The sequence below is a fragment of the Mustela nivalis genome (genome assembly GCF_964662115.1).
Source record: "Mustela nivalis genome assembly, chromosome: 15".
In the NCBI taxonomy this organism is placed as follows: Eukaryota; Metazoa; Chordata; class Mammalia; order Carnivora; family Mustelidae; genus Mustela; species Mustela nivalis.
Genome location: NC_139034.1, coordinates 58,724,066 through 58,962,364, shown reverse-complemented (window position 1 = coordinate 58,962,364; position 238,299 = coordinate 58,724,066). Strand labels below are relative to the sequence as shown.

Genomic DNA, 238,299 nt, shown 5'->3' with positions numbered 1-238,299 from the left:
TGTACCTCTCTCTCCAATCACAGATCCCCCTGAGAGTGGCCTATGGGGTGAGGTAGAAAAGAGGCACTCAGGGGCCACTTTAGGCCATTAATTCTTAACTTGGCTGCTGCAACTTTTCCCCATGTACAGCCATCCAGCATTCATTCATTTATTCAGAATCTCTTGAGTATCCACCATGTGCCGGACTGTGCCAGTTCTGTGCCAGAATGAATAAGCAGTGAACATGAGAAGGGAGACAAATAATAAGAAACTTGGAGGTGCAGTGCTGGGATAGTCTGAGTAATTGTTGGAGAAAGGAAGGGGGATACCTGACTCAGCCTTATGCTTCCTGGAGGAGGAGGTGCCAGAAACGAGGCTTATAGGTAAAGAAGCGAAAGGGCAGAGGCCTTCTAAGCATAGGCCAGCTTCCTGAGGAAAGACCTGAACACAGTGAATGCCAGAACCTCATGGGGGAGAAAAAAGCCCTCCTCCACAAAACCAAAAACAAAACAAAAAAACCTAGCCAACCAACAAAGAAGCTGGCGTGGAAGTGAGAGCCAGAGCGCGGTGAACCTCATATACCGTGTTCAAAGGTAGAGACGTTAGTTAATTCTTAGTGTTTACTGAATAATTTCAAGCAAGGTGTGAAATAATAAAAAATAATGCCACTTTTTCAGAGATCCCTGGGAGCTTCGTGGGGGATGGTTTGATGGGCCTCGGGAGCTGGAAGCCAGTTAGGCAACTGTGTGCGGGGTCAGGTTTATGTACCCTGAGCCCCATGCAGAGCACCTGGTTGCAAGGGGGGTAAGGTTTTGTTCACCTTTCTCCTCCCGTTCAATCACCCAGGCTACTCGGTTTTCTGTGAAATTTGCTTACAATGTATTGGGAACACCATGTTTGAATGAGGAATTCTATTAATCCCTAGATCTGAGGAGCAAGGACATTTTATGGAATCTTGGTAAGACCTAATTATTCACTAGGCACTTTATTGAGCACCTGTTAGAGTACATCAAGAGCTCTGAAATACCAACTCAACTTTTAGCTGCAACAGGCATTCGTTGAGTCCCCAATATGTTTGAGACACAACAGTCTCCTTTCAGGTGTATTTTCTTTACCTTCAGCAGTGGAGAGCGAAACGGTAGACTGGTCAGGTGAAGGGCCTTTACTTCTGACACTACCAGAAATCAGGGAAAACTTAGCACTGATGGGCCGTATATACTTTGCATGTCTGGAGTTTTATGAACCTGACCTTTCCCCCACAATTGTTTTGAATACACTTACTAGCTACTAAGCATGATTCACACCCTCCTCCCCCGGTTTTCCAATGGGAAAAAGTTTCAAAGGGAAAAAGAAGTATAGGATTGCTGAGCTGGTGGTGATGTGTGTGTGTGTGTGGGGGGGGGTGTCCACCTTGGGCACCGAAGGGGTTTGGAGTAAGGGACATCCTGGACCGAGGAGGGGGTCCCATTCCTGGACTGGCCTTGACGTGGACGGAGCAGGAGAGGGCGGAGGAGAAGACGGTTGCTCCTGGTTGTGATGGAGAAACAATGACCACTCCAACCTGACTGAAGACACGTCTTTTTATTCATCGATGTGCAAAACCGTAGTGCAAGTAAAATTAAAGCAGAAGAACAAGAAGGAAAAAAGAGGAAGCGCAGTAATGACAGATTCTAAAATTAATTATGTGGACTTCCCCTTTGTTTTAGTAACAGACATTTCCCAAGTGATTTACAAATTGTTCCTCATACATTCATTCCCTCTCTCCCTTCAACTACTTCCCAAGTGGGTGAGGGAGAGACTCTAAGGTTAGAACAAGCCCTTGTTTCTGTATATGGAAGGGAAAGGGGAGTAGAAGTATCTTCCTGTTCAGCCTTTATCTGTCTCTGAAAAACACTGAATGAAACCACATGGTTTCCAGCGAGAGGAATGCGAGGGGCGCTGGGCGTTCAGGCTGCCTGCTGACGGGGCTGCTTGCTTCTCCTTTATGCTGTGTTTTTTTTTTTTTTTTTAAACATTTTATTTATTTATTTGACAGAGATCACAAGTAGGCAGAGAGGCAGGCAGAGAGAGAGAGGAGGAAGCAGGCTCCCTGCTGAGCAGAGAGCCCGATGTGGGACTCGATCCCAGGACCCTGAGATCATGACCTGAGCTGAAGGCAGCGGCTTAACCCACTGAGCCACCCAGGCGCCCCTATGGTGTGGTTTTTTAATCTTCACTCAGCCTTGACATTGATTTACCCCATTTATGAGGGATGGTGGTGGGGGGGAACATTTATTTCTTTGTATTGGCCTCAGGGCTCAACACAGTACCCAGCCCATAATAGATCATCAATAAAAGTTTGTTGAATAAATAAATGGATGCTCACATCATTCATCCTTTCTCAGGTGTTCGGGAGAAAAAGACCAAATTTAAAATTTGCCTTTTTTTTTTTTTTTTTTTTTTGGTAGCGCTTCTAAGAATCAATAATCCCTCTTTATACGTATATATTTTTTGAGAAATTATAACTGCAGTTTCTTAAATAAATAAATAGAAATGACTATGCCTCTATCTGACTTGAAAGTTACAAAGGTTACAAAAAGACCTAAACTAATGTGGGCATTTTTATTAGGTGGCAGCTGCTCTGAAACCCCAAATCTTGACAATGTTTCCATTTTATGGTGGAAGTCAAGTTCACTGAGAGCCATGTTACAGGCTTTCATCCAGGGCTATTATTTATTACAAAGTTTTGAAAACCTTAACTGGAAAGTTTCAAGGATGCCTTTTAAGAGCTGTAGAAAAGAAATTTGACCTCCCTGAAACACTGGAGTATATGGTTCCAAATGTTCTGCTGGTGAGGGTTGTGAGTTTTTAACATGACAGTTGCAAGGCCTTAAAAAAAGATAAACGGTCTGTGCCATGATGCTCTGACCTTCCAATTCTGCTCAGAACCACATGTGTTCCAAGTATTAAGTAGTTTCCATGAGCTAATATCAGAGCCACTGCTAGTAGGTCACAGTGTGGCCTGCTCCATCTGGAAGTGATACTTGTAAAATATAAGTAAGAACAACAGTGCTGTGGACTGGATGTTTGTGTCTACCCCCAAAATTCATATGTTGACATATGAACGCCCAGTGTGATGCTGTCCGGAGGTGGGGCCTTTGGGAGGTGACTAGTTCATGAGGGTGAGGCCCTCTAGAGTGGGATCCGTGCCCTCAGAGAAGAGAACCCGGGGAGCAACCTTGTCTTTTCCACCATTGGAGGACACAACTGGAAGCTGTGAACCAGAAGTGTCCTCTCCTCAGACACCAAATCTGCCAGTGCCTTGATCTTGGACTTCCCCACCTCTGGAACTGAGAAGTAAATGTTTGTTATTTAAGCTCCTCCAGTGTATGGTATTTTTGTTACAGCAGCATGAACTATGACAAGTAACAGTGAAATTTGATTATATTGTTGTTGTATCTCTCCTCTGGAATTTAGAGTCTCCTTCTGGTATCTGAGAAGAATTCTCAAAACAAGTTTCATGTTATTATCATCGTATAGGTTTTTTTGTTTTTTAAAGATTTTATTTATTTGACAGAGACCGTGAGAAAGGGAACACAAGCAGGGGGAGTGGGAGAGGGAAAGGCAGGCTTTCCGCTGAGCAGGGAGCCTGATGCAGGGCTTGATCCCAAGACCCTGGGATCATAAGCTGAGCTGAAGGCAGATGCTTACCGACTGAGCCACCCAGGCACCCTCATGAAAGAGTTTAATTCTAGGTTTGAGTCGATTTGGGGGATAAGTAAGAAAATCAGTGCTTTGTTTTAGTTTCTGGACCTAACAGATGAAGAGAGTCTTTAGGGCTTGAATCCTTTGACATTTGTCTTTGATGCACTCTACTATATGACATAACTAATAAACCTGCCAGCAACTTCTGGTTAAGAGGATGGTATTAATTCTCACTTAGTTACAGCAAATTAAATAAGAATAATCATTAAGAAAGAGCAGAGAGAAGGAAGTCATTTTTTAAAAAATGTTGAAGTTAAAATTGTCACATGCTGTCGTGAGAAACTATGGAGAACTCAACTTTTTATTTTGATATACAGCTTCCTTATCGAGAAGTTTTTAAACAAGAGCTAGAGTGTGGTGGGGATGATTGTTCGTGGTTCTATGAAAGACATGGATCTTGGAGACATGCCTTAGTGATTATCAATGCCGTCCACTTCAATCTTTGTCTCTCACAAAATGAGAGTCTGCAGTTCCGGTATAAAAATCAATGTAGCAATGTTTTCCTCAATCCAAAGTTTGGAGTTTTGTGATAGTTGGGTAGTATGTTATGTTCCAGAGAAGCTGCTGTAGCCTTTAAAAGAGATGTGTGGCTAAAACAAACTTTATTAATAAAGCTAGGGCTGTGGGAGGCTAATGTAAACTTTATTAATAAAGCTTTACAAAACTTCTGTCTTCCTTAGTGATTAACACTTTGTACCTGTTGAACCAAAAGTGGTTTAGTCTAAAAGCCAAAGGGTTAAAACACACACACACACACACACACACACACACACACACACCCTAAAAAGAAAAACAAAACCTCCAAATGAGCATGCTTTTGTTTTAGTATCCTATAAGCAATGTCCATAATACATTTTTAAGCAAAATGAGTTATATTTGTTAAAAATAACTTTCTAGGGGCACCTGGGTGGCTCAGTGGTTTAAAGCCTCTGCCTTCAGCTGAGGTCATGATCCCAGCGTCCTGGGATTAACCCCGGAATCGGAATCGGGCTCTCTGCTCAGCAGGGAGTCTGCTTCCTCCTCTCTCTTCCTGCCTCTCTGCCTTCTTGTGATCTCTGTCAAATAAATAAATAAAATCTTAAAAAAAAACTTTCTAATTTTGCAGGTATAAAACCATAGTTGTCTAGTCAGCCACCTGTACTCTATGTACTGTTGGAGGCAACTGGAAGCTCTTGCACATGTTGATTTCCCCTGCAGTGCTGAAAGGAAAATGGTGAGGGGACAGGGTTAATCAGGCATTGGGTAGCAGGAATGTATGAAGCGTAACTATGAGAAGACAAGAATTCTTTTTATATAGGAGCATCAATAAACCCATATAAATCCTATAGGTAGACTTAACTTTATTGCAATAAGAGCTACCGCAAATTAACTTGAAGTGATATTCAGCGGGTTATTAGTAGACAGAAGGGAGGGGCTATCTGTTAAGATATGTTGGAGAAGATAAAAAAAATTCTGGAGACGGGTGGTAGCAATGGCGACACAATGATGAGAATGAAGTTAATGTCACGGAACTGGATATTTAGCAATGGTGAAATGGGGGGTGCCTGGGTGGCTGGGTTGGTTGAGCCTTGGACTCTTGGTTTCTGCTCAGGTGTTGATCTCATAGGTTGTGGGATTGAGCTCCTGGGGCTCCACACTCAGTGGGGAGTCAGCTTGGGTGGAGATTCTCTTCCTCTGCCACTCTGTCCATTGCACCTGTGCACACCCCAATAAATGAATAAATCTCTCAAAATTATGGTTAAATCATACATTTTCTGTATGCGTATTTTGTCACAATAAAAACAAGCATTTAATGAAGATAACATGAAAAAATTATGACGAGAATAAAAATTTTATATGAAGCTACTGAAACAGCATTGACATTGAAATCACCTCTAATTACAGTGAGGAACTCTGGGAAGTTGCTCTTCTGGTTGTCTTATGTCAATAACATAATGCTCATACGTATTTGCAGGTCTTCGGTTGGAAGAATTCTGAATCACGCAATAAAATCAGCCTAATAACTTTAAGTCACCTTTTAATTTCTGAAAAATTGAGAATACATGTTTGTGTCAGTATGAGCTTAAATTTGTATAATATGAATATTCTATTTTTGGTGCCTTGTCCCTCTCCATTAGCTCAAATAATTAAGAGTTGGTACTCGAATTGAAATGAAATTCCAATTGGAATTTCGGAGGTCTTTGCAAGAACATTACAATTCCCATTCCACAAGTCAGAGGCAGGAATAAATAATTGTTCAGGAGGGTAAGAGTGTTCAGAGTCAGGAATCAACTTGCATTTCTAATGTTAAGAAAGGTCCTGGTTTGGGGTGCCTGGCTGGCTCAGATTGTAAGTTTGACCCCCATATTGGATGTAGAGATTACTTAAAAATAAGATCTAAAAAAGAAAAAAAGTCCTGGTCTATGTTCTGTTAACATTCACATTGTTACGTAAATTCATTTAGTGTTTGCAGGGTTTATAGCTTATGACCAATATTTTTTTTAATAGATTATTCATTTATTTATTTTAGAGAGAAAGAGAAAAGTGGGGGGAGGGGCAGGGGAAGAACCAGACTCCCCACTGAGCTTGGGACCCCCAACACAGCTAGACCCCAGGACGATGGGTTCATGACCTGAGCTGAAGTCAGATGCTTAACCGACTGAGCCACCCAGGTGCCTCAGCATAAGACCACTCTTTATGCAACAAAGCTATGTAATGGAAAAGTCACAGTAGTGATTTTTTTTTTAAAAGATTTTATTTATTTATTTGGCAGAGAGATCGCAAGTAGGCAGAGAGGCAGGCAGGCAGAGAGGGGGAAGCAGGCTCCCTGCTGAGCGGAGAGCCGGATGCGGGGCTTGATCCCACGACCCTGAGATCATGACTTGAGCTGAAGGCAGAGTCTTAACCCACTGAGCCACCCAGGTGCCCCGACAGTAGTGATTTTAAGGAGATTTCCGAATAACTGTATGGATTGGAACTCTGTGTTGGGATACGTTCCACAGAATTTGCCCAGTGGTCATCTGCGCAGGGGAGTTAAGGATGACCAGAGGATGTGAGAATCTGTTTTAGCTGCTTTGGGGTTGGCATCATTTGGGAAGTGAATCAAAGCTGAAGGTTATCAACTCAGGACGAAGAAGATGCTTCAGAATAAATGGATTGTAAACTTGGATGAGAATTAGTACTGGGAAGACTGTATATACCAGATGACAGATGAACCAACTTGATTGAAGTAGTTTGGGAGATTAGACATACAGATGGAGCAGTGGTTCTGAATGGGGTAGACACTGGGTAATTCTTCCCTCCTCCCTCAGGATCACTGGGCCATGTCTGGAGACAGTTTTGTTTGTCACAAGTTGGGCTGCTCTCCTGGCATCTGGTGAGCAGAGACCAGGGACGCTGTCAAACATCTTAACATACAGGATAGCCTCCCACAACAAAGGGTTTATTTGGCGCTACATGGTGATAATTCTGAATGCGTAGGTAGGCAAGGCTATAGCCATGGTAAGGTGTTCAGTTCAAATGTGTACTAAGGCACAGAATGTCACGGGAGTTCCAAGGAGGAAAGGATTAAGTGACTTATCAGATTTTGGATGTGCTAAAGTGAAGGAGGAAGAGAGCCGGTGGGTAGGCGACTCTTGCTAAGGTGATTTTTGTGATCTTGGTGGATGTCCCATTGGAGCGAGGCGGGAGAAGCCAGGATCTGGAAAAGAATTGAACAGAAAGCCTTGCCAGGCAATGTATCCAGTCTGGAGAAGGGCAAGATAGTTCCACCACTTCAGGCAGCGAAATGAAGTTTAAAGGGCTCTAAAAGTGGATACATACAGTGGGCCTGGGGAGGTGAATGTGGAAGAGAGTCTGGGAAGACAGGACTGGTCAAAAGTAGTGGAAGCCAGCAAGCAGAGCAAGGCTTCTCAAACCTGCTTGCATATTAGAGTCACTTGGGGAATTAAGAAAATAGTGATGCTGGGGCCCCATGTCAGACCAACTCAATCCATATTTGGGGGAAGGTATGAGACTTCAATTATGTTTATAGACGTTTCCCATATGTTTCTCATGTGCAGCTGGGGTTGAAAACCGCTGTCCTCATAAGTCAATAAAATCAAGGAGGAATAAACAGTGTGATAAGAACAAGGCTGAAGTAAGCTGCCCTGGGAGCTTAGGGGCTGCCTGTCCTCTGCCCGCAGTTTTTCTACCTGCCCTTTGCAGGCACGTGTGCGGCTTGCTGCTGGCCGGCTCGATGCCCAGAGCTGCAGGTTGGGTTTCGCTTGAGATTTGCTGATAGGGAAGCCGAGCCGGGCAGGCAGTGGCTCCCTTCTTACCAGGGACCAGTGACAGAGCTTTGCATTTAAACTTCCAGAAAGACCTCAAATAGTCTTCTGATGAAAAGGAATCACTTAGGAGTAAAAAAGAATCTTTAGTTTTATGAACAATTAACAATTAGTTCATATTTTATATGGATAAGAGAAGAATGACATTCTAAGAGAAGAAATGAAAAGCCATGAAACTATGGCTATCTTGGGGAAAGTGCACAATTTTCTTTACAGGTAGTTGATAAAAGCAGCCCATTATCTCACCTCGGTGCCCAAGGAAGTGGGACGGACTGGCCAGAAGGAGGCCTCCTTTTCAGAGGGCATCCCCTATCTGCCCTTTCTTGTGTGGAAACATTCCTGAGAAAACATCCCTTTCTAGCAGAAAGGGAATATGGGTGAAAGCATTCTCTGTCTCCAGCTTCCTGGGACATTTTCAAAGGGATTGAGTAAGTGACTGGTGGTTAGAATCTGCTCCGTTTTCATTTGTCTCTGGCAGGGCCTGGTGGCAATTTAATATTCTTTATTATTATTTTACATGCAGCTTCCTTCCTAGCTTATGATTCCTGTCAGGACTGTGTCCTATTACCCATTAGTCATTTTTCTTGGGTTGGTCTAGAATGCTTCAGAAGAGGGCTGGCGTGTTTCAGTAATTTAGCCTACAATTTGATTTGCATTCTCTAGAATCCCAATTTAGTTTCATCAGCACATTTCCACATCCAACAGCTGGGCCCCTGGGTGGGATCATTTACATACATTAGCCGCTGAAAGGTGAGCACCCGGCGACCAAAGCTGGCCTGACATTTTCCAAGCACCTCACCTGACATTTTGAGAAGTAAACTCTGCCTCCCTATTTGTAACCCTGTCAGTGACAATATTCTGTGGCCAAAAAAAAACTGGTGGTCTCCAAGGGAACTTTTAAGCTAAAACACTTTGCTGGAAGGCACTGAAGGATAATCAGAGAACATGTTCTGTCCTACTTCAGGTCAGGTCAGAGGATCGCTCGCTCCCATTACATGTATCTTTATTATTAGATAAATGGCCGAGAAATCGGCTTCCCCACTGATTGATGACTGCCTGAGGGCGGATAATCTATTAATCCATAAACGTCATTGTGACTGAGACCCTAAACGACTCTCTAGAACGCTGCTGTCAACAAGGACTTGAGAAAGATGTCGTGTGAGACTTGGAAAACTCAGATTTTTTTTTTCTTCATCATTTTCTTTACTCACAATTAAATTCTTGAGCTGTGGTCTTGGTCTGTACAGTAAATTGAAACTGCCTCCCCACCTTCCCTCACAGATCTCTCCAACCGAATTTCTGGAACTTGTACTTGTGAAGAAGAGGTCTTTGCAGATATTGGGTGAGTTAAGCATTTGACTTGAGATTGTCTTAGGTTATGACAGAGGTCCCTAAATGCCATGGTGATTGTCCTTAAAAGAGTGAGGCAGAGGGAGATTGGAAGACAGAGAGAAGATGAGTAAACCACGCAACCACCGAGGCTGAAGTTGGAGTGGTGTGGCCACAAGCCAAGGGATGGCACAGCCACTGGAAGCTGAAGAGGCAAGGACAGGATTTTTTGCTAGAGCTTCTGGAGGGAACGTGGTCGTGCCAACACCTTAATTTCAGCCCAGTGAAGCTAATTTTGGACATCTGGCTGTCGGATTGTGAGAGAATCAATTGCTGTTGTTTTAAGCCACTACGTATATGATAATTTGTTATGGCAGTTTTAGGGAACTAATATGGTCTGTAGGAGTCTATCCCATGGATCTTGGACAGCTTGCTTTTTATTCTAGTATATAAAAGTCAGTGGGGGGGGGCTGGGTGGCTCAGTGGGTTAAAGCCTCTGCCTTCGGCTCAAGTCATGGTCCCAGGGTCCAGGGATTGAGCCCCACATTGGGCTCTCTGCTCAGCGGGGAGCCTGCTTCCCTCTCTCTCTCTCTCTGTCTGCCTCTCTGCCTACTTGTGATCTCTCTCTGCCAAATAAATAAATAAAATCTTTTTTTAAAAAAGTTTTACTTCTGGAAATAAATTACTAATTTACTTGTTATTTTTCATTCAATATCTCACTTATGACCCATTTATTCTTAAGTCCTTTCTGTTTAGGCAAATGATCTCCTGAAGAGATCCCCAGACACGGGGATCTAAAAAACATTTGTGAGCAAGTAACCTAGAAGACTCAGTGTTCCAGGAGAGAAAGAGAACATTCTCTGCTATATATTGAACATTTCTCATTTCACTGTTTTACTTCTGTTCCAGTTTCTATGAGATAGATAGATCCACTATATTTTATCAGTGTTGAATAGTGGTGTATAAGATACCATAGGATTAGAATTACACTCAACTATTCTCAGACTGTATCTTTACTTCCTCTGCTGTTATTTGGTCGTGATTCACTGGGCTGACTCAGGAGTTATGGGACACTGTGGTATAGGTGTCACTGAGGATAATGTGGGCCCTTGGGGGACCTATTTCTATACAAGTTGTAATGCCCAGTGAAATGTTTCAAGAAACGGTAATGGATTTTTGATTTTAGCTAAAGGTCCTAGAAATGCATGAAATAAACTGCTAGAGATTTTAAAAATGCTCTTCATAAAAGCACTTCACGAATTTTTCTATTAAAAACCAGAGAAACATAATTCTTTTTATAATCATTGACCCTCTCATATGACAATAACTGCTTCTTGAAGGGGATAGGACATAATCAAGTTGGAAAGCTGAATGGTTTCTTTTTTGCAAAGAATTTCAGTACATGCTATATGTGTGCGTGTATGTGAAAGTGTATCAATAAGCAAGTATTTTTTTGAAAACTTACAATTTCATAGCAAAATTATAAAGTAAACTTTCAGTTAAATGTAAATGACTCTGTTTTCCCAAGTACCTTCCCGATGGAGATGGGAGAACTCTTCAAAATAGGTTTGAGTCATTTGTACAGGAAATCTATATTTAAAGCTTAATTTTGTTTGTGGGTGTAAGGGAGCAAATTTTGCCACCCCAAGATCTGCCTCTTTGGCATATTGACTGTTCCGAGCTGGTTATTTTAAGAAACTGCAGAGGCAAGAGAAACTCTGAAAACTGAGTAGAAGTTAGCTGGTAGTAAGAGACATTTACATGTGTAAGAGAAATCCCCATTCGTAAGTTTCTTCCTCAGTATCAAGAAAAAGGGGACACTCTTAAGTCATTAGAAATTTATCAGCAGAGAAGATGGGGGCTTAAATTTGCATAACAACCTAACCCTTCTTTACTGTGCTTTTCCTGGTAAGCTTCTGTAACTCACTCCCCAACTGCTTTTGCCTTTAGCTGGAGGTGATATTTAAGATGATAGCTTCAGCCATTTCGGTGAGTTACTCAGTTTTCCTTGATCTCTCTTATGTGTACAGGAGGTATACATATTATTAGACTTTGATTTTTTTCTCGTTTTTCTGTCTCCTGTCAGTTTGATTCTTAGCCCAGCTAGAAGAATGTTGAAAGGTAGAGTTAAGTTCTTTTCTCCCCTACACAGGCAAGCACCTATTTGTTTACAGTTTTCATATGCTCTCTGTTCCTTCCACAGTTCATTCCAAGGAACTGTGGTAGATACTGATTGAGGCAAATAAGACACTGTCTTTATTACTAAATGTTTTATTACAGCTTCTGTGAATTTTCAGAGATATACAGCAATTGTGAACAAGGTGAGCCTGAGATCAGTTTGGGGAGAAGCTGTTCACTTCAGAATGAATATCTAAAATCACTAATAAAGCCCAAGAATAAGTTAAATTTTACAATGTTGGGAAATGGGTTATACATGTATCATTTTTATTTGTAAAATAAACCTTTGATAATGAAAATGTTGAAGGACAATTGTAGGCTTTGCTCTGACGGGGCAGTGTGACTATTAACCAGAGAGATGGCATATGAATTATGGATTTTCTTTTCTAGTAAAATGTCTTTTATCACAATTCCCTGAGAAAATTTATATTGTGCATATTGAAGAGGATGAGAACTAATTTAATTATCTACTCTCTTGTTTATTTATTTTCTGTCTAAAAGAAAACACCCTGTTTTCTTATATGACAAATTCAATACAGTTACTCTATGACCCATCAAAAATTGTGTCAGAATACCATGCTACAGATATGTACTTTATATGATCAGTATTTCTTTTTATTTTTTATTTTTAAAGATTTTATTTATTTATTTGACAGACAGAGATCACAAGTAGGCAGAGAGGCAGGCAGAGAGAATGAAGCAGGCTCCCTGCTGAGCAGAGAGCCCGATGCGGGGCTCGATTCCAGGACCCTGAGATCATGACCTGAGCCGAAGGCAGAGGCTTTAACCCACTGAGCCACCCAGGCACCCCATGATCAGTATTTCTAAACAGGTATAAATACAATTCTGTTCATGGACACTGCATTAAAGCAGAAGGAATTTTTTGTTACTCAACGTGTTCTAATCTTTTTTTTTTAAGATTTGATTTATTTATTTGACAGAGAGAAACAGCCAAAGAGGGAACACAAGCAGGGGGAGTGGGAGAGAGAGAAGCAGGCTTCCCACCAAGCAGGGAGCCCAATGTGGGGCCCAATCCCAGGACCCTGGGATCATGACCCGAGATGAAGGCAGACGCCCAATGACTGAGCCACCCAGGCGCCCCAACATGTTCTAATCTATATAGAGAGTGTGTTCTCTTTACCTGAGGCAATACATACTGACTTACCTATATTAATAAACTAAAAATATAAGAAGGTGGACAGTGAAATAATTTTGTGTAAAGTTGGAGTTTGCTAAGCTCAAGTAATTAGTTGATTGGGTTGTGGGAAGAGACTGTAAAAAGGGAAACAGAAAAGTAATTTCTTTGAATTTGAGGTAAAATGGCTTTCATGTTCAGAGAAGTAATGTGGGGACGAGGTCTGCATGCGGAGGAGAGGGGAAGGAGATTTGGTTGTGGGGAAGGTGAGAAATCACAGGGTTTTACAAATCAGACGTAAGTGTTTCCTTGTTACTCTCCAGCAGCCCTGCCTTTGCTACATGCTGAGTCCCGCTCTTCATTTCTCATTTCACCCAGTTTTGAATTCCTGACATTGGCACCTCTCAGCTCCCACACTTTGTCAGAAGTCAAGGCTGTCTAAGAAACAGGCTGCTGGCGCTGAGATTCTCATCTGATTGTCAGTCAGAGAAGGTGTGATAGAGTGAAAAGCCCAGGATTTCCATACAAGAGACCTCTTTTGAATCCTGGTAACTAATACTTATTAAATCTATGACCTTGGTAAGTCCTTTGTCTTCTTTGTGCTTCAGTTTTCTCATTATAAAATGGAAGTACTTCACAGTTTTCTTAGGACGCTACATAAAAGAGCATACATAAAAGCAGCTAAAAGTGATCTGTAAGTAGTAGGGGCTCAATCTTCTTCTCCTTCTTTTTCTTCTTCTTTTTGGTAAAGAACACTCTGTTTGTCCAGTCATCAGAGCACCTCCTCTTGGTGGTGGGACAGATTCTAAAGATTGTCTGGAGATACATCACTAATATTTTATGATTTGGAAATAACAACAAATGAGCAGAAGTGTAAGGAAGTATAAGGAAGTATAAAGAAGTATAAGGATTTTGTATGTGCACATGCCTCTCTGTGTGTGTGTGTGTGTGTGTGTGTGTGTATGTATATATGTGTATATATATGTATATATACACACATAAAAAAATATTTATATATTTTGGGGGGAAGGTACATCTTAACTTTTCCTTTCTTCTTTTTTCCATATTTTTTCTCAGACTGGACTAACCTGGGCTGAGGTTAGTGAGATTAGTTGGCATAGGGCTGCCAACATGGGCCCTCGACGACATTTCAAATTTTATTTTGGTAGCAATTTTTGGGTACATCTTCATGCATGAGCCCCACTCTTGCTTCTTACCATTTCCCATTTATATCTCTAGGGATGACCAGCATATCATACTGCTTGTGGTAGCTGACCAGGCCAAAAAAAATCTCAAAATTCATTTGTCAAGAGCTAGGACGTGAATTAGGTTTACATTGCTTAAGAGGAATTTCTTTTCATAAAGAGGAGTGGTGAGCCCAATGAGGAGGATAAGCAGGGATGGGAAAAAGCCTTCTCCAGTTGTTCTAATCCTCCTAACTGTAATCTCTTCCAGGCTTTGCAGGTGGAGCCAAGCATTTGCAAATGTAAGTAACAGATGTGATTTATTTGACTGGCATAGTATGCCCACCCAAATCTAGATTTAGGTGCTCTGAAAATGACCTGGCAACATTCCGACAGAGTAAGGATTGATAGACAATAAACAGCTGCCTTTAAAGGGGCAAGTGATCCCCAGTCTGGACAGTTCCCTCCTGCCTTGTGTAATTGCCTAAATTGGCTGTTTGGTCCTTGTAGGCATTTGGACTTGCCACATTCACCCTACACTTAGCATTGTTTACCCGCTACCATCTCTGGCTGGCCACATCTTCCCTCTTCCTGCCCTGGCATCCCCCCACACGTATGGTATTGCAGCAGAGCCCATGAGCTCCATAAAAACAAGAACTGGTCTTCAGAGAAAGACAGGGTTTACCATAGCAAGCCAGTGATATTCAAAACCACAAACCATGATTCCAGAAATACCAGTTCTGTTTCTTGTTTCTTTTGAGAAGTGAATAATCTTATTTTGGAAGCCAAAACTGTAATTAGAACACAACAGAGATAGTAGTTTTATGGAATCATTTAAAAGGCAATGGATATGATAAAGAAAGATTGGATTAAAGGATTGAAAAAACAAATCAGGCAAATTCTCATGAAAAGAAAGCTTATGTATTTATATTAATTTATTAAAAAATAGGCTTTAAGACAGAAAAGTATTACTAGAGATAAAGGTCACATGTTTAATTCCCTTGAATATTATAACAAATTTGGATGCTCCAAATAACTCAGTTTCAAAATATATAAAGCAAAATCCACAGAACTGTTAAGGGAAGTAAACAATTCTATAGTCATAGTGGGAAATTTTAATACGTCTTTCTAGGAAGTAATAGAATTAGTTAACAAGAAAGTAAACAAGGATAGGGTGTCTGGCTGGCTGAGCTGGTTGAGCATCTTGGGGTCCTGAGTTTAAGCCCCACATTGAGTGTAGAGCTTACTTTAAAAAAAAAAAAGAAAAGGACATTAATAAAGAGAGAAAATTTTGAGCAATAGATTAACAGATTTGATCTAATGGTCACATATGGGACATCTAAGAAATAAAAAATGCATTTCTTTTTAAGAACAGATGGGTTTATAAAAAATTGATAGATCCCATATCATAATGGAAGTCTAAACAAATTTAAGATCATAAAATCATACAGAGTATGTCTTCTAACTACAAATGCAATTCAGAGAGAAATCACTAACAAAAAGATGTCTAGAAAAAAAAATCAGTATATGTGAAAACTAAAAAGTTCTAAGTAACCCATGGGTCAAAGGAGAAATTGTAATATAATTAGAAGGTATTTCGAATCACAGCTAAATAAAGATACTGTATGTAAAAACTTATTGGGATGAACCAAAGCTGAAGAGAGGGCAATTTTTAGCTAATACATTTGAAGATATAGATGAATTCCTAGAAAAATATAACTCCTCAAAATTGACTCACATAGAAATAAAAAGCCCTTTTCCAGTGAACATTTCAGGTCCAGATAAATTTACCAGAGGTTTTATAAAATCTTTAAGAAACATAGTACAGAAACTATCTGTACTATGCAGACTCAGAGAATAGAAAAAGTCGTGTCCAGTATAAAACACTCCTTAGAAGAAATATGAAAAAGATAATTCCATAGAAAAAGAGGCGGACGACTTGTACATTTTCGTAAAAGAACTTTCTTTTGTATTTTTGTTTTTAAAATAGCTTTATTGAGGTATAGTTGATGTATCAAAACAGAACAACAACAACAACAAAAAAAACAAAAACAAAAAAATCCCTGAACACATTTAATGTATACAATTTGGTGCGTTTGGACATAAGCAGAAACTTGTGACCCATTACCACAATTAAAGCAATAAAATATCTACTATCTCCAAAAGTTTTCTTCCTTCTGCTCAACCCTCCATTTGTGTGTGTGTGTGTGTGTGTGTGTGTGTGTGTGTGAACACTTAGCATGAGACCTATCCTCTTCACAAATTTTTAAATGTGCAATACTGATTTCTTAACTATAGATGCCATGTCATACCATAAATCTCATAAAAAGACTCATGAAAAGATCCTCAATTCTCTCTCCTCCCTTGTCTTCCTTCCCTCTCTGTTGTCTCTCCGTGGTCTTATTCATCAGCATATTCCCAGAGCATTACAAAACGGAACAGGATCTGGCTCATAGTAGACTTTCAGTAAATATTTATGTGAACTATAAATAAATATGCATAGTTGAAATCATCCAAGTGGAAGAGAGAAAGCACAAAGAGAAAGTAAATGGAATAATAAGGAGGCCAAAGGTGACACTCTCCAGAACACTGCCACGCAAAGTGTGGTAGAATTCAGGAGAGGGCCCGAAGAGTAGACCGGGTATCGAAGGGAGGCCAGAAAGGAGAGTGTATCAGGGTTGACTAGAATATCTTTGGCAGCAAGGAACTGAACACTTTACTAAGAGTCACTTAAATAATAGGCTTTTATCATCTTACATAATAGTTTAGGGGAAGATAGTTCCATGTCAAAGCTGTATGTTAGCTTCTGTTAATTCTCCTGGCTTTCCTCTCACGATCACAAAAAGGCTGTTACAGTATCAAATACTAAAAACTGTGTTCAAAAGACAGGAATCGTGCATTATATACCTGCTACCATCTCTGGCTGGCCACATCTTCCCTCTTCCTGCCCTGGCATCCCCCCACACGTATGGTATTCCAGCAGAGCCCATGAGCTCCATAAAAACAAGAACTGGTCTTCAGAGAAAGAGCAGGGCTTACCAGGTCTCATTGGCCAGTACCAACTCCTAAACCAATGTGCAGCAAAGGAGAATGAGATTTCCTTGATTGGTTTAAGCCAACACAGTTCATCTCCTGGGCATGGGGGAGCGGCCTACTCCCCTTGAGTATCCTGCTGTCCTATGCCTGAACACAGCTGGCACTGTGTAGCAAGAAAGTGTGTGGGCACCTGAGTATAGAAGAATGAGTGCTGGGGGGCCAAGCAACAGTGTGTCTGCTATGGGATTCTAAGAAACAGATGCTCAAGGAAGCAGTCAGTTGGCAGCTTCGGGGTCATTCATAGAAGACAAGAATGGGATGAGACCGTCGGATTTGACAATAAAGAGAATGTTGGTTGCAGTGATAACAGTAATTTCCACGGTGTGGGGGAGGAAGATATGGGGGCAGGCCGGGTTATGGTGAGTTAAAGAGTCAATGGGGATGAGGGAGTTGAGGTAGGGAGGGAAGGCAAGTTGTTCAAGGGTCTTGGCTATAAGGGAGCTGAGAGATCCCAGGGCTGGCCTGGGCCTCTGTCCTGTTCCTGACTAAGGATTCTGTCCAGTGTGCTCCCCAGCCAGGACGGACTCAACTGGGACATTTCCTGCCTGTGTATTTCAGAACATTTTGAACAATTCCTAGAGCTGATAATACTAGTTTATTACCCCTTCCTCTGACCATTTTAGTTACTTTATTTGACCCTTTATAGTTCCAACATTTCCTTCATGAGATGTGGGAATGAGAACTCTATATAGCCTTCTGTTGAATTTAAAAATGACGCTTTCTCATTATAAAAATATTTTTCATCACAAAAAATAGATGAAGAAAGTAAAAACAAAACAAAAAAATCCTTATCCAAGAGACAATCAGAGATATTGCTGTGTTTTTCTTTTAGCTTTTCCCATCCCTCCCATATATATATATATATATATATATATATATATATATATATATATATATTTGAGAGAAAGAAAGCACATGCACAAGCAGAGGGAGGAGCAGAGGGAGAGGAGGAAAATCTCAAGATCTCAAGCAGGCTCTCCACTGAGCGTGGAGCTGGATGCAGGTGCAGGACTCCATCTGACCTGAGATCATGATCCCAGCCCAAATCAAGAGTCAGCCACTCAACCGACTGAGCCACCCTGGAGCCCCCATCCACATATATGTCTATTTTACACAGTGAAATACTGCACTTTTGGTTTTATGATCTGCTTTTTTGGGGATATTATATCATCAATTTCTCATCTCGTTAATCTTGATGAATACAAACTTTTGACTGAAAAATACTCTATCCTATGAATAGGTCATTTAACGTTGCGAACATCTACATTTTTTCCAGTTCTTTTGTTGTATTTGTGGCTGCCTAGGACATAGTATCTTGGGATAGCTTTGTAGCAGTTGGACGAGTGGTCAGAGAGCCTAAACTGATTTTAAGGTTTTTGACAGGGCGGCCTTTGGTTAAATGTAGGTGCTTTGTGGGTCATGCTTATGTTTCAGCTCAGATCTTGCCATTTTCTAGCTGTGTAACTGTGGGTAAGTCTCTGATCCAGACTCAGTTTCTTAACGTGTAGTGTAGATCATACTTTTTTATCTCTTAGTGTTCTTTTTTTTTTTTTTTAAATTTTATTTATTTATTTGACAGAGAGTGAGAGAGAACACAAGCAGGCAGAGCAGCAGGCAGAGGGAGAGGGAGAAGCAGACACCCTGCCAAGCAAGGAGCCCAACATGGGGTTTGATCCTAGGACCCTGGGATCATGACCTGGGCCGAAGGCAGTTGCCTAACCAACTGAGCCACCCAGGCGCCCCTCTCTTAGCGTTCTTAATAGTTAAATAAAATCATTTGTGCAGAGCTTTTATCATAGTGTCTAACAACAAATGAGCTATTTCTAGAAATGATGCCTCAATTTATGACTGTAAGTAGAGTCTATTTTATTTTTAATCTGTTATCTGTGGAGTTTGGCATATGGATTTTAAAAATTCTACAATAATATATATGGCTGATGTGTTCAAAGACAAGTATCTTAATACATTTGGGGTCTGTAATCTTTAGCCTTTAGTTCTTCCCCCTCAGGCCACATATTTCAGGTTCAAAGGTAGTGTTGTGTTGGCCACAGACCGTTTCCTAGAAAATATTCATTTTGCTCTCACTGCATGTCTCTGGTTAGTGCATTCTTTCAGAACTCTTAAGTTTTATTAAATCATTAGAATGGATGGGAGTGGTTCTTAAACTATTTATTTCTCGTAGGACTTTCCCCACCTCTAAGCTACTTTAGTTTCTATTGTTTATGAAGCCATAGCACTAAACAAAGCTATAAATTGGCTTTAAATAAATATAATGCTTAGATCTGTGAAAAACCACTGATTCCAAATGTAACCTGTAGGTCTTCTGGAATCTCTTAGAACAGAAAGAAGGCAATCTTTTAAATTTGCTGAATACCAAAGGGTTTTTTAATAGCTAGTAAAGTGATCTATAGCTCTGATAGCGTCTGACTTTTTCACTTTCTGCCCTGAGGCTCACATCCAGAGCTTGGAAGTTTCCTGGCCCATGGATTTGTTTTACTGTGGCAGTCATGGAGCCTGGAGTCCTAACCTTGCATAATAATGTTCTTGGGATTTGAGAATGATCTTTGGGGGAAGAGAGCCAAGTTAGTACCAGAAATAGCCCCCATTGAAACTTCTACTTACCAAACAGAATCTTTGATGTTATTATTTTCATATAGAAGCTTATTTTCAATATCTACTTATTATTTAATAAGCTTCCCATAAAAGTTTTCTTTCCATATATATTTACAATATAAGCTTATTTTCCTTTTATGATAAAATACAAAATTTAAATAATTAGAATATTATTATGTGATTTGTTTTTCAGAAATTTTATTTTTGTATCTCAGCAAAGGGTTTTGCTATGCTTGGCTGAAGCTAGCTCCTGTTGGCTCATCAGGACGATTGTTAAATTTTCACAGATCAGTTGAAGTCATATTGGTAGCTTGAATTTATCCATGGTGAGACTATTAAACCACAGAAATAAGCAAACACTACAAATCAGGGTTCCTTACCTCCAAAGCCAGTTGGTAAATATTTACCAGCAACCTGAAGCTTTTCAGAGATATATATTTTAAAGGTTTTATTTATTTATTTGACAGAGAGAGAGAGACAGCAAGAGCTGGAACACAAGCAGGGGGAGTGGGAGAGGGAAAGCAGGCTTCCCACGGAGCAGGGAGCAGAGAGCCCGATGTGGGGCTCGATCTCAGGATCCCGGGGTCATGACCTGAGCTGAAGGCAGACGCTTAACGACTGAGCCACCCAGGCACCCCAGCTTTTCAGATATTTTTAAAGGCACTAAAAATTTTAACCTATCAGACTAAGTTCAATATAATATATTTGAGGTGGAATAAGAAGGTTAGTTATCGGGGGTACACATTCTACCAGTGGTTGTTTGTGAAATGCTATCCTTTACTCAAAAACAGTCATTTAGAACATGACAGACAAATTGAATGTGGGAAGGAAGGGAACCATAAATAGGAGACACGATTACAGTAAATGTAGAAAAATAGACAACAGAGGTAAGAACATAGAAAGCCAAAGGGAAAAAGTCTTGAAGAGTGAAGGACAAGAAGAAGACTGTGCTAAGCAAAATTGACACTAAAATTGAATTTGAAAAGTACAGAGAGGTTAAAAAAAGGCATCGGAATGAAATAGTTTTGAAAATGGCCAACAATGCCAACTTGGTGAAGTAATGTCTTTCATCCAAGGTGACATTTGCTGAGATGGAAAGTGGCCCTAAAACCACCAGACTTTGAAAACAACACATTTGCCCTTGGCATTTTGGAACACATTTAGAGAATAGCATTATGGGTAGGTGGCCATATATCTATTGTCCAAATTAAGACTTCTGTGAGGGGAAGGGGGCTCTATTAATAATTACGCCTGAACAGGAACATAAACCAGAGCCGCTGAGGCAAACCAGGTTATGTGTACACAGGAATTCAAGGCTACACTCAGGCCACCTGCTTTCTAATCCAACAGGTTTAGAGACCTTGACTAATAAATTTGACCACATGAAAGATTAAAATATGTATTCCTAGAGGCTACAATTATATGTAAATAGTGTTTGCCCATTGTAAGAAGGTTAAAAGAGTAAAAGGAGGTGATTCATCACACCGTTGAATAAACAAGAACTCCGTGAGGACCGGGTCTTCACAGAGCAGTCCTCTTGTCTTGCTCCACCTTGGCGGGATCCTCTGTCTGCCCTCTAACTGTCAATGCCGGAAACTGTAGGCTCAGAAGCTGTGCAACTTCTGGTTGATTATCCAGTCCTCTACTTTGTACTGTTTCCTGTACTATTTCTGGACTTTTTCCTTTGTTCCGGTAGAGGTGTTAGATTTCTCACAGCCCCCAACACCTGGCTAAGAATTCTCGGTACCAGGCGAGAACATGGCTGCCTTCAGGAGAAAGGCTTGTAGACTCTCTACTGAATTCCAGGGTTTTCCTCCCTCAGACTTGCCATTCCCCATCTTAGCTGTAATTGTTAGACAGCTTTCAGATGGCTTTCTCAAAGGCTCATGCAGGATTTCTCTGGAGAAACACTGATTTTCTGACTTTAATTGCTGCTGTCAGGGTCTTGCTGAGCTAGGCACCTTCTTCAAGGCATACGTTTCTTATGAGATCATGGGCTTGGGACTGCAGGGGCGTTTCATGCTCTGGTGTTTGGCCACATTTTACAGTGTATTCATTTTACTTTCTAGGAAATGGGTCAACTTCTTTAAAAATTCGAGTATAAGGCAAGGTACCAACAATTCTTTTTCCTGGAAATCTCTTCAGAAGTACCTTCCTAGAAATGTTAAGATCATCCTTCTGTAAGGAAAGGTCTAATAGCCTGTGTTCTCGTTCCTTTCACTTCGAGTATCACAGCAAGCGGGCCATTCAGGCACTGTCAATAGACATTTCCGTGATAACAGAGGTGGCCTACTTCTCGGCTGTCCACTCTTCTAGCCGTTTGCCACTTGAAAACGGGCTATTATGACTGAGAAGTACATTTTTAATTTAATTCAACTTAAATTTATTTAAATGTGCACAGTCATGTATAACCAGAGGCTGCTGGGTTGCAAGGTACAGCTCTGTACCCACCTGCTGGCTTTTCAGTGAAGCCCTTATCACTGTTCAGTTAGCAGTGTTTCTCAAGCTAGGGATGACCTGTAAGGGCCCACATTAATCCCATGGAGGTCATTTAAAAGTCTCACTGCAATTTTCCACAACACCAAGAAGCCAAATGTAAGGGGCGCCTGAGTGGCTCAGTCTGTGAGTGTCTGATGCTTGGTTTTGGCTCAGGTCATGATCTCGGAGTCATGGGATCGAACCCTGCCATGGGCTCTGCAGTCAGTGGGGAATCTGCTTGAGATTCTCTCTCTCTGTGCCCTTCCCACTGCTCATGCTCTCTCTTTCTCTCTCTAAAATAAATACATCTGAAAAAAAGAAAAAGACTGAATTTAAGAGGGGTCAGCAAATCTATGGCACAGATAAACATTATGCCAGAATTTGGCCTGGTCCTGGTCAAACTCCTTCTCCCCCAAAGATAATAAAAATTTCTGAAGGTTCTCTAATCTAATGCAAGAATAAAAGCTTAGAGCTCACGACAGTGCTGTGAACACTGTGAATACTATGTTTATATTACTCAGAACAACACTGAATGCTATCATTATCTTACAGTCCCTCTCATTGTTATAACCAGTGGAATACCCAAGGTTTTCTGTCCCTGATAGTGACAGAGCCCAGGTCGGAAGTGGTCTGTACTGTAGATGTGGATGGGCTGGTTGTTCCCTCCACAGGGGTGGGAGAGAGATCCTGCTCTCATTAGCCTGTGGCTGCTCTTCTCTGCCAATGCCTTGTCCCCTTTTGTAGACGTGTCACCATATACTCACAGCTCTTCCAAGGGAAACTTTGTCATGGTTCTTTATGAAAAAATGGTCTCAGATGGCCATGCATGGCTTCACAAGACTCATCCCCAGCTGTAGTTCACTGTTACAAAGTCAACCAATTCACAGGCTGTCCAGAAGCCTATACTATGATCTGGCCCCAAAAGATGAGTTGTGCCAACTCAAGTCTCTCTGTCAGGAATGGGATCTGTGAATCACAATGATAGGGAAGAGGCCAGCTGTGGGAGCTGAAACATAGGTCGCTTAGGAGAAAACCAGGGAGTCGTGTTGGTGCTATGAAGTCATGACTTAGATCAAGGTCAGGAAGAGGCAGAAATGACAGGGAAGATGGAAAGGCAGAAACTGTGAGTCAGCAGAAGATACGAGCCAGGGAACAGATGAGCAGATCAGCATAGGAGCAGCCTGTCTCTAGCTACTGGAGAATGGGAGACGCACGGGAGTAGTAGCAGAGCCACACTGATGGCAAAGTCCAAGGATGAGAAGTACTAGTGCCTGCTGCTGAGGCTCTGTGTGACTGGGCCTCCACGGTCTCCATGAGTCTGAGTCTATCTTTTCTTTTTTCTGTGAAGAAGGACTGTTGACTTCTCCTGGGTTCCCTAATATGGATCTGTGTTAGGAAGGGTTGTCCAGAGAAAGAGAACCAATATTACACACACATATATGAGTACATATGCATATATGTATATATGTGTACATAGTATAGAGAAGTATGTATATATACCACGGAGGAGATATTGATTGATTTATTTGATCTATGAAGAACGACTGGGAAATCTAAAATTTGTGCGGCTTGAAATTCAGGTAAGAGTTGAGGTTGTTGTCTTGAGTCTGATTCCACATACAGCAGCAGGTTGGAAACTTGGGCATGGTTTCTATGTTTTAGTTTTGAAGAGAATTTCTTCCTCTTTTGGAAATCTGTCTTTTCTCTGAAGGCCTTCAACAGATTAGATGAGGCCCACCCACATTATGGAGGGGAATCAGCTTTACTCAGAGTCTACTAATTTAAATGTTACTCACATCTAAAAAATACCTTCACAGAAACATCTCAGTTGGGTTTGACTTTCTAGTTCGGTACCACAGCTGAGCCAAGCTGACATGTAAAATTAACCATCACAGAATCCTTACTAAAAATCTCCTATTACTTGAGACAACTTTAATCTCTGTACTTTTCTCAAGTTTCTTTCAACTAGTGAATATTGAAGAAGGATCCAAGCCCAGCAATGTGACTTAAAACTTGCATTTTTTTAAACATTTTTATTTATTTACTTGACAGACAGAGATCACAAATAGGCAGAGAGGCAGGCGGTGGGGGGGAGGGAGCAGGCTCCCCACTGAGCAGAGAGCCCGAAGTGGGGCTCGATCCCAGGACCCTGAGATCATGACCCGAGCCAAAGGCAGATGCTCCAATCCACTGATCCACCCAGGTGCCCTAAAACTTGCATTTTTAACCACTGAGAGCTTACATCATTTTGTCTTACATCTATTATATACTAATTCATTTCTTTATTCAAGAACATTAGTTGGGGATCTCCTAGATGGTTGGCATGCTTTTAGGTTCTGAAGAGACAGAGAGTAAATCATTAAAATATGTAATACTATATATTAAATAAAATAAATATGACTAAAATGATTCTTACATAATGTAATATATTAAATATATTTAAATATAATTAAAATATTTTATTTATTTATCTTTTCAAGATTTTATTTACTTATGAAATAAAATAAATTTTAAAATGTTTTATTTATTATTTTTTTAAAAGGATTTTATCTGTTTATTAGAGAGAAAGAGAGCACGAGTGTGGGGAGGAGCAGAGACAGAGGGAACAGACCCCTCACCAAGCAGGAAGCTTGATGCAGGGCTCCATCTGGGACTTTGGGATCATGACCTGAGCTGAAGGCAGATGCTTACTGACTGAGACACCCAGGTGCCCCCCAAATAAAATATTTTAGATGTAAAGTTAGAGCTAATGTGATGGTAGATGAGAGTGGAAGGCACAACGAGGAGGGACCGCTACTGTGGGAGGTGGGTTTAGGGAAGGTTGCCTCTGGCGACACTGGGTGTCAGATTTGAAGGATGGATCAGTGTTAGCTAGTGCGGAGGAGAGAGCGGAGAGCGGCAGAAGAAGGGTATGGGATGGAGGGTTCCTGCAGACTAAGGACAGAAGCACACGGCCCGAAGACAACAGAGCACATCATGGGGATGCTAGCCGGAAATCTTGATTTCAGTTCCTTGAAATAGTAACTGCATCCCTTTCTTTCTCCCTTTATTCCATTTAGCCCCCACCTACTTAACTGAGGTCTCCTGTATCCTACACTCTTTATTAAAATTATTGAATAAATGAACAAATAGCTAATAAGGAATATACTTTATCTTGATAACCAAATTCTTCTACAAGCCTGTTTGCTGCCTTTCAGAGACCAGAAAACTGAGATCGACAGGTCTCACCTGGTTTAATACTTATTGTTCTTTCTTTCTTTCTTTTTTTTTTTTTAAAGATTTTATTTATTTATTTGACAGACAGAGATCACAAGTAGGCAGAGAGGCAGGCAGAGAGAGAGGGGGGGATGCAGGCTCCCCACTGAGCAGAGAGCCCGATGCGGGGCTCGATCCCAGGACCCTGTGGCTTTAACCCACTGAGCCACCCAGGCACCCCTTATTGTTCTTTCAACATGACCTTTTGTGATTTACATTTTTGTGATTTACATTGTGTGATTTGTGATTTTTGTAATTTTGTGATTTACATTTACATTTGTGATTTACATTTTTGCATAGGTAATCTCCTTTCTGCATAGACAGTCGAGGACTGGTTATGGCCATGAAGTTGGCAGGGAGAGGAAGAGCCTGAAGACTGTGCATAGCTGTAGGTGACCACGGGGGACAGCTGCCACAGACAGCTTCAGCTGGCAGCCAGCAGTTAGGAAAGAGGAATCTTGGAGTTCATTGTGAACAGAACCAGCAGACCATCTGGAGGGCCCAAGAGCAGGGTGGTGAATGGTGATGAAAACTGCAAGAAACAGTGCGTATGCGCCAAACATGTGTGAACATACATGCGATATGTGATGTGTGAGGAATGTTTGTGGTCATGTGTGAGGTCATGGACGTTTTTTACTTAAAGGAGTATTAATACAGAACAGTGATATAGGGACTGATATCGTGGCTTAAATAATATTAGAAAGCTTTAATCTTTTCATGATGGGTTTTAAAATTTAAAAGGAACTAATTGTGTTTAATTCAATTGCTTAGAGGTGATTGGCTAGTAAAAAAATGTAAAATTTTTTCCCCTCATATCCCAAAAGGCTTGCACTGGAACATACACGGATACATATACAGTATTAGAGCGATACAGAATGATGAAAATAATTAGCCATACATAACTGATTTCACCTAACTGCGGCCTTATAGTAAAGAGTAGCCCGCAGGTTCATACAGGATTCCAAATTCTCTCAACTTGGTATTTTTTTAGGCTCTAAGCTTGGAACCACTATTGACTATTATTTCTGAATAAATTCTTCAGTTTTTCTGAGCCACAGTTTCTTTATCAGTAGCATTAGGGCCAAAGTTGACCTTACCAGTTCATAAAATAGGTTCATCCAGGGAGTTCATGTTTAAATATATATATATATATATATATATATATATATATATATATATATATATATTCTTTTTTTTTTTTTTGACAGACAGAGATCACAATTAGGCAGAGAGGCAGGCAGAGAGAGAGGGGGAAGCAGGCTCCCTGCTGAGCAGAAAGCCCAATGTGGGGCTCGATCCGAGGACCCTGCAATCATGACCTGAGCCAAAGGCAGAGGCTTTAAACCACTGAACCACCCAGGCACCCCAGGGGAGTTCATATTTTAAAAAGTACTTTGAAAAGTGCGTGATCTTGTACATGTATAAGAGGTAGAGCTAGCTTTCACTCATTTATTTATTCAATATATTGAATATAATATATAGGGGTTCCTGGGTGGCTCAGTCAGCTTAGCATGTGCCTTTAGTTTAGGACATGATCTCAGGGTCCCAAGATCCAGCCCCACATCGGGCTCCCTGCTCAGCTGGGAGTGTCCTTCCCCCTCTCTCTGTCCTTACCTACCTCCCCCACTCCCACTCATATTCTCTCCTCCCCAAATTAATCAATAAATAAAATCTTATATTGAGCATATTACAATGATCGTTTATGTATAATTATGTATGTATAACATAAGCTATGCTAATTGCTGAGGTCACATTGATGAAAAAGAGAGATGTTCCTGCTTGCGTGGTCTCCTTAGAGGGGGTGAAGGCAATTGGAAGAGTCTCGCAGGTGTCTGTATTACCACTTAATAGGTGTGTGGTTTCAGGTAGGTAGAGAATGGAAGCTTAGAATGGAAGGCAGTGGTACCTTTTAGGACTATATTGTAGGATGGTTATGAGAATCAAATGTGCTAACTGTTGCAAAATATATAAAGTGATATACAGATGTGTTCTACTGTGAACTACCAAGTGGAGAGAGAAAAGAAATTGAAAGAAGTTTGAACCATGGAAAACTTCCCCAAACAAAGGATAGGGATAAAGAGGGAAAAAGGAGAAAAGTAGAAAACTGATAAGGAGGGAGAAAATAATACCTGGGAAATATAAATAGTTATATTAAGAATACTTTTCAGGGGTGCCTGGGTGGCTGATCAGTTAAGCCCCTGACTCTTGATTTTGGCTCAGGTAGTGATTTCAGTTTTGTGGGATCGAGCCCCCTGTCCTCTCTCCCTCCAGTCAAGCCCCCCATAGAGCTCCATGTTCAGCGGAAAATCTGCTTAAGATTCTCTCTCTCTCTCTCCCTCTGCCCCTCCCCCAGCAAAATAAATAAATCTTAAAAAAAATATTTTCTTTCAGATTTTATCCTGTTAAATGTAGTAAGTTCACATGTCTTATTCCAGCACCATTTCCTTCAAAACTTGGGTAAAGAGTACATTTAAAAAAAAAATTCTCTAATTTTTGTTTTCAAATTCTAATTTGGTTTATTTCTAGTTTAAAGAAAGAAGAGTCAGTTCTGCAAAAATAGTCTGCATTTGCAGTTTATCCTGAACCTATCTTTTTGGCGACTTGGCTCACAGAGATCTTTTTGCTGGGAACTTGGGGAAAGGGCAAGCGATGTTGCAGTAGAATGATTCTACCCTGTGGGCCAGAGATTGGCAGCCAGGCCTGGGAGCACACGTTCCGGCTAGGATTTGACAACCAAAGCTTCACGTTTAGAAAGAAAAAGTCTTGCTGTTTAAGATAACAGTTTCACTGGTTTTGTTGAAGAAAGTTAGGAAAGAACAAAAATAAGCTGGGAATCTGGCAAATCTCGAACTGCATATTTTCAAAGTGAGCATGATACCTTGCTTTTCAAGTTTTATGATTCTGTTAGTCACATTTTGGTTGAAAAGCTAATCTTGTTCCGAGGCCAAAAGGTTAAATTGGTAACCCTCTTGGCAACAAGGAAAATGTGTAAAGGCAAAACTATTTGATTATTTCTACTCCGATAGGTAGAGAAACTGTCATTTTAATCAATAAAATTAATTAGCATGACATTGTCTTCAAAGCTTTCCTGCAAGCAAAGAACATGTTTGTGAGTAGTTTTGCTGACAGCTTTCTAGTCCCTCCTAGTCCCTCTAACCATCAGCATTTTGGTTAATGCTTTATAGTCCTCTTGATTTAAACTCTAATCATTATCTACTTTGATTCAGTCATGAATCTCAAAATATGTTGTGGAAAGAAAATCTTTCATATTTAGGGCAATTTTTAATGGTTTTCTTCCTCTGGAATGACCAATTATAAAGGAAAAAGTACTGACTCATAGTCACACTTGCCATGCGTATGTTATTTTATGACACATTTTCTCTGGGCATGAAGAATTTCTTCTCAGAGCCCAAACTTGCAGGAATGCAGATGTCAGGGCCCAAGGACCTACAAGTGGATTGTCTACAAGGGAGCAGGTTATCTTAAATTTATGCTGCAATCAAGAATAAAGGTAGATAAACCCTTTTTATATTGTCACCACAGGGAGGAAAAGGACAAATGAATACTTATGGCTTTGTATCTTTTCTTACATATCTCACCAGAAAAAAGATTCTCCCAGTCATACTATCTTTGCCAAATTAATCCCCAGAGGGACACTGCTGTTCCATTGAATCTTTGCAAGATTTTACCCTGGTGTTCTAAAAAGAAAAATGACTCAGTGTGATATGTTTTATTATTTTTTTGAATAATACGAGGAGTAGTTCATGAAATATTTTGGTCAGCAAGTGTTCCAGAGCCAGTGTTGGAGATTAAGTTGTCAAATTAAGACAGAGAGGTTATAGAATATTTGTCTGAGATGGTTTCACTGTTCCCGTGTCATGCTGAAAAGTAGCTTTATGTTAATGTATTTATTTCAGAGAATGAAACATGGAATAACTACAGTTTTGCTTATGCTCAATTTTCTCATTTTAAAGTGAGAGGATGATCTTTTATGGAAAAGATTTAAAAACATTGAATTAATCTATAAAACCTGAAGTAGAGGGGTATGATTTTTGTTCCCCTATAGCACACACGTTAACTTTTACTTTAGTATATTTTGTTCTGTGAAAAGGATTGATTTACATTTGATCTGGGTTTTTTGTTTTTTGGTTTTTTTTGGCTCCAGTTTTGAAGCTAATTGAAAAGAAGCCCATTCTACCCCCTACCCAAATTTCAGTGTGAGAAAAATATTGGCATACTTTTATGTTACCCCAAAATATTTATTTATTTATTTTAAAGATTTTATTTATTTATTTGGCAGAGATCACAAGTAGTTAGAGAGGCAGGAGAGAGAGAGGGAGAAGGAAGCAGGCTCCCCGCTGAGCTGAGAGCCCGATGTGGGACTCGATCCGGGGACCCTGAGATCACATGACCTGAGCTGAAAGCAGCGACTTAACCCACTGAGCCACCCAGGCGCCCAATGTTACCCAAAAATAAACTGACCACTAGCATCTGAGTCACTTTGGGATTTAAGAGAATGAGACAAAAAGTTGTGTGTGTGTCAATGTGTGTTTTCTCTCTTTTTTTCCTCATTATTTTGCACAATTTTTGCTTATAATTTTAAAACTGAAACTCATTTCAAACATCAATATCAAAAGTTGACTTTCTCGTTAAGGTATACGAGCCCTCAACAGATACATTGTTTTTATTTTTTAAGAGATTTTTGTAGTTTCCCATCCAAGTACTAACCAGGCCCGACCCTGCTTAGCTTCCGAGATCGGACGAGATCGGGCGTGTTCAGGGTGGTATGGCCATAGACAGATTTTTGTAGTTTCAATTCAGGATCTCAATTCCTATGTACAAAGATGAATAAAAATTGATTATCAAAATAATGATAAACCCAACCACAGCTTTAAAAGAGGGACCTGCATAGGAAGACAAATATTAAAAAATGATTTAGTTAGGAATTAATTTCCTGCCAAGAATCCTGGTTCTTCCAGAATTGTCGAAAAAGGTTTGTTCTCTCCGTGGTAAAGTAGTGGTTGGTGACACAGATATTAGGGGAGGAAATTAGTGGATGCAGACCCTGATTCTCTGTCTTAGCATAGGAGGTGGGTTACCAGTTACTCCTCTGCGTTCTCAGTTGGATGTCATATATGGTGTAGAACCTCACGATGTTAGAGAGTTTGACATATCAACGAGCAAGATGAGTGGAATTTTACTTTGTGGAAGAAATTAAATGTCAGCAAGTCAAGCATAGTTTGCTCAATCTCTTTTCCCCCAACCTAAGAGTCCATCTCTGGGTTTTATAAACTTGGTGGATGAGTACTGATCAGAAAAATGCTTGTGGGTTCTTTGTCGAGAAGCTTTTACTTTAACCAAAACTGTGAAGGGTCCTTCTTTGGATCTAGTGGTGGGGCCTCAAACAATGCCATTTAGCTCGTCATTTTTAGGTAATGGACTTCCGTGGGAGCAAGTTGGAACTTTTAACATGAAACTGGCCTTCCAATGTCACTATTATTTATTTATCAAAGGAAGTAGGGCCAATAGAACTTTACCTTTTGCTTTTCCATTCATGAGTTTTTAGGTTCTGTTTGATATTAGAACTTCCATGCTAAGTGCAAATGATATATGGAAATGGAATGCCATTCCAAGGAAATCAGTGGGTGATACTGGGGAGGCTACAGTAACTGGCATTTCTCTATGGCATGAACTTAATATTTTATAATTTTGTTGTTGTACCAACTTACTATCCCAGCTAGAACCAGTGTCATTTTTTTTTTCTTCTGCCATTTTCTTTTTCATTAGAAGTGTCATGGCTTTTAATGATTTGTAAATAGCTCTCTAAACTAATGAAATTACGTATGTGCCAAGTATGTATTTTTTTCTACTTTAAGTTTTAATGGTAATCCCCTGAGTTTATTTTCTTGCTATGCTGAAAGGTAACTTGAGGGTGGGTTCTATTTCATTAATGTTGAAATAGAAACCTCTGGAAACTCACGCTGTGCTGCTGTACCACCTGAGCTGCACTGTTCCTACCAGGGAGCATGCTTTCATAACTGTTCTTGGTGAAGTTAAATTTGTATTTGTAGAGTTACCCAGAGCGTGTAAACTGAGAATTCCTTTTATCTCCCTGTAGTTAATCTTAGACATGGAAGGATTCTTGACAGTTCATGTTTCTTTTTCCTGTTCTGCGTCTGAGTGGTTGTCCTTATATATATATATATATATATATTTATTTTTTTTAAAAGATTTTATTTATTTATTTTAGAGAGAGAGAGAGAGAGAGAGAGATGAAGCACAAGCAGAGGGAGGGGCAGAGGGAGAGAGAGAAGCCGACTCCCCGGTGAGCAGGGGGCTTGACAAGAGGCTCCATCCCAGGACCCTGCGATCATGACCTGAGCCAAAGGCAGGTGCTTAACCTACTGAGCCGCCCCTCTAAGTGATTGCCCTAAATGAGCTAATCCCCCACTCATTCTGAGAGAGGCTCCATTTTGCCCTGTGACTTTGGTCCTTCAGTGAACCCTTAAGCTGTGCCACATCCTGGGTGACTCCAGATGGACTTGAATGACAACAGCCACTCAGAGTTCTGACTGACTTATCTCCGCCAGTTTCCCCTAGCTCCCTTTTCATCAAGTCATTAAAAAGCCGTAATTCGCACTGTCATCCTCCATACCTCATTGCTGAAATCTCGTATCCAGATGTCCTCCCTCTGGACATAGCCTCCAACAAAGAGCTTCAGGCTCTTTGTTTCATTAGGCTTTCCAGACTCTTGATTCCTCTACATTTTCTTTCTCCGTCACCCATATTATATACTTAATTCATTTCCCAGCCCATTTAGATGCTATGTTCCATCACTTCAGACTCTCTCTGGAAACGATCAATTCTTTTGTTCCCATGTCCTTCTCTCATATCTGCTTGGCAAAATATCAAGCCCGGATGAATCAAACCATCAATCTTCTACGCCTGAGTAGTCTTCTGATTGGAGAATCTTCCCATGAGCAGATTGGTCCTGCCGAAGGTTTAATGGGTTCAACTGGGTTTTCAGTACTTCCTGGCTTTGACTCTTTGTTACCTCCAGGAATAGGACCTGAATCTTCATTTCTGTGAGACTCCTTTTATGCTGTGGAAGAAGAAATTGAGGTTTTCTTTACCCACGAGTTTGCCTATTTCTTCTTCAAGTTTCCATTTAACATTGGCAATCCTAATATTGATGTTGAAAGACCCAGGGCAAATTTGAGCCAATTTTCCAATGTGGTGGGAGGTCCTTGGTCAGGGAACTGATACTGAAACTCTAGTGGGAGGGGGCATGATGGTGCTTGGAGGTCTTTCTGGTTTATGACAGGATCTCAGGTGGTAACTCATCTGGAAGTGGGCTGGGGAAGTTGTCAGGCCTCAGTTAAGTGTCTGGACACAGGCAAGGGCTTCAGCCTTAGTAGTGGGCCAGGAGGGCCTCGTCAGAAACTGAGTTAGAAAGCCATGCATAGTGTGTTCCATGATCGGGGAGAGTAAGCATCAGAGAAGGGCACATCCCAGCTGTGGTTCCCAGAGCTCACCCAGGCACACCAGAAATTGGCTGTCTTACCACAGGATTGCTTTGAGATCTTACTTACAGCCTCCTTTGTCAAGAGTGGTTTGGAGAAATGGGTTGAACTGAGGTCCAGGTGGGTGTGGCTGGTGAAACTCTAGGGGTGACAGATGCAGTGTCATCAGACATGAAGCAGAAGAGCTAAATTAGGGCCAGCCCGTAGAAGGCTTTGCCTAAGGACAAGGAATCGTATGAAATGGAAAGGAAACAGATAGGAAAGAGTCAACTATAATGTTTCATTTTTCTTAATTATTTCATTCATATAAAGGGGATGAAGGGAAACGTTTAAGCCAAAAGAATCTACTCTTGGTTTGCCTTGTGAGGATAGTATACCTTATGGACATTTTAAAAATTAATTAATTAATTAATTAATTATTTTTCATCTTATGGACATTTCAGACCTGGACATAGCTTTCTGGTCTGTGGCTTCCTGGCCTTGTCTTCTGCATGCTAATCTTCCGGTTTCAGTATATTCAGGGAAAATAAACTGATTTGAGTATTAGCCTAATCAAAGTACAGGAGGGCAGATCTGTTCTAATAACATAATATGCTATAATCCAAAGCTTAATATATTTGTATCCTGCTTTAGGCAACTATAATATGTTAGTAGATATTTACATAAAAAATCAATCAAAGGATAGCTATCTGCTTTACAAAATTTGCATTATAAGATTTCTGTTAAAAAAAAAAACCAACCTAATTTCCTCTAGGCATTTAAAATCTGATTTGGCATACTAAGATTCCATTTGCACACACATTTATCCCAATTAATAATAAAGTAGGATTTATTAATAAGGATAAATAGACATTTTTGAGTTCAGGCTTAAAAATATTAATGTAAGGGTAGAGCTCAGTGCTCCGGCTTTTTTAGGAGACCAAGAGGCTAGTTTCCTTAACTGAAAGCTGGGTGACATGGGTACCAAAAGCTGGGCATGTGATCCAAGCCTCAGTTTACTAGAAATCAAGATCCAGAAGAGATTGTCAAAGATGCCACACAGACCACAGCGGGGGACATCCTGCCCCATTTTTCTGAGGGACCTGACAGGCTGAGTGCCTGTAAAGACAGGTGTTGCAGACAGTGGAGAAACTGGCCGCATCCAAGTCATAAAGGATGAAGGATGAAGGCATAAAGGTGCTCAGCGTGAAGAAAAGGAGGAGGGAAGGGTGGTGATGGCTCCTTAAAGAGGTGTGAGCTGTTGCCATATGGAGGGGGTTGGATTTCTCTCCTGTGTTGGAGACTGAGGATTCCGGGTGGGCGGTACGGAGAGGCAGTCTTTTCTTCCTCGCAGTGTGTCAAAGGTCTGTTGGTGCGTTTTAGAGGATTTTTGTAATGAGATTAAGAGGTTGGTCTGGAGGGTTCCATGGCTCCTTCCATTGAGTGCTTCGTTTAAATTTATCCCATCAAGTAAGCTACTCAGTTGTTCTTATTCGTTATTTATCCTGCGCATATCACTTACGATGTGTCTGGAACCGATCTAAACATTGTACAAGTATCAACCACTTCACTTATTTTAACAACCCTACAATTTAGTTATTACCCACATTTTACAGATCTGGATACGGAGGCCCAGAGATGTTAAGTTACTTGCACAGAGTAACACAGCAAGAGCCAGATCCCCATACAGGCTGTCTGCCTCTTTATTTTAGGAATATGTGTCTTGAGGATGATATTATACTTGAATTATATATGTGGTGACTCTATTCTTGGTATATTAATGAGCTATTGCCTGAAAGTGACTTTTATCTTTACTATTATGATGATTTAAAGTTTTCTGTGTTTTTTGTTTTAAGATTTTATTTGTTTGTCAGAGTGAGACAGAGAGGGACTACAAGCAGTGGGAGTGGGAGAGGGAGAAGCCGGCTTCCCACTGAGCAGGGAGCCCGATGCGGGGCTTTATCACGGGACCCTAAGATCATGACCTGAGCTGAAGGCAGATGCTTAATGACCGATCCACTTAGGCGCCCAATGATTTAACGTTTTTCTTATCTGGGAAGAGTTTCTGATCACCTCAATTCACATACACATGTTTTGCTAGAAAACAAATATATTGTTTTGTGTCTCCTGTTGCCTAAATCATTTTCAAATAGTAGTTTGGATAATTCAAATACTTCATCAGCTCAGCCTCTCCCCGTTTTGTAAGTTCTAGTGAATTTTAAAGAAAAATGACATTTCTCCTAGTTTCTCCTTTCACAATCCGTGTAATTTCTTTACAATCACAGGATCTTATGTCATACCTCCATGACTTGGAAGAACTAGTTATTTCCAAATCTTAACTCCCTGTCAGGGGTAATCTCAGTACTGGAGGGTATATGGCTTATTAAACACAGAATGGTATTTGCTATTCCTTGGGCTCACAACCTCAAAAGCCTCATCTGTTGGCAGACAGCTGTAACACACCCATTACAGCCTTCCCAGTGTTTATGTTTAGTTCATGAAGCAGAAAATATGACAGGTTCTGTATCTTTCAAAGCATCTCCCCCAAACGCTAGTTAATCCCCTGGCTTTCAAAGGCCAAAAAAATTTATCTTTTTGCTGGCAGCAAGAATATAGTTTCTTTTTTCCCCAGTCCTATCTAGATGCTATTTACTGACACTGTTGTTTAGCCAAGGTGACTATAATTTTTCATATGATATTAAATGGACAAACCTTTGTTTCTAGAATGTAAACTAATTTTATGAAGAAAAATTTATCAATTACATAGTCTGGGTTCCAGTGTCTTCATTTTTTTTTTTTAATTGAATTGGTGGGATAATTTTGGAGCTGAAGTAGTACCATCTTAAATAAGTCCATAGACAATTTAAAACTAGTTTAATAATGTATTAATTTCAACGAGCAGCTTGATTGTCTAAATAACAATAACACAAAAGGATGATTGGAAACCTTCTCTGCTGTTCACAAGCTGCGTAGCTGTTCACAAGCTGCGTAGCTCTTTTTTTTTTTTTAATTTTTTAAAAAGATTTTGTTTATTTATTTGACAGACAGAGATCACAAGTAGTCAGAGAGGCAGGCAGAGAGAGAGGAGGAAGCAGGTTCTCTGCTGAGCAGAGAGCCCGATGTGGGCCTTGATCCCAAGACCCTGAGACCATGACCTGAGCCGAAGGCAGAGGCTTTAACCCACTGAGCCACCCAGGCACCCCGAAGCTCCATAGCTTTTACCAATTTGATTGTGTCTACAACTGGAACAGACTGTAACAGAGCAGGAAGGGACCGAGGATTAGCTGGCCAGGAGCATCTTTTTGAAAACCAGCGGAGCCTGGAAAAACCGGCCACCAGAATAAAACTGACGGGGTGGAGGGAGACAAGTGATGGGAGATGTGTGCCTCCCTCCTGGGTCACACTTAAGAGAAACCTTGTGATGCTTGCGTCAAGAGTTATGGGTGCACTGGTGACAGGTACACTGGTTATCCAGGCCGGGGCTTCCTGGGCGGCCGGAAGTGGGGGGCTGTACCCAAGAGCCGGAGGATGGAATCGAGGAGACCTGAAAGGCAGGGATTTCTGGTTATTTCTGGGATTTAGTATATGCTGGCTAAGGCGGAAGGCGGAACATGTGGAAGCACCAGCACTAAGGACCTAGTTTTACTCTAGGAAAAGAATTTGCCACCCTTCGGTGGCAGTGGCTGAGTCTGGTGCAGATTGGCACCTCTCCGTCTGTCTCAAGAGCAGTGTGGAGTCTGTACAGGTGTCCGTCAGGGGCACTTTTGGCCGCATGTATTGGAAAACCTGAATATGATGTCTCACTTGAGAAGGAGTTTGTTTTTCATGCCCTGGAGAGAAATCTGTAGGGGGGTTTGTTGCTGGCCTTGGTTCAGGGGCCCGGTGGTGTTAGTCCTGGCAGTTCTGATTCTTTCTGCATTTCCTTCACTGGCCAAGGAAGGTTCCTGCAGCCCAGCCATCATTTCAGTAGGAAGAAGGGAGAAGGCTTTTCCTGCTGAGCTGTGTCATGTGGGCATTTCAAGCTGGGAGAGGACCCAGGGAAGAGGCTGGACGTGGGGTTGATCATTTAACCAATGATATCTGCCTCATCAAACTTTCCTGCTAACTTTGTAATACAACCTCTTGAGATGAGTCCCCCCACTCCCAACCCCAGGAAAGGAGGGGTTGTGTGAATATAAAATAGAAAATATCCTGTGATATTCCATGGCACTATTTTCTGAGAATTATCGAGATTAATCGATTATGGTGCCTTTTAATGATTATGATGATGACAGTGATAATAGCTAACATTAACAGCTTCCTATGTGCTAAGCTCAGATTTAAATGCTGTATATAAATTACTTTTTTTCTTTCTTTTTTTTTTTTTTTAAAGATTTTATTTATTTGACAGAGATCACAAGTAGGCAGAGGCAGGCAGAGAGAGAAAGGAGGAAGCAGGCTTCCCGCTGAGCAGGGAGCCCGATGTGGGGCTCCATCCCAGGGCCTTGAGATCATGACCCAAGCTGAAGGCAGACGCTTAACGGACTGAGCCACCCAGGTGCCCCCCAATTTTTATGTTTTTAAGGATCACACTTACTGTTTAACATTATTCTAAGTTTTATTATCACTATTTTTCCTAAAGATTACTTAATTCTGTGGTCCTGAAAAGATTTTAAAAAAATGTAAATATGTGCGTTTGCCCCATCCCCCCAAAGTAGAGTCCCTGCTAGAAGAACAGAAGGTGCACAGGTGACACGGAAGGATGGGATGTTGCCTCCAGATACCGTGAGGTTGGGGGAAGGAAGCCGCGTTAATCCAGTTTCACCCATTTTGAAAGTCTGGACCCAATTAGGAGCCATCAGGGAAATCAGAATGTAAGTTTCAGGTTGGAGACATGACATGTTTTAAAGGCAGGCAGTTGAATGATTCCAGCTTATGTGTAACTTTCGGTATAATTCATTTTGTCACCTGCCTGAGCCAAACCGAATTACTTCCTGCTGGTGTTTTTCATCTGTGTTAATGGTTTTGAACATGTAGACCAAACAATTTACTTTTTATACAGAGGCAAACTTTCACAAAATGCCAATATTCAAATCAAGCAGCTTCTCACCTCTCAAAATGGGGTAAAAATCTGAGTGTGTATGTGTGTGTGTAAGAATAAAGCAAATAACTGAACTGGTTGTTTGCAAAGGAAAAAAAAACCTACTAAGTATTTTCAATTAAAACACTAGAGGTAAAGAAATAATAAACATATACCATATGCCTGACGTGATGAGCTGTTATTGGAGGGAAAGTGTAGATTGCTGAAGAGAGCTCTTAGCTAGGGCTGAGAGGGAAACAGGCTCTTGTCCTCAGTTGTCCTTTAATTCTGTGGTTCTTATTTTATTACCATACCTTGGTAACACTGTATATTGTTCTGTGGTATGCGTTAGTGCCTTCAGGAGAACGGGGCTACCACAGAGGTCCATAGTTTTGTCAGTCATTGGGCATCAGAAAGTAGAACCTGGGCTGGAAGGGATTTATCTTGGATCATTTTCCCCAATAACCACTTGCAGAGATGATCCGAGAAAGTTTGGAATCAGTGTCTCAGCCATGTTGACAAGGACTCCATGGTTCTTAATGTGTGTGGTTTGTGTAGAATCTAAGCTGTTCTTACTTTCTGAATTAGATCTTGGAAGCTACAGGGAGGCCTTCAAGCCTAGCTAGTCTCTGTTTGCCTTCAGGACAAAGTTCAAGGTCTTTTGAAAAGGAGCTTATCAGCTGGCAAGTTCTCACTGCCTCTGTGAAGGGAACTTCCTCACTTCCTGCTTCTTATTCTGCAGAACAATCCGAGCTCTTTCCACACACCATGGTGTCAGTTACCTCTTCCCTCCCCTGCGTGTCCCCCTTAAATGGAATATCTTTCTTCTTTCCTTTGACTAATACCTTTTCCAACACTACGGCTCAGCTCAGGCTATCACCACCTCCAAAGTGCCCTCCTTGATTGCTTCAGGTTGAGTCAGGCAACCCTTCCTAGTGTTCCAATAATACCCTCTGTATGCTGCATGCTCCACATTGTGTTAAAATGATCTCTTTATGTCTCCTCCCACTAAGACTGAACAACGGAAGGACACGTCTTAGCCATCTTTGTGTATCTATGGCTGGATACATTGTTAATTCTCAATAATATTTATGGACTTTGTGAAAAAAATAGAAAAAAACTTACCCCTGAATTTTCCTACTGCCATGTATGGGGTCATTCAGTGGAGGAGGGGAATGAAATGAGTTTGGGGACTGTCTGTACCCTGCTAGAATTCCTATATGCAGGAACCTGAGATGCTTTTATTTGTACATTGTGGGTCTGGGATTGTTTGCCAGTGCATTTTGGTCAATGGCAGCTGTTGGTGGCTGTGGGATTTTATTGGATTAAATGTCCTTAAAAGCCATGACACGAAGTATTTCTTTGTGCATTGTTAGCCGGTACCTGCTTTTATGTTGTCTTGATTATTTATTATTTATTTATCAGAGAGAGAGATAGAGATAGAGAGAGAACACAAGCAGGCAGGGTGAAAGGTAGAGGCAGAGAGAGAAGCAGCTCCCTCCTGAGCAAGGAGCCCGATACAGGACTTGATCCCGGGACCCTGGAATCATGACCTGAGCTGAAGGCAGCGAGTTAACCAACTGAGCCACCCAGGCATCCCTTGCTTTCATTTTTGATAATTATTTTCTCTAGTTATTTAAAAATAGTTCAGTATCTATTTATATACTGGTCATTCTCAACTCCTATGTTGAGCATATTGGAAATTTGAATGCCAGCAAAGCTTAGAGGTTGTAAATTTTTTACTAGTTTCCAGACTCAGATTTGTAGGTTTTATGTATCATGTAGTTTTCCCTCAGAGACCTAAGTCAAAGCCCAACACCAAATATTTGTTGACTCTGTTAGTGCAAAACCCCACGGCAGGTACAAAGGCGAATAAGTGATGGACTAGTGGGATGGACAGGACAGAAATACTTGGAAAGGCAAGGGCAAAATAAAGACTGAATAGTAAAACCAGAATAGCCACGCTGTTGGCTGAATGTGTAGCTAGACAAGTGCCATCAAATGAGAGGCATCAAAAGAACGCTGGGCGGGGAGATGTACACACATTCTGGAGAGGAGAGACTCGGTGAGGTCTCGGAGACATGGGAATGCCGCTTTCAGGCAGAAAGGGGAGAAGAGGGCTTAGCAGATGGTGGAGAAGGAGGTTGGGAGAGCAACATTCTGGAACCTGGAGGTGGTCCGGTGTGGGGGGGAACGGAGGATTTATGGAGGGCCAAGGCCGCAGAGGCAGGGCTTTGAAAGCAGTGTTCTACCGCCGAAATGGATCGAGGCAGTTTGCTGGGTAGTGCGTCTCACACTTGAAAGCTGCCGCAGGTTCTCCCGGGGCTCTGGTTAAAATGCGGATTCTGATTCAGTTGGTCTGTGTTGCTAATCCATGGACCTCACAGGGAATAGCAAGGGATTGGAGGACGGGGTAAAAAACTGCGAAGATTTAATTGGGAAAATGGTTAATGACATTCTTATTATGTAACCGACTGTTTCAGGGTTTCACAGGTGAAGGACTTCCAGCTTCCCAAGGTCAGCCGGGGAGTCACGTGATGAGGTCTGTGGCCAGAACGGCATGATGCAGTTCCACGAAGACTAAAAAACTGGGTTAGTCTTTACAAAATATCATCATAAAATATGTATTTTACTGAATGTTAGGCAAACTAAAATATCTGGAGGGATTATTTATTTAATTTAAACTGCGATAACTTGTTTAGTATTTGTCCAAGCCATCATTTTTTTTTTTTAAAGATTCAATATATTCATTTATTTGAGAGAGATTGAGAGAGAGAGCAGGAGGAGTGGCAGGGGGAGGGGGAAGCAGACTTCCCGCCAAGCGCAGATCAGGACCTCAGCTGAAATCAAGAGTCAGATGCTTAACCAACCGAACCACCCAGGCACAGTAGTCATTGTTAGCCAGTTATTTTTTTGCATGTGAAAGGGAGCTCAGCACTGTGTATTTGTTGGGTTAGATCATAACCATGGGTCCCCTTTGAACCAGGGCAGGGCTTAAAAAAACGGGGCTTTACCACAGACCAATGAAATCAACATCTCTGGGGAGGCTGTGTATTAACCTGGGGACTTAGTAATTTTTACAGATTTCCGGGGGATTCAAACGAGCTTCAGGATTGCGATCCACTGGGATAACGGATCAGACTTTTTAATGCTGAATTAAAACTCTAGAACTGGGGGTTTTGACTAACATACTATGGGCTTGGCAGGATGAAAACCAGAGTTGGTGCTGAGAGTCAGTCTGGGCTTGGAAGGCAGAATCCCTGGGATCCACCCCCGGGGGGGTTCACCAGGGAAGCTGCAAGCGGAGGTGGGTGGTGGCAGGGGTGTGCAGGAGATGGGGAACGCTGGTAACTAGGGAAGCAGGCAAGGTAACCAGAGCCATGGGCGTGGGAGTGGGAGCAGTTGCTAAGGAGAGGCAGAAGCATCTTGCCAGATGGTGCCTGACAACTCCATGAAGCTGTTTAACAGGCCAGACTTGCTCTTGCAACAGTCTTACAACTGCCATCCCAGGGAGGTACTTTTTTTTTTTAATTGAGAGCCAGAGAGAGAATGAGCAGGGGCGGGGTGGGGGGGGGGGAGTAGAGGAAGGAGGAGAGAATCTTAAGCAGTTTCTGCACAGTCCAGAGCTGATGCGGGGCTCAGTCTCAGGACTCTGAGGTCATGCCCTGAGCTAATAGAGAATGGGACGCGTCACTGACTGAGCCTCCCAGGTCCCCCCGCACCTCTCCCCACCCCCCACCCCCATGCTGGTACTTTAAAGTCTAGAGCCCTTTGACACAGAGAAGCAGTATGAAGATGAAGTCTGAGGATGGAGAACAAAGAGAAGCTTCCAAGGGGTTCTGTGAAGTGTAAGAGGGGGCGAAAACAGAGAGGAGGAGACCCCAATACAGACTTCCTACTTTCTGGCTCTCCTTAGGGGCACTGAGGTGAAGTCCTTGCTCGCTGCCTGAGGCTGTGCCCCTGTGTGGTCATTCATAAAACACAGATCCTCGTCTCCAGATTCTTGCCCTGTGAGCTGACGGGTGTCAGGCCTTGGCTCACGATATTTCTCAGGTTTTAATGAGCTTCCTGTTGGAAGATATCAAGCTGAGTGATTTTGGTACTGAAACAAGCCTTTCAAAATAAAGTGAAGCTAGATGCCTTTGTGAAATTCGCTTGCTATTTATGCATTTATTTGACAGAGAGACAGCGAGGAAGTTATACAAACAGGGGGAGTGGGAGAGGGAGAAGCAGGCTTCCTGTTGAGCAGGGAGCCCCATGCGGGGCTCGATCCCAGGACCCTGGGATCATGACCTGAGCTGAAGGCAGGCCCTTCATGACTGAGCCACCCAGGTACCCCACGAAATTTGCTTTTTAGATGTAAACGTCTTATTTCTTAGTTCATATAAGAGTAAGTTGTTCTTATTTTTCCAGGATTTATGGCGGCGATGTTGAAAAATATTCACATTGACTGGCCCCAGTACCCCTGAAGTGAGGTCGAGGACCCAGCGCCAGGCGCAGACGTCATTGGCAAGCGCGGTGGTGAGGACCAGGGCCCAGCTGAAAGGAGAGGGACGGCATTGCTAGGGAGCGGATGGGACACGCCGCTTCCACTCAGGGGTCTCAGGTAACACACGCAGGCAGAAGGATAAAGAAAAGCACTTTCTGAGCTGTGGAGGAGTGAGGCAAACATAAATCATTATCTGCTCTTGGTTTGAGACTGAAATAAGCACAGGCGAGACCCTTCTTATTCTTGGCAAAAAGCTCCCACTCGTAAAATGTGTTTTACACAGAGTCGCCTGAGCGCTCCTGGCATGGGACCCTCGATCTGACATCCTTTATGGCAGGAGAAAAATACCCGTGACTTCGGTTTGGTGGGAGGGTCCTGGCCGGGAGAGGAGCTGTGGCGGTGCCCTGGCCTTGGCTACCTTCTGCCAGGGGTTGCTGGGGGTGGGCTCCGAGGCTGCGAGTGGACCGCGCAGGCTGCAGTGGGGGAGACCATTTCTGATAAAAAAAATTTAAAGATGAGAAGAAAAATGGGGGAGGATTTGTCACACCGTCAGCGTCTGACTTTACTATTAAATGTCAGGCCAACTATAAACTCAGTAGTTCCTCAGCTATGAGGCCTAGCTTTTTTTTTTTTTTTAAAGAAAACCTCCCACAGTTGGAAAGAACATAGCCATTTAACACAATTATTTAGGAAGATGTTCCAAAGTTTGGGATAAGTAGCTGTTCTCAGAGAGTAGCACTTCTGCAGAAAAGGCACAGACAAAGGCAGACAGCCGAAGACCCGCGTTCTCAGACCTCTTCCCTCTGCATGCACTGACTCACCTGTTCTCCTTCTGGAAATGTGTTACTGGGACGAGGTATGAATGATGGATAGGAGTTTGAAGGGTCCTCTCTCCCGAGATCCCTTTTCACAGGAGTCCAGACTTGACCACAGGTCGATTCTGAATCTGACCCTGGGGCTCTTGCCCTGGTGGCTTTCCTTTGCTCTAAGGTGGAAAGTCCTCAAAGGGCAGAGGGGAGGCTGTGGGACCGATTCATGCTGTTTGTTCCAATGCCAGAGTCTTTGTGGATTATTGGATTATCTCGGCTCTCTCGTTTCCCTTCTTGTGTTCTCGGGGAGTTCAATTTTTACTCCCTTCCCAACCCTAGCCCTCCGAGAGGCTGCCATCTTTGACACTTCCAGCAATTTCTTCATACCTGAAGTGAGACCCTTGAGGAAGAGAGGCTCTTTGGGGTTTCAGGGAGTGTAAAACCCCTGTAATCACAGGCAGATATTTTTGTATATTTTTTAAAGAAGAGGATTGATTAAATTTGTTAGATTCTCAAAAGTTTCTGTGACATCCTCCCCCCTCCCCCACCCCCACCTCTCCACCATGGCGGATCTCCATGATGGCATTGCAGGAAGCAGGGAGCAGGGGGGAGAGATTATTTGGAGTCTCTGGGGTCTTGTTGGTACACAGCTCTCACGGGACACAGGACCTCCCAGTGCACGGTCATCCATTACTGTCCTTGAACAGTGGCTCTCTGCTGAGTCCACACTCAGGAAAGTGTGAGCCCCTTAATGTGGAGCCTCACAGCCGTCCTGGGACTCCCAGGATTGATGTCTGAATTATTCAGCACTCTTTCAGCTGCAAGTTGGTTTAAACAGAAGAAATACTTATTGTCTCACATAAATGGGATATTTGGGGGAGGGGGGAATGAAGTGGATTTCAGAGGTGATTCAGCTAATATAGCTAGGAATGGCTTTCCCTTTCAACGATAAAGATGGTTACCAAGACTGCAGGCTTCCGTCCTGCTCATTTAATAGCCACATTGTGGACACCTTCCTCCTTCCCTCCCTCCCTCAGCCGATAGCCCCAGCTTGCGTCCTCGAGAATTCTCTTAACATCGCACCATCCATGTGGTTCCTTGTGGCCATGGGAACGGGGTACGCTGACTGGTTAGCAGGCTTGGGTGATGTACCAGCTTCTGGAGTTGGGAGGGGGCAGTTGGTCCCCTTGTGTGGACATATATGGAAGGAGAATGGGAAAGAGGTGGTTTCGCGAGGAGGCTGGTGCTGTTCCCGAAATGAATGGGAAGGGAGACAGAGTAAAAGCAATGGCTATCTATCATGATAGCCCCCCCTTTTAAAAGATTTTATTTATTTATTAGAGAGAGAGAGTGACTGAGAGAGAGAAAGAGAACACAAACTGGTGTGGGGAGAGGCAGAGGAAGAAGCAGACTAAATGCTGAGCAGAGAGCCCAATGCGGGGCTCCATCCCAGGACCCTGGAATCATGACCTGAGCTGAAGGCAGATGCCTAACCGACTGAGCCACCCAGCTTCCCCTCTCATGATATCCTTCTAATACAAGGAATGGAAGGGGTCTTAGAACATCAGAGCGTTGAGAGACTTACGATTTCCTGAAACTGTATGGGAAAAAAGTCTGGAGCGTGTGTAATAGGCACCCCGGCATGGGGAGGCCATCCACAGCTTTTACCAGCTGCTCAGCCAAGAACTGCCAATTGAGGCCTTCATCTCTCAGATGAGGAAACAGAGGGCCAGAAACCCTGGGTGACCTGCCCTCTGAGACACGTTGTCCAGCATTCACCAACGGCCCCAGTGTTTCCTGACAGGACACCGGTCGCCGGATACTTTTAAAAACAGGCTTTTCTTCTCCAGCACGTGAGGGGAACACGGCACAGGACCCACCTGTGAGGGGTTGTCACAGCACATTTAGGCATATCAGAAGCTCTGAAAACCTCTTTCTGAAGAAATATTTTAAACTTCGTTTAACCCAGAAACCTATTTGAATACTTCTTATTTTCTTGAGCCACCTGGAACACACTTTGGGGAACCTGTGTTCGGGCACTTTGCCTTCCGTTTAGGCCCTGTGGGATCCCGTGGGTACTCGCTGACTATCGAGGACGCTCATTTCCAGTGCCCCGGGGCTCCCTATTTCTTTGGTTCGGTGCAGAGATTCTGGGACACAGTCCCTCTCTAATTTATGGAGGCCTCGCCCCGCTGCAGTCGGCTGCGTTTTATCACACCTTGACTACGGCAGAGCAGTTAGACAAATGCTTCTGGCTCAGTCCAGGAGGGAAAAGAGGGTCATGGGTCAGTGCCAGGCTCTCAGCGGGCCTCTGTGAGCGCCATGTTCCCGGGACACAGGCAGTGCTCACGGGGCTGTTGTCCGCACGTTTGTGCACTGGGAGCCGCTGGTCCTGCCCTCCTTCCCTTCTGGCCCAGCACCCACTTCCTCTCAGACCCCTCCTCCCTCCCGCATCACCCCCTGGGGACCTTCTGGTGTCCTTTCTCTAGCCCTTTCTCCTTTGCTTGTGTGTTTTCTCAGTCATTAACAAGAATGATGATGATGATGATGATGACAGTCAATATTTACCAGGATCTCTCTCTCGGCCAGGAATTGTTTTAAGCATTTTAGCTGTGTTAATCATTAACTCTTCACAGCAACGTGATGTACTGGGTGCTATTTGGTCTCACTCTGTAGAGGCAGATGGATATGCCGTTTCACACCCAGGGCTTCGTACAGCTCTGAGGACAGGGCAGAGAACAAAACCAACGCACGTCCAAGGTTGGATTTGTTCCCCTTGGGGATGGCTGACGGAGGCGACCACCAGGGAATACAGTCTCCTGGTGCCCATGAAATATTCACGGGCACTAAGGACTGTGTGTTCCTCCCCAGAAATGTTCTACTTTTATCAAATGTGGGAGGATAGGACGTCTTTGACCTAAGAGTAGTCCTAGTGATGGGTGTTTTAGACCCTGATGCGGGGGGAGTTGGAGAGGTGACCTTAGACAAGGGAATTCAGTACCTTCGAATGGGATGGAGCCCCGCATTGGGCTCTCTGCTCAGCAGGGAGTCTGCTTCCTCCTCTCTCTCTCTGCCTACTTGTGATCCCTGTCTGTCAAATAAAATAAATAAAATCTTTAAAAAAAAAATAAGAGTCTTCAGAGAGTTGGGTTAAAATGAGGTCTAATGACCCTCATCTAAAGATTGGTCCTAATGCAGTATGACGGGAAATTTGGCCACAGAGACAGACACGTGCAGGGAAGACTAGATGGACAGACACAGGGAGAGGGCATGTAAGGATGGAGACAGAGGTGGGAATTGTGTTGCCACAGGACGGGGGATGTCTGCGGTTACCAGAGGCTGGAAGAGGCAGGAAGAATCCTTCCCCTGTAGTTTTCGAGAGGAAGCGGGGTCAAGCCACCATCTTGATTTTAGGGCTTCTTGCCTACAGAACTGGAAGACAATACTTTTCTGTTGCCACAAACCCAGTTTGTGGTTCTTTTTTTTTTTTTTTTCAAAGATTTTATTTATTTATTTGACAGAGATAGATAGAGAGCACAAGTAAGCAGAGCAGCAGGCAGAGGGAGGGAGAGAAACAGGCTCTCTGCCGAGCAGGGAACCGAATGCAGGGCTCAATCCTGTGACCCTGGAATCATGACTTGAGCCAAAAGCAGCTGCTTAACCAACTGAGCCACCCAAGTGCACCCTGTTTGTGGTTCTTTGCTACAACAGCCCTAGGAAATGAAAAGAAGGGTGGCAGGCAATCACATTTGGTAAGATTTGGGATGCGCCAGGCACCGTGATGAGGGTGCTCATATTAGTGCTTCTTTTTATCCTCCCAGCAGCCCTGGGAGGTGGGCATTGTTACTCTAGAGGTTAAGGAATTTCTCGAGGGCATATAATGGGGCCTGGCGGTTCACAAAAGCCAGCTCCTCTGCCACGGCCCTCCGTCCCTGGGGCAGTGGTGAGGGAACTGATGGTTAATCTGGGAGGTTTGCAGTTTGGGGCCACCCTGGGAATTTGGTCTGAGACTTTACTCCTTAACTGTCACAGTGCTCACTGGTCTCTCTTATGTTTCTGTAAAGTTGCTGTCCTCTGCTCCGTCACACTAGTCGGAAAAATCTCTGTTCCATCTCATAAAATTTTCCATCTCCATCTTTACCCATCTCTCTGTGTTTAGGATCTCTTGAATCAGATGCTAGCCTGGGGCAGGTCAGGTGAACTTCAGGAACCATGTAGGAAAAAAAAATTTTGACTTGAGGAGCACAGTGATGAACTATTATTATCATGGGTCTATCGGTTGGTTATTTTTGGTACGAATCTCTAAACTTCTAAGGGTCCTATTTCAGCTGTTAGAAAAGTCTAACGTGGGATTGAAGAACCTAGGATCATTAGTCTCATTATCTTCGTCAAAAATAATTGGTTTACTGCATGGAGTCAGATGCCTTTCTGGAAAGGTGCACAGCAAGTTAAATAGGTATGACCCTCATTTGCATAGACATTTCAATTCATTATTGGCCTTGACATTCCACAGATAGTTTTAGAGTAAAGAGAGCATATACACAATTAAGTAGTGAAATCTGAATTTTAAAAATAATAAAAATAATAGAACTGGGCGCCTGGGTGGCTCAGTGGTTTAAAGCCTCTGCCTTTGGCTCAGGTCGTGATCTCAGGGTCCTGGGATCCAGGCCTGCATCGGGCTCTCTGCTCAGTAGGGAGCCTGCTTCCCCCCCACCCATCTGCCTCTCTGTCTACTTGTGATTTCTGTCTGTCAAATAAATAAATAAAATCTTTAAAAAAAAATAATAGAACCGAGGGGTAAAATCTGTTTGAGCAGATGTCAGGATAGGAAGAAAATATAAAGTGCACATACGCTGAGTGTATCAGTGTGGGTCTAATCAGAAGAGAAGAACCATAGTCCTTTGAACGCAGAAAGTTTAATATAAGGAATTACTGACTCTAACAGGGAAATGGAGCAATAAGGAGTTGCTGGGGAAGAAGTAAAGAGAATTCTATAGAATAACAGAACGTGGGAGAGGGAATCACCACTATCCCTCAGGCTGAGATCGGGTGGGGGGAGAGCGCCCCTGGATTCAAGAGACCCAGGTCTCCTTCGGAGGGTGCAGCTGTGGCTGACAATAGCAGAGAAGTCAGTGTGGTGCTGTGCTGTTGGAATTTTCTAGAAAGTCACCCTTAGGCATTTGCTGGCAACCTGCGATCTAGGACGCTGGAGAAAGCTGCTCACAGAGAGCTGTCTCGCCACAGAAACTCTGCTACAAATCTGCCCAAAGGGGTGTTGGAAGAGCCGCGGGCTGCTCTGGGATGCGGGCTACTGTGCCCTGCAGGAGTCTGGCAAGGGAGAAGCTGCTTCTGCTGCAGGTGCTGGAGAAGCCACACAAGCTGGGAGAGACCCCTCAAGACACTGCGAGCCCTGCGGGAGCCTGGAGATTAAACACCAGAACCAGGAAAGAAAATCTTTTCCTCCTGAAATGTCTTTCCAAAGGTTAATGCAGTGCCAGCTGGCAGAGTAAAAACATTTAAAGGGACCATATCCATTTTTACAGAGCAGAAAAAAGCATGGATTTGGAGCTGAGAGGCTGTAAGTGGGTAAGTGTCCTACTGAGTCGTAAAATTCTGAACAGCTTCAATTCTGGTTGCAGCTAATGGATCCAAACATAATTGGCCTGCAAACTGGCACCGAGTTTCCTGGTGGCCAAAGTGAGATGAGCGACATGACTAGTTTTCATTTTTGGGAAGACAAATAATTTCGGCTCTTCAGGAAAGGCAGAATATTTTCTAGAACACAAATTTAGAAGCAATTCCTTATGTGATACCCATTTCTGGAAAGGCACTGGAAGATGGAGGGCACAAAATTCCCAAAGGAACATTCCATCCAAGATGAGTTTCCTATAGTTTTATGGTTTCTTCAGTGAGAGCTGAAAACATTACATTTATACGGAAATCTGACTATTTATCAGACACGGATGTTTAGAAGGTTATCCTATTAAGGAAACGTAGAGGTAGATAAAAATAAAGTCAATTATATTTCTGATGGGAGAAGGAAGTTGAGTACCTAGCAATAGAGTACTAAAAATACCTCCCCTGAGTTGAACACAGCATAATAATATGAAAGCAAAAGAGCTTTTTGATTGGGGCCACTGGAAAATTTTAACCTTGCCATATAGCTTCATAAATATTCAAATAAGAGAATTTGATTTCTAGGATGTAGATACACATCTATATTAGACTCTTGGTATCTTCTTGAAAACTGTGGCTTTCAGAGTTTATTCTCAGACATGCCTCAGATAGTATGATTAGCATACCATTAAACTGAAGAGGCGAGGGAAAGTTTGGTTTCTTCACAGAAGCTTTTGCATTTATGAGACATTCCTGTGTGAATTTCTGTGCCACAGAGAGGCAGATGTTTCTCTAACCTGCCTTAGCTGACTTGACTCTTTCAGGAGGCGAGAGGAGCTATAGTGTGTGTGATCTGAAATCCCCTCAAATAAACTTAGGGACAGAGAAATATTGGTAAGCTTCTTCTGTTAAACCTTCTCCACATTAAAATTAAAGAGTTTGTGAAAATTTAAAGTTCTTAGAATATACTCCTTCTGAGGAGACCATTTATAAGGTTTGCCATATAAATAGAGTATCTCCGTCACTGCCTGTGGAGCCACCTTGTGTGGGGTCAGTCCTGGGCTGGTGCCCAGGATCAGAGACTCCCCTACCTGAGAGAGCTACCAGTTCCCCCTGATTCTTACCCAGCAGCCCTCCAGTTAGGGTATAGACATGGGACCTAGGTCCCACCAGTCAGACTTTATTCTGGAAGCCAGTGAAGCTGGGGCTGGTGTGGGGCCGTCTTGGCTAGCACAAGGGGAAGAACATCTAGTTTCTGGAGACTGTTGTGGCAGAGGGTCTGGAGCAGGATGGTGTGTACATGTTGGCAGTGCTTGCTGTGTGGACCTAACTCTCCTGAACCGCAGGGCTGGATGAATTCAATTTGGGCATTTATTGGTTGCTTAGTCCCTAAGTGTACTGGCGAGGTTTTCTAGGAAGGAACTCGTCTCCATTAATTAATTAATTGATTGATTAAAACTATTTAGAATTGGTTTCGGGTCACCTAAAAGTAAACTGACATGGGAAGCTACTCGGGGGAAGAGAGAGACAGACTCTCTATTTTGCCATCGCTACAAGGGAATAGTCATATTGATTATTTTTTTTTATTAAAGATTTATTAGAGAGAGAGCATGAGGCAGGGAGGGTCAGAGGGAGAAGCAGACTTCCTGCTCAGTAGGGAGCCTGATGTGGGACTTGATCCTAGGACTTCAGGATCATGACCTGAGTCAAAGGAAGCTGCTTAACCAACTGAACCACCCCGGCACCCAGGAATAGCTATACTTTTTGCATCCTTTATTCAAACATCCTATGCCCTCTTGGTCCCTCTTCCCCTGACCTTTTGAACAATGTGTAGATCCATTCCCTATGGTAGCTTGGGTCTGCCGTGTTGGTGGTCAGTGCTCCCACAGCTCCTGCTGATGGCATCTTACCGTGTTTGACACACCGACTTGAACACAAAGTATGTGGAGCCCAAACTTTGAATTTAGGGTTCCTGATGATCGGAACTTCTTGTATGACAGAAGTTATAGAGTAGACAGATATGCAGGAAGGAAGATGGAGAGAATGACAGGGTATCTGAAGTCATTTAGTGCCTGAAGCAGAGTGGAAAGTGAGAAGGGTCAGAAGCATGAGAAAAGTAGAAGGTAAGGAAGCAGGCAGTGAAGACAGGCCAGTTTGCCTCTTGCCCTGGTTCTTCTTTGATCCTCTTTATTGTTAACCCAGGGGGCATGGCCCAGTGGGGAGCTGTGGGGGCAGCCCGCCATGCTTGCCAGAGATTCAGTTAGTGTCTCATTAGGGTTTTCTTTCTCATGCCATCACCCTGGCAGAAGTCTTTCAGGGAAAGAAATATCATCTCGCTACTTTTACCAAAACAAGTCTACTTTTATTTTTAAACAGAGGAATCTCAGTTAAGGGGACCAAAGGACAGGGCCAGCATCTAGGACTTAATGAGCTACCAAGACCTGGGCTCTGTGACCCTTGGTAGGAATGGCTGGTCTAAGAGGAGGCTCCTGGGAGAAATTGCCCTAAGCAGACTTTGGGAGGAAGACAATTAGAGAAAGCCCTGGAACCAGCCCACCAGCCAAATGGCTGGGCCTGGAGAAGTCATAGCTGTACTGACTTCACTGGGGATCTGGAGGCAGAGACTTAGAGCCTGAAGCCTAAGAGCACATGGTAGCAGAAAGTATCCCATTGGATATAATCTCTAAATAATATGTATCCCATTGGATGTAATCTCTAAATAATATGTATTTTTGCTGTGGTAAAATATGCATAAGACGCAGTTTACCATTTTTACCATTTTTTGATGTACACGTTAGCGGCGCTAAGCTGTACAACCGTCCCCACCATTCATCGCCAGAATGTCTTCTTCTCCCCAAATCAAAACTCTAACCATTAAATCCTGTCTCCCTATTCTCTCTGCCACCCGGTAGGGTAACCACCATTCTTCTATCTCTAGGAATTTGAAACCACAGTGGTTACCTCACATAACTGGAATCATGCAGTATTTGTCTTTTTATGACCAGCTTATTTTATTTAGTGTTACGATGCTCAAGGTTCATCTGTGTTGTAGCATGGGGTAGCTTGTCCTTGCCTTTTTTTTTTTTTTGATTTATTTATTTTCAGAAAAACAGTATTCATTATTTTTTCACCACACCCAGTGCCCCATGCAATCCATGCCCTCTATAATACCCACCACCTGGTACCCCAACCTCCCACCCCCCGCCACTTCAAACCCCTCAGATTGTTTTTCAGAGTCCATAGTCTCTCATGGTTCACCTCCCCTTCCAATTTCCCTCAACTCCCTTCCCCTCTCCATCTCCCCTTGTCCTCCATGCTATTTGTTATGCTCCACAAATAAGTGAAACCATATGGTAATTGACTCTCTCTGCTTGACTTATTTCACTCAGCATAATCTCTTCCAGTCCTGTCCATGTTGCTACAAAAGTTGGGTATTCGTCCTTTCTGATGGAGGCATAATACTCCATAGTGTATATGGACCACATCTTCCTTATCCATTCGTCCGTTGTCCTTGCTTTTTAAGGCTGAATAATACTCTCTTGTATGTGTATAAAGACTTTACTTAAGTTTTGGGTCTTTTTCATAACTCAGAAATGCAAACAATTTAAACTTCAAGAGGACTCATTCCTTCTTAAATATTTTCTCCAGCCCCAGCTGCCAGGCATCTCTCTCTGGCCATCTTTTTCTGTACGTTGAAATCATTTTGGCCTTTCTCCATTCACTGAACTTATTTTCCACCATTCACTCAGTGTATGTGTCCTGCTCGCGTGGACGAGTTAGTCCCTCCTTACAGTAAGAATCTTGGGACTTATCTTTCTTGCCCACGTTTGCTTATTAAGGTATATCCCAAGTGAAGATGATTTCCTATCTAAGTGGGCTTCTGAAATCAGCCTTTAAAACGTGTGTTTTTCAGCCCCACTACACATGAATGTAGATGGATGAAGTGTCGTGGGTGCTGGGATGGCTCTGTCTCCTGGGTAGTGTGAGTACCGGGGGCGCGGATATCAGACTTGATCTGCGGCTGGAGCGGGCAATGGTGGTGTTGGTGGTGGGTGAGCAGAAAGCAGAAAGCCCAGCTAGGATGCTACTTGCTGCAGTTGCTCGGAGGCGGTGAGGTGGGGGAGGGGGTGGGAAGTAGGTGTGGAGAGGAGTGGAAGTAGCCGTGCTCAAGAAGGCCTCAATATGAAAAAGAATCATTGTCCTCAAAAGACCTGATGCTTAGGTGCCAGCCACTGTTCTAAGTGCTTTCCATGCAGCTCCATGAATCCACACAACAGGCAATGATTCTTGCTCCATTTTCCAGAGGAGGAGAGTGAGGCACAGAGTGAGACAGGGCAGCTGGTCAAGGTCTAATGCTAATGAGGGGTAGGGTCAGGACTCCGGCTGGCTCCCGACTGTGTGTTCATACCCCTTCTCTCCCACTCCCACCACCGTGGCTCAGGCCTGTGAACTGGATGTGGGTGCTAGAGAGAAGGATGGTCAAAGTTCATCATTCTAGAACCTGGCACACTAATCTTTCCATTTGACCTCAAATGCAGAGATAGTGGTATCATTACTAATGCTTACTCTAATAGAAAAGACAATATTCAATATTTATAGCAAGCCGATGCCATTTATTTAAGCAGATGCAATCCCTGACGTGCGGGTTATCTATCTGTTGCAATACCACATGCAGAGAAATGATGGGTATTCCTGCACCGAACCTTCATGAATCTTTCTGTGCTCCCATCCCATACTGCTCATAACTCACTCAACCTTTTTCTTTCTGAATCGTAATAAAATGTCTTCACTATAATGTGTCATCTTTACCTGCAATTAAAACAGAATAAGGATAGATGAGTCAAACGGTACATTTTCATTCTTTTCCAGTCCTCATCTCTGTGAGCTCTGGAATAAAATAACAAAAATGACAAGAGAGAGTTGAAATATATCTGTGGATTGATTTCTGTGTCCTATTTCTAAAGCAAGCAAGCAAATGTTCATATTAAAGTAGATTTCCTTTCTGAAAATGTACAACTTCTTAAAAGACTGTAAGTTATTGACATACAATTGCTTATAAGTGTAAAATCATTTTAAAAGTAAAAAAAAGACTTCCCATTTAGAAATTTCCTCAGCTATTCCTTCAAAGTCTTATTTATTCTCCCTGAAAGCACTCAGCAAACCACGAATGCAATAAAGAGCAAATGTCCTAAATGCAAGACGGAATCAGAGCGACAGCTATTAGTCTGGGATACGTGATATATTGACTCGATGTTATAATGTAAGCTATTTGTTTTCTTTATTTACAATCACTTAAGTCTAATTGCTTTAGAAGATAAAAGGTAATTTTTGATTTATGCAGAAAACCTGGGGGAAAAGCTTCTGAGCATTTTAACCTGGTGGAGAGAGAGTAAAAGAGAATTTTTTTTTTCAAAAGATTTTATGTATTTATTTATTTGTCAGAGAGAGAGAGAGAGAAAGCATAAGCAGGCAGAGGCAGAGAGAGAAGCAGGCTCCCTGCTGAGCAAGGAACCCCACATGGGACTCGATCCCAGGATCCTGGGATCATGACCTGAGCTGAAGGCAGCAGCTTAACCGACTGAGCCACCCAGGCATCCCAAGGGAGAGAGAATCTGAAGCAGGCTCCACACCTAACCCAGAGCCAGTGTGGGGCTGGATCTCAGGACCCTGATACCACAATCTGGGCTGAAATCAAGAGTTGGGTGCTTAACAGACTGAGCCACCCAGGGGGCCCGGAACATTTTAAAAGATATTCACAGCTAGGCTCTGAGTGCCTCCTGGAAGAAGTTCCACCCCGTGTGACAGTGTCTCTCCAGTTATTACATTGTCATTGCTGCCCTGTTCCATATGGGACCATAGCTATTGCTGTTGCTTTCTAGGAGGTGAGGCCCTGTGCTATGGCACTGACCCTACCCAGCGGGCCGGATGGTGGGACGCAGAGCCTTCTCCAGGAGGGTGGGGGAAATGCAGCTGGCTTACTTGAGGGACTGGGCTCTCTGTTCCAGCTTCTCCCACTTAGAGCCATGCTCCGCATATCATGACGGGAAACCAGTAGTCCTTGGGCCCCATGTGAAGGTGTGTTAACTTCTTCCTCCCGCCTGTCAGCTTGGCTCTGAGCTTGGTAATGATGACTCAGAGGCATTTGGTTCCCTGTCGTGGAGAACAGGTGATGCTTCTGGTTACGCACAGGTGTCTTCCTGGAGCAGTGGCCTCCTGCTGCCTCTGAGCCTCTCGGGCCCTCCCCCGTCCTGGGGTTCAGTGCCCTGGGTGGGGGGGGAGACGCCAAGCCCTTAGCTGGTACTACTGGTGGGTGGAGGGAGCCATGGCTGCTCACAGAGACTCTGATGCCCGTGTCTACTGAGTCCTCTGCGTCGGCTTGCTGGGAAATCTTTACGGATCATTTTGGAGATGCTTTACGGGGACAGAGCGTCCCAGGCCCTCCTCCTCCTCTTCACCACCATCATCTTCATTAAATGCCCAATCCTAGGTGATTTTTTTGTTTGATACTGAATCAAAAATTAAACAGCCTAGATTTCCTCTGCGTAGGATTATAACTTAGGGTAAACACCATTGCCAAAGGGATGGGCACAAATTTATAAATATGACAGAGGAAACAAACTTGGTAGCAGCCAGCATGGGTGGACCCCGACTGGCATATCAGAAGGAGATCTGTAGGTGACACGCGGCTCTCAGGGAAAAGGAAGTAGTTTGCCTTTCTTGGGTTAGTATTTCATGGGGACAGGGACAGCAGAGCTCCCCTTCGCTGAGTCTCAGTGGTCAAAGAGAGTGTGGGGGTGGTAGGTGTTCCAGGGTTCTCTGTGCTCAGTTTTATGGAGTGGGGTCATGAGGTGACTGAGTTCCAGCCCCTGGTACTGGAGGTGGGTGGAGGGAGCCACGGCTGGGAATGAAACCAGCTTCAGACTCAAACCTGCGTTGGAATCACAGCCCTGGGACCAGCTGTAAGATCTGGGGCAAATCATGCAACCGGTAATTCTCAGCCTCATTTTATTTGTCTGTAAAATGGGAATAATAACATCTCCTTTGCCTGATGTATCTGAGATCCCTGGCCTGTAGCACAAAGAGCAGTTTCTGCTATCTTGGTACATTCTGTGTACCAAGGCAATAACGACATCCGGAGGACCCACCAGAAAAATTCTGGAGTATTGGATTTCACCATGAATCTGCATTTCTTATGAGGTGGCATGGCCCTGAGTTAAAATTCTAGGTTTTTGTGCTATAAGAAGATCCACAGGGGCCCCTGGGTGGCTCAGTGGGTTAAGCCTCTGCCTTTGGCTCAGGTCATGATTTCAGGGTCTCTGCTCGGCAGGGAGCCTGCTTCCCTCCCTTTTTCTCTGCCTCCCTCTCTGTCTACTTGTGATCTCTGTCAAATAAATAAATAAAATCTTAAAAAAGAAAAAGATCCACAATCTAAAGAAGATGGAACTTTTTTTTTTTTTTTTTTTCTTTTAAAAGCTCTTGAAACCCTGTAAGGAGAGGCAAAGAAATCGACATTATTTCACACTAGCTTTTCTGGACAGTGGCTTTGGAGATGGTGGGTGAGATAGGGATCTAAGCTGCGGGTAAGCTTCAGCTCTCAACCCTGTGTCTCCGTATGCTGCCTGCTAATGCTAAGCCACAGCTTCCTTTTTTCTAAGTTTCCACATGTTTCCTCTGTAGCTGCAAGGCTGTCCAGGCTGCAAGAAGGAGCCCCTGGGGTCCAGACATGGGCTGAGCTCTGTCCTGGCCCCACTCCATTCCAACTTGGCACGAGGAGATGAGGACATGTCTTCGGAGCAGAACAGATGAAAAGCGCACGATTTCTGATTCAGAAAACCCTGGAGCTAGAGGTTCTCAGATGTTCCTGCTCCGTGATCCTCTTCCTTTCTCTTCTTACCCGGCACACAAGAAAACCATGAGGAGTAGTGGGCAGAGAGTGCCCAGGAGACCTGAGTTTGAGTTCTGTGTAATCTTGGGTTCCCACGACTCACTCTGGGCTAGGGCTTCTAGCAGTAAATGACCAAAGCAGACAGAGGTCCTTCTAAGTTGCAATTCCTGGGGCCTTAAACTTCAAGGGCTTGCAGAACCTTCCCTGCAACACCACCTTCCCTTCTGCCCGCCCCGCAGTGGCCCACATACCCAGGGCTCTGTTTCTCGTGTCTCTGCTGCTCTGTCTGCGCCAGAGCCTGGCTCTTTGCCACCTACCTTCTGGGTGGAGTGGAGGGTGCTGAGGGCTTGTGTTTAGAAGGGAAGTGAGAGAAGTCTGAGCCTGCTGCAAGCCTGGGTCGCTTGGGGAGGGTCGGGAGGGTGAGGTGGCTCAAAGTTTGTGTTTATTTCTGTTTGCCTGGTGGAAATGGAGACTGGGGTGCTGGGAGCCAGAGACGATCCAATAAACACGATTTGTGGGGCTCTACTCCCTGAGCATTTCACTTCTCTGCTTCAGGATTTTTGCCTGAAACCTTTCAACACCAAGCTCTTAGCTAAAGCTTGGCACTGTTCCTCAGCCGCTGGCCTTCCTGTCCAACCGGCCGGGCTGCCAAAAGTGGCTCATTGTGTTTTGGGGCAGTGGGGTTTAATAAGACCTATGATCTCATTCTTACATTTTTCTCCTCACAGCCCACACTGGAACTACAAATCTCAAGCCCGACATGGAGCTGAAGAAGCTGAAATGACAGCGGGGTCCACACTGGGGAAACTAAGGAGGGGTATTAAGAGAGATGTTATAAGAAACATCAATATGGCCCCTCCATTATCTGGGTATTCCAGAGGAAACCTCCAGAATGGCCCACTCCCCAAACGTAGAAACATCTAAAGCTAGTGAGATTTCGTGACCCATAGTATTCTCTGCTTGGTGCCCGGTGATATGCTCAGTGGAGGTAAAAATGCAAAGTATGGCCTGGAAAGAAATTTTTTTTTTTTTAAACGGTTTTTCAGAAGTGACTGCCATCCGTAGCACTCCGCATGTGAAGCGGCAGATGGAGTTGCACGCGCCCCAGGGGAGGGAGGATGTGTGCAGCGAGTTCTTTCTGACTCCAGTGTGTTTCTTACTAAGACACGGGAAGGCCCGTGCCATTCGATGCCTCGGCTCATCGCTGCTCAAGACTCAATTCAGCCCAAATTACTCTTGTTGGAGAAGTGAACTTGGATGGTTCCTTTAACGAGGCAGGAAGGGGAAATTCCATCTTCTGCCTGAGCTCCGCGCAGCCTGCCCGAAGGCTGAGGGGTCCGGATGCCGAGCCGGTGACCGACTTGGATCCAGGAGCAGCGGAGTCAGCAGATCTGAAGGCTCTGGCTCGCTTGGAAGCAGATGCCATTAAAGCAGAACAGAATCTCCTCCAAACAGGCTGCCACCCCAGCTCACATGGCCACCATCTGCTGTAGCAGTGTCCCCACTGTGCTGTGCTCCCAGCTTCTTCTGGTTACCTTCCCAGGCAAGGGGTGCTGCCTGGTTGGGCAGGCTGTAAGCTAGAAATAATGGCTCTTGCACCCCGACTCAAGCCAGGAGCAGACCTCTCTACTGTGGAGTCGGGCCAGCGCCGGGAGAAGTTGGTGGTGGCCCCATCTGCTTCCTCCCTCTCACCAGTTCCCTCCCTCCGGTCCCCGCCCGTTCTTTCTTCAGGCCTCTGGGGCTCTCTCTTGCTTGGCAGCTACATCTGGTGGGCCGGCTTGGAGCGTTGAGCTTCTGCCTCCCAGCTCAGTGGGATATGCAGTTTGACAGAGAGCCCCGGGAAGAAAGCAGAGCTGATTCCAGAGGAATGGACTTGTGAATGGTGCCTGGGCACGTGCCCAGCTTGTTGGCTCCCAGGCCAGGGAGATACTATTGCCGAAGGTGGCCTTTGGAGTGCCCGTCCTCTGAATTAGACCATCTAGGTCATTGGCTACGTTTTTGGGAGTAGGACTGGCACTGACACAAATTAATTTCTAATTCTGCCCTCCGAGTAGCGGAACCCAAGATCTGGGACTGTAGGCTGCCCTGGGGGCGATTTCTTCAGACATTTGTGCCACTTCTTTTAGCAAAGGAACTGGTCCTAACTGTAGGGCTTTGGGTGTCTTACGGAGCTAAAACAAAATATCATGGACTATGTGGCTTAAACAACAAACGTTTATCTCTCATAGTTTTGGATGCCGGGAATCCGAGATGCTGCTGCTGGCTGATCTGGTTCCTGGTGGGAGGTGGTGGATGCTAGCCTCCTTCTGGCCATCAGAGGGTGTGGGGGAGGTTGAGAACCCAGGTACTCTGATTTCTAGTCCATTGTTATTTCAGCAACGTTCTTGTGTCGCAGGTACCAGTTGTTCTTTTAGTTACAATGTCTCCTCCTCCAGACTTCCTTTGGCAAGAAATCTGTGCTTCTGAAGTCAATTTAATAATAAGGATATCTGTCCTCCAATGGAACTTGAAACCTAAGGACTTACAGATGACACCATCAAACAAGTAACATCTGCCTCAAAAACCAGGCCTAACATATATATTCTGCTCTGGGCAAAAGCAACAGGACCTCTTATAAAGAGAGCTGACAACTTGAATAACTGTATCGCATGGTCGTGGAGATCAAACGGTGGCAAGAGTCACCTGAGACAGAAAGCATTTCACATGCTGTCAACAGGAAGCTTGAGACCCTTGCTTGACCCAATCGATATGATGAAGAATGAGAAAGACTGTGCCATCCAGTTGGGGGGGGGGTGGCGGTTAGTAAGGGCAAGCACGTGGGAGGAAGGAGACCAAGGGACAGAGAGGCCAAGGGTGGCACAGTAGGAAGGCAAAAGGCGCCCATTTCCCCCAGCTTGACACACTGACTCCTAGAGGCAGGTGTGTTCTGTGCTGGAAAGGAACGGACCGAAAGGCTGTTATCAGAATCCTACAGCCCACTCTTCGGCGGGGCGCACCAAGCGAACCACCTTCAGGCTGTATTTCCAGGCTGGCCAGATGAGACACGCACGAGGGTCCTGAAAGCTGCAAGGCTCAGTGTACGTGGATATGTTGCCTTTCTTGTTTCTCCCTCTATCCCCTGTGAACTTCCGTCCTCAAGAGCTGAATTCGTTGCGTGTGCTGACAAGATGGAACAGCAGATCTTTAAAGGGGACGACTGGCCTTGTCCGAGGGAGGGAGCCCCAAAGTAAATGTCACTTTGAGGGTCCTTTGGCCTTCAGCTGGACAGACCCTCCTGGTGACACTGCAGATTCTTTCAAACTTCTTTAGGTGTGTAACCAGGGCAATTATTTATATACGGTGTAATTGAACTACATTTCCTCCAGCTACGTCCAAGTTTAATTTCAACCTATTTTTCTCATTTAAGCTCTTGCCCCGCCTTCTCCTCCCAATTCCCGTTTTTCATTTCAAAAGCAGTTTATGAGTCTCCTCATGGTTGAAACACTGTTAAGAAACTGAAATGTGACTTATCACCAGGTAGTCACTGGCGTGCGATTCAGCTATGTCTTGGACAAAGTGGAGTGCTTTATGACCTTTTCGAAGAAATGAGTCATTTCTGGGGGTGTTTCCAAGAAATGGACAATTTAATAATACAAATATTTGTCTTTAGGTAAGATATTTGTCTTTATGTAACATACAGTAGAAGAGTATTTGTCTTAATAATAATGTTTTAAAGTAAGACATGGCCTTACCTTACCCAGGGGAAGAATGGGACACAGCATCTCCCACCAGATGAAGGGAAAGGACGAACCCAAGGTACTGACGACAAAGAAGACTGGAGAGGACTTTTGTAGAAACCACCATAACGGTAACAGCATCTCTCCATATGTGTATATCATTTCACATCGGCTTTTTTTTTTAGTACTGTTTTCACTTTTTAAATGACAACATCAAAATTAGAGGCACTGTTTCTATTTATGACTCTGGAAATTAGGGAAAGATAATAGTTATTTTGTGACATAAAGTAAACTGGTGATATAGCAGTACCAGTCCATTTCCCAGAAAAACTTGCATTCTATCAACTTTTTTGCACTAGATGAATTTCATGACAACTTTTTGAGGTAGCTGGTTAGGCTATATTGTGTACTTTTAACAACACAGTGGGAACTGGAGAACGCGCCATCTCAAAAGAATGTTCTGGTGGTTGTGAGGAGCAATGTCCCATATGTGGTGTAGGGGGTCTGGGAACTCCAGGCAGCTATTGATTTGGAATCCAGATTCCCTCACAGACCCACCTGCTCTCTAGTGAGCCCTGCCTCCCACCAGTCCCCATGACCAGAATCACATCAACTACCTACCAGAGAGAAACTGGTTTATTGATTTAATTTATATTTTTTTGAGAAATTAGTTTACTAATTACTATTGTTGAGGGCCTAGTATATATAGGCCACCCTTCTAGATTCCAGAGAAAGATTTAACGGACACAATCCTTGCTTTGGAGGTGAGAGTTAGTAAGTAAAAATATTAATACTAAGGATAGTTTCCCTGCATGAAGTAACCATCACAGTTCTGGATGAGGGATGCAAAGATAAATTTGACATGGTCCATGTCTTCTGGGAACTCATGTTTAATGCTGAAGTTAAAAGGATGAATCAGATATTGTTCCTGTACTTAAAGGGCACAATCAAGTAAATACAAGTAAATATAAATAATAATGACATTAATAGCTTCTGCATACCTGGCACTTAATACAGTGATTCTACTTGATTCTACTCCTTAAGCCTTACTCTTTACAACTGTATCTTAATAATTAATTGGGCTAATTAGTTGTCCCAGTTATGAGAAAGGTTTAGGCTCAGAAAGATAAAGGGAGTGGTATTAATCACCTGGGCAGAATACTGTGGAAAGGAGAGCAAACCCAGTCTGACTCTATAGCTTGCCCTGTTTCCTTTGCATAATATCAGACGCCAGTTGCTTAGCAAAGTTTTGCCATCAGTAGGGAAGACTCCCTTACATCATCTGCAGTGTTTTCAAAAGCATGATTGCCCAATGAAATGCTCTAGCGAAAACCAGCGTGGGAAAGCACACAGCGTCCATGGTGGGCACCTCAGAAAGAAGGTGTATTAAGATAGATTCATGGCAGTAAGAAAAAAATTGGAGTCAAGAATGTGCAATGGCTCAAACATAATAGTTTATTTCTTGCTTATATAATACCCTGAAAGGTCTTCTTTGATTGAAACTTCCTGGTGGTGATTCTGGGACCCAAGCTCTGTCTACCCCGTGGCCCTGGCATGTGGCTCTGCCGTCCTCTCTGCGTGGCTTCCTATGTGGTTGTGTTGGTTGCGTCAGGCTAGTGGGTGGGCCAAGAGCAAAGATTCCTGTGCACGGAAGTTCCATGTGCCAGATGGACGAGTGGCTTGTGTCCCTTACTGTCCCCTTGTTAGGGTTCCATGTTGTGGCTATAGCCAACTCTGAGGGAACTGGGGGTGAGGTCCAGCTCTATGCCCAGGAAAAACAAGGGCCTTTGCGGCACTAGGCTGTCCTGTGAAAGGGGACGTGTTCTTTTGGTTATAGCCCCAGCACAGTGGCTATGAAAGTTCTGACTAGAGTGGTTTGTGGAGCAGAGCAGAGCAGGCTTCTGAAGAACAGAGAAGCCAAGGTGTGCTCAGGAGAGAGAGCTTCAGCACCGGTGACATTTCCAGAGTCCTTTTCCGATCTGTAAACAGATGAGACTCTAGGGTTGGCTTGTAGTGGGTGCAGTCTCTGCATCTGACCCAGCGTCTCAGCAGGGGGAGCGTCTCCTTCACAGCTTTGCCCAGGATCAGGGGGAGTGGTGGAAGGCCAGTGCGCCTTGGGCTCTCATTTTTTCCATCTAATGTTCGCTTGGCCTTCGGGATAAACATAGAGGACTCAGCAATCAGCGGGTTAGATAAGAAGAGGGTTGCTGAGGGATGAGGAAGCCGACCATGGGAGCAAAAGCAGAACACATTTTTTCTTTTCTCTAGATCTCTGTTCTCTCCCTCATTTCCCTTCACTGAATGGGACTTTCTTCTCTGTGAGAATATTTGTGCAGTTCTCCTGCCTCACGGGCCCCCCCTCCATCATCCACGTTATGTAAGATGTCCTCGGGAGACATGCTATGCAGAGCTCCACGGGAAGAAGAGTCCCAGGGCCGGCCCCTAGGACAACTATGAAGGAGGGGGCATGATTAGGCACCTTTGCTTTGCATTTGGTTTCTTTTTAGCAGATGACTTTCCTGGGTTTACTTCTAGCTCTCTTGGTTGGAAACATACCCGATAAAGGGCTCTCCATAAAATCTTCACTTTTTGTGTGCGTGGGGGGGGTATTTCCACTGTGTCAGGCTGTTCTTTGGTCATCTTCAGAACAAATCCCTGCTGTTGGGATTTCTGGCTCCCCAACAGTTTCTGGAGGTTGTAGCCTGGGCAAATCCTCCTAGGTGCTCTCAGAAGCTATAGATGGGGTCTTGAGATTCATATTCTTGAATCCAAGTTTTTTTCTGGTGAAGTTGGGTGATTTTATGCAAGCCCTGAGCGAAATCTATTTTCCTATACCCGTGGAACGAATCACTGGATAAATTTGAAAAAGCACTCAGCTACCACAAATCATTTCCTTTATAGGTCAGAGGTTTTCATCTTTAGACAATGCACGGAGTGAGGAAATTGGTAAATTACAAAGGTGTTATTTAGTGGTAGAGGTGCTGGAGTTAGAACATTTGATCTACACTTAAAATTGAAAACAGTGTTTCTTAATATGTACGCGTTCTAAGCATTAACAGATTTGAAGGCATACTGGAAGAGACTGAGAGTCTCAGAACAGCGTAACAAATAAGTGATGATTACAGTCTGGCTGCTACCACGGTATAGTCACACCTCGTAGCATGTAGGACATTCTTCCTCACTCCCACAGTGCTCACCAGTGTCAGTGTTGCCCATCTTGGTGGACCTATGGATTGCCCTGAACTCCTTCTCTGATACACCGACAAGGCAAAATTCTTGTGGTTTATAGTGAACAAACGGCCTTTATTTGGATCCAGATGAATTCTGTTCCTTACCTCTTATTCACAACACATTGTCCTCTACCCTGTAACATTTCAATGTAATTATGGCAACACACCCACACAAGGGTACGCCATGAGTAGTTGAGTAGTTGCCACTGACTGTGGACCACTGTGAGTTCTAGAAAGTGTTGAACATACAAAGATGAACACTGAATAGCTTGGGAATAGCACAAGGCTACTTTATTTATGGAGGGCACCGTGGGTTGAATTGTGTTTCCCAAAAAGATATGTTGAAGTCCTAACTCTCTTTACTGTGAATGTGAATTTATTTGGAAATAAGGCTTTTGCTTATGTAATCAAATTAAGTTGAGGTCATCCGAGATAATGGTGGGTCCTAATACGCTGCTGTCATAAGAAGAGGCAAATTTGTGCCCAGAGATACATAGGGAGAATGCCACGTGATGACAGAGGCACAGATTGGAGTGAATCAGCTGTAAGCCAAGGAATGCCAAGGATTGTTGGCAAGCACCACCAGCCAGTAGAAGGGCATGGAACGTATTCTCCCTCAGAATCCTCCCTCCCTCCAGAAGGAACCAGCCCTGCCAACACCTTGATTTCAGAATCCAAGCCTCCAGAGCTGTGAGAGAAAAAAATTCTGTTGTTTTAAGCTCCCCAGTTTATGGTGCTTTGTTATGGTGGCCCCACAGGAAACCAGCCCTGAGGGTAATGTCGAAATCAGTCATTTCCTCCACCACCGTTTTTATGTTACAGTTACACCTTGTTTAGTGGAGACCCTTGAGATGCCTACTGGTGGGAAAATGACTTTGATGCAATATTCCTTCCACTTGGAGTAGAGAGAAATTCTCTCTCTCTCCCTGGCCCAACTGTCTCCCTCTCCCCACATCTTGAAAATTCCCTCATTGGTAAAAGTGTCACCATGATACCCATACTTTCCTAAAAAATATTTGTTGACAGGGGCCTGTGTTCTTCTCTTTCCTTTTTAGATGCTGAGATTTTTAGTGAGCCCTTTCTGGTCAATACTGCAGAGTTTCTGTTAGATAGCACTTGTAGTCTTTTCAAAGACCTGCAAGACTGAAAAGATTCCAGCTTGTTGAACGGGGAGTAATTGGTGCCACACATCCTCTTCCTTCTTACAAATGTCGCCACTTCCCTTATGTGCAGGAACAGGAAACGGAAGAGGTGCAGGGGGCGTGGCAGTGCAGGGCAGAGCCCCTGAGGAGAGGAACTGGCATTTTGTGCATTACTCCCATCTGCTGGTTGGCCACAAGCCCTCTGTGGAGTCCAAGGGACCTGTGAAACCACCCGAGCAGTCCCAAGGCTGCCTTCCATATTTGGAAGGGAAGAGGTTGAGGTAAATGCAACCCAATTAAGCATGTGATACTTTAATCAAATAAGGATTAAGGGCAAGCAAAGATGAAAATAGTACCTTTACTGATTTCTGGGAGATAATTAAATCAGACTTACTGCTCAGGGAGAGAAAGGATATGATAAGTTTATAAAAGAGAAGACCTTAAGTTCTGCAACATTAAGTTAATGCTCTGCATCAACAAAGTGAAGAAATCCCCTCCTGGCGGGGTGATACGGGCTCACCAGGACAGTTAGTAGTTATTAGAAAAGATAGCAAAGAGTGAACAATAAAATATCCATAGCTATTTGAGCATAATAAACTCCTATTGAATAGTTGGATGAGATGATCTTTTAATTGGCTGCACAAAATACAAAATTTTCCAACACAGAAAGGCAGCTCACATTTTTGCTGTTAGGAATTCTCAATGAACATCCCGGCTGCCAATTTTAATTGATATTCCATTGAAGGTACTAATAAAATTTCAGAACATACCACTAGTTATATGTACATATAGTATCTGAAACACACAAACACATACACACAATGTCTGAAAAAGATGTTTTCTCAGTTCTTACTTTCCTGGAGAGAGCTCATGTCAACCTTCCTGCCTGAAAATGCAACTTCCTTTATCCTGTTTAGTCATTGATCAACAAAATGCATCTACAAATATATACTAATCACCAAGAATGTAAATAATATATTTAATGTGTATTCTTTCTTAGTGTTTATTTCAAAAGTAACAGTCATGATCAGGGTCCTTGGGTTGCAGGCAACAGAAGATGACGTTGGGCAATTGAAGAAGGGAATCTCCTGGAAATTTACCAAGAACTCAGCAAATCACTTGGAAAGCTAAGAATCAGACTTGGTAATAGTCATTACTTAAGGCTGCTCTGGGGGCTGGGAGTGTTTTCAGACCAGGAATGATCATGTTTGGGCACCACAGGTGGGAAGTGTGGAATTCCAACAGCTTCTTCCATCCCAGTATCTCTCACATAAGTTGCAGATCCTGGGAGACAGCAGCTGATTCCCCAGGCTTCTGGCTTTTCCAAGGAAGTGTGGAGAAAGCTCGTTAATTTGACATTCTTAGTAGGATGCAGGCACTGGATTTACTCTTCCACCAAAGCAATAAAATGGGAAAGAAGTAATGCACCAAAAGAAGATTTGTGTCCTATAGGAAGGAAAAGTGAATATTGAGCTGTCAAAAATATTAAACACACATGGGGCGTCTGGGTGGCTCAGCGGGTTAAAGCCGCTGCCTTCGGCTCAGGTCATGATCCCAGAGTTCTGGGATCGAGCCCCACATCGGGCTCTCTGCTCAGCGGGGAGCCTGCTTCCTGCTCTCTCTCTCTCTCTGCCTGCCTCTCCGCCTGCTTGTGATTTCTGTCAAGTTAATAAATAAAAATCTTAAAAAAAAAATTAAACACACATACACATAAATCTCTACTGCAATAGTTTATATTTATGTCTTTGCATTTGATTTAAGTCATTGTGCATGCATACTCAAATGCATATCATATTACATGGACCTATGCTACTTTTAAATAGTATCTTGAAATGATAGTGCCTAGCCAACACTTCACTATCAAAGTTTTACAGATCTGATGTAGATTTTGAAGGCCATGAAACACTTAAAAAAAGATTTATTTATTTGAGAGAGAGCGAGTGAGCAAGTGAGCATGGTAGGGAGGGACAGAGGGAGAAGAGAGAGAAGCTCAAGCAGACCCCATGCTAAGCACAGAACCCAACTTGGGGCTGGATCTCACGACAGTGAAGTGAGATCATGACCTGAGCCAAAAACAAGAGTGGGATGCTTAACCCACTGAGCCACTCAGGTGCCCTTTTGAAACACCTTTTTGATGATTCTTTTCTGGAAATAATTTCCCCTGATCTGAATGATTTCTTTTTTAGGGGCTATCAGAGAAGAAATGAGGGTGATGTGTTGAATCAAAAGCACATCTCTTGATTTATGGGGTGCCTCAGTAGTGACTTGGAGATGAACAGCTCATTAATTTGATACTTGTTGAGAAGGTGTATGGAAATGCATAGAGAGAGGGGCGTTGAAATGACAGAAGGACCACTGGCCTTTTGACATACTCAGGAAGAGGATCACAAGTCTAGAATAGTCTGGTTTGTGATGCAAAACAGGTAGTTGGAAAGGAAGAAGGGAATGAACATGTAATCCAATCTAGGTCATTTTTGAGACTTGTGAAGCTAAACTAAAAATTTATCAGATTTTATACTTGACAAGTATATCTTTCATCTTGACTTTGTTTCTAGAGTTAGTTGTTATATAGCTATATTTATGGATAAATATCTTGACCAAATTCAGTATAGATACAAATTTTATTTAATTAAAAAGTGGGGCAATCACATTCATCTACAAATACAATTGATTGTATTATTTATACAAGTATAAAAAGCCTAACTTTATAAAGAGACTCATGACCCCAAGATCAAAAGGTGAATGCTGTAATGACTGAACCAGCCAGCTGCCCCAGAATTACATTCATTTTTTTTCTTCTTTTTTTTTAATTTTTAATTTTTTATAAACATGTATTTTTATCCCCAGGGGTATAGGTCTGTGAATCGCCAGGTTTAACACTTCACAGCACTCACCAAAGCACATACCCTCCCCAATGTCCATAACCCCACCCCCCTTCTCCCAACACTCCTTCCCCCAGCAACCCTCACTTTGTTTTGTGAGATTGAGTCACTTATGGTTTGTCTCCCTCCAAATCCCATCTTGGTTTCATTGATTCTTCTCCTACCCACTTAAGCCCCCATGTTGCATCACCACTTCCTCATATCAGGGAGATCATATGATAGTTGTCTTTCTCCGCTTGACTTATTTCGCTAAGCATGATATGCTCTAGTTCCATCCATGTTGTCGCAAATGGCAAGACTTCATTTCTTTTGATGGCTGCATAGTATTCCATTGTGTATATATACCACTTCTTCTTTATCCATTCATCTGTTGATGGACATCTAGGTTCTTTCCATAGTTTGGCTATTGTGGACATTGCTGCTATAAACATTCGGGTGCACGTGCCCCTTCGGATCACTACGTTTGTATCTTAGGGTAAATACCCAGTAGTGCTATTGCTGGGTTATAGTAGTGCAAATGCTGGGTCACTTCTATTTTCAACATTTTGAGGAACCTCCATGCTGTTTTCCAGAGTGGTTGTACCAGCTTGCATTCCCACCAACAGTGTAGGAGGGTTCCCCTTTCTCTGTATCCTCGCCAGCATCTGTCATTTCCTGACTTGTTGATTTTAGCCATTCTGACTGGTGTGAGGTGATATCTCATTGTGGTTTTGATTTGTATTTCCCTGATGCCGAGTGATAGGGAGCACTTTTTCATGTGTCTTTTGGCCATCTGGATGTCTTCTTTGCAGAAATGTCTGTTTATGTCCTCTGCCCATTTCTTGATTGGATTATTTGTTCTTTGGGTGTTGAGTTTGCTAAGTTCTTTATAGATTTTAGATACTAGTCCTTTATCTGGTATGTCATTTGCAAATATCTTCTCCCATTCTGTCAGTTGTCTTTTGATTTTGTTAACTGTTTCCTTTGCTGTGCAAAAGCTTTTGATCTTGATCAAATCCCATTAGTTCATTTTTGCCCTTGCTTCCCTTGCCTTTGGCGATATTCCTAGGAAGATGTTGCTGCGGCTGAGGTCGAAGAGGTTGCTGCCTGTGTTCTTCTCAAGGATTTTGATGGATTCCTTTCTCACATTGAGAAAGGATTCCTTTCTCACATTGTTTGTTTGTAGATTTTTAATGACTGTTTCAATCTCCTTACTGGTTATGGGTCTGTTCAGGCTTTTTATTTCTTCCTGGTTCAGTTGTGGTAGTTTATATGTTTCTAGGAATGCATCCATTTCTTCCAGATTGTCAAATTTGTTGGCGTAGAGTTGCTCATAGTATGTTCTTATAATAGTTTGTATTTCTTTGGTGTTAGTTGTGATCTCTCCTCTTTCATTCATGATTTTATTTATTTGGGTCCTTTCTCTTTTCTTTTTGATAAGTCTGGCCAGGGGCTTATCAATTTTATTAATTCTTTCAAAGAACCAGCTCCTAGTTTCGTTGATTTGTTCTATTGTTTTTTTGGTTTCTATTTCATTGATTTCCACTCTGATCTTTATGATTTCTCTTCTCCTGCTGGGCTTAGGGTTTCTTTCTTGTTTTTTTCTCCAGCTCCTTTAGGGGTAGGGTTAGGTTGTGTACCTGAGACCTTTCTTGTTTCTTGAGAAAGGCTTGTACTGCTATATATTTTCCTCTCAGGATTGCCTTTATTGTGTCCCACCGATTTTGAACCGTTGTATTTTCATTATCATTTGTTTCCATGATTTTTTTCAATTCTTCTTTAATTTCCCGGTTGACCCATTCATTCTTTAGAAGGATGCTGTTTATTCTCCATGTATTTGGGGTTCTTTCCAAACTTCCTCTTGTGGTTGAGTTCTAGCTTCAGAGCATTGTGGTCTGAAAATATGCAGGGAATAATCCCAATCTTTTGATACCGGCTGAGTCCTGATTTAGGACCCAGGATGTGATCTATTCTGGAGAATGTTCCATGTGCACTAGAGAAGAATGTGTATTCTGTTGCTTTGGGATGAAATGTTCTGAATATATCTGTGATGTCCATCTGGTCCAGTGTGTCATTTAAGGCCTTTATTTCCTTGTTGATCTTTTGCTTGGATGATCTGTCCATTTCAGTGAGGGGAGTGTTAAAGTCCCCTACTATTATTGTATTATTGTTGATGTGTTTCTTTGATTTTGTTATTAATTGGTTTATATAGTTGGCTGCTCCCACATTGGGGGCATAGATATTTAAAATTGTTAGATCTTCTTGTTGGACAGACCCTTTGAGTATGATATAGTATCCTTCCTCATCTCTTATTATAGTCTTTGGCTTAAAATCTAATTGATCTGATATAAGGATTGCCACTCCTGCTTTCTTCTGATGTCCATTAGCATGGACATCATGCTCACTTTAAATCTGGAGGTGTCTTCGGCCTTAAAATGAGTTTCTTGGAGGCAACATATAGATGGGTTTTATTTTTTTATCCATTCTGATACCCTGTGTCTTTTGATTGGGGCATTTAGCCCATTCACATTCAGGGTAACTATTGAGAGATATGAATTTAGTGCCATTGTATTGCCTGTAAGGTAACTGTTACTGTATATTGTCTCTGTTCCTTTCTGATCTACCACTTGTAGGCTCTCTCTTTGCTTAGAGGACCCCTTTCAATATTTCCTGTAGAGCTGGTTTGGTGTTTGCAAATTCTTTCATTTTTTGTTTGTCCTGGAAGCTTTTAATCTCTCCTTCTATTTTCAATGATATCCTAGCTGGATATAGTATTCTTGGCTGCATGTTTTTCCCGTTTAGTGCTCTGAAAATATCATGCCAGCTCTTTCTGGCCTGCCAGGTCTCTGTGGATAAGTCAGCTGCCAATCTAATATTTTTACCATTGTATGTTACAGACTTCTTTTCCTGGGCTGCTTTCAGGATTTTCTCTTTGTCACTGAGACTGTAAATTTTACTATTAGGTGACGGGGTGTGGGCCTATTCTTATTGATTTTGAGGAGCATTCTCTGAACCTCCTGAATTTTGATGCTCATTCCCTTTGCCATATTGGGGAAATTTTCCCTAATAATTCTCTCCAGTATACCTTCTGCTCCCCTCTCTCTGTCTTCTTCTTCTGGAATCCCAATTATTCTAATGTTGTTTCGTCTTATGGTGTCACTTATCTCTCAAATTCTCCTCTCGTGGTCCAGTAGCTGTTTGTCCCTCTTTTGCTCAGCTTCTTTATTCTCTGTCATTTGGTCTTCTATATCACTAATTCTTTCTTCTGCCTCATTTATCCTAGCAGTGAGAGCCTCCATTTTTGATTGCATCTCATTAATAGCTTTTTTTATTTCAACTTGGTTAGATTTTAGTTCTTTTATTTCTCCAGAAAGGGCTTTTATATCTCCGGAGAGGGTTTCTCTAATATCTTCCATGCCTTTTTCGAGCCCGGCTAGAACCTTGAGAATTGTCATTCTGAACTCTAGATCTGACATATTACCAATGTCTGTATTGGTTAGGTCCCTAGCCTTCAGTACTGCCTCTTGTTCTTTTTTTTTGTGGTGAATTTTTCTGCCTTGTCATTTCGTCCAGATAAGAGTATATGAAGGAGCAAGTAAAATACTAAAAGGGTGGCAACAACCCCAGGAAAATATGCTTTAACCAAATCAGAAGAGATCCCAAATCATGAGGGTGGAGAAAGGGGATAAAAAGAGGTTCAAAAAGAAAGAAAGAAAAAAAAAAAGAAAAAAAATAAAAGAAAAGAATTAAAAACAAGAAAACAAATAAAGAAAAATATAAAAAAGAAAACATATTAGATAAACTAGTTAAAAAACATTAAAAAAGAAAAGGGTAAAAGTTAAAAAAAATTTTAGCAGAACAAGAAAAAAAATGAAAAAGAAAAAAATTAAATTAACTGCAAGACTAAAAAAATCACAGGGAAAAAGCCATGAGTTCCGTGCTTTGCTTTCTCCTCCTCTGGAATTCTGCTGCTCTCCTTGGTATGAAACCGCACTCCTTGGTAGGTGAACTTGGTCGTGGCTGGATTTCTTGTTGATCTTCTGGGGGAGGGGCCTGGTGTCGTGATTCTCAAGTGTCTGCCCCAGCCTGAATTGCACCGTCCTTACCAGGGGCCGCGCTGAATAATGCACCCTGGTTTACTTTCAGGAGCTTTTGTTCCCTGAGCACTTTCCGTAGAGTTCCGGAGGACGGGAATACAAATGGCGGCCTCCTGGTCTCCGGCCCGGAGGAGCCAAGAGCCTGGGGCCCCACTCCTCAGTGCGCCCTCAGAGAAGAGCGCCCAGTTACTCCCGTCTGCCTGACCTCCGGCCACGCTCCGAGCTCACCGAGCCTGCGACCGGTTCAAGGTAACACCGAGCTGTGATCTTACTGTCAGCTCTGTCTCTGTAGCCGATTTTCCCATTCCAATACCCCGTAAGCTCTGCGACACTCAGACACCCCCGATCCTTCTGTGACCCTGCGGGACCTGAGGCCACACTGACCCCGTGTGGGCTTCACCCCAGTTTAGCCTCTGGAGTGATGTCCCTCAGCGGAACAGACTTTTAAAAGTCCTGATTTTGTGCTCCGTTGCTCCGCCGCTTGCTGGGAGCCGGCCCCTCCCCCCGGGGTCTATCTTCCTGTCGCTTTGGATTCACCTCTCCGCCAGTCCTACCTTTCAGAAAGTGGTTGTTTTTCTGTTTCTAGGATTGCTGTTCTTCTTCTCTTCGATCTGCCGATGGATTTGCAGGTGTTTGCAATCTTTAGATAAGCTATCTAGCTGATCTCCTGCTAGCTGAAATAGTCTCAGCCTGCTACTTCTCTGCCATCTTGACTCCTCCCCACATTATTTTTTTAAATTAACATATAATCTATTACTTACTTCAGGGGTACAGGTCTGTGATTCATCAGTCTGACACAGTTTACAGTGCTCACCATAGCACATACCCTCCCCAGGGGCCATCACCCAGCCGCCCCATTCCTCCATCCCCCTCCATGCCAGCAACCCTCAGTTTGTTTTCTGAGATTAAGAGTCTCTTATGATTTGATTCCTGAGTTTTTGTTAGTGGCTTGACCTGTAATTACTGATACACATTCTTGGCAAATAGTGCTTTTAGTAAAGTTAAGCATTATGCATTTGGGTTGACCAAGAGAAATGTTCTTTTTGTTCTATGTAATTTCCTTTTAAATCCAATCAAGCAATGGCTTCATTTTTTTTTCATAATTCTGCTGTGGTGGTGTTCAGCTGAGTTTTCTTTTGTATTCCTTAGTTCTCCAGCAATAGGTGATATTTTATTTCCTCTGAGGCTGACTGGGGATGTAGCATCCCAGGAGGGTCGGCCCTGTAGACTGGCTTTGCCTTTCCTGATATGGGGCTCTGTAAGCTTGTCAACTTTGTTAAACTAGAGCCAGAAGTAGATGGTGATGTAATGGGTCTCTAAGATGAAAAGTCAACAGATTCAACATTACTATAATTTGCTTACTGCAAGAATCTTTAGCCATGGCATTAGCGTATTTTGGGTAGTCTGGAAAGCAGCAAGGCACATATAAAAATGTGAGATTCTTAAACGAAATCTTAAGCAAGGGGCCTTAATGTGGAAATAATAGTTCCCTGGGACCTGGAGGAGGTCTGATGGAGAACCTTCTGGGTCAGAAGAAGAGCTAGATCTTGGAAGAGTGCTTGTATTAGGAGAAGAGAGGCTAGAATGTTACAACTTGGGGGGAGGTGGGCCGGGCTTCTTTCTCCGAGTCTCCTCCTATCATCCTACTCCCTCTGTGCTCCTTCCCACTCCTCCCAAATCCTTTAGAAACCTTTGTCTATGGGGGTGGTTGCTATAACTGGGTTTAAAGGCTTTTCTCTATTATTCTTACAAGATTTCCCTGGAGTAGGGTAATATTATCACCATTTTGTAGATGAAGGAACATATGTCATTAGCCTACAATTATAAAGCAAATGGCAAAGTAGAGTTTGTTCTGTGCTTAGTTACCCCCCCCCCCAAAAAAAAAACGTTCATGATGTTCACATGCTTAATAGTGGAGTAAGTGGTATGAAGGTTCAGAAATACCTGGAAATATTTCAGAAGGAAAACTGCATCCCCACCCCAAGGATCCCCCCCCCCCCACTACAAACATCTCAGAGGGAAGCTTCCCAATTCTCTCAGAAAGTGAGAAAGAAAAAAAATGGTCTCCCCCTCTCCCCGGAGCATTTTTTAAAAAATGGGTTTTCAGACCTTGCCTCAGAGATGGGAAAATTGGGTACTGTCTCGGGGCTGCCATGTTTTGGAGGGTCCTATATTCACAGTGAGGCTGGGTTTGGAGTCAGGCTTCCTCAGCAAGCAGCTGAAGGAGGGGTGGCCAGCAGCAGATGCCAAGGCAGCCCGGTGGTGTTCCTGTGTGACAAGCACCCTCGAGTCACTGAGGCCAAGATCAGCGTTGGTGGTAGGCCTGGTGACATATCCTTCAGGACATATGTTGTCAGCCTTCTTGGGATCCTTACTCCCCTCTGATTGTCTCTTTTGTCTGTATTACTAATCAAAACTTAGGGCAAGCAAAAGCAGAGATTAATTTTGTCGTATTAGGTCTCGGAGAGGAGGAAAGATGAGAAACACTTGTGCTGCTAAGCAGGGTCGGGCCTGGTTAGTACTTGGATGGGAGAAACACTTGTGCTATACCGACCTAGTGATTGATTTGTTTTCTACCTCAACTCCATTTGACACGTGAGCTTTGACGAGTCACAAGTGTCCACAGGGAACTCATCTGCAAAATGGAGCCCATCCTCCAGGTGTGGACAGGATGTTTTGAAGGATAGGTGAGTTAAGATGGGTGAAGCCGATATACACAGTAGAAGCTGGGTCTATATTGGGTACTTAACAATCCCGGGTCTTTCAGATGAAGTCTGAATTCTGCCATTTGGAGTTACACATTAGCGTTATCTGTGTAAATATCAACCTAGAAATGTGCAGACAGAGCACCTCAGTGTTTGGAACTCAGGTCTGTGGTGTTCGTCGATGGGTCCTTGCTCCAGTCTCTCCCAGCTGGTGGGATTGCCACAAAATGACGTAAAAGTGGTATCTCGGGTTTTCCGTTTGATAAATCATTCCTTACCCACCTAGGGCTTAATAAATTGGAAGTTTTACTGCTTAGAAAATAATCAGGTGTTAAGAGAAGCACCAAATGTACTATCATTTTCTGAAGGTTAATGGGCTTTTTCTATTTCCGTGTTTCCCTCCACAGCAATACCATCGAACATGAGGCTGCTTCTCCCGATGCAGCAGAGATTGAAATGTCACAGCAGCATGATCAATTAGATGATGGAGAATAGAGGCATTTGCTACCTGACCTTAATCCATCGGGCCAGAGGGACTGCATGGAGAAGACTGAATGTGGAGAGACTCCCAGGCAGAGGAAAGCGGCAGAGGAGAGTTCAAACGGGTGCCGAGCCGCTTAAATGTTGACTCATGACGAAAAGGATATCCTCAGGATAAAGGCTTATGATGACACGTATTGGTTCACTCATTCAGTTCTGAGTGAGGACAAAATAAACATAAGCACCTTTTAACAGCAGCAGAAAAAAAAATGGTAGAAAAAGAAGCAGGTAAGTTTTTGCAAAAAGTCTGGATTTTGGATCATGTAACCTGCTGAACTGAAGTGACAGGGAGAAAGACACCAATGACATGCAGCTGTCAGATGCTCTACGAAGAAGACAGTGGGAGATGTGACTAAGGCACCAGGAGAGCTGTCTTCTCTTCCTGTCCTGGGAAGGAGGGTTAGACACCTTGGGATGGGAATGACAGACAGGAGGGGTGTGACTTACTCGAAGGAATGGCTCCCCAGTATTTGGAACTTGACAACGGTCTCTGGAGCCACCCTGACCGGCTTCCCTGGGGCTGCTTCAGCGGATAAACACGGTGGTAGAGGGATTCTTGCGTTAAACTAGATGACTTCAATCACTCCCTAATATGCCTGCCCTGGAGCTTCATACCCTCCTTGGAGAGGTCTAAGATGGCCCTGCGGCTTGTTGAGGAGCAAAACTAAATGAACTTCGGAGCTGCTTAGGCTTTGATAGAATCAGTCCTTCTCGGCAGCATGTGTGCGCATCACCGTGGGCCTGGGAATGGTTGCGAGTCTATTTTGATTATGGACAGCTGGTGTTCGCTAAGGGCTTTATCGGATTAGTCATCCGCAGTAACAATGATATGAAGCCTTTCCCCTGGATGATTAGTCGAGATCTGTTATGTTTACTCTTTCAGTTTTATACTTATTTTTCTTTTCCGTTTAAGGACAACTCAATGTAAAAGGGTGTTGTGGTTGGGAATCTGTTTTCCCAAAAAAAGCCACTATTTTTTCCTAGGATCCATTTGGTTGTTTCTATTTGTGGAGTTCCATTGCGAGACAGCAGTTTATCATAGCTGTGGAAAACCAGCAGGAGGTTCAGAGGAAAGCCATGGAAACGATGAAGACCAGGAACATGAAATGCAAACATGTATCCTGGGGAGGTGAGGTTGAGGATAATGTTGACGCGTGTTTGCATGTCACTTTCCCTAGCACAGCGACTCAAGTACATATCTGTTGATTAACTTGTGTGGGGCTGTGCACGACTGTGGTCTTCTAGTTTACGAAGGCTAACGGGGACGATGTTTTCTGTTGAGATCTGTCTCTGAGCTTCAGGAGGAGCACGTAGTGGGCCCTCCACACTTCACAAATATTCATGGATTAAATGGAATTCAGTGTTAGTTTCAATACAGGCATCCTGCTGATAGTAAAGATCATTAAACTTTAAAATGTGTTCCCAAGGAACACTGTGGCATCTTCATTTGAGAACATCTTTTAAATTGGATAGTTAATTATCTGTTTAGAATAAAAGCAGAGAAATAGTTCTGAGTACTTCTTAAGGACTCATACAGTTCTTGATTTCACTTGTGTGCTTTGCTTGTGTGTAAGAAGAGTGCTAGTTCCGTAACTCGGGGTGAAATAACACACGCACAAAAGATGAGTAGGTAGACAGAGTCGTCTTATTTGAAATCATTATTTTTCTCTCATCAAAAAGTATGATTGTCCTAGTTCTGCACTATCAAATTTCCTCATAAAAAATAATCACATATATTCCTGAGAGTACCCAACATGTATTACAAACCTACTGTTGTCCCCAGGAGAAATCGATTCTGGAGAAGAGAGGTTAGAATAAAACTTGGACTTTTCTTGAAAAAGGAACTGCAGGGAGGACATATTGTTTCAGAACAGATAATGCCAATAAGACGTAATAGTGTCAAGCTGAAAGATGATTATAATTGTACCATTGGAGAAACTTTCTGTTCTTCTTTTTCAGGTGGATGGATACTATGGTAGACATTTCAGGGAAGACCACCTTTCCAGGATCCATGATCTCCCTCCTGCTACTATCTCCATTCTCAGCCAGGAGGTTTAGGTAATATTGACCCTCCCTCCAGGTACATACTTAGTTGGCTCTCATCGGGTTAGTCTAATTGGTATATCCCAGCCTCCCTGTCCTCGTAGTAAGAGTGTGTGACACAACAGGTCAATGAGTGTGTGAATTGCAGAAGAGAACTTCTCTTCCTCTGGATGGGGTAGGAAGGAGATGTGAGGGCTGACACTGCTGCAGCCATTAGCTACAAGGAGGGAGAGCCCAGATCCTGCCAGATGAAACTTACTAGCTCTTTGGTCTTTAGTTTCCTCATCTTTAAAATGAAGATGATAATATTACTTTCCTGTAGGTTTATTGTTGAAATTAAGTTGTTTAACTTGTATAAGATGCTTAGGGTAGTAAGAACCAATAAATGATACTTATTGGTAGATATGGTATATTTCCTCTATTTTAAGGAAAAAAAAAACCATCATTTCTCCTCCCTGAGCTCAATAATGTTTTGGACCTAAGCTGTTTGGCTAATTGTATTTAATCTCATAAATTATTTTCTTTTCTATTACCTCCATACTTCAGCGATCTCTGCAAAACCTTCATTGAATTTTAGACTTCCCAGAAAATTGGGTTTTCCAGTAATACATTATCCACATCAGCATTTAAATAATGAAAGGTCCAGGACTGATCTCTAATCAGAGAGCCATCTCTGGACTTCTTGTACCTCCGAAATGCCTGATTCTTCTTGAACTGTAGTTTTGGGAATAGTTTTGCAGAGAAGGAAGAGTTGAGAGAGGAAAGAAAATCAAGAAAGAAGAGCTGGGGTGCTGTTTACTAGCAGCTCCCACAGACTGGATGGGTTTTCACATGGTAACTGATCTGGGGCATCTGTTGAGCTCTCAAGTCTGAGCTAATAAGGTCTGCACGGGCAGGTCTGGGAAGCTGCACACACCCTCGGAGTCTTCTCTGCTGTTCTTGCTGTCCCAGTAGCATTTCTGCCTTTAAGATTCATGTTGATCTGCTTATTATTTCAAAAATAAGATTAGCAGAGTTAGAGAATAATGCTTGGAATCCATTCAGAAGAGATTAAGTAATGGATTTTTCTTTGGAAAGGAACTGTTCTATTTTAGTAAGAAATTTGTCCAGTTTTTGGTTAAATTTGACAAAACAAAGACATCTGATAGTTGTGGATATTTTTGTAGGGCTTTGGGAGGTACAGATAGGAACTAGGCAAAGATAGGCACATTTAAAACAAAAAGGGTCGGGGGTATCCGGGTGACTCTGTTGGGTGTCTGTCTTCAGCTCAGGTCATGATTTCAGGGTCCAGCCCCATGTCGGGCTCCTTGGTCAATGCTTCTCCCTCTACCTCCACCCTCCCCCTCCCACCAACTCATGCTTGTTTTCTCTAGCGCTCCGTGTCGCTCTCTCTCAAATAAATACATAAAATCTTAAAAACATAAAAAGGGTCGACAACATAGGTCACCTGTAGGCAGAGCTGTGGGCAGGGGGAAGACTTGGAGGGAAACTTCCATGTTTTTACTTTATATGTAGAGTACATCTGTATGGTTTGAATTTTATTTGACAGCAAATGTGTGACTTGCATAATTTTAAGAAATTAGCTAACATGTCAGTAATCTCGTCCAAGTTGAAGGGTTATATTTTCTATGACTAATTGTTCAGATTCAGATTATTGTAATCAAACCAGGGGTTTATACTTGAGTCACCTAAGGATTCAGGTGAATTCAGACTCTCTTAAACTTAAATGTTGGGTACACAGTAAACTCCTTATTTATGTTTAGGACAGTGCATAATTTATTGTTTCTTTTCCTTTTCCTTTTTTTTTATGATTTTTTTTTTTTTTATTTCGATTGAGAGAGACATAGCGAGAGAGGGAACAAAAGCAGGGGGAGTGGGAGAAGTGGGCTTCTCACTGAGCAGAGAGCCCGATGTGGGGCTTGAACCCAGGACCCTGGGATCATGACCTGAGCCAAAAGCAGACACTTAGCAACTGAGCCACCCCGGCGCCCCTCTTTTCTTTTCTTTTTTATTTTATTTACTTATTGACACAGAGAGAGAGAGATCACAAGTAGGCAGAGCAGCAGGCAGAGAGAGAGGGGGAAGCAGGGTCCCCGCCAAGCAGAGAGCCTGATGCGGGGCTCGATCGCAGGACCTGAAATCGTGACCTGAGCTGAAGACAGAGGCTTAACCCACTGAGCCACCCAGGTGCCCCTAATTTAATGTTTCTGAAAGCCCACCTCACTGATCTCTTCTCTAAGCTCCTTTACACACACCCCCGCCTCCCCCCCCCCCCCGCAATTTTTTATACTGTAGAGGTTTGGGCTGTATTTATATCCGTAATGACTATTTTGCCTGAGAGATTTGTTCTGAGATAAAACAACACATATTTATGGGTATTTATGACTCTTGGCTTTCACCATTTCCTGTTGAATGAAAATCATTTGCCTTGTGAACGGAACTTTGCAGTCACTGCACACTCATGGTGACTGGAACTTTCTGGTGCAGTTAGATCCAGCAGCTCATGAAAAGTAGAAGTTTCGGTGGGGAGATGGGCCCTTGGGTTGTCCAGCCCAACCTTTCAGTTCATATATGGGGAAAAGTTGGCCCAGGGTGCTCAGAGGAATTTCCAAGTTTCTTGCATTATTCTTAGGAGCAGGATGGGGACCAGCAGTCAGTTCCCCCCTCTCTTTCTGCTTCGTGATTCCTGACCTGTGGAGGGGCCACCCAGAAATCAGCTTGCTCACGTCATTTGTGTTCTGGATGTTAGAACCGGAGTTGAGTCATGTGGGTGGGACTTGGAGAATCTGAATGATAGGGAGTGGAGTTAGTGTAGCAGACTGTAGTATAAACAATGAAATGCAGGTTTAAACAGAGGAGTATTTTATATCTGTGTAGCAGTTTGAAGAGATTCTTTTCTTTCTACGTATAAAAATAATACATGCTCAATTGAGCAAATTTTTGAAAACCGAAAGAAGAAAATGAAGATTACTCTTAACTGCATGGTCAAGAAATGATCAAGATTAGTATTTTGGAATGACACACACATACATTCACGTACAATCCAATCAGATCATGTCGCATCCATAATTTTGTATCCTGGCTTTTTCACTTGCTATTATATGATGAGCCTTTTCCCATGTCACTCAGTGTTCCGCAAAGAACTCGGTTTTTAAATCCCTAACCAGCTAATATTCTTAGGTCGTTCTTTTTGGTTTTTATTGTTTTAAATGACGAGCCCTGAGGACTGGACGGAGTGGAATAAATCCTGCTACCAAATGGAAAGAAGGGCGCTAAGGCTTGGTTCTGCGGTCTGAGATTCAGTCTGGAACGTTCAGGGACAACGGCCGTGGAGAGCTGTCAGTCTTCTGCCAGCAACAACACAGGTCCTCAAGAGGCAGGTGACAGAAAGTCAATTCAAAGACACACACTAAAGACTGTAATAGATCCGCCCCCCCCACCCCATCAGCACAAATTGATAATGCAAAGCACTGTTCAGACCATAGACTGGTCCCTCAAGCTGCTGCAAGACAGAGCCCTCCTCTCCCAGGTGGACACAGATGTGCAAGCCACATTTCTGCATCAGACGCCGATTACCTAGCCTGTCCCCCCTTTGACACGTGGCTTTTCGATTGTCCCTGTTTATTACTGTTTTGCCAGAAGCAGGGCCATTAAAGGAAGAACAGGAAAAATTGCAAACTGTCCATCCTGTTCCTCGCTAATCGGTTCTGCATAAAGGGTGTGATGAAAAATGGGGTCAAGTATTCAAAGGGCTCGCCTTCTTCTACTTCATGAGTTCTGTGTTGCCATAGATAATTGAGAAATTTGCAGGGTTAGAAGCACCGACGTAACCTCAAAGGCGTAAGTCAAACTCAGCATCGCGGCCGGTTGATCCCTTGGGGCTAGGCAGCAGCTTTGCCTGGTAGAGAGGACCCCACTTCTGGAAAGGGCAGAGTGGATGGGGCTGAGACGCAGGTGACCCCCAGCCTCCCTCCGGTGCTCGGAGCGCAATGATGCCCTTCCTCCTCTCTTTCTGCCCTTTCTCACATGCCTCCGATGATGCTGCTCATTAGAGAAACTAATTATACCTCTGTTCCAATGAATTAAACAGAATTCAGGTAGGGAGCCTGGAACTTTGGGAGAGCAGAGAGTTTATGTAATGATTCCAGGAAATGTTCCTGAGTCTGATAAATACTCACAAGGTATTGAATGCAATAAAGATGCAGGGGTGTTTTGCTTTCTTTGTGTTTTCATTGTGAGTTGGGTTGATGATGAGTCTGCTGCCAGCAGGGATGGCTTCCTCCCATGCAGGAATGCCAGATTTGCAGCGCTTGGTGGAATGAGCTAGGAATGTGATTTCTTCCTTTCTCCAGCAATTTTCTGCCTGCCTGCATGAAATGCTAATGAACGTCTCACACATGACAGAGCAATGAGATATATCCTTCCTTTGCTATTTTTGGCAGGTTCTGACTTTATGAAGTTTAGGACTTAATGTAATGGTGACGAGACACTTAGAGCAGACCCTTCCCCCTCCTCCCCCAAACTTGTGTGTCGGCTGCTCCTCTCCCTGCGCGAGCAGATGTGTCGCATCTCTGATTTGAAATGGGCTCTGTATCACTGTGGTGCCCAGGCATCCCGTCTTCCTCCACCATGCCTTTGTGTCCAAGAACTGGGAAAAGTCTAGCTCCAGCCAAGAAAGACTTGAACTTTAATCTCAGACCAATTCAGGCATTGATCATTAGTTGTAAATGAGTAGCATTAAAGCCTGATTCTATTTAATTCATTATTTTAACTAGTCAGTGGTGGGATAGGGTGAAAAGAGGGAGTTGAACATGCTTATGGGCTGCAGGTTAAATGCGTACGTGAGTTGGTAATTATACCAGGAAATGAATGTGCTTGTGGGAGGGACTAAATAGAAATGACTTCTGTAATCAACTTTGGATTTAGGGACTTGGTTGACTGATGGAACCAGTGGGAGAGTGTAGTGTGGGGCATGGTGGCCTTTGCTGGTGGCATTGATGGGTGGTCCTCTGATACTCTTGCCACCTCTGCAGCAGGTCCATGTCAGCTTTGGGAAGTGACTGAAGGTGTATGAGGCCCTGGAATGGAAGCTTGTGAACTTCAGAGACAAATGGAGATGCTGCTTTGGGGGAGGTCTTCTGGTAGTGTTGAGGATGAAGAGCCCAAGCGTGGGAGGTTGGGTTCATCCCGCTTCTTGGTTGCAACCCAAGACTGCCTGTGGCAATGGGTCATGATTTATTCTGGCTGCAAAAGCATGAGAGAGAGAAACGAAGAAAGAAATGGATTTTGCAAATGCAGTAACACTTAGAAAGATCCGGGGCAGAGAGGAAGAGGGGTCTGGGAGTACATTCCCCAGCGTGAATCCAGCTCGTTCAGATTCGCCTGGTTCTGATGTTCAATTTGGCTTCCGTATATCCTTGTTTCCATACCATCTGCACCTTCTGCTCTACTCATTCATCTTCTGGGTGACCTCAGAAATTCTCATGTTTGGTATTAAAGTTGCTATCCAAAATCCCAAGGTTGCAGAAAATGCCAGTTAAATGGCCCTTTCTTTGATCACTCAGATGCCCAGAAGAAGTTCTCTTAGTTTCTGTCACATAGGAAAGAAGTGGGAAAATGTCACGAATGGTTAAATGAATTGGGGATATACTTGGTCTGTGATAGACCTGATCTCAGGATGGTCTTGGGTGGTGAGCTCAGAATAATTATTAAGTACCAAGAAAGAGGAGTTGGAAAGGTCCTTAGGTTTTCTGAAAGAGCTTCAATATTTGGAGAAAGAAAACCTAATAAACTAGCATTTGTGGCTGGAATACCAAGGCTGTGGAAGTTTTATTGAAGATTATGGAAGGGTGAAGAATGTGGATTGTGTTGACCTGCACTGGGCAAGCCAGCAACACCAGACAGGAGGTAGAGCTTGAAACTTATGAATCTATAGGATGTGCTTCCCACAGAAGAAGAAAGATATGAAATATAAATGGATTCAAAAAAGATTTAGATGGATAACAATAACAGCTATAAAGGAAGTTATTAGGATCAGGGGGATACATTCCCATCTCTGTTTTTAATATTTGAAGTATTATTTTGTAGCTAATTAAAAAAATGCATTCTTCTAGCAATTTAGAGAAGGAACAAGAAAATAGAGATTAATCTCATTTTACTTTTAACATTTTGATATATTTGCTTTCACTTTTCCACACTATTTTAAAATCATCTTATCTTGGCTGTGACTGAAATTTTGTTTGCTGCTTTTATATTTTTATTGAAGCCCAAAGTTTTCTCAAGTCTCCAGGGAATCTTTCTTTTAAATGTGATTTTAAGATGCCATTGACTTTAGGACACATTATTATTTTACATACTGATATGAAAGGACCATAATGTTTTTAATTAAGCTATGACACAAAGCCTTAATGATCACCTTCCATGAAAAATTTGTCAGTAGTACCAGCCTTTTAATGCTTTGACATTTTTTTCTAGTTCAGGGATTTGGCAATTCTTTTCCCTTTATTTGCATTATATGGCATGGAGAAGAAATACACACACACACACACACACACACACATACACACACACATGCATATGCATTTGCATATGACTTAGAAAACAAGATGCAACATCTCTTCGTCTACTTATGTCCCATAAAGTACTCACATGATTTATCGCTTTGGAACAAAATGTGAACTAGTGATCATTCCTCCTGTGACGAATATTTGCCTCACCAATACAAAATTTACCCACTGCTGTTCTATTTACATGCCTTTCTGTGTACACAAAACTTTTCTTTGCAGTGCTGAATCACAGTGTTACTTCGAATACATTTTAAGTAGCAGTGAAATCAACATGTGTAGTACCAACAATGTACATAATTCAACTGAGGAAATGACAAGATGAACATCTGTGACCATGTTCATGCCTGCCTGGCAATGACAGCTACTTCTTGTCTACTGCGTGTCTGACGGGGATAATAAAATGCTGGCTGACTACTTCTAAGACATATTTCAAGTTCAGAGAGGTTAAAATGTGGAAAAAGGTGAATCTTACCATCAATGGATGCACCTGAATTTTAATTAATCATTTTGTTATGCTGGGTCTTTTATTTATAAAAGTTATGTGCTTATTAAAAAAAACAAACTTTTTTCTCTCATAATACAAATGTTTCTTTGCATTTGTGACTATTTCTTTGGGATAGGTTCTGAAAAGTGGAATGATATTCTAGAGGAAGCCAGGAGTCTTGTTAAGGGAACACTGCAGCCTCCAGAGATGCCTGTTTAGGGAGGAACTGAGCCTTAAAATAAGAACCGACTTGTGAATAAATCACCTTGAAAATGGATTCTTTTGTCCCAGTCAGGTCTTCAGATGACTGTAGTGTCTTGCAAAGAAAAAAAAACACTGAGAGACTGCTTCTGGATTTCATGAAGGAGAAAAGTCTGTGTTAAATCCGGATTAACATCGTGTAATATTACATCCCTCTATCAAATTGCATTATCTTATATTAAACAGGGCCATTTAGAATAATGCACATTCCTTTTGATCTGGAATGTTTCCATTTTCCTTGAGTTGATTGTCTGATCTGTGTGGCTTTAGGTCTTTGCCTTGCAGATGCTTAATATGGATGGGATCCAAACGTATGTCAAATTGAATATTGCTAGATATTGAGAGTTCAAGACAAAACAGGAGGGTCAAATTCTGTGTGCTATGGGGGAAGATCACAGTAGCAATTTGACTGAATTAAATTCAAGAGTACTTACTGAGTGTTAACATAGCATGGGCTAACTAATATGAGTACAGTGGACACACACACACACACACACACACACACACAAAATGATCATCCTACCTTCGTGGAGCTTACAATCAAGAGGCACCATGACTCACTCCAAATTTCCTGAATTGTACCCTCATCTTCTGTACCAAAATGTAGGTATCAAGGTGTTTGAGGGGTGCTGAAGTTGGGAAAGAAGTATAAATGTTTCACTGGGAGGAGGAATTTTTCTCTTTCCTTTATAGAATTTCTTAGAATTCAGTAGTTGGCTCATTCTCTACCCTCAGTCCTGTGTGTGTGTTCTTTTGTGTGTCGGGCACTGTTGGTCAGAAACTGTATCCGCCCCTATGATGTCCAGCTGAACAACAGGTCACCGATATGATTTCCTAAAATTCTGAGTGTCCAACAGGACCTGCCTGCTTTAGGTTACCCCGGGACCTCAAAGGTCTGGATTTCCTCCCAGGAATGGAAATACTGTGTGTGTTGGTGGCTTGTTCCTCTGTGGCACCTGCATGTAATCCTTGTCACCCTCCCAGAGGTGGTGTGGCACAGTGGACGGTTATGGGAACTCAGAAATTTGGCATTATAAGAACTAAGTTTGAATCTGGTTCTTTCATCTCTTTAGCTGACTATGATCTTAGGAAAAATGCTTAATTTTTCAACAATCGTCACATCGTTTCTGGAGGAACCTTATGATATAGATACAATCAAGTCCATTTTACACTTGAGAAAGCAGGAGTTTAGCAAGGTTAGGTAATTTTCCCAAGAGCCAGGGTTCAAATACATGGAGTCTGACTTTAGTGTCCATACTTTAGGACTCCTTTTGTCAATTATTAAGGGTACAGTACAGTATTTGGTGCCTAGGAAATTTGCAGTAAAGTATAGCTATTGTGGCTATTATGACTGAGAACGGAGATAGCGGAAGAATTTACTAATGGTGGAAACAAAACCTTAATGGCAGACCTGTGCTGGAGTTAGGTGGGAGTATAGAATCATTCTCCTTCGACCTCTGACCTCAACCACATGTAAGGCTAATCTTGATGAGAGTGGTAAATGTCAGTTGTAATTGAAAGATCTAATTTTTATAATTCTATTTCCTCTGTGATGAAGAATTACACTTTTGACATTTTCAGTTAATGCTCTAGATAGCCATGGATTGACATATGTGGTACTAGGGGTTTTAAACCAAGAGCTGAAATACAGAGATGAATCCATAATGAGTTATGGATCCTGTTAAAAGTCTCAAGTTAAAGAAAATATCTGTAATCCGTGCCATTCTGAGGTTTTAAAAATGCTCATATTCTACATGCACAAAAATAGGGTGAAATGTACGGAACTCCCCATAGATGGCAATACATAAACAAATTCTTGGCAGTGAGGTACTGTTATCTCTGGCTCAGCAGGAGAAAGGTGGTGGAAAATCCTTATCATTTCCTTCCCTGTCTTATTAGCATTTCAGAGGTTAATCCTCAACGGTAACACATCTTCTCTGAGTGCTTTCCTCTTCCACTTTCAAGTTTTATTTATTTATTTTTATCCACCATAGAGAGATATTGTCCTCCTCTTTTGGGTTGCATTTAGGTAAGGAATTGATGTTGTACAAATATCATATTTAAGAATGGCTTTCCTGTTCTTTGTTTTTTTTCCCCCCAAGTTTTCTCTTGCATCTGAAATAGCCTCTAAGTTCCTGGAGAGGATTAAAAAAATCATTTTATGGCCATAATCAGAAAAAAAAAAAAACAACAACAAAACTACTGCAATTATTTTTCCTTCTTTGAAAGAGAACCAAACCTCTTTTTTTTCCCTGTATGATTTTGATCAAAATCATCTTGTTTGGGTAGCCAGACAGGACAGTGACTTGGTCATAAACATATCTATGCTTATAGGTCTCTGGAGAGGTTGAAGAGCTTGATCTATGACCACCAAAAGATGTGCTCCGGTTACCAGCTGGACTATGAAAAGTGAATTCAAATAGTATCTGTTAATGAACCCATTCGAAAAATGATTCTTTCAAATTAAGCTAATCAAGGTCAACTTCTCCAGGGGCTGCTGGCGACACCTAACTGTGTGGCTTTGCATCTTTGTGTCAGATTCCAAAGGGACAATGAAAAATAAAAATTTCAATCAAAATATTTCTGTTTTTAAAGGAAGAGGAGAAGAGAACTCATTGTGTTGTACTTACGTAAACACTTACAAATGTGCAAGAATACCAGTTTTGTTTCTGGAGTATGAGACAAGTCAGACTTTTGGCCTGGGGCCTAATTGAAATCATTTATTGTTCATGATTTAGTGTTTTTGTTTCTGTGTGTTTGTTTTTAGAGTGTGTTAGTCTTCAGGATCAAATAAATCAAATAAAAAAGAACTTTTCCTTTAATTTTACACTACTTAAATGAGAATGTGCTGTGGATTTTGTCAAAAAAAATAAGTAAATTTGAAAATTTAGGACATTTTGCTCATTTGAAATGTGGCTAGGTCCAGTCCATCATCACCCTTAAATATTTTTTCTAAATAGATTTAGACAAGTGAATGAATCTAAAATATTTTGTGGGAGAATTGTCAAGCAGCTACAAAGTTGTGACTCACAGTGTGCATTTATTGAAAACTGTAAGGGCAAAGAATGGCAGAGCTGATTTTAGGAGCCCAAGAATGTATAATTAAATCACTCTGCTTTGTTCATAAAAGTGACTGAGGACTAACAGAATCTGCTTTCATCTCTCATGGGATGCTGTTTGTGAAAGAGACAATTCATATGATATAGAAGTTAACCTGCCTCATGAAAAAAGTGTAATGCAGTTTTCTGTTTCTGTTGCTGAATCACAGTCCTTCAAACTCTGCAGTTCCCTCCTGGGGAACTCGATCAGATCCCCCCTGTAATCTGTGAGGGTAGACAGGCATAAAAATACCACAGAGTTATTAATGATGGGGCAAATGGAAGATTAACTTCCTTCTTAAAAACTGAAAGGCATCGCAGAATGTGGTCTTTGATTTTACCCAGGTATGAGGGGTGGGTCTGGAAAATGTCTTATTGAAATCACAGGTATTTTTTATGGGGCTCTTAAATCTGTCTTATATTGTTGTTTCCTCCCATATGTTTATTGTCAACTAACAGCTTAGAACTGATGAGCTGTGTGGGGATGTTTTGTAAAGCTGTAGCCCTTGCTTTCTGACAACTGTTTCTTTTGTTGAGCTCAAACCTCTTCTTAAAAAGAATACAGCTTGGTGACCGCATTGATGGACATAGAGGCTATTACGCTAAGTGAAATAAGTCGGAGAAAGACAAACATTGTAAGGTGTTTATAGGTGGAATCTGAAAAACAAAACAAAACAAACAAACAAACAAACAAACAAACTAAACACAACTGAAACAGACTCCCAAAGACAGAGAACAGACTGGTGACTGCCAGAGGGGAGGGGGGTGGGGATGGATGAATGAAGAGACGGAGGGAATTAAGAGGTACAGACTTCCCGTTAATGAAATACGTAAGTCATAGAGATGTAAAGTACAGCATAAGGAATATAGTCCCTAAAGTAATAATTTTGCATGGTGACAGATGGTAACTAGACTTATCGAGGTGATCATTTTGTATTGTATATAAATGTCAAATTACTATGTCGTACACCTGAAACTAATATAAAATTGCATGTCAACCACACTTTGATTAAAGAAAGAATACCATTTATGTGCATATCTCTTGTCTACAGAGTATGGCCAGTAAGTGTACTTTTATATGATGCGAAAGGGGGTTTAGTTAGGTATAGTTTCTTTCCTTGTGATTAAAATAAGGTGACGTGCTTGTATTTGGGGAGGATGGCTCAGGTCCTAGAGAGGGAAATGGGTGAGGAACAGCAATGACCTGAGTGAACGTGGCAGGAGGAGGATCGATAAGAGGGAACAGAATTCAAGCATGTTCTAGGCAATGGATTTATTGGAAGGATGTATTGAGAGGGGAAAGAGGATTTTCTTATGGCTCCAAAGTGCCTCCGTTGGATGATGGTCGATTCCATTCACTGAGCTCAGGGATACGGTGGCAAGAGGTCACTCTGGCTCTTTGAGATTGAGATGCCTCTGATGCATGCATGTAGTTCGGCTAGGACTTGAGCTTGAAACAGAAACCTGCACTGAAGATTGAGCATGGGTAGTGTTCGCCTACGAGATAGGCGCGAGTGTGTGGTGTGGGAAGAGAAGGAAGGGAAGGAAGGAAAATGAGAAAACCCAAACACAAAAGGTTGGGTCCAGGAGGAGGAGGTTGGGAGATGACAGTGTCAAAGAAGGGCAACGAGGATGTTTAGTCTCCGCACCCATCACATGAGGCATGGTTGAGTGAATGGGCCAACTTTGGCTCTAGGGAGAGCGGATCCTTTCGAGAGTGGAATAGTATGCCTTTCAGTCTTTTAATTTATTATTATTTTTATTTTTTAAAAATTGTATTTATTTATTTGAGAGGGCATGAATGGGGGTGGGTAGTGGTGGGGAGGGCAGAAGGAGAAGCAGGCTCCCTGCCGAGCGGGGAGCCCCACTCAGGGCTCAATTCCAGGACCCTGGGATCATGAGCTGAGCTGAAGCCAGATGCATAACCCACTGAGCTACTGAGACTCCTTTCAGTCTTTTTTTTTTAAAGAAGGACTAGATTCAGTTTGTGTTGCTCCCAAGGAACTTTGTAGAGGTCAATTCTGCTTTTGTTTATGGAAGTATTTTCAGAGCAGAAACACAAAACACAGGAGGTAATTACCTCAGCTGCCTCTCTGTTAGAGGCGCTCCAGCAAAGAAGTCAGTCCTGACTGGAAGGGGCTGGGTGGGGACGTGAGGCGACATCTAAGATTCTCTGAAGCCTGAGAGTTGATAAAGAGACTATAAATTCATACTTTTTATGAAATTATTTTTGAAAAATTTAAGCTCAGCTTTAAGGGGGCAGTACCATACTGTGGAGATGCGACAGACATGCGCAGTGAGTGATGCCTGAGTCTCCTTTCCCCACATTGTAATATTCAGGCTTAGAAATTACATGGGTCAACCATTCCGAGGAAAGAGCAATTTTTCTTGCATTGTTATCCTATTTATGTTTGAAAAATGAAGTATTTTTATAGTTGTTTGTACTCTAATAATGTATAATTGATGAATTTTTTTTTCCCCCAGCAAAGATACCATCTTTTATAATACAGACTTGTTCCTATGCTGATTCTACATCAGAACCTGAATATATCTTCGAGAGGTTCACTCTTAATTATGGCACCATCATGCCTTAGCTATTGTACCAAAGAAGACTCAGACAGAAACATCCATTGTTCATGGGGAATCTTTAAGAATATATTATCAGGTGGAAATAGCTACATGTGTAGACCACATTTGATCCTATCAGTGACGGGCAGGTGTGGCCGTGTTAGGAAGGATAGGACTTATTTTGCAGAAAAACATCTCTGATGGGACATGTTGGCCGAAGGTTGGGATGAGGACTAGGAGTAGACTTGACTGGGAGTGGAGTTGTTCATATAATTTCTCCCTCTCAGTTCCAGACTTTATTATACTAAATTATAATTTGCATCATTCAAATGCAAATGAATTCTCAAAAGCCCTGTGTGGGTTTCATGTAATTCTTTTTGGGCAAGAGATGCTCAGTGTTTCACTTATTTGAAAGAATTCCGTGATGCAACCGATTCCAAGGGAAAAAAAAAATGTGAATTTGAGAGTGTTTGTCCCATTGGAAGGGCTGGTATAATCATATCAAATTCACATCTGGTTTTATTTTGCTGACTGTCTCTCCTCTTGGCTTCCCTCAAGTGTATGTGACTTATGGGCTATAATGCTCTTTACCTGACTTTCCCTTGTTCCCCTTCCACTATAAAAGTGAGGAACACAGCGGAAAGTTTTGAAAAGCATAACAAGCTAACGATATTATGAAAATGTGGAAATTCATTCAATAGTAACACTTCATTTTTGGCCTTTCTGAGCCGCTCTTGCAGCCGACCAAACTGCTCGTGATGCGGGACACTTCATAAGTCACCAAACCTCCCTTGGCAGTTTAACGTCTTTTGTTCTAGAAGGTAAGAAAATATTCCCACAGCTTTTAATGCTCTCCAGCTGTTCGTTGGTAAAGACCTCAACAGGAGGCTCTCAGGGAGAAAACGGTGCTTGCTTTAAATTCTAAAGGAGACTCTACAAAAAACCCGACTCCCTTTGGCCTCTGCTTTTGGGAAATGATCTTCTCTCATCAGCCCCGTGACACTTGTACTGCTTCATAGAGCTTTTCAGTGGTGGTCCTGTGGTCACTGGCTCAGGTCACTTCGTGCACAACTAACTGGTTCGAGCTTCCCTTCAGATTTTTTTTTCTGACCAGGCTCTTCTGGGTAGAGAACATGGTGTAGTTCTCAACAGGTTCTGTGGGGAATTGGTCATGCCGGATGCTTCGTGGTGAAAAAGGTGGCATGGGACAAATCAGGCTGGGAAACACATTTAGAGCTCATGTTTATATTTTATTATTTATTTATTTATTTTAAAAAAGATTTATTTATTTATTTGACAGAGAGAGAGAGAGACAGCGAGGGAACACAAGCAAGGGGTGTGTGAGAGGGAGAAGCAGGCTTCCCACTGAGCAGGGAGCCCAATGCGGGGTTCAATCTCAGGACCCTGGGATCATGACCTGAGCCAAAAGGCAGACATTTAACATCTGAGCCACCCAGGCTCCCCTAGAGCTTGTATTTAGAGATGATATATTTAAGGGCCTGAGAAATTCTGCAGTAAAGAATTCTTCTTTAACTCTGTTTAACCCACTAGTAGGATGTAGTAATTACGAACACCGACTTTGAGCACAGACTTGGACCGACATCCCAGGCTCTCTATTAGCCATGAAACCTGGGCAAGTTACTTCCCTATACAATAGGAATCTTTTTTTTTTTTTTTTTAAGGTTTTATTTATTTATTTTTGAGGGGGTGGGTGCAGAGGGAGAAGGAGAGAGGGAATCTCAAGTTGACTCTGGGCACAGAGCCTGATATGGGGCTCTATCTCATGACCTGGAGATCATGACCTGAGCTGAAATCATGAGTTGGACCCTCAGCGAATGAGCCACCCAGGCTCCCCTGATGGGAATCTTCCAGCTCCATTTTAGCAGTTGGAATAATGAGTTTCAGCTCATAGGGTTTATTGTGGATGGCAAATAATATAACATTATGTAGAACATTTGGCAGGATGCCAGGATCAGAGTCCACACACAAGTTTCTTGTTTCTAGTATAATATCATTATCTTATTTGAATGCGTGACTCTGAGGGCAACACACGAGAGACTACTCTTCTAAGGAAACCAGATGGGGAATGCTGATCTGATAGATTGAGACGTGTATCAATATTTTTAAAGAACTGAGGGAGCCAGTACCTGTGATGTGATGAGAATTCTTGAAGTTGGCTGTTATCTCTTTCCCAGAGCTGTTTCCTAGAGAAAATATATAGAATTTTGGGTACCTAATGTGAAATTGACTTTGAAATATAATACTCAAAGGTTGTTATAAACAAGGCCTATTTTCTGTCTTGAATATCAAAAGCTAAATGCTAGGATGTAAACGTCCAGAAAGAAGCCCCAAGTGAGTGAGGATGAAGGGAAATTTGTTTCCTCATGTAAAGAAGAATTTGAACACTTGTGCAAAAAGGGCTTGAAGCCGACTTTTCTCTTGATAAGGGACGAGGTATCAGGGTGATTATGACCAAGTTTCCAGTAGATAATTAGTTTTTAAACTCCAGTGAAATGGAGAGAAGTTTTGTGTTCAGTTCAGTAACTGCCCTAAAAGTTTTCTGCTCATCCTTTGAGCGACCTCCTGCCCTTTTCTTAATTCCTTCTCACCCTAGGCACCTTGTTCAGATGAGATAAAATCTTATGGAAACCTGCTTTTAGCTTAATGTTTGAAAGTATCTGGTGGTTAATTTGTGTGGAAGTGTAAAATGGTGTTTCTCAACCTTTGCGCTAGTGACATTATAGACTGGATAATTCTGGACTGTGCTGGCCTGTCCTGTGCTTTGTAGGATGTTTAACCAAATCTCTGGCTCTTCTCCCTAGATGCCAGTGGTACCCTTCACCCTAGTTGTGACAACCAACCGTGTCTCTGGACATTGTTGAATGATCTCTGGTGGGCAATATTCCTCTCTCCCCTCACAGAAAACCACTGAGTACAAAAGTTTTACAGCAGTTAAAAAAAAAAAAAAAAAAGGACACCTGGGTGGCTCAGTAGGTTAAGGTGCTGTCTTTGGCTCAGGTCATGATCCCAGGGTTCTGGGTTCGAGTCCCACATCTAGCTCCTTGGGTCAGCGGGGAGCCTGCATCTCTCTCCACCTCTGCCTGCCACTCTGCCTGGTTGTGTGTGTGCGTGCTTTCTCTCTGATAAGTGGATAAAATCTTAAAAAAAAAAAAAAGTTTTAAAGCAGTTAAATCTCTACCACTCTTGGAGTTAGATACCCTTTTCATCATATGTCATTTCTTAATTACCCAAGGTGGAACGGTGGGTAAAATTCATTTATAAGATGCTGGTCAGGGAAGAATGATTTTATGCAATCCAGTCCAGAAGGTAGATGTCTTCTTTACTTAAACCCCATGGGCTAACCCTGTGAGAGTGAGTCAGCTCTCCTCTTCAGTGGATGGCTTGACACAGGTTTGAGGCTCCATCCTCATCGGTATTAAAATCTGAAGTCTAGGGCATCTGGGTGGCTCAGTCAGCTAAGTGTCCTAGTCTTGGTCTCAGGGTCGTGAGTTCAAGCCCAGGTTAGGCTCTACACTGGGTTTAGCGCCTACTTGAGGAAAAAAAAAATTGAAGCCCATTTCCCACCCTTCACTCCAAATATTTTTAATGGTTGAGCATTAAACAATGAATAGGGTCTCTGATCATCTACCTGACTTAGTCATTAACAAAGCAAACTAGATGGACAGCTAGTTTTTTGCCCTCTGGTAATCGAATTAGGCTTATTGTTCAACAAGCCCTGTGGCAGAGCAGCATTTCAACAAAGGCAAGAAGTACATTCTAAATTGGTGATATTTCAGGGTGTCTTTAAATACCCATTTGGCATTGAATCCCAAAGAACAAGGGCTGAAGTCCAAAGACTGCTGTTTTTTCTCTAATTTGCATTTGGCTTTTTGCATGTGGGATCTTTCTGCCTGCCTGCCTCCCCTTCCCCGCCTCAGTTGGGGCCTGCTCTGGGAACTTTTGTTTTAACAAAGAGGAACACGTACTGTGCAATGAAAACATTGGCTCTAAATCATTTCAGCTATAAAAAATGTAGCTGTTTGGAGCCCCGTAATTGGGCCCGTGGTTCTGAAAATAAGAAGGACTGCCAACATCTGAATGTGTTGGTTAATTGGTCCACGGGGAGAGACCCAGGGAGTGTCCAAGAGACCGGTTTTTGACTTTTTTTATTGTTCTAGTTTTTCTATGGGACCTGCAGTAGTCCCTTGCTAATCGTTTGCCACCACTAACCGTTTGTTTTGTGTGGTAGAATACCATCGGTACCACAGAATTCATAATTCTGACACGGGGTGGAGGGGGAGGCTCGAATGCTTGGCAGGCAAAAATACGTGTGCTTTGTAGATTTAGCGCAAAGTAAGCAGGAGTGTTTCTTTATGGTGACAGCATGGCTTGGGACACCAGCTACAATGTTATCTGTGAAAAGCAGGTTGGTAGCTGTGCAAAATCCTTGTGTTGGTCTCAGAGCAAATAATTAACTCATTTATTTTAGATATTTAAAATGTGGTCAGAATTCGCATTGCTTCGTGAAATCCATAGTTTAAGGATGTATATGAATGTGCAGACTCGTAAAAATAGCCAAAGCTTTAGTGATCTGATATTTGTTTCGATGATTTGTTCTCTGAAAGTCAGATATTAAGGAGATAGTCTGTTCTGTGAAGTTTGAGAGTATGGATTCCTTGCAAGGAGACGGAAAGAGGGTTTAGTCCTCTTTCCGTTTTGCCACACCTGAGAGAATGTGTTACAATCTATATAACCTTGCATTTTTCTTTTTTAATTAATAAATGTTAATCCTGAAACCAAGAAATGTGAGAAATGTGGCTCCAGGGATGTTGAGGGTGTCCGTTCCGGAAACAAAGGGAGATTCTGGGGGAGGTCAGAGTTGAAGTGAGCTTAGCCAGTGGTTGAATGCCAACTTCTTGGAAGTATGGAGGGTAGTCAGAGGGCATTCCAGGGGGCGAGGGTCTGATATCTAGCACCCGGCATCACAGAGTACTCAGTAAATGCTGACTGAACTAGTTAATAGCCATCACCTCCTTTACTATAATATTCTTTCTTGGCTAAAAGGCTAAGAGGGCTCAGGAAAGTAGACAATGAGGGGCAGGTACGATGCATCAACCTCATGGAGAATGGATCATAAAGATTGATTCCTTGGATGAATTTGGTAGAAAGTTTATTTAAATTCGCTGAACTAAAAGGGGGAATTTATTAAATACTGAGGGGGTCTTGTTAAACCCACGGACAGGAATTCAGTCAAGACTCTGGAATTAACTGGAAGCAGAGAATCAACAACCACCCAAACATTCCCTCCAGTCCTGATTCTGCTTGTTTCTGTTCAGCTGCTCCTTCCTCTTTTAGAACATTAGATTTTTCTGCCTCTTTTTTACCCATAGTAGGAAACATGACTGATATTGAGATATCAGCATCCAAACTTTTCTTTTTAAGGTCTCAAATCTCTGGGCACCAGGTCTAAAAATCCTACAGAAGGATCTCATTAGCCTTGTTTAGATTAAAGTCAGGCTTGCTGCATTGAATAGGTCAGTGGTGAGATGTCTTTCTATCAACAGGGTGGCTCAGGCATTAGCCTGGGGCAAAGAAAGAAGGACAGTGTTGTAAAAGGGAACATTGGATTGATGGAATCCTAAGTGTCCACAAGTTTCAACACAATCCAAATCATAAGTGATGTAGATGAAAAAAATAACTCTCAGTCCTGAGAGGTTTACTCTCTGTAAAGAGAGAAATTAGGGAATATGTCAGTCACTTCATAGGAATTTCTTTGGGGCTACCATGTGCTGTTGAAGAAGTGAGAAGAAATCAGAAATGGCTTAGATGGAAGAAAAGGTTTGAATCTGGCCTGGAAGGATCTGGATGTGGATGTTGATCTGGAGAGGTGGAAGAGAGAGAAGAAGGCTTTCCAGACAAGGACTGCACCAAAAGGCCAGAGGCACCATTGAGCTCCACATTGGTGGTGGGCAGACTGGCCTGGTTGTATTTAGATTTGCCTGTGGCGAATGTGCAAGATACATTCTTTTCAGGAAAAGGGCACGTTGAGCCAATGGATTTCCTGTTTCTCAACCGGAGTGTCTCAGAGAGGGCAATAGCTTCTTCCTTTGCACTCCTTCAATCAGCTATAATCCATGCCTGTCATAATACTAAGGAGAAGGGCCAGATAAGTGAGTATGAATTATGATTAATGTACAAATTGGTGAAGTCACCAGAGGCCAAGAAACAACTATACGTTTAGGCTACTTTTCTCACATATAATATACATTTATAATATCTTACCTTTATGTAAAATACTGCTTTATACAATATGGCATATTGTTATGGGCTAAATTGAGTCCCAGCCCCCCACCCCAATTCATGTATTGGGAGTCCTAATCCTCAGTGCCTCAGTGTGCGACTGTATTTGGAGACAGGGTCCTAAAGAGGTTATTAAGTTTAAATAAGGTCCTTGTTGTGGGCCTTAATCCAGTATGACTAGTTTTAAAAAAGAGAATGGACACAGACGCACACAGAGGCAAGACCATATGAAGACGCAGGAAGGCAGCCATCTGTAAGGCAAGAAGAGAGACCTCAGAAGACACCTCCCTTGCTGACACGGTGATCTCAAACTTCCAGGCTTCAGAATTGAGAGCAAATAAACTCCTGTTCCGTAAGCCACCCAATCTGTGGTATTTTGTTTTGATAGCCCTAGCAAACTAATACACATATAATTTCTATTATGACTAGTGTTAGCATGACAATTAAAATAATAATTCTATGACTAGATTTCATGGTTCAAGTCTGGCCTCACCATTTAGAGTTTATAATACCCTGGAACGTTCCAGTTCCACCAAGAAGGGGTAGCCTCATTTCTATGAGGTTTCTCCCCCTCCCTATCCTGTCCCTTATAACGAAACGTCTCTGGACGTAATACAATGAACAAGCCTAGGGAGTCCCTGAAAGGTAAATGAAGAAGGGCCTCCTGAGGCCACAGGACTTGAGGAATGACACATGGTGGTTTTCTGGGATACCAAACATCTCTATACTTTGTATAGACCCCTCAGAAGCCTCCAAACCAGAGCCATCTAGAGGCATGGGAAGCTCCAAGAAGACTCTCTTTCCCCTAGGTGAAGAACCAGGAAGCATTTTGAAAACATTTACCCTACTCTAGCCAAGCATCAAACACCAGTGGTGGAATGACCGCTCTATCTTCCACCCCCGTGTTGTGTGGAAGCAGGCAGCATGCTCCCATAACCCCACAGGAAGGCATCAGCAGGACTGAACTGGAAGCTAACCTTCTGTCCTGTGTGTTGAGGAAGTAGGCTGTGCCTCGATTCTCCCACTGGCTGGTTCTGGCAGGATCAAGTGGGCTGCTGATCTCCCATGCCCTGCCCAGAGGAACCAGGCAGTGCCAATCTGTCAGGGGAGGGTCAGTAGGACCCAGTGCTGACCTGAGTCTTCCTCTTCAACAGCAATGGGACAGAGGCTGTGCACCCTGGGGCCATCAGCACTCCACATTCCCTACCAGGGAGCTAAGCCTCTACTCCTTCCAGTAGCAACAAGACAGGATTAGATGTTGAGAGGCAGGGTTTGCTGGCACTCCACTTCCCTCCTGCCCCTCCCCTGATGGCAGCTAAACTTAGGGTGTAGGAGTTAGTGCCCCACTTTCAACAAGAAGGTGTCAATCAGGCAGAAGGAGAGCTGAGTAGGAATGCCTTTGTCTTCAAGGAGGCAGTGTGAGTTGGTGTTTTTCTCTTGCTCTGATGGCGTGGGCAGGCCCACAGGGCATTCGAACATTCACACGCATCCCACCTTGTACTACATCTCCCTGGGGAGCCTGCTTGCTAGAAACAGAAGGTAATCTAGGATATGAAGTCTCATCATAAACTATCCAAAATGCCCAGCATACAATAGGAAGTCACATGTCATACCAAGAAATGGAAAGATCAAAACATGAATGAGAAAAGACAATCAACAGATGCCAACACCGAGATGAATCACATTTTAATATGATCACACAACTTATAGCAGCCCTGTAAAAATGCTTCACAACAAACGAATTTTCTTGAAACAAACGAAAAGTTAGAAAATCTGGGCAAAAACCCAAAAGTTATAAAAAGGGAACCAAATGGAAATTATAGAACTGAAAAATATAATAGCCAAGGTAAAAACTCATTGGATGGACTCAGTAGTAGACTAGAGAAGACAGGCTAAAATCAGTGAATTTGAGGACACATCAGTAGAATTTACTGAATATGAATAATAGAGAACAAAGAGAAAGAGAGAGTAGACTTGGGGCGCCTGGGTGGCTCAGTGGGTTAAAGCCTCTGCCTTCGGCTCAGGTCATGATTTCAGGGTCCTAGGATCGAGACCCACATTGGGCTCTCTGCTCAGCGGGGAGTCTGCTTCCCCACCCCCGACCCCCCGCCTGCCTCTCTGCCTACTTGTGATCTCTGTCAAGTAAACAAATAAAATCTTTAAAAAAATAAAAGAGAGTAGACTTCAGACAAGTTACTTAAACTGTCTGGATTTCACTCTCCTCCTTTAAAATAAAAGTCCTGACTATAGCCATGTCAAAGGAATGTGGTGATGATTAAAATGTGGATAAAGGACTTAGTAGAGTGGCTGGCACATACATGGTAAGTACTCAATAAAACTTGACTATTATACTCATTAAAATCACCCTGTGTAGTTAGTCATGTGATTTCATCTCTTTACACAGTTGATTCCCCTTGATATGTCATTCAAAATGTAAAGGTTATTCTTGAGAGCTGAGGGAGTTTGGAGTTAGGGGAGGTTGGGTAGGGAAGGTCTCGTGAATGAACATGTCAGGGCTTGGAAAACGTTCTGGGTCTGGATGGTGGAGGTTGGCACCTTCCTCACTCATACAGACGTAGCAGGGTGCCTAGAAGAGAGAGCTGGTCGGGAGCTCATGACGGATACTCCTGGAGTTCTTTTGCCTTCTTGGGCTAGGAAGGATAAAAAGAGCAGTGAACAGATGGACAGGAAGGCAGACCTCAGCCTCTATGGGACTACTCAGGAAATTACTTTTATAGTGAATGTGGTGCTGGTCTGAGGGATCTCAGAAGAAGGAAGTTGCTATGCTAATTACCCCTTAGCTCCCTGTACTCTTTGTCTCCTTCTAGGCCATGGAAATGCCTCACTCCTTGGGTTTATTAAAAGTGTTCTGCTCTGGGCAACAGCCTCCTACATATCCTTACACGTGCCTGCATGCATGCATACGTACACACCCACACTCATGTATCCACTCATACACAATTTCACACATCCTCACATCCCCACTTACAGGGATACTCACACATACGCTCACACAGACTTGCAAAGACTCACACATATCCAAAATCACATCCCCAACCCCACTCAATGCGTGCAGTCCCATAGAATCACACATTCACAGTCACACACATGCCACACCATACACATACACTGCGGCACAACCACATGGCACAACCACAGCCATGTACACACTCAAGTTACACAACAGTGCATGAACACACCAGCTGGTTGTGCAGTTGCTGGGACATAGGGTGGCTCTATTTTCACCTTTTTGAAGAACCTCTATACTGTTTTCCAGAGTGGCTATGCTAGCATTCATTCCCATCAACAGTGTAGGAGGGTTCCTCTTTTTCCACATCCTTGCCAACACCTGTCGTTTCCTGACATTAATTTCAGCCATTCTGACTGGTGTGAGATTGTATCTCACTGTGATTTTGATTTGTATTTCCCTGATGGTGAGTGATGTTGAGCACTTTTTCATGTGTCTGTTGGCCATTTGGATGTCTTCTTTGCAGAAATGTCTGTTCGTGTCTTCTGCCCGTTTCTTGATTGGATTATTCTTGGGTGTTGAGTTTGATAAATTCTTTATAGATTTTGGATATCTGATATGTCATTTGCAAATATCTTCTCCCATTCTGTCGGTTGCCTTTTGGTTTTGTTGACTGTTTCCTTTGCTGTGTAAAAGCTTTTGATCTTGATGAAGTCCCAATAGTTCATTTTTGCCCTTGCTTCTTTTGCCTTTGGTGATGTTTCTAGGAGGAAGTTGCTGCGGCTGAGGTAAAAGAGTTTGTTGCCTGTGTTCTCTTCAAGGATTTTGATGGATTCCTTTCTCCCATTGAGGTCTTTCATCCATTTTGAGTCTATTTTTTGTGTGTGGTGTAAGGAGATGGTCCAGTTTCATTTTTCTGCGTGTGGCTGTCCAATTTTCCCAACACCATTTGTTGAAGAGATGGTCTTTTTTCCATTGGACCTTCTTTCCTGCTTTGTCAAAGTTTAGTTGGCTGTAAGAGTTGAGGGTCCATTTCTGGGCTCTCTATTCTGTTCCATTGATCTATGTGTCTGTTTTTGTACCAGTACCATACTGTGTTGATGATTTATAGCTTTGTAATAGAGCTTGAAGACTGGAATTGTGATGCTGCCAACTTTGTTTTTCTTTTTCAACATTCCTCTGACTATTCAGGGTCTTTTCTGGTTCCATATAAATTTTAGGATTATTTGTTCCATTTCTTTGATAGGAATTGCATTAAATATGTAGATCTCTTTAGGTACTGTAGACATTTTCACAATATTTGTTCTTCCAATCAATGAACATGGAAATTTTTCCATTTCTTGTGTCTTCCTCAATTTCTTTAATGAGTACTTTATGGTTTTCTGACTACAGATTCTATGCCTCTTTGGCTAGGTTTATTCCTAGGTATCTTATGGTTTTGGGTGCAATTCTAAATAGGATCACCTCCTTAATTTCTTTCTTTTGTCTTGCTGTTAGTGTATAGAAATGCAACTGATTTCTGTGAATTGATTTTATATCCTGAAACTTTACTGAATTCCTGTGTGAGTTCAAACAGTTTTGGAATGGGGTCTTTTGGGTTTTCCACATAAAGTATCATATCATCTGCAAAGAGTGAGAGTTTGACTTCTTCATTGCTGATTTGGATGCCTTTTATTTATTTTTGTTGTCTGATTGCTGAGACTAGGACTTCTAGTACTATGTTGAGTAGCAGTGGTGATAGTGGAGAGCCCTGCTGTGTTCATGACCTTAGGGAAAATCTCTCAGTTTTTCCCCATTAAGGATGATATTTGCTGTGGGTTTTTCATAGATGGCTTTTATAATATTGAGGTATGTACCTTACATCCCTACACTGTGAAGTTTTTTTTTTTTTTAAGATTTTTATTTATTTATTTGACAGACAGATCACAAGTAGGCAGAGGGGCAGGCAGAGAGAGAGAGAGAGAGGAGGAAGCAGGCTCCCCACTGAGCAGAGAGCCCGATGTGGGGCTCGATCCCAGGACTCTGGGATCATGACCTGAGCCAAATGCAGAGGCTTTACCCACTGAGCCACCCAGGTGCCCCGACTGTGAAGAGTTTTGATCAAGAAAAGATGTTGTACTTTGTTAAATGCTTTTCAATAACTATTGAGAGTATCATATGGTTCTTGTTCTTTCTTTTATTAACATATTGTATCACATTGATTGATTTGCGGATGTTGAACCAACCTTGCAGCCCTGGTATAAATCCCACTTGGCTGTGGTGAATAATCCTTTTAATGTTCTGTTGGATCCTATTGGCTTGTATTTGGCGAGAATTTTCGCATCTGTGTTCATCAAGGATATTGGTCTGTAATTCTCCTTTTTGTAATTCTCCAAAGATGGGATCTTTGGTTTGGGGCTCAAGGTAATGCTGGCCTCATAAAGTGTGTTTGGAAGTTTTCCTTCCATTTCTATTTTTTTAATAGAATAGGTATTAGTTCTTCTATAAATGTTTGATAGAATTCCCCTGGGAAGCTGTCTGGCCCCAGACTCTTGTTTTTTGGAAGATTTTTGATGACTGCTTCAATCTCCTTACTGGTTATGGGTCTGTTCAGGTTTTCTATTTCTTCTGGTACAGTTTTGGTGGTTGATATGTCTCTAGGAATGCATCCATTTCTCCCTGATTGTCAAATTTGCTGGTGTATAGTTGCCATAATATGTTCTTTTAATTGTTTGTACTTCTTTGGTTTTGGTTGTGATCTCTCCTCTTTCATTAATGATTTTATTTATTTGGGTCCTTTCTGTTTTCCTTTTGATAAGTCTGTCCAGTGGCTTATCGATTTTATTAATTCGTTCAAAGAACCAGCTCCTAGTTTCCTTGATTTGTTCTCCTGTTCTTTTGGTTTCTATTTCATTGATTTCTGCTCTGATCTTTATTATTTCTCTTCTCCGGCTGGGTTTAGGTTTCCTTTGCTGTTCTTTCTCCAGCTCATTTAGGTGTAGGGTTAGGTTGTGTATTTGAGACCTTTCTTGTTTCTTGAGGAAAGCTTGTATTGCTATATACTTTCATCTCAGGACTGCCTTTCCTGTGTCCCAAAGATCTTGAACAGCTGTGCTTTCATTTTCACCTTTTCCATGAATTTTTTTAATTCTTCTTTAATTTACTGATTGACCCATTCGTTCTTTAGTAGGATGCCTTTTAGCCTGCATGTATTTGGGTTCTTTCCAACTTTTCTCTTGTGGTTGAGTTCTAGTTTCAAAGCATTGTGGTCTAAAAATATGCAGGGAATAATCCCAGTCTTTTGGTACTGGTAGAGACCTGATTTGTGACCCAGGATGTGATCTATTCTGGAGAATGTTTCTTGCGCACTAGAGAAGAATGTGTATTCTGTTGCTTTGGGATGGAATGTTCTAAATATATCTGTGATGTCCATCTGGTCCAGTGTGTCATTTAAAGCCTTTATTTCCTTGTTGATCTTTTGCTTGGATGATCTGTCCATTTCAGTGAGGGGGGTGTTAAAGTCCCCTACTATTATTGTATTATTGTTGATGTGTTTCTTTGATTTTGTTATTAGCTGGTTCATTTAGCTGGCTGCTCCCATGTTAGGGGCATATATATTTAAAATTGTTACATCTTTTTGTAGGATACACCCTTTAATATGATATAGTGTCCTTCCTCCTCTCTTATTATAGTCTTTGGTTTAAAATCTAATTTATCTGGTATAAGGATGAATCTAAAATGAGTTTGGGTCTAAAATGAGTTTCTTGCAGACAGCATATCAGTGGGTCTTGTTTTCTTTTTAATCCATTATGATACCCTGTGTCTTTTGTTTGGGAGCATTTAGCCCATTTACATTCAGGGTAACTATTGAAAGATATAAATTTAATGCCATTGTATTGCCTGTAAGGTGACTGTTACTATATATTACCTCTCTTCCTTTTTGGTCTGTTACTTTTGAGCTCTTTCTTTGCTTAGAGGACCCCTTCAATAGTTCCTGTAGGGCTGGTTTGGTGTTTGCAAATTCTTTTAGTTTTTGTTTGTCCTGTAAGCTTTTTCTCTCTCCTATTTTCAATGACAGCCTAGCTGGATGTAGTATTCTTGCTGCATATTTTTCTCATTTAGTGCTCTGAATATATTATGCCAGTTCTTTCTGGCCTGCCAGATCTCTCTGGATAGGTCTGCTGCCAATCTAATATTTCTACTATTGTATGTTACAGACCTCTTGTCCTGAGCTGCTGTTAGGGCTTTCTCTTTGTCACTGAGACTTGTAAGTTTTACTAAAATAGATGACAGGATGTGAACCCATTTTTATTAATTTTGGGTTTTGATGCTTGTTCCTTTTGCCAAATTAGGGAAATTCTCTGCTATAATTTACTCCAATATACCTTTTGCTCCTCTCTCTTTCTTCTGCTTCTGGGATCCCAAGTATTCTAATATTGTTTCATCTGAGGATATCACTTCTCATTTGAATTCTCCCCTTGTAGTCCAGTAGTTGTTTGTCTCTCTTCTTCTCAGCCTCTTTATTGTCCATCATTTGGCCTTCTATATCACCAATTCTCTCTTCTGCCTCATTTATCCTAGCAGTTAGAGCCTCCATTTTTTATTGTACCTCATTAATAGCAGCTCTTTTTATTTCAACTTGGTTAGATTTTAGTTCTTTTATTTCTCCAGAAAAGGATTTTATTTCTCCAGAAAGATTTCTCTACTATCTTCCATGCTTCTTTTGAGCCCAGCTAGCACCTTGTTAATGGTCATTCTGAACTCTACTTCTGACATCTTACTATTGCCCATATTGATTAGGTCCCTAACAGTTAGTACTGCATCTTGTTCTTTTTTAGAGGTGAGTTTTTCTGCCTTGTCATTTTACCCAGATAAGAATAAAGAATAGATGAATGAGAGAACAAAACACTAAAAGTGTAGCAATGACCCCAGAAAAATATACACTAATCAAATTGGAAGAGACCTGAAATAGGGGGGGAGAAGAAAGGAGGGGGGAAAATACACACACACACACACACATAACATATATATTAGACTGGTGGAATAGAACAGAGCCACACACTTGACTTTGGGTGTATTTTGGTCTGTTAGAAGAAACTGCTTCTCAAATTTTAAAGAAAGACATTTATACACACACACACACACACACACACACACACACATAAGGGTAAACACGATGAAGGGATGGAATATGAGTGTAAAGATGGAAATTTATTTTTATTTTTTTTTAAAGATTTTATTTTTTTGACAGAGAGATCACAAGCAGGCAGAGAGGCAGACAGAGAGAGAGGGGGAAGCAGGCTCCCCGCTGAGCAGAGAGCCTGATGTGGGGCTCGATTCCAGGACCCTGAGATCATGACCTGAGCTGAAGGCAGCGGCTTAACCCACTGAGCCACCCAGGCACCCCAAAGAAATTTAAAAAGGCTCTAAAAAGGAATTGATAAAGTAAGAAGTTGTTTGAAAAAAGAAAAAAAAGAGAAAAGAATGTGAACAGGCTGCATATTATAATGAAGCCATACGCTAGATTTAGGGTGTATTTTGATCTGTTGGAAGAAACTGTATCCCAAAATTTTAAAGAAAGAAAAACCTATATGTATACAAAAAATAAGGTTAAGTATAATGAAGGGATAGAATCTGACTATAACAATGAAATTAAAAAAATTTTTTAAAAGATATTAATAAGATAAAATAGTTAAAAAGGTTAAAATAGGAAAGAGGAAAAATAAAAAAAATAGAATAAGAAAAAAATGAAATTAAAAAAATTTAACTTAGAGACTAAAGAATCATGGGGAAAAAGTGATGAATTCTATGTACTGTATTCCCCTAGCTCTAGAGTTCTGCAGTTCTCATTGATCAGTAGACCTAGTCTTGGCTGGATGTTCTTGCTGATCTTCTGGGCGAGGGGACTTTTGCAGTGATTCTGAAATGTCTTTACCTGAGGCAGAATTGCACCACCCTTGCCAGGGACCAGGCTAAGTAATCTGCTCGGTTTTGCTCTCGGGAGCTTTTGTTCCTGAACACTTTCCATAGAGCTTTGAAGGATAGGAATGAAGATGGCGGCCTCCCAGTCTCTGGCCCAGAGAAGCTGAGAGCTCAGGGCCCCACTCCTCAGTGGGCCCTCAGAGAAAAGCAGTCAATTCTTCCCATCTCCCTAGTCTCTGGGCCCGCTCTGTGCTCACCTGGCCTGTGACCGAGCATTTCTCTCTCTGGCGCATGGCCCCATTTGGAGTCTCCAAACCCAGTAGATTCCTGCAGTATGCTTGTGCACCACTCCCCCAGAGGAGGAAGGAGTAGGGGTCTCCTTGGATCTGCCACTTGTGGGGTCCCTGCTTGAAGAGCAGTGGCTTCACTGTGTCTTGGATCACAGTTTAAGGTAATTCTGAGCTGAGTGTCCCTCCTTGGCTCCGTCTCTGTAGCTGGCTTCCCTGCTCCAATCCCTGGGGGCTCTGCCACACTCAGACACCCTCAGTCTTTATGTGACCCTGTCCTGAGACCACACTGTCCCTGCAAGGGCTTTACCCACAGCTTAGCGTTTGGAGCTTCATCTCTCAGTGGAGCAGACTTCTAAAAGTTCTGATTTTGTGCTCTGCTGCTCTACTGCTTGCTGGCCCCTCTCCCCATGGTCTATCTTCCTTTATATCACCTTGGATTCACTTCTCTGCACATCCTTCCTTCCAGAAAGTGTTCACTTTTCTGTTCCTAGAATTGCTGCTGTTCTACTCGATCTCCTGTTGAGTTTGTATGTGTTCAGAATGGTGTGATAACTATCTAGCTGAACTCCTGGGACACCGTGATATTTAGGTCTCCTACTTTTCTGCCATCTCATTCCTCCTCACTCTGAGATTTTTTTCTTAGAATCAATTACTTTCATTTCATTCTCTTTCACTTCTACTTGTTTTTATAGAAACATTTTTTTTAAATTGTAGTGTTCCTTTAATATTATCACATGTTGTTTTTGGCTCTGGCTGTGAATAGCTGCACAGGCAGACAGACAACTAAAACTCTTGATAAAAAGCCTGACATGATTTTCACAAGGTCCAAATATACATTTGTCATGCTGTGCTCCTAATGCTGGTATCCATCACCAACGCAATAAGCAGAGCATATTAAGCAGATATATTGGTGCTGAGGACAGACGCTTTGGAGAGTCTAAGTAAATACAATATTTCTCAAGCAGATAAACACCCCCTCAGTTTCCATTTTAGCAAAGACAATTGGGAGCCCTAACGAGAACCAGGAATTGCTTCTTTACGGGTTTCTTGGTTTTTAGTTAGGTAAAGAAGGGTCTGTAATTTAGATCAAGGCCATTGGCCTCCATTAATGGTCAGCCAGGGACCTATAATGGCAGTTAAACAAGTGATATACCTTATCTCTGACCCACGGTAATATTCAGGATAAGAAAATAGTAGATGTATTTAGCTTTTTTGCTAACTCTCTGTTAGGACAATTAGACTAGCTCACTAGGTAAATGTGCAGGGACCTGGAAGTCAAATTGTACTTTCCGAGAGGTAGGGGAAGGACCAGTGTCTGTATTGTTTGCTCTAGTGCTGTTTCCAGCCCCCTTAAATGTTCCCAGGTGACATGGTTGCAGGGTGCTGTCAGTCCCTAGGTGCCCAGCCAAACAGGGTGGCTTGTTCCATTGGCAGAAACTAGTCCAGGCCCATCATGCTTCCATTCAGTTTGTATGCTTTCCTTTGGTGTTGCTATCATTGGTGGTTGTGGTAGAAATAGCAATAATAGTCTTTTCTCTGGCCCTTTGCAGAGAATAAGGTCTTCTCTGCAAGTCTTCTTAACTTTGTGAGATAGCTTGAAGGACCTTTTCTGTTTGATCCATGAGAAAATGGTCTCAAAAAAGTTAGATCACTCATTCAAGAACCACATTCTTCCCACTCATTGGCAGAAATATTTACTGAACATCCATGTTCCCCACATTTACTAGCATTCTCAGGGTAAATGGAACATGCAAGAGCCAGTGCATGACCCTGCAGTCCCTTGCCCTATGGACTTTTGTTGCCATCTGATCTAGAAGCCACAGCTTGAGATGCTCTGGAATTCTAAGATGATTCCCTGCTTGAAGGGAGCTTCCCTAGGGAGCTGCCACACTTGCTGGCACTTTTGCCTTAGTGAGAAATAATCCTTGGATGTATTTAGTCTCCATGATTTTATTTATTACTTATTCTGCAACATAGCTTAGCCCATCCACTATAGTAAGCTGTTCCTTATTTTTTATCTAAGTATGTAGAGAATTTTAAAGTTTTTTTTTTTTTTTAATTTGACAGACAGAGGTCACAAGTAGGCAGAGAGGCAGGCAGAGTCAGAGAGAGGGGGAAGCAGGCTCCCTGCTGAACAGAGAGCCTGATGTGGGGTTCGATCCCAGGACCCTGGGATCATGACCTGAGCTGAAGGCAGAGGCTTAACCCACTGAGCCACCCAGGTGCCCCGTATGTAGAGATTTTTAATTAAAAAATTTATTTCATTTAAATTCAATGAACTAACATGTAAGAATTTTGAAAGTTAAATAGTACATTGATTTTTACCTGCTCAGCATAATAACAATACTGATATGTTTAGATTATTTTCTGCTCTTTTAGGAGTCTATACCATTCATTCATAGCATTTGTCACAAGCAGGATTTCATAGGTATTTATATAATTCTTTGATCAATGTCTGTCTAAAATTCAAGCTCCCGGAGGATATTGTATTCCTAAGCCTGAATTAGACCGTTAATACCTATTTGTTGAATTCAGTAAATTGATGAGTCCTGGTGTCAGCATCAAGTGCGTCTTACCCACACAGACAAGCTACAGAGATTCTTCGAATCAGGGAATTTAGTTGCATGATTTGAGCAATCCATGGCCTTTGGCAGAGAGAGCTTGACTAATTCATCTTCTTGATATGGATATATCCACCTTTGGGACAGGGTGGACCATGCACTAGGGCCAGGACATCTGCCCTTCTGGCTGTTTGATATGACATATAATGATCTATATTGGCAAATAGTGTTCATTCCTGGTTTATTAATAGAATAAATTCTGGTGTAATGCTGAACGTTGTCACAGTGACTCTGGGGGAAGAGCCAGTGTCATTGCTTTGTATGCTTCAAGACATAGAGAAAATCCACAAAAGCTTTGGTTATGGTGATGTCATTATGTGTGTGAACATTAGACTCTGAAATTTTTTTTTTAAAGATTTTATTTATTTATTTAAAAGAGAGAGCATGAGCGAGGAGAAGGTCAGAGGGAGAAGCAGACTCCCCATGGAGCTGGGAGCCCGATGCGGGACTCGATCCTGGGACTCCGGGATCATGACCTGAACCAAAGGCAGTCGTCCAACCAACTGAGCTACCCAGGTGTCCCTAGACTCTGAACTTTTGATATGTAGGTATTAATTACATATATAAGTTTTAGTACAGGTGCTGGCTTACAGTCTTATATAAATATTCGTTTTACATAAATAGGCACTCTTAAGGAGCCATTCTGTATGCAATGCAGTTGCTTACATAAGAAAAATGACCCCCTCCACCCATGGTACCTTTGAATTGCTTTATGTCTTGGGGTCCTGGATTTATGATGATCTAGTCACTTTTCTTAAGTTGGTCTTTTTGGTAACCTATACTTATTTCTGGGAAAGTTAACTAGAATGAGTACAGTCTGTGCCATGGAACTGAGTGACATTAATTGACAAATGAACCAGTTAATGGCTCTGGCATTATTACGATTGCATGCTAATGATCTAACACAACAAGCGCTGACTTCAAAGAAAGCTCGTGGAGCCAAGGAGAGCTACAGGGATAAAACGCAAAACTCAACATCAGCGTATGTGTTCTCTGGAATCAACCAGCAGCACAAACCCTGCCCAGCTGTGTAGATCTGGCCACCACAGGCTTACAACACGCCCATAATTAGGCAATTTAATCACTCAATCTAATGAAGAAAATGCGACAGCACTCTGCTTGCTTGGACACAGGTCTTCTTATCTGTGCCTGGGAACAGGATGTGTGATAACAGGACGTCAAAGCAATTGCTGCACTGTTTGCTGAAGGAGGGCAGTCTCCTCAGAGCAGACAGAAGGAACAATCAAGGGCATGTGTGAGAGCCATTGCCAGGGAGGAGGCGGTGGCTCCCATCAGACCCGCTGACTTGTCACCTGCGATGGGGACATCAGCTGAGCATGTCTTACTTGTGGGGCAGAATCACAGGGCCCCAACAGTTAGTAGCTCCGTGTCTTTTATGTCAGATCCAGTTCAGACATCTGGAATGGAAGTATGGGTCTAAAAGCCGATTTTTTTTTTTAACAGTTTATTTATTTATTGGACAGACAGAGATCACAAGTAGGCAGAGAGGCAGGCAGAGAGAGAGAGAGAGAGGGAAGCAGGCTCCCTGCTGAGCAGAGAGCCTGATGCGGGACTCGATCCCAGGACCCTGGGATCATGACCTGAGCTGAAGGCAGAGGCTCAATCCACTGAGCCACCCAGGTGCCCCCAAAAGCTGATCTTTTAATCAAGCTGGTAATTTGAGGGGAGTTCCTGTCGTCCAGGCACTCATCCCTAAGCTCAAGGAGTAGCAACTCTTGTCCTCCAGCTCAGGGGAAGCAGAGTGTCTTAGGATATCTTGTTTAGGAAAATTTCTTCATTTCTAACTATGCAGGTATTTCACCGTTTATCTGGCTTCTTTCATAATTTCCTGAGCAAATCCTTTTGTTGGATTGAAAGTTGCAACAGGTCTTGTACTGCTGGAGTCGCTGCCATAAATAATCACGGAAGGGTAGGGAATAGGGAGCAGGATGTGTTTCCCGTCTATAAGTTTCAGAGCTTCTCTCAGAGCACAGTGAGGCAAGAGTTAAATGAGGATATTTAAAATTCATGCTGTGGGAAATAGCTTCTGAATGAGGAAGATGAACAATCCCATGCAAAAGTAGGAGGAAGCATAGAAGTTTCCAGCAGGTGAGGTGAAGATTATCAGTGGATTGTGCAGGGAGAGGGGCTAACTCCGCTTAGTGGGCTGTTTTTGCTAATCTCCTTGGCGGGAGTTACAGAAGCAAAGGAGGCCTTTCTTTTATCGCACTGTTCTCTTTCTTTTTCCTTCTCTTAAATTCCTTTTAAAAGAAGCCTAAAGAGCACCATGCAAAACATTCAGAATAATGCAAATTTACTCTCAAATGCTGATAAATGTAAAATGGCCTTTTTTTTTTTTTTTTTTTCATTTGAACAAAGTCCATTTCCTTGTCTTGTGGAAATTCTTTTTTTGGGGTAGTTTGTGTCACATTTCTCACAGTAAACAGACTTGAAGCAGCTTGGCCACTCCTGAAAACGAGGCCCAAAACATTTCTTTCAAGACTTCCTTTTAAAGAATCTCTGTTTGGTCTCATGCAAAATAATGTTGGTTGCACAGAGGTTTTTTAAGGAAGAAAAACACTATATGAATAGCAAGTAATATTAAGTCAACCCAGTTCTCCACTCCACAAGGCATAAAACAAGCTCTCTTGAAAACCAGTGGCAGGAAAGATTTCTAGATGAGAGGAGTTTGGGAATGGAGGAGGGGGGAAAGCCGCCTTTCTCCTTCCTCCTTCCTTGAGGCCGCCATGTTGGGAAGTGTGGAGGGCATTTAATAAGAGGGCTAATAATAGCAAATATTTACATCGCACTCACTTTTAACCAAGAACTTTTCTAAATACTGCTTTCTGTATACAGCTCAAAGAAGCCTCTCACGCCCGCCACGGAGTAGCTATGTTTTAATCTCCTTTCTGGCATGGGAAACTGAGGTACAGAGAGATGATGTGACTTGTCAGAGATCACACAGGCAGTGTGGCTTTGCCAGCTTTGCTTGAAGATAAAAACAAGCGCTCAAAGGATGTGATTTGTGGTCTACCAGAACGGGACCTCTGCCCCCACCCCAGTCAAAAGTATTTCCATTATGCTCTCTGAGATTCTTATCTTGGCCTCTGAAACCTGATAGATAAAAACTTCTTTTGAGGTAAGTAGTGGACTGTTAAAGGGAGTCTCAGTAATAGATGGATGCACTTTCTTTCCAACATGATTAGGGGAAGGTGATTTGCAGGAAGGAGGAAGGGGAGGCTAGTTGGTGTGTATGTATTACTGTAGGCTGGGAAGCTGCCCATGAAGGTGGGCAGCCCATGGACAGAACCCCCCGACCCCCCCTCCAGAGTTCAATGTAGAAAATGAGGAAGGAGAGGCCAGAATAGGCCGCTTAGAGGACTTTAAGAGTCGGACGTCCTCAACTGGAAACCCTGCCTACCACTTAGCAGGCTGCTTACTTCAGCTCTTCAGTCGCTCTTGGGTGGTCTTAAACATTTAACAAGATAACGAGGGGGACATATTTTAGCTCAGATGTTAACACAAAGTGAAGAGGCAAAGTGTGGAACACAACTCCGGAGCCAGGCCGCTTGGGTTCGGGAAGCGCAGGGCCTCACTCTTTGGCTGCATGTCTTTGGACATGTTGCTAAAGCTGTCTGTAACCTGGGGCCCATGACAGTGTCTAACTCTTCATGGTATTGAGGGGGGATTGGTTGGGCTAATATGTGTAAAGTGTTTAGAAAAGTCTTTGGTACATAATAGGTACTATATCATTACTGGCTATTTTCATAGCAAGCACTAAAAAAAAAAAAAAAAAGACATCAGTAAGCAAAGTAGAAATAAGCCTACTTAAAATATTTTTTCCTAGCAAGTCTGTGTCATGTAATAGTACCTGTTGGCCTATTAGCAAGCTCTCCTTCTTGGCTTTGAACCTTCTTACACATGCTATGAACTCTTTGCCTATTGTTTTTGATTTAAATTCTCTCTCTTACTAAGCATAACCTTGGCTCAAAGTGGAATGCAGTGGGTAATGAGGTAAAAGTCTATTCTTTCAGGCATTGAGAATCAGTCATTACAGGAGTGAAGGAGTCTGCCTCTGTGTTCGGATTGACAACCAAAGGGTGGCTGTAAATGGTATGAGGCTTTCTTCTTTAGGTTTTCAGGGAATGAACTTGTGGCCTCCTGAAATGTGTGTTCTGATAGGACATTTCAGAATGGGGGCAGATCCAGAGTTTTGTTTTAGAGATGCAGACATGCAAGGACTCTGGCCCAGTGGCCCAGTGCATTATTGATGTGGCCATCTACAAATATGCATTTGTTCTTATTTTCTGGGAACATTTGTAAATGCTTTTGGTGTTTTGCTTTGACCTCCATTTCAATGTGTTTAAAATGGTGTTCTACACAGGAACATTGTGAACAAATGTGGGGTGCTGGCAATCATCTTTTTCTAGTTAGCGATTGTTCATTCCTTCACTCATCCATTCACTTAAAGCATATTTATTGAGCATCTATCATGTACCAGGAATTATTTCAGACTCTGGGAATTCAGTGGGGAGCAAAACTGACCAAATCCTTGCCTTCCAAGTGTTTGCATTCTAATGAAAGGTAAGACATGGCCATCAATGCAAGTCACATGTGTAGTGGTGATAATGCACCAAGGAGAAAAACAAAGCAGGGCAGGTTGGCGGGGAGGTAGGATGACTAGGAAAGCCTAATTGGGAGGAGTGTTTGAATAAAGACTTGAAAGGAGTATGGGAATGAGCTGTGTGGAAGGGCTTTTTAGGAAAAGAGAATAACAAATGTGAAGCTGACAAGAGAGGGCCTGTCCTGTGCCGACAGAGCAAGGACACCATTGTCATAGCGGCAGAAGAGTGAGTGACAGGAGGAATAACTGGGAATAGAGTCAGAGAAGAGGGGAGATGAAATTCTATCATGGTAAAGAATTTGACTTTACTCAGGGTGCCATGGGAAGCTAGTGCGTAGTCTCACCCAGGGGAGTAAAAGAAACTGATTTTCATCCTACCAGACTCACACTGGCTGCTGACTAAAAATAGACTGAAGGGGTGGGAAAAACCCTGGATTGAAGGAGAGATGGCCGTTAAGGTGCTATTCAAATGATCCAGGAAAGGGAGGACTGTGACTTGGATCTGGGTGCTATCCTGGTGGTGAGAAGTGGTTGGATTCTGGAACTATCTCAGAATGTAAAATGGTACAGTCACCCTGGAAAGTAGTTTGGCAGTTTCTAAAATGAAACAAAACCACCCAAACATGAAACCCTAAACATCCACTTACCATGTAGCTTAGTAATTGCACTCCTGGGCAGAGAAATGAATGCTTATGTGTTTTGTTTTGTTTTTGTTTTTTGTTTTTTGTTTTTTTAGAGAGGAGAGAAGAGAGTAAGAAGGGGGGAGGGGTAGAGGGAGAGGGAGAAAGAATCTCAATCAGTCTCCATGCTCAGTGCAGAGCCTGAAGTGGGGCTCGATCTCACAACACTGAGCTCATGACCTGAGCCAAAATCAAAAGTTGGATGCTTAACTGACTGAGCCACCCAGGCTACCTACATAAAAACCTGTATAGGATTATTTACAGCACTGTTATATGTAATAGTGAAAAACTGGAAACCACCAAAACGTCCTTTGATAAGTAAATGGTTAAACAACCATGGAATAGCCATAGCTTAGGATACTTCTCAGCCATGATAAAGGAACAAATTATCTATGCACCCAATTACTTCTAAGGGCTTAATGGCTATTATATCAAGTGAAAAGCAGCCAGTCTCAAAGGATCACATGTTATATGGCTCTGTTTATATGACTTTATCAAAATGACAAAATGAAAGAGATGGATAACAGATTAGTGATTTGCAGGGGTTAGGGGTACAGGGAGGTAGATGTGATAATAAAAGGGTGTCACAAGGAAGATCTTTGTGGCAATGGAATCGCTCTGTATCTTGCTTGTGGTGGTGCTTATGGCAATCATCATATATGGTTAAATGACATGGTACTATCCATGCATACCAGTGTTGATTTCCTGGCTTTGACATTGTGCTACAGTTATATGTAAGATGCAATACTGGTAGAAACTGGGTGAAAGGTACAAAAATGAAATAATATTAGCAGATGTGGGGAGACACATCAGGGGGAACAGGGAAAAAGAGGGTTCTGAGGGTTAAGCAGAACTGTGGCTTTTCTTGGGGTCTTCTGCCTTCTTTGTCATTCCTGATAGCATTCATGGTTCCTTTTCAATTTCTGTAGTTGTGTGAGGCTTAGAGCCCTTTAATAATAATAGAAGATGCTGATGAAGGCAAAAAGTAAGCAGAGTCAACAGAATTGGCTGACAGAGCTGATGTAGGGCAAATGGAAAAAGGATCTAAAGATGACTCCAAGAGTTTTGGCCTGAGTAACTGGAAGAATTCAGTTGCAATTAACAAGAAAGGAGCTAATTTGGGGGTATGTGTTGAGAGCTTAGTTCCAGATATGATAGATTTAAGATACTATTGGATATCTTTGGAAATCATTAAGATAAAAATGACAGTTCAAATGATAAATCTAGATGAGATTACCAAGGGAGTGAGTATAGAGAATTCAGGAAGGAGTTTGGAGTACTCTTAACATTTAGAGATTTGGGAGATGAAGGAGAACCAGAAAGGACGATCAGGATGGAGTGTCTAGGCAAGGAGGAGACAAACCTGGAGTGTGAGGTGTCCTCCAAGCCAGTGAGGAGGAATCAGAAAAAGTAGTTCCTGCCTTCACAAAATCTGCTGAAATGTCAATGAGGCAAAGCCAGAGACTTGGCCATAGCTTTAGTGTTGTAGAGGGTGTTGGGGACCTCGATGGACTTCTGAGGGTAAAAGTGTGACTGGTGTAGATTCAAGACACAACACAAAGGGTTAAGTTGAAAACACTGCTCCTGATGGCTCCTGGGGAGCAGTGCTAGAAAGGAAGTAGAAAATGTGGAAGGAACTGGGTAGAGACCGACCTTCCTTCCTTCCTTCCTTCCTTTTTTAAGATGGGAGGAAAAGACTATGTTGTATCTAATGGAAGTATCCAGTATAGAAAGAAAAATGGATACTGTGCAAGAGAGGAAAGAAGAGCTGAAGAAATGCCCAAGAAGAGGCAGGGAGGCTTGGGATCTGATGCACAAGGGCAGCGGGCAGTGTTCGCCTTTCTCAAGAAAGGAGGAGAGTCTGAGGGTGCAGATGAGATGGGCGGGGCAGCATGTGAGGGCGCGAGCTCACGGGAGGACTCCTGGGCCGGACTCCATCTTTCCAGTGCAAGGTCACGGCCGCTGAGGGTGAGATGGAGTGCTGGGGATGGAGATTTGGGGAAAAAGAGAAAGTGGGAAGGAAATCTAGAAGAAGCAGGCATCTGGGGTACCTCATGTGCTCCTTGGGCAGCCCAAATTGCTGCCCAAGAGAGGCGTGGAGTGTGGCGGTGGTGATGGCATTTTCAAGGGCACCTGTGCTCAGCAGCAGCACGTGTGCTGTTCACGGTAAGAGCTTTCTTCCCTTTCTTCGGTGTATCTGTCACTGCAAGGACTTCCCGTGCAGTGAGTGATTTCGTACCATGCAACCCGTGCAACCCCAAGTCTCTCTTAACTCTTTGAGTGGAGAGATTGTCTTCGAACTTGTAGATTTTGGTGGAAAGAACAAAGTAGAAGAGGCAGTGCCTCATGAGGGGAGGTAGGGAAATCAGAATCAGGAGAAAAGAAAAGAAAACAGTTGCTTCGTTCATCAGTTAAAGAACCCATGAAAGGGTTTTAAGTCACTAACATGCAAACAACAGCAGTTTTAGCTAAATGAAAGAGTTGGGATATTTTTACTTGTGTTACATTCATTCAAACAAATATTTATTGAGAATCCAGGCACTGTGCTATGTCCCGGGGATGTGAAAGCAGATGGTCACTGCCCTCGAAGAGAGTGCACGCAGAAATGTAAAACGTGTGGTGAGTGCAAGGAAGCAAGGATAGAAATACACATTTGGGAACCAGCAAGGGAGGCACTTGAATCCCATCTGGGCAGTGGGTGGGAGTGATTCAGAAGGATGCAGAGCTCCGGATGCTGGAATTAAGAGTTGCAGAAGGAGGGAGGGATAGTCAGGTGACCAGGATGGGGTGGGGGGGGTAGGAAGGGAAGAAAGACATTCATGCAGAGGGTGAGAGCAAAGATGACTGGGTGGAAGGTGGGAGAAGCAGGGAAATGAAGGCTCCTTGGGAGTCTGTCTGTAGGGCTTGTGGTCAAAAAGCCCCGACGTAAGGGCCAGAACAGAGAGGAACCATGGGTGAGTAAGGAAAAGAGGAGGTGGGTGGGAGTAGGTTTTGACCTTGGGCCCTGTGTTTTATTGCAAAAGCCGTGTCTGAGCTGCATCTTCTTGCAAGGCTGGCTGGGACCTGGGGAGGGGTTCGTGGGGGAAAGAGGAACTGATCTAGAAGGAAACAAGGAGAGAAGGGAAGCACATCCGCTTACTGTTTGATCTAACTGTGATAGCCCCGGGTGAGTGAGTGAGGCTCCCCACGGAGCCTGCCTGTCCCTGCTGCCCAAACCTGGATCAGAGTTTGTAGAACTTGTTAGTGTGCTGGGGACGCGGAAGAGCCCTGGGTCAGAAAGACAAGAGGAGGCTTGGCTTCCTGTCTCTGATGCAAACCCTGGTAGGCAGACCCTTTACCTCTGTGCCCTACATTCCTCCAGGGATTTGAACCAGGCCAAAAACGACCTAGTGTAAAACAGGAATGCAGATTTCCTATTAGTTATCAGGAAATTTCCCTTGTATGTCGAACTCAAGATGTGGCAACAGGACTGTTTTAGGTTTTCAGTTTTACTGGGGACTCGAACTACAACTTGAATGATGAAGAACTTGCTCCTTCATTTGAAATCAAAACCTCCTCTATTCCACAAGAAATCTTTGTTAACCCTCCGGTCTCTTCTCTGGCCTGCCATAAGCCACTTTTGTAAATAATGATACCTTTGTTACAAAAGTCCTACTGAGGAGGTCAATGGGTAAAGGAAAGAAATCAGCTTTCCTCTTTCAAGTTCTTTTCTGGCCACTTCGTTTTCCTGTTGTGTAATCAGGCAATTCTCGGTCTGATGAGCCAAGTCTGCCTCCTCTTGCTATTGATTTTGGTGGCTGGTCTTTGTTGATGTTTGGGGGCTGAAATTAGGCCAAGGGCCCACTTGGCTGCCTTCGTGTCTGCTAGGCACTGAGTGTCCCCTTAATGCTTGGTAAATGTTAATTACCAATGATGATAACAAGTCTACAAAATCAGCTGTCCCTGCTGTTCCGCTTCCCTCTTTGGGGACAGCACCGCGTGAAACAAAATGGAGGCCACTTCCCTGTTTAAAACAAGGCTCCTTGGGTGCTTCAGCCGCCCATTACCATGCGAATGATCTATTGTCGTAAGGATGGAAGAACTAATTTAATTTCTATAGTGCTACCAGGATCTGTGGTAACTCATTTTAGGATGCTACGGTTGCTTGCAATTGTCTTGCTAGAGAATGAATACGAATTTGGAAAATTTTATCCTTTGTGGTGATGCTGTTCAGTTTGGTTTTCACTCTGCTGTATGATATTCCTTTCCTGTAGCCTCCAGAACCCTCCATGAAGCCCCTGTGTGTGTGTGTGTGTGTGTGTGTGTGTGTGTGAGAGAGAGAGAGAGAGAGAGAGAGAGAAAGTGATTCCAAATGTAAGGAAATGAGTGCTCCATGCCTTTCCTTTTGTTTTTTTTTGTTTTTGTGTGTTTGTTTTTGTTGTTTTGTTTTGTATTTTGTTGTTGTTGTTGTTCTCTGCCAACCGATGAGCCCTGCAGCTTCAGGGACCCATTTCATGTGGTGGTTCCTGAGCCTGAGATGGGTCTTACCTCTGTTTTCACTCCGCTATCATTTCTGTTATCAAAAACAGCAGGGAAAGGCTTTCTTTAAAACTCAGAGTAAGCTTAGAGATTAAAGGAACCTATTTCCTAGTATGTGCAAGTGTAGAGCTGCTAAAAGTGCCCAGTTTTTACACAAAGTGGTACCAATCTGGGGATCTCTGAGTGATTTATAAATATCTCACACTGTCTTGTTGGGATGTCTGAGAGACACAGCCCAAAAGTACGGGGCAGGTGGATTTTGTGACTGCACTGATAGCTCAGTTCAGTGCTTGCGTTTGGGGCTTGTGTCATGATCCATGCACAGGTATAGGGAATGGGAACCCATTTGGCCCATTTTCCATGTTCGGACAGGGTGTGGTGCTTTGTATGGGAGAGATCTGCCCTTAGGGTTTGAGGGGGCTAAGAAGTATCTGGAACTGTGGGATCCCTACCTATGTTTGGGATGAGGCCATGGGGGGTGACTTTGTACTTGTGCAAGGTGGACTAGCTCCCATGCTAAGTGACCTGATTCTAGAGCTTGGAGCATCTTGGTGAGAGTCCAGGACTCTTGCTGGAATTTCCAACCTGCCAGTCTGTTCTGGACCTGCCCAGCTAATACAGTCACTTGAATCAATTACTTAAAAGAAATTGCTCTGTCTGTGTTGTCTCTACCCTATTGGTTCCATTTTTCTGGAGAAACTCTGGAAGACTCATACAGAAGCCTACTGGATCCTCAGTTGAGACTTTAGCTTGTGTTCTCCGGACTCCAGACTGCTGGAGGAAATGTCCCCTGGACCTGGCAGCAGCCATAGGGATTTCAAGTGTGGCTGCCCTTCCAGGGTGACCTCAAGTCCCCAATTTACCGGGGCTGCCTTGTGGTTTGGGCTTCAGTGGATTGTGGTAGCTTGTGTCTTTTTGGCTTCCAGGTCTCATGGGTGACAGATGGCTTGTTTGTTTTTGCAGACCAGGATTTAATAGGCTAGTCTGAGTATATGGCAATGTCTCTGCATCTCTGCTTCTTGTCTCTTAAGGATTACACAGAGAGGCATCATTTGTTGAAAGGAGGTCAGTTGGAAGAGTCCTTTTAAAATGTTCTAGGAGAGCTAACACGGGTGATAAATATTATGCCTATTTAAATGGCCTGAAGAAAATCTTCCTTTGTAACAGTGGAGAAATAGTAACCATTCAGACAATTCCACTGACAACGTCTGCCTCAGTTCCCCTCATCTTGGCAAGGCCACCTCCTGCATGGACCTTTGGAGTCATTGGGAAGCCCCGAATGTGGCTGCAGGAGTTGTTTCCTCGTGATAGGAAAACTTCGGGAAAGCTCTCATACTTTCACCTATGACTGGACATAGAAGTTCTCAATTAAAATTGTCTTTCAGAGGCAAAAATCCCAGGCTGAGAGGGATGCTCCCACTTGCTTTTAGGGGAATGTTGACTGTTGCAAAAAAAAAAAAAAAAAAAAAAAAAAAAGGACTCATTCCCCCCTCAAAAAGCACAATACGTTTTATGGTTCTCTGGGGAAGGGTCATTTCCCAGCGCATTTTCTTTGCTGTGTTTGATTTAGAACAGGCAGCATCTATCTTGAGTATGTTTATTTCTTTTGGTTAAGTGGCGCCTATGACATTTACAGCCTGAAAGAGTAAACCATATCTGTTATGTCTTAAAAAAAACTAACCGACCAAATTATCTTTTGAGGTGTCTTGATTCCTTAAAGTGCCTCATATATTATATTACATACTTCAAGTTTGAGACAAAAAAGTTGAAAATCCCAGATTTTTAACTATGTATCTCAAAATAGTATTTTATGTCTTTCAGGAAATTTTTTTTTTAATGGATTAGTCTTGCTTAATAATGTCTTTATTTTCAAGTTTTACATTCCTCGAGGACCAGCCTTAGGATATTATTACTTATTAATAATGTTCATACCAAATATTTTCATCTGTATCCCTAGGACCTGAATAGCTCCCAGATTTCACCAGTTTACAGGAGTTGCCTGGGTCTGATGCCTTCCCCTGTAGTAAACTTCTGGTCCTGTGGATCAACAGCCACTTCTTTCAAGAGGCAGTCTTTGACTTCTCATGATCAGGGAACCCTCCAGAAGACAGAGGAGGAGAGGGGCCCTTATAATACGGTCAATGCCTGGGGGGCCGCTGTCCTTGTGCTCTGGCTGCTGCTGGTCTCCCTAGGGAATCCATCTGTCTTGGCCTCTCTGGTCCAGTAAAGTGGCTGCCGCATCTCTACTTGGCACTCATGACTTGCCCTTGATTTATCCTCTGGGTTGCCATGGCCCGGAATTCTGCCTCCTGACCCTGGTGCTCATCTCACCTTTTGTCCACAGTAAAATGACTCTCTTTCTGGAGCCCAGCTCATTCTTGGTCATGTGGGTTTGTGGGAGCTGTCTTGTAAGAGAGACTCCAAGAGATACAGCTGTTTCAGTTACATTACCAAGCTCTCCAAAGGCAAAGTGCACAATTCGCTTAGGGTCTTAAAAATACAGCTTCTCACATTAAGGAAAGGTCTTCCTATATATTTTTCTCCATTTTAGGGAGCATAGCCGTCCTGCCCCCAACATTTTTGTGGCCCAGGAGAAGAGTAAAAATGGGAGGCCCACATATTGAAGTCTTAAGACTTCAGAGTATAAATCAAGTGAACATGTTCTAGAAAATATATCTTTTCCTTCAATTTACAACAAATTTTTATTTTTTAAAAATTTTAGCCTTTTAATTTTTCTGAGTTTTTTGGTGTATTTTTATCATGTTTTAGCTTGTTTTCAACTTCAGTAATCTAAAGTATAAAATAAAGTATAGTTTTATTAACAGCGTACAAAATTTAAACATACTTAAAAAATAAAATAAAGGCAAATACTGAAAAATAAAACCTTTTTAAAAATTTCAAAGACTACTTTTTCTACAATATTTAAAAAGATATACTGTAATTAAGAGCTAAAATTCAAAGTGTAATTGTTGAATATCATAAACTGCAGTCAATTTTTAAAATAGAGCTGACATTTAAATTTTGTGAATGTAAATTAAATCATTTAAGTTTATCTGTAAAAATAAAACTATTACTACTTCTAGTGTTCAATGTCCATCTAGTTGTCAATATAAAGAAAGGATATTTTGCTTTATGCACGTTATGTCTAGATCTTTAGGTGTAGTTTAAGAGTATAAATTTATATATGTATAATTTAAGAGTAACAGGAACTATTTAATATGGAAGAACGCCCCTCATTTTCCACATGCAACTGTTGTGAATGGTATGCTAATTTGTGAGTGCCGCCAGAGCCTCAATTTGGAATGTGAAGAAAAGGAAGACAATGGATGCTCAGTAGCAGTAGGAAATGATATACTTCATAATGCAAGAATATATTATTTCACAATATTGGAGAAGTTTATGACACATTATTTAATTTGTTTTTCCCTTACTTGAGTACTTTTGGCTGCTTGTGTCTTCTCAGCACTCTGAAACCTTGTCAATCACTGAAATGGGCAGTGGCATAGCCCCTAAACCTTCCTGGCATTTGGATACAGTTGTCACTTCTTTCAAAGACAGGGCGAGAATGTGAAGAGTTTCCCTGGGGTTTGAATGGCATTAGTAATGAGGGGGGATATTTAAGATTATGGATTGTGCTGAAATTCGGAGTCTTGGATCCCAAGAGACAGAGATATCCAAGTACTCCTTAGTGAATTCCTTTTGCTTGGGTTTAGGTCCTTAGGTGCCATCAAGAGACCGAGTTTCAAAGGGTGGGTGTCAGTGTGTTGCCTTGCATTGTGTCGACCAGCTCTTTTCCTAGGGACACTCAGGTTTTGCGCTACTTCTCACCCAGCATACCAGGTTCTCTCTCCATTAACTGGGCTTTTCTCTGAAGCTGTTCCTCCCTGACATCTGGGTTTCTCTGGACTTTTCCAGCAGACATAATTTTAAGGGACCTGAATATCATCATCACCGTTCAGATCTTTTCTTATGGAAATGTGGTTAGAACATTTTTGCTTGTCCTGAAACTTCCTATGATGGTGAAAGACACTTTTTCTTAGGGTTTTGGAGTAAACCCCAAGTACTTCCAGGAAAGTTGCCCATATCCACACACTGGTCCAGCACCATCCCTGTTCTAGCCTACAAAAAAGCATCCTGTAACATTTAAATTACCGTCTTTCTAAGTAATGTCTTCTCAACACTGGCAGTCTAAAAAATGACAACATGTGCCAGAGATTTCATGTGCTTTGAAGATGGGCAGATACCGTTGTGACAGCGTATTGGTCTGTTTCTTGGTTCTTCAACCAGTCTCACTCCTTCCACACAGAAGGTTGTCACCAACCCTGTGTAAAAACAGACCGTTTCTCCTTCTTGGGCAACACTCCTGGTTTCTAGTCTTTGGCGTCTCTGAGAAGGTCTGTCTCCCCAGTTTGTCCATAGCCATGCAGGGCAGAAACCACTCAGATAATTTCTGATGAGAGTAGAGAATCTGGGGGCTCGGGTGATTTCTGGCTGAGACCAGGCTTTTATTTCCTGGGTATTGCTCATCCCTCTGGATCTCTCATCTGTTCCAAACTCTGATCCTAGTTCTTCTTCTTCACGCACCCTCTTGCCTCAGGATGAGAGATCAGCCGCTTTGACACCGGGACCATCCCTTCAGTTCAGTTCCTGAAGGGTTAATTTCACATCTCCCGTGGCCCCTTTCCCCTTTCACTCACCCCATGCTCCATACTGAAATTTCCATGATGGTCAAGGGCAGACTTTGAATCCCAGCTCCACCACTTGCCAAAATGTGACTTTAGAAAACTTACGCAACCTCTCTGAGCTGTCAGTTTCCTCATGTATAAAATGGGGATTATAATGCCTACCTCATTAGGGTGCTGGGAAGGATTCAATGAGATAATGCAGGTAACGCTCTTGGCAGAGATCTGACATCTGAAGGACAATACATGGTAACGACCTTCACTTACAAATCCCTTCCTTTCTTTTGTCTTCAGGTTGTTTCACAGCTTTGCCTAGATATTGGGTCAATGGAAGGAAGGGAATTAAAAAGGAATTTCAAAGCTAAACAACAGAACCAACAGTTTTGCAATAGCCTGAAGGATATTACTCGAACACAGAAAATCAGGGTGCCTCCTCAGAGATACACAGCCATAAGAAAGAAGGGGCTACTTTTGTGGATGTTATCAAACCTTAATGAAATAAATACTGTTCTCTCCAGGTACGGGTTTTGGCACTATTTCCATCTCCGGTGGAGTTGAAGTTATTAATAATAGAACATTATCTTTCATAAAATACTAATAAGCAATGCCCCACCAAATCCTGAAAACAGAGCAATTCAAACCCAGTCCATCTGGCTTTCATGCTACGAGTGTTCCTCCCTCACCCTTAGCCCTGCCCGGCCCCCTCTCCCCCCCCAGCTATTATTAGGCCTTAGCCCCGGCAGTATGGGTGGGCAGGTGGTATGAGGAACAGGGCTGTGTGCATGTGGTTTCCGCAGTAAAAGAGGTTGTGCTTTGCTTAGGAGGAAGCAGTACTTCAGGTCCTGCATAACGTTCACCAGCCAAAACCAAACCCACCAACCAGCCAAACAACCCCCACCACCCAACTTGCCCGCCCCTCCCCCACATTTCCACCAGGAATTTATTACATTAAAGGAAATAGAACTTGAGACAAATGAAAAGAAAAGAAAACATGTACTCCAAAGCATCTGATGCCCTCCTGAGCAGAAAAATGACCCCTTCCTAGAATTAAAATAATTGAAGCTTGTTTTTAGCATGGTAATTGGGTTTCTCTGTTTGCTTCCTCTAAGGTTTACCGGGTCTGCCTAAAATGTCTCAGAGTGGTCCCTCCCTTCTGCTTTTAATCGTGCTTTTCTCAGGCCGCAGTTCCCTCTCTAGCTCTCCACAAATCTGCTGGCTCAAGGTCTTGCTGGACTTTCTGTCCCTCCTGAGACTTTGCTTCTTCCTGTGGCCTTTTCATTATCCTCTAAATTTTTTTCAGTTACATTTTCAACTGTGTTGAGGCAACGACCATGTCCTGTATTTTCAAAATGCCACATCCCTTACAGTGCCTGGTTATAGTTCTGGGCACACACATGTACGATGTAAATTGAATACATTTTATCTGATGGTTCCAAGACCTTCTTTTTTACTTGCCCAGAAAATAGGAAAAATTTGTCAAGTCTTTTATCCCTTTCAAAATATGATTAATGAGTCTTCGAGAAAAATCCTGCTTGCTTTATGTTTTCAGACTTCTCCTATGATTCTGGGATTAGGGCAGGGCAGCCTTAGACAGTGAACATTAGCTGTCCTTTCACGCCCACAGAGCAGGGGGACAGGTGCAACCGAAATCCGTTGGGAGGAGAGAGAATGGTAGAAACATCAAGCTGTAAAGCAATCCATAAACATCATGGAGCCTTTGCTGTGACTCCCGAATGTACCAGACAACAACAATTCCCAGGACAATGAACAAGCAAAGCTTCTGGAAAATAATCGCTTTTGGCTTGCCTGTTTTTCTCGATTCTGCAAAGAAAACACCACGTATTGGATGGCAGTGTGGTGGCCAAAGGAAAAAGGAAAGCCCCAAACTCAGAAGGCCGTGCGTGTGTGATGACCTTTAGTTACTTTCTCCTGTTTATCTGCTGCAGTTTGTGATTCAGGAAAGACAGCTCTTCAACGTTGCCTCCTCGAAACCTGCAGGAGTTTCTCTTTCCATTTTTGAAAGGCTCTCAGCAGATGCTATCTCCTGGAAAACAAAACAAAACAGAAAAGCGCAAACCCACAGATTGCTCTCCCTCCCTGCACGGACCCAGAACACTCGGAAGTCGAAAAAGAGCAGCTCTTTCCTTTTATTTCTCTGTCGTCCAGCTCTGGGTGTGTGTGTCTGTCTCGGAGCACTGTCTTATTTTAGGATATTTACATGATGTTCTTCTTTGCACATTCACATTAGAGACTATAGATAGGGAAGGTTTTACTAATTACAGCATGAATCATTACAGCGGCTACACAACAGAGGCTGTTGATAGATGGGTTATTGAAAAGGAAACGCTCTATCATCATTTTCTATTCTCTTGGCAGAAATGCCGTTTGTATGAGGCAAGCAGGCTTGGTTAGCTCTGTTACTGATTTCATCCTTCCTACTTTTCCTTCCTTCTTGCCTTCTATTTTTTTCCCCTCTCTTCTCAGCCTGCTCTGCAGAGATTCTAAAGCATAAGGACCTCCCAGCGTCCAGTGTCTGCCCACTTAATATAGGCAGCAGGACGCAGGCATGGGTCTGCCGCTTTTGTTAATATCAACTTGGCTCTAGCTTCTGGACACGTAACCAGATTTTTAAAAAAAGTTTGGTTTCCATGTTTACGCCGTTCAGTGCGATCCTCCCTAGTGTCTGATTCATTTTGTCACATAGATTTTGCACACATTTTAACATGCATTTTCCTCCAGTCCTGGTTGTATTAAATTTCATTGCTCCTTAGTTCTTGCTGACAATTCTTTTCAGGAATGGGTAATATTAAATAACAAGAAATTCCTAGGAAATAATCTTGACATTTGTAAGACATGTTTTGAATTCGCAAGGGAATGAATGTGATTTTTTTTCAGGGCCTGCCCAACTATTGGAGAAAAATCAGAAAGTGGGAGCTAAGTAGAGGCTAATTCGTGTCCTAGTATGTAATGAGGAGTATTAAGTAATCACTGCTAAAGCCCCTGGCCACAATGCAGACGATAATAATGTCTGTGTAGTATCCTATTAGTAATATTGTCAGTAATACCACGATGCAGACGATAATAATGTCTGTGTAGTATCCTATTAGTAATATTGTCAGTAATACTAGCTGGACTTGTGAACACCTTTGGTTTGGACACCAGCTTTGAAACCCAAGTATAATAAAAATAGAGCAACTGAGAGAGAGAAGGACCCACAAAACATGTCTGGCTTAGAGTGAGGGAAGGACTCACAACTGTTCAGCTTGCAGGAGAAGAAATCAAAATAGGATGTGAAAAAGGGAGCAAACTCTGTCCATTATCCCTCAAGGCCTTCTAGAAATAGTCTAGCAGAGGTTGGGTGACTAAGCTTCAGGAATGTTACAAACAGAATTCCTTCACTGGGTGACAGCATGGGCAGATGGTATCTGTGGTCTGTCCATTAGAAGTGGAAGGAATTCTGGAGGGGGTTGGGAGGGATGGGGTGTCTGGGTGACGGACACTAGGGAGGGTATGTGTCGTGGTGAGCGCTGTGTATTGTGTAAGACTGATGAATCACAGACCTGTACCCCTGAAATTATCTGCTAATTAAAAAAAAGAAAAGAAAAGAAATTGTTTGAGATTGAAAAAAAAGAAAAAGAAATGGAGAGAATTCAAATTGCTTAGTTGACAAAGGCACAGGATGTCATTGGGGCAGATGTTGGAAGTCTGGAATTGAGCTTTTCTTTTCTTTTTTCTTTTTTAAAGATTTTGTTTATTTATTTATTTGACAGAGAGATCACAAGTAGACCGAGAGGCAGGCAGAGAGAGAGGGGGAAGCAGGCTCCCTGCTGAGCAGAGAGCCCGATGTGGGGCTTGATCCAGGACCCTGGGACCATGACCTGAGCCAAAAGCAGAGGCTTTAACCCATTGAGCCACCCAGGCGCCCCCATGAGCTTTTCTGGTGGCTTGGGGCTCTCACCCCTTTTCATGCAGTGGTTTCCCTTGCTTCCTGTTTGCTGTGAGCTGTGAGGCTGTGGTCTCTGGTCATTGTCAGGGAAGTGTGCAAGCGTGCACCAGGAGAGTGGGCTGCTGGAGCCTGGCACCCTGGCACCAGGCTGCTCTCGGCAAGTCGGGGTTGAATATTTTGTTTGGTCAACCCAAGCGGAGATTTGCTGATTGTTCCCAGGCCTCTTTTATTCTTCCACTAGGATCACAGCAGTTTTCCTCTCTAATTTTAGAGAAGTCAGGAGGGTGGAAGGTAGACATGTTTGTGGAGATTGTCCAGGGATGCTCTTATCAAAGCTACAGACCCTCTCCACGAGGCCCCGAGAACTGTGAGCAGAATACCAAACATCGGTTAAAATCTGTGTGTCATCCCGGGAGCCAGCTGTCACGGAGATTTTCACTGTATTGTCACGAAGGCCTCATAGAGACAGACTGGTCCTGGAAGGGCTTTGCTGTAGCAAGCTATGAGGAAGAAAAGAAAAGGCCAGTGTGAGCTTCAAAGAGGGAGAGAAATGTACGAGAACCACATGGGTGCATGGAGAGGAGGAGGAGAGAAATCACTGCAGGATGGGAATTTGAAACATGGAAATAGTTTGGGAGGAAAAGTGGATGTTGTTTGGATGCTAACAGATCCAAGAACTGGAAAATGAGGTTGACTTAGAGAAACAGAGATCCCTATTGACTAAGTAAGAGGAAAAGCCATGGAGATAATTCTGTCTCGTCTAAAACAGGAATCAGCCCTTCTTCCTGTCATCTTTCCTGTGAAATAAGGGTCTCCTTTGATGACAGGGGTTCTCTGGCCAGCGCCCAAGCCCAGCTCTGGAAGTAGGTGCTCATTCTAACATAGGAATCAGATAGATTATTCACACTGATACATACTTGAAGTAAGCTTGATTTTTTTGTCCCCAAATCAGTGAAATGATAGTTTCATACCCCAAATTTCATTTTAGTGGAAATCAGAAAGCTTAAGAGGTCCACGGAAAAAGAAATTTTTTGTTTTCACTTCGACAAAATTTGATTTGAAACTTAAGAACCTAGAGGTAATTTCTAAAAACCGACAACAGTAAAACACAATAAAACCCCTGTGAATGATAGATTCAGGCTAACCAGAGACCAGTCTACATTCCAGTCTCCAGTGGAGGGGGAGAAAGATACATTTTTAAAAGCCGAAAGAGAAGTCATGCTTGTCAAGTGATGGCAACTGGCTGGGGCACAGGACTGAGCACGTGGTATCTGCAATTTCATTTCTTCACTATGACCTTGACATTAGGTGTTATTACAAGTGTTATGCAAAAGAGGAAAAATACGGTTTTATCAATTAGGAAAAAAGAACATGTATGTACCATAAGCTTTTGAACTGTAGCCTCCATTTTTGGGGTGTTGGGCTTTGGATTCAACCATATGGTTTCTATTCTTGACTTTCTTTTGAGAAATTGCCACCTCCTCTCTTCTGTGAGGGTACACGGATTGCCTCGACTTCCTCATTGCCACCACCTGGATGCTGCTCCTCTCACTGAGGGGGTAAGGAGCAAGGGAGATCTGTAAGCCACGCTGTCGGCCATCCTGAGTCTTCACCAGTGGCTCTGGACCTCGGCACCTGAGGAAGCTCGGTTAAGCAGAAGGACAGTGGGATGTTTCCTCTGACCCTCTACTGCCTCCAGTTAATCAACTGTTTATCTCAGGGTGGGGAGTCCCTGTGGGAGCAGCATGGAGCTGATGTCTCCTCACCGTGAGGTCTTATCTTAGATGCTGTTAGGCGCTGAGTCATGCCCTCTCCAAACCCCAGTTTGTATTTTGAAGCCCTAACCCCCAAGGGGCCTATATTTGGAAATAGGGTCTGTGAGGAACAAGGTCATAAGTGTGAAGCCTTAATCCAATAGGACTAGCGTCCTTTCAAGAGGAGGAAGGGACTTGAGAGATTTCTTTCTCTGCCTATGCACAGATCAGGGTCCATGTGAGGACACAGAAGGAAGGCAGCCATCTTCAAGCCAAGAAGAAAGCCTTACCAGAAACCACCAACACTCGTGGCTCCTTGATCTTGGGCTTTTAGCCTCCAGAACTGTGAGGAAATAAATTTCTGTTGCTTAAGCCACCCAGTCTGTAGTATTTGGCTGTAGCCACCTGAGCAGACTAATACAGGTGGCTTCTCCCAAACGCTGAATCTGAGTCAAGGGTTGAGTGCGGGTTGCTACTTGGAGTTCTGATCCCAGGAGCAGTGCGAGTCAGCGGGGAGGTGAGACAAAGAGGGAGGAAAACCACGGAGGGGAGCTGGGGCTGTGAGGAATCAGGCAGCTTCTGAAAGACTGCCAAACCCACCTCAGAATCTTCCTTCTGCCCATATTATCCACCGCCTCCTGCCCCTCATTTTTTGAGGGTTCCTCCTGGGGCAACCTCCTGCCTGCCAAGCTTCTCATCCATCAGAGACACTGGCACAGGCAGAAGCTGCAGGAACTGGAGAGAAATGTTCACTGTGAGCCATTTAATTTCATTGCATGGCTCTCAGGCACCTTGCTAGAAAAAATAGAATGTAGTCATTTTTTAAAACTACAGATTCAAATTTTAGACAGTATCGCTGGACTCCTGGCTCTGTAACTTAGAAAACCGGCACATGTCCTCCAGCTTTCCCCTTCCTCTGGTTTTTATTATTACCCGTGTTATCATCGTTCTGTTGTTAAGGTTCTTGAAATCCATATTTTGCTTCAACCTTGGTCTATGTATTTGTTTATTCATGGAGATATAATCAACATGTATCATTGTATTAGTTTTATGCGTACAACATAATGATTTGATATGGCTATATATTCCGTAATGACCATCACAATGAACATCTGTTTTAGGGACATCCATCACCTCACACCAAAGCATTGATTAAAAGAGGGAGAGGTCTCTTAGCTTTTCTTCTTCTCTGCTACAAAGAAGCTGGGCTGTGGAGGGCAATTTCAAATCTAGGGCTGAAGGTCCCCACTATGCATCAGGCACAGCAGTGTTCATTTTTTCTGCATTGCCATTTCCTGATGTAGATCAGCTGTGGTGATTCATCAGGTGAGTTAGTCCCTTCATAATTTGCTTACTGCAGACACAGGGTCTCCTTGGAGCCAGACTGATGCTTGTCTGGGCCTTTCTCAGGATCCTCTATGGACCAGCTGGCTCCTTTACTTATCTAAAAAGTTATTTTCTTTATGTTTTTGGCTTTAGAAAAATAGGTCACAAATACCTTGATTTGTATTTTTTTAGACAGGAGAAGAAGAAAAAAGATAAAGTGTCCAAAGGCAATATTTAGGAAAAATGTCCTTTCTGAAAGTTGATGATTATATTTTTATTGGTCTCATGTTAGAGTTAAAAATGATTTTTCAAGGTTGTTGGGAATAGACTGATGGGCATTTTCGAGACTGTAGTGTCTCCTTTTCTGAGCCTCCTAAGAAAAAGTTGAATAGAAATAAGTTTTGCCTGGTCTGAAATCATTCCCGTTTAGAAGAATGAGGAATTTTAGACAGGTTCTTTCCAGATCTATGATTCTATAGTAAATCCTTCCAACTTTCCAATGTAAAACTATTATTTATAGAAAAAGCAGGAAAGAAAGAGGTATTGTAAATATTTTTTTGTAGTTTCTTTGGTGATTCCTAGACTGAGTCTTTTCTGTTTTCTTTAACGACTCATTTGACATACAGACAATAAAAATTCTTTAATTTTTCTGTTAAAGATCTTCATCTCACTTAAAAAAAAAATGAACCATGTTCATATGATCTTAGATAATTCTGTTATGTCAATAAACAATTTTTCTTTTAGATTTGGGTATTCTGGAATAAGCTATCCTTAAGTCTTCATCTCTGCTTAAAAAAATATTCTAAAGGTCAACACATACCAAGATTATCATGTCGCTTTATTTGATTTTTTTTCCTATTTCTTTTTTTGGGAAAGCATTTAATTTCACGGCGTGTTCTATCTATTTAAACTATAGTTTTAAATGGCTATAAGAACAACGTCTTTGAGATTTACTGCTCCCTTCTTTTTTCTTAAGCCACTTAGTTTTATCTGGTTTTAATAACTTAAATATAAAAGTGAAACATGCACCTTGTTCCATCAGGAGTCATGTCTTGAGCTTAGGAGTGATTCCCTCCCCTGTTCCTTGCCCTTACTCTCTCATTCTCACTCTTCCCTTCTGTCTTTCCTCCTCTGAATTGACATTATTTGTTCGTTCTGGAATCGCCATTTATAATGAATTGCTTGCAGCTGATTGCATGGACTACATGACTCCCAAAGATCGTATTATCCTTAATTTGATATTACAACGGGCCAATACTTTGATATAATATAGACAGTGCTATGAAACTGAGAATATTAGGTTAATCATGGGCAAAAATTAAGAATCTGTTTTAGTAAAAAGTTAATTTTTTTTTGTAAAGATTTTATTTATTTGACAGAGAGAGATCACAAGTAGGCAGAGAGGCAGGTAGGGGATCTGGAGGGAGGGGGGGGAAGCAGGCTCCCCGCCGAGCAGAGAGCCCAATGCGGGACTTGATCCCAGGACTCTGAGATCATGACCTGAGCCGAAGGCAGAGGCTTAACCCACTGAGCCACCCAGGCACCCTAAAAAGTTAATTTTTGCATGCTGTAGTCATGTTGCTTTGACGAAGTATTTTCTTATGGCTCCTTTTTTCCGTAATTCCTTTCCAACCAGCATGAATGTTTAGCCCAGCACAGGAGCTCCTCTCCTTTGGACTCACTTCTCCTTAAGCCCAACCTTCATTCTCCTCAATAGATGGATTCCAAAAGGAGCAGATTTAAAATTCACTGCCTGGTCATGAATAAATATGATAAAGAGAAATGTTGAGGTAACGTTATATTACAAAATGTTCGCTTAAAAAAAACTCATCATTTTGCTCCCATGGGAACTTCTTTATTAAATTTATTTTAGCAAATAATGTCATTCATTAAAAAAGAAACAATCTACCCAAGGGCCTTAATAAAATGGAAGCGCCAACACACAGCATTTTATGTCATGAAAACAACAGCTCTGAGACGTGAACAGGAAAGCCCACTGCTTCCTGCTGACTCTGGCTGTTTGGTTTTCCAGTGCCTTCCCTCTAGTTCTGTGCACGCACATACAGAAAGGACACACACTCCTTAGAATTTTGTTTGTTTTCATTTCCTGGTTGTTTTTGTTCATGCAGTGCTTATTTAAAATAAGTGGTGTTAATGGCAGGCCACTCCTCTCTCGTGCTGTCCCCCTCCCCTGTCTTTATTTCCAGTGTAACAGGATCTTGTTGTTCTTCCTAAATAGTAGGGAAGATTGCAAAGGGGACATGACCGGAGTTGGTCGGTTCTCACTGTGGCTCCGGGTAAAAGACGTCTGTCTGCTACAGTGGCCTACGCAGCCACAAGAAAATCACTGCTCCGTGTCCTTGTACAAAAATAAGCTCTTTTGCTCTTTCTAGCTTCTTTCGGACTTTCCCTAGCAAATGACCGGGAAGGGCAGAATAGCAGATTATTTAAAAGCCAAATGTCTGGAGTGAATTAGAGCTGGGCCTGAATGCCGACTCTGCCATGTCGCAGTCAGGAGCCTCCTCACCTACCTCACGGCTGTTGTGAAGACAAAATAATGGCTGAAGTCATTGCTGTCACAGATTACAACTTCAGTAAAATGTGGTTCTTACTTCTGTTGTCTTATAGTACTAACTTGTGTTGGCAAGCCATTTTATTATTTTTATAGTATTCCGCACCCTTTTAATTCTGCTAGATTCCTACCTTTGGAGGAGTCTTATTATCTACATTTAACAATTAGAGTTGATGTTTGCACATTTGTGATTAGAACAACCTTCTTCGGTTGATATTAAATACAAGTAGCCATCCATTCTCAGTGTGCTAATTGTCCAGGCCAAGCTGACCCTAAAGGCTGTGGGATTCAGGAAGGGCAGAAGACTTCTTGGAGACGGGAGTGCGTATTTAGAATTCTGAGAAGCCGGCAAGTTTCCTCCTCTGACAGATCAGACCAAGAGTCCAAAGACCTGCATATTAGATTCACCTCTGACGCTGACTCATTGTCTTCCCAGTTAACCTTTTGAAATCTCAGTCTCTTTGTTGATCAGGTTAGTTTTCCAAGAGAACTGCTTCAGTCTTGTTGTTCTACGGCTTAAAAGCTTCCATTGCTCACTGAATTGAAGCCCAGACTCCGTGTTTGGCATTCACGGCCCTAGCCCGCTTTCCCAACCTTGTCCGCTGCGGTGTCATTGTTCCCTGAAGCCTTCCCAGGCTCCTTTGTCCTGGCCCTTCTCTGTCTCTGCCACTGTACTGCATCCTCCCCAGCTGCTGAAGACTTAGGCGTGATGTTCCTTTTTACATTTCCTCAGCAGCCCCCATCAGTCAATCATTTGTCACCAGTCCTACTAATTTTCCCTGACTAAAATCCTTTAATGTGTTCTCCGCATTCTCTCTGGATTCCGGGCACTAGGTTGAGCTTCCTCTGTATCTTGCCTAGACTGTTGCAGTAGCCCCTTGGTGCTTTCTGACTTGCTTGCTTCCTTTAAATCTGTTCTCCATCCTGCAGGCAGGGGGAGCTCTCTGAAATACCACTAGGATTGTGTCATGTTATTGCCTACAATCCTTCCATGCTTTTCCATGAGCTTATGGGAAATAATCCAAAGCTTTTCATAGCTCACTTTGCTTTGTCTTTCCTCTTGATTGAAAGCTACAAGAGGGGCACCTGGGTGGCTCAGTCAGTTAAGCATCTGCCTTTGGCTTGATTCCAAGCCATTCAGGTCCTGTCATGATTCCAGGGTCCTAGGATGGACCCTTGCATTGGGCTTCCTGCTCAGCTCTCCCTCTGTTGCTCCCCCTGCTTGTGCTCTCTCTTTCTTTGTCAAATAAATAAGTAAAATTAAAAAAAAAAAAAAAAAAAAGCTACTAGAGAGTGGGGACCATGTGTTACTCAGCTTTGTATTTCCCAAAGCACCCGGCACGGCAGTTTGAATTCTAGTAGGTGTTCATTACATGCCTGTTACATGATTTTATCAAATGGAACTAATATCGACTTGACCTTTCTCAAGGTAGAGCTGATGATTCAATGGAGTATTATGTAGAAGAACACTGACAAAATTAAATGGTCCCATCCTCAGTGATGATATTAAAAAAAAAAAAAAAAGCTTAGGTGATTCCCATATTCCTAAATCCCTCTGAAAACTTTGTTCTTCCAGCAAACAATGCCACAAAAGCTCATTTTCACATTCCACATGATTGATGTTTGGGAGAGGGTTAAGTGTTGCAAATCTCAAAAGTAAAAGTAACAGTGTAGGGCGCCTGGCTGGCCTGGGTGGCTCACTGGGTTGGGCCCCTGCCTTCGGCTCGGGTTGTGACCTCAGGGTCCTGGAATCAAGTCCCGCATTAGGCTCTCTGTCCAGGAGGGAACCTGCTTCCCTCTCTCTCTCTCTGCCCGCCTCTCTGTCTACTTGTGATCTCTGTCTGTCAAATAAACAAATAAAATCTTAAAAAAAAAAAAAAAAGTAACAGTGTAGTTTATAGAGACCGCGGCGAAAGAAGGTGGAGATAGGATGCAGTCTGTAGGTCTATCAGTGGCAAGCGGCACAGCAGACCTCGATGAGGCCCAGGGCTCTCAACAGACGCCAACAAGCATTTCATGAGCATCTGGAGGGGCTTCATGTTCCATACCATTGCTCAAGAACCTTTTTTTCTTGGCCAAGATTTACTTGGTAATTCCACAAGGCCAAGTGGCCTGTTGCCAGAGTTCAACTCTTCTTTCTTTCCTGTCAGTTCATCCCTTCCTCTCCTAGCTGCGAAGCTTGGAAGAGAGGATGTGACATTGGATGGCTCTCGTCCTGGTCCCCTTCAAGCACTGTTTCACCACAAACGTGGAACTCTCCATTGCTCCTCTTAAAAGAGATGAAAACTTCTCTGCTTAGAATTCAGTGACTCATCCCACTTGGACTCAACCGCATTCTTTCTAGGGCGGAAACCCTGAATTCAAGTGCAGCTGGCCAAGTCGGGGAAAGAACTCTAAGCTGTTTCTGGGAAAGAACTTTAAATCTCCCTGCTGATGATGAGAAATAATTTTTACTCTTTGTAAAGGGTGAGAAGCCCGAGTGTGCTAGTGAATAATAATCTTGCACTTAGCCAAGGAATGCCTGGGTGGTGTTTGGATTGCCATTAATTTTTTTAAATTAAATTTAAGCATCTATGTGCCTGAATTCTTCTGATATATGAATTCCAGAGAGGCATCGACAGAGGAAGAAGTAGAGACTGGAGTGAAATTAGGGGTGGGTTCCTAGATACTCGGAACATCGAAGTGTCTTTTTGTTAAATCCTTTTGTAGCCAAAGCCAGACTTTTCAGTGTTATTTGTAACTGGGGATAGCCACCATATGTGACTTTCATTATATACTAGAAGCTAAGCTAAGCACGTACCCTGCAAGATTTCATTCAGTCCTCCCATTGACCCCATATGATGCACAGACTAGAATTACCAAACGGAATCTGCATTTGCCTGAGATACCAGTGGGTGTTTATTCGGCACCCAGGTAGAAAGAACCCTCTAGGGACTGTCACAAAGTTGTGACGGAGGAGGGGAGGTAAGTTATGGAAAGAAAGGCAGTGTTCCATAGAATCCCAGTCAGGAAAGGACTATCGGGGGAAATGGACGATGCTAAACTCCTTTGGGCAGGTAATAATCTCGTCCGGCTTTTATAAATCATGGAAGTGTGTTTCAGAACTCTCTGGTTTGCGTATTTCCATAGGCAGGAGACTCCTTTAGGCTAGCTTAGTGCTGTGCTCTCATCCAGGTTACAGGGAACCCAGAAGGAATGTAATTAACCTCATTATCTAACCTAAAACCTGGCGCCTTGGAGCTGGTGGCTCCTAGGTCCCAGCAGGCCGGATTCAGCTAAGCCAACCGATGCATTCTTTTGTGTATGTCTTGCCAAGGTCCCTTAAGAACATCTATACAGCTTGGAAATTTTCAGGACAAATCCTTTTCAAGTGTAAAACAAACAGGGGTTTGAAAATCTTTCCTTCTGTTCCAGAGAGAATTCCAGCTGTCCGCTGCTCCCTTCCCTCCAACGAAAACAGAACACGAGGGACTTGTCTCTATTTACAGTCCGCAGAGTTTCATCTGAGTGCTGGCTTCCAAGGTGTGCACTTTTGCTTTATTTCCTCTGCTGGTGGGATTTTCATCTTCTGCACAACTTCTGTGTCCCCCAGTGCTTCTCCATACTCGTTACTCGTTGCGCTCTGTGGTTCAAGCCATTATTCGTTCTTCTATTGCTGTCGCTTCCTCATTTTTGTAGTCACCCCCTCTCCTGCCAATGTACCGTGCTGCCATGATTATCTTCACGAACCCCACCATGAATTTTCCCCTGCCTTAATCCTGTTTGAAACTGGTGATAGTTCCCTCCTGGTCCCTAAAGCCTGCGGGGTAAAAGTACCAACCTTCTGGTCTTGGGGTTTGAGGCAGAGCTTAATTACTCATCCTTCTTCCTTCCTAATTCCGAATCAGTTGTGGGTTAGATGTAAGCCAGATGGGATGAGAGGGCAGTATCCCATTTACTGCCGGTCATACTGCCCTGGCGCTTGGGCCAGAGGCAGGCTGAAATGTGACTTCCCGTAATCCTTCCCTTGAATTTACCCATAAAGTTCAGGAAGAACGGCTGGAGAACTGGAGCCCATTTTCCTTTAGTGTAGGTTTGGGGGCTTGGGGATTGCCTTAGGGGTGGAACGATCCATCAGAAGCCTGTTTGCAGGGCTGGGACAATCTGTGGAAATAACACTGCCTTGAGATGTCAGAGGGAGGCCAGCCTGTTTAGTTTCTGGAAATGCAGCGGGCTTGGTGACAGAGACCAGCAGTCTGACTATAGCATGGCTCCGTAATCCAAACTGCTTTTGGAGTTTCTGTCTCTTAGCAGAAAGTCTTTACCTGGGTGCCTCTTGGTCTCTGCCCTTGGAACCTTGGCCTGGGATAATGATGTGGGGTTCATCCTTATGGAATTCTTTTTAAAATGGGGAGAATTGTAGCTTTCTGGGGGACAGGGAATATATTTGAGAGACCTGGGAACTAGGGTTTCTCCTATGCTCTACCTCTTCCTGCATCCTGACGTGACCTCCTTTGGAAATAGAAGAATCAGTTTTTGTATCTTCATAAGAATTTTGGGGAGAAGAAGTAATCTCTTTGGTGAGGCTTTGTGGAACTTTCCCTTTCTGCCATTAGAGAGCTAGTTTGGTCCCAGACTTTTAGGAACCGTCCCAAAGTGTGTGAAACTGGGGGTCAACCCACTTTAACTTTGTCACAGTTGATTTCCCCAGACACGCAGAGATGAACTGCATTGAATCCCAAAACACAAATACGACAAATCTGCCCAGCTGTTTTGTTTGCATTTACCAAGCCCTGTTATCCTCCCATAACGTGAAAGGCCACCCTCCCTGCCTGGCATCTCACCTATTCTCAGCTGAATGATCATTGTAATGCCTGTTAATTCCCAACCCCACTTGTAGGTCCTGATCTCTGCAATAGGCAGGGTTTTTGTGGGTATAAGTGTGAGAGTACCCAACTCAAAGTGGATTATGGCCAGAGGTATGGAAGTCCAAGAGGTCCCTCTGGCTTCAGGCTTGGCTGTATCCAGGGGCTGCAGCTACATTGTGATGATTTTCTCTTTCCATAGCCTGGTTCTTCCATCTGGTAATTTTACCTTCGGGCAGTCTGTATTTTTATAACTGCTTCTAATATCAGAGAAAGAAAGATAGCCCTCCATTTTCCTCCCAGAGATCCCATCTCCTATATGACAGAGAGGGTCTGATGAGCACACCTTGGGGAAAGACTTTTCTTTGACCAGTTGTAGTGCCCAGAGGGAGGGTTGCTCCGAGTAACCAGGTCTGGGAAACTGCCCTTCATGGATCTTGTCCCACTGTACCATCATCCTGTGTTTCTGTGTCTTATTTGGTCTCCCCGTTAGACTCAGGGATGAGGACGCCAAAGATTGCTGCTTGTCACTCTCACAAAGAATCACAAAGCTTGTCACGTCTCCCAGAAGGAGTCAGCCAAGCCTAGATTTCACTCACTTGAAAAGAGAGGAAAAGAGTCTCCCCAGGCACTGCAGGCTTGTGGCCAGGTGGCGTTTGCTCCCACCGCCACAGCCAGCAGGGTCAGCAGCCCTCAGACACCCTGAGAAAGGACGCTGGCACAGCTCTTTGCCCTGCGGAGCCAGCCCCTCCCCTGCTGAAGCTGGAGGCTCAGGGCAGCTATTGCCTGGGAGGTCTGCAGAGACGCGGCCCCGGCCAAGCCACCTGCCCAGGCTTTTCATGCCCTGCGTGCTGCCAGATTTTCTCAGGCCACGGGGGTTTCCCAAAATAGGACAGAGTGCTGTCTGGGACTTGGTGGTACACCCAGCTTCGGGGGCTGCACACCAAAGTGGCTCCTTCCAGGTTCTTTTTATAATGCTCTTTAAAAATAAATTTATTTTGAATGAATTTTAATTCTACAGAAAATTTGCAGAGACAGTACAGTTTCTGTATGTCCTTCACTTAGCTTCTCCTCTTGCTAACACCTTAGAGCCGTGCTGAATTGGTCAGAACAAGGAAATTAATATTGCTATTCACAAAATACAGACTTGATTCAGATTGTAGCAGTTTTCTCACTGAAATACATGTATATACATATGTATATACACATATATACATATGTATATACACATATATACATGAAGAAAGAAAAAGAAAAAAATGTGTGTGTATATATATATACACACTTTTTTTCTTTTTCTTTTTTTCCTTCTAGGATATCACATTGCCTTTAACCAAGTTCTTTTGATTTACTCAGGGAACTAATTCTCTTATGTCAAGATGTTGGTGGGGTAGATTAATTGCTTTAATGGCTTTCATTTATCACCCCTCCCTCTTCCTATGCTCCCTGCAATGCAAAATTTTAGCACCTCCTGTAAAGAGGTGGTTTACTTTTCCATTCTTGAAACTGGGCTGGCCTGCGAATTGCTTTGGCCAATAAAAGGCAGCAGATACAAAGATGAGCCCATTCTGAGCCTTGGCCACAAGAGGCCTTGGGTGCTGCTTGCTTGCTACCTTGGACCCCAGCCTCCTTCGTAAGAACAAGGCTGGGCCAGCCTGCTGGGTTGAGGAACTGTAAGAACCAGAGGGGAGCTATCCCAACTGTATCATGAGGCCACATTCGACAATCAGGCCCCAGCTGGCTGCCCGTCCGTGAGCGAGTCCAGCCAAGATCAGCTAAGCCCGTCCTAGAGCAGCAGAACTACCCAGATGGCCTATAGATTTGTGAGCAAAATAAATATTTATTATTGTGAGCCACTGAGGCTTAGTGGTTGGTATTTAGGTGACAGTATGGTAGCAACAGGTCACCGATAGAGCTGGGCCAGGAGAGGTCCTGATATCGGCCATCTGGTGACTCCGGCTCCACAGTCACTAACAAGTTGTGTTGAATTTGTTAACTCTTTCGGATTGTGGGTCTTCTTCATCTTAGACTTTTGTAACTCGGTTTAGTGAGTACTTGTTATAGGATCCACCTCTCTTGAGCTTAGAGGATTTGAATAGAAAACTCGTACCTGGGCAACATTTGTCCTGTGACACTGAGCAGCTCTGGGGGCTCTTCCAGCCTGTGCGGTCATTGGCTTGTGCACATTGACTGGAGCTGTGGCCTCTACCAGATGTCTCCGGATTTCATTCTTGCTAATTCCCAGGACAAGGGATCTATGCATGCTTGCTCTAGGATTTTGCTGCTTTGGGTAGTTCCCGAATAAGCTGTCGATTGTTGGCAGGGCTTTCTGCTGACTGCAGTGGGTATAAGCCTGGAATTTAAATTTGATGTGTTCTGCCATCTTAGATTAATACAATTTTTTCCCCCCCTCTGCCAGGGTAGACAATGGTCTCCCCACTAACCTTCTCTCTCTCTTTTCTAGCTCTCTCAAAACTGTAGGATGTGTTTTGGGGCAAAACCAGTTGCAAAGGGACATTATACCATGAAACAGCTTTACGGTCTCAGTCTTGGAGCCACATTCTGGTCCCCTGGAGAAGGTCTTTGCCCTTTCCATGATCTTGGAATTCTACATCTTACCGGGATGGTGGCAGTTTTCCCAGGATTGCGAAGAAGCAGCGGCTGTCCCAAAGGTTTTTGCTCTGCTCCTTGAGGAGAATATCTTACCCCAACTCCCTTCCAGGAAGAGCTCAATACCTAGTGGACAGGAAAGCGATCAAGGAAGCTGCTGTATGTGTCTGAGCCCCCATCAACAGCAATGGCCCAGTTGTGTCGGATGAGGACGAGGGTCCAGAGGTCTGACTCCCTCCTACAGGCTCGCAGATGCTCCTGTTTACAATTCCCAGCTTAACACTTTCAGGCAGCTGTGCCCCCATGCCTGCCTGGGACTTTCTGGGTTTTGTTGAATGAAATGACTGACTTCCTGTTCATGTCCTCCCCTCCTGCCACCGACAACCCTGTTGTTCAGCTTTCTCGGTTCCTTCACACTCTTCTTCTTCCAAAAATGCGTTGACACCCATTTTCCATTCAGGACTATACCCTCTTATATCCTCTCAGTCCTTGTAGGTTTCCATCTTGGTTTTGTTCCTCCAGTTTTATTTCAGTGGGGGCTTTGCAAGACAGCAACATCTGTATCCCATGCTCTGTGTTTAGCCCGAGGTTGTCAGACCTTCCAGGCTTTTAGGAATAGATATAAATTATTCCTGCTATAGTAATAGTCTTCTTCAGGCATTTTGTCTTGCTTTAACAATAATCATTTAATAAATTATTTTCATAGAAAAGGGAATACAGAGTTTAGAATTTTATTTTATTTTTTGTTATTTTTTAAAGATTTTATGTATTTATGTGAGAGAGGGGGAGGGACAGAACATGAACAGGCTCATATGAGGGCAGAGGGAGAGGGACAAATAGACTCCCCACTGAGCAGGGAGCCTGACCTGGGGCTCGATCCCAGAACCCCGAGATCATGACCTGAGCTGAAGGCAGATGTTTAACCCGCTGAGTCACCCAGGGGTGCCAGAGTTTAGAATTTTAAAGCAAAATTATTTTTTACCTAGAGGGGTTTCATTAACTCTTTTAAGAATAGCAACAAGCAAAACTTAAACACCACTGGCCACATCTAACAATTGATGATATCCCATTTTGTTCAAGAGAATGGATTTTCTTTTCTTATTGCTGTCAGCACTCTCATTAACACAGACTTCATATTCATTTGTCATCGTAATCGCCCATTTTACTCATAAACAAAGAAGAAGTCCCACAAAGGAAGCCGCTCTGGTGTTACAGCTTCTCTTCTGTGAAGCCCATGTTGGCCGTGAGAGGGACCAATAATGCGAAGGCTGTTCCAGAACGTAGCAGGGCTGCGACATGATAGTCAAATCGCACTAAGCTTTCACACATGCAAATACTCTCTTGTGAAATATAAACAGGATCGTACCACACCCACTATTTTGCAATTTGCTTATTTCTCTTTATGTATCATGAGCTTCTCCCACGTCAGTACATAAAGAACTACCTCACCTTTTTTTTTTCTTAAACAACTTCTCAGACGATTTCCAATTCAAAGCAATGTTGTAACAATCATGCTTTCATATGATTTTTTTTTGCTCATTTGTCTATATATTTCTGGAAGATTTGTTTTCCCTCCAGAAGCAGAATTCTGAGTCAAAGGGGCTGCACCTGTTACATTTGGGTAGATAAAGGCCAGACTGCATTTCAAAAAGCTATCAGTTCATGCTTCCATAGAAATTGTCAGAAGCTCATTTTTTTCATCCCCTCTCCAAAACTCTTATTTATTTCCTCCTCTTAGTTTTTGCCTCTCTGATCAATGAGACAGCATTGTCTTTGTTGACACTCGTGATTCCCAGTGCAGTGGTGTTACTCCCTCTGCTTCTGGCAGTTTCCATCCACAGATACTTCTCTTCCATTTCTAGTAAATGGGGGAAGACAGAGGTCAGCCCTAATGTTTTCTACAAGTCCAGGTGCCTTCTCATTAAAGGGTGGTGGTTCTTGAGAACATGAATGACGGAGTAGCTTGTGTTGTTGACCTCCTGATTCTCTCACTCTGGTAACATTTTAGAAATCTGCCCAGGCAGGGCTCAGAGGCTCTATCTCTTATGTTATCTGAGAAGAGCTTGAACTTTCAGGAAGAACTGACTCTAGCAAGGCAGAGAATAATTTCTTTAACTGCCTTTCTTGGTGCTTTAGTCCAGTCTTTGGAGCTTCTTTCTGTATCTCTTCCTTGGAGTAGCTGTTAGAGATAAATCCTGATTTTTCCTTTTTAGGCCTTTGAAGGGTTTTCCTCCTCCTCCCCCCAACACCCTCATGAGATGTGGCTGTGGGAGTTAATGCCCCAGAGACAACCTCGATCAACAGGGGATGGGTGCTGCTATTGGCTCCCTTTCGTCCTCTAGGCAGCTAGTTCTGAGAAGGGTTTTGTAAGACCATTTAGAAGGTTCTGCAGGACTGAACTGCCCACAGCAGTGGCCAGATTGTCTGTGGTAGACTGAATCATGACACCCCAAAGATGGTCACATTCTTACCTTGGAATCTTTAAGCACATTATCTTATATGGCAAAGGGGACTTTTCAGATGTGGTTAAAGATTTTGAGATGGGTAGATTCTATTGGGTTATCTGGATGGGTCAAATGTAACCACAAGGGTCCTTATAAGGAAGAAGAGGCAGTAGAGTCACAGTGCAAGGTATGAAGTTGGAAGCAAGAGGTTAGAGTGATGTGAGGAAGGGGTCACGGGCCCAGGAATTCTGGCATTCTCTAGAATCTGAAAAAAACCCAAGGGAATGGATTTTATTTTCAGAGACTTCAAAAGAAACCGGTTCTGCCAACACCTTGATTTCAGCCTGTAAGACCCATTTCAAACCTCTGACCTCATGACCCTCAGATAATACATTTGTAAGGTTTTAAGGCAGAACTCTAAGAGGAAACTCTTAGAGTTCCACTGTTCCACTCCCCATCCCTCACTCCTGTTCCCTGAGGTCACAATCCCAAGCCTTTTTTTTTTTTTTTTTTTTAGATTTTATTTATTTATTTGACAGAGAGAGATTATAAGTAGGCAGAGAGGCAGGCAGAGAGAGAGAGGAGGAAGCAGGCTCCCTGCTGAGCAGAGAGCCCGATGCGGGACTCGATCCCAGGACCCTGAGATCATGACCTGAGCCGAAGGCAGCCACTGAGCCACCCAGGCGCCCCCAAGCCTTTGTATCAGAGTCTGCTTTTAAGGGAGCCCTGGCTAAGACAGGGAATAATTAGATTTCCATTGACCATTTCCGTGGTGGGTTTTTCCTCGAGGACCATGTCTAGGATATACGAAGCTGGTTCATCTTAGATTCTAGACAGGATGGCCACTGGCAGGGAGAGGGGTCCTCCACTAAAAGATGCTCAAGTGTTCCCGGTGAGCAGGGATTGAGGGAAAAGCAGCATGTGGCAAGCCAGACTACACTCCCAGGTCAGGGGGTTGAAGGGGAGGTTCCCTAGTCATGGGGCAGCAGTGTGTGTGTGTGTGTGTGTGTGTGTGTGTGTGTGTGTGTGTGTGTGTGTGTATGTGTCCAGGAGCACCCCATTAGGAAAACAGAGACATTTTCCGGTGTTTACAGTGGTGGGACTTTGCTGTGGTGAATGATTTATATGGGTGACAGAAGAACTGAGATCCAGACAGGGGGTGGAGAGGTGACCCAGAGATGGGCATGAGCAGGAAGCTGCTATGCCCTTCGGTTGGAGGACAACGTGAGGGGCGGTGTTACTGCAGCCCATGCCCTGGGACCACTGGAAGGGATCTGGACTCGGAGTGGGGCTCTTTCATGGGAGCCGAGCTTCTGAGACAACACAGCCACAGCTGGAGGGGCCACTGGATATGAGGTGAGATGGAAAGACGTGCCCTGGCTCCTCCCTTTCTTCCCGCTTTTTGTTTCCCATTCAGTGCCTCCAACTAGCCAAACCCCAAGAAGCCAGCCCTGTGGAAATACAGAGCAGGTAGAGTAAAGGATGGATCTGAGAGCAAACAGACATAGGACAGGCCTCAGCCCGCTGCCAAGGAGGCTTTGAAGAAACATCCACAGGAGAAAAATTCCATTTCCAACACCTGCCAGGCTCTGTGGAAACCAATTTCAGAGTAGTGCCACTTGAGCGAGATATTGTCCTGCCTCTGACTCCTCTTTCTCTCCATGCTCCAAGCCCTGAGGGGTGAGAAGCTATAGCCAGTGTGGAGGTTTGTTCCTGGAGATGCTGACAGAATAAAAAAGGAGGACTCCAGATTCTCGCTTCTTTTCCCACAGCTCACTTCCCCCTCAGCACAGGCTTGAGCTAGGGAAGGTGGACACTTTAATCCTGAATGAAATTTTTGGTGATTACATTCAAACGTACGTTAATTATTAAAACAAGTCTACTTTCAGCGGTTCTGAAATGACTGGTGAACGTTATCTGAGAACAGTCAGGTAATGTGAGGGGCCTGCCCTAGAGCTCACCTAAAGGGGTAAGACAAAGTCTCTCTCCACCCTGAATGGTCACGCCAAGAAAGTTGTGAGAGAAGAACATAACTTCATTGAGTAAAATTCTATGCACAATGGGATCAAATTCTTTGACCCCATTGTGCATAGAAAGCTTTGTCAATGGTCCCACTAAAGTTCTTCTCACTTGACTAGAGATGACAAGACTCCACACTCCCTGCTTTACCGTCACCACTCAGTTAGGGGCCAGTAGTCACATAACTGGTTTTTCTCCACTATCCCCATGACAGGAAGTGAAATGTGAGTGAAAATGGTTGGTGTCTATGGTTTGGGGGCTCCCGCCACTATTCAGACTGAAACCTTCTGTTTTACCATTCTTTAATATCCATGTGAAATGATTATGTTTTTGTCATCAGCAGAAAAAAAGGAGTGTATGGGCTGTGTCGAGTTATGAAGATACAAAGAAATATCTGTTTGTGCACACTCATCTTCTGTGATTGTTGAAATTCATACCCCTTACTTGGGCACACTTGTCTGGAATTCTGAAGAGTCCTTGTTTGAAGCACATCTGTTCCACAAACAGATAATAATAATAATAATCTTGGGTAAGAATTAGAACAAGTCAGTTTGAAATCAGAGTTGTGTCCCCAGGAGAAAAATGGCATTGAGGTAAATGCTCAGAAATCCCAGCTGTTTTTAGACAGAGGCTATCATAATCCCATGACTGAGAGTGTATCATAGAAAGGGCTCGGCCTGGAAAGACCCCAACTTCAGGCATCAAGATGCCAAAAGTATTGAATCTCTTCTTGAGGAGGGAATGCTGTACCATCTTTGATGAGAAGTATGGAGACCTGGGGGATATTGGAGGGTTTTTGCTTTGAAGGGAGAGACTCCCTCCATAATCAGGCAAGGAAGAGATTTTAAGGCTAGGAATTAGGAGATCTCATTGGTGCAAGTGAGAGAAAGTCCAGAAACTGGAACCAAAACTACCTCTCCAATGAGGAGACCACCCCTCACACTGGAGAGGGGAGAGAATGCAGGAGATTGGGTTGATATTTTACCCAAACCTGTTCTCTGTGCTTAGATAAGGATAGCTTCTTGCTCTTATTAAGCAAGGACTCCTCGAAACTTACCCAGCTCTCAAGGGAAGTCATGCCTGCGTCTGAGGCAGAGTCATCTCAGCTGGGTGGAGTGGGTGAGGGCAGTGAAGCCGGGAGAAAGGAGGGTGTCCTGAGAAAACAAATAGTGATTCTCTAGCGGGAGAGCATTGGGAGGCTGTGCTTGAGGATGAGGCATGGATTGTGACACTTGAGGCCATCAATGGGCCACACAATGGCCACATTGAAGTGACCACAGGAAGGGGAGCAGAAGGGCACTGAGACTTTGGGGGCTTCTGCCATCGGAACAGCACTGAGGTCAAGGTGGCCTGGGCAGTGCTTGTCCATCCCTGCCCAGGAGCTTCAGCAACTGGTTTTCGAGGGGATATCTGGTGGGGACCTCCACCAAGAGCTGATGTGATGGGCAACAGTGATGCTTGTTCAGCTCTGTCTGAGCCCCTGAGTACAGATCTCACCCCCTTATAGGGACCCAGAACACCCACAAATGCCAATGTCACTCCCAAACCTAACTATAGAATACAAAAGCAAAAATACAGGTCGTCGACACCCAGGACTGTATGGGACATGGAAAATAAAACCTTCACCCCTTTACTTGGGGGAACTGAGGAGAAACAACCCAAGGTTTGTTCCCAGAGATGGGGCATGTGGGAACATGGCCATGGGTACCATCTCTGTTGTATGAGCCACAAAACCACATTGTCTGTGGCCCACCCTGACCCCAGAACTCACATGGCTCTTTTAAAGGAACTCAATTCATATTCTACTTCACCTTTGATTTCTAAGAGGGACCCAAAATAGGTGTTACCAAGATTTTTATCATTTGCTTTTCTCTTTGCCACCACAGTACACATTATCTCCATAATCTTAGTATCAGCGAATGTTATCTAGGGGTTTATAGGTCTTGCTAAAACTATAAACTTTCCACTGCCACACCCTGGTTTGAAGTATGGTTGGTAAGCATTCTCTGTAAGATCAGAGAGACTGCTTCTTGACAGAGTTTGTCCAATCTGAATGATCCAGAATATAGGCAGAAAAAGCCAAGGGTTATTTTGTAATTATTAGCAATTTATGAATACATCTCATACAGCTATGTTGGACATAGATTGGCTTTGCTGTTTTAAAAGTGCTTTCATGTACAAGTCTAGAAATACATTTGGTCCACATCCGGGGAATTTACATGGAGACATTAGAGCAGAAACCTCTGTAGTTGGCAGCATGTAAGTCCTGTCTGGAGAGAAAAGGCCTGCCTTCCTTCCAGTGTAGCTCCAAGATTATAGAGAGAAATGAACATGACTGGCCTGCCTCCAATGGCAGATCCCATATAGAAAGGTAATTGGAGATCTCTTCTGAGGGCATATTAGACTGTCTTATGCTAATCTCTCAGGCTGGTGGTGAACACATTAGGAGAATGCTGTGCTTGGAAAATTCACTTTATCTACTTGTTTCCTTGTTTAAGTAGATAAAGCAATTAGGCTGCCTTTGGAGGTAACTGCCTTTCTCATTTCAACTTGTCAAAATTAATCTCTTTCAAGTAATCCAGACATATACATAAATACAAATGTGCTGAAAATATATATATTTTAAAGATTTTATTTATTTATTTGACAGAGGTCACAAGTAGGCAGAGAGGCAGGCAGAGAGAGAAAGTGAGAGGGAAGCAGGCTCCCTGCTGAGCAGAGAGCCTGATGCGGGACTCGATCCCAGGACTCTGAGATCATGACCTGAGCCCAAGGCAGAGGCTTAACCCACGGAGCCACCCAGGTGCCCCTGAAAATATTTTTGACAAATTTAAAAATTAGTTAAACATTTTTAGACTATTTTTCAAGTCCCCCAAGAATGAAGGTAAGCTTGCAAATAGGTCTTGAAGAGTGTTTAAAGAAAAGTCTCAGTAAGTCCTCAAACCACAAGAAATAATTTTTTAATGCCCAAATTCATTTAGCTTCATAAGTACTTGGAAAAAAAAAACCCCACATTTTCTTTTGGGATTTTACATATAAGACACTACAATTCTCCTGTTGTATCTTGTCTAAGTAGTTTTAGACATGGTATTGTGGATTTTGTGAAATCCACAATAGTAAACATTAGTAAAAACTAATGTTTTAAATTTTTCATTGAAGTTTTGTTTTTTGTTTCCCCAGGAGGAGAAGGGATTTTTTGCTTTTAAGACTGCTTTCAGATTTCCTTTTAGTGTAGTTCCAAGATTATAGAGAGAAATGAACATGACTATAAAATCAGAAAGAGCCACTCTTAACTTAGTGATGGACTGCTCTGTTCATGGAGGTCACCACTTCTCTCCCCATGTTAGGACCCATTGGTCGCTAGCAACAGAGCCCAGCTCCTCCTGACTTAAGCATAGAAGGACTTTGCAGGAATGGTTCTGGATAGCTTGCAGATGCGAAGGAATTGCTGAGTCACCATGCCTGCGCAAGGACGGGAGCTGGACGGGCTCCAGGGAACTGTTGCTGTTCACTGCACTGTCTTCTCTGGCCTGTGCCCTTGGAAGAACTCAGCCCCAATGGCTTCCATCTGCCTTTCATGCTGTTAGAGATAGAAGCAGCCTCCCAGGGAGGCAAGTCCGGTTGGTCTGGCCTGGGTCACATGCTGTCCCTTCAATACCCTTGAGACCGTCTCAAGGGACCAGAAAACTGGAAGGAGTCATGTCCTTCATAGGAAAAGCCAAGGTTGTTGCCAAGAAGGGGGAGGGGAGACTAGGCCAGCACCCCTGTTCTGTGCTGAAACAGAACTGTCAAATGGCATTTTATTTCCTGCTCTGCCTTGAACTTCCACCTAGTGCGAAATCAACATGAATGCAGGTAGAAAGGTAATATTCTGATTAAAAATCTGCATATTTGACATACTTCTAATGATCTTCTCCTGATGCTTTTGTATGGATTCTTGGTGGAAAATTCTGGCAGGGAAGGCACTGAGCTGCAGGAAGGGCATAGATCAGGGAAGTTGTTTAGTGAAACCATGCCGGAAGCGATAACACCTCTTTCTTCTTTCTTAGACACACATCCCTCATTGTAAAGGGGGTTTTAAAAAATAAGCACGGTATACTTTCTGTTTATCTTCCACCCATAATTACAATAATAACATGCTCTATAATTCATGCAGATTATTCACAAGTCTTAATAAGAGTAACTGGAAACCAATGCAATCAGCATTCTATATATACTTTGACACTGGGAATTAACGTGTACTTAAACGTAATGACATAAACTGCTCCTATCTGATTATAGTAACATAATGAGATGGTTTCTATATCAGACATGCATTTAATTAAAAGAATGTGTCAATGATGGGCATATAGGAAATGATTTCGATAATTAATGGTAAACATTGACTTTATAAATAACTTTATTTTTATATAGTCCCATCCTTTCTCCACTTTATCCAGAGTTCTGAGTTCTTGTCTTAAAGGAAGAAAACTCTCAAACAATATTTGTATTTCTCTTCGGAAAAGTCTCCATAATTTGACTGACTCATAGGCAGGTTGATTCGAAGCAAATGAAGCTTTAGTTTTGGTAACCTTCACTTGTATGGCCTCCTTCCAAGCCCCTGAAGATAAATGTGTGTTTTTGTGGATTTTTTTTTTTTCTTAAATGATAATCCTCCTGATACTACTTTAGGCCTCAGAAAAAGCTGCATCTGTCCTGCTGATAGATTCTGTGTGTGAAACCAGCCCAGTATCCGCTGTCTCCTCGGCCACATCCGGATTCTGTTACAGTCTGCCTCAACCCAGATCTGGAACGTTCTATAGTCAATGGTTTTGTCAAGAAATCCAATAAATATCAAAGATTTTTGTATGTGTATTTTCTTTTTTTTGGTAGTGTTTACTGAAGACATTGAGGAGGGAGACCTGGCAGGAGGCCTTGGGGAGGAGCGGGGGGTGGGTGGGCAGAACTGAGTAGGAGTGGGAACCCTACATTATGTAACAAAGCATTTTAAAAAAGTATCACATGAGATAATTTATGTTCTTTGGACTTCTTTCTTGGCCTTGCTTCTACCAAGTCTTTGTGGCTGTTACTTTCTTTTTCCTTACTCCCCCTTCTCTGGATGCTCTTTGTTCTTTTGGATTTCCCCAGAGGTCTTCAAGTTCCTTTTGCTCTCTTTGCACAGTGCAATGTGCACTCTCTTCCCTCCTTCTACCCGGGTTGGCTTCTCATCCATCATGGGACTGGGAGCTCCCGACCACATTTCACTGGCTTCTGCTCTTTAACGAAAGCCTTTTACTTTAGTGTCTCCAATCTCACGGCAACAGCCCTCTGCAGCGTTTTGTTCTGCAAAAGGGTACAATGCTTACACCAAGCAGAATCTTGGAAACTGAAAAATTCTCTACCCCCATTTCTTTACACACTCATTTTCACATTTGAACCCTACTTGTCTGGAAAACCCTGGGGATTTCACGATTTGCTGCCAGACTGCTGACTTGTCTCCTTATCTCCTGGCTCAATAGTAGTAGTAGCACATTCTAGAGGTTCAATAAATGATCATTGATGATTTATTAAATGAAATTAGCATTTTAATAAATGGTGGCATATTGGTATCCATATTGTTAATTTGGCTTGATACAGATATTGCAAGAAGAAAGTCACTGACTGGGCCTTTTCTCCAGAGGGTTTGCAGAATCTGCATAGACTGGAGGAACAAAGAAAGAAAAAAAAAACCCCAAACCCAAAAAATCCCCCCAAAACCCTAAAACCGAATGAACCTACCTATTGACAACTTCAGCGAGTAATTGTAGGGGCACTGCGAACTAAACAACTCCTACTATTGACATCTGTATGCTTTCCCATCATTTTAGAAGCATGCTCTACAGGCTTTGGAACTTCTACAGGAAGATAAATTCTATAGGAAAACAATCTAACATTTAAAGCGCTCTTTGAAATTTTAGCATAAAATAGAGAAACGGAACATATGAAATGGTAAAGAGCAGGCTTTATGATAAAGAAAAGAGCTAACAAGTTCCTTTGTTCATTTCACATATTATGAATCCTGCCGAATTTATATTCAGGTATAGGGAAAAGCAACATTCAAAATTAGCAACAGAGGAAAAAAGTCTTTTTAGGCCCCTGAAATGGTTTTCTACTTCATAGGGCTCTCTACTTGTAATAAATTGGAACTTATCTTTCCCTTTAGTTAGTGCCAATTCTCTTCTCGAAGAGGAGACGTATTTTCTGATTGTACCAACCTGTGTGCCCTAGGTCTCCTCCTTGGATTTGGCTGGGGCCAACTCTTTGGCTCAGGGGAGGAACACATTGGTCACGGATGCAGCTTCTGGCTGATTCGCCCTGGCGTTTTCTCAGGTATGTCTTCTATTTGGTTTTGTCACTTAGTCACTTAATTTGGGAGGGAGTGAATGAAAGCCACGAAGGTGTTATTATACTGCTGGAAGACCTTACCCGGTTTGTGGACGGGACGTGGTATTGTAGTCACAATCTTACTATTAACTATATCAAAGAAGCTTCTACAACTAGCTAGATCAAGTCCTAGAGCTCATTAGTTCTGAGAGACAACATTAACATCAGAATTTTCCAAGGTAAGTCAGGACTTGAGCACTTTTCTTTTTCTTTTTCTTTTTTCTTTTTTTTTTTTTGGTTCACAGAACTTGTAAGGCATGAGATTTGAGAGAATGAAATAAAGATGAAAAGAAAACACACATATTTTTCTTCCTTTGACACTATTTATTGCAACCCCACCTTCCATTTCTCCTCAAGACATTTAGTCGTCGGACTTTTTCTCAGCAGAGACACAAACTGAGAATCTGAACCTAAAATATTTTAAGGGACAGATTGACAGAAACTTGATTTAGGATTAGGAGACATTGTTAGTTTGGGACAATATGTCGTTTTGTAAAGGACATGTAGCCTGGGACTTCTGGAAGAATTCATCGAACAAATTCAAAATAAATAAAGCAGATATAAGGAAATTTTCCCTTTACCTTGTTTTTCTTTCCTTGTTATTATACTATTCTCTAAAAAAAATGACAGCAGCCTCCATTTATTGCTTATTCTAGTCATGTAACCATAGTGGTATCACTGATTTCCAATTTTATGGCAAACCGTTCTTGCTGGTCCAAGTCTATTCATTTATTATTGTGTGTCCTCAAGGGAGGGAGATGAGCGCATTGATCTGGTGGTGCACTGGCTGGTAAATATTTAATGTTCATTCCTATCACTGGAATTGTTTCAAGTTTGGATATTGACAGTCATTCGGATGCACCGATCGGTATGGCCCACAATATGTAACATAACCTCCGGCAGGTGACGGTTCCCTTCATCTCGGCAGGCAGCCTGCTCTGCTCGGCAGTGGATCCCCAGTGGTGTTTTCCAGAGGGCTGTCCCACCGTCCAGACTTGAGTTTCAGTTAGTCTCCATGTCTTTTGGTGGAAGAATTATGCAAAAGACACTTGATCTCTGCTCTTTCTCAATGATCGAGTGTTATAGAACTTCAGCATCCTCAAATGTACTTGAGGATTATTGACCTTTATCATGACCATAACACCTGTGTCTTCTCATATTATTTCTCACTAGAGAGCCCTTGCCACACAAGAGAAAAATTCTGCTTTCATATTTTTGCCATAGCAACAAGTACTTTGCTTCCTGCCTTTGTAGTTATTCATATTTAAGTGCTTAAAACCCAGTTCTGATTTTGAGACCCTTGGCTGCCTGCCCAGTCCTAGTCTTGGAAGCCATTTTCATCTTTCCAAGCATCCTACACCTGCTGTCTCCTTCAAGGAAGCACAAATACAGTTGTGCTGTGGAGTGGTGGAGAAGTGGTGGAGACAGTTCTAGAAACCCATGTTTTGTTGGGCTGGTTCTAATTAGCTTGGATTTTGACTTGTAGGTTCATTTAGCTTTTAGGCCCTGGCATTGATTCTTGCCTTTTACCCTTGGATTTGACACTCAGCTTCTGTCTCTTGGATCTTCAAACCTCTTCCCTCCCGCCCCCCGCCCCCAGTGGTCTTTGGTCTGGTTTTCCCTCTGGCTCTGAGTATTCAGGGCTTCTACTGTTCCCTTTCAAGGCGAGGGAATCCGGTTCAGACCCCAACCAAATACTTGGTTATCAACATGATCGAGTTAGATCAGCAGTCCCTTCAGCAGGAAAAAAGTCATATATTGTTTGACCATTTCTATGTTCTTTAAGCAAAAGAGGTGGAAGACTCCTGCTTTCTGGTTAGGTGCTCCAGATGCTGTGCTATCATAGCCGCGTGTATATTTCTATTTTAAAATTGTGATTTAATATCAAGTACAGCTTATTCATTAAAAATTACACAGTCCACTGGTTTCTCCACAAAGTTAGTTGTACTATTTCTCACATCTTTTGGGGAAGCTCATGAGAGTCTGAGGGAAGGAGCATGGGGTCTTGTCCATAATAAGAACTAAATCAATGTGGTTAAGTATGTTACATCAGTTAGAGTCTTTTCATCTGAAAGCAATAGAAACTCTGATTCACACTGGCTTGAGCCCTAATGAAGTTCTCTTTCTTATAAAATAGGAAGATCAGCAGTAGGACAGCAGGTACATCCTAAGGGATGGCTGGGTCCTATCTCAGTGAGGTTTTAGAGATTCAAATTCTTTCCATCTGTGATCTGCCATTCTTAGTGTTAGCTCTCTGTGTAGACAGTAATATGCCATAGCAGTTTCTAGACATGAAAAAGTCAGGACAAGAGATGTTGTTCCACCCAGTAGCTCCCCTAGGCAGGCGTCCTTTTCCCAGAAGCTCCCAAGAAGGCATCTTCTACTTTGCCTTGGTCTGAGTTGGGTTATAAGCCTCTTAATGAAGCAGTCACTAAAAAAAGAAAGGACATTTCCCTTAGACTACCTTTTTTCTTTTTTTTTTTTTAAAGATTTTATTTATTTATTTGACAGAGAGAAAGATCACAAGTAGGCAGAGAGACAGGCGAGAGGGGGAGCAGGCTCCTCCCCGAGCAGAGAGCCCGATGCGGGGCTCAATCCCAGGACCCTGAGATCATGACCTGAGCCAAAGGCAGAGGCTTAAACCACTGAGATACCCAGGTGCCCCTCCCTTAGACTAATTTATTATGGAGATTGGGGAGGGTATGTGCCATGGTGAGTGCTGTGAAGTATGTAAACCTGGTGATTCACAGACCTGTACCCCTGGGGATAAAAATATATTATATGCTTATAAAAAATAAAAAATTTTTAAAAAAGAAAAAAAGTTAATTTCCTCTTGACTTTTTGTGGCTGCTTCATACAATGTTTCACAAAAAAGACAGTATTTTAAAGACATGAAACCATTCACATACCAGAAAATCTGAAGATTATAAAGTTAGTCAAAGACAGATGTGAACAAAACCAAAGTCCAATGTAACCGAAACAAACAAAAAGGAAAACCAGCAACCATTCTTAGGAGGCAAACAGAATTACCAGCTTCCAAATAGGGCTTTTCCGGGAGAGAAGGGCATGATGGGTTGGACACGGGTCAACCTAATGTATGCACTTCGGGATAAGAGAACGGCATCAGCATCAACAAAATCTATGACAATTCAATCATTTAAGACAGCTGAGACCAAACACTTTCTGTCATACATACATTTATTTCTATTAAATTACCTTTTTGTAGTCTAATGATAACGTTCTAAATGAATTAAATCAAACGGTACTGAGTTTTCTTATGACCTCCATTTGTGGCCGGTGCTCCACCGACTCCCCTGGAAACATCTGTAGGTCCTTTTCCATCCATGAACTTGGTTGGAAGGATTCCTCAGTGAATGGCCCAGTGTGGTAGACTAATGTCTAGAAACTAGACCCAATCGATAAAGATGGGGTCTTGTATCAACATTTACCTGTTTGGAGTCATTGGAAAAGTAGACTTTTTTTTTTTCTATTTTCACCTTAAACTCTTTCCCATTCCCCCAATTTTTTTTTCAAAGATTTTTATTTATTTATTTGACAGACAGTGCCAAGTAGGCAGAGGGGCAGGCAGAGAGAGAGTGGGGGAAGCAGGCTCCCCACCAAAGCAGAGAGCCTGATGCGGGGCTCGATCCCAGGACCCTGGAATCATGAACTGAGCTGAAGGCAGAGGCTTTAACCCATTGAGCCACCCAGGATCGCCTTGTTTTGGTTTTTATCAGTGCTTTGATTATAGTCAAAGCGAACAAGTTCATCAAATGGACAGTTGCTGCAAAGGCTTTTTAGGTAGTAAATGTCTTTATTCTGTGGTACGTGTTCTGCCTGAATCCATAGGGAGAAGAACACTGACATAAAATTAGAGTAGGACACTTCCCAGTAATGTAGGACTAAAAAAACAAGAATAAATATTTCTTTTCAGCTATTAATTAAAATAGGTCATTATCTAAATATAGTATATGTATGTTTTTATGAATGCTATTTATACACAAAAACCAAACTTTGTTATTGTTTGATTTTGGTGAATGGAAGAAAGATTTGGGACCTCAGAAGTGTGTACTGTTTTTGTCATAGCAATCATGTGTCTAGTTTCAATGAAAAAAGAACCAAGCGTTTTTAAGACAAAAAAGTGGGCTATTTCTATTATGGTAAATGTTGCATTATTCAGCATATGTGTGCCAAGCTCGTGAATTATCTTCATTCCTTTCTCTTTCTTTTAAAACCTGCCTTCATTTTTGTCATTTCACAAGTTAAAGATTAAAAAAGAATGAACTAACTGTGATGGCTAAATGAAATCATGTTCGAAATACAGTTTAGTCGCCTATCCTGGCCTTGTCTCCTCATTTGTAAAGGTCACTTCCACCCTGATTGTCACTGAATTTTAATGACACACTGAATGGCTTGTGTTAGCCTTTTGGCTGTTTTGGTCTGGTGGGGCACAGCAGACCCATTTCAGGCCGCAGTGATTCCATCCCAATAAACCGCAAATGATGCTGACAAAAGACTTTCCCACCAGTACATGTTCATAAACTATTTCTTCCCTCTAAAAGAAGCCAAATTTGAAATCATACCTTAAGTAATGAGAAAAGGTATTTGAAAGTCTTGATATAATTGCTGATTCCTTCTGGGAAACTGATGAGCTGTAGTTTTAGCAAAACCTTCTATTATTAATCTCATAGCTGAATTATTAAAACATTTCTTAGGAAAACGGATTAATTCATTAATGCTGACAAATTCTGCTGACTTTAAATGGGAGGTAAATTTGTAGGCACTAGAGAGTCATTCAGTTATGTGGATCTTTGGTAGATACTGCCCAGAACTGTGAGAATTGGGTGATGTTTTGGCGAAACGGTGGACTCTTCTGTCATAAGGAAGGGTGTCGGAAGGCAGGAATGCTGTTTGCTTGTGGTGGCTTGGATGGGTCCCAGGGCAATGGGGGAGATGGGCTAAATGACTTCAGAGATGTCTTCAAGACCAGAATCTCAATGACCTTTTCTGATAATGATTTCCAGCTGACCTTGTTCAGTGCCATTGATTTCAATCTCTATATTCAGACCCCTCTATGCTCAGGGCTTATTTTGATGTGTAACCCAGATATGAAATAAAGCTTCTCACGCTCCTGATATGCAAATATTGTTTTCTAAGAAATCTTGCAAAAATCACAGATTTGAGCATCTAAAGGCTGCCTTATGACTTCTGTTCATTTTTTTGGAGCCTTCACTCATATAGTCCTCTATTTTTCTGCCTCTTTTTATCCCGCATCGGTCACAGAGTTCGAAATCATTTTCTTGCTTTTTGCAAAGCAATTCTCATCCTTCACCCCCAACCCCTTTCCTCCCGCCGAAAAAACTTGCATAACCGAAACTCATAAAAGTACTCAGCAGAGCAAAAGAGGCTTTATTTCCTTATATAGAAGTTGGGGATTGTAGCAAAAAAGAGAAATATACCCGGGAACAGAGAAGCTAGGGGAGAGCAGGAGGTCACCAGGCACTCAGTGTTTCTCTCCTCCCATTTTTTTAGAACTAAAGTCTATTTAAGTGATACTAGCCAGTCAAATGTTTTTCTAGCCCAATTCAGAGAGGATTACCTTCAAAAGTAACTAGTCACCTTTGGCAAGACGGTGACTTATTAAACTTATGTCATATTTGACATTAGCTTTCCTTTCCGGAACATCAGCTGCAAACAAATTCCTTTCCTCTTTCCTTTTTACAGCCTCCTCTCTCCCTTTAAAATTATCTTAAAATCTTGACTCCATGGCGTAGTAAGCCATGTGGAACCATTTAGATGTCACCTGCCTGTTTATTTGTAGAGTCCCTTATGGATGGAATCTCCTTGACTTCTCCGTTTACAGAGGATACAGTCTGGGAAAATAGGCCAACGTAAGATTTTTTTTTTTTTAAAGATTATTTATTTATTTGACAAACACAGAGAGAGAGAGAGAGAGAGGTCACAAGTAGGCAGAGAGGCAGGCAGAGAGAGAGGGGGAAGCAGGCTCCCCGCTGAGTGGAGAGCCCGATGCGGGGCTCTATCCCAGGACCCTGAGACCATGACCTGAGCTCAAGACAGAGGCTTAAACCACTGAGCCACCCAGGTGCCCTGCAACATAAGATCTGAACACAGTTCTGTGGAGCCAATGTTGATAAGCCCTGCTATTTCAGCCTGATCTCTGCTAGGTATAAATATGAAACTTTAGTTAAAAAGTAACATATTGAGACAAATGAGAAAGTTAAGTGTCCAGAATGAAGGCATTTTCATTGCAGTTTTCCCCCCCTGCGCCTGTAATCAAATCCTCATTAAGCCTCCGAGACCACCTGGTACCACTGCATTGAATGATAAATTCAGTACAGATAACGCATCTCACTGGGAATATGGAAGAAAATGCAAAAGAATGCTTTTTGAAGTTTTTTAATAAAAGTAAGTTTTAATGCTCAAATGAAGAACTGTGCAAGATTTGGGTTTAATTGGATGCTGGTCTAAATTAGAATAAACCATACTTGAATATTTTTCTTATAACTTGAGAAATGCCATGAGCGTCTTTTGATTGTTCTCAAGCCACAGCTGAGTGTAGCAATTTTTTCCCAAATGTGTTTGAGAGTTTGCAAAACTTCGCTTACAATAGGAACTTAAGCAATTATAGGTTTGAATTCATTTAGCCGGACCATGAAGCAATTATGTATTTAAATCTATAGAGTGAAGCTCTGGTGTTTGTTTGGTTGTGTGTTTCAGTAATGTGGCAAATCTACTACAAATTTATCTTTTTCCTTTTTAAGCTTGCATTTACCTGCATGATATACTCCCTTTTCCTCTTAGAAGATATCTGTTTCCATTATATTCTGAGATTTGTTTCTTCTTCCTTTAATTTTTTTTCATTTAATCCGAGGATTACCTTTATTATTTCTTTTCTTTTCTTCTTCCCTAAGAGCTGCAACATTTTCATGATGTTCTAAATCTTCCAGCACTGAATAGAATATAAATGGCATTCCAAACAAGCAAATACATAATCTATCACCCTTTTCTGGGGCTGCCAGATATCAGAGGAAGTTAATTCTTTGCTTTCAGGGTTTTAACATACACATATTATTTTCACTTAGGAATTTAAAATATTACCAAGCTTTAGTGTTTTCTGAGCCTCTTCTATTTTTATATAAAGTGATATGTTGAGTTAGTAGACTATTTTTCTCTTTCTATTGCTCTTTGATTGGGCTCTTCCAAAGCAATATATTTCTTCTGAGAAAAAAAAAATACAATAGGAGTGTGCTGGATTTAAAGTTACAGGGCTAGCAGCAAATTCTTCAACATTGGGGTTTCTGATGAAAGTACCAGTCTCCTCATTTGACAACAAAGAAGCTGAGACTCAAGAAAAGTGACTTATGTAAGTTAATGGTAGAATTCAGTATTCTTTCTGGTACAACCTACTGCCTCTCACTAGAAATCCTTCCTCCCACATTCACTGAGTTCCTACTGTACACCAAGACTATGTAGGGGATTTTTTTTTTTTTTTTTTTGAGAGACAACATGAGTGGGGGTGGGGGTAGGGGCAGAGGGAAAGAGAGAATCCCCAACAGACTCCATGCCCATCATGGAGCCTGATGCAGGGGCTAGATCTCATGACCCCCAAATCATCCCATGACCTGAGCCAAAATCAAGATTTAGTCCCTTAACTGACTGAGCCACCTAGGCACCCCTGTATGGGGGATTTTTAAAATTAGAATTTTTTCAGCTTTATTGAAATATAATTGACACATAACATTATGTACATTTATGGTGCCCAATGTGATGGATGTATCATTCATCACCTCATGTAATTACAATACGTTTTGTGTGGTAAGAACATTTAAGACCTACTCTTTAGCAACTTCCAAGTATATTATATAGTATTGTTAACTAGAGTCACCATGCTGAAGATTAGAGTCCTGGGATTAATTTTTCTTATAATTAGAAGTTTGTTCCCTTTGACCAACATCTCATTTCTTTCATTCCCCATCTGCTGGCAGCTGCCACTCTACCCTGTTTCTATGAATTTGGCTTTTTCCCCCCTAGATTTGTCATGTTAAGTGTGACCATACAGTATTTGTCTTTTTGTCTTTCTGTGTCTGACTTGTGCTTAGCATAATGCCCTCAATGTCCATCCATGGTGTTGCAAATGGCAGAATTTTTTTCTTTTTTATGGCTATATATATATATATAAAATATTTTCTTTATCCATTCCTCTGTCTGTTGATGGACACTTAGGTTGTTTTTGTATCTTGGTCATTGTGAACAGTGCTTCAATGAACATAGCAGTACAGATATCTCTTTGAGATTCTGATTTCACTTCCTTCAGACATGTACCCAGAAGTAGGGTTGCTGCATGATATAGTAATTCTATTTGTAATGTTTTAGAGAACCTCTGTACTGTTTTCCATAATGCTTGTACCAATTTACATTCCCTCCAACTATATTCTAGGGTTGCCTTTTCTCCACATTCTTGCCAACAGTTGTTGTCTCTGAATTTTTGATATATGTTGGGGAAGCTCATGAAGTAAATGTGACTGCTGGTTGACCCTGAGGTGGACCCAAGCAATCAGAGGCTCATCTTCTCCCTTGTCTTTGGAGTGTAGGCTCTGCCCACCTCTTCCAAAGTGGGAGGTGTCTACAAGGTCACAGCCTTGAGAGAGAGGAATGTATTGTTTCGACCATCTGGATGGTATATGTGGCTAAACCCAGTTAAGGCCTTTATATACTTTGAAGATTCTGATTTGATCTAGGGTCTATTTGTCTTATGGCTGCCCAAGACGAGCCTTGTGACTAAGTTCCTTTGCTTGTAAAAACTGATACCCACCAATCTGGGGCAGTTTGCCTCCTTCTTTGGTCTCTTCCTGCCCTCCATGGGTAAAGAAAGGATAGTGTAGAGACTGAAGGAGTCTTTGTACTGGAGAACATGCTTTGCATAGAACATCTGAAGCCCGGGGTAGGACAAGTTGGGATTAAAAAATCTGATCAATAGTGTACATCCATTTCCTTAACATGCCTTTCTAGTTCTAGCTCTGAACAATTTAGTCTCAACTATTTCCATGACTGTTTTCAAAACAAACATTTTAGCCATAATAAACTAATTACGTACTTGTTTATGATCAAGCCATACTTTCTCTCTCCTGTGAACTGTGAACGTGCTCTTCCTTCTATTTTGAATAATTCTGCCCCCACTCCTTCCTGCATTATGAATACATATTTCCTGGTTAACTCCTGTTTATTCATTATTTCTACATTAGATGTCACTTCCCTTGGGAAGTTGGTCCCAATTCCAAGGTCTAGGTAATGAGTCTTTCCTAGATACTTCTGTAGAACACTACTTACCATTGTTCTCAAACAAGACATATTTGAGTTACAATTTCTGGTTTACTCTCAGTATTTCCCACAAAACTGTAGCTCATTAAGGACAGAGATTCTGTAATGTTGTCATTATTTTTTTAGATGCTGGCTCGGTGACTGAGACGTGACAGGCACTCTCAAATATTTGTAGAATGTGTGAGTGGTTGACAATCTTCAATGAAGTAAATGGTGGGCAGAGAAATATAGTGCCACAAATCATTCCAAGTTAACCAAGGGAAGTAATTTATTCATTCATTTATTTGTTCCTGCATTTATTTATTTATTTTTATAGCCACACTTGGAAGGCATGAAGTTTCATTTAGGAAGAACTCAAAGGATTGTTTCGGATACATCTGGCACTCTAGCAAATTATAGTTTCTAAATATGGGTCCACCAATATATATCCCATTTCATACACTCTTCAAAGAATATGACATTAACAATATCCTCCCTCTATTAAAACTAGATGTGTGTTTGCATCTGTCTTGACCAACAGAATGTGGCAGAAGTGATGCTGCGTGACTTTCAAGTCTAGGTTATAATTAGGGAGTATGATTCTACCTTGCTGTCTTTTTTTCTCTCTCTCAGCTTGCTTACTTTTAGAACTCAGCTACCATGTTGTGCAGAAGCCCAGGCCACCTGGTGAGGCCATGTGTACGTGTTCCAGCCAACTGCTCTAGCTTAGGTCTCAGCTGACAGCTGGAATCAAATGTCAGACTTGTGAGTGAGCAAGCCTTCAGAGGATTCCAGGTGCCGGCCTTTAAATCTTCCAGCTGGAGCCCCAGACATATTGCAGTAGAGGCAAGCTGTCCTGAGGTGCCTTGTGTGAGCTCCTGACCCTTAGAAATCATGAGAGGTAAGCAATGACTATTGCATCTAAGCCACTGCATTTTGGGGGTGATTATTAGGCAGTAGCAGATAATACAGGCAGCAGGGTAATTTCCCCACCTCTCATGTTTGCTGGCTTTCCCCACTGCAGTCAGAACACAATTCTTCCGAAACACAGTCAACAGATTAAGTTTGTATAAAAGAAGAGGAAATCGAAATGGTGTTCCATGGGGGAAAATAAAAGGTTAAGAATGGTAATTTAAAAAAAGGATGTGATTGAAAATTAACACTTAAAATATTAATGTTAATTAAAACTACAAAGATTAAAAGTAAAAGAGAAGTTTTAAAAACTAGACTAAAAACTTTTTTAAAAAGATTTTATTTATTTGAGGGAGAGAGAGCATGTGCACATGCACAAGCTGGGGGAGGGACAGAGAGAGAGAGAGAGGAAGAAACAGGCTCCCTCCTGAGCAGGGAGACTGACTTGGGACTCAATCTCAGGACCCCAGGATCATGACCTGAGCTAAAGGCAGACCCTTAACCAACTGAGGTACTCAGGAATCTCTAGACTAAAAATTTTAAAGCAAACTTAGAAATAATACAAATAAAATGAATTAATCATGTTAAAATGAGACATCCACTCTCATTACTCAGTATATCTCGTCCCTGTCTTCCTTCTTCCCTCCTTCCTTCTCTTCTTTCCTTTCCCTTCCCCCTGCTCCCCCTTCCCTTTCACAAAGTACCAATTTTCCAAGAAAAGCTACCCTTGTAAACCAAGAATTAAACACATGAAAAAAGTACTCAGTTTCACTCACAAACACATTCAAATTAAAATTCCAGTGAGATATATATATATATATATATATATATGCACATTATATCTACATACATATTTAATATATGTATTTTATACTGGCCGGGCAAGTCCCAAACCACAGGGCGGGCTGTCTTGAAAGGCGGGCTGGAACTTCTGGTCTTTTAGAGCTGAAACCACTGTCCACATGTGAAGTTTCTTGTTTAGGAAAACAGGCTCTGCTCTTAAGAACTTTGAACAGATTTAATCAGCTCATTCAGATTATTTAGGATAATCTCACTTAAAGTCAACTGATTATGGACTTTAATCACATTTATGACATCTAGATTTAGTGCTTGATTGACTAACTGAAACCAGAGCTCCACCAAATGGACACACAAAAGTGCCCTCATTTATTCCTTCTCTGTCTTCCTTTCTTAATGTGGACTCAAGTTTCTGACCATATCCCTTTCCTTCTACCTACAGTTCTGCTGGTGGTAAGTTCCATGTTTTTATTTGTCTGAAAAAGCTCTTAAAATGTCTTTATTTTCTTTCACTTTATAAAGATAATTTTGCTGTGTATAGAATTCTAGGTTGGGGGTTCTTTTTTCAATACTGATTTCACTCCATTCTCTTCTTGCTTGCATGGTTTCTAGCAAGATGTGAACTGTAACTCTTACGTTTGCTTCTCTAGAGGTCAGGTGTTTTCTTCTCTCTGGCTTCTTGCAAGATTTTTTTCTTGTGTTTAGTTTTCTGCAGTTTGAAGGATATGTGTAGGTCTAAGGTGATTTTTTTTTTTTTTTAAATCCTGCTTGGTGTTCTCCCAGCTTCCTGAATGTGTGGTTTGTTGTCTCTCACTAATTTTGGAAATTACTTGGTCAATAGTCCTTAAAATATTTCTTCTGCTTCTTTCTTTTTCTCATTTTCTTCTGGTATTCCCATTAAGTATACTTATATTTTTCATATTCTTTCATAATTCTTGGATGTTCTGTTCTATTTTTTAAAATACTTATTTTTCTTTGATTTCACTTTGGGAAGATTCTATTGACCTATATGCAAGCTCACTTATTCTTTCTTTACTGTGTTCCAGCTTACTAATGAGCCCATCAAAGACATTTTTCATTTCTGCTAGTGTTTTTGATTTGTAGTATTTCCTTTTAATTATTTCCTGTATTTTCTGTCTCTCCATTCACCTTACCCATTTATTTTCACACGTTGCCTACTCATTCCATTAGGGCTTTTCATATTTTAGTCATAGTTATCTTAAATTTCCTGTTTAATCACTTCAACATCTATGCCATATCTGTCTGCTCTGATTATTGTTTTGTCTGGCAAAAAGTAGGTACACAACTTTGAATGGAAAGAGTGAATGGATGAAAAGTAGAATAAATAAGGATAAAAGAAAGTTCTGTTACTGTGGTACAAAGGTTTCAAAATATATACAAATAACATGTTTAGTAAAACAAGTTAAAATATGGAAAGGAGGATAACAAACTATGATAGATTGAATGATGGCTCCAGAAGATATCTAAATCCTAATTCCTGGAATCATGAACACTATCTTATATGATAAAAAAGACATTTCAGATGTGATTAAATTAAGGATCTTGAGACAGAGTTATTCTGAATTATCAAGGGGGCCTTTAAATGCAATCATGAGTGTTATTACAGAAGGGAGGCAAAGGGACATTTGATACAGACAAAGAAGGCAATAACCGCTGAAGCAAGATTCCGTGATGCTGGTTTTGAAGGTGAAAGATGGGGCCAGAGATACAATGCAAGAAATATAGCTCTCGAAACTGGGAAAGGCAAAGGGTGAGATTCTCCTCTAGAGTGTGGTCCTGTCTGTACCTTGGTTTCAGGTTAGTGAAACCATGTTGGACTTTTGGTCTCTGGAATTGTGAGAATAAATAGGTGTTGTTCAGGCCACCAAGTGTGTAGCACTTTATGACAGCAGTCATAGGAAACGAACGTACATGGTGACATCCTTAAAAGGGATCTGAGTGTCCTTAGGCTTCCTATAGAAAGGAAACCCTCTCTGGAGTGGAGTGTGGGGCAAATGGAGAGCCTTGGGCAGGCTATACCTCTGATAGCTCTTCTTCTCTGCTTCCACCTCACTCTTGAACAACTTGAGCTCCTTGCCAAAGCATCTATTTCAAGGTTACCTGCCAACTAATTCAAGATTATTAGGCAAAAAGGAGTGATTCGTGTCTCTTTGGCTGTGTTGCTTCAAAGTTTCCAAGGTTGAGCATCTTAGCACAGCCCCATAACTAAATGCTTAGCAAAAATGTAAACAAAATGAAAGTTGTCTTAGATAAATTAGATGAAAACAAATCCTTAATATGAGCAGAAATAGGTCAGAATACCTTTGAAAGGATGTTGGAAATGTCAAAGAAACTGAGAACATGCTAGCATACATGAAGGGCTATGAATCTATTGAACTTTTTTTCGTAATAAGAAATTAAAACGAAATATCTCCAGGTTGGTTAAAGACAGTTTTGAAGTTTAGTTTGTCAAAATAGAAAACTAAAGGAATAGAAAAAATTCTCAGGAGGAGTTACGCTTCTCTAGTATAGATAAAATAATAAATTATGATAAAATGGGTTTTAGGTAAATGTGCCATTAAAGAGATGGAAGAGGAAATGAGTCCATATATTCCCAGGTGTGGTATGATGTAATTCTAATATTTAAAACAATGTAGATGTCTTTAACACTTATCATCCTAGTAAATGTAACCAATGAGACCACTATTTTACTCCAGCTCATGACCAAAAATCCTTCATCAGGAATGCATTCTGGTGGATCACCTAAATTCCTTCTGAAACTTCTACCCTTGCCACCCCAGTGATGGGTAATATTGAGGTCATTGTATACCATGCTTTCAATTCAATAAATACCCATTGACTATCTATTCTGTGTTAAGCACCATTAGAGTTTCTGCCCCCAAGAAGCTCCACGAATCTGAGGTTTTGTGAACGGTAACTGTATGTGGGTGATCTATCATCATCATTTCTAAGCAAATGGGTCAGAGTGAAAGAATGATACTGTTTTCAAAGACTGCATCTGAATTAAGCTGCTGAAATTGTTTTGCCAATACAATAGATGTCTTGTCTAGCCACATTATTTCTTTTTTTCTTTCCAGTTTCGTTGATAAATAATCAACATATAGAACTGTGTAAGTTTCAGGTACACAGTATGGTAGCTGTGTCTTTCTTATTGGCAGCATGGGGAGCCATTCTTCATTCTCCAAAAGTTTCCTCTCTTGTGTTGACTGAAAATTTAAGGATAGTGTAATCATTATCTGAACATAATGGGGCCATGTCCTCTGGTCCCAATCTTGGCTTTTATATGATACACATCCCTTATGTTTCACATCTATGCTGCACTGTGGATACCTATGCTTTCTACTTGTTTTTCACTTTTACTCTGCTAAAAATCAGGAAGTTAGACCTTGATGTTACATAAGAAATTTTGTGAGGGGGATGGAATGGCCTCATTGTGTTGCTCCATTGCAATGGCATCTGATTTGATTATTTATTTTTTTCAGTCTATGTAACTGAAGTTGCCTTGCCAGAAAAACTGTAATTCACAGAGCGTCATGCCTGCTGCAGTGACACTATATGCATCAGGTCTGCTGGCGCACTGCCTGCAGAATATCAGCTCCAGGAGTCAGATCATCCTTGTTTCTAAGGACATGGCAAGGACATGGCCAAGGCCCCGGACATTTAGCAAGTTCAGGTAGAGGCTCCTAGTCAGGCCAGCTTGGTTTCTGGTCCTCTCAGAACCTTGACCTAGTGAACTGGTCTTTCAAGGACTGTGCCTCAGGGCTACTTCTCCACAAGTGGGCATCCTTCCTAGGATCCCAGTTCCTCCATGACCAGAGCTTTCCCTGGTTTGTGCCAGTCTGGTCAGGTATGAATTCTCCTCTTGTCTCTGAAGCCCAGACATCGGAACTGGACTCCAGCTCTTTGGTGTCAGACCTCTCTGCTTGATTTCCTTCATCTTTATTTCCTACCGGATAAGTTGCCGAGTTTCTTCCCTGGACCATGGTCCTTTCCAGTCTGCTTGAGAATCTGCTCTTGGCTGTTCACACCACTGACTCTGCTGCTCTTGACTCTCTTGGATAGGCAGAGGTAAGAACTTTTCTCCTTACCTACAATCTCCATCCCCATTGCCAAGTCCAAAACATGACATAGACAGCTACTTCTATGTAAGTAAGAGACAGAGGCCATCTTGAACATGACGTCACTGCCTCTCTCCTCTGATTTCACTCCTTGGAGAGACTAGAGTTAACAGTCTATGAGATGTAGTTTTCAACCCCACCTGTGTGTTAGAATGATCAGAGTTTAAAAAATTACTGGTACTTGGTCTCCATGCAGTCGTGTGCAGCTGTGTTCAATAAGCAGCTCTGTGGGGTGGGGCTTGGGGCCAATGGCTGGTTCGTGAGCCATGTGAGCTGCCCCAACATCCACCACCTCCATCCCTCTCCTAGCCCAACCCACCATAAATGATTCAGAATTGTTGAGGATCAATCCAAGGAAATTTCTCACATCCAGCCCTGGTAACACAGCACGTGGCCCCTGGATTTATAACCTGTCTCTATCACTCAGTGTCTGTGTAACTTTGAAAACATTCTGCCTCAGTTGTCTCCAACTGTAATATGGTGACATTAATTGTGCTGCCTCATAGGATAATTATGAAGATTAAATGCATCTGTGTAAGACTTCAGATGAATGCAGGGTGGTGAGCTCTTACTAGTCTCTTAGTTTAGTTTCTCCCTCTCAAAGGGGCCTGCTGGAGAAGACTTTCCAGGTATAAATGGAAATTTTTATGGGTCCTCAGTTGTCCTCAGCGGCTCAGGAGTCCGTGTTGGAAAGAAATTAAGTCGAGTCTGGATTAAGAATTTAGACCGAGGACAAAGAAGAATTTTAATTGAGAACTAAAATGCATGGAACACTGTATTTCATGCCTTGCTCCCAGGCTGGAGCGAATAGGAGAGAGGCTGTTTCACCCATTGGAAACGTTTCTGTGGACTACCCCCCACCCCCGCCCTGCCCCAGTATGGCGCACCCAGGTTAAAAATACATGTTGCTTGGGCGGCACACATCACATAAAGGCACGTTCCCCTAAAGAAGCTCATCTCCACGGAGTAAGGACAGGCTAGGGCTTTGATGAATTCTGAAAGCAGAAATCAGTCCCTTGAAATGAATTTCTGAAGTAAGAGCTTAAGGGTTCAGATCCACTGCTCATATCATTAAAAAGCTTGCTCTCTTAAGGAAACCCTGCTCGCTTGAAATCATAGCAGCAGGCACCTTAGAGATCATTCCTTATTCACCTAAAAGAGAAGAACTTATTGCTAACTAGGTCTGGGGTTTAATAAGCAAGTTCTGAACAAGCCCCTGGCATTTTCTCAAATGTCCTTAGGCTCTCAGTTTTTCCCTCCTTCAATGGAGACTTCTGAATGGATTTTTAAAAAATTGGCTGCAAGTTCCCGTTAGTCACACGTTGCCAGGTCACTCTGAACAAAGGGACACTTACTGAACAAGACGATAAAGGGAAATCAGACGTTTATTTCTAAATAACGACACTGCACCGGCTTAGAAATATGTCCTTTTGTAGCAAATAACGACACCGCACCGGCTTAGAAATATGTCCTTTTGTAGCAACACGGGCTTTGCCAGTGTATGTAGGATTCTGAGCAGAAGCAAGCTGGGGTCAACGTTGAGTGATCATGAGGGACCGTCCTGCAGAGATGACCCACATTCTCACAGCTTTGGACAGGGAGAGCTGTTGACAGTGGAAGAAGTAAGAGACCAGAACAATTATGCTCCTACATTGGACAGTTTCCTCTGCGGTTCAGAAATCTGGAATTTGATCTTTTTAAAAAGTTTTAAAATTAAAAAAATTTAAAAAAATGTTTAAAAATTTAAAAAATTCTACGTGTAATATGAAATATCAAGGAGGGGAGGGAAGAGAGCAGCATGGTTTACTGTTCTTATACCTTGTGGGATGTTGCTTGTTGTGCTTTCTGTGCGGTCTCCCGTGAAACGTCACGGTCAGGGTGGAAGTTAGGTTTCGTGATGCATGTAAGTGCTGGGCTGATACTTATCAAAACTGTTTAGTGCAGCTAGTTCTTACTCCAAACCTCTTGGTCAGTTTTTGTTGTTGTTGTTGCTTAAAGATTTTGCTTATTTATTTGACAGAGAGATCACGAGCAGGGGAAGCAGCAGGCAGAGAAAGAGGGAGAAGCAGGCTTCCCACCAAGCAGGGAGCCCAACTTGGACCTTGATCCTAGGACCCTGAGATCATGACCTCAGCCAGAGGCCTCTGGTTGACCCAGTAAGCCACCCAGGTGCCCCCTCTTGGTCCGTAGTTTTAGACCCATCCTGCTAATGACGACTGGATGAAAGCAATAGCTTCCTAAGGACATTTAGCTGTTTAGGTGTTTGCTTTGCCATTCTTCTATAAACTCCACTGAGCATAGAAACAGCATTTTATTCCTCTTTACATCTGTCACCAAGCAGGGTCCCCTGGTGCACATAGGAATACTGTAGGTCTGCCCCTGGAAATAGAGCAACATTAACATTCTATAATCATATAATTATAGTTCCTATCAGGCTGGCTTTTCAAATTTCTTGTTGATAGGAAATCAAGTAACAATTTCTATGTTACCCCATCTCAGCACTTGATAGTTGCTAGACAAACATTTGTTTTATTCTCCCCTTTTGTGCCGTTCTGGCGGTAGGCCAAGGAGGGCTGGTTGTGAGGTGGGGAGTTATGGCAGAGTATGTGATATGTTCTGGGGTTCTCTGGTACGCGTGCAGTTTGCTATCGCGAGTGGTACAATTAATGTCAAATGGAATCAGATGTGCTAATGAGGACTGCTACCATATCATTTGAGAATCTTTTATATCATTGTCTCTACGGGAAATTCACTACATTCTAAATAACTTACCAGCATCTTTTCGGCCCACGCCGGTCTGTATTTTGTCTAAATGCATAGGACTCATATAAGCATTTTCAACTTAAGTATGTTGAAATTATTCAAGACGTTAAGGTTTTCTGAGGAAATGCTGAATATTTTCTCTTTCCACCTTCATTTTAGTATTCATGAGGTAGTATTTGCATGGCACAAGTTTACACAGGAAATAGTATCATGATGAATCACACTAAAGGAGAGACCTGATGATGTTTCAAAACACAACATCTTGTGGGAGAAGCAGGCCCAGAGAACTTGCCCTCAGATCAGACCGAAGCTGAAGCCCTTGCTTAGAAAACGTGTGGAAATTCCTTGCCCAAAGATGCTATAGTTTCAGGAAAAAAAAAAAAAAAAAAAAAAAAAAAGGCATGAAGTAGCCAGACAAAAGTCCCAACTAAACAGGGAAGAGTCAGCTTCTTTCACAGAAGGAACCCAGGAGCCTGGAGACACCAGGTTCTACCTCAGAGCTTCGGCTGGGACATCACAGAGAAGCTAGAAAAGATGCTCTTCGAAGGCTCCCACTGACACTCCTTTGAAGTTGTAAGAATTTCTTCAAAGTATTCTGAGGTTTAAAAGCCTCCTTCTTTCAAGTGCCGACTAGAAGATGGGGACTGATTGAACCCAGCTGAACCAGAGCACTTACTTACCTTTTTCTACCCACTCAATTCTCCAGACAGAATTCTTGGTGCTTTAAGTGTGGGTTAAAGCGGCTAAATGTGGCATTTGGATGAAGAGAAAACTATAGTTTTCTTTCTGGGCTATCGAGATGTGGGAAGAAACTATTGGAGGCATGCAAAACAAAACAAGACAGAACAGAACAAAACTCCAACACAAACTGCAAATCAGGAGAAAAGGAAATGATCAACCTGGTGACCTTGGAGAACCCCCTGAAAATGCTTCCAGTCAGACTTCGCTATTCTGTTTGAAATCTCGTTTCTGCCCTGGGTTGATAGTTTTAGTTCTTTTTCTATCCCTTTCATCTTTATTTTTTGGCTGGTTTCATATCCCCGAGTTTGCAATCTCTTCAGGTGGATGTCTTCTCTGTGCTAATATGGGTTATTGTTTGGGGCACGAGCAGGAGATCTGGTCTTCCAAAGCAGTGATTGGTCCTAGTGCTTGAGACTAGCACCAGCCACTGAGTGAGTGAGGAATTACAGGCTGTAGGAGCTGGAGAAACTCTCTCATGGGAACTGCCAGGGGAAGAGGTCTTAGGACAGGGAAAGAAGTTGGAGACTGGATTAGGTATATGCATAAATATCTCACAGAGGTCCCCAGGTGAGGTGGACTGAGCCAGCCCTGTGGAAGGGGCAGAAATAGGTTGGAATTTGAAGGAGAATCCACTTTGGGATATTCAGGGAGGGAGGACCTAATTCCAGAACAGGGTAATCTTCAGTGGCCAAAGACAGCCACAGCCAGAGTCTTCTAAGTAACATTTGCCTCCATTAGTCCCTTGGATTCTAATTCCCCATGTGTACACGACTCATGCTTTACTCCATAGATGCAGTTTAAGAACAACTTCAATGTTTCGATCCATGATAATACCTCTATTAGGAAGCACTAACCACCTTGTAATATAGTAACTGAACCCTGTTTTCCTTCCACTTGGGACTGCGTGCTCCCAGGGCACTGGCCATATTTCATTCGTCTGTGATATTCAGCGGATGCCACACCCTGGGCACTGAAATATTCGTTGAACTAAAATGTTACATTAGTGTAACATTTAGTTGTTACAGTGTGTTGTTATAGTTGAGGTACAAGCACCAAAAGGAAAAGCAGCACTGGGATAAAGACAAAGAGGAAGAGAATATGCTGTGGTACGTTATGTCCATGTCCCAAAATAGACATGATTTCACCTACCATCCTTTACAAATGTTGTGCCTTCTCTTAGACCAGGACTGAATATTCTCCTCTTATTTGAGGTATGATTGCAAATATAATCATTGAAGATTGAAAAATGTAGTAGGGAAAGGTTGACAAGGACCATAAAGAAAGGCTCCAAAGTATTTATAGAACAATTTATTAGACATGAATGCCAAGTGCTCAGAAACAGGTGGTGCCCTGCAGCTGACAAAAAAACGTGTAATAAAAAAAAATTAAAATGCCAGGAAAGAAAGGTCTAAAGGAGGGAGGCAGAGAAGCAAAAGGCAAGTCAGAATTAACAGAACTTCCCGGGATGGGGAGTGAATAAATGTGCTGATCTTATTCTGACTGGACAATCTTGAGATTTCCTTTATTTTTTAAAAGCACTTGGGCACATGGGACTCCTGGGTGGCTCAGTCGGTTAAGCGTCTGCCTTCAGCTCAAGTCATGGTCAAGCCCTGCGCACTGGGCTCCCTGCTCTGTGGGAGGCTGTTTCTCCCTCTCCACCCCGCTCATGCTCTCTCTCGCTCTCTCTGTCTCTCTCTTTCTCTCTCTCAAATAAATAAATGAGATCTTTAAAAAGAAGAACACACTGGGCACATTATTTAGTGGAATAGAAACACAAGACATTTTTCAGTAACTAATGGTGGAGTTGATAAGATCATTGCAATGATTTTTCTCTAGCTATTGTGACAAGAGCATTGATTCTTCACTGATATGGTTTAAGAATATAATGCACTACTTCCTTCGCTCAGAAAAATACTGTAGTATTTAAAAACTGAAATCCAGTATTGATGAAAGGGTATTTATTTCACTAAAAAACAATTAATTAATTAATGTTTCTATTTTTTATTATTATATTCAGTTAGCCAACATATAATACATCCTTAATTTGTGATGTAGTGTTCAATGATTTGTTAATTGCATATAACACCCAGTGCTCATCACAACACATGCCCTCCTTAATACCTATCACCCTGTTACCCCACTCCTACCCTCCTCCCTTCTGTAACCTTCAGTTTGTTTCCCAGAGCCCAGAATCTCTCATGGTTTTTCTCCCTCTCTGATTCCTTCCCATTCAGTTTTCCATCCCTTCCGATATGGTCCTCTGCACTTAGCTTCTTTTAATAGCAAATTTCCTTTGTGTATTTTTAAAAGATTTTATTTATTTATTTGAGAGAGAGAGTAATTAAGCAAAAGAGAGCATGAGCAGGGAGAGAGGCAGAGGGAGAGAAGGTGGGAGAAGCAGATTCCTGGCTGAGCAGGGAGCCCATTGCAGAGCTCAAGGCCAGAACACTAGGATCATGACCTGAGCCGAAGGTGGACACTTAAATGACTGAGTCACCCAGGCACCCCTTTTCCTTGTGTGTTTAAAGTAGCATTCCTACTGTAGAAATTCTCAAAAAGATTTTAATTCATGTTTGTGGAAATTCAAGAAATATTTGCTTGCTTCTCATTCAAAGCATTTGCCTTAGGGACATAGAATTATGGAAAGGAAAGACTACTTTGTAGCTGTGAGACCTTGAACATCTTATTTAACTGCTCTGCTCTGACTCAATCTATTAAAAAAAAAAAAAAGGAGCTGAGACAGGTATTTCTAAGAGAGCTTTTGGTTATGTTCTCCATAGGTATACAATTCTGCTCCATACAAAGCAAGTTCTCGAGATGATAAACTTTTTTCCCCATGTTATTGAAGGAATATATTTCTGTGTTCTGGAAGACGACCCAGCCAAAGAGCCAAAAAGGTGTGCTTGCCCAATTCTAACAAATCCTCCTGTGTCTATCCTTCCCATCCCGGTAGCGGTCATGTGCTGTGGTGTGATGAGAAGAGGGGAAATCAGTAGAGCTCTACCTGAATTCTTCCACGTTCTTTTGTTCCAAGAGTGCTCTTGCAAGGAGCAGTCATGCTCCTGGGGCGTCTGGGTGACTCAGTGGGTTAAGCCCCTGCCTTCGGCTCAGGTAATGATCTTAGGGTCCTGGGATCGAGCCCCACATTGGGCTCTTTGCTGAGCAGGGAGCCTGTTTCCCCATCTTTCTCTGCCTGCCTATTTGCCTACTTGTGATCTCTGTCTGTTGAATAAATAAATAAAATCTTAAAAAAAAAAAAAGAAAAATGACCCCTGAACAAATCATCCGAATCAACACATATAACAAAAAGTTTTATAATTAATTAATCAAACCAAAGGACGACAAGTGTGCATTACCACAACATCCTGTGCTCCTTTTCTGTTTGCATGCATCTCACTTGCATGGCTCTGTGAAGCTAGGCACTGCCTCTGTCTTGTAGAAGGAGTAAAAATATAAATGCTGGAAACTTAGAGAAGAATAGGATAGCATTTGCATGATTCTTATTTCTTCTGCTGAATTTGAATTCCAGATTGATACTTTGGTTGGCCTATTTTACTAGCCTGGCAGCATCTTTATTTCTCTACATTTTTCAGAACAGGAAATGTATTTTTAGCACAATTTTAGTCCAGTAGGCCGTCTTCTATAATTCATGTGGTTAATCTTAACATTGAATGTTGCTGGAGAAAACGAGAATCAATGAATGGCAACATACACCCACCATTTCCCATGTCAGGATTTTGCTGTAAAGGCTTAGCCCCAGGTGGTTGGTAACTTTTTGGTGTTCCAAAATGGATTTCTGTGTACTTCCCTCTAGAGCTTTAATGTATGTTACATCAAGAGATTTTCTCAGTCTATTTTAATTTTTGATTTCCTTATCTGTCTCCTACATTTCTCTGAATTTGTGGTGATTTGGGACCATAAGTAAGAGAAATAAAGACCATAAGCCCACAGGAAAGGAATGGCTATGGGAAGGGATGATCAGAAATGACTTGATTTAAAAAATGAGTGAGGAAAAGGTGCTAACAAGGGAGCCAGGGAAGGGATAGAGAGAGGGCAAAAGCCAAGTCAAGAAAGAATAGTGATAGAGACGAGAAGAGAAAGAATTTATATTAATTAGAATGTGTGAGTTTATACTAAACTATGGTCAAATGTCTGTTTTCAATTAGTTAACAAGTATTCTAGAAGAGGTGTTGAGTAAAAATCTGTAATTACAAAATATGTGCTCATTGAAATTAGTGAAACAATGCAAAGATGTACCAAGATATGATCTTTTCTCATTCCTTCTATACCCAGATATTTCAAACTGATATATATGTTGGGTGTTAAAGTTCCGGGACTTTCTCAGTGCTCATAGAAATGTATACACACCTACAGGATCTCATTTGCTCTTTTACAAAGTAGTTATCATATGATCCTTATTTGCATGCAAATTAGTTATGCATCCTGGATATCCATAAGTGAATAGATACTGATCTAAATGTTTTCCTTTCTTAATTTAAAATTTTATTTTATTGTAATAAGCACACTGAACATGAGATCTACCCTCTTAACAGATTTTTAGATGACAATACAATGTTATCTAGAGGCATAATCTAGATACTCTAGATCTCTAGAACTTACTCATCTTAACCTCAACTTTTTTTTATTTTTAAGATTTTATTTATTTATTTGACAGACAGAGATCACAAGTAGGCAGAGAGGCAGGCAGAGAGAGAGGGGGGTGCAGGCTCCCTGCTGAGCAGAAAGCCTGATGTGGGACTCGATCCCAGAACCCTGAGATCATGAGGAGCCAAAGGCAGAGGCTTAACCCACTGAGCCACCCAGGCATCCCTGAATGGTCTATTTATAGCTTCTGTCCATTTTTCTTTCATTTCTTCATTATTTTTCAAATTAGAGGCATTCTTTTGGCTTGTCAGATATAGAAGTCCTTTGTCACATGAACTGCAAATATTTTCCTAGTTTATCATTGTTTATTTTGACTTTGTTTACAGTGGATTTGACATCTATATATATGTTTTAATTTTGTGAAGTCAAAATATGTCTCTTATTTATGGCTTCAGACCATTATGTCTTGCATAGAAAGTGTTTCTCTACTTCAAGCTTGTGAAAATTTCTTAATTTTCTAATTTTTAGAAACTTCAAAAATATTTTTGCATTAAAATTTTACCCATCTGGAATTCATTTTGGCATATGGTGCGAGGTAGATCCAGCTTGTTTTCTTGTAGACGGCCAATTATGCCAAGATCATTTATTAATAAACCAACTATTTCCCACCAAATTAAAATGTCACTTTTGTGGATTATTTCTTGACTCTACTTTGTTCCACAAATATATTTACCTATTTCTGTTGTTAGTCACAGAGTTTATTAATGACTTTACAGTAAATTTAAATATCTGTAAAGGCATATATCCCCCTTACCATTTTTCTTTGTTCACAATCTTCTTTTCTATTATTGACCCTTTTTTATCTTACAAATCCTAAAAAAATTTTATCCATCTTCTCTCCCCCACAAAACCCCAACAGAAACATCAAAATTAGGATTCTAACTGAAATTACATTAAATTAATTTGGCTGAATTAAATATTTGACAAAAGCTTCTACTTTTTGTAAGTATTGTTTAGGTATTTGTGCATTCATTAGACCATTTTTGTTTGCTATTCTAATTGATTTTCTAATATTGATTCCCCACCATTTCTTTTCTTTTTTTTTTTAATTTTTTATTTTTTATAAACATATATTTTTATCCCCAGGGTACAGGTCTGTGAATCACCAGGTTTAAACACTTCACAGCACTCACCAAAGCACATACCCTCCCCAATGTCCATAATCCCACCCCCTTCTCCCAAACCCCCTCCCCCCCAGCAACCCTCAGTTTGTTTTGTGAGATTAAGAGTCACTTATGGTTTGTCTCCCTCCCAATCCCATCTTGTTTCATTTATTCTTCTCCTACCCACTTAAGCCCCCATGTTGCATCACCACTTCCTCATATCAGGGAGATCATGTGATAGTTGTCTTTCTCTGCTTGACTTATTTCGCTAAGCATGTTCCATCCATGTTGTCTCAAATGGCAAGATTTCATTTCTTTTGATGGCTGCATAGTATTCCATTGTGTATATATACCACATCTTCTTGATCCATTCATCTGTTGATGGACATCTAGGTTCTTTCCATAGTTTGGCTATTGTGGACATTGCTGCTATAAACATTCGGGTGCACGTGCCCCTTGGGATCACTACGTTTGTATCTTTAGGGTAAATACCCAATAGTGCAATTGCTGGGTCATAGGGCAGTTCTATTTTCAACATTTTGAGGAACCTCCATGCTGTTTTCCACAGTGGCTGCACCAGCTTTATTCCCACCAACAGTGTAGGAGGGTTCCCCTTTCTCCGCATCCTCGCCAGCATCTGTCATTTCCTGACTTGTTTATTTTAGCCATTCTGACAGGTGTGAGGTGATATCTCATTGTGGTTTTGATTTGTATTTCCCTGATGCCGAGTGATATGGAGCACTTTTTCATGTGTCTGTTGGCCATCTGGATATCTTCTTTGCAGAAATGTCTGTTCATGTCCTCTGCCCATTTCTTGATTGGATTATTTGTTCTTTGGGTGTTGAGTTTGCTAAGTTCTTTATAGATTCTGGACACTAGTCCTTTATCTGATATGTCGTTTGCAAATATCTTCTCCCATTCTGTCAGTTGTCTTTTGATTTTGTTAACTGTTTCCTTTGCTGTGCAAAAGCTTTGATCTTGATGAAATCCCAATAGTTCATTTTTGCCCTTGCTTCCCTTGCCTTTGGCGTTGTTTCTAGGAAGATGTTGCTGCGGCTGAGGTCGAAGACGTTGCTGCCTGTGTTCTCCTCAAGGATTTTGATGGATTCCTTTCTCACATTGAGGTCCTTCATCCATTTTGAGTCTATTTTCGTGTGTGGTGTAAGGAAATGGTCCAATTTCATTTTTCTGCATGTGGCTGTCCAATTTTCCCAGCACCATTTATTGAAGAGGCTGTCTTTTTTCCATTGGACATTCTTTCCTGCTTTGTCGAAGATTAGTTGACTGTAGAGTTGAGGGTCTATTTCTGGGCTCTCTATTCTGTTCCATTGATCTATGTGTCTGTTTTTGTGCCAGTACCATGCTGTCTTGATGATGACAGCTTTGTAATAGAGCTTGAAGTCCAGAATTGTGATGCCACCAATGTTGGCTTTCTTTTTCAATATCCCTTTGGCTATTCGAGGTCTTTTCTGGTTCCATATACATTTTAGAATTATTTGTTCCATTTCTTTGAAAAAGATGGATGGTACTTTGATAGGAATTGCATTAAATGTGTAGATTGCTTTAGGTAGCATAGACATTTTCACAATATTTATTCTTCCAATCCAGGAGCATGGAACATTTTTCCATTTCTTTGTGTCTTCCTCAATTTCTTTCATGAGTACTTTATAGTTTTCTGAGTATAGATTCTGTGCGTCTTTGGTTAGGTTTATTCCTAGGTATCTTATGATTTTGGGTGCAATTGTGAATGGGATTGACTCCTTAATTTCTCTTTCTTCTGTCTTGCTGTTGGTGTAGAGAAATGCAACTGATTTCTGTGCATTGATTTTATATCCTGACACTTTACTGAATTCCTGTATAAGTTCTAGCAGTTTTGGAGTGGAGTCTTTTGGGTTTTCCACATATAGTATCATATCATCTGCGAAGAGTGATAATTTGACTTCTTCTTTGCCAATTTGGATGCCTTTAATTTCCTTTTGTTGTCTGATTGCTGAGGCTAGGACCTCTAGTACTATGTTTAATAGCAGTGGTGATAAGTGGTGATAAGGATGTCAGCAACATCCTTGCCATGTTCCTGACCTTAGCGGAAAAGCTTTCAGTTTTTCTCCATTGAGAATGATATTTGTGGTGGGTTTTTCATAGATGGCTTTGATGATATTGAGGTATGTGCCCTCTATCCCTACACTTTGAAGAGTTTTGATCAGGAAGGGATGCTGTACTTTGTCAAATGCTTTTTCAGCATCTATTGAGAGTATCATATGGTTCTTGTTCTTTCTTTTATTGATGTGTTGTATCACATTGACTGATTTGCGGATGTTGAACCAGCCTTGCAGCCCTGGAATAAATCCCACTTGGTCGTGGTGAATAATCCTTTTAATGTACTGTTGAATCCTATTGGCTAGTATTTTGTTGAGTATTTTCGCATCTGTGTTCATCAAGGATATTGGTCTATAGCTCTCTTTTTTGATGGGATCCTTGTCTGGTTTTGGGATCAAGGTGATGCTGGCCTCATAAAATGAGTTTGGAAGTTTTCTTTCCATTTCTATTTTTTGGAACAGTTTCAGGAGAATAGGAATTAGTTCTTCTTTAAATGTTTGGTAGAATTCCCCCGGGAAGCCGTCTGGCCCTGGGTTTTGTTTGTTTGGAGATTTTTAATGACTGTTTCAATCTCCTTACTGGTTATGGGTCTGTTCAGGCTTTCTATTTCTTCCTGGTTCAGTTGTGGTAGTTTATATGTTTCTAGGAATGCATCCATTTCTTCCAGATTGTCAAATTTATTGGCGTAGAGTTGCTCATAGTATGTTCTTATAATAGTTTGTATTTCTTTGGTGTTAGTTGTGATCTCTCCTCTTTCGTTCATGATTTTATTTATTTGGGTCCTTTCTCTTTTCTTTTTGATAAGTCGGGCCAGGGGTTTATCAATTTTATTAATTCTTTCAAAGAACCAGCTTCTAGTTTCGTTGATTTGTTCTATTTATTTTTTGGTTTCTATTTCATTGATTTCTGCTCTGATCTTTATGATTTCTCTTCTCCTGCTGGGCTTAGGGTTTCTTTCTTGTTCTTTCTCCAGCTCCTTTAGGTGTAGGGTTAGGTTGTGTACCTGAGACCTTTCTTGTTTCTTGAGAAAGGTTTGAACCGCTATATATTTTCCTCTCAGGACTGCCTTTGTTGTGTCCCACAGATTTTGAACCGTTGTATTTTCATTATCATTTGTTTCCATGATTTTTTTCAATTCTTCCTTAATTTCCCGGTTGACCCACTCATTCTTTAGAAGGATGCTGTTTAGTCTCCATGTATTTGGGTTCTTTTCAAACTTCTTTTTGTGGTTGAGTTCTAGCTTTAGAGCATTGTGGTCTGAAAATATGCAGGGAATGATCCCAATCTTTTGATACGGGTTGAGTCCTGATTTAGGACCGAGGATGTGATCTATTCTGGAGAATGTTCCATGTGCACTAGAGAAGAATGTGTATTCTGTTGCTTTGGGATGAAATGTTCTGAATATATCTGTGATGTCCATCTGGTCCAGTGTGTCGTTTTAAGGCCTTTATTTCCTTGCTGATCTTTTGCTTGGATGATCTGTCCATTTCAGTGAGGGGAGTGTTAAAGTCCCCTACTATTATTGTATTATTGTTTATGTGTTTCTTTGAATTTGTTATTAATTGGTTTATATAGTTGGCTGCTCCCACATTGGGGGCATAGATATTTAAAATTGTTAGATCTTCTTGTTGGACAGACCTTTTGAGTATAATAGAGTGTCCTTCCTCATCTCTTATTATAGTCTTTGGCTTAAAATCTCATTGATCTGATATAAGGATTGCCACTCCTGCTTTCTTCTGATGTCCATTAGCATGGTAAATTCTTTTCCACCCCTCACTTTAAATCTGGAGGTGTCTTTGGGCTTAAAATGAGTTTCTTGGAGGCAACATATAGATAGGTTTTGTTTTTTTATCCATTCTGATACCCTGTGTCTTTTGACAGGGGCATTTAGCCCATTACATTCAGGGTAACTATTGAGAGATATGAATTTAGTGCCATTGTATTGCCTGTAAGGTGACTGTTACTGTATATGGTCTCTGTTCCTTTCTGATCTACCACTTGTAGGCTCTCTCTTTGCTTAGAAGACCCCTTTCAATATTTCCTGTAGAGCTGGTTTGGTGTTTGCAAATTCTTTCAGTTTTTGTTTGTCCTGGAAGCTTTTAATCTCTCCTTCTATTTTCAATGATAGCGTAGCTGGATATAGTATTCTTGGCTGCATGTTTAACCCACTGAGCCACCCAGGCGCCTCTTGGCTGCATGTTTTTCTCGTTTAGTGCTCTGAAAATATCATGCCAGCTCTTTCTGGCCTGCCAGGTCTCTGTGGATAAGTCAGCTGCCAATCTAATATTTTTACCATTGTATGTTATAGACTTCTTTTCCCGGGCTGCTTTCAGGATTTTCTCTTTGTCACTGAGACTTGTAAATTTTACTATTAGGTGACGGGGTGTGGGCCTATTCTTATTGATTTTGAGGGGTGTTCTCTGAACCTCCTGAATTTTGATGCTCATTCCCTTTGCCATATTGGGGAAATTCTCCCCAATAATTCTCTCCAGTATACCTTCTGTTCCCCTCTCTCGTTCTTCTTCTTCTGGAATCCCAATTATTCTAATGTTGTTTCGTCTTATGGTGTCACTTATCTCTCGAATTCTCCCTTCGTGGTCCAGTAGCTGTTTGTCCCTCTTTTGCTCAGCTTCTTTATTCTCTGTCATTTGGTCTTCTATATCACTAATTCTTTCTTCTGCCTCATTTATCCTAGCAGTGAGAGCCTCCATTTTTGATTGCATCTCATTAATAGCTTTTTTGATTTCAACTTGGTTAGATTTTAATTCTTTTATTTCTTCAGAAAGGGCTTTTATATCTCTCGAGAGGGTTTCTCTAATATCTTCCATACCTTTTTCGAGCCTGGCTAGAACCTTGAGAATTGTCATTCATAACTCTAGATCTGACCTATTACCAATGACTGTATTGATTAGGTCCCTAGCCTTCGGTATTGCCTCTTGTTCTTTTTTTTGTATTGAATTTTTCCTTCTTGTCATTTTGTCCAGATAAGAGTATATGAAGGAGCAAGTAAAATACTAAAAGGGTGGCAACAACCCCAGGAATATATGCTTTAACCAAATTAGAAGAGATCCTAAATCGTGATGGGGGAGAAAAGAGATAAAAAGAGCTTCAAAAAGGAAGAAAGAAAAAAAAAAAAGAAAAGCGAAAAAAAAAGAAAAGAATTAAAAAAAAACAAATAAGAAAAATATAAAAAAGAAAAAATATATAGATTAGATAAACTGGTTAAAAAACGTTAAAAAAGAAAAAGGTAAAAGTTAAAAAAAAAAATTTTACCAGAAGGTGAGAAAAAAAAACAAAAAATGAAAAAGAAAAAAATTAAATTAACTGGAAGACTAAAAATAATCACAGCGAAAAATCCATGAGTTCTGTGCTTTGCTTTCTCCTCCTCTGGAATTCTGCTGCTCTCCTTGGTATTGAAACCGCACTCCTTGATAGGTGAACTTGGTCTCGGCTGGATTTCTTGTTGATCTTCTGGGGGAGGGGCCTGTTGTAGTGATTCTCAAGTGTCTTTGCCCCAGGCGGAATTGCACCGCCCTTAGCAGGAGCCGGGGTTTGCTTTCAGGAGCTTTTGTTCCCTGAGCGCTTTCCATAGAGTTCCGGAGGACGGGAATACAAATGGCGGCCTCCTGGTCTCCGGCCCGGAGGAGCCGAGTGCCCAGGGCCCCACTCCTCAGTGCGCCCTCAGAGAACAGCGCCCAGTTACTCCCGTCTGCCTGACCTCCGGCCGCGCTCCGAGCTCACCGAGCCTGCGACCGGTTCAAGGTAACACCGAGCTGTGAGCTTACTGTCGGCTCTGTCTCTGCAGCCGGCTTTCCCGTTCCAATACCCGCAAGCTATGCGACACTCAGACACCCCCGATCCTTCTGTGACCCTGCGGGACCTGAGGCCACACTGACCCCGCGTGGGCTTCGCCCCGGTTTAGCCTCTGGAGCGATGTCCCTCAGCGGAACAGACTTTTAAAAGTCCTGATTTTGTGCGCGGTTGCTCCGCCGCTTGCCGGGAGCCGGCCCCTCCCCCCGGGGTCTATCTTCCCGTCGCTTTGGATTCACTTCTCCGCCGGTCCTTCCTTTCAGAAAGTGGTTGTTTCTCTGTTTCCAGAATTGCTGTTCTTCTTCTCTTCGATCTGCCGATGGATTTTCAGGTGTTTGCAATCTTTAGATAAGCTATCTAGCTGATCTCCGGCTAGCTGAAGTAGTCTCAGCCTGCTACTTCTCTGCCATCTTCACTCCTCTCCCCCACCATTTATTTTCTAACTATTTGTAACTTTTATGTATGGTGGAGGACACTATACATGGAAATCATAAATGCATATGTTAGTTAATTATCACCACTATATTATCAAGATTTAAAATTTTTGTCATTCTGGTGCACTTAGAGTGATACTGACTTATGATCTCAGATTGTGTTTCTTGGTTACTACTGAGGTTGGACAGTTTTCATAACTTTGCTGACCGTGTGGTTATCCTTTTTGAACCTTTTGGTTATCCTATTCAAGTGAGTAGAATTGTATCTTTAATGATGATTTATAAGAGTTCTGCATTCTGTGTTTGGGTCTTTTGTTGCAAGTAAGTGTTGCAAACATCATCTCCAATCCTATATCTTGCCTATGTACTTTTTTTGTTTTGAATCTTCCAGTAGAGGTTCTTAATTTCACTATAATCTATCAATCTTATTCCCTGTCATTAGGACTTTTATATTCGGGTGAAACTACTTCAAGATCCTAAAGATATATACTAACATTTTCATCTAGGAAGTTTGTTCGGCATTTCACATTTAAGTCTTCATTCTACCTAAAATTGATTTTTCTATATAATATAAGGTAGGGATGCAGTTTCATTTATTTAGAATATCTAATTGACCCAGAACCATTTATTGAAGTAGTCTCTTTCCCCCTAGTGCTCTGCAGTGTTATCTTTATCATAAATCCAGTCATTGAACATGTGTAAATTTCTTTCTGGCCTCTTTAATAGTTGTATTGGTATATCTGTCTATCCTTGAGGCAATATTGAGCTGTTTTAGTGACTGCAGTTTTATGTCTAGGTAAGTTAGTACTCTTATTTTGTTTTTCATCTTGGCTATTTGGGTCTTTTTCATTTTATTTTATTTTTTAAGATTTTATTTATTTATTTGAGAGAAAAAGAGAGATCAGGAGTTGAGGGCAGAGGCAGAGTGAGAGGGAGAAGCAGACTTCCCACTGAGCATGCTCAATCCCAGGACCTGAGGTCATGACCTGAGCTGTAGGCAGAGGCTTAACCCACTGAGACACCCAGGCACCCTGGTCTTTTGCATTTTAATATGGAGTTTAGATTGCCACCTTCTACCAAAAGCTGTAGAAATTCTCAACCATAAACAAATTTTGAATCCATAGATAAATTTTATTTTATTTTATTTTATTTTTTTTTTTTAAGATTTTATTTATTTACTTGAGAGAGAGGAGCATGAACGAGGAGAAGGTCAGAGAGAGAAGCAGACTCCCCATGGAGCTGGGAGTCCGATGCGGGACTCGATCCCGGGACTCCAGGATCATGACCTGAGCCGAAGGCAGTCGTCCAACCAACTGAGCCACCCAGGCGTCCCCATAGATAAATTTTAGAAGAGTTGACATTTTTATAACATTGAGTTTTCCAATTCATGAGAATGATTACATGCCTCCATTTATTTAGGTCTTATTTAATTTCTTTCAGTAATATTTTATAATTTATTGATTCCTAGGTTTTTGATTTTTTGATACCCTTTGTGATATTTCAAAATATTTTACAATTATTTGCTTATTCCATAGAAACAAAATTGATTTATATATTTATTATTTTTTGTATCCAGGACTCTTACTAATACAACATTAATTCTAGTAATTTTTCTGTTCATTTATGCATTTTTCTATGTATGATAATCATAAATGGGATGTGTGTGACTGCTTTAGAGAAGGGAGCCAGAGAAGACTTCTTTATAGAGGCAATATTTAGAAGAAAACTTGCTTATACCTTCTCAGCCTCTTCTTAAAACAGAGGCCAGAATGTCCTTTAAAAATAGGTTGGGTCATGTGATATACTTGATTTTATGCCTTCTTGTTTGATGTTTGCTATTTATTTTCCCCTCTCCATTTGCCTACTTTTGTTGACTTGCTAAAATTTCCTTCATTCTTTTTTATTTGCTTGTCAGTCTGGAAGCTCTATTATACTTTCAAGTTTTGACAGATGTATATACCCATGGAACTGCTACCACAATACAAATACCAACATCTCCATCATCCCCCTGAATTTTGCTCATGCTCCTTTTCAGTAAAAAATTTGACTCCTTGCCCCATGCAACCACTACTTTTTTTTCTGTCACTATGGGTTAGTTTTGCTCATTCTAAAATTTTATATAAATAGACTCTTGCAGTATGTCGTTTGATTCAGGTTTCTTTTGCTTAGCATGATGATTTTGAGATTTTAGCTATGTTTCTGTATATATCAGTAGTTAGTTCCTTTTTATTGCTGAGCAGTACCTGATTGTATCCTTTTCTCTTTTGATGGACATTTGGGTTGTTCCATTTATTTGCTATTATTAATAGAGCTTCTATGAATACTTATGTCAAGACTTTTTATAAATATATATTTTTATTGCTCTTTGGTAAAGATCTTTTTTTTTTTTTTTTTCTTTTTAGGGAGGGGACAAACTGAAAGAGAGAGAGAATCTTAAGCAGCCTCCATGCCCAACACAGAACCTGATGTAGGGCTCCATCTCACCACCCTAGATCATGAGCTCAGCCAAAATCAAGAGACGGATGCTTACCCGACTGAGCCACCTAGGAGCTCCTCAGGTAAATATTTAAGAGTGCAATTGCTGGGTAAAAATACTTTCCAATATGAGTGCACCATTTACATGGCCATGAATAATGAATGTATGAGTATCAGGTGCTCCACATTCACGTCAATAGTTGGTACTATTGGTGTTTATAATGTTAACAATTGTAGTGGGTTTGTAGCAGTATCTTGTTTAAATTATCATTTCCCTGATAACTAGGGGTATTGAACACCCTTCCATGTACTTATTAGCCATACATAAGTCTTTTTTATAAAGTATCCAAATCCTTTGCTCATATTATTTTTTTTAAAGATTTTATTTATTTATTTGAGACACACAGAGAGAGAGAGAGTGTGTGTGAGAGAGAGAGATGGGGGCTCAGAGGGAGAGGGAGCAGCAGACTCCCTGTTGAGTGCAGAGCCTGATGTGGGGCTCAATCCCAGGACCTGAAATCATGACCTAAGCTGAAGACAGATGATTAACTGACTGAGCCACACAGGCACCCCAGTGCTCCCATTGGTTTTTTATTGGACTATCATCCAGTTGAGTTGTAAGAGTCCTTTATTATTCAAGACATTAGTCCTTTGAGAGGTATATGTATTGCAAAATTCTTTCCTGGTCTTTGACTTGGCTTTTCAACTTTCTTAGTGGTGTTTTTTGAGAAACAAAAGTCTTAAATTTTTCTAAAGTCCATGTAATCATATCCTTAAAAAGTACTCATTTTTGTGTATTCTACTTATTAAATCTTTGCCTCCCTCAAGACTTCAAAGGATTTTTCTATTTCTTGTTTTATTATTTTTTAGAAGTTTTACAGTTTTAAAGTTTATATTTAGACTGATGATCCATTTGGAGTTGGTTTTTGTTTGCAGTGTGAAGTAAGGGTTAAAGTTCATCTTTTTTTCCACAGTGATAATCCAACTGTCCAGTTCCATCTGTTGAAAAAAACATTCTTTTTTCCTCTACAGATAACCTTGGAAAGTTGGTTTTTTTTTTTTTTTTTTTTTTTTTTTTTTTTTTTTTAAAGCCAAACATCTCTTTTTTTAAAAGTAGGCTCCACACCTATCCTACTCTTGGTCTTGGGGTCATGAGTTCCAGTTGCATGTTGGGTGAAGAGATTACTTAAATAAAATTTTAAAACAATGAAAAACGAAAAACCAAACCAAACCAAACCAGACCAAGAAAAATTAAAGACCCCAAACTGAGTATGTATTTGTGGAACTATATTTGGATTCACTATTTTGTTCCATTTTTCCATATGTCTATTTTTATGCTACTATTACACTCCCTTGACAACTGTAGCTTTATATGGTAAATCTTCAAATTAGGTAGATTACATTTCCAAACTTTGTTTTTCATATTCAAATTTGTTTCAGGTTCTTTTAGGTCCCTTCTATGTCCGCATGATTTTAGAGTTAGTTTGTCAAGTCAAAAAACCTTCATGGCATTTTTATTGAAGTTGTATTGACTCTATAGATCAATATGGAGAGAATTGATTAACTTTGAATCAATCATTCCATGAACATGGTATGTTTCTCTACCTAGTTAGGTCTCCATTAGTTTTCTCAGCAATATTTATGGTTTTCAGTGTGGAGATCTTGCATTTGTGTTTTAAGTTTATCCTCACTATTTCATTTCTTAATACTCTTGTAGTGGCATTTAGAATTTTTAAAATTTCCAATTATTTATTAGAACATAAAGATTGTTGTTGGTTTATGGAAATATGGTTGACTTTTCACATTTACCTTATATACTATGACTGTTTTATATTCATTTTTTAGATCTGATTGCTTATTTTGTAGATTCATTAAGAATTACTGTATATAAAATTATGTCATCTATGAACAAGGCAAGTTTTACTTTTTCTTTCCAATTGGAATGCCTTCTTTTTGTGATTTACAGCAAGACTGCAAGTACCTCCAATATAATATTATATAGAGTAGAGGGAAGAGACATCCTTGCCTTCTTTTAATTTCCTATCATTTATAATTCATTTTTATAGTTTTTTGTTTATGTGCATATTTTCTACATTTCTATAATAACACATCATTTCTTATGTAAGAAATTATTTAAAAACATAGGAATTACTGAACTCTGAATATAGGAACTATGTTCACAGCTAACAATGTTGATTTTCAAGATTTGGTGAACCAATCTTAGAGTTCTTTTTCTTGAGATAAAGCATATATTGAGTTTTAAATTTTCAGATACTGGTATAGGTCTTGGTTTTGTAGGTTGTAATCATGAGATTAAAATATATACAGATCATTACAATGCTGAGAATGTCTTACTGGCCCTCTCAGGGATATATGTTGTTCACCCCACAATCATTTTGGCCAGGGACATTGTTACTGACCCCTAAGAGACTGGGTTGGGGTGTTTTCCTGGTGGCATTTGGTGCCCGCATACAGATAGTCATAAGCTCAATTTCTTTATAGTCATTTTCTCACTGGATGTTTAAATTTAGTAACTAGAATTCACATTTTAAAATGTTTCTCAATATTTACATGAAAGATAATTTTTACTGTGGTGGATGCATTGACTTTACAGCTATATCCTTTAACAACACCATCATACTTGACATGATTTTGCTTATGAATCTTGTATGAATATAAAGTCTTTTTCTCAGAAATGACAGACAACCTCATTGCAAACTATCTTGTACACAATTTCCTTTCCTTTGTACAAAGTGGTTTGATCAAATTGGATTTTGATGCCTAAGCTCTTCCTGTTTGTAGAACATCTAGTCCTCAAACTCATTTTTGGTACATGAACTATTGCCTGAAATTTCTTAAATTAACATGGTTGCCCATTTATATTTACTTTTGTTTCTCCGGCTTCTTGGAATTTGTGGCTCCTTTCCAGATCCTTTAAGACTAGGATTAAAAGATACAAGACATCTGTATATAGCTCTCATACAGTGTTAAAGTGTCCGGTAAGCCAACGCAAAGTTAGTGGGGGAAACTAAGTTTATTAGCTGTTTAATAATTTTTCCTTTCTTCACTAGTCTGGGTTCTTAATTTTCATTAATATCATCCTGACTTCATTAAGATTCTGATTATTTGCTTAACAAAGCTGCCTCATACTTTACATAAGTATGTTTTTCAATAGATCTATTATTTCTTGGAGTGGTCTATAAATTTTAAGTTGATCACCAGCCCAGTGTTTTGAATGGAGTCAGAAGGTCTGGGTTTTTGTCCCTGTTCTGTTTCTAATGAGTTGTGTGATCCTGTATAAAACACATTTGTCCTTCCTGGGATTCAGTTTCCTTATTTCTTAACATGAGAAGATTGGTCTTGATGGTCTCTGAGATCTTTTATAGTTCCAGTGTTTCGGGATTATAAATTGATTAAGGTTATTCATTAGAAATTTCAGTCTCCAAAAGGACTCTTGCAATAGAAAATTATGTGTGGTTATTTTGTTTTTATGTCAAATTTGTTTTGCATGTGTATATCACACAAATGATGTCAAACGGGTTATTTTAAGGAATACCAAAAATCAGTATATTTATAATAGCAGCTGACATGGTAGATAAAAATGATGCATATGCCATGTCAATAAAGGAGAAAGAAATTCATGCAGTTGTATTAAATCACTGCATTGTATTTATTGTCTACCTAGAGTAAAACAAAAACTATTTTGTCACATTACTGATTTCTAGATGGAATGTTCTGCAATGTGATCTTGGAAACTGCAGAAGAAGAAATTATATTTGTGGTTTCTAACAAATCTTTCATTAATCTTCCGCTGGTTCAAAAAATCATTCCCTTAGAGCCAATAACCTTCACATCTACTAGAAATCCTAATCTTGTATTTTAGGACCCTTTGGAGCATGTTTTATAAAGGCTGAGTTACTGAGTCGTCACTGGCACGGCCAGTTTACCAATCAGAATGGTCCATGATAGAGAAAAATTGTTTTTAGCCTCCCAGCTTCTGACCTTTTGTAACAGAAGGCTTCAAATGAAATGCTTCCATGGGCCTCCTGGGAATTTGGATTCCTGGGTGTAAGAATCTGTTTCATTTGACCAAGCTTAGTAGAGTTTACAGAGTTTCACATAGGGGTCTCAACACCAAAATGTAAAAAAAACACACATATGTCAGTAGATAAAAATACTAATACCCTCCCCCCTCTAGTTATCCCATATAAATAAATAATTGAATAACACAAATATTTATTTTGTAAGGAATTAAGAATGAACTCCTGGAGTAGAAGACACTCATTGTTTTTTATTGAAAACTCTTGGATTCTATTGCTTGGTTTGGTCAAGCTGGTCATTCTCGGCTTTGAGCAGATGTTCGGCCATATACAGACATTCTGTGGTACTGAAAGAAGGCTGCGTTGCTTGCTATCATGTAGGTGATTAGCTAGGTGTGTTACACATCTACTCAGGAGAGAGTTAGCCACTCATTTCTGACATGACTCTACGTTGTTTCCATAGTGCACCATCATAAACCAGTAACTGTCCTAAAGTCCTTCATTTGCTCTGTTGTACTTGCCTAGTTAAAATCTGTTAGTCATCTACTCCGATGGTGCTATTATAAAGGGCAGCCCTAATATACATCCCTTGCATATTTATTTTTAATTTTTCAAAACAATTTCAAACCCTCTTTCAAACTCTCCTTAAACTCTTACATACCCTACTTCCTCACTCTTCGTTGATGACCTTGTCCTCATGTTTCACTATTGAGACAGAAGAAATTAAACAGAAACCCTCTGAGATCCCCAGCGACCAACCTACCTGCTTCTGTGGCCAACTCTGATGGAGTTGTCGATGGAGTGTCCCTGTGCCTATCAAGGGTCAAACCCTCCAACTTGTGTGTTTTGAATCACGTTTTTCTTAACTTTTTAAGGTCTTGGCCCTATCAAGTTTCCTCCTCTGTCTCTTGCATCTTCTGTATCCCTCCACTAGATAATTTTCCATCAATATCTTTAAACTTTTTTTTTTAAGATTTTATTTATTTATTTGACAGAGAGAGAGAGATCACAAATAGGCAGAGAGACAGACAGAGAGAGAGATGAGGAGAAGCAGGCTCCCTGCTGAGCAGAGAGCCCAATGCGGGACTCGATCCCAGGCCCCTGGGATCATGACCTGAGCCGAAGGCAGAGGCTTAACCCACTGAGCCACCCAGGCGCCCCTTCCATCAATATCTAATCAAATTTTCCTATCTTAAATAGCCTATCTTTAAAAAGATGAAAAATTCATTCCTTTGTGGCTCCATTTCTCTGCTCTTCTTTGGAACAAAATTTCTTCATAATAGCCTGATAGTTCCCCCCATATAATATTTATATTCTCTTCTCAACCCATTCTAATTTGGCTTCTATGCCTTCAACTAAACAGGGGTGGCTGTTGTCAAAATCTTCAGTGATCTCTGGGCTGCCAATATAATGGTCTTTTCTCTGTTTTTATATTTGTTGACCTGTCAACAGCATGCAGTATTGGAATGCTCCTGGGTGTCTTTTCTCTGTCTATATATGTTCCTTTGGTAATTTCATCCATCCCATTTTTTTCCTAAACAATGAGTCCCAAGTCTATATCTTGAGTCCTGATATTTTCCCATTATTCTAGGCTCATTTATCCCATGCCAAATCTCCATATAGATTTTTAATTGGCACTTAAAATTTAACATGGCCAAAATAGAATTTTTAATTCTAGCACATCTAAAGTCCACTGATTTTTTTTTTAGTCTTTCTCATCCTTTTAGAGGTATCATTATCTCTTCAGTTGTTCAAGCAAAAAAATCTAGAAGTTATCCCTAAGTTTGCACTTTATCTCTCACTTGTTACATCTGCTCTCCAAATGAGTTTTATTAATTGTATTTCAAATATATTGACTCCATTTATTTGTAGTCATTTCCATTTCTACCTTTATGGTCCAATCAACTATAATTTTCATTTGACTTACTTCATCAGGCTCCTCCTGGTCTCCTTGTTTCTGCTTTTGTCTTGTGGCTGGTCAACTGTCTTATTGTTCTTTGATCTCTTGTACAGCTCAGTGCCTCAGTGAACTAAATTTCCTAGCCTCCCTTGTCCTCTGGCTTGTAGGTAGATTTGCCTAGTAGAGAGAGAATTGGTGGAAGATTGTTTGCTGTGATGACTCCTATAACACATCTTCTCTGTGGCTCCAGCTGCTTGAGATAGTCCCATCTTGTGTAGACCTAAAGAAGGCTCCTACCATGATACTATATGAACATAAGAAGGTTTTTTTTGAGCTTTTATACTTGAGTTTATTCATTTAACTTTTAAAACACAACTATAGTTGAATATTAAAAAAAAATAGCAAGTAGTGAGCTATGATTATAGTCCTTCACTTGTTCACTACCCCAAAAAAGATGCCAGTGGTATTATTCACTGCCCTCTTTGAGAGGTCTGACACTGAACAACCCCCTTTGATGATGTTCATCATCTTATTTTGCTTCCCCGGTGTAATGGTGTAATGGCGCCATCTTTTCTGATTTGGATCAAAGTCTACCGGTTCTACTTGGTCCATTTCATCAGTCTCTTTTATTTATTTCCTCACAGGTAGGAGTTTTTCCAGCAAAAAGAGTTTATCAGGAGAGAGAAAGCCATTCTCAGGAAAGTTTACCTTAAATTTGATGATTAGGTGACCATTCTCATATGGTCTATCACAAATTGGCATACCTTCATTTAACACACACTTGATATCTCCATGCTTTGACCTAGACACAAGGTGATGATGAAGGTTCTGTTGTTGGAGGACTCCAGTGTCTGGGCCATGTTCATGCTACTTTTCTTGGTTTCTTCAGTCTGGAAGTAGTAGAGGTGAATCTCAAGTTGTTTCATCATACCCTGTTTTAAATCTTAGGTCTTCTATAGCTTTATAACCAATTCCTTTTTTTAAAAAAAAATATTATTTATTTATTTGACAGAGAGAGAAAGAGAGGACAAGCAGGGAGAATGGCAGACAGAGGGAAGAGCAGGATCCCCACTGAGGGGTGCCATCCCAGACCCTGGCACCATGACCTGAGCAGACACTTAACTAACTGATCCACCCAGGCGCCACTGTAACCAATTCCTAGTACTATATAGTCATTGTTTAAAAGAGCTAAGCAGGGATACCTTGTTGGCTCAGTTGGTTAAGCATCTGCCATAGACTCTGGTCTGTGGGCATGATCCCTGGGCCATGGAATCAGGTCACTTAATCTATCTCCTTGCTCAGTGAGGAGCCTGCTTCTCCCTCGGCCTATGGCTCCCCTGCTTGTGCTTGCTCTCCATCCCCCTCTGACAAATAAATAAAATCTTTAAAAAATAGAGAGAACCTATGTAATTTTAAAAATAATTTCTTTGTTCAACACTAATTCACTTACCCCCTTGCACAGCATAATCTCTACATGGCAGCCAGAGAAATTGTTTTATTTTATTTATTTATTTTAAAGATTTTTAAAAATTTATTTATTTGACAGATCACAAGTAGGCAGAGAGACAGGCAGATAGAAAGAGGAAGAAGCAGGCTCCCCGCTGAGCAGGGAGCCCAATGTGGAGCTTGATCCCAGGACCCCAGGATCATGACCTGAGCCGAAGACAGAGGCTTTAACCCAACTGAGCCACCCAGGTTCCCCCTAGAAATTGTTTTAAAAATATAATGTAGATTCTGTCAACTCCACCTTCCCTCTCCCTTTCTAAACCCATTTAAATATTCCCTAAAACTTACCATGATGAGATAAAATATCAGCTCCTTATACTGGGTGACAAAGCCCACCTTAATCTGGTCCAGTATGTGACTCTTACCTCATTTACTGCACCTTCCCTTTCACTTATTATACTCAGCCGTACTGGCCCTGTGTTGTGTTTTTTGAATGAATCAGGCTTGCTCTGGCTCCAGAGTTTTTGCACAAACTCTTTCCTTTACCCAGAATGCTCTTCTTTCTGACCACACACTGTGGCTCCTCCGTATCTGAGCTTTGGAAGCAGCTCCTCAAGAAAGCCTTTCATGATTTATATTATAGTGATCACTCTTTATTTTCTCACAACAATCTATATTAATTCTTCACATAATATTTCTTAATACATAATCATTTTTATGCCACCCTCTGTCAATTTTCTGACTTATTCATGTATTTGTTTTGTCTATGTCTCCTAGGCGGAGCTCTTGCCTGCCTTGTCCTGGCTCCTGAAACAATGTTTGGTATGTAGAAACCATCAAAAATATTTGAATGGATGTATAAATGAACACAAAGCAGTATTTCCACTAGGTAAATATTGAATGGATAAGCACTGGAATCCCCCAATTAAGTAGTTAAATAATCAGTTAGTGTTTAGAAGGTAAGTGGAAAGTTAAAATGCTGTTCGAGTGTTAATATACTATGTCTAGAAGACTGTAGCTTACTATAAAAGAAGATAAAATACTGGGGTCAAGTTCACTACTCTGTGTCTATATGCTGAGCCATGAATATATTCTCATGCTTTTTTGTGGCTGAGGGGAAGAAGGTTAAAAAGAGTAACTGCAGGTTTCGTCTGCCTGGGATTTCCAATTCTGGTATGGCTGATACAGCAATTCAGTCCAACTACAACAATAGAGAATACCTATGAAAGGTGTAAAAATAAATTAAAAATATGTTTGAAAGCATTGGTTAGCTAACAAGGTGGTAAAGAATTATAGAGTCAAGATCTAGGTGAAAAAGGAAATCAGGAGGGGTAAGCCCAGTAAGCCCAGTTTTTTTTTTTTCCAGGGATATCTGCTGAGAAACACAACTGCACTTGTGACATGGGACCAAGGGGGACAGAACTGGAGCCAAAGGTAAGTGCAGACCAGAAGTGGATTTACAGATAGCAGTTATCTTTTGGGAAGAAAGAAGGAAGTTACTGAAGTTACTGAAGGAGAGTATGAGAAGTATGTTCCATTTCTTGACTTGGTAGTGGTTATGTAATTGTTCAATTTGTGATATTTCCTGGGGCACAATTTTCTAGTAGGGTGTTATATTCATGATAAGAAAATGTTTAAGAGCAGTGACGCATAACGTTGGGTCAATACATTTCTTAAATGTTGGAAATCATTAGGAAGATACTTTTTCCTTTCTTATACTATAAAGTTTTGGTGAAACACTTTGAACTTGCTCATTGGTTACGTGGTTTTTACATATAAAATCGAAGTCTGCCTTAAAAAAATCAGTAATGTCCTCTTAAGAGGACAGGTCATGGTGGCATGTATATATTCTTTCTCTGAAATGTAATGATTTGAGTTGAAACTATATGATAGAACCGAAGTCCATTTGAGGGTGTAAAACATGGAAGAAAATAAGGTTGAGAAAATGAAGTAAAATGTTCTATAACGTTAGATGCTGGGGACTGATTTTAAGGAAACTAAGGACGCTGGCTCTGCCCGCCTAGCACACAGCTGGCAAAGACTCGGTGGACTTTGCCCTCAGAGGTGGAACTCATCACTTCCTCTTCCAGTTACCTTACCATTCTGCTGTTTTTGCTTTTCTTTGTCTCTGCTTTTCCCTCCCTTTCACTCTCACACTACCTTTATTTATTTATTTTTCTTTTCCTGTGGCTTCTACCCAATCATGCTTTTCTTTGTGTCATGACTGAGGCTTATCACCTCTGTCCGGTGACTCCTTCGGTTTCTGCTCCTGCCTGCAGAATGTTTTACATTCTGAGTCCCTGGAAAGACCTGTGCTCAGATGCTGCGCTCACATACCAGTTCCAAATGGTGGGGTTTGACAGGCTTCTCTGGCCTGGTAACCCACAGAGGCTGCTGACTCTCCCTTCTTGCCTGTTGGGGAAAGCTTTTGGGTCAAGGCTGATCTCTGGGTCCTGAGCCTACAGTAATTCATGCTTACGAATGGATATTATGGCTCTCAGAAAGTATGATGCATTGTCTACATATGGAGAAAATGTTTGGCAGAGACTCTCCTGGGGAAGGAAGAGAGAGCAGTGTTGTTAAGTGATAGAAAAGGTGTGGAAAGAGGAGCATCTGTGTTTAGACAGGAAATAAGAGGACAGAGTATCTGGAGATCAAGAGGAACCTCAGAGGGGCACCTGGGTGGCTCAGTGGGTTAAAGCCTCTGCCTTCGGCTCAGGTCATGATCCGGGGGTTCTGGGATCGAGCCCCGCATCGGTCTCTCTGCTCAGCGGGGAGCCTGCTCCCCCCCACCCCCCCGCCTACTTGTGATCTCTCTCTCTGTCAAATAAATAAATAAAATCTTAAAAAAAAAAAAAAAAGAGGATCCTCAGAAATCCCATTTTTCTCAGACAAAGTCTGTGTTATTCACTCCAGGGGCTTAAGTGGCTTCAGGGAAATCAATCCTTCTTTGAGAGGGAGAGGAAAGGTACCAAAAAGGCTGGGAATTTGGAAAACAATGCTCAGACCTGAGGTTTCTGTTCTAAACAAGTAAGGTCAGTAAGAAAAAATTGCTCTGATGAAGACATTGTGTTGAGCATTTACAGCATCTGTGCGTCTGGTAGACCATTTACAGAGGCGTCGCTCCCTAACGCACTAGCTGTGCTTGTGTTCCTCTCTTGTAATCCAGAGTCATCCTTAGGGTCTTGTTCACAAAGCTACTTTGAGCACTTTGGAACTATGTAAAGTGCTCCTGGTATTTGAATTACATAACTGTCTTTCCAACTTCTGGTCATTGAATCCCTGAAAAAGAATTTAGGGGGCTTTTTCTATGTCTTCTCTTGGGCTTTGGTCGGAGGGAATAGTAGTCCCAGTTCAGTCTACTAAAAGGAATTCTGTGTAAGGAAATTAAAAAAATGCTCTGAGTCAAGGAAGAATTTAATGGATATAAAATTTCGGTTATGTAAGATGAGTATGTTCCAGAGATCCACTGTATAGCTTAGTGTCTAAAGTTAACAATACTGCATTGCGCCCTTAAAAATTTGTTTGTTGAAGGTAGATCTCATGTTAGATGTTTCTACAACACACACACACAAAAACAAAGGGACACAGGAAACTTTGGGAGATGATGGATATATCTATTACCTTGATTATAATGATGATTTCAGAGGAGTTTGCATATATACATTAAAAATGTACAGATTTTTGTGTATCAGTTACATCTCAATAAAGCGTTGAAGAAAATCAGTGGGTCTGTGTTCTGCCTTGGGAGGAGAAAGGAATGTGGTCTGAGAAAAAGATGCTGGGGGGATTCAGAACATAGGATCTTCACATTCTATGAAAGAGCTATAGAGTAAGTATGGTAGGGGGCTTCTAGGAAAGTTCTTCAACATCACACACACCCTAATCCCTGGAACCTGTGAATGTGGTGAGTTATCATTTCTTCAGATTGTGTTATGTTACATGGTAGTTTGCTACAACTGCCATCACAAAGCACCACAAATAGATGGCTTAAAACGAGAGAAACTCACAGTTCTGGAATCTAGAGGTCTGAGTCAAGGTATGGGTAGGGCCATGCTCCCTTTGAGACTCTGGGTAGAATCATTCTTTGTCTCTTCCTAGTTTCTGCTGGGGGAGGTCAATCCTTGGTATCCTTGGACTGCACTCTGCCTCTTTCTTTATGTGACATTCTCTCCGTATATCCTCACATCCTCTTCCTTCTGTGTCAGTCTATATGTCTAAATTTTCCCTTTTTATAAGAAGACCAGTTATATTGGATTGGAGTATACTCTAATTACCTCACTTTAACTTGATTACCTCTTCAAATTATTTCCAAATAAGGTCACATTGTAGAGTACTGGGTGATAGGACTTGAACATATCTTTTTGAGGGGGGACACAACTGAACCCATAACATAGGCATAGTTGACCTGAGCAAAAGAGGTTATCCAGGTGGTCCTAAATGTAATTGCATGAGCCTTTAAAAGCAGAGGATTTTGGGGGTGCCTGGGTGACTCAGTGGGTTAAGCCTCTGCCTTCGGCCCAGGTCATGATCTCAGGGTCCTGGAATCAAGCCCCACATCCGGCTCTCTGCTCAGCAGAGGGCCTGTTTCCCCCACCCCCCTGCCTGTTTCTCTGCCTACTTATGATCTCTCTCTCTCTGTTAAATAAATAAATAAAAACTTAAAAAAAATTTTAAAAAAGCAGAGGATTTTCTTTGCTTGGTGACTGAAGTCAGAGAGATTTGAAGCATGAGTGGGACTTGATGTGCCATTGTTGACTTGAAGATGGAAAAGGCAAGGAATGTGGGTTCCTTCTAGAATCTGAGGGTAGACTCTGGTTGGCAGTCAGGAGGGAAAGGCACCTCAGACTGAGAGTTTCAGGGAAGGGAGAGTTCTGCCAACTACCTGAATGGTTTTGGAAGTGAATTCTTCCTCTGAGTCTTCTGATAAAAATCAGTCCAGTCGACATCTTGGTTTTGGCTTCATGAAAGAACTAAGTCTACCTGGACTTCTGACCTATGGAACTGTGAGATACATGGATGCTGTTTTCAGTTGCTGAGTTTATGGTGATTTTTACACAGCAGTAAAAAAAAAAAATGTGGCAAAGTACAGAGTGTTATAAATTCCTTTCTAGAGTTCCTAAGAGAGCAACAGTGAGATCCAGAACCATACTTAAACGAAATGACATTTCGTTCCCACTGCCTTAAAAGAGCTGTTGATACAATCAAATTTGGGGGACAGACTTTGACTAACAGTGGCAATAGATCCTGGAATCTTCTGGGAGCTAAGGGACAATTCAAAAACTTTCTGTCCTTGGGGCGCCTGGGTGGCTCAGTGGGTTAAGCTGCTGCCTTCGGCTCAGGTCATGATCTCAGGGTCCTGGTATCGAGTCCTGCATCAGGCTCTCTGCTCAGCAGGGAGCCTGCTTCCCTCTCTCTCTCTCTCTGCCTGCCTCTCCATCTACTTGTGATTTCTCTCTGTCAAATAAATACATAAAATCTTAAAAAACAAAACAAAACTTTCTGTCCTATGGAGGTTTTGGGGGGTAGGAAAAGAATAAATGAAAAAAGATGGAATCGGGAGGGACACAAACCATAAGAGACCCTTAATCTCACAAAACAAACTGAGAGTTGCTGGGGGGATGGGGGTCGGGAGAAGGTGGTGGGGTTATGGACATTGGGGAGGGTATGTGCTATGGTGAGCACTGTGAAGTGTGTAGACTTGGTGATTCACAGACCTGTACCCCTGGGGCTAATAATACGTTATATGTTTATTAAAAAAACAAAACAAAACAAAACAAAACACTTTCCTGTCCTGTTAATGGGCACCTGAAACTACTGTTGAGCCCTGTAGAGGCTCGCATCCTGGGAGTGCCCAAATAAACATTGATGGGGCAATGAACCATGACTGGAAGCAATGGAGACCGCTTAAACTGAAAACTTCTGGTCTTTTATATGATGGTTCTTGAAATAGGGGATTGTCGCAAATTAGGTAAGTATAACCCCAGACAAGAAGACTAGAGTTTGGGATAAAATTCAAGGTAGGGAAACTCGAGGAGCAACTAGGAATAAGAGAAGAAGCCCCATCTGGTGAAGGGTGCACACACAGTAGAATTCAGACATGAACGTGAAGCTGGCATCCAAACAGATCTCCAGGGGTTCACTTGGGACAAAGTGGATTAACATCCATAGGGCAGCCAAACTAAAGGTGGGGCTAAAGGTCCTACAAATTCAGGGCTTGCTTACTAACTGAAAGCCCAGCTAGGCTGAACAAGCAGCATGAAGATCTTCAATCTTCACTTTTGGAGAGGAGCTTGGACACAGGGAGCAAACCTTATGTGGTCAGAGACCCAGAAATCCTGGACGAAATATCCTATTGGTGCAGAATCCTTGAACTAAATCTGATATTCATATTCTCGGTTTCTTGGGAGATTATTTGGGCTTGGAAAAGGAATACAAGCATGCCTATTTCCTTAGATCCTTTATCTAATTTCAAAATCACTATTTTCCCTGAATGATGTATTTTTACCCGGTACTTAATAGGAAGAATCTGGGCACCTGGTAGCTCTGTTGGTTAAATGTCCAACTCTTGATATCAGCTCAAGTCATGACCGGGTCCTGGGATGGAGCCCCAGGTCAAGCCTCGAATAGGGCTTTGAGACAGGCTCGGCACTCATCAGGGAGTCTGCTTGAGGATTCTGGCCCTCTGTCCCTACCCCCTGCTCTCTCTCCCTGTCTCTCTAAAATAAAATAAAACAAATAAATATTAAAAAAAAAATAGGAAGAATCCAGTGTGAATAACTGTTTCAATAGAAAGTGAAGGTTATATGCTCTATTGTGAAATAGGATTTGGCTTTTTACTTATATTCAGTTAAAAATTATGTACCAGTAACTTAAGCAGTTAGCGTGATGTGAAGGAAGCGGTTTCTTCCTAACTGCTTCTCAGCTTCATCACAGCTTCTATAATTCCCTCCCTTCAGCCAGCCTCATTGGTCCCCTCAGCATAAGGAACCTGGTTCCATCACCTGAATGTAGCTGCGCACCACACCACCTCAGTAGGCAGTTCAAGTCGCCAGTCGCCCCATCCATCTTATAATCCCTCAAACCTGGTCTGCTTTGCCTTCTTTCTGGATGTCTTCCCCCGGCCAGGCTGCCATGATTGACTTCTACTCTAAACCTCCTTCATATCTATAGTCAGTCAACACTTAGCCCAAGTTACCTTGTCTAGATGTTTATTTTTTTTAATTATTTTTTTAATTTGAGTATAGTTGACACATGATGTGATGTTAGTTTCAGAGGTACCACATAGTGAGTTGACAAGTTTATACATTATGCTATGTTCGCCGCAGGTATAGCTAATCATCTGTCTCCTGACATCACTGTTACCGTATTATTGACTATATTTCTTACCCTCTGTTTTTTATCACCATGACTTTAGATATTTATGCTTTTTAAATCTAAACTCATTGACATTTTAGAGCTATGAGTGTTCTAAGCAAGCATGTAGTCTAAACTCCCCATTTTCAGAATATGAAGGTGGCCTTGAGAAATTAGGTATTAGGGTAACATCAAATTGAGGAAGAGCTCAGATTAGAATGGCATGAAGTAACGTTCCTTGTCTTCTGTTATTTTTCTTGTATAATGATGCCATAATTATATATAATTATGGCATACATATATATTTGTGTATATGTACACACACATATATAAATATTCACTGACTGTGAGGCATTTTGACCCCACATTTATGGTTGAATATAGCACAGCACAATAGTGGACATATAAAACGTTTTCTTAATGAGTAAGTAATATAATATACTTGTGATTTGCTGGAGTCTGGTAATGAGGCATATTAATAAATTTAGTCAGAAATCTAGAGTTCATTGGCAGAGTTCAAATGACTGGTACTCCTGGATTAGGAAAGCTCTTTCCTGGTACCACTGTTAAGATAAAAAAGTAACAAGGCTGACACGCTTATTTATTTAAAGGAATTTCAGTTACCTGTGTGAGAATCGAATACTTTTCTGGTAAGTTATTAGCATCTGTTCTGCATCAAGGAACAGAATTTCAAGAAATTCTCTCTCTCTTACCTTTTAAAAATGACGACCATTGTGTGGCAGCTAACTATAAGAAACACATTAAGCACTTGTTCAATATTATTCACTGAATTCGGCCACATACATTTAAGTGTTAAAGGATTTACTTGTTAAGAAAAAAAAAAAGGATTTATTTGTGTGATTTCTACTGACTCATCAGTTGGGTCATAGAATGAAAGACTGAGTAGAAAATCAGGATAAACCGAAAAGGAGCAGCGGGGATCAACCCAGGTACGTGGTGGGGGCATAGAGTAGAGTTTATGAAGTGTCCTTCAAGGTCCTTGCAGATCTAGGTGTGGAGTGGGTGGTCTCAGGCTTGAGGAGCATGGGGGGAGCTCTGTGCAGCCATGTTAATGAGACAACTGGTGAGCAGCCGTCAGGCTGCCCAGCCCCCACCCCTCCATACACAACAAAATAAGTCAACTGGCAAGACTGGCAGTGATGCAGGGCAGAGGGTTTTTTTCCTAATGCTCAATCTAATCTAAACCAATGCTCCTTTTTTTTTTTTTTTTAAATTTCCTGGAAATGGCTTAATCAGCTATGTCATTTTAAAGTCAGTTTATCAATAGAATCAAACACCTGCAGTGGGCCACAACAATGTCTAGGAAGGTGGATGTCCCTTCCATGTGTATGGCTGGTACACACGGCCAGAATTAGGTCTGTTGACAGCAGCTGCGGTTACGCTTTGCCAGGGAAGCTGTGGGCAGATTTTCCGTGGGGCCACACAGGACTCCGTGTTCCATGCAGCATAATTCTGAAGGAGAGAAGACCAGAAGCACAAACATCTTTGGAAAATAGTCTGTAGCCACACCTAATAAACCATGGAAGAACACGAATTTCTTTCTAAGGAGGACACACATTTTTATGTTTCCTTTTTCCTTTTGTTTTCTTTCCTTTTGTTTCTTTCCTTCCTTCCTTTCTTTTTCTTTCTTTTCTAGTAATTAGTTTGCCATATGAGACATTTCTGTTGTAATTTACAAGCTTAGTAGAGTTATAAAATATGTAAAATGTCAAATTATAAATAAACTCTACTGTTCCAGATAAAACAAGAAGTGTATGGACTAGGAGGGGTCCATGAGAAGGCAGGTGTGTAAACTAGTGAGGCATTCTCCTAGGTGCACCAGGTTCTGTTCTCCCCGGGCAGAACTGGCTGCTGGGATTTTTCTTGCATGTAGTTTTGCGACCGGGAGACTTTCCTCACCCTTCATACCTTTCCAGTCAGGTGGATGTTCACTTCTGTTCCTTACTGTTGATGTCCTTTTTCCCCACTCTGACTGCACCTATGGACAGTTTCTCAGTGCTTGACACTCTGCTGATAATTCATCAATCATGTTTATTAGTTTTGCTTCCCAAGTTAAACTTGTGTCCTTGCAGATTCTAGGAAACTGAAAAATGTCCCTTAAAAAGAGAGCCCACCGTGGGACTAAGATTCTTTTCTAGAATGATTGGTGGAGCATGACATGGATACATTGGCAAACCATGACTTACAGGACCTACCATGCCTACCGGGTCTCTACTGGTCACCATATGGTCAGTTGGTAACTTGCTTGTGAAAATCCTGCTGCTTTCCTTTCCAAATGTTAGCTCTTAATGGGCTTAAAAAAATAAAAATCGGGGTGCCTGGGTGGCTTAGTGGGTTAAAGCCTCTGCTTTCGGCTCTGGTCATGATCCCAGGGCCCTGGGATAGAGCCCTTCATTGGGCTCTCTGCTCAGCGGGGAGCCTGCTTCCCCCTCTCTCTCTCTGTCTGCCTCTGCCTACTTGTGATCTCTGTTGAATAAATAAATAAAATCTTTAAACAAATTAAAAATCTTTCTCTGTTATTCTAGTTTCTCATTCTTCAAAATGAAAAAAAAAAAAAAAAGAAAGAAAGAAACAACAACAATAAAAAATCCCAACCAAACTTCACTTGAAAGGCTCTGTGGAACAGGCCAAAGTATCCTATGATATTAAATAAAATAATAGATAGCAGGTGGCCAGCTAAGTTCTACCAGATGTAATCATAAAGACAAAGAGAACTTTCATGGTCAAGGTCAGGGTCTTGAACATACTTTTGATGTGAATGGAAGCTTTGTAAGGGTAAGGAATAAGAATACAATGGAATACTGTATGAACAGAAAGACACCAAATTCTGGGAAAACTAAAAACTACAGTCATTTTTAATTTTAAAAAAGTATCTTACATTCCTTATAATAAATCTTTACTTTATTGCTTACTTCTCACTCACAGATGTAAGGATTTACATAATTAAAGAGAAGAATCATTTTGTTTACTAAGTATGAGATGATTGATGGCCAGAGTTAAGGTAAAATTATTTGGGGAAGCATAATTTGTTCTCACTTAATGTAATAACATGTGCTGTATAGATTAGTTTTTCTGTAATGTTTCTCTGGATAGAGTGAATTGCTTTATTTACAAATCTAATATAATGCAATGATTACTTCTTAAAGCCAAAGTAGAGACAATGAGAAAGGAATATACTTGATAGTTACTTGATTAAACAAGGTAAATAACCACAGAATTGGTGGAAATAAAAATATACCTTAAGCAAATCAGACCAACAGGCATTGACCTCCACGTTTTAAAAAATGTCAGATTAGGAATGCCCATAAGGACTTTGGTGGTGTTTTCCAGCACCACCAAATTTCAATTCTTGAAATTGACAAGAATTTCATTTTCCATGTTACAAGTATTGATGTTGTAACTATCCATGAATTTGATATTCTTTTCCTTTACCGTTAGTATTGTTGTAGGGGAAAGTCAAAGGAAAAGTGCCTGTACTCTTTTTCCTACTGAAGATAGTGCCCAGTTTCTCCCTTTCGATTTATTGCCACACTTCTTCAAAGATTAATATGCTTGGCCATCTATGTATTGCTTTCTGCCTCTTTGAAATCTTATAATAATCAATAATAGCAGGAAACATCCTTGTAGAGCTCGTGTCAGGCAGTGGTTTCAGCACTTTAAACGTGGTCACTCATGTGATCCTCATGTCAACTCTACAAAGTAGGTGCTATCGTGATCCCCATTTTATAAACGTGGACATGGAGGCAAGAATAAATAATCTGTCCAAGGCCACAGAGTTTCAGCTAGTCTACAAACCCAGGCAGTCCCATTCTAGAGTTAGCTGGGGTGCCTTCCACTCAAGGTTTACTTAATCTTTTTTTTTTTTTTTTTTTTTTTTTACTTAATCTTGTAATGACCATATCTAATGACTCATTTTTTTTTTCCCAGTTCTATTGTTGCTTTGCATCTTGATACTCCTTGACATTATTGATCCTTCCTGGGTTTGTGTGAAGAACTTTCTGTCTTCTGGTTCTCCTACTTGCCTGTTCTCTTCATTTTTGGGGAATTTTATTACACTGTTTACAGTTTTTTGGTGTCCTATTTTCCTACATTTACCAAGGTGCTGTCCTCATTCATCTTATTTATTTTCTCCCTCTCCTGTCATTCCTTTGGAAATCTCTTCATTTATCACTGCTTTAATGATTCTCATGTATCTATCACCCTCCCCAAACTCTGCCTGAATAATTTGCTACGTGGCTCTCTTCTGAAATGTTTTATAGATCTTTAAAGACACGACAGGTTCCCACGTTGATTATCTCCACTATCTCCTTCCCTCCCAGGTTTGTTCCTCACTGTGTCTGCATCTCAATGCACTTAATGGCACCACTTTCCTTGCATCCATCTGGACTGGGCACCTTGGAAAAAGTTCTCCTTTGCTTACTTCTCAGATGTAGTTAGTCATAAGGAACTCTAGACAGAAAGAACAATTTGAGGAAAAGACAGAGCTATGAGTGTTCTTGGCATGTTAGGGGAATGGTGAATAGCCTTGAGGGTAAAAGGAAGAAAGGGTGAAGCAAGGAGGGAAGTGATTATAAAATGTTGATTGAACACAGTGCATTGACCTTTGAACAGAGGTGTTCTGTGAGGCCAAAGTATGTCATTGACCAACTGGCTCTACACCAGTAGGCTTCTTGTCTTTACTGTATCCCAGCCTTGGTGAAGATACTGAAACCAGATCAGATCTTTATTTCTGCAGCTCAAAGACCATGACATTACTAGTACTTTCCAGAGACCAAGAGACTCTCAGAGATGGGCTGATACCAATCAAAACACCATCAGCCAGTCATGGAGACTAGCAGTAGAAATGAAGCCTGGGAGAGGGAAGCATTCCTTTCTGGTGCTTATGACCCTCAATCTGGGACACTATCCCAAGCACCAAGCTGCTTGGAAAGACAATTAAGTCTGCAAATTCTATTCCATATCCTCGTCCTGGTCATCTCCTTTTAAGCAAACATTCTTGAGTAGGTTAATACCATTAGTTAGCTACAGGAAAGGAGAAAATTCCTTATGATATGGGAATTTTTAACTGCCTTCATTTTAACTGCCTTTATTTTAAGATCAAGTCTATTTTCTTTTAGGGGAGCTGGGGTTTGGACAAATAAATTAAGTTTTAACAAGTCAGAATAGGCAAGTGCTTAATCTTGGACAGAGAATCTCATAATCCTCAATTAGGACAGTGACTTGGCCTTAGAGCAGGGGCCTGTAGCTGATAGCAGATTTAACAGGACAGTCTGGGAGAGAGCTCTAAGTATCTGGGGGATTTGCAAGAGCCTGGAATGAAAGGTACTTGCTTATTATTTTCATAAGATACTATTTAGACATTTAGGTACTAGGGCAGACTGGGGAGTTTCCTGGGGTTTTCTAATTCAAGATGTTTTCTTTTTATTTTGATAAAGCCAGAGTAAGAAAATGTGCTCTCTAAAAATGCTTAATAATCTCTCAGATCCTTAGCCCTTGTTTTAGGAAGCTGGCTTATTTGTAAATTAAACAAGTATCACTCCCACATTCTCTACCCCCGCCAAACAGATATAAAATGATATCATAGTCGGGTCACCTCTGAGTAGTGTTTGCTCCCCTTGAGTGTTCTAGAGGCTCAAAGGTTGAAAACAGATCATACCTCTGTGATGGGAAGTATTTTGATCTATTATTTCTTTTTGCTTTTTTTCCCTTTGTTTTGGTTTCCTCGCTATGGTACACTTTTGGTTACACTTTTGTCTGTTTTATAAATTAAGCATTGGTAATTTGTCAATGAAAAGGAACCATAAACTGCTAAAGGAAGGTGGGGAGGAAATAGAATTAGGAAAACACAGAAATCTGAACATATGGTAACCATAGTTCTTGCATGGCCAATCAGTACACACGGTCTGACCTGCACGTGTCTATCTGGGGACAGTAACGCCAAATGTATTATACGCCCGACCCCTTGGTTTGCATCATGATTTCTAGTCTCACACAAGCCTTAGAAGAAGGAATCTGTTTAGGCAGCTCCCACTGCCTGCTGCCGAGAGCACAAACGGATCCTTGGAGAGATTGAAACCTCCGCTTCCCCTCTTGCTAGGGGATACTGGCAGAGAAGACAGATTTATTCCTCCATTCCTGTGAGAGCTACAGCAAGCTTGGAAGAGCAAATTCTCCCCCAAAGTTGAGATGTCTGACGACTGGGTTTTCTAATGTAAAAACGTCTGGGAAGAGTTCATAAGCCTACAAGGAGTTTATAACTGCTTATCCTATTAACCTTACTGTGCATTAAAAAGTTGACTCAAATCAGGTTTGATTTTTACCGTATCATGGTGCTCTTTCTATCTGAAAGGGATTCAGGCAGAACTTTACACTTAAAGAGGGGTGTGTGTTTTTCTAGAGGTAGATGTCCTCTTAACTGTAGGTCCTTAGAGCCTTTTATAGCTTTTTTGTATCTGCACACCTTTTTTGTGTTCCAGGGGTTAGAAACATTTCTGTGACAATAAAAAATATTTCCATAAAGAATAGTCCTGTAGAAGTGTTCTTTATCTATCTTGATATACATGACAACCTCAATTTTTATTCTGTCCCTATTGGATAAGGCTAGAATGATAATGAAAGATTAAGGATTGTGTTTTAGATTACATATATGATATGTATATAATATATATTATATATAAAATCTAAATCAATAGAATCTTATAATAAATACATATAATCTAAAATGCAATCTAAAAACAAAATGCGCTCATAATTTTACTTCTTCTCTGAAGTCATTATAAGCTGCTAAAACACATAAAAACATAGAATACCATGGAGATGAGGAGCTTTAGGTTTTGTGAATATGAAGAAAAACATTTCTTGAAATGTCTTCCTTTCAACTGTTATCATTCCTGGGGGAATAGTTTGGCTTTGATGTTTTAATAGGTCTGGAAGTCATTTTAGAAGTGTCACCTTCCTCCATTCTTTTTCTTGATTTTATACCCTCCTCCACAGTCATAACACTGATGAAAATTAAAAGATAACATTGGTCTGTGGGGAGGAAAAAGGCCTCTCCCACATTTTGATCCCTGTCTTTCATTCCATAATCCTCCTCAGTAGGGAGCTAACATCCTATCTCTGCCAGCTGAGCTCAGAAGGCAAAGAGAACATTAGTAATAAGACTTAGAAGTTGTCCCAAGCTGAAGCCGGAAACTATAAAGGACATCTTGGTTCTCCAGGGTGAGGAATTCATTTTACTTTTAATTCAGGCCAGCCCCATGAGAGCTATCATAAATAGGGAGCAAAAGATTCAATCCCCACAAGATGTTCCTCAGCTGCTCCTGCTTTCAGCTGAGACATTTCATACGCTGCCTGTCCCTCTGCCTCCTGCCCACATTTCTACCAAGGTGTGGGCTGCCAGTGTCAAATACAACCACAGCTGCACGTAATGCCAGAAAGTAAGTGCTATAGTGTCCCTACTCCATCTATTACCAAAGTGATGGATTTAGGAGCCCTGTTTTGTTAAGTATCAATGTCTATCTTGTGTCAAAAAAAGCACTCTTTGCTACACTCCAACAGCTGTGCTCAAAGGGAAGCAATTGTCCCTTCCTTATAAAGGACTTCCAAAATACCTTGCCTGTAGGTCAGCATGTATTGTATCTCTTCAGACCGTCCCCATAAAAGCATCAGGACACAAGAATCCTTTGGTCTCATTTCTACTGTCTCCTTTTGTGTTGTAGGCTCAGAAAGTTCCTGATAGAAAAATGGGTCTTCCCATTGATTCAGAGGATGGACTTAAACATATCAAGAACTTTGAGAATCTTGGCTGAGATGGTTAAATTTATGTGTCAACTTACCTGGGCTCAGGGATGCCCAGATAACTGGTAAAATATGATTTTCAGATGGGTCTATGAGGGTGTTTCAATAATAGATGAGCATTTGCTTAGTGAAGATGAGTGTCCGTGAGGGTATTTAACTAGTAGATGAGCATTTACCTAAATGAAGAAGATGGCCCTGGGCAACACTGATGGGTATTATCCCATCTAGGGAGTGCCCGAGTAGAACAAAAAGATAGAGTGAAAGGGCAGCTTTGCTCTCAATTTAATCTGGGACATCCCATCTTCTCCTGTTCTCCTTGGATTTGGATTGACATTTTACACCATTGGCTCCCTAGGTTCTGAGGCCTTCAGGTTTGCACTGGAACTACACCCCTGACTTTCCTGGACCTCCAACTTGCAGATGGCAGATCCGGGGCTTCTCAGCCTCTGTAATCATGTGAGCCAATCCTTTGTAATAAATCCTTTTAAATGTACCAAATATACCCTATTGGTTCTGTGTCTCGGGAGAACCCTAAGTAATATATTGGCTAAATGTCACACAGTTCAAAACAGTCATGTGATTGAAGGGCTGAAAGAACCTTTTGGGGACAGTCATTAAGAGAAGGCTCTGCAGTCAGGATCTTGGAGTATGGATGTTGGCGTTTGCCACTCACGTTACCTGTACATCTTGGGGAAGTTACTTAAAATTGATTTGCTTCCAAATTCTCAGCTGTAAACCAGGAGTATGAATAGTTGTATCTAGGAAGCTTATTGTGAGTACCACAGGAGATGTGCATGCAAAGTCTTCAGAATAGTCCTTACAATAGTCACATTAGCCACTATTTAAAAATTTCCCATCTTCCCACCTGCTGCCATTTCTCCTTATCCCTTTCTCTTCCTTTCTCCCTCTCTCCTTCCTTCCTTTTCTTTCTTTTGTACGCCTTCCTTCCTCTCTTGATTATATTTATTTATTTGACAGAGAGAGAGAGAGATAGAGAGAGAGAAAGAGAGCATAAGCAGGGAGCAGCAGACAGAGGGAGAGGGAGAATCAGGCTCCCCACTGAGCAGGGAGCCCAGTGCAGAACCTGAGATCATGACCTGAGCTGAAGGCAGATGCTTAACCGACTGAGCCCCCCAGAAGCTCCTTCCCTTTTTCTTTCTTGACCATAAGTGCTACGTCTACATACTCTTGACTGTGCAGGTCCCATATATGCCTGATAACCACGCCCTGTACTTTGGACTTACCCTTCCTCTTTTTTTTTTTTTAATATTTTATTTATTTATTTGACAGAGAGAGAGAGAGAGAGATCACAAGTAGGCAGAGAGAGAGGGGGAAGCAGGCTTCCTGCCGAGCAGAGAGCCCGATGTGGGGCTTGACCCCAGGACCCTGAGATCATGACCTGAGCCAAAGGCAGAGGCTTAACCCACTGAGCCACCCAGGTGCCCCCTTTACCCCTCCTCTTATCCACAAATGAAAACCTTGTCGAATAGGTCCTCCATTTGGGATATAATGAAATAATTCATCCTAAGATCTTAAGGACTGAAAATATGCCTGCATGTTTTTTCTTCCCTGCCTCTGTATTTTAACAGGTACAAGGTCTGAAATCAAAGGCATGAGTTCCTAAGGGGCAGACTTAAAGATCGGGTATATTTCCATTGGTGGTTAGAGTTAGGGTTTTCTGATATACTTCAAGTTATACATAGAAGATAGTGGTCATCTCTAGCTGTTTGAGGTTCTAATAATTATCTTCCTTCCCCATTTAAGACTGTCATCACCACCACCATCCTCATTGCTGTTGTGATTGCCACATTGTCATCATTTGAAGGAGAGCTGTTATTTGAGCACTTGCCTTGGTATTTTCCAAGATTATCTGAATCCTAAAAGTCTCTATGAGGAAAATATTACTATTACCTCCCCCACCCCACCCCCCCTTTTTTTTTTAACATACAAGAGAACCAAGTCTCAGAGAAATTATGTGTTTTGCCCAAAGGCACACAAGTGGTAAGTTATTTGCGAGTTGAGCCCAGATTGTGCTCCAGGTCTGTCTGGCTCTGAAGGTCGTGCTGTGATTACTGTAGAAACAGAATGGACAGGTGCCTGGCTCATGTCATTCCTCCTGTGGACAGCCACAGGACAGCAAGTGCAGTGTCTGCCTCGTCTCATGATCATTCCTATTTCCTCGAACAGTACCTTGTTCATTCTGTCTCACTGTATGTTTGCGGGGAAAATAAAGGGATGTGTCAACGGAATGCATACCTCAGTTCTGTACCTTCTGCAAGGAATGAGATGTAACCAATGACTCTGTTGCTATATTTGTTAGTTGTCATAAAATCCCCTTAGAAGTATCAGGGGAGTAAACTACCTCACCTACTATTCACAGACCATCTTGGCAGCGTTGGTAAATCATAAATACCAGGTATCTGAATCACATTCATTTACACCTTATGCAAATAGCACTGCCTACACTTGCAAACAATATCTTAACAATTATAAAATTAATTTGACCATTGAGAAGAGTCATTCCTAGACCCACATTAGGACTTAAATGATTTTGCATAGGTGGTATCCCTTGTCCAAATTAACTGGTCTCTGCCAAATCTTCAATTCCTTTTGTGCTTTACCCGCCCAACCAGAGATGGCGTAGCCTATTGGTCTCAGTTTTATTGTCTTGTGAGTGCAGTCCTACTGGCAACATTGTCAGTGTGGGGGGTGGAAATGTATTTCTCATTGCACAGTAAGGCTATTGCAAGTTGCATGGTGAACCCCATAACTGCTTGCTGTGCTGAAAATGGGTCTTGTGGTGTCCTATTTTACTGCCCTACGAACCAATTACTGAGCAATAATGAAAATCATAATAACCAAAAGCAGAGATCTGGTGTCACTATGAATTCCTGCTCCAAAGATTAGCTTTCCATTTTTAACCATAGGAGTGGCATGTGGTGCCTATCTAAGAGATTTCCTTTTGATGTTTTGGACTTTCTATTTTCAAAAGAATTCAAAAACATTATCTAATATTGATAACGTTCAGATACAGTACATAGCTGAGCCATTCGAAGGGAGAGTGCTGCTGTGTCTCCCTTGAGTGATTTCTAACTTCAATACAACAAAAATATAACCGCTAAAACTTGAGGGCAAAGATTGAATATTTCAAAGCATGGCATAATTTTTTAAAGAGCTCAAATAAAACATATATTTGGGATTGAAATAAGTGACAAAAGTGAGACAATAAGCTAATTTTTAAAGTTGATTTAGCTGAATCAAAATTACACAAGAAGCATCTGATAATGTGGGCAATTGGTTGGAGGCAGGCAGAAGAACCCAACCAAACTAAAAAACATTAATTACATTGTGATTTGCATGGTACTTTTTTCCTTAGGTTTATTTTCTTTCAGGAACTTGGTTTTTTTCCTGATGAAAAGGTTCTATAGATTTTTTAGTAAGTCAGCCTGGTGCATTCATGTAACAGATAAAAATTTCTCCTAAAAAAGCAATTAAAGTCAAATAGATCTACAACCAGCCAGTAAAGGTGGACATCCTAAAATGGTATTTTCTTTTGCTGAGCAATTGGGAGAAAAAAATAGCCGTAACTTATTTTTTACTCCAAATAGTAAAAAAAAAAAAAAAAAAAAAAATGCTTACTTTACTAGTCTCTGCTCTGTGCCCTGCTAATTGTGCTGATACATGAATTACTTTCCATATATTGATTTTCTGTTGAAACGAGAATCTGCAAGATCCTCTAAAATGGATGGGCAGGGTCTTAACGTCTATAAAGTGGTATGCTGGTACCGATTCAGAGAATCTCTCGTTTTCAGGCTGCCTGGGCCTCACAGGTGCCTCATAGAAGGAAACGAATTCACTCTGCTGACTGGGTGTTCATGGTGCCGGAGGATTTCATGAGCACCCTGGACAGCAAATCCTGTGAAAGTGGGTATTCCTCAGGTGAGAAAACACTACCCAGGGACTATGCCCCTGTCACCATTGTCACGCCTGAGACTATCTAGATGCTGAGTCTGGTCCATTTACAATCCAGCATAACCACAAGTTTACCACAATGCTGCAAAGGGACATGCTGCTCATCAGTAAAATAAAACCCAGGACCTCTTGGGTCAAGCCCTGGAAGAGAATCTCCAAACAAGAGTAGTCAGCATCCAGTGCTCTAGCTTTTCTCTTTTCTCTTAGAGTCTTCTCACTTTAATTCCCATTCCCATTAGGAATACACTCAATCCCTTCAAGGGATTTTGATTTTCTCATAGAACATGGGGTCTCTTTGCTACAGGGTCAAGAAGGGGTGTTTTAACTCTGATCCTCTCCCAAAGCCTTCTAATTATTTCTTTTAAAGATTTTCTTTATATTATTTTTGGTTTCTAATTTTAAGGACAAGCCATTACCTAGGAGAATGCGAACAGGGTATATTTTCAGGTGAAAACTGACTCTGTGTTTAGGAAATATCTTGGTCTCTAGAGCCACAAATATTCCTAAAACTAGCATCATAGCCATATATATTGATTCAGTTGTTTTTGGTCACAAGTAGCAGAAATGTAACTGGCTTAGTTGTTGATTAACTGTATGGGTGGCACTTAGCTAAGCAGGGCTGGCCTTGGGATAGGTTGGTCCAGTCTAGGGTGCAATTAAGGATCCCAACTTTTTTCATTTTGTCGGCTGTTCACAGCATAGGCTCCACGCTAAAGCTGGATCCCTGACTGTCATGAAGGTCCGGCCAGTAGCAAATGAAGCTCTCTGCTTTCTCAACAATTTTGGCAGAAGAGCGAGAGAGCATTTCTACCCGTGACTCTCTCTGAAAACTTGCCCCTGATGGCTCTTTGACCTGACTTGAGTCACATGCCTGTTCCAGAGCTGATGGCTGTTTCCTGGGAAATGCCATGGGCTGTTGGCTTGGAAGGGCTTTCTGATGCTTGTGTAGTTGAAGAGATTTCCATTTTTGGTCTAGACTTAGTGCTCACTTACTTAGTGCTCACTCTGGAACAGGGACAAGTCTCCAAACTGTATTGATGATGCCTAGTGAGTAATGGCAGAGCAAGCCTGGGACAGTCCATCAAATGTGTATCTGTCCACACAAATTAATTGTCGACAAATGCTGATTGAAAGGCAGGCAGAGAGAGAGGGAGAAGCAGGCTCCCTGCTGAGCAGAGAGCCCGATGTGAGGCTTGATCCCAGGACCCTGAGATCATGACCCAAGCCAAAGGCAGAGGCTTAACCCACTGAGCAACCAGGCACCCCAACACTTGACTTTTTAAATCAAGAGGCTCAGTAAGGATTATAAATGTGTGTATGGTGTGGGAATCTCTTTGGTCTAATAGACATCTTAGAAGTTTGGGATCCTCAAGGATATTTGGAGGAGAAGGAATTCTGTTTTGTTTTCTCATTAATTCTTTTTTTTTTTTCCTCCTTTTTAAAGCTTTGATTTATTGATTTGTCAGAGAAAGAGAACACAAGCAAGGGGAGAAACAGGCTCCCCACTAAGCAAGGAACCTGATGCAGGACTTGATCCCAGGGTCCTGGGATCGTGACCTGAGCCAAAGGCAGATGCTTAACCACCTGAGCCACCCAGGCATCCCTTTTTCTCATCAATTTTGCACACAAATTTTTCCAGAGAGGGGGATCTTAGGTTGGGTTTGTTCAGTATCAGCTAATGTGGAATTTCTCTAGTACCCTGACCACTTCACCAGATGCCATGCTTCAGATCCCCATATAGACCTGGGGCTTATGAATTCCTTGGGATAAGGGGATTTCTATAGAGGTTGGACTGATATAGACCAAGCAGAGTCTTGGGGCTCTACTGGATGTCACTTATGCTGGCTAGTCAACGGCCACTGATCCATGTGCACTGCTGTCAAAGGAAAGTTCTCGTTGAATTCCAGTGGGGAGGAGAGTTGGTATAGCTCCTTGGTGCAGGCATGGGGAGATGGGCTGGTTTATGGGTTCTGACTGTACCCATGGTACTTCTGGGTATTAACAATGGCCTGGATGGCTGGGTGGAGGCTGGGTCTTCTCTGCATTCTGACTTGGCTTCAGTCTGCATGGTGCCTTCACAGTGGGACCTCTTCTCTTGAGCTCCGCAGTGTGTCTCCATGTATTCTATTTTTGCTTCCTCAAGACAGCCCAGTGAATTTCATTTAGACCCTTGCTCATCACGTGTTCTTTCGAATCTATCTTCTATTCATCGAGCTGTTTCTTTTTTTCCTTAAGATTTTGTACCTTAAGAGCCAGGGAGAAACTCCTGCTTCCAATTCTCCGTTGATACATGCATATTGATCGAACTACTTATTTAACCTGCTTTCACAGAATGTAGCCATTTTCTGTGCCTTTAATTTTGAGTTAGTCTCACTATTTATTCTTCTTTGAAAATTACATGCCCTCAGAGCCCTAAGGACTGGAATATTTTTTACAAGATGAAATAATAAATCAATATGATACCGTGGGTCATTTATTTTACATTAATGCCTTTGAGCCAGTTTGATAGTAGATGAGATGAGTCTCAGAGAATCTTTTTAACTTTCCTGAGGTAAACATCTTATATAAACTTGCGACAAATTTTAGAGGATTTTTAGAAATCAAAAACATTCTATGCCTAATTTAAAGGGATATCCTAATATGATTGGGTTTTTTTTTTTTTACATCATTATCCTTCTTTCTTCTTCTTCTTTATTTTTTTTTCCTCTAAGATTTATCTATTTACTAGGGGTGCCTGAGTGGCTCAGTGGGTTAAAGCCTCTGCTTTCAGCTCAGGTCATGATCTCAGGGTCCTGGGATCAAGTTCCACATCGGGCTCTCTGCTCAGCAGGGAGCCTGCTTCCCCCCTTCTCTCTGCCTGCCTCTCTGCCTACTTGTGATCTCTCTCTGTCAAATAAATAAATATAATCTTTAAAAAAAATGGGAGGGGGAGGGCAGAGGGAGGAGAGACAGAATCTCCCGTAGACTCCTTGCCGAGCACAGAGCCCAGAGCCCCACATGGGGTTCCAGCTCACAGACCTGAGATCATGACCTGAGCTGAAATCAAGAGGCAGACACTGAACTGACTGAGCCACTCAGGCACCCCTCATTATCTTTATTTCTAAGACATCAGTGATGCATTTAAAATCAGTAGCACAGTACTTTATATATGTGGTAACAATATGGCCAGTATATAGAATGTTTTTAGGGATTATAGAGTGTTTTCTTATTCTTTAATCTCAATTATCTTTAATGTGTGATGGCAGGTATAATTATTATGTCTGTTTTACAGAAAGTTTAAGCGACAAGCTCAAGGTCATTCATGCAATGTGGTCTAAGCCACTGCTTAGACAAAGATAATCTAATTCTAAAACTCACACTCTTTCCACTGTATTTGTCACCAAGAAGTCCCTCTACTAAAATCTAAATGTTCCCTTGGCTTCCATGATCTCTTTCTTTTTTTTTGCCTTGGAAAGACTCAGTGGACACTAAGAAAACATTTAGATGCGTTTGGACAGGGTGAAAAATGATTTTGTAATCTCTGTGCCAAGGAAGAGCGCTGAAAGGGATTTTGTTCTTTTTGAAAGGGCACCCACTGCTACATAATATATAGCTTGTTGATTCAGGGAGTGGTCTATCTCATTTTTGTTAAAGGACAACACTATTCCCTTACAATTATATGCTAATTAGTTTCTTAGACACTCCATCTGAATGGCAACTCAATGCCAATTACCTAATTGGTACATTGCAAACTTCATTTTCCCAGGCCTATATTTTATGAGCACAGAAAGAAAAGTTTAAGTTGAGAAAGAGAAAAGCAGCCCATGCCAGCTCAGGACGGGTCTGGTGCTGTCAGCTGGGCACTGCTGTTGCTATAGCGGAGCTGGCTTGAACCTGACCGCCGGGCCTTGGTGCCATTCTGTTGAACAAGAACTTCCCAGAGGGCCGTCAGACAAGGTCGCTTTGTGACCATGCAGAAGTGAGACACAAAACAAGCCCGCTCGGCAGTCTAGTGCACACGCTAACAAAACCAGGTCACTGTGCATACCACGAAAATACCGAACGCTCCCTTATCCTGCCTGCTGGGGGTGACCACTGCTTCCTTCCAATCACAGCTCCAGTCTGACTTTGTACTCCTCTCCTAGCTAAGAATTCTAGAATTACAGAGTTCGTCCTGCTTCCTGAGAGTATCCAATCCCGAGCAAAGCTTTACTCCCTGAAACTTCCCCCTGAAGTCACCTAACCGAAGCCTGATACCTGTTATGAGGTCTTTCTGACTCCCTCTAACTAAGATGTACGTGGTTCCTCATGGTGTGTGGTCTCCCCTGCTGCAGTGAGCCAGAAGTTGGACCTGCTTAAATATAGATGTGTTCCTCATTGATTTTGGCTGGAGGGCATTGAAAAGGTTTAGTTATTTGACTAGAGGGAAGATTTAAGTACACTGTATTCTACCATTAACCTCTTTTAGTTACGCGCTTTATTATCTGGGAGAAATCTTCCGGGAATCATGGAAGGTTATAGGTGGCTTTCGTTGATAGGAATTGTTTATGGATTAACCCTATGATCTCCATAGGGACCATTTCCACCCAGGTCTTATTTAGAACTTGCGCCTTAATTCAAGGTCAATAGTAAAGATTTTGGATGGTTCTTAACGTCAGTTTGCAGTGGGCTGCACCTTGGAACTCCTTTTAGTGTCTTGTCTACACCCCATACCTGCTACCCGCAGCTGGGTGACTTTGGAAAGATATTCCAGTATTTGTGATATGGGGATAATGATAGCAAGTTAATTTACAAGAATTTTGTGAGGATTGAATGAAATGATATGTTGTGTCTTAAGCACTCAGTGTATGTTACCAATTATAATGATCTTACTCTTGTCATGACCTAGAAGCGGTATGTAGTCAGCCCAGGTTGTCTCAACAAAATAGCACAGACTGAGTGGTTTAAACAGATTTATATCTCACAGTTCTGGGGACCAGAAGTCTGAGATCAAGGTGTCAACGCTGTCGGATTCTGGTGAGAGCCCATTTCCTGACTTCTTTCTCATTGTGTCCTCAAATGACAGAGAGAGAGAAAGCGTTGGTGTCTTCTCTTACCAGGGCTCTAATTCCATCATGGTGGACCTGTCCTCATAACCTCATCTAAACCTAATTACTTCCCAAAGGGCCATCGCTACCATCACACTGGGGGTTAGAACTTCAACATATGAATTTTGTGTGTGTGGGGAGGGGGGTACACAAAATTCAGTTCATACTAGTAGTCTTACCTTTTTTTTTTTTTTTTTTAAGATTTTATTTATTTATTTGACAGAGAGAGATATCAAGTAGGCAGAGAGGCAGGCAGAGAGAGAGAGGGGGAAGAAGTCTCCCTGCTGATCAGAAAGCCCGACGCGGGGCTCGATCCTAGGACCCCAGGTCCATGACCTGAACTGAAGGCAGAGGCTTTAGACCACTGAGCCACCCAGGTGCCCCTTGTCTTACCTTTTATAAATTAGACAAATTAACAATTTAAAAACCCAAAACCCATGTAATAATTTTTGGTGGTCATTTCCTAATACTGAGCTGGAATATGGTTCAATGTTTGATACAGTAAGTTCTATGGGATATACCTAAAATTTTTATGGCTCAAGCTTACACTTTCTGAATCCCTTATGGAGATTTTTCATGACCTTTCCCATCTCCACTTCTCCCAGCTTCTCTGGGTCGAGGCAGAGTGGCTTTTTATCAGGGCTGGAGCACTTGTCAGACTTCTCAGCTTTTGTTAAGTGGTTCTACCCCCAGCTGGGCAGACTCAAAAATCAAGTGGCTCTGGATTTAACTGAAAAGATGGAATAATGCACTCCAGGTGCTTAGCAGGGATATTATCTCAAACTCCCTGCCACTTACTGTTTATTAAAAGCTCGGTTGGGAGAACTAATACTTACATATTATAACCCATTTATTCCTCTCCATCTTCTAAAATCTGTCCTCAATTTAAGTCAGAGCAGAGGATAGCTGAGTTCCAGGGTTTTATTATTTCAGCTCATGTAGGATCGCTCTGACAATTTGTGGTTTTTTAACTTGTGCCCTCAGCCTGCCCTGGCAGATGTTTCAAACTACGGTCTTACAATACACATTGCTGAATCCTGTGACTCATAGTGTCTAGGGAAGAAGTAGGTGCTCAGTAAGAACTTGTTGAGTGAATGAATAAATGAATGGATAAACTCATGAATAAATAGCTCGGTGGGTTCACCTTCAGGATATCTGGTATTTGTTACTGTTCGTTACACTACATTTATTACGATGATGAGGGAAATTTCACACAGGACTCAGAGTACAAAGAGTGGAGACATTTTACCAATATTTTTTACATTTTTGAAAATTAATACATAGTAAAATATAATTCTGGGGTGTGTATAGTTAAATTTTAACATCTGTCTATTTTCAGGTCAGCATCACCCCAATAGGATACAGAATACTTCCATCACCCCCAATCTCCTTGAGGCTTTCTTTTTATGGTCATACATCTCTCCTGTCTCCCTAATCCCCCAGTGCTGATCTGTTCTCAGTCACTACAATTTTGTCTTTTGGACAATGTCATGTAATAGAATCGTACAATACAGAAACTTCTGAGTGGCTTCTTTCCACCAGAATCGTGCCTTTGGGGTCATCCAGGTTGCTGTGGGAATCACTAATTTCTCTCTTTCTTCTGGCTGAGTAATAGTCCATGACGTGGGTGTGAGTGACATTGCTTATCTCCTCACCCACTGAAGGACATGTGAATTGTTCTCGGTTTTTTGCTATGAGAAATCAAGCTGCTGTGACCATCGATGCAGCATTTTTTGTGTGGACATGTTTTTGTTTCTTGGAGGAAACAGCTAGGAGTGAGAAAGTGGGCTCCCCACGGGAAGGGTATGTTAACCTTCCTAATAAACAGCCCAACTGTTTTCTAGAGCAGTTGTGCTCTTTCTCATTCCCATCAGCAATGTCTGAAAGTTCTCGTTGCCCTGGCGCTTGCCAGCCCTTCACACTGTCGGTAAGTTTTGTTTTGGACGTTCTAATAGATGTGTCCTAAATCTCATCGCCATTCTCATTGGCTGTTCTTAACGGCTAGTGCTGTCTGGGGTCTTCTCAGGTGCTGATTGCCTTCTGCATGTCCTCCCTTACGAGGGGCTCAAATATTTTGCTCATTTTTAAAAACCTGGGATTGTGTGTTTTCCTACTGTTGGGTTTTAAGAGTTTTTGCCATATTTTAGATCAAAGTTCTTTGTTGAAAATGTGATTTGCCGAGATTTCTCCTAGGTTGTGGCTTGTCTTTCCTTCTGTTAATAGTATCTTTCAGAGAGCAAGCACTCTTACTTCTGATTTGGTCTAATTTACTGTTTTTTTTTTTTCTATTACTTTGAAGGATTATTGTACCTTTTTGTTTTTGCCATAAAAAAATCATACATTTTCTTGTTTTTGTCTGAAAGTTTTATAGTTTTGACTCTATGTTTAAGTCTGAAATCCGTTTTGAGTTAATTTTTGCCTAAGGGGTAAAGTTTGGGTTGAGATTCTTTTTTTTTTTTTTTCTTCGTATGAATGACCAATTGTTGAAAAGCCTACCATTTCTTCCATTGAGTAACGTTTGCATATGTCCAAAACGAACTGGCAGTATTTGTGTGATCTTATTTATGAACTCTCTATGCTGTTCCGTAGATTTCTATGTCTACCCTTTCCCCAGTATCACACTGGGTACTATAACTTTATAGTAAGGTTTAAAATAGGGTGGTTGGATTACTCCAACTTTATTCTTAGTTTTCAAAATTGCATCAATTACTTGAATTCCTTTGCTTTTCATATAAATTTTAGAATTAACTTGTCTGTGTCTACCAAAAATCCTGCAAAAATTTTGATTCTAATTATGTTAAATCTAGTTTGGACAGAATTGGTGTCTTAAAGATATAGTGTTCCCAAGTCCATAAGCATGATATGACTATTTATCAAGGTCTTCTTTGCTATATTTCATCAGCATTTTGTAATTTCCAGATTTCATAAGCATTTTGTAACTTCCGGTATACAAATTCTGTATGTGTTTGGTTAGATTTATGCCTAAATATTTCATATTTGTGGAGCTATTACAAATGGAATCTCTAAGAGATTTCACTTTCTAATTGTTTATTACTAATATAAATATGATTGATTTCAGTGTGTTGACTTTGTATCCTACATCCTTGCTAAACTCATATATTTGTCTTAGGAGATTTATTGTAGATTCATTGGGATTTTCTATGCAGACAATTGTGCCATCTTTCAGTAGATAATATTCTCTCTCTCTTTCCACGGTGTATGCATTTTAGTTTTTGTTCTTGCCTCATTGTCCTGAGAATTCCAGTGCAATTTTGAATCAAAGTGATAAGATGATCTTTCTGTGTTGTTCCTTATCTTGGGAGGGAAGTATTTAGACTTTCACTATTCTGTATGGTGTTAGCTGTGGGTTTCTTGTTGATGTCTTTTATCAGTCTGAGGAAGTTCTCTTCTGTTCCTAGGTCTCTTGGAGTTTTTATCACCATGGGCACTGAATTTGGTCACATGTCTTCCCTGTATCAGTTGATATGAATGTGTGCTTTTCCTTCCATAGGGAGTGAAAATATTGTAGATACATTGACTGATTTTCAAATGTTAAATCAGCTTTGCATTTGTTGTGATGTGTCACTCTTTTTTATATATTGCTGGACTTGATTTGCTGATATTTTGTTGAGGAGTTTTGCACCCGCGGTTGTCTTTCTTGTTCAGTCTTTCGCTTTTGGTATGAGAGTAATGCTGGCTTTACGAAATGATTTGTAAGTGTTTCATTCTCTTCTGTTATCTGGAAAAGATTGTTTAGAACTGATGTTATTTCTTTTTTAAATGTTTGATAGAATTCACCCGTACAACCATATGAACTTGGAGATATTTTTCTGGAGGACTCTAGAATGAATTAAATTCTTTTAAATTTGTTGAAGATTTTATGATCCAGGATATGGTCACTCTTGCTATATCTGTGGGCATTTAAAAATAACGTATATTCTGCTGTTACCAGAAGGAGTACTCTATAAATATGTTCCCATCCTTTGGCCTCCATGGTTTCTAATGAGAAATACATAGTAATTAAAATCATTGTTCTCATGGAAGCAATGCATCGTTTTTTTTTCTGGATGCTTTCAAGATAACCTTCTTTGTGTTTAGTGTTCAGCAGTTTGATTATAATGTGTCTGGGCATGAATTTATTTATACTTATCCTATTTGGGTTCACTGTACTTTATGTATTTCATAAAATTTAGAAAATTTTCATCCATTGTTCTATTTTAAATATTTTGTTCTACATTACATTCTTTCCTTTTATTCTGGACTACCTCTGACATAAATATTGGACATTTTGTTATTGTACCATAGGTCCTTTAGGTTTTACTCATCTTTTAAAAAACAGGTTTCCTCTGTGTTATTCAAGCTGGATAATTTCTACTGATCCATTTCCAAGTTCATTGAATCTTCCCTCTGTCATCTCCATTTTGCTATTAAGCCCATACGGTAGCTTTTTTTATTTTGGGTGCTATATTTTTTCAGTCCTAAAATTTCTCTCTGGTTCTTCTTTCAATCTTCCATTTCTTTGCCAAAATTTTCTAACTCTCTGTTTCAACTGTGTTTGCAATTTCTTATTGGTGCGTTTTTATAGTAGCTGCTTTCAAGTCTTTGTCAGATAATTTCAGCATGTAAGCCACCTTGGCGGTGATAGCTTTTTATTTCCTTTTCCCATGTGAGTTGAGAATTTCTTGGTTCTTCATATATTGAGTAGATTTGGATTGTATTCTGGACATTTTGAATATTGTGAAACTGTACATTTTGCTTGACTCTAAGGGAAAGTATTGCAATTTTTGTTTTAGCAGGGAATCAGCCCCGTTGGGTTTGGGCTACCCATTTTCACCAATCCTCTGTTGGACATGGTTAAATATGCTTCCATTTTCAAAGCCTTTTCAATGCTATTCATAACTGTCTCACATGTGTTACACCCAGTGGCTCATTCTGGGTCCTGGGTGATGGTCTATATCTTGGTTCAGTCCTTAAAGTCTTCACTATGCGGTTTAGGATTAGATCCACGTGTGTTCAGATCAAGGTGAGACTCAGAGGTCATAAATTACCTTATGGAATCAGTTTCCTGAGTTCTTCCACCTCAGCGACCTCCCTGGTGTTTTCCATTTCTTAAGAGATTTTCTTTCCCATCTTTCAGTCAGGAGCTTAGGACTTTATTTAGCACACACTGCCATGCCCTCCCATGACTGTGTTTGTGTCCAGGGCCAAGAGGTGGAAGGAAAGGAAGAGGAAAAAAAAGCAACAGAGGTTTACCTCATTCTTTTGGGACCACAGCTTCTCCAATCAGGGATTAAATGTCCTTCTGCAGAGTTTTAGATGTGTGCCTGGATACTGGATACTGCTGTTGTTGGTACCAGTAGACCTCCTTCCCGCTCACTGAGCTGAACTCATGGCCTTCCCTGGGACTCTGTCTCATTAACACCTGCCTCCAGTGTTTCCTTCAAGTCCTGGCTGGAGCTACTGGAGAAAAACAATGGTAAACTTACTACCAGTTTAGCAATGCTTTGGATTTTGGTCTGGTTTCCTAATGTATCTTCTACTTTTCGTAGTCTTTAAATAGCTGCTCCTTGCATCCAGATTTTATAGCTGCGTTCAATGGGAGAGACAAGGTGTTGAGAGTCACTCCATTTTACCTAGAACTGAACCCTCTTGTGGTTTCTTTTTATATTCTGAACATAGTGACCCATGTAAGTAACAATTTCTCTTTCCTTATTTTCAGAAACTTTAGTGCCAAGTTTGGGGTAAGCTATAGCCACCCTCCCATTACTCTGTGGTGTTTTGAATACTCAGGTATGTAAGAATACTTAGAGTTTTGAGGAAGTTTTAGGGAATCTAGGTAAACAACACCATCTCCTAAACCTCACCTTTCTCCGGTGATTCCCCCTTGAATCTTAAGCATCTGTCTGTGTGTATATGTTTTATACACTGAAGAATCTTTTTATCTAGGTAGGAGGAAAGGACAACAAATATGATACATTCTTACAAGATTACTCACAATTTTCTGAATACATTATTTAATGCATTCATGCTAATGCTCATGGTGTTTTTCCTATGTAGAATGCGTTTTCAATCTTTTAAGACTGGAAAACTCCTATTCACCTTGCAAAGGCCTTGGAGAAAATGTTTATGATTTTCACTTTCTTTAACTGATCTACACCAAGTACAGCTGGTTGCCTTCTTTTATGCTTCAAGAAAGCATCATTTACTTACCAGCATTTTTAGGCTGTGGTATGTCTCACTATTGTTTCCACCTACCTAGTCTTCCTGTAAGAATATCTTACATCACCACCCTCGCCATGACTCCGAGTAGTTGGTGCTTTTATGTATTTACTTATTTATGTTGTCTTTTTTTAGATTTTATTTATTTATTTGACAGAGAGAGAGAGAGAGACAGTGAGAGAGGGAATACAAGCAGAGGAAGCAGGAGAGGGAGAGGCAGGCTTCCTGTGAAGCAGAGAGCCCGATGTGGGACTCGATCCCAAGACCCTGGGATCATGACCTGAGCCGAAGGCGGAGGCTTAACGACTAAACCACCCAGGCGACCCTAGTTGGTGTTTTTATGTCCCATACTTGGGATGAGCCATGTTTGTGACTTTCTTTGGCTGATGGAATGTGGGTGGACATGATTTATGCCCTTGCAAACAACAACACATGTATGCTGTGTGGTTTGGTTCAGCCTTTCACTCTCACAGTCTGCCATGGGAATAGGACCTTGCTAGGAGCTATCCTCTCAGCTTGTGTCATATCTCAGAGTGAGAACATGCACAGAACAAAGACAGAGTCCCAGCTGACCTGTAGACTCAGAAGTGAGAAATAAATACTAGTTTTAGTAAACCACTGGGATTTTCAGATTTTCTTAAAAAAATATATCATTACTTAGCCAAATATGGCTAGCAATGTCTGATTTCCATAGCTAGACTGCTCTACAGGGTCAGAAGCTCCACAGGCAGAGCTTGACATGAAAGAGACACTTGTGCAAAGCAGCTGACCGGAAGACTAAGGAAGATAATGGAACCAAGGAAGATTTCACAATAGGAGTCTCTGGGATGCCTGGTGCTTCCAGCCTGGGCCTCTTGGGGCGGGTTTAGACCAGACAGACTGGGTTAAGTCCAATCTGAATATATACTTTGGAATGGCACGCTGATTTGTGTTTCTTTTTTTTTTCTCTCTTATTCCAATTGAGTCCAGAAGTAGCCAAGTATAATTCACAAGGGCATCTACACTATAACCTATACTTTAGAGGGATTTGATCTAGGAATCAGATGGCTTAAGTTAACTCAGATTCTGATAAGCTGGATGACCTTGAGCAAATCATTAATTTCTCTTCTCATTCTTATATTTATTATCCATAAAAAAGAAGGGGGATAAGGGTGGATAAGAGATGGATTACCCATTTTCAAAGGTCTCTTTTTAGTGTGATCACGTTCTGATCTCTTTCTTTTTTTAAAATTTTTTCCTTTAGTTTGCATGACTACACAGTTTAGATGTACTCATAGATGGGCCCAAGTCATTATATGGAAGACTCCTGCATAAACATCCCATTCCAAGTATTTAGCATTTCATGAGAGTGAAGCTGTCTTCTCAGCTACCTCCCCACTTTGCTTGGCCCCGGCATACCAGCAGCCCCCAACTCGATGGTTCCTTGGCCCTGGCCCTGGCAAGGACAAATCATGATTCACTCTTCTTTGCTAGCTGCTGCTGCTTCTACTTGGAAAGGAAGGCCAAGAGATTGTTGGCTTCTTGTACACCATTGATGAAGAATGCTGTGGTTCCTCGCTGTCTGCGGGCCTCAGAGTTGTGCACGAGGCTCACAGAACCACGCAGCTGGGATGGACATGGCTTAACTAGTCAGTTCAGATAGGAGGCTTCAAAACCCGCAGACTGTCAGTCTAACTTACTCAATCCCATCCCAAAGGGAACTAGAGGAAGGGTTGGGGATAAAACCGGCTCTGCGGCTCCCCACACCACATTAATGTGCTGAAGATTGGAGCTTCAGGAATCTGAGGGAAAAAGAAACAAGATGATAAAGTACAAAATGTTGTCTCAATTTTACTAGGTTAGAAGCAGAAAACTGATCTGACACTAGGGTTTCTGTCTCCCTAGTTCTTACTCTTCTCCGCCCTTAAACAGGTAATTTTGGTTAGAGCACTCAATAACAAGCCATCTTGAAAAAGGCTTTTGCAGATAATCAGATTTTATTTTAATTCATTTTATTTTTTTTAAAGATTTTATTTATTTATTTGACAGAGATCACAAGTAGGCAGGGAGGATAATCAGATTTTAGATGGCAACAACTAAATACTGCTCCTACTACTATGAAGAAGGAGGAGGAAGAGGAGGAGGAGGGAGAAGAGGGGAGGAGCAGGAAAGGAGGAAAGGAGGAAAAGAGGAGGAGGAGGGGGAGAGAGGAGGAGGAGGAGAGAAGGAAGAAGAAGAGGAAGAAAAGAAGAAAGAAGAGTTTAAAAAAAAAGAAAGCATAGCAGAAAGCCTAGCAGGCTGCTGGTTTTTTGTTTTGTTTTTTTGTTTGTTTGTTTTGTTTTGTTTTGTTTTTAAAGATTTTATTTATTTATTTGAGAGAGAGAGAGATCACAAGAAGGCAGAGAGGCAGTCAGAGAGAGAGGGGGAAGCAGGCTCCCTGCTGAGCAGACAGCCCAATGCGGGGCTTGATCCCAGGACCCTGAGATCATGACCTGAGCCGAAAGCAGAGGCTTAACCCACTGAGCCACCCAGGCGCCCCCAGGCTGCTGGTTTTATGAGGACCACTAGACAACTGACAAATCCCTCAGCCCCTAAGCCTCAGCGACTCTAGTTATCAATTATGTATCACAATTCATGCTTGTAACATCCTTCGTAATATTCAGATAAAAGACTCTGAAGGGACAAAATAATTAAGATGATCAGTTACAGCAGAAAAAAGTTAAAATTGATGTTCCTTGTAATGTCTTTTAGTTCTTACCCTCCCGACTGCAGATACATGAGATGGACCAAGAAACATAGAGAGGGCGGGACTCAGCAGCAGGGGGCAAACACCCCGCCCTCGCTCAGCAGCCGGCCTGTGCTTTTCTTGCACTGCCTTCTTCAACATTTCTAACAAGCCTCTCAAAGAAGGAAAGCTGAGGAAAACTGAGCTCAGCGAGGAAACGTTTCTCAAGATCATATGCAACCTAGACTTGCACACAGACCTCTCTAGCTCCAGAATCTGTGCTCTTGTGATAGCTTGATTTCTTCTCTTGCTTTGTGCATGTGTCTTAAAGGTAAGACATGGGCTGTGTGGTGAGGCCAGAAGGGATATGTACACAAGATGGCCTGGCCCTCTGTGCACATGTATTAGTTCACTGTTGTGTGCCTTGCTTGGGAATCAGTCTTGAGAAGCTATGAGATAGAGACAGAGCTGACATGGTCCCCATTGTTGAGGTCTTGTGAAGGAAGGCAGATGCTAACCAACCTCAGGACAATATTCCATGTACTCAGATGGGTGTGGCAGCTCTGAAATATTTATAGAAAAGGGGCGATTTGGGATGGTCTGTTGGCTGTACGTATCCCCACCTCTCAACATTTCCACCTCTCTCTGTGTGTCCTGTCTTTTGTTGCAAAAGGCTAGAAAACTTAAGTCTCATTTCACCAGACTCTTGGAGCTGATATATTGTCTGTGTAAAATAGGTTCTACCTGTTGAGACTTGGAAAGGAGAGGCTGAAGCCTTGTACCCATCAGCAAGGCTCAGAGCAGTGAAGGTTGAGAGGCAGTTACAGCATCTGAGATCAATCTGTCACTTCTCTGTGGGATTCATAGGACCCTTGTGGTGTCTGTAGCAGTGGGTTGAAGGCGGTGTCTGCCTGATTCCTATGGTAGAATGTTCTGGAACCCCATAGTTCCAAGGCCCCCTAGCTTCTTCTACAGCCCCTCCAGTAATTTTATGAGCACCTACTTCTTGTAGTCAATTCCTTTCTCATTTATACACATACAGCAGGATCTATTTCCTGCCCTTGTGCCTGACAGATATAAAGAGGTTTAGGGAGAGGGACTGGTTCCTTTGAACACATTCCTCTGAACTTACCTGGAGAAGTCCTTTGCAGGGCGAGCTCCTTGGGTTTCTGTAATCATGCGTTAATTTTGATTGGCTTAGGGCAGAGAAGCACATCGACTTTGAGAGACTGTAAAAGCCATCAGAACAATCCCTGTGCTGTCTCCTGAGTCTCTATAAGCTATAGAGAATAATAAAAGAACTGATAAGGTAATAAGTCTGGTCTATGAGATATGGATTGGGAGGTAGGGAGGCTCTTCAGGGAGAGCCTCTATAGAGGATGCAATTTTAGAGTTGGGTCTTGGGAGGTGGTGGCCCTTTCCTGGCAGATATGGGGAAGGGCGGGTTATTTCCGGCAGAGGAACACAAGGCTCAGAAGCCTGAGATAAAAGAAGACATTGGGAATCTTCCAAACTGCACATTGCTCAGTGTGATGAGAGCACAAGGGGTTTGGCAGGGGGATAACTGAACAGGAACTCCTTGGTCCAAACCCACAGGGACCGGGACACCTCCCCACAGAGTTTGCATTGCATCCTGCAGGCAGTGGGGAAATTTTGTTGGTTTTCAATTGGGAAGTGACATGGATGGTTTGACTTGGGGGAGGAACATTCTGGCAGCAGCCATGAGGATGGCGAATGAGACGGGACACAGGAGGACACTGGGGAGCTCCAGGGAAAGAAGATGTGAGGTGGCAGAAGCCTTGTTCCCATGGGCCGAGGAGTGTAAGCCGAGGTCGTGTTACCCAGAGCGCAGGCTAGTGCCCAGAGTAACTCCATTGGGAAGCAAAGGTTATTTATTTTTTTAAGTATTTATTTATTTATTTGACAGAGAGAGACATAGGGAGAGAGGGAACACAAGCAAGAGGGAGAAGCAGGCTCCTCTGCAGGGAGCCTGATGTGGGGCTTGATCCCAGGACCCTGAGACCACAACCTGAGCAGAAGGCAGAGGCTCAACCCACTGAGCCACCCAGGCACCCCTATTTTCAGTTTTTTAAAAGTAAATTCTATGCCCACTGTGGGGCTTGAACTCACCATCCTGAGATCAAAAGTCACATGCTCTACTGACTAAGCCAGTCAGATGTCCCTTTTGTAAGGGCCTATTTTAGCCAGAGTGATTCCATCCGGTTAAGCAATGATTTTGTTGTTTATGCAGTAAAACTTAAACTGACCATGCCGCCCCCCAACTCCCCTGCTCAGGGAACTTATTTTAAAGCAAGTCCGGGAAACCAGTCCCAGGTAACAAAGCCCAAATACAAGGATGGGTCAGGCCAGGTGGAGGTATCCAATCAGTGTGGGTGCATACTGTCTCCCTAGCTACCAAGGAGTATGGACCCCACCCTTTGGGCGCCAATTCTGACCAAGGTGATAGGCTAGTTCAAATAGCTACTATAGGGTAAATTGTAATTCAATTGGTCACTTATGTGTGACCTAGCATGACTGTGCAGCTTTTTCTGTGTGTTACAATCTCATTGGCCACCTGTGTGTGGCCAGGCCCAACCACAGGGCCTTTGCCCTTAAAAGCTAGTCTGTAAGGCAGAGAGAGATTGCCTCTTTGCAAGAGATGGCCCGGAGTGGTTGGTTTAAATCTTGATGTTTGGCACGAAATAAAGCTTTGCTTGACCTTTGCTTTGTATCAGTCTCGTTTCTTTGACCATGGACCCAACACCTTTTATGAGGTTTAAATAAATGTCCATACTATACTTAAATAAAGCCTAGATTTTTCCAATTATAAAAAATCAAACTCATAACATAGTAGAAGATAATACAGGGAATAATGTTTATAACCCATTGATAAAAGTTGTCCGTGTCCTACTTTTTGAAGTCTGTTAACCTGTTACTTTACTAACTAGAGGATTCTGCAGATTGATTAAAGTGGATGTTTAATTAATTGAGATGCATGTATTATTCTGGGTTATCTGGGGGGTGCAATGTAATGGCAAGGGTCTTAATCAGAGGGAAGCAGGGGGGTCAGCATCAGAGACAGAGATGGGAGGTATGATGAAGGAGGTAGATGAGGGAGAGAGAGATCTGGAAATGCTCCACCACTAGATTTAAAGATGCAGGGGCATAGGGTGATGAGACAAAGAATACAGACAGCCTCTAGAAGCTGGAAAAGGAGAGGTAATGGATTCGCCCCTAGGACCTGCGGAAGGAATGCAGTCCCGCCAACCCCTCGGGTGTAAGACTTTTGAGCACTAGAATGGCATGCTAATAATTGCATGTTGTCTTAAACCACAAGTTTGTAGTGATTTGTTACAGCGGCATAGAAAGCTAATGCAAGAAGATATGAGGGGAACACCAGGAAACAAAGGGGAAAAAAAAAGGATGTTCTTGATTACATCAAAGATTTAACTTTTTGTACTAGTTTCAGATCATAGGCTTGCTGAACGGCAATCGAAAACTGGAGAAATGTTATACAAAAGGCAATGGAAGTGCAGGCAACACAGGGTTAACAGCAATGCTATCTAAAGCACACTCAAATCCGTATAAAAAGACTAATCCAATAGAAAGGAAGCAAAGAACAATAAATCGGTAGTGTCAGAAGAAATCCCCAAAACATAGGTAAATGCGTGTTGCTAAGAAATGCAAATTAAAACATTGAAATAACCTTTCTGCCTCTGGACAAGTAGCAGTGATTTATTAGGCAGTTAGCACCGGCCAGGGCAGCCAGGGCGTAGAGAACAGGCATCACCATGAATTCTAGGTGAGGTTGTAATTTGGTAAAAGCTTTCTGGAAAGCAAATGGCAGCTATTACTTAAATGGTAACTGTGTGTACTCTTTGATGTAGCGATTCCATTTCTAGGATTTCATTCTTGGGAAATGCTGACTCAAGCGAACAAAGATAGGCAGATAAGAATGTCGTAGGCCATGTTCATATAAAAAGTGGAAATAACCTTGGAAATAACCTACAATGAGTATAATTAGGTAGTTTGAAAGATACTTGCTGCATTCAAATAATGGATCACTATGTTACCTTTTAAAAGGTCCAGGTAGCTAAGAGCAAATAGTTATAATATAGTGACAAGTGGCCAAAGCTAGTTTCAGGATAGTGTTTTTCATTTTGATTCTATAATAAAATTGTGCATGTGTATCTTATATGCATTTATATGTTTGTTAATTACAGGCATATATAGTTTGTATCAGGGTATGCATAGGAAAAAATCCGTCAGAATTTACAAGCAAACTGTCTGACAGAGGAAGGAATGGGATTGCACGTGACTTTTAACTTCTGCTTTCTTTCTTTGTCTGTCATTTTATTTATTTATTTTTACATGTGCTTCTTTACCCAGGAATAAAAAACTTATAAAACTCTGAAAATGTATTTCTGGTAGATATTTAATGACTTTTAAAATGACTCATAATTGGGCATAGTGGAGCACATTTTTCTCTTGGTAACAAATGACCAATCTGGTTACATGTGGAAAAAATAATCTAGCAAATTATTATTTTTGCAGAGTAGACAGCAAATAACTACTTGCTGGCTGAATAAATGAGCAAGTAGAAATAAATTGATATGTTTTGTCAGCTAAGAAAGGAAAAGCTCTATAAATCTCTCACAGGAACTAGCAATCATTACTTTGATGCTCCTTGAGGAAAGAGTATTTAAATATTCCTGGCCATTTCTTTCTTCCTTTAAATTCCTGAAGCTATCCTCAGTGTCCTGACATCAATTTGGAATTTCCGTACAAGGGAAGCTATAAACTTAACCTATCAGGGAACTCAAGTATAATGTTTCGTATTGACTAAGGAAATTATTTCAAGAAGAGATTCCAGAGGAAATCATCTTTGGAGTCAAATATTCTGAATTATATGAACCAAGTCACAGTAACTAAATTAAGTGAAGTTTGGAAAGGCATTTTAAAAGCTCTCATTTTAAATTTGATTGCAGTTAATTGCATAGCCCTTCTTAAAAAAAATAATACCAATCTCAACAGTTTAAAAACTGTTTTGGCCATTAGCTGGCTCCTGAAAGGGAGTGAGGTTGCACATTCATATAACATTTCAAATTGGGCTATTATGTCTGAGGAGGGCTTAGCAAGATTCGATCTCACAGCTAAAGTTTTAGTTTAGCAGAAGTTTACACCAACGGTTTTTGGCCACAGTTGGATAAGCATAGATTATGGTTCATTCAGAACCTCTGTCCAGGGAAATTGGAAATGGATTCAGAAAGGCTAGTTTTTCTCTAAATATGAGTAGAACTGTAACATCTAAAGTCAGGAGCGGTGGTTCCTATTTCTCTATGTGGCTGGAGAGTAGAGAAAGCTTACTGGGAGGGAGAAGGGGAGGAGAAAAAGAAGAAGGGGGAGGAGGAGGAGGAGGAGGAAGAGGAGAGCCGTGGGGAGGAAGACCAGATTATGTAGGAGGAAGCAGTGATCCAGACTGTAAGCAAGAGACTACTTCCTGAAGGATTCACCTTTCCAGTCTTTTCCTAGGTCCAGATTTTATTCATATAACCATTTCCACCTTTTCCCTCGAGCTACTTTGGTATGATTCCAGCAGCCTGCAAGGAAAGAATACTAATTAGCCCTGGAGAAAAAAACAGGAGTGTCTTTTGTCCAGTATTATTTCAAATAAGTCTGGAACTCGAACCCCCTAGATTGCCAGAGCCTGCCAGCACCTGCTGAGGTCTGGGTCTCATTTCTGGACTCTTCACTTGAGTAACTGTGGAGTCCCCCCTTCAGCCTCAGATCACTTGAGTTGTTCTACTTTAGCATTTGGGTTTCTGCTGGAAACAGGGGATGGCAGATGGCCCTCTAGCTTTCCCCATCACTCCTGACCCTAAATGCACGCACTGTAGAATTGGGGCTGGAAGGGGCTTCAGAAATGATCTGATGCAACAGAGGTTCTGAGGAACGAAGCGGCTTATTTGACATTACATGATACATTTGTAGCAAAACCAGGACCAGAACCTTCCAACATCAGACTGTTCCCGAAGTATCAGCAGCTGAATTGAGCATCTATATTGGGCCACAGCCAAGAGAAAGCAAAAAACAAAAAACAAAAAACAAAACAAAACAAAAAAACAATGCTGTGGGGAAATGGTGATACATTTCAAGACAAAAAACAATTTTCATCTGTTCTTGTCTTCTTGGGAGGTGGCTTAGAGTTCTTATTCTCTCTCACAGAGCACTCAGCCTTGCTCCCACAGCAAAAATAGCATTCAGCTTCTCATGGCCTTCATTTTAGGGCCAGGATAGTAAATAAGAGGAGAGTTTTGAGCTTAATTGGAACTCCTTTTGTAAAACAGAATGGAAGGGTCACTTAAATGTCAAAACATTTTCTAGTGATCTGGGCAACTTACCTTCCTGAAAGCAACTGCCAAATTTTTCACCGTGACATTTGCATTGTAGAAAAGCTTACAGGGAATTAGAAATCACACCAGGTCGGGGGTTTTTATCCTCTGCAGGGGTGGAAGTAGGGAATTCCCACAGAGGTTTTGGATTTTTATTTTTTTCCTTTCAATCACGTTTGGCCTTAATCTTGGTTTCCAAGCTATTTCCTGAGCCATACCTTCTCTATGTAGAAATTGCTGTCACTAAATCACTTTGGAGTCCAAATTCCCACAAATTACTGAGACACACTTATTAATCTGAAAGCCGTCAAATGAATATTCACTCTCAATAAGATTAATAATCTAACATCAAAGCTGTATTCATGGAGAATTTTTGGTGGATGGTAGCATAGGCACTATTCATTTGTTATTTTAATTGGTGGTCACTGGCACACACTTTTAATTAATCACTCCCTGTCTTGTGTATTGAAGGAGGACAGTGAATTTAGTTGAACTCTGTTTCAGAGCTTAATCACTCAGGGCTATGATATTTTGAGATCTAAAGTTAGCTTGCTTGGTAGAAAAAAAAAACACACACACACACAACACAACAACTCATAGTGAAAGTGAATCGATAGAGAATCCAGGTGTCCAGGAAAACAGGTGACATGCTTCCCCCTTCCCTCCTTTCATCAGGGCAGCCCTGCATGATAGGCACTATTTCCTGTTATGCTTCTTTCATAGTTGAGGCAAGAGGGACTCCGAGTGGTTGAGAAAGTTAAGATTGGGGGCGCCTGGGTGGCTCAGTGGGTTAAGGCCTCTGCTTTTGGCTCAGGTCATGATCCCAGAGTTCTGGGATCGAGCCCCGCTTTGGGCTTCCTGCTTGGTGGGGAGCCTGCTTCCCCCTCTCTCTGCCTGCCTCTCTGCCTACTTGTGATCTCTGTCTGTCAAATAGATAGGTAAAATCTTAAAAAAAAAAAAATAGGGTGTCTTCTATCTTAGTTTCATCAGCATAAGAACCGAGTAATATATTTAAAAAAAATAGTTAAGATCGTGCAGCTTCTTTTTGGATGAGCTGGAATGGGAACTTAAGTTTTTTTTTTCACTCTGCAGCCTATGCTGTTTTCTCTGCCAAGATGTATCCAACAACCATTCAGCCTCAGTTTCTTTATTCATTAATTAACTTACTCATTGAACATTCATTGAGTGCCCATAATACTTGGATCAGATAGGTTCTGGCAGAATCAAGATGAATAAGACCCAGACCGTACCCTGGGGTTGGGAGGTGGAGGTGGTCAGACAGGGAAATAGATGATCATCCAGCAACCGGGCCACCTATGTCACAGGACTATAGACACAAAGCAACCCTTATAAGGACCATTTTATTTGCTAATAATAAAATTTACTTATTTCTCCACTAAAGTTATATTGTTGGCATTCTTTGAGTTGCTTTGTGTAATTCAAAATAGTAGAACTGACTTTATTTCTTTAATAGCCATTTGCTAAGTAACCCAACATTAGTTAGGTTTTACCTAATTTACTTTGTTGATTTCTGACCCAAGGATATTATAAAAGATGGAGCAAGCCAGGCTGACCTATCATCCCAGGGATGACTTAGGTTATGAGGATGAGTCTAGAGACTTTTTTTTCAGGAAGCTGCATCATTATTTTATCATGTGTTTTATTCTTGCAAATATTTTCCTTTGAAGTCCTGTAAGATATAACTTTGGAAACCAATATTTTCTTTGAAAACCTATATGTTTCTTTTTCACCAGAACATTTACTGAGTTCCTATTGGCTTTTAGCTACTTCTAGAAGCTTTGGTATATGCAAAGGAGTAACATTTATGTGAAGTGAAAAGGAAGCCCTTTTCACTCATTGTAAAAGTGGTTTCACCCTCTACGAATTGGAGATAAGAGCCCCTGGCCATATTCATCGGGGCCACACATGGAATCAAATGAGATAATGATATGCAAAATTATTTTGGGAATTCTATCTGATAAGTGTTACAGCTCTTGTAAAGATAAACTTACATGCTCCAAATTACATAGTTCATAAATTACAAAGTATGTGTGTGTGGTTTGGACGGACCAAGAGATTTCATTTTTGGCAAATTCTAATTGCTTAGACATCTTACTGGTGTGAATGACTTCCTCAAATACCTTTATTTTATGAGTTTCCCATAGCAGTTTTAAAAGTATAACTCTTTGAATGGGCTTTTGTTTTCTGTAATGCTTCTGATGCAGTGCAACTAGAAACCAGTTTGATCATTGTCGATTTGATCTTCCTAGAACTCTAGGACGTATTGAAGGCAACAAAAACAAACAAAAGCTTTCAGCACCCCCAGATTAAAAGACTAAAAGCTTTGCAAAGCCAGGAATTTAACTTTTCACAAAGAAGGACCCCTGGCTGTGAGAAAAGCTCTGATCAGTAGGGTTGTCACAGTCCCAGACCTGTCATACTGTACTTAAATGCTGCTACAATGTGTTAAAGAAAGTACATCAGAATCAAATGATTAAATCTGAGCTTTGGCTGCTGTGAAAGTTTCAAAGAACCATATAAAAGAAGACGGGCTTGTGTTGTCAGCACCTACAGATACAGCACAAATGTGCTGACGGAGTGGGTAATTAATGATCTCCGAGATTGGAGGGCTGAGCGAAGAATGGCTCAGGATGGGGCTGCTTTCTCCTCAGATGGAGCTGGCTGGTGTTAGTGGAAGTTACTGCTGGAGCTGTGGATTGCCTCTGGGAGCATGTCAATACCTCTTTAATTCAAGTTACTATTTCCAAAGGCTATAAAGGAGAGTCCATTTTGTGTGGGCTGCCTGGAAAAATAAAGTAAAATACCCAGTGGGCAATTGGTATTATAAAATTATTGCATAGAATGCATTTAAGAATGAAGAGAGAAACAGGGGGCGGGGGAAACCTATTCTTCTATTTCCAGATAAATGGCAGAATCTGGCAATAAAGTTTTATTGCTCGTGAAGTGAGAGCTTTGATATAACAGTTCTAAGGAAGGCTTAGATGGTGCAGATGAATTCTTTAAACCACGGCCTGCATCCATGAGAGCACATGGGGACAGGCACTGACGGAAGGAAGGGAGAAGAATAGTGGGAAGTTCGGTTTGAGGATCAGCTCTACCACTCTCATCCTGCAACAATTAACTTTGCTTCCAAACCTTTTTGTTTGAGATTTTTATTTTTGCTATCATATTATTTGTAAAGTGCAAAGAGCTTTTTTCCCCTGTAATATTCTTAGATTTATGGCCTTGCGTTTTGTTTTTTTAAAGGTTTTTTTTTTTTTAAAAGAAACTTACTTATTTTACTTTATTTTTTTTCTAAATTTTTAAAAAATTTACATTCAAGTAATTAACATATAAACGTATTATTAGTTTCAGAGGTAGAATTTAGTGATTCATCAGATGCATACAACACCCAGTGCTCATTACATCAAGTGCCCTCCTTAATGCCCATCACTCAGTTACCCCATCCCCCTCCTCCCTCCCCTCCATCAACCCTTAGTTTGTTTTCTGTAGTTAAGAGTCTCTTATGGTTTGCCTCTCTCTCTGATTTTGTCTTATTTTTCCCTCCCTTCCCTTATGATCCTCTGTGTTGTTTCTTAAATTCCACGTATGAGTGAGATCATATGATAATTGTCTTTCTCTGATTGAGTTATTTCGGTTAGCATAATACCCTCTAGTTCCATCCATGTCATTGTAAATGGCAAGATTTCATTTTTTTTTTTTTTTGACGGCTGAATCACATTACTAGGTATTTACCCCAAAGATACAAATGTAGTGATCCTGCACCCCAGTGTTTAGAGCAGCAATGTCCACAATAGCCAAACTAATAAAAGAGCCCAGATGTCCATTGACAGATGAATGGATAAACAAGATGTGGTAGATATATTCAATGGAATACTACACACCCATCAGAAAAATGAAAACTGCCTGGTGTTTTGATTTTGTGGATTAAGGATACTATCTCACTCTTCTGAAGGTTTCAATTATGGTTTTTTCAAAGTTTCTGTTCACTGCAATATTTTTGTTTCCCTTGAGTTATTTTCTACTTTTTAGATGTCTTAACTTCTCTCTTTCATGTTGGAAACTTTTCTGCAAAAGCATTACAATCCTTGGCTTCCACTTATTTTTTAGAATGAGGCAATAAAAGGGTGGCAGGTAACGATGTGTATGGAAAGGCTTATCACTGGGTGGCTTTTATACTGAGGGACACCCCCCCTAACCTGTAGTACATGTGTCCTTCCTCTTGGTTTGGTCAGTTTCCTATCTGAAAACTGTAAGCCTCTCCACCAGCATTTTGGAGGAAGCAAGCAAGGATCTCACCATTGACTTACTGCGCTTATCCTCAAAATAACACACTGAGCCTCAGTTCTGCCTATGCCTCCAGCTCAGACTCCCTCTGGTTCACTCTTTTTAAGAGAATAAACCCATCTTCTGTTGGAGTGGAAGAGACTACTAAGGTTCTAAATAAATTCTGTGCAGATTTTCCATTGGCCTTCTAGTTTTTATAGCCCAGTTATATTCCTGCTTTTACTTGAGTGGGTTCTTCCAGTTCCTGAACTTTTCTATGGATCAGCCTGACTTCCCTGTGCTGCTGGTAGTAAGGTCATTTTTCTCAGCTTTATATCATCAATGTGCTCTTATCCACCAGTTTCCTAGTTTCCAAAATTGTGTTGCTGTTGTCCCCATTCTTACTATTTTTATATCCTTAAAAAAAAAAATTCTCTCAACTGTCATCCTGTGTGGTTTTGGGAAGAGACTGATTAACATCATGTGTCAGTGGTCTTAGTGTTTTATTTTTAGTGTTGCTGCTTAAAATCTGGTTGTAAAAGTAATGTCTGTGGTGCAAAAAATTAAGAATTTGTTAATTAAATTATGAAGTATAATAAAAAGAATCCAGAACACTCCTGTCTCTGCAGAATTAATATTTTGGTCATTTCCATGAAGTCATTTTTTTCCCCACTAGAATTAGATTTTACACAGGTGGGACCATATTATAGTTATAATTTTGTATCAAATATCTTTTATTTTTTATTCAAAGTTATAGAGATTCTCCATGTCATAAAACAATTTGTAAACATTGTTTTTATAAGCTCTGTTATGTTGGTTTAAATATACCACAGTTTATTTAGCTACCTGTCTGTCACTGGCCATTTGGGACACTTACTTTTTATTATCTTAAAACATGGTGAGGGGGATGAACATCTGTATATTAACACCTCTTCTGTATTTTGGAATATTTTTAAGGACTAAATTGTAGGAGGTAAAATGATTCAGTCAAAAAATATGAACATTATTAAGACCATTAACATATTAAAGCAAGCATTATATATTTTTAGCATTTGGTAGATATTAAACAAGCAGAATAGTTGCTTGGCTGTCCACAGTGACTGGGATTCTCATCTCCTGCCCCATCATGATGAAGCCAAGAGCAGATCTTAGCCATGCCTGGTTTTGCCTTAATCTCCATCCTCACCACCAGATCCACCTTTTCAGGGCTTTGGGTCAGAGAATGAATGGATGCTCACAGTCCATATGCCTCCCACCTTCACTTCCCACACCTGGCTCTGGCCTGGAGTGCATGTGTGTAGATGTCCCAGTGTCTTCGTTAGAGCAAATCCACACCTGAAATAACTTCATCTTGGGCATCTCTCAGGCCTGGGGGTGTCCATACTGGCAGTTCAGTCCTTCCTTGGGAGGAAAGACAAAGGGACCCTGTGGGCAGGGAATTTTGAGACTACAGGTTCCCAGAATGTGATCTCGAATGGGAGGGGAGGGCATGAGCCCTAGGTCAGCACTTCTCCTTGAACCATGGACTTTGCTTTGTGGGGAAGGGTACAGCCATAGCAAAGCCAGAGTGAGGACCTCCAAAGTACAAGATCCACGGCAAGTATCCTAGTAGCCAAAGTTTAAGGACAATGTTACTTACAGCCTATGGCTTACCTGTACTCCAGAAATGGATCCCTCTAAACATGATCCAAGCACCAGGGTTTGAAGATGGTGTGGGGGATAATAGGGGCTGGGGATGGTGGTAGGGATATGGGGAGGAAAAGGAATAAAGAGTAGTAGTATGCCTATTTTGTCCAAAGAAGCCAAGATAGATTGACAGTCTAACTACCACTGCATGTAGTTCTCCTGCATGTGAGTGAAACGTAGGTTTCACCAAGCATGACATAATGACAACCCAAAGAGAATAAGTACCAATCCTTGGAACTAATAATTGGTCTTAATTGGAAAAAGAGTTATTTGCAGATGGATTTAAGTTAAGGATTTTGAGAGAAGCCAATACTCTGGATTGTCTGGGTGGTTCCTCAATGTCATCACAAATATCCTTATAATGAAGAGACAAAGAAAAACAATACAGACAACAGAGGAGAAGGCTACATGGAAACAGAGATGTGGCTGTAAGTCAAGGAATGCCTACAGTGGCCAGAGGCTGAAGAGCCTAGGAAAGAAGTCCCTGCTAGAGCCTCTAGAGGGAGCTCAGCCTGCTGGCACCTTGATTTTGAACTTGTGTCCCCAGAATTGTGTGGAAATAAATTCCTGTTGTTTTAAGGCACACAGTTTGTGATCACTTGTTATGGCAGCCACAGAAAACTAATACAAGTCCTAGTAAATCAATATTCTCAAGGTTACCTTTCTGTAAATACCTAATACGTGGGTTTTAAAAAACAGAAAATGAAATCCTTAGGATCATGCTTTGGCCAAAGACTTTTGCCCAAGAACAGTTAAACCTTTCATAGACTACGGTAGCTGTCATTCAGGACAAAAACATGGCATAATTCTGAGATTGTTGTCTATTACCAGAGCTCGATTCCTCATTTCTGACTGCCTGAGCAACATAGTATAGAAAAAGACTTGAGTCTTGAAATTAGATCTTGCCTCAACACTTAGCTCTACCATTTAGTAGAGCTGTCATCTTGGGTATATTACCTAACATCTTACCTTGCGATGTGGAGATAAATGTGAGCTGGTACTATCTTCAGACACACATCGGGGGGCCTGGGTAGGCACATTTAGTTAAGCAAGCATCTGACTCTTGGTTTCAGCTCAAGTCATGATCTCAGGGTCCTGAGAGTGAGCCCCACATTGGGCTTGGTGCTCAGCCCAGGGTCTGCTGAAGATTATCTCCCTCTCCTCTTCCTCTGTTCCTCCCTCTACTCCTGCTCTACTCTCTCTCTCTCCTGCCACTCAAGTAAATAAATGAGCGAGCAAGCAAACAAACAAACAAATAAAGTCTTTAAAAGAAAGACATACTTCAAAGGAACTATTTTTTTCTTCATCAAGATCTCTCTTGGGCAGGTCTAAGCTCATTTATGCATTCCTTTAATGCAATCCAGAGCCTTGTTAACTCAGGGCGCCCAAAGAATGTAGTTTGATGAATGTAAGTTTTCCCAGTTTGGTATAATTTGGCTCATTTTAAAATGTAGATGGTTTAATACACTAATTTTTTAAACCAAAGGAATGAATCTCTAATGGTAGAAATGTATACATTATGGCTGACTATTGAGGGTGATTCTTTTAGTCAGAATAGCATTTTATGTGTAAATTTCAGGAATGATCTGTTGATAAATCTACACTTTTTTATCACTAGTTTTTTCTTTCTCATTAGGCACAAAAAAACATGAGGGAGAGGGCAGGAGGAGCACAGTTATAAAAATAAT

At 41.7% G+C, this 238,299-nt stretch overlaps 1 long non-coding RNA gene across 2 annotated transcripts; it reads left to right on the top strand.

The window, feature by feature from the left end:
* The first annotated feature begins 57,098 nt into the window (after nucleotides 1-57,098).
* LOC309849122 lies at nucleotides 57,099-192,547 on the top strand. 2 transcript variants are annotated; one of them, XR_014303503.1, is made up of 7 exons: nucleotides 57,099-59,735; nucleotides 60,399-60,505; nucleotides 74,817-76,078; nucleotides 76,909-77,007; nucleotides 150,315-150,416; nucleotides 183,653-183,808; nucleotides 192,478-192,547. It is a non-coding gene; the product is annotated as an uncharacterized lncRNA (long non-coding RNA). The 2 variants fall into 2 exon arrangements; XR_014303504.1 differs by lacking the exons at nucleotides 150,315-150,416; nucleotides 183,653-183,808; nucleotides 192,478-192,547 and having other exon boundaries at nucleotides 76,909-78,407.
* The last annotated feature ends 45,752 nt before the right edge of the window (nucleotides 192,548-238,299 follow it).